This window comes from Ptychodera flava, chromosome 2 (assembly GCF_041260155.1).
Source record: "Ptychodera flava strain L36383 chromosome 2, AS_Pfla_20210202, whole genome shotgun sequence".
NCBI lineage: Eukaryota > Metazoa > Hemichordata > Enteropneusta > Ptychoderidae > Ptychodera > Ptychodera flava.
The window spans coordinates 5595425-5870424 of NC_091929.1; the positions used below are offsets into that span (position 1 = coordinate 5595425).

At 37.1% G+C, this 275000-nt stretch overlaps 7 protein-coding genes across 9 annotated transcripts in view; 4 read left to right on the plus strand and 3 right to left on the minus strand.

Moving 5' to 3' along the window:
• LOC139123983 (uncharacterized) overlaps nucleotides 1-24805 on the minus strand; it is a 24930-nt gene extending 125 nt beyond the window's left edge. The window contains exons 1-6 of the mRNA XM_070690122.1: nucleotides 24738-24805; nucleotides 15895-16491; nucleotides 9865-10476; nucleotides 3171-3782; nucleotides 1225-1836; nucleotides 1-917 (exon numbers count right to left, since the gene is read on the minus strand). The exon at nucleotides 1-917 is cut by the window's left edge and continues 125 nt beyond it. Of these exons, the coding sequence (XP_070546223.1) occupies nucleotides 304-917; nucleotides 1225-1836; nucleotides 3171-3782; nucleotides 9865-10476; nucleotides 15895-16491; nucleotides 24738-24792 (3102 nt within the window). The 5' untranslated portion in view covers nucleotides 24793-24805 and the 3' untranslated portion in view covers nucleotides 1-303. The remainder of the gene's footprint in view (nucleotides 918-1224; nucleotides 1837-3170; nucleotides 3783-9864; nucleotides 10477-15894; nucleotides 16492-24737) is intronic.
• A 54638-nt stretch (nucleotides 24806-79443) lies between these two features.
• On the plus strand, nucleotides 79444-107213 carry LOC139152023 (filaggrin-like). The gene is made up of 13 exons (XM_070725111.1): nucleotides 79444-79543; nucleotides 84809-87420; nucleotides 91050-91106; nucleotides 95719-95787; nucleotides 96309-96419; nucleotides 96565-96672; nucleotides 97519-97647; nucleotides 98282-98380; nucleotides 99399-99521; nucleotides 100564-100650; nucleotides 102149-102770; nucleotides 103937-104058; nucleotides 104404-107213. Exons 1-13 carry the CDS (start codon nucleotides 79456-79458, stop codon nucleotides 104443-104445), a joined length of 4269 nt encoding a protein of 1422 aa, XP_070581212.1. The 5' UTR covers nucleotides 79444-79455; the 3' UTR covers nucleotides 104446-107213.
• Nucleotides 107214-111302: 4089 nt separating this feature from the next.
• LOC139152034 (uncharacterized) lies at nucleotides 111303-168547 on the minus strand. 3 transcript variants are annotated; one of them, XM_070725136.1, is made up of 39 exons: nucleotides 168506-168547; nucleotides 167741-167874; nucleotides 158804-161523; nucleotides 153432-153617; nucleotides 149291-149395; nucleotides 148666-148776; nucleotides 147605-147739; nucleotides 146896-146979; nucleotides 146506-146631; nucleotides 145841-145921; nucleotides 144997-145401; nucleotides 144249-144353; nucleotides 142938-143084; nucleotides 142466-142570; nucleotides 141810-141959; nucleotides 140843-140965; nucleotides 139955-140083; nucleotides 139279-139374; nucleotides 136732-136854; nucleotides 135529-135612; nucleotides 134646-135248; nucleotides 134017-134127; nucleotides 133155-133283; nucleotides 132023-132109; nucleotides 130624-130746; nucleotides 129935-130021; nucleotides 129349-129510; nucleotides 128422-128544; nucleotides 127773-127844; nucleotides 125468-125593; nucleotides 122916-123002; nucleotides 122129-122296; nucleotides 120719-120832; nucleotides 120050-120175; nucleotides 118738-118812; nucleotides 117729-117854; nucleotides 116243-116338; nucleotides 114444-115521; nucleotides 113256-114338 (listed from the first exon to the last, which is right to left on the minus strand). In XM_070725136.1, exons 2-39 carry the CDS (start codon nucleotides 167817-167819, stop codon nucleotides 113332-113334), a joined length of 9594 nt encoding a protein of 3197 aa, XP_070581237.1. In that variant the 5' UTR covers nucleotides 167820-167874; nucleotides 168506-168547; the 3' UTR covers nucleotides 113256-113331. The 3 variants fall into 3 exon arrangements, with proteins under 3 accessions (XP_070581231.1, XP_070581224.1, XP_070581237.1); XM_070725130.1 differs by having other exon boundaries at nucleotides 111303-115521; nucleotides 141810-141953; XM_070725123.1 differs by having other exon boundaries at nucleotides 111303-115521.
• Nucleotides 168548-170035: 1488 nt separating this feature from the next.
• LOC139146902 (echinoidin-like) lies at nucleotides 170036-179161 on the minus strand. The gene is made up of 6 exons (XM_070717789.1): nucleotides 179103-179161; nucleotides 176631-176700; nucleotides 176210-176246; nucleotides 173654-174053; nucleotides 171789-171868; nucleotides 170036-170238 (listed from the first exon to the last, which is right to left on the minus strand). The coding sequence occupies exons 2-6, from the start codon at nucleotides 176682-176684 to the stop codon at nucleotides 170216-170218; spliced, it is 594 nt and encodes a 197-aa protein (XP_070573890.1). The 5' UTR covers nucleotides 176685-176700; nucleotides 179103-179161; the 3' UTR covers nucleotides 170036-170215.
• A 22925-nt stretch (nucleotides 179162-202086) lies between these two features.
• Nucleotides 202087-227662, plus strand: LOC139152064 (uncharacterized). The gene is made up of 16 exons (XM_070725158.1): nucleotides 202087-202151; nucleotides 202388-202466; nucleotides 205680-206270; nucleotides 210584-210616; nucleotides 211986-212576; nucleotides 215908-215940; nucleotides 216223-216813; nucleotides 219101-219127; nucleotides 219472-220062; nucleotides 222941-222973; nucleotides 223698-224288; nucleotides 224748-224816; nucleotides 225104-225133; nucleotides 225598-225621; nucleotides 226632-226874; nucleotides 227142-227662. Exons 2-16 carry the CDS (start codon nucleotides 202418-202420, stop codon nucleotides 227360-227362), a joined length of 3717 nt encoding a protein of 1238 aa, XP_070581259.1. The 5' UTR covers nucleotides 202087-202151; nucleotides 202388-202417; the 3' UTR covers nucleotides 227363-227662.
• An 18166-nt stretch (nucleotides 227663-245828) lies between these two features.
• Nucleotides 245829-252769, plus strand: LOC139123996 (uncharacterized). The gene is made up of 5 exons (XM_070690132.1): nucleotides 245829-245943; nucleotides 246296-246415; nucleotides 250478-250606; nucleotides 251358-251660; nucleotides 252624-252769. Exons 1-5 carry the CDS (start codon nucleotides 245829-245831, stop codon nucleotides 252767-252769), a joined length of 813 nt encoding a protein of 270 aa, XP_070546233.1.
• Nucleotides 252770-260284: 7515 nt separating this feature from the next.
• Nucleotides 260285-272501, plus strand: LOC139146918 (uncharacterized). The gene is made up of 12 exons (XM_070717790.1): nucleotides 260285-260487; nucleotides 261755-261865; nucleotides 262980-263206; nucleotides 264072-264255; nucleotides 264840-264910; nucleotides 266844-266925; nucleotides 267139-267467; nucleotides 267890-267998; nucleotides 268242-268369; nucleotides 269520-269739; nucleotides 270086-270183; nucleotides 271072-272501. The coding sequence occupies exons 2-12, from the start codon at nucleotides 261772-261774 to the stop codon at nucleotides 271123-271125; spliced, it is 1596 nt and encodes a 531-aa protein (XP_070573891.1). The 5' UTR covers nucleotides 260285-260487; nucleotides 261755-261771; the 3' UTR covers nucleotides 271126-272501.
• Nucleotides 272502-275000: the final 2499 nt, after the last annotated feature.

Consider the following 275000-nt stretch of genomic DNA (forward strand, 5'->3'; position numbering starts at 1 on the left):
GACTCAAGGGTAAGATACCAACTTAATAACCTTGCAAAGCGTATATATACCTAGAGTAATGATGAATAATTATCAATAATCCTGATATGATAACATCTGGTATAAAGAAGAAATATGACAATATTTTGATTATTCAATAAGATTGTAGATAACATGTTTGACGAGAAACATAAACAATTTTGACTTAATTTTGCCTCTGATAGATAATTATTATCACATGGCAAATAAACTGTAATCTTGATCATTCATTTCGTGATGTCCTCATACAATATGAAAACAACTAAAGATAGGCCTGAATAGCTTTCAACAAATAGTTTCGACCTGCATGGAAACGTCACCCTCTACATAAAGATGTCCAATATTCCAAGCAAAGACATCACCACGAAGCGAACACTTTCTTTCTAATTCGGAAATAACGTCCTCGGGCAGTACACGTGACCACATATTGAAATGTGTGAAGCTCCCAACAAGTGCCTGGTTTTTGTCATATCCACCACCGATAGCGTCCTGCTCTTGTCCTAAGACTAAATAGCCATTGCTTTTCACGCTCTTGTCGGTTTGGAATCCACGACCACTCTTGGTGAGGGCGCCATTGTGATAATATTGCCAGTGACCATCACCTGACGACCACGTGAAGCACACGTGATGCCAAGCACCATCATCGATGGGCGGAGCTGGGATGATCAGTAGGACATTGCTGACGTAGACATGGAAGCCAACTCCAAGATAGTGGATTAAAAATTCGTTGTGGTGTCCAGACACAGCATAGGACACCAGAGCCGCATTATGCCCAACCTCATTAATTTTCGCCCAAATGCAAGCAGTCAGACTGGACAACTCGGGTATCAGTTTGGAGACAATTACGTTCGTATTCGGAGTCTGCAGTACCACAACTGTGCGCTCTGAGATGTGAGACACTGGAAGAGGATAATATAACAAAGAAAGCGATAAATTTCATTGACTCTAATGTCCATTTTGATGTCCTTTATAATGAGACAGTTAAAATTCTGCAGAAAGACATCTACATTAAGAATAATTCAATATACTCCTATTTAACGAATGTGAAATAGAGCAGTGAACAATTACAAGACATCAAATATGAGGTTTAGTTGAGATTTAGTTGCTGGTTTGTCTGATGTACAAACCTGTGCCTTATGAAGGATATAAGAGTTCATTTATGTGACATTAGAGTCAATTTCGCTGAGAACCGAAATTATCACTTACAGCATACGTTTTCTATCTCGAAAAGAACGTCCCCCGCTATGAAGAGATCACCGATATTCCAAGAAAAGATATCGCCACCAATTGAACAATCTCCGGCAGTTGCAGCAATTTCATCGGCAGTAAGTGACCTGGACCACAAGTTGAATTCTGTTAAACTACCAACCAATGCTTGACGAGTATCATATTTTCCTCCAACAGCGTCCTGCTCCTGTCCCAAGACTAAAAATCCACCACTGACTACGGCATGCCCAGTCTGAAAGCCGCTTCCTTCTTTGTTGATGACTCCATTGTGATAATATTTCCAGCCGCCATCACTAGAAGACCACGTGATGCACACGTGATGCCATGCGCTATCATCGATAGGAGCTATTGGGATAGTTAGCAGGGCACCGTGAACGTACACGTGGAAGCCGACGCCATAATAGTGGATTAAAAATTCATTGTCGTATTGAGGTGAGGCGTAAGACACAAACGCTGCATTATGCCCTGTCTCATGTATTTGAACCCAAATGCAAGCAGTCAAAGCAGAGAGTTCAGGAATAAGTTTGGATACAACCACGTTTGTCCTTGCTGTCGTCAGTTTTAGTATAGTCCTATCTGAAATATGAGATACTGAAAAAAAGACAGACAGGAACCTTTAGAATGTGTCGTTAAAAGACATGGTTTTTGCGTCTCGGTTCGTTCACAAGCTAGCAAATAATTTTACTGGCTCTAAAATTACATTTATTAAACAACACAAACTTAGTCAGTTTTGACATTTCAGATCTTAGATGACCCAAGAGTCCAAGAGTCCAATGAAAATTCCTTTTACCCCTTGAAAGGTACTCCATCAGAATTTCAGTTTCTTTAAACCTCTATGCAGTGTTGGTCAGTGAATGGAATAGGCCTGTATATCACATAGCTTTCGCGTTCTTTAACTGAGTAAATATATGTCAAGAATTTATATGAAGCTACATATTTGTGGCCATATTTGGGATGCACCCTTAGATACAATATATTCAAAATCATGCTAACTTGCATTTAGAAGGGAAATTAATAGCAAACATAAAGGCAACTCGTCATTAGTGCAATAAGAGAACACGATTAAGATTTAATGTCATCGTGATTATACATCTGTGTCTACCACAACAAAATTCGATAAATAACATTTGTTATTTTTTGCGAATAACTTAGGCGGGGAACTTATCAAATAGACATGTGCGAGCAAATAATTTGTGAAAAGGGCACGGTTAATGACTTACCATTAGAGGGAAATGTGGTCATAACAAAGCGTTATCGACTCCCTTCATTGTTTTAGAGGGCAGAAAATGCACACATTTTCTAAGAAACATTACTTTCTTTAAAGGTAAACCGTCGTTGGAACTGCGCCTGTGCGAGTTGTTTCTTGTTTACAAACTATGTATTTCTTGCATGATATCTAGATGCACCTCATCATCATATATAGCTGCAACATTTACATTATACGATGTAGATTATGACAGACATGTTTTAACTTTCATCAATCACCATCGTATCGTCGATACAGTGTTTATATTGGTCGTATGGGTCCCAAACGACCTTTAAGTGCAGTTTCGACAAGTGTATTCCTTTTATCTTCCAGTGTGCGATTTTAATAATTGCAGCATTCACTTCGCAATCTTTCATTGTTACTATCTTGTTCATATTCACCAAATCCTTTACAGGTTTACTAGTTGAACAGTCGAATCTACGGAGTTGTTTCAAAAAAAACATGTAGCATAATTTATTAAGCGTGGCCAGAACTCGCAAGCTGTGCCTCATATGTCGACTTCTTTTTACGGATTCTACCAATAATGTGAATACTTTTGTGAAAAAATAGCACCATATGAAATTTCACATTTCTGCTTGAAAGATCGTGTTTTTACTTCTCGACTACTTCTCCAAATATCTAACGTAGATACAACAACAAAACCACAGAATGTACTTACGGCAGACATCTTCAACATTCATTGAAACATCGCCCTCTATGTAAAGGTCGCCGATATTCCAACTGAAAACGTCACCGCCACTTGAGCAAGACCCGGTGACGGTGGCGATTTCATTGTCATTCATTGCTGTTGACCACATGTTGAACTGTGTTAGACTACCAACCAGTGCTTGCTTTGCGTCGTAACGACCTCCTACGATATCCTGTTCTTGTCCCAAAACCAGACAACCACCGCCCATTATGGCATACCCCGCCTGATGATCACTGCCAGCTTTGTTGACGACACCATCAAGGTAATATTTCCAGCTGCCGTCACTTGAAGACCATGTGATGCACACGTGATGCCATGACCTATCATCGATCGGTGATGCTGGAATGACCAGAAGTACATGGCCAATGTACACATGGAAGCCAACACCAAGATAGTGGATGAGAAATTCATTGTGATGTTCTGGCACAGCATAAGAAACCAGAGCTGCATCGTGTCCATCCTCGTTGATGATCACCCAAATGCAGGCACTTACAGCAGACAACTCAGGAATCGTTTTAGAAACTATTACATTCGTGCTATCTGTCTTCAATTCCAGGACAGTTCGATCTGAAATGTGAGACACTGAGAGACAAAGAATGTTATGTATCTTCGATACGAATTTAATTGTACCTAAAAAGGCAATGATAATTTTAAGGCCGCTATAAGCACCATCAAAACGAGCACCGGATGCATTACCTCCACCACCACAACAACTACTACGCCATGCCCACTCTAACATTATTATTATTATTATGGTTATTAATACTCAAATTGTGACCCAAATGGTCAAATAAATGAGTTTACAACACAGTCAATAAAAAATTTACAGTACATCACTAAAAAAAAACTACAAGAAAAAGACCTCCCAAGGAAGCAAGACATCAACTGGTAATTTCAAAAACGAGCACCAAAAACCCCCTAAAAGAATTTGAAAATTAAAAAACAACAACGACGACAAGACATCAAAATAGACACAACAGAAATTTGACAAAACCAACATTCACAACAGCTCAACACAGGACAGAGAATCATGAACTCTGGAGTAGTTTAATGCAGTAGACTACTGGGCTTGATTCTTTACGTTTTGTGCGGATTTTAAAGTTAACCAAGCTTTTATTCCTTGTCGAATATCCGTGACCTGATTTAGGGGGAATATGATAATTTAGTTTATGGTCTGGTTTTATGATTTCCTCAGCAAACTTTTTACAAATTTTCTGACGTCTAGTTTCGAGTGTGTCTAGCTGTAATAGAGAAAGTGATTCACTGTAAGACAAAAATGGATAAATAATTCGTAGTGCTCTCTTCTGGATTCTTTCAATCGTTGATCTATTCTTTTCAGTGAGACCACCTTGCCAAACAGTACAGGCATATTCTAAGGTTGATCTAACCAATGAGATATAAATTTGTTTAAGCTCATGAGCTGTAGCCCCAAATCTGCACAAAACACGGAGAATGTGCAACCTTTGTGAGGATTTTTTGACCATATCATCAACATGGTTATCCCATTTTAGTTTGTTATTTATGATTAACCCAAGAGATTTAAAATTCTCTTTGATTTCTAAGACACTGTTGCCTAGTAACAATGGCGGAAAAGGAGGAGGTACCTTACCAAAAATAGCCTCATTTCTTTACATTTTTTTGGATTTAGTTTCATATTATTTACTGAAGCCCACTGGTCAATGTGTGATAATGTTGTCTGCATCTGCGAATTAGTAGGAGTACTGGAATGAACACATTCTGACACCGTGGTGTCATCCATGAATATAAAGTTTGATCCCCCAATACAATCAGGAATGTCATTAATCATGAGCATAAATAGAATTGGGCCCAATTTTGTTCCCTGTGGAACACCTGCACGTATTGTTTGCCAGGAAGAAAAGCTATCACCAATCTTCACCCTTTGAGATCTATTATACAAGAAATGTGCTGTCCATTTAATTATGTTACTATTTATACCGAATTTTGATAATTTGTGAAGAAGTATGTTGTGGTCAATCTTATCAAAGGCTTTACTGAAATCAAGGTAACAAATTCTAACCATATTTCTTTGACTTTCCAGTTGCTCGAGCCAAGTCTGTATCATATCTATCAAGGCAGTTGTTGAGGACGATTTCTTAGCACCTGCAAATTGCGTTTTTTTTATCTTATCCTTTACTTCCTGTTTGATCCATTTTTCAATCAAACTCTCCATTACCTTGGCCACACTGTTGGTAAGAGAAATCGGCCGAAAATCATCAAGGGAAGCAGGGTGGTTGTTTTTAGCTAGAGGAATTACAATGGCCTCCTTAAGTTTTGATGGAACTTGACCTTCTTGAAAGGAATAATTAAAGATATCAACAAGGGGAACAGCAAATTCATGTGCAAATTCCTTCAACAATTTATTTGAAATTTGGTCAGGGCCACTAGCTTTGGCACAGGGTAATGATTTTAATAAGTTGACAATACCATTGTATGTAACAATCGGAAGGGAATTACTATTTGGGAGATTACGAATAAGCTCATCATAGTTTAAGGAACATAGTCCTTTGTTATATTAACAAAATGATTGTTGATAGCATTGGCTAGATTAACACCACTTAAACATTCGCCGCTAACCTCAATTTCTGGGATGGTACCATTTTTCCTACGACCACATATCCTGTTAACTTCATTCCACCACTGTTTACTATTTGCAGATGCAGACTTAATCTTCTCAGCAAGTAATTCTGTCTGTTTGTGTGAATTGCCCGATTTACCTTATTTCTCCAGTATCTATACAATGTCGACTTTTGGTTTCTAAAAGCCTTCTGGCGGCATCTTATCATATACTTAATCGAGGCAGTTATGAATGGTTTATCAGAACTGGAAAAACGCAGGGGCTTTGGGGGGAAAAATTTATCAATTGCTGTGGAAACAGAGGTTGCAAACGAATTAAATTTTTCCTCACAAGAAGGCTTTTGTAAAACATCAGACCAATCATTATTAATGATCCATTGCGCAAATTCCCTTTTACTTGAATCTTTCATGGGTCGGATATTTACCTTTTTTATCGGAATTTTCAAATTTGACAAGATTTCATCGCCACCATTGAATGGTCTGAAGAACCCAATGGACCAACAGAAAAGGGGGGATTATACAAATGGCTAAGGTTGGTGAATATGAGATCCAAGGTTGCATTGACCCTCGTAGGAATATTTACAACTTGTTTTAAACGACAACTAGTCAAAATATTGTTCACATTCAGTCGATTAAAGTCACCCATATAATGACACCTGTCTCTGGTGATTTACGTGTTATCATATCAACAGTGTCAATGACATGAGATATTACTGGTTTTTCATTAGCTCCTGGTGGATGGTAAATACAGCCAATGAGCAGTTGAGATACGCTCCTCGGTAACCAAAAGGGCGAGCTGTGCACCAGATGGATTCAATATCTCCCTGACTTTCCAGTGGTTGTGGTTGTAAATAATCATGAATATACAAACATACACCACCTCCACGTTGTTGAGAACGATCTTTCCGAAATAACTTGTAATTTGAATAGAAACAGTGTTGTTGGTAATCTCTCCATGAAGCCAGGTTTCAGTTACTGCAGCAATCTGGATCTCATTCATTTCACATACTGCAGCTAGTTCATCAACTTTTCTTACCAAGGATCTCGCATTGCACACCATTACATTAGGTAGTACCTTCGGTTTCACAGAGTACATAGAATTACGTAATTGAACTAAGGTTTGTGGACGAGTTTGTAGAAGTTGACAGGTTTTACGTTGGTATGATATTCTGACAGGGATTGGCTGTGGTCTGTGACCTTTAAATGATTTCCCTCTCTTGGTTGGTGGAATTTTACACAGCTGTAGTTGCCTCAATCTCTGCCAGGTGTCAGGCTCCAATCGGCTCAATAGTGGGTTATTGATCACCACATTCCGTATAGCCAACAACATGTTTGTATTATATGCAAATAGCATATTCTGATGTACAGAGAACATGCACACAGACAGTACCTCTAGTTGACGAACTGAAGCCAAGAAAACAACTCAGATTTTCTTGAAATGTCCAACGGTGTAACACATCCAGCCTACCCCAGTAGATTCTTGACCCATTCACATGTACACAGGACAAACGTGGACAGGAACACCAAAAAGTTTCAACTGAAAATTTCACTAAAAAGACGGAGACAAACACTGTGGGTGCTGCCAAGGCGCTACCCCCAAGATGAACGAAACATGTGAGGTATTCAAACACAATGAGCCATGATCATCGTCTACGAACAAAAAGCAGGTTATAAATACCATACTACAGCATTGCAATTAGTTACCTACATTAATTACTTAGCCGAAAGGAGGAAGTGAATAAACAGAGTAGTCAACACATTGCTGAAGGGGTTTGTAGCCGTTACATCATAACAGTTTACACTGTGGTGTGAAACTTCAAACAAGTATTGTTCCTAGCCGAGACCTCGCACTTATTCCATTCGTGCTATATCAAATATATACGTTATCTTCACGCCTTGACAATCAGTTCATTGGTATGATATTATATGGAATATAGGTTATTTATAACACACCACATGCTCATTCCATGTCGCGATTCGCCAGAATACATCACGTGACTAGAAAATAGATACGTCTAGTCCCCATCGGATAGACAAAACGACGTCAGAGGGTATTTTTTGAAAAGCTATTTCCCTAGGAAATAGTTCTGACCAAATTTGGAAAAGTGCCCGGTCACGTGACCGTAGTGTCGTCTGCAGCTTTGCAACAATGGCGGGTGACTAGAACGTGATGTGCGTCTGGGATAGGTGACGACACATTCTCTGAAACAGATTTTCCAACATATTCCAACATTCCAACAGCGTAGGAACTTGAACAGCTCATCGACAGAAAAGTGAAAGTGCAACTAAGGATGTCGCTAGGTATGCTTAGAATATTTTTGAAAGATAGTGGTACCACGTACGTACAACTGAAACCGCTGTGGAAACATCGCCCGGTAAACTTGTCACAGTGGATTGTTGCCGTGCAAAATATCAAACACATTAAAAATTATATAACAATACAACATGAGCATGTGGTGTGTTTATAAAACACCTATAGCCTGGTCTTTATTCGGGCTATAGCGCTCGTCTTTACCCCTTGTGGCCGTGTGTTACCAGAAACACATCGCTATACCCCTCGGCCTACGGCCTCGGGGAATAGCGATGTGTTTCTGGTAACACACGGCCCCTCGGGGTAATAGACGGGCGCTATAGCCCTCATGACCAGGCAATAGGTGTTTATTATAACACGCCACATGCTCATTCCGTGTCGCGATTCGCCAGAATACGTCACGTGACGAGAAAATAGATACGTCTAGTCCCCACCGGATCGACAAAAGTGACGTCAGAGGGTATTTTTGAAAAGCTATTTCCCTAGGGAAATAGTTTTGACCAAATTTGAAAAGTGCCCGGTCACGTGACCGTAGTGTCGTCTGCAGCTTTGCAACAATGGCGGGTGACTAGAACGTGATGTGCGTCCGGGATAGGTGACGACACATTCTCTAAAACAGATTTTCCAACATTTTCCAACATTCCAACAGCGTAGGACTTGAACAGCTCATCGACGGAAAAGATTAAAGTGCAACTAAGGATGTCGCTAGGTATGCTTAGAATATTTTTTGAAAGAAAGTGGTACCACGTACAACTGAAACCGCTGTGGAAACATCGCCCAGTAAACTTGTCACAATATGGATTGTTGCGGTGCAAAATAATATCAAAACACATTAAAAACTATATAACATAATACAACATGAGCATGTGGTGTGTTATAAAACACCTATAACCTGGTCTTTATTCGGGCTATAGCGCTCGTCTATTACCCCTCGTGGCCGTGTGTTACCAGAAACACATCGCTATACCCCTCGGCCTACGGCCTCGGGGATAGCGATGTGTTTCTGGTAACACACGGCCCCTCGGGGTAATAGACGGGCGCTATAGCCCCTCATGACCAGGCAATAGGTGTTTATTATATCATTCCTGTATATTGATGCCCTAATAAAGCGATCTGATTGGTCGAAATGCGAAAAGAACCGTGGTATATTAGCGATATCGCAGGCTGGCACACAGGCGAGTTTTCAGCTTGAGCAAAAATCCATTTTTTACGTTCTACACCAGAATTTCAATATACTGTTATGATATAATAGCAATAAATCACACCCAGCAACGGTATACTACGAGATTTTGACCAGTTCACTTCATATATGCACTCGCTATCCGCTCGTGCATATATGCCCTGAACTGGTCAAAATCTCGTGGTATACCGTATATGGTGTCCAATCCATGCCAAAACTACTACTTTGATTTTTACAACTTGACAGCAACTCCGTTTTCTATTCAACTACTCCATATGCTATTCCACCGCTCCGTATCCTATTCCACAACTCTGTATGCTATTTCGTTTTGAACTATTCCACAACTCTGTATGCTATTCCGTTTTCTATTCCACAATTCTGTATGCTATTCTGAATTTCATTTGACAAGTCCACATTCGATTCTGAATTTCATTTCACAACTCAACATGCTATTCGTTTTCTATTCCACAATTCTGGTATGCTATTCTGAATTTCATTTGACAAGTCCACATTCGATTCTTGATATTTGAGTGAAAACTGTCACTCAGACTTTTCAAAAAAGTGACTGTTCAACTTACAGCACATGTCTTCACTTCTCTGTGAAACATCACCTTCAATGACAAGATGGTCAATGTTCCAAGCGAACACGTCCCCGAAATGAGAACAGTCGCCAACAACATCTGTAATTTCACCATCAGCCAGTGCTCTTTCCCACATGTTGAATTCTGTCAAACTACCAACAAGTGCTTGATTCTTGTCATACTTTCCTCCGACGGCGTCCTGCTCTTGTCCTAAAACTAAAAAGCCACTGCTTTCTAATATATAATTGGTTTGATAATCACGGCCAACGTTGCTGACAGCTCCGTTATGATAATACTTCCAGCTGCCATCACTTGAAGACCATGTCATACACACATGATGCCATGCGCCATCATTGATTGGTGCTGCCTTGATGATTAGCTTTGCATTGCCGATCCACAAATGGTAGCCTACGCCAAGGTAGTAGATAAGAAATTCATTGTCATGTCCAGATACGGCGTAGGATACCAATGCGCCATTCTGTCCATCCTCATCGATTTTCACCCAAATGCAAGCAGTCACAGCGACCATTTCAGGAATTGGTTTAGAGACAACTGTGTTGGTGTTTGCCGTTTTCAGTTCGAGAATGACTTCGTTTGCGAATTGTGATTCTGCAAAAAAACCCCAACAAAACGATAGAATGACCCACAGAGGTTGACCAAGATTCGGAAGACTTCTACTTGATAAAATACCAATGCCCGTTATATTCAGAGCCTAAGCACATAGCGAAAATATTCCGCCAGGTGTGAACTCATAAATTTAAATGAATACAACAAGGCTAAGCACATAGCGAAAATATTCCGCCAGGTGTGAACTCATAAATCTCAATGAATATGACAAAGTATACAGTAGTGCCCAGGAAATACAAGGTGTCATTCCTCACACAGCCAGGGGCTGGCGACATTGAGCTTAGGATTGTTTCAGCTTCCTCCCCTCACCAGCAGTGCAACATCGGCGACTGCCCAGTCACTTCAGCGCATGGAGAGATCCAGACTCCAAACCCAGCTCCAGCAGTCGCTACGTTCGTGGCCGCACATGCACATATCACATCAACCTAGAAGACCAGGGTGTTGACGGACCCTAACCTCCCACCACTGCACCACGTGATTATGCCGGTAGGGCATCTACCAACTTTAGTGGGGATGACCAACCCGGCCCTCGGGTAAAGAAAACGATCAGGTACATGTATTTTTCGACTGAGCCGCGTATTGTGGATGTTTTTTTTGTCAAACATTACAGAGACCGTGAAATAATTTGTGTATGGCAGTGGGCTACTTATTTTAGTCGTACAGCCAGCTTTACATTTACTCTTTTAGCCTATGAAGGACACAGTTGTTTCCATGTCTTTCCTGCGATGGAATTGAAAATGCAGCGATTATATTGTGGTCACGAGTTAGTAAATGCGCGTCTAAGTGTTTCTTACACTGTCTACGTGGGACGAATGTTTCCCTGTGAGGGATGGAATGTATAGTAAGGTCTTGCATGCAATGCCAACAATATCTTCCTTGCGAGGTGATGGAAAATGTAGTCTCTGTGAGGGAAGCAATGTACATTAAGGTGGTGTATGCGATGCACACTGTTGCAGTTTCCCGAGAGGACACTTGTAGACATTCGAGGTGTGCTATTCTGAGACTGCCTTTCTGTGTATGTGCTTACAGATGTGGCTGCAACTGTCTGAGTTACAGAAAAACATTTGACGACCTGAGCTGGAGAAGTCTGCCGGTACATCTTCTGTAGAAGATGTTCTCCAAAAAGTTACACTTCACCTTGGAATGCCCTATCGCTATTTTTGGATGAGTTACGTGTTCTTGTTGCACTCGAATATAGAGCCGTGCCCGCTCAATTTTAAACCAATGTTATCATCTTATCATCTTTCTTCTCGACGATAAAGAGGAAAATGAATTTACCTGAGAAGTTTCCAAATTTCTGCAACGTACACAAATAAATACTCGATTTACGCCGTATCGCAGCCGTTTCCGACTCGACAGAAGTACATCATAACCTCAGTAACCGAGTTGAAGTGCTATATCTGTGGCGTTATTGGGCATATAGCGAAAGTGTGTAAAACAAACTGTAAAATATTGTCAAAATTAGATTGCAACTGTTGTGTAATTTCTCGAGGGTACTGTCTCCTAGTTTAAGTTTTCATAAGATTATTAAAGCGTGAATTAAATGCACCATATGTTGTCATTTCTTGGTAGTAGTTACCGTAGACAAGGGGGAATACCAAAAGCCCTTGCCTCACGGCTGCCTGCCATTTGCAGTATCCTGTCAGGGCTGCCCTCTGTAGGTTTTACAAGGACTCTTTTATCCAGTTTGGCAACTCCAATTGTTAGATGCAATATACAGTTGATCAGTATTAAGCGACAGACAACTTTCATCTGGGTAAGCAATCTAGAGGGCGCTCCCAGACATGGATAGGACATGCCTGTCCCTACCATAGAAGCAGTGTTGGCTGGAAATAGTAAAGTCTCCCCTAATGACTTGACCTTCAGAAATCTAAATGAGTTCGTTGCAGGAGAATTACATATTCACTTGCAACTTGGCATTATTTGTTGACTGAAAATCTGACATGTAAATCCCATTTTTAACTACGGCTCTCTGAAGTTTTAAAAGTATTGAAGTACAGAACTCCGTTCAAGTGCACGTTCAGAGGGAAGTGTTACGACCACCCATCCCCACCTCCTGTGACACGTTAGCAGAATCTGTCATGCAATATTTCGACAAGTTCATTGTATCCGCTATCTATGACGGATTGATAACTGAAGCAATATCAGTTGGGCTATAATAAAATTTCTTGATAGCTTTTGTGAAATGAATTTTCAGTGTTCTTTGTTTTAATTCATGTGAGGATGGGGAGAATTGAGGATTGGGAGAATAAGGATTGGGAAGATTTATTCAAAGCCTAAGCACATAGCGAAAATATTCCGCCAGATGTGAACTTACATGAATAGTTCCTTACATGAACAGTTCCTTACAGTGTACCATCTAGCTCCCTGCTTAGTCTGCCCTGGCCATGTGAGGAATGACACACACAGCCAGGGCAGACTAAGCAGGGAGCAAGATGGTACATGTAAGGACGTTTGTAAGTCATGACGGTAGGGGAAGGAACGTTTTCTTGTCCTACCCTCCCTTACACAGTGTGTTACAAGGATGCTTTGCTCATGATATGCCACACCGATACTCGCACCCTATACAATCCTCATACAATAGGCAATATTCAAATTTTCTGATTTTAATAATTACAAAAATCACATTTCTAAAAACCAGGCTCGTTCATACTTCTGTGATACATCTATTTGCTTTTCTGTCAATAAAATCAATGCTCTTGTAGTGTCGATTACTAGGCAACATTTGATGCTTGAAACTTACCGCAAACATCTTCTCTTTCAAGAGAAACATCGCCCTCAATTTGCAGATTAGCAATATCCCATGCGAAAACGTCACCAATGGTTGAACAATCTCCTACCACTCTTTGAATCTCATCCTCACTAAGCATTCGAGACCACATGTTGAACTTCGTCAAACTACCAACTAGTGCCTGTTTTGCTTCATATCGACCACCTACAGCGTCCTGTTCTTGTCCCAAGACCATTACACCACCACTTCCAATATTATAACCAATACGATAACCTGTACCAGCTTTATTTACGGAGCCATTGTGGTAATACTTCCAGCTGCCGTCTTGTGAAGACCAAGTGAAGCACACATGATGCCATGACCCGTCGTCAATTGGCGATGCTGCGATGGTCAACAGTTTGTTTCCAATAAACACATGGTAGCCAACACCATAATAGTGGATCAGAAATTCATTGTAATGTCCAGGCACAGCGTAAGAAACCAGAGCTGCGTCGTGTCCATCCTCGTTGATTGTCACCCAAATGCAAGCAGTAATCGCAGTAAACTCGGGAATCATTTGAGAGACTATAACGTTCGTGTTATCAGTATTTAATTTCAGAAAAGTTTGATCTGAAATGTGAGACACTGAGAGACGAACAATATCATGTTAACGACATACAACGTATGTATAGTTTCTTTACAGAAATGATAATACCAATTATTCTAAAAGCTAACAGTGACGCCACTTCCCTACTTTATCGTACTTACTTAAACATTTGGTCAACAAAAATGTGACAGCCTAATCCGTCGTGTTTAAACAAAATGGAGAATTTCCCGCGCCATAATACGTCATGGCATTATGTGTTCTTGTCATTATTTCTGCTACATTAACCGTCTGTGCAGTTTCCGAATGGAGGAAGAAAATATGGCGCCCACTTTATAACACGTGATTGTAAGTGTTTACAGAAAAATCGGTACTGGTAATTGCTTCGCCATGATTATTTCGTATATGCTATTAGTTTAGGAATTAGTTTTGAGAGTTTAGATAAGCCATCATAGTTAAAGTTCGAATTCGTTCTTACGTTTATTTATAATCTGCAGATATTTTAAAATCAAGTACACGACTCTAAGTTTCACTTTTGGTTTCAAACAAACCTAAAAGGCATATAACAATAACGAACTTTTTACTGCCACACGTTATCAATATTCGTCATTCTGAAGGAGAATTCGAAACGAAGAAGAACAATGTGAAGCATGATTACAAACATAGCTGATATACAAATAAGTACATGACCGGTTACATCGCATTATGGCAAAGGCGAAAAACTAAGAGATATCTAGTATGCGCAATTTCTGCCTAGCGTTCACCTAATTTTGGTAATGAAATGGCAAAAACCTACTACTATTAACTTTTGTAAATTTACTTACAGCATACGTTTCCACTTCTCTCTGAAACATCACCCTCAATGGCAAGAGGGTCAATATTCCAAGCGAACAGATCTCCCGAAAGAGAACAGTCTCCAACAACGTCTGCAATCTCACCATCAGCTAATGCTCTTTCCCACATGTTGAATTCTGTCAAACTACCGACTAAAGCTTGATTCTGGTCATACCGTCCTCCAACAGCGTCTTGCTCTTGTCCTAAAACTAAAAAGCCGCTACATTCTATGTTATAATTTGTCCGATAATTACGGCCATCCCTCTTGACAACCCCATTATGATAATACTTCCAGCTGCCGTCCTTCGAAGACCATGTGATACACACGTGATGCCATGCGCCATCGTTGATTGGCTTTGTTGGTATGATTAGAAGTACATTTCCGACGTACAAGTGGAAGCCAGCACCAAGATGTATGATTAGGAATTCATTGTAATGTCCAGATACGCGTAGGATACCAATGCGCCGATTCTGTCCAGCCTCATTGATTTTCACCCAAATGCAAGCAGTCACAGCGGCCAGTTCAGGAATTGGTTTTAGAGATACAACTGTGTTTGGTGTTTGCCGTTTTCCATTTCGAGAATGACTTGGTTTGCGAATTGTGATTCTGCAAAAAACACAACAAAAACAATAGAATGACTTTTGACTGTTGTTATGATTAGAAGTACATTTCCGACGTATACGTGGAAGCCAGCACCAAGGTAATGGATTAGGAATTCGTTGTAATGTCCAGATACGGCGTATGACACCAGTGCCGCATTGTGTCCAGCCTCATTGATTTTCACCCAAATGCAAGCAGTCACAGCGACCAGTTCAGGAATTTCCTTAGAGACTACTATATTCGTATTTGTTGTTTTAAGTTCAAGAATGTCTCTGTTTAATATACGCGATTCTGAAAAGCAAAGAGCAGCCGCATAACTTATAGAGGTCGATACAGATACCAAATTCGGCCATTGTTCACACTGGAACTACAATACATCAAAATATACAAAACAAACAGCTTAAACAGTCATAGTCTATCTTTAATACACAAAGTATACAAAACAAACAGCTTAAACATTCATAGTCTATCTTTCAGCAATCCTTATGTACAGTGGGCTATGCTGATATTTGTATAGAACGAAAGTTAAATTTTCAAGTACTTTAATAGGCAGCAAACTTCTACTCTTATATAAGATATTGTGCAGTTAACAGTTTAAATAATCTGCCATGATATCTGATAATCTGTAAAGCAACTTTGATGTAGACTTACCGCAAACGTCTGTAGTTTTCTGAGAAACATCGCCCTCTATACGTAAATTAGAAATATCCCATGGAAATATATCACCAGCGATTGAACAATCTCCTGCTACTGATTTAATCTCGTCTCCATCAAGTACACTTGACCACATGTTGAATTGTGTCAAACTACCAACTAGTGCCTGGTTTGCATCGTATCGACCACCTACAGCGTCCTGTTCTTGTCCCAAGACCATTACACCACCACTTTTCATTGTATATCCAGTGCGATAAGCTGTTCCAGCTTTATAGATAATACCATTATGGTAATATTTCAAGCTGCCGTCATGTGAAGCCCATGTAACGCACACGTGATGCCAAGCGTCATCATCAAGAGGTGGTGAAGTAACGGCCACCAGCTTATTGCCAATGAAAAGATAGAAGCCAATGCCGTAGTAATGGATTAGAAATTCATTATCATGCCCAGGCACAGCGTAGGACACAAATGCTGCGTTGTGTCCGGCCTCGTTAATTTTCACCCAAATGCATGCTGTCAATGCAGATAGTTTAGGGATTGGTTTAGATACGGTCACAACTGTCTTTGTCGTCTTCAATTCGAGGGTTGTCAAATCTGCAACAAAGAAACATCAATAAGATTTACGTTATTAATTTATGTTTATCCCAAACCTTATCCAAAATCTTTGTCATGGTTCATTAACGTTCTTCTTGATGGATGCATCATTTGGCGGCGGTACATACAAAGAGTCACCTCTTGGTTCCAGGTAGTCTCCGTTACCCAGACTACTCTGCGCGGCTGTCATCCGCACAGTAAGTGAGGCTACCCACAATTCCCCTTGATTTGTGCACGCAGACACTTTTTGCTAAAGATCAATTCAATTCTATCAATTTCCGAACCATTTGCGATTTATAATTTAATTTCAAGATTATTTGCTAAAAGTATGCTCCAAAATTATAGATTATATTGGAAATTCAAGAGTAAATTGAATAAGAAGTCGATGTTTGGAGATGCTAAAAATTGTAAAAGTAAAGTTATCAGCTCTTGAGATGGTGTCATTATATCACCTGTCAGACATGCAAATTTTCTATGTCATTAGCATTCAAGAAAATCAATACCCTTTCTTTTGCCAACACAGATGCAACTTATTCCCTTAGTTTCCTTGACGAATTTTTTTATGGCTGTAAAAAATATACCTCGACAAAATCACAAAATTGCTATCTCCTTCGCGGAAAAGGGGTTGACTTTTCACTATTCAAAGAGGGAAATAAGAAAATTGTGATTATCAAAGGAAATGTTGTCAAAATTTTGAAATATGGACATAGCTGTTCTGTGTATAGAAGAAATTGGCTTCAGTTCAATGAGTGATCTCCGTTTGTACTGATCATGGAGAATTGTCGGAGGCCTCACTTTACGCTGTGATCCGCCGCCCCTGGGGAAATCTTAGTCTCGGTTACCTGCACTGACACGCAGTGCAGTCTGGGTCCTAGACCTGGCTCCTAGTGACTAGTGACAGTTTGGACAACAAAAGTGACTTGGTAAATTTCAAAGCGGCATCTACGCCTGCACATTCTCCATACGTACTTGCCGCAATGCTTAGATAGTCGATCGAAAGCCCAAGCTCGAAGTGCAAAGCAAATATCTATCCTCAAAAAAGCTAATATATCGGATGGCCAAAAATACAAGTTCAAATTTTACTCTAGTAACTACATTCGATTGATACAATACGGAACGGCGTTGTTGCCATATGTAGTACATTTTTATAACTATAATGCCGATTTTCATTTCGTTACGCAAAATTCCTAGCCCATGAACGCCGTTTATCATATCGATACGCAGATTTATTAAATATCAATGTGCATTTACACATTATCATATGCATTATCAATTCACAGAACGATGAACATTGTTTTTACCTCCATGGTTTGTCTAACCAAGCTTGCTGAGTCAAAATCGAATAAAAAAAGGAAAATCCCTAATGTTTGTGTCACTTCTGTATATGCGAAAGGAGGGAACTTTGATCATGTCTGAGACTAAACCAAAGACGATGATCGTCATTTCATCACCGAATGCATCATAGAACAACAGAGTCAGAGACTTAAAAGTAAAGCCGTGCAAATAACTTCAAAGTTCAATCTTTCGTTGTCTAATTGCCACTATACATATGTGCTGATCACATGATCTTGTCGGTGACTTTGCTCATTAGTACATGCAGTCAAAAATCTGACTAAAATGGCTGCCAATACCTGACCCTATTTTCGTGAGCATCGCAGCCATAGGCAGAGATGGGTTAGGGTACTAGACTGCATCATTGAGAGCATTCAATAAATCGTTTGGTCCATTCGGAGTGTCTTCTTGCTCTAACATCCCCATTGCTGAATGAACTTGGTAAATCATGTGGTCCATTTACAACGTTGTGATGTGCTTTTACTTCAACATGCTGAGCTTTTTCATCAACATCATGGGCTATTTTAGATGATTGCAGCTGCCGAACGGCAGATGTGAACAAAAATGTCCCGATGTTCAGTACAGAACAGACTTCCTATAATTAGTATTGATACTGCTAAATGTAATGCTTTTCTTGACTGGTTAAGCTTTGTATGATCAACATCTGCAGTAAGTGTCATCAGATGTAGTGCGGTCATTCAGAATATAGATTTCTAATTACAAACATTGTTTCCTTGTCTAGCAAATCCGGGCTGCCACCCTAATCACAACAGGTCATTAAATAAGTCAATTAATAATTTATTTAATTTAATGTTGACAACATATTTGTTGAATTTGGAGGACACATTTTCCAACAGTGTATAGGAATTCCCATGGGCACTAACTGTGCTCCCTTACTTGCCGACTTATTTCTGTTCTCATACGAGGCAGAATTTATCCAGAACCTTATCAAGCAGAAAAGGTCTCTGTAGCTCGTACTTTCAACCTTACATTTAGATACATAGACGATGTTATTTCATTGAATAACTCTGAATTCAGTAAATATCTCGCTATGATTTATCCTCCAGAATTGGAGATTAAAGAAACTACAGAAACGGCCTCTTCTGCTTCATATCTGGACATTTTACTTGAATTTGACTCCAATGGTCACCTTTCTACTAGGCTATATGACAAGAGAGATGATTTCAACTTTAGTATAATTAATTTTCCACACCTCATCAGTAATATTCCACTCTCACCGCTTATGGGGTATACATTTCCCAGCTTATACGATATGCAAGAGCATGCAGTTCATATGGTGATTTTGTAGAGAGACATGGCCATCTCTCTTTCAAACTGTTAAATCAAGGTTACACCAGAGCAAGACTTGTCTCTACATTCAAACGCTTTTTTGGCAGGTATCGCAAGCTGGTAGATAAATACAATATCTCTCTTCGACAAATGATCACTGATGGCATCGGTGACATTGGGCCTTAGTTAGTGACCACTACCTATCTGACTTACAGATTGATATATGGCGGGTGCCACATGTGGGGCAGGATGCGCTTACTATTTTCGAAACACCTGACATCACTTCTTGGTCTTTTGGCCAGAGGTCCATATATCTTTCTTTCATGAATTTGACTTTGTTTGTGTACCGTCTATTTACTGTCTGTTCTGTGCTGTTTTGTGTCTATGTTTACAACTATTGTCTTACAAATTTTGACCTAGTGTTATTGGATTATGGATTGGTATGATTGCGATTATTTTATCAACAGGATGTAGCCATATACTTTAACACTACTGAATCATCAACATCTATACCAACTTTCATCAAATTTGATGCAGTATTTCTGGACATATCATACCAATTTGGAAAGTTCATTAAATATGCAAATACGTAATTAACTGACATGATACGATTAAATTTCTTTGCCTGCTACCACAACACTTTAAATCAACATCTGTACCAAGTTTCATCAAATGTGGTGCAGTACTTCTGAACATAGCACACTAATTAGGAAAGTTCATTAAATATGCAAATTAGCAATTAATCGACAAAATACACTAAATGTCTTTGTCCGCTCTTACAACACTCTAAGATCAACATCTGTACAAGGTTTCAAAAAATTTGCTGCAGTATTTCTAGACATATCATACTTATTATTAAAGTTCATTCAATATGAAAATTAGGAATTAAATGACAAGATCCTGCTAAATGCTTTTGCTCACACAATTACAACTTGGGTATATCAACATCTGGACCATGATTCATCAAATTTTAGTTGGTATTTCTTGACAAAGCACCCTAATAACAAAATGTATCAAATATGCAAATTAGCTATTAATCGACATGATCCAGCAAAATGACTTTGTACAAAGTTACAGCTCTGCTATATGAACATCTGGAAGACATTTTATCAAATTTGAGTCGGCATTTATTGAAATGTTACCGGAATTATTAACATTAATAAAATATGCAAATTACCAACTAATTAACACATTACTGACAAATGTCTTTGTGTGCTCTTAGACCTTTGTGTGACCAACATGTGTAAAATGTGTCATAAAATTTGGTGCAGGCTCTTGAGAAGCTTTTTTTTCAAAATTCATTATTATGCTAATCACTAAAAATACAAATTAGCTCTAATTATGCATGTTATACCTAAAACAATAGACGTGCATATGTGTGCTATAGTGTATAATCCTTGATTCAAGTTTGAAAGGCATTGATCCAGGCATGTCTTTGTGGAGCGACGGACGGACAGACGGATGCACGGACGGACGGAGCCCAAACCATAAGTCCCCTGGACTTCTTCCGGGGAACTTATTAATATGACAGGAGCCCTATGGCATAAGAGTACAAGCGCACCATATCGGGTATTGGCAGTAGGGCTTGCGGTGTATTCTGCGGCCCTCCAGCGTAGTGCGAGGACAAAAGAATACTGTGAGTATGAAACCCTTAAAGTCTCACCATGGCGTTATGGTATTATAAATAAATAAATCTATAAATAAATCTTTATTCGCCAGAAACAACAAAACATTTATAATGTTTGCTTTTCAACTCAAGAAACATCATAATTCTGGCTGGAGCCACAAGAATAATTCTTAAGAAAGTAGTCGAGCTTGTTGCACCATAACGAAGCTCTGATTTAAATGCGTTGCATTTCCATCAGTCTGACAATTGAAGTTTAAATACGACAAAATCTATAAATAAATATAAATAAGACTGGTGAAAGTAAGATGACAGAACAGAATGCATTAACAGATGAAGTAGAAAGAAGATATTGCTTCAATTGTAACTTAAATGTGGTTCTATTATCAATTTTTTCAATGAGTCAGGCAGCGAATTCCAATGCTTGGTTGCAGCGTATTTGAGACTGTGCTGATTTATAGAGAGGTTTACTTTAGGGATGTAGAAATTGTCATTCCTTGCAAGCAGTGTTGGGTGCTTGTGGGGCAATCTGTCGAGGTAGTGATACTCATCATGAACAAAGCGATTTTTCTTTAAGTCAAAAATTAATAAGCAAGTATTTGATTTACATTGCTTGTTGATGTCAAGAATGTTGAGTTTCTGGAAAAGAGGGACAGTATGAGTACGGAAATCTGAGAAGGTGATTAGTCGCACTAATTTTTTTTTTGTAAACTGAGAGTGGGTTGGAGAAAAGTTGAGTATGTATTTCCCCATATTTCAATGCAGTAGCAAATTCGAGGAAGAATCATTGACATATAAAGTAGGATGAGAGTTGATCTGGGAACAAAATGACGAATTTGTGAGATAACACCTACAAGGGGCGCGATGGATTTGCTAACATTATCAATATGTGTTTTCCACGTCATGTGGTGGTCTATAGAAACTCCTAATGTGGTGGTCTATGGAAACTCCTAAGTAGTTGGTTGATAAGACGCCTTGATTGGGGATCCGTCAACACTCAACTTTCTAACAGTATTTACAGATTTCCTAGCTGACTTAATTATCATATAATTTGTCTTATCTGAGTTTATAGTTAACTTATTGGCATTGCACCACTTACAAACCTTATAACCATCAATATCAATATCATTAATGTCTATGACAGAGTTGTTGAGATATTAAATAAGTTTGTGTCATCAGCAAACAGTCTAAAGTGAAGGTTACTAGTTGCGTTCACAATATCATTTATGTACAACAAGAAAAGAAATAGCCCTAAAATTGACCCTTGTGGGACTCTGCATTTGCAGTTGTTACCGATGGAGACTGTTTGCTGACGATTTGACAAGTAACTGTTAAACAAAGAAGTGGTAAACCTCTAATTCCATAGTGTTCTGGTTTTGAAGAAAAATGCTGTGATTTAAAGTGTCAAATGCCTTGCGAAGATCGATGAAAATGCCGAAGGTTATCGGACCATTGTCCAGTTTTTCAACAATATCAGAGATAAGATCTGCAATAGCAAGTTTCTTACGAAATCCATATTGACATCTTGAAAGAAAATCATGTCTGTCAAAGAAATTGATGAACTGTTTGTTAACAATTGACTCAAAGATTTTACTGAAAATGGGTAGAATGGAAATGGGGCGATAGTTGCAGGTATCTGAGGTAGAACCTTTTTTGTAGACAGGAATCACTTTCGCTATTTTAATTGGTCAGGAAAAATGCCATGGCTAAATGAACAATTGATAATATGAGCAAGTGGATGACTAATAACAGGTGCAGCATGTTGAAAAATTTTGGGATGAATTTTGTCATGACCTATTGATTTTTTGGGGGTCAAGACGTCAGATTTCGCTGATGATTTCTTGTTCAATGGAAGGTTGAAAGAAATACGAGTTTGTATAATGTCCATGAAAATAGTGGTGAAAATAAACATTTGCTTTGATTTTAGCAGCAAGGTTTGGACCAATATTGGTGAAATAATCATTAAATTTTTCTGCAATGTCAATACTATTTGAGAGGGGCGTTTTGTCGGGATCGTTGCGATTTTAAGTAGTTGGGAATAGTTTTTTCTGACTTTTGTTAAGAATTCCTCTGATCACTTCCCAAGTTTTGTTTGTGTTCCCTTCGGCATTGAGCATTGATACTGCAAAATATTTCTTCTTGGCTGACTTCAGGAGTTTTGTAAGGACGTTCCTATATATATTATACTTGTGCTTTAATTCGCATTTTGTGGGTTGTTTTTGACTTTCGTGAATAGTTTGTGATTTCATTAGGCCAGAAGAAAGCCAAGACTTGCAAATAGATTAAGAATTGTTCTTAACGAATCTAATTTGAACATGTTTATTCATGACTTCGAGAAAAATGTTGTTAAATGTCTCATATGCCTCATTAGGATCGGAGCAATCATACATGGGCAGCCAAGAACATTATTTAAATCGTGTAAGAATGCGTTCTAGTTATAGCTCCTGAAGTCATATTTATAAGTATTTGAGTTAGAATTGAAAACATGACTAAATTGTTTAAGGACACTAAAATTGAATAATGATCGCTAATATTTATCTGAATTGCATCACATTTAATAAAATAGTTTGTAATATTGGTAAGAAATGATCAATAATAGTACTGGCTTAACTTGTGACTCTCGTTAGTGTAACATATGTTACTTCTGAAAATACGAAAGAATGCATGCATGCATGCATGCATGCATGCATACATACATACATACATACATACATACATACATACATACATACATACATACATACATACATACATACATACATACATACATACATACATACATACATACATACGCATGCGCACACATATATACCGGTACATCTATCTATCCCTCCCTCCCTCCCTCCCTCCCTCCATCCCTCTCTCCATCCATCCATCCATCCATCCGTCCATCAAAGCAGGCACACACACACACACACACACACACACACACACACACACACACACACACACACACCACACACACACACACACACATACATACATACATACATACATACATACATACATACATACATACATACATACATACATACATACATACATACATACATACATACGCATGCGCACACGTATATACCGGTACATCTATCCCTCCCTCCCTCCCTCCCTCCATCCCTCCATCCATCCATCCATCCATCAAAGCAGGCACACACACACACGCACACACATACATACATACATTCATACATACATACATACATTCATACATACATACATACATACATACATACATACATACATACATACATACATACATACATACATACATACATACATAGCAAATCTAGATATCGCCAAAAGCGAGTAAAAAATCATGAGCGTATAGAGGTGATGCCATATAGTGTTGTTACACAGGGAACCTAGGACCTTGCTTTCCTAGAGAATGACATGGACACTGTGGATGGAGGGTGAATGGGAAGGATGGAAATGCAAAATGACAGACCTATTCAATAAGTATTAGCCGTCTATATTTTTTAATGCCTATTACCAGCCTTTAATGGTCACGTGGTGTCTAAAATTAAATAGCCTGATATGACTATTATTTCGTTGCTCAAATTACTCTCTTGATTTCAAGTTCGAACAATTTTTTTTATTTTGGTTTCCGAGTTTTAAAGAACAAAACGTTGCATTATAGTTTGCCTTATTCATCGTTATTGGAATTCTTGTGATTTGTCTAACTGTATGCAGTCTTTAAAGTGATAAAGAACTTCATGCAATGTATTACTTCAATCTATATCTTAAATATAATGGATGATTTTCTGGAGATACTCTCTGCATACGATGCAATCCTTTCAGAAGGCGGTATTTTTTATGTAAAGGTTTCTGAAATGTAAATAATTTTGGAACTTTTAATATTTACCGATCAGGCAGGTGCTTTTCACATGATATATTTCTCAAGTAAATTGAAAGAGTACACTTTTAAAAATAGTACGATGCAGTAACATAGAAGTATCCTTGTTATTTGACCAAATAATATAATGTTGTTTGGAAAACATACCTGCGCATGAAATTCCGACAGATATGACCAGGGTTAGAATTATAAACCATCGCATGGTGACGTCTTGTTGTAGTGTGACTGCCTCCTAATGACGATTCCCGGGTGTTAGTTAATAAAGACGACAGCAAGAACGAAAACACATAAATATTCAGTCAGTATAAGAAGTCAATGCATCCCATGCCAATCACCTTATTTGGAAGCTGTAGAGCATTACAGGCCTGAGTAATGGCCGACCCCTTCCGTCTTGCCATGTCAGGCAACAAAATAACGATGAACCGAGGGAATTTACTATAAATGTTGGAGCAGTTAGTAAAACGTGAAAAAATAATCTGCTCATCCCTTTTGAAACGCTCAATATTATTGAAACTGTGAAAGAATACTTACTTTACTTCGTATAGTGAAGGTTGCCAATAAACCCCGGGTGTCTCCGTTCTATCTGTATGATCTCAATCAAATGATTGTCTGCTTTATATCAAGTTTGTATTATTTGCACTCAATTGATATGCAAAAACAAGAACGAATGAAGAGGACTCGTTCATTTGCACGACCCACATTTCGTGATGCATCGATTTCATTCGTGTTTATTTATAAAGTGATGTGTCAGTCATTCAATTTTATACGAAATGCGTAACAAATTTTAAAACGAAAGTGTAATTTTATCATCAGCATAAAAGTAAAGTAAAAAAATAACAATGCAAGACCATTACTTTGAACTTGACAATTTCTAATGACCAAAATCAACTTGATATAGGCTTCTCTTCGCTCCTAAAATTTGAATACATTATGGCATAAACACCCTAATTTTCAGACGACTTTGTCTTTTACGCCACACCTCATACAACCTGGAAAGATATACACACTGTCAAGTACATAGTGTCATGATAAATAAAAACGTACCATTAGATATATTCAAAATATTATCAGCTACCCACAATAACTCGAAAGAAACGGTCAGCGTATAAGCTTATAGTGGTGAATATCAAGTGGGTCAGTCCAACCACAGTCCAAATGCGGAATTTGCAGCGAGTACTTGTAGATAATGGATACATAAAGTGTAAAAAAGTTGACATGACCAATCTGCTACCATACAATAGATGTTAATTCCTCCTAGCGTTTTGGACGTAGACGGACGACCTTCATCAGAGGCTATACAAGCACAATGAAAAACAGAACGAAAATTACAGTGTGTTGTACACGAAAATTATGTATTCTACACGGTCAAGGAATACCAGAACAAGTACGCGGATAGCAAACATTTACCTCACTTGTTAAGCGGCCCTGCCATTCATCTTAAACCTAGGGAGCCCACTTTTCCTTTTTCCTTATTCACTGTCACAGCACAAAACGTACAGACGTGTTCCACAAACTCGTAAGTTTCTTGCTTGTTTCTTTTAGGTTACAGTATCCACCTTTCAATATTGCATTGTATAATTTTCCCGTTCAACTTTATTGCAGTTTTTAGCGATTTCATTTTTTGTTTGTTCCTTCTTTACAATAGTCACATTTCTACTATAGCTATAGACTTTACATTCTACCAAACCGTCGCTGCATTGGCTAATAAACACTTATATCTGCGTGTTTGTTCTCATATTCCTTGATCGTGAGTGATTTTAGTGTAGAACACTATAATTTTTGTTTTCTCTTTCAATTATGCTTGTATAGCCTCTAATGAAGGTGGTCCGTGTACCTTCGAAACGTTAGGAATCATCTATTGTATTGTAGCAGATGGGGCTTGTCAACTATTTTCACACCTTATCTATCAGCTTGTATGAAAATAAACATTTTACATTCATCTCAATACTTAACATTACATATATTCAACGACGATGGACACCTGGAAACTATAACTCCTTATTAAGATGATTACAACACTCTTAGTGAGCAGCAAAATTTGAGTTTGAACACAACAATGCAATCTTTGTTTACGGTTTTTATTGCCTAATCGATATGCTTGGCTGTTGGGGCGTTTACAGATGTTTGTAGAGGATTTTATTTATAGTGTACGAGACCACTCCGACATATCAATGCCAAAATTAAATTGGTGTGTTTCATATTTTGCTACAAGAAAGTAGAAAGAAGATATTTCGTAAGGATACATATATGTGAGCCATCAGCACGATTGATCTCTTAGTACTTCAGGTGGACTAAATCTTACCAAATATACTGTCCTCTTTTCCTTTAATGCGAGGAAAAGTTGAATATACGTACATACATGGGGTACTATAATACAAGATCTATGCTATTGTGAAAATACACATCACCTCAGATTTGACTCAAAACCATGAAGAAAAATTGTATTGTCTGTTTTGTTTCCAAACTATGTATACTGTGTGTGAATGTAAGTCCTTTTCTGTTTCGTGTCTGTACAAATCAAAACAAACTGACCACCGTCTGACCGTTGAGACCGATCTGAAGATAATTTGAGATACAGATCATTTCAGGAATATTTGTCAACTGCACTCTAAGTAACATATTTCAATATCGTATACATGATCTCTTCTTGTTACCTCACCTGTGTAAAGGGAGTTTCATTCTTTTGGATCAGGATCGTTAAAGCTAACAGTTTACTACATAAGTCAGACCATCTGTAATAATAATATTGAATAGCACTATATACAGCGTTTTCTCTAAACGCGTACACGCCGACAATGCGCAAGGGGAACGTCGTTTTCTTTGATGATGTAGGCTTTTTTTTGTCAAGAAACCGTAGAGTCGATCGACAATGAACTAAATAGATGACTTGTCCGTGCAAAACATGTCACTCCTGGGACAACATGTTCAAATGCAGTGAAAATTTCAGTAACGTAAGAAATGTCCGATTTTTGTTTTTAATTTTTTTATTTCGTTTAATACACAGATCAAATGGCAAACCCACTAACAGAACACTTTATAGGAACTGCGGGGGAAAAGCAGAATATTTAATGAGAACTGCGTGGGAATGACAAAAGAGTTTATGAGAATTGTGTGGGAAAGACAGTGGTCAACCCTGGACCATGAGCATACAATGTTCAATATTCAGAACACAGACGAGCGTGCCCACCCAGGTGTCTCGTTATTTGTACAAGTAAGTCACCCATGATTTGCTTTAAAGTTGTCAAGAGACAACTACTCTGGAAGTCAAAATCGAAAACAAAATAATAAGCTCCAAGATAAAGATATCACATATTCATACAAATTATCCAATAATCATGTTTATATGAAAATGGATGTTACAAATTTAGATAACGCTCAACAGATATGAAATAAAACACACACACACATACACACACACAAACAGACACAGAAACACATTTTGAAAAGGACAAGCGCATGCCGGCCGTGTATGTGGCAACTACAATAATATCATATGTATAATGGTGAAATCGTTGTGTTCTCTGCAGTACGAAAACACAGTATATCGCTGATATCCGTGTACTACATATTTGCACAGACAAATAGAAAGACAAACTAGCAACGCGGCGTGCCTTTTGTTTCATGGTCGTCTCGGTAGACTATGGCCTTTTGATATTAAAATGAGCTTCACAGGTGATAGACTTTTTGGAGACTTTATTCGTGGTTGATAATTGCACGAGATTATGCAAAAAGTACAACGAGATGTCATCGTGCTGCCAGTTGAATAGCAACCATACTTACTTTGGGAGCGCTCAGGGCAGAAACACTGCTTCACGCCAATCAAAACATAACACGCCAGCAGTTTCATAGACACGCCCTTCCATGACCAACTTGTAAACACGATATGACCATTGAGTAAAACCAGACAGTATCGATAAAAGACTTTCAAATTTGATTTAAACATACTCATTATATATTTATAAAAATGTGAGAGGAATCTTTAAAATGGTAAAACTCACTTTCCTGAAGCTCGAAACTTTCCCGTGTTTGCCAGCACGCCAATTGCGCTCAGTGCACACGAAAACAACAACACAAACTTTGTCGAACATATTGTCGCTTAAAAATTGGCGAAAATCCGGAAACTACCGAAGGGTGCATGGTCGGCACTCTTCGGAAAAGAGTGGCGAGAGCTACCTGAGGCGAGGCGTTCATGGAGGGCTTACGTAAACGCTTCACACCTTGAACAATACCCGTCGCCAGTCTGTCTCTCTATTTAGTCTAGTCGGAAGGTAGGGTTCCCATGCACCCCATGGATGTATTTTTTTAACCTACATTTTTGTAATCCTTAGGGTCTATATTTAATGAATTTTGATGTTCCCAAAATCAAATCGTGTCCCATGGGGTTCATTTGGCGCCATCTTGGCCGCCATCTTGGCCGCCATCTTGGATTTCAACGATGGGGTAGGGGTCACGTATCTACCGCTCAACGGAAACAGAAACAATAAAATACTATAAACGTTACATTTTAAGAAAGCCAAGATCATGGCCTTTTCATTGATATATAACTTAATAGGGATTAATTAATATTCGAACGTCGATTAGACTTTATATCGGCCATTGGCCGTAAATCGTAAAATTTGCTAAATTTCACAACCAATAATTAAGTTCCCGTTCCTCCAAACAATTTTTCATAAGGTATTTATATATTTTTTGGAAGAACTCAGTGTAATTAACAAGAAAAACAAAATTAAAAGTATGTGTCTTGAGATTTAGTGGGTGCATGAGCTTGTTTTCTTATTACGCGGTATGCCACATATCCGTGTCTAACATAAGGGGTAGGGGTAATGTTTCCCTTTCTGTTTCAAATCATGAATGATGAAACCATATAAATGTTACATTTTTTGAAAGTGCTGCATCAGACCTTTCTAAAAATATATAGATTTATGGTAAAAAGTTGCATATTTTAAAGTTACAAAGCTTAAGCCTTTCAGTTTGTGTCGATTTTAAGTGATTTTTTAAGAATGAAATTACAACATATGGGGTAGGGGTAATGTTTCCCTTTCTGCCTCGAATCATGAATTACAAAACCATATAAATGTTACACTGTTTGAAAGCTCTGAAATGGGCCTTTCCAAACATGTATAGTTTTATTGGGAAAAGTCCATATTTTAAACTTACAAAGCTTATGCCTTTCAGCTTGTGTCAATTTTAAGTGATTTTTTAAGAACAAAATTACAACATATGGGGTAGGGGTAATGTTTCCCTTTCTGCCTCGAACCATGAATTATGAAACCATATAAATGTTATACTGTTTGAAAGCTCTGAAATGGGCCTTTCCAAACATGTATAGTTTTATTGGGAAAAGTCCATATTTTAAACTTACAAAGCTTATGCCTTTCAGCTTGTGTCAATTTTAAGTGATTTTTTAAGAACGAAATTACAACATATGGGGTAGGGGTAATGTTTCCCTTTCTGCCTCGAACCATGAATTATGAAACCATATAAATGTTATACTGTTTGAAAGCTCTGAAATGGGCCTTTCCAAACATGTATAATTTTATTGGGAAAAGTCCATATTTTAAAGTTACAAAGCTTATGCCTTTCAGTTTGTGTCAATTTTCAGTGACTTTTTAAACAAAATTATAATATAAGGGGTAGGGGTAATGTTTCCCGTTCTGCCTTGTACCATGAATTATGAAACCATATAAATGTTATACTGTTTGAAAGCTCTGCAATGGGCCTTTTCAAACATGTATAGTTTCATTGGGGAAAGTTGCAATTTTGAAAGTTACAAAGCTTAAGCCTTTCAGTTTGTGTCAATTATAAGTGATTTTTTGAACAATATGCACAAAACAGTTAGTCCGTTGGCCAGGTATCGAAATCATCCCCTCTAAGGCATTTTACCCACTATGATTTTCTGTTAGCTAGTATTCTCAGCTGTCATAATCTGCTTATTTTCCATTTAACTGATGGTGTGTGAGAGTGTAACGACTTGTTTGTGAAGGGCTGTCACGCCCTCAGTAGTAAAATAGGAATGGGTTAGGGGTAACATATTTACCGCTAGTCGGAAACAAAAAAAAAACAACCCATAAATAATACATTCTTAGAAAGCCCAGATAATCCCCTTACCCTTGGTATACAACTAAATGGGGATAAATCGATATTCAAACATCGATTAGATTTTATATCGGACATGAAATGTAAATTTTAAACTTTGCTTAATTTCAAACCCAATAATTAAGTTCATGTTCCTCCAAACAATTTTTACAAGGTATTTATATATCATTTGAAAGAACGTAATGCAATAGAGAAGAAAAAACATTAAAAGAGTGTATCTTCTTGAGACTTATGGGGTGCGTCGATTGTTTACCTAATATATGGTATGCCGTACATCCCTCTATAATATACATTTAAGGGATAGGGGTATGGGTAATGTTTCCTCTCCTACAAAACGCAGCGAATAAGGAAGCCACATAAATATCATATCTCTGAAACACTAACGCAGCTGTTTTTCCAACAAGATATGGCTTGATGGGGTAAACTAAAAAATTATGCAGTGACAATGCCTAAACTCAAAAGTTTGTGTTACTTTACTGACATTTACTTGTTAAAAGGAACATAGAAAAATACTCTATAGGCATTAAATAGCACTAAAAAGCTAAAATGGTGGTTAATAAAAGACGTTTTACTCATTTCAATAACTCAAATTAGGGAAAGAAAGTTAACAGCTATAATATGTCAAAAATTATATATTCCAAACCCACAAACACTAAATTGGATGTCATAGTCGTCATGCAAAGTTGATATGACAGCAGCAACAATCATCCCTTTTCTTTAATTGTATCGCAAGAGATATATAAGCAATAAAGCACCACTTTGAAAGGATACCACACGGTTTCGACAGGTAAACAACATATACGCACGAACTTCAGTCGTGTGTATAAGGAGTGAAATGGTCAAAACCGAGCTCGAGTGGTGTACCCAACTTATAGGGGTTGTTTATCGCTATATTATATCAGTATATTGAAACTTGTGATGAAAATACAAACAATGTGAAAGAAACCCACTTTGGAGATAGGAATGGCCAACTTTACAGTATATCGTAAATACATGCACAGTCACGTGACCGTCTGGGCAAATCAGAGCTCACTATTAATAGTGTTACTTTTAATACCACACGGGAACACGAGAGAATCGTTTATCGCTGAAAACCAATCACCATTAATCCATAATATAGCTTCTCCATAATAAGATAAGATGGATCGACAACACTTTACCTTCCTTACCAGAAAACAAGAGATCATAACCAATTTTTCGAAATTATTTTACAACGCAGAACACTATATACTCCCAATGAGGATTACATTTTCGACTGGGTACTAAAATTCAATAGCAAAATAATTCTGGAACTAAAACCCGAAAAGCCAAATGTCACAGAACGCATTCAAATTACGCAACTAAATAGTAAACAGAAGGCGAACAAACACTCTCTACACCAAGCAATAAGAAGGCGAGACAAACCTCAGAAAACGACTAAAAAGGCTTATATTCCCATTGACACCTCAATGTTTAAAATGCCTTGTGAGTGAATCTATCATTAGTTTCTTATCATGGATGACATTTAACCATTGTTAAACCCTTACGTCTTTGAAGCAAAGACCCTACAAACGGACGTTTTAGGGTCAATGCTTGAAGATACCACTCCCATCAGCATGATCGAATCAGAGAGACTAGATTGATCTAACTTTCGAGCTAGATCAGCCACCAGCAGCTGAGAAAAATAAGTCAACATAATCATCAGTCAAGCGAGCTAGACAACGGCTTCACACATTATACACCACAGAGAGGACATTCTTACACAATTCACAAAAAGCGTTCAAAAGCTTCGTTAAAGGCATTGTTCGCGATCCCAGGGACGGGCATGGCTGGTTGCGTGGCAAATGCAAAATGTTAGTCATGCTGAATCAAGGTGTAATCAAGTAATAGCTTATTTATAGATTGGGAAAATCCTAATCCTGATAGTAATGATGGAATATAAACTTTGTGAAAAGTTGAGAAAATTTGCCACTTCTTTGATTTGTATGTTTTACATTCCATGTTGTACTAGCCTGTACTGTACATGAACAGTCAATACATCCGGCAAGTATTCTGTGCTGTTCTTTTATAGTTAGGTCCCAGCAATCCGAGATAAGTCTTTCTATAGTGTGAACCATTCTCTTCGATTACTGTAATCTACTCCAATAAATTCCCATTTAACTCATTTGTATGATTACAGGGAAGCCTAAGCCTATCTCTTACAATCTAAGATTTGAGATATTTGACAACAATATGTATATGAAATTTTCATATTTTTCATAGGCCTAAATAACACACAGAAGAAAGTCATACTCAATGTTTTGTCCAATTGAAAGTCAAATTTTCACCGAAACAAGTAGAGGTGGCAATCTGTAAGCCAAACGAGAATTAATATTAGCAAAGATGGATATTAATTAAGCCTTTCCCATTTCCGATCCCAGTTACTCATACAACGGGGTATAAGCGAAAGCCAATAGTATCGAATGTGTTGAAACCTAAGTGGCCCCTATTCAGTACCACGTAGCCTACAGGTACACCTTAAAGAATACTTACCAGGCCAAAATACCGAGTGTTGAATTCCTTCAAAGTGGCAACACCTGGAAAGACACTGCGGCAACCAATTTATCACCCTGATCTCTAAATATTTACCTCTACACCCAATAAAGCACCGGGACTCAAGACAGTTGTACATCACAAACTTAAGAGAGCGATCGAAGACACTCGCTACACAGAACGCAGGATGGAAGGCTGCAAAGACTATTCTTCAAATAGGCAAAAAAAGAGGCTAAAAACAACACAAACATTCACAGCAACGACGACAGGTCGGGTTTTCTTCCTATACTACGGTACAAAACCAAACCAAAGGGTCTTTCAAAGGCCACCGCACGGCTCGAAATGGACTGGGATCATGATTAGTGCCAAGTTTGGTTGGGCGTTTTGGGGCATGGCTCTGCATAATGAGTCTGTTGGTAACGGTTGCGATCGTTCGCATTATCTGCGGATCTGTTTGCTCTCAGATTACGCTCAGGCTCGGACTAATATAGATACGTACAGCCTTCGTTTCAAGGTCTGTTTCAGTCATGCCATGGTAAATACTCGAAATAAAAAAGAAAGGAAAACTATCAACTTAATCAAACAAGAGTTTGCTTGAATGAATTTACCGAAGTTTCAGGCCATATCAACGTTCGTTATGTGAATAATTCAGCTGCTGACCGCCATGTGGTACATACGGAATATTGGCGCCATCTAAAGTCGAATAATTATCAAAAAAGTAAAAAGCTTATATCTGGGCTTTCTAAGAATGTATTGTTTATGGTACTTTTTTGTTTTTGTTTCCGACTAGCGGTAAATATGTTACCCCTAACCCATTCCTATTTTACTACCAAAGGGCGTGACAGCCCTTCACAAACAAGTCGTTACACTCTCACACACCATCAGTTAAATGGAAAATAAGCAGATTATGACAGCTGAGAATACTAGCTAACAGAAAATCATAGTGGGTAAAATGCCTTAGAGGGGATGATTTCGATACCTGGCCAACGGACTAACTGTTTTGTGCATATTGTTCAAAAAATCACTTAAAATTGACACAAACTGAAAGGCTTAAGCTTTGTAACTTTCAAAATTGCAACTTTCCCCAATAAAATTATACATGTTTGAAAAGGCCCATTGCAGAGCTTTCAAACAGTATAACATTTATATGGTTTCATAATTTATGGTTCAAGGCAGAACGGGAAACATTACCCCTACCCCTTATATTATAATTTTGTTCAAAAAGTCACTGAAAATTGACACAAACTGAAAGGCATAAGCTTTGTAACTTTGAAATATGGACTTTTCCCAATAAAATTATACATGTTTGGAAAAACCCATTTCAGAGCTTTCAAACGGTATAACATTTATATGGTTTCATAATTCATGGTTCAAGGCAGAACGGGAAACATTACCCTTACCCCTTATATTAAAATTTTGTTGAAAAAAATGACTTAAAATTGACACAAACTGAAAGGTTTAAGCTTTGTAACTTTAAAATATGGACTTTTCCCAATAAAACTATACATGTTTGGAAAGGCCCATTTCAGAGCTTTCAAACAGTATAACATTTATATGGTTTCATAATTCATGGTTTGAGGCAGAACGGGAAACATTACCCCTACCCCATATGTTGTAATTTCGTCCTTAAAAAATCACATAAAATTTACACAAACTGAAAGGCATAAGCTTTGTAACTTTAAAATATGGACTTTTCCCAATAAAACTATACATGTTTGGAAAGGCCCATTTCAGAGCTTTCAAACAGTATAACATTTGTATGGTTTCGTAATTCATGGTTCGAGAGAGAAAGGGAAACATTACCCCTACCCCATATGTTGTAATTTCGTTCTTAAAAAATCACTTAAAATCGACACAAACCGAAAGGTTTAAGCTTTGTAACTTTAAAATATGCAACTTTTTACCATAAATCTATATATTTTTAGAAAGGTCTGATGCAGCACTTTGAAAAAATGTAACATTTTTATGGTTTCATCATTCATGATTTGAAACAGAAAGGGAAACATTACCCCTACCCCTTATGTTAGACACGGATATGTGGCATACCGCGTAATAAGAAAACAAGCTCATTCACCCACTAAATCTCAAGACATATACTTTTAATTTTGTTTTTCTTGTTTATTACACTGAGTTCTTCCAAAAAGTATATAAATACCTTATGAAAAATTGTTTGGAGGAACGGGAACTTAATTATTGGGTGTGAAATTTAGCAAATTTTACGATTTACGGCCAATGGCCGATATAAAGTCTAATCGACGTTCGAATATTAATTAATCCCTATTAAGTTATATATCGATAAAAAGGCCGTGATCTTGGCATTTTAAAAATGTAACGTTTATAGTATTTTATTGTTTCTGTTTCCGTCGAGCGGTAGATACGTGACCCCTACCCCATCGTTGAAATCCAAGATGGCGGCCAAGATGGCGGCAAAGATGGCGCCAAATGAACCCCATGGGACACGATTTGATTTTGGGAACATCAAAATTCATTAAATATAGACCCTAAGGATTACAAAAATGTAGGTTAAAAAAATACATCCATGGGGTGCATGGGAACCCTACCTTCCGACCCGACTAATTTTTCTGTGGTATTTGTCGTCGTTTTGTGTACTTAAATTTACCAAAGCGAGTACTTAAAAACCATTCCCCCCCAAAAAACCAAGCAACTTAAATTGACGGAATTCAGTTAAAAGGTTTGACATAGCGCAATTCCGCGTGAGGCACCTGAGCTCTAGCATTTAGTAGTTAGCGTTTTTCTCTTTTCTCATTTTACCGTGTGGGTTTTGGACGAAATGATTTTAAGACGACGTTGTATGGGGTGACCTGGTTTTGAGGCGAAGTGTCAGAACCCATTAAATAAAGTCAAGTTTACTCTATATATAGCGTATTTTGTAAATATCAGTGAATATCTGACAGTGATATCTGATTCATAATGACACACATCCAGGGCTTGTGACCGTCTTATGTATGGACTGTAATTATGGTTGGCCAGTTAGTCTTAAATTGACCTACGGAAGTCTCGAACACTGTTAACCAGCAGTATACAGTATTTTACTTGCTAGTGTGTCGGTCATTAGATGCGTAACATTGAATTTAATTTAGGCAGTTGGTTGGCAACTTTGTGTGGTAATTTACGCCAAACTTATTTCATAAAACGCAAATGGTCTTATTAGTTGCTCATGTTGCAGTATTCTAGCCAGTAAGATGATCTTCACACAATTTCCATAATTTTTAAAAATTTGTTTAATAAAGTCAATTATTTTGGAGCCCCGAACAATACCGTTTCAACAAAACTGCCCTGCATTTTTTTCATATTTAATTCAATTGAATACAAATTGAATTGTTTTTCTCCTGAAATATGTGAACAGAATACATAAATGAAGAAATATGGGAGGCAAAAATATCACGTAAATGCAAAAAAAAAACAATCCGGAGGTGCGCTTTCATTAAATTTGACATATAATTTTCTTTAGAAAACAAATACTTTGGCTTTTGCAAGAGAGCGAGTTTTAGTTTTCGGTAATTTTGCATATTACAGTATGTTTACTTTGAGCAAATGTTTACCGTCCAACTCTACGTCACCTGTGTGTGACATTTTCCAATGGAGCTCCTGTTAAGAACTTTATTTAGCTGTTACAATGTTGCGGACCATAAAACAAGGGTATGAACAAAAAGCGGGCATAACTTCTTATTTTGGCGACAAGCAAATAAATGAACAACATAGAGCTTTACGAGGTCTTACGCAAATACAGAAGATTGCTTAAATTCGGTTTAGTATTCCCTGTTCAATCTACTGGTAGATTCTTCGCTGACTCAGGATATGCTAGCAGCCATAATTAAGTGCAGGGAAATTGTTAGTCTTAACTTGTTGGTCGTTTCTGTATGTAATGTATGATGACGTTTGACAGGCGTGGTTCTTAATGCGTGACAATGAACAACAAGGAAAGGCATGCTCAAAAAACAACAACAAAAATTGACTGACGGATTGACTGACTGGCTTACTGATTATGAGGATGATGTCCATATACGGGAAGCAAAAGTCCACAGTAGACGAGAGTAGATCTACGGATGATCTGCAATTAATATTATGTAGATCTACATCAGGGTTTTGTTGATGAAGCGCCAAAGAAGTTTGTCTACATGAAGCTTTGTCCACATATATCGTCCGCACCAGACATGAATATGTCTACAATGTGCACTAACTTCATATACGCTGGATCTACACTTGATCTACCATCCAATATAAAGGAGTTTCATCTACAAAGTTCACTTAGGCCAACAAAGAGTCATCTACTTCTACTTCAAAAGCGCCACCTCGTCTACATTTTAAGAACATCTTAAATCATATCAACAGCACTCGGGCTTGCTGTGTGTCCAATAATCCAATCTCTTCGAATTCTGTGATAAGAAAACTGCGTGCCTCATAGCAAAGAGCATCAGTAAAAAAGACGACGTTTTAACGTTACATTTGAACACGTACAATTTTAATATGAAAAGAAGACGTTAGCAATTTCTTAAAGTATATTATTTCACATAAAGTAACAGACATGGAATGGGGCCCTTAGGGGCACAATTGTCCTGTGGGCTTCCTGTGTTATTAATGAAATAAAATGTAAATTACTGTGAAATTACCGAAGGTCATATTGTTTAGACAAAGGAGAATTATCCTGACTGCTAAAAATAACCGCATGTACAAGACTGGGAAGGCATTATGTTAGTTCAGATTGTGAAACACAATACATCCCTAACTGAGCCAGTACATGCGTGTATATGTGCACGTGAGTATGGAGCATTGTTTTGAGCCAAGTATGCCAAAATTGACTGACTGATAAAAATAATATTTTAATTAGGTAAAAGACGTGCAGCATCAAATGATGAACATTTATGATTACTCTTAACCTAAAGGAACACACATGCAAAATATCACAAGCATCAACCTATAGTTCTGTGGTAAAGTTGAAATATTAAACACCTATTGCCTGGTCATGAGGGCTATAGCGCCCGTCTATTACCCCGAGGGGCCGTGCGTTACCAGAAACACATCGCTATTCCCCTCGGCCTACGGCCTCGGGGTATAGCGATGTGTTTCTGGTAACACACGGCCACGAGGGGTAATAGACGAGCGCTATAGCCCGAATAAAGACCAGGCTATAGGTGTTTTATAACACACCACATGCTCATGTTGTATTGTTATATAGTTTTTAATGTGTTTTGATATTTTGCACCACAACAATCCATTGTGACAAGTTTACCGGGCGATGTTTCCACAGCGGTTTCAGTTGTACGTACGTGGTACCACTATCTTTCAAAAAATATTCTAAGCATACCTAGCGACATCCTTAGTTGCACTTTAATCTTTTCCGTCGATGAGCTGTTCAAGTTCCTACGCTGTTGGAATGTTGGAAAATGTTGGAAAATCTGTTTCAGAGAATGTGTCGTCACCTATCCCGGACGCACATCACGTTCTAGTCACCCGCCATTGTTGCAAAGCTGCAGACGACACTACGGTCACGTGACCGGACACTTTTCCAAATTTGGTCAGAGCTATTTCCCTAGGGAAATAGCTTTTCAAAAAATACCCTCTGACGTCACTTTTGTCGATCCGATGGGGACTAGACGTATCTATTTTCTCGTCACGTGACGTATTCTGGCGAATCGCGACACGGAATGAGCATGTTGTGTGTTATAAAAAGTCTTATTAAAATCTTAGAGTGAATAGCAAAAAGGAATAAAAAGAATGAAAATCAGTATATTTTTCGTTGACACTACATATGGTTAAATGCATCTTGTTTTTAAGTAAGCTGCTTAATTTGATTTTTTTCATATTTGATGAACTTGAAAACAAACAATCAAATAAACTTTTTGATGTACGTCCTACTTTAATTACTATTTTTAATTTCAGTATAGCTTCAAAACCATTCTCATATAAACTTTTAGTTATTAGAAACTTTAATCATTGCTGAATCAGCCAGTTTTCTTGCGGTCAAATTACAAGTCGTATTGTTATCATTACCAACCGAATCTACGGATTTCACCTGCACACTCTAGATCAGACGGATGTTATGTTACAAATACCATTTCAGTACATGTACAACACGAGTCACCTTTACGCATTACCAGGAGTCCTTAGAAGTAATTTATTCATCTCTACGATGAATTCCATTGACGTCTCTCGCACTTGTAGTAAGCAAGTACCAAAACAAGCTTCGGTTTCCGGGTCAACTGGGCGGATTGACGTTGTGCTCGTGCGCAATCAGTAGGCGCCGTGTTTTCTAACATAACGGTTCAGTTGCAGCATCTGAGAGAGAAGCAAACTCACCGTTCCTGTTACTTCAAGCATGTCTTCGTCATCAAGGGAAACATGTTTAGCGACATCAATTTAAACATGCACTAGAGTGTAAGCTTACCGATTGAGAATCGTATCTAGTTGAGTGATAGTTTGCATCAAACGGCTGGTAATGCTAAAAGGTAGGCCTATGAGGTAGGAAAGGTTTTGTTGATCTGTTTCAATACCACGACCATATGAATTTTGAATGTCTCACATGTAGATTACTTCAGTACAAATTTTTTAAATACAGAATCGTTAAAATGTACTGAAAAGCTTCAAATCCCTGCTTAGTCTGTCCTTTTAATCATATGTAGTTTAGTGCTGACAGTTGAGAACTATCTTGAGAGCTTGAGTAAGGTGTGCGATGTTCTACTCTGTATTTCGAACTGTATATCACTCATCGATCCTTGAAAGATTGCTTGTAGCAGTGTGAGATATTTCATGTTATACAAAGGTTCATTGATGGCATGGTTCTAAGTAAAGTCGCCACCAGATTGCACAGAGAGCATGTGGTTGTGACATGCATAAAATTATCGTTTTTACACACAGCAGTAATACTGTATGTAGGATGAAAGCTGGTCTGATCCATATTCCAAGATTGTGATACTCATCATGATTTGTAATCCCAACCTGTGTCACACCGTTCCAATTAGGTAATTTTTAATGTCAAAAACATTCATTGACATGTAAACTTACCTTCATTCTCGTTTTCAACATTTTTGTATGATCCAAGCGCATAATGTCTCCACCATATCTTATTTCTATCTATACGTAATTAACATTCCATCTTCATAATGTCTGCATTTCATCTACCTTACATCTACATTTTATCTAATTTTTCAACTACTGTCTGAACAATGCCATCATTATTATGCACAAAAGTAGATGAAGCAGTAGATCTAAATCTTGTCTGCATCTCATCTACTTGACAGCTACACTTTATCAAATTTTCCATCTGCATTGTTTGTAAATAAGGTCTACATTTTATCTACTCTCTGAATTATGACCTCATATTCTTCGTAATGAGAGCAAATCGAGGCACCCTGTTGAAATATATCTGTGTACTGGACTTTCGGTAAGCGCACAGCGCAACATAGGAATGGTATAGTGAAAAATTTGCATCTACATGACTAAATAGTACTGCTTGTTCTTTTCCCTGAAGGCGCAAAAAATAGAAAATTGGTTTCCACTGTAAGTGAAAACAAAGACGGTTGGCCAAAATAAATTTATTTTAATCTATTTATAACACCTTGGAGCGTATTCGGGAGAATAGAATATTTTAAACGTTCAAATTTTTCGAATGTGTCAGGTGCCCTATAGCTAAAATTTGCAGTATTACAAATGACACATACAAGCAAGAGAATTACAAAAATAAGAAAAGAAAAGCAGATGAGCTCAAAGTTGCAGATTAAACAAACATCACAGCAATATCATTGTATTAGGCGGATACTTATATTCTTCTCAGCTCTGTCACACAATGATCGCGATATATACTTGTTTACCTGTCCTTTGTCTCTGTGCCAAGCACACGTAAGTGTTCGAATTGAACAGCATGTCAGGGATTTAAGTTCTGGTAAGATGTTGTAATATAATTGAAGTCAACCTGTTTGTTTACTTCAAAATGTCAGCAAAATTCAGGAAACAAGAATTGTAACTTAGGCTTACAAATATTTATGATCTGTCTGGACCATCTCGTTGAGATTTTTGTCGACAAATAATGAAAACATCCCTTAGAAATTGTCGCCTGGGATAAATACTGCAGTGTGTATATTGGTTTTCACTTTTTTATTCAACTGCCCAAAACCTTACCTTATCATGTATATTAATAGTACGCGATTAATAATGAGGTAACACTTTTATAGCATTAGATCATTGCTTTGCCGTTTTCATTTTCTAGTATCTTTGTTGTATTTTATCGTGAATGGAAAAGTCAAAAGAAAAAGGATAGACCAATTTGCATATTGCTATAGCGATAGCAATGCTCACCACTTGGAGAAATCAAGACCTTGTTAAATTAAGCGCAAACTCAGTAAGTCACTGCATTTTAGAAACTGTATTCCCGAAGACTTAAGAAGACAAAACTAGTTTTACCCAACACGCTGCCGGACTACGATATGTTGAACAGAATAGAGAGCACCCATGCAGGGCTAATAATTCTGTGTGAGATCGTTTCAACATGTCCGAGTACACATTAAGTCATTCAAATATAATTTAAACAACAGCGACTCTAACAACAACAACAACAACAACAACAACAACAACAACAACAACGACCACATATGAGAGACCTACGCCAACCTGGTTCACATGTATACGCCAGAAAGAGAGAGAGAGAGAGAGAGAGAGACAGAGACAGACAGAGACAGAGAGAGACAGAGAGACAGAGAGATGTCTCATCTCAATTTATTCGCCTTAGCCTATAGTTCTACTCAGGGAGAAAAGAACGTGCTGTCTTCTACACACTGAGAAGCCCAAAGAGGTCGTGTGACGTGTACATACTCGCACGGAAATACGCGTATTTTAAGCACTTTTTCGCTGATAGATTTGCTTAAAGTGTGATTCATTCGAATGGCGAGTTAAACCGATTACTAGATGGCATATTAGGCATCAATAACAGACTTAGTCTTTAATTGTTACATTAGCCTTTCTATAGTAAACGATATCTTCAATATCTTTAATATTGAACTTCACACAGGGTAGATATCTGTATGACACAACTTCGTATATTGGCTTAATAGACCCATCCTGGATTTTTGGTGTGTGAGATTCTTTTTCTCATATGACCACTGGACAGAGACACACTTCTTCACACTCACTTCATTCACCTTTTACTCTTGCCTGGACACAGAGATTCAGACGCTCTGAGATTTTGATGTACTGACTTCAGTGAGAAGCCCAGTCTGTTTGAGTGTGGTGGACCATATCTTTGCGGACAGCTGACCTTCCTAGATGTTATAATCATGTTGAAGTATCGAAATTAAAGTGTTCGAATAATGATGTACCATACGCATATATGTACGGTATTATCAGCTCCTTATTATCAGGAACCGTGATAGCAACGACAACCACGATTATGCGTTCCGGGACGATTACGACCAAGCTACTCCACTCTACCACGCTACATGACAAACTGTCCACATGATCCACATTACTACGTACATGTAGAGCTGGAAAACTCATCGCAAAAGTAAAGAGAAAAATCACTACAAAAGTTACCTTTATTCGATACAAATCACACAGAATTTGGGGTAAATACATATAGTTGTACTTTTGCATGGAAAATCATTTTTTCGAACGCCATTTAAGTTTTTCAAACATGCTGCTGAAAATAAAAATGAAATTATTATTTTAAGAAATAGCGGGCATGAGTAATTATTTTGGGCAACGAGAAAATGAGCAAACTCCCCGTCCACATCCTACGTAATGTGCAATATGCTGGTAAAGCCTTTGCTGACTCAAGCAACGTGAACAAGTATTATCAGAGTGTGACGAATCTGTTTTGAAGACTATTTTTGCATGTAGTTAATTGAGTTTTGATATTTGATACCATCAGTATGAGAAAGAACATAAAGGACAAATACATATGTATGAAAGAGCACGGACGAAAGTCTGATAGACGACTGTAAATATTGCTCTATTGAGCAAGATTTCACCTGAACATACACTACATACAAAGTAATCTAAACTGGCTCTGTTCAACTATAACAACAAAATATGGTTTATTTTAAATCGAAAGGGTGGAGAAACGATTTATTATTGTAACAAGCCAGATCTTTAAATGAGCAAGAATAGAAACTACTCAGAGTCACTTCTCAGACATAAGTAAGGGGTGGAAACCTTTTCAATACATGAGACATTACAAAGTGCGTAAAGTCTCCTTTTCGTAAACACGAAAGGATGCCAAAGGGCTCGGAAGAATTGATGCAGGTAGTTTGCAGTTAAACATAATGAACAAAACTCTTAATAATTCACAAGTGCTTCTTCATTTCCCTGAACACAGGCTTAGTGCTGAAAATTGTGAATAGCTTGAACAGTTTACTTTCCGTTCTCACGTAACGATAACTTTTTCATGCATGATCCAATTCGGAAGGAGATGTCTAATATGCTGACTTTAAATATTTGTACGTTAACTTCGTTCATCTGAAGCTGCTAAAAGCAATATACAGCTTCATAGTGTGGAGTTCACGTTTCAATCACAAACTCGCTGAACGTTGTTTCCTGCTGAATAACGAGGTAGGTCAGGATGAAGCAAAGCTTAAAATCTGACATATCTTTTCTGATCATGATAATGGACGACTGGGCGCGACGTAGCCCGAGATGGTTCTAGTTAAAGAGTCACTTTGGGAAGATATTGGCATGAAAAACTATGTAACATGGGTCATCTCTCTCGTTTTACTATTTAATAAAGATCAAACACAATTATAACAAAATCGTCGGCCATCCTAAAGTGGCATAGTAGAGGCGTTTCCTTTAAATTCGACAGACATATTCATTGGCAATGTGCTTTCCTGTGACGTCAATAATTAATGCCTCTAAATCATACAGTAGTTGTGAACTTTACATATCTATTGTGTATTATGTACGTCAAAGTTTAGATAGGTAGATGTTTGTTCGTTACGTGTTTAGAGTTTGGACAATTGATTTAAACTCATTATGATTAAATTCGTTATTTCAAAATCAACAAATACATTACAAATACCATTTCTTTGGGTAAAATTGTCTAGTGAAAGTCCGCTCATTTTGCACATTTCCAATTACTAGATGCATGTTGCAAACGGTTTCCATCAAAAGTTGAACGTTAACAGGGACCGGAATACACACAGTTATGGAATGTACTTTCCATATAGGGAGCATCTTGTGACTGCATTCATGTCCGTCACAATCGATCCGCCATCGAGAATTGAACATACAGTGATTCCCTCGAGATGCTACCGCAGCCTGGGCGGTATTCGTCGGTATATTCCTCGTAATGAGAGCAAAACGAGGCACCATGTTGAATCCATCTGTGCACTGGAATTTCGGTAAACGCTAATCACAACATAGGAATGGTAAAGTGAAAATTTTATATCTGCATAACTAAATAGTACTGCACGCTCTTTTGCCCCAAGGCGCAAAAAATAGAAAATTCGTTTCCACTGTAAATGAAAACAAAAGTAAAAAGGTAAAAGACAGCCAAATTGGCATATTGCTACTGCGATGGCAAAGCTCGAGAAATCATGACCTTGTTAACTAAAGCACAAACTCAGTATGTCGCTTCATTTTAGGCACTTTATTCCCGAAGACTTAAGAAGACAAAACCAGTCTAACATTTAGTCATTCAAGTAATTTAAACACCACCACCACCACAACCTCCAACAACAACAACAACAACAATAACAACAACAACAACATCCGCATATGAGAGACAGTTACGCAAGCCTTGTTCACATGTATACGCCACAAAGAGAGAGAGAGAGAGAGAGAGAGAGAGAGAGAGAGAGAGAGAGAGAGAGAGATGTCTCATCTAAATTTATTCGCCTTAGCCTATAGTTCTACTCCGGGAGAAAAGAACGTGCTGTCCTCTACACACTGAGAAGCCCAAAGAGGTCGTGTGACGCATACATACTTGCATGGAAATACGCGTATTTTTAGCAATTTTTTGCTAGAGGTTTGTTTATAGCGTGGCTCAGTCGAATGGCGAGTTAAACCCATTACTAGATGACGCATTAAGCATCAAAAACGGACTTCGTCTTACATTGTTACATAAGGCTTTCTATAGTAAACGGTATCTTTTGCATCTTTAATATTTAACTTCACACAGGGTAGATAACTGTGTGACACAACTTGGTATATGGGCTTAAAAGACCTAAAGGACCTGGAATATGATCCCAGATTTTTGGTGTGTGAGATTCTTTTTATGTATGACAACTAGAAAGATACACACTTCTTCAGACTCACTTCATTTGCACTTTACTGTTACGTAGACACAGAGGTGTAGACGCTCTGGGATTTTGTTCGATGTACTGACTTCAGTGAGAAAGTCAAGTCTGTTTGACTAAGGGGCCACATCTTTGTAGACGGCTGACCTTTCTAGATATTATAACAATGTAGAAGTATCGCAATTAAAGTATTCGAATCATGGTGTACCACTCGCTTGTAAGCACGTATACGAGCAACCGGGATAGCAACGACAACCACGATTACGCGTACCAGGACGATAACGACTAAGCTACACACTCAACCACGCTACATAACAAAATGTTCACATGCTAAGTACATGTAGAGCTGGAAAACTTATTGAAAATCATTTTTTCGAACGCCATTCAAAGTATTTCCAACTGCTGGAGAGAATGAAAATATAACTAGTATTTTAACAACCAGCGGGCATGAGTAATTAAATGGGAAAATGCTGTCCACATCCTACGTAGTGTGCAATGTGCGGGTAAGACCTTTGTCGGCTCAAGAAGGGTAAACAAATATTATCAGAGTGGCATGGAACCAAACTATTTTAATTAAGTGTGGGAAAACAGCTTATTGTGACGACTGTTTTTGCACGTAGTGCGTTCATTTTTGATATTTGATAAAATTAGTATGAGAAAGAACAAGAGGGACAAATATATTTCATTTTCTAAATTAGCAACAACAAAACTCTAACAGATTACTTGGAATACTGCTCTATTAATTAAGGCTGCCTTCACAAAAACGGTGAGTGGTGGATGGAGGTATTTAGTGGGTTCGAAAATTTTGCGGGTAGTAGAGGATGGGCTTGAAAGTGTTGCTCTACCTATAGGGGACCTGAAAATTTTTTGGTTCCCTTTTACTGTTCACGTTTTCATACGAAAAGCCCACAGATGCGTTTTAAATGAATTACTTTAATAAATTACTTTAAAAATATGGCTCTACAAACTACTGATTAAAGGCAGTGTGCAACATCAATGAGGAGAACTGCCTAATGCATGTTTATTTTTACTTTGCGGGCACCACTAAACAATATGCGACTATATGATAAGTGGGGTGAGGGACTCGAAACATTTTGATCATAGAGACGGGGAATCTTGAAATCTTTGGAGGTTATTAAAGGGGGAAATCTGAAAAAAAAGGATTTCATTGGCGATTCCTCCAGCCCACTCCCTCACCGTTATTTGTGAACGCAACCTAAGCGGGATTTCACCTGAACATCCACACTACCTATACTAAGTAACCTAAACTAGCTCTGTTTAATTGAAACAATATAATCTCTCTGGGTGTATTTTAAATCGAAAGCGCCAAAAAACAATCTACGACCGTAACAAGCCAGATCTTTTAATGATCAAGAAGGGGCACTACACATTGTCACTTCTGAGATATAGGCAAGCGTTGGAAACGTTTTCAATAGGTGAGACATTACACAGTGCTTAAGGTCTCCTTCTATTGTTATACACACGTAAGGACGCAAAACGGCTCAGAAAAATTAATACAGGTAGTTTGCAGTTACCATTGTTTACAAAACTCTTAATTGTTCGCAGCTGTCCCACCCGCTGAATACTGGCCTAAATACTGCAAAATGCTAATATCGTGAGCAATTCACCTTCAATTCTGACGATAACATAACATAACGATAACATTTTTATGCATGATCTAATTCGGAAGAAGATTTATAATATGTACTCTTTAAATATTTGTACGTTGAACTTCATTCAACTGAAGATGCCAGGAGATATATCCTTGTGTAAGCAATAGACAGCTACACAGTCTGGAGTTCATGTTTCCATAACAAACTCACTGAACAAAGTCTCCTGATGAATAACGAGGTAGGTCAGCAAAGCTTAAAAATAGACATATCTTTTCTGATTATGATAAGGGACCACGTAAACCGAGGTGATTCATTTTTAAGAGTTACTTTTCGGGAAGATAGCAGCATGAAAAACAAGTAAGATGGGTCATCATTCTCTCGTTTTACCATTTAGAATCAACTTTATTCAGTACTGTAATAGGCCACAGGCCTTTCGAGTACAATACATACATTTCAAAACCTTTACAGTCACTTGAGGTTTTATCTAAGCTGTTAAAGACTCAGTAATATCGATCAAAAGCTGTTGTCGTTTTTTGAAAGTATAAAAAAGGTATATACCAAGATTCTCTAATGTGTGTGACTTATCTGTTTGAAGGAGCAAAATAAATTTCCATTTACATGCTGGGGAGTAGTAAAATTTTGGCATAAATCTGTGTCTTATATCTTGATAGTTTGGGCAAACTAAAATAAAATGAAATTCATCCTCAATAGAGCTACATTGAAATGGGCACAATCTCTGTTCATATGGAATCCCATGTTTCCTTCCCTCTTCAATATTAAGGTCATGTGATGACAATCTAAATCTAGACATGGCTAATCTATAGATGGAATCATTAATGCAACTTAAATATTTCTCACATGTCAAAGTATTCTTAAATTTACAGTAAGTTCTTAGTTTAGAACTACTAGTAACTTCAGCGTGCCAATCCTGAATAGATATATCAAAACATCTCTGTTTAAACTGTAGTAAAAACAGATTACTGTTAACTGAATGCTGATTATCCCATACATCTGCAAATCCAAATTTACAAGTTTTTCACAAAAAATCCCCAATTTTTCACAAAAAATCCCCAGCAATTATAGCCATTTTCTGCCCTGTCATATTGGTATCTATAGCAATCTTTGACAATCTCTGGTGAATCAATGTGAATACATTTAAACCAAAAACGAAGGATATCTAAATAAATATACATTCGAACAGGGTGTCTCCCTAGCTCACCTCTTGCTGCAGAATTTGCAACATTTGTACGCACTCCTAAAACAAACTTACAGAATCTATGATGAATCTTTTCCACATCTAAAGAGTCATGTGTTCCCCATATTGCACTACCATAAAGTAAAATTGGGAGTATGTTACAATCAAACACCCTAAAAGCAATGTCTGGTTGTAATCCATCCAGTTTATAAAGATTACTTTCAAGAGAGTACAAGGCTTTTCTAGCCTGTTCTGAGATAAATTTTTGTGCTTGAAACCAAACACCAGAACTGGAAAACATTACACCTAAATAGTTGTATTTTGAAACAATTTCAATTTTTGGCCATTCCAGAACCATTTCTCACTTTTCTTTAGGCCACCAGCTTTACAGAACACTATAATTTTGGTTTTAGTAAGATTCACAGTCATTCTCCATTTCTTACAATAATCAGACAATCTATTTAGAAGACGCTGCAAATCAATTGGAGAGCTACTGTATAAGACAAGGTCATCAGCATATAACAAATAAAAGAGTTTCATCATATTTGCATACACAACCGTTTCTGTACCCTGTTTAAGGGCTTCCTCAATATCATTTATATAAAAGCAAAACAAAAGAGGGGAGATAACTGACCCCTGCTGCACTCCTATATTAATTTCAAAGAACTCTGTCACACCATGTGGGGTTTTAACTGCAGCTTTAACATGTGTGTACATAGAATATAAAGATGCCAAAAATATACCCCTCATCCCTTTTTTGGCAAGTTTATAGAACAACGTGTAGTGATGGACTCTATCAAACGCCTTTTCATAGTCAATAAATGCACAGTAAGATACGTAAAATAAACATATTATCAAGAGTGATTCTCTTCTTTCTAAAGCCACTCTGTGGTTCAATGATCTCATTATATTCATTAAGCCAATCGGTTAATCTATCAGATAAAATATTTGTACACTCTTTACTTATCACATTAAGAAGCATAATTCCACGATAATTACTCGGGAGGTCTTTATTCCCATTCTTATGTAAAGGACTTACTAACCCAATTGCCCACTCCTGAGGAAAATTTCCATGGTCAAAGATGTCATTATAAAGTATATGCAGCATATCAAAGATTTCTACAGGTGCATGTTTCCAACATTCAGTAGGTATACCATCATGACCTGGGGCTTTATTATTTTTTAATTTTGCAATATTAGTTTTTATTTCGGCCATATAGGTTGATTCAAAACTGAACAATCCACAGCAGTATTTGCCACCTCAAAATTTAAATCATCAATATAATCTTGAATAGAAGAGAAGAAATCTTTCATGTCTTCTGCCTCTACCATCTCTGGATTAAATAAATTTTGAAAATAATCAAACCAATCTTCTTTGTTAATATTATCAGATGGGCCTGTAGTCCTCTGACGAACTTTCTGCCAAAATGACCTACTATTTGACTGTGCAGCTAAATGGATGAATTCCTCCCTTTTATGTTTCTGATATTGTTGTTTTTCTCTCTGATTAACTTTCTATAATTTTTTTTGGCTTGTAAATAACTATCTAGACTATCCCTGTCATAAAGCTTCTGAAATGGTTGAGACAGCGGTAACTTCTTTCTTAGTTGTTAAACATTCCTTGTCAAACCAAGTGTTCTCTCTTTTTATCACATGCACAAGCCAAGTTTGTCGTCTCCGAACAAAAAATACGGATTTATTCTCTGGTCGTTCTACGTCACGACAACCCGCGTCTATGTCATCAATTTGGTGCGTTGGACCTTTTTTTTGTCGATCTTCGGTGTGCTCGTAAATATGTAAACAAACAACATGACGGCCGATGTTTCTCCCACGATCAAAATTCATGTAATGAAATCGATATTTTCACAGACTACGACATTACTAATCCGAACAATGTAAACACAAGAGTGTACCGCCTATATATTCCGAAGGAATTACGTGAATAATTTGCGGAAACAACGAATTCGAAGCTGGTCGCGTATACCGTGGGTTCCGTACGTATTGCAAACAGGTCAGGCGCGACGTTCACAGTGTTCGCACCGTCGAGATTCAGTCGATATTTATTCCCGAAAAATAGCGTATCTTCGTCTGTGATAAATTTCTTGGACTATGCTATCTTTGAAACAGAGTATAACTTTGCGGAAGGTAGCCTACGTGTAGACCGAGAGCTGTCATTTGCTCCACACACGAACGAACGCGTGAGCGCTAACGCACACGACGGACGGCTGGAAATGATTGACAACTTGTGCACGGCGTACTGATATTTATTCCTAAAGTAGTTCAAAAGTTTAAACACGGTAACGTCATAGAAAACTTATTTTATTTTGAAAAAAATAACGAATTCTTGGCTTGTGCATGTGATAAGTATATTATTCCCTAATATTTTTCTTCGTTCAGCTCGGAAAATACTCGTGACGTAATGACCGTGTCACTCACTCGTCTTTGACTCGTGGTGACACGGTCATTACGTCACTCGTATTTTCCTTCGCTGAACGAAGAAAAATATTAGGGAATAATATCTAATTATTCAATTGTTACTAATATCTTTAACTTTCATATCATTGCAACTAGAATACATTATCTCAGATAAACACATTGCAGCATCCTCAAGATTTCCTTGAGCTATACTGTCATAAAAAGTATGATGTAGCTGACCAATTGTCTGACTGGGAATTACAATGATCTTTTTTTTCTGGAAACCATCTCAACCTAGGCAAATGATCTGAGTCTATGCGATTGCTAACACTGAAATCCTTAAATTTTGAAAATAAATCACCAGTTGCTAAAACATAATCATTAACAGCTGTACAACATTTGAAATCTACGTATAATTTCCAATATCCTTATCTTGACCAATCCTTCCATTCACTATACTAAATCCAGTACGGGAACAAAAATCTAATAATTGTAAACCATAGTTGTTTACCCCATCATCCTGTGAGTTTCTCTTAGGTAAGTCATATATATTACTCTGTGTTTCTCCTATAGGTAAATAATCAGTACTGATTTCTACATAATCAGGTCTGTTTCCAGTTCGCCCATTGAAATCTCCTGCTAACACCAATCACAGTTATAACAATCTGATCAAATCATTTTCAAGCTTGTCAAAAAAAGTCTTTTTCAGCAAAATCTGATCCCTCAGGGGGTCTATAAATAGTATCAATTAGTAACACAGGTTGACTCTTTTTGTAATTAACGTCCAACAAATATTCTGAGAATGGTCACTTGTAAGAAATTTCACTTCAAAATTACAGACATTATTTTCCCGAAAAAATTGAAATACCACCAGATGCCCTTCCGTATTTCCGCGTTCATGCTCCTTCTACATGCATGCTTTTACAGCCATCGAGGCTTATATCAGACTGTTTATATAACCACGTTTCCGTAAGGCATATTAAATCGAATGAATTAATGTACTCGCAAAGTCACTGTTACCGAGCTTGTTCAACAAACCATTGACATTCCAAACTAAAAACGACAACTCTGAGTCAACAACACGTTCAGAATCAATAATCTCATGTTCTTGTCTTTCAATATTTGTCCGACCCTGGCCATTTTCCTATACCGCTCTTGTAACAGTTTTGATTTGATATGTTTACAAGAAACATGGTTGAATTGTAACAAAGAATTTTTTCATGTTGATGATTTTAGTGTTTTCCGATCCGAAAGAAATTGTATTTCTAAAAGCGAGGTAGAGCTGCTGGAGGGTCAGCAATTATGTTTAAGTCTTCTTTGAAAAAAGGCATTACAAAGTTGAAATCAAAGATATCCGATTTTTTATGGTGTAAACTTGACAAAAGTTCTTTTCTTCGAAAAAATGATATGTACATTTGCTGTGTTTATATTCCACCAGAGAATTCTTGCGTACATGTTAAAAATGATTATTTTGATGTATTAGAAAGTGAAATTTTAAGATACTCAGTGATGGGTGATATCATTCTCATGGGTGATTTAAATAGTAGAGTTGGATTTCTAAAGGACTTTATTAAAGACGACGATATAGTTTATACTCCTGTACCAAATTTCTATACATCTCATGATTTTAGAGAAAGAAATAGCAGAGATTGTTCAATGCCAAATGGTAATAAGTTTGGTAGGCAACTGATTGACCTTTGTTTAAATAACAATTTGATAATTGCTAATGGGCGAACTGTTGGGGATTTGTCAGGGAAATTTATCTATCATCATCCAGTAGGTTCAAGTACTGTTGATTATTGTATAACTACTAAAACAAACTATAAGAATTTGCAGTATTTCAGAGTTCATGATATCAGTGCCATGTCTGATCATTGTGCTATAAGTACTTCATTACGTTGTAACTACACAGTAGTCTGTGACTCAGTACCGAATAAGCCTTTACCAAGTTATGTTTGGGAAAATGACAGTGCTGACATTTTGAATGATACATTAAGTAATGAACATTTCACTCATGCCTTTGATAAGTTTATTAAATATGATTTAGATAGTACAGATACAAAGACAGCAGCTATAAGTTGACAAGGATATTTTCAACAGGCGCCAGGCGATGTCTGAAAGTTAAATACAATAAGTCTAGGAAAAAGAAGACAAGAAATCAGTGGTTTGACAAAACTGTTATAATTTACGCAGGGAACTAAAATATGCTGCTAAAGCTTTTGATAAAACCCCTAATGATCCAGTTTTGAGATGTAATTATTTCACCCTGAGGAAAAAATACAGAAAGCAACTTAAATTTAATAAACAGCAGTTTACCAAATCATTGATAAACAAACTAGAATTTGCAGATGAAAACAGTTCATGTGAATATTGAAATATCTTGAAGAACCTTAGGAAGAAATCGGGTGTCCCATTGGATGAATCTATACAGTGTAATGATTGGATTTCATATTTTGAGTCTTTGTATAATAATAAGTCTACAACAATTGAAGAAAAAATTGTTTCTGAAAAATTGGGAGATTTGGAAAAAATAAAGAGACTAAATACTTACCTTAATACCTAATAACACATAATGAGTTATTATCTGCTGTTAAACAATTGAAAAATAAGGAAGCACCGGGTGAAGATTGCATAAGAAATGAGATGATTAAAGCTAGCAATAATGTGTGTATAAGAAGCATTTTAAAATTGTTTAATCATATACTGGATAGTGGTAAATTTCCTGCATTCTGGAAATCAACATTGTTAGTTCCACTTCACAAATCAGGGGACAAATGTGATCCAAACAATTACAGAGCAATCGCACTTTCAAGTTGTTTATCAAAACTTTTCACATTGGTATTGAACAAGCGTCTCATTAAGTATCTAGAGGTCAATGATCTTTTCTCACCTTATCAATTTGGTTTTAGAAAGAATAGACGTCCTTCAGACTGTGTATTTTTGTTAAAGACTGTAATTGATAAAATGTTTTCTACTAAAAGTTTGAAAAACTCAAGCTCAAACAAGCTTTATGTAGCTTTTGTAGACTTTAGGAAAGCTTTTGATTCTGTTTGGAGAAAAGGATTATTTCTTAAATGCTGAGGTTGGGAATAACTGGTGGTTTCTATGATATTGTAAAATCTATGTATGATAACACTCAGTACAAGATGAAACTACCAAGAGGTATTTCTGAAGGGTTTCTTTCTACGTGTGGTGTTAAACAAGGTTGTAACCTTTCACCAACTTTATTCAATATTTTTCTGAATGATCTCCCAGGTATTTTTTTGATATGTCTGATTTCCCAATAGAAATTGGAGACCTGAAAATGAGTTGTATTTTGTATGCTGATGACTTAATACTTATGTCAAAATCTGCAGAAGGTTTACAGAATTGTCTGAATAAGTTACTTTCTTATAGTAAATTATGGGGTCTCACAGTTAATGTAGACAAGACAAAACAATGGTATTTAACAAGAGTAATCATTTCATAAACAATGTGCAATTTTACTTTGACAACAATTTGATTGAAACAGTGAAACATTTTACATATGTTGGTGTTCTTATTACACCAAATGGAAAATTCAAACAAAACCAGAATAATCTTAAAAACAAAGCAATGAAAGCTTTATTCAGCAAAAAAAGTCAATTTTATGTGAAAGAATGTTAAATCCTAGACTTTGCTTACAACTTTTTGACACATTGATTTTTCCAATTCTTTCATATGCTTCTGAAATTTGGGCAACAGAAATCACTAGTACTGATAATTGTCTTCAAAGTCTTTGTATGTCGTTTTACAGATTTATTCTAGGAGTCAGTAAACGTACTCCTTTGGAAGGCAGAAGAGCTGAGTTGGGTAGACTACCATTGAAGATCTCACTTTATATGTCTGTTATAAGATATTGGTGTAGACTGAACAGTTTGCCTTCAAATCACATTCTTAAAAGGCACTCACAGAAAACAGAAAAATTCAATCTCCTTGGGTGAAATTTATTAATCGCAATTTGGGGGATTGTAATCATATGCATGTTTTCAGTTCATTGGGAGTGAAATCATATTGTCAACTAAAGAAGAAAATAAAATAAAATCTTACAAGTGAGTATTTGGGTTCATGGAGGAGAAATCTGTTTGATGATGTAGAAAAAATGGAAATGGTAACAAATTACGTACATATAGAATTTTCAAAACTCAGTTTGTCTTCTAAAATTACTTAGAATGCTTGTCTGACTTTACACTCCGTAAACATTTGTCCAAATTCAGATTGAGTGACCATAACTTGGGTATTGAAATGGGAGAAAAAGTAAACCTAGATTACCTTGAGTGAAAGAATCTGTCAGAGATGTGATTATAATGAAATTGATAATGAGTTCCATTTATTATTTTCATGTAAAAATCATACTTCAGAAAGAATTTATTGGGACAAAGTAGTGGTACAGATTTTTGTAAATGTTATATAGTCTCTTAGAAAAGAAGAAGTTGTTAAAAAGTTAATGGAACAAAATGTTCTTGATCTAGCTGTATTTCTAAAGAATACAAATGTATGCTGAACCCTCCAGCAGCTACGGGCTGAAAAATGTCCTGGTAACTTTTGTTCATTTGTTGTTCAGACTTTTACTGCTTTCTTAAAGAGCACATGTTTATACTGAGCTCAAGTAGCTCCAATGAATATAATCATTGCATGTTTTCGTATTACAGAGTTGAATGGTTGTTTTTTCTTTCTCTGTATGGTTCACTTACATTTGTAACACATCTTGATGTACCATACCATACTCTCTGTTAGTATGTGTCGAGTAAATAAAGATTGATTGATTGTACTTCGCTCTCCGTCTCGCTGACCACTCAACGGGTGAATCTTCTTTGTGCTTTCATCATACACGTGTACAACGTTGTCAATTTTAATTTTATCATAGACTATCTTCGCCATTTTCCCGGCTGACCGAGCTTCCTCCACAAATCTGCCTAGCATCCTTCGAGTTTCTCGAACTTTCGGGGTAAAGTCCTCACTAACGCGATATGGAGTTCCTTTCAGTTTCGACGCAGCACGCATAACTTTGTCACGCTGTTTATAGCGAAGGAACTTTGCGATAATTGGCTTCGGATGGCTACGTGCGTGGATAAGGCGGTGGACACACTCAAACTCCAACTCCTCCCTGATTTCCAACTTCTCTTGGATGAAGGTCTTTGATATTACCTCTGTATCATCCAAACTCTCTTCACTATGCTGCTCTACTCCATAGACGACAATGTTGTTTCATTTCGCTTGCGACTGTGTCTTATCCAGCTCTTCTTCCAACTTAGCAGATCTCTTGCGCAATTCTTTATTCTCCTCCACGAGACTACCGATTGTTTCACGGTATTCATGAATTTCGTTTTTTAAATCTTTCATTTCCTCCGCTAGTTTCATCACTCGTTCATTCACTGACTTTATTTGGCTTGCAAAGTCATTACGCAGACCCCGAATTTCAGTCATGACATCAGCTAAAATCCTTCGTTATCAGACTCCGTACCAGGTTGCCACTACGTTCATGATCAGGTGACGTTTTGTCTCTCTTTGCGATTGAGTAGATGAGCTCCGTAGATTCATAGCTTCGGTTATTTTTCTGATTCTACCGTTTTTTGACTCAACCTCTTTCTTGTAGGGACCGTTTTACCATTTAACAAAGCATGGAGATTAAAATGTTATCATTTCTTTTGTTTGATAGAATATTTTTGTTGCCTTCCGTCTTCTTAACATCATCCCCTTTCTATGTTTAAGCCTGTCCTGAAGCCCTGAAGAGGCATTATATTGTACTGGTGTTTCCTGTAATTTCGACTGACGTATTATCATTGAGCTTTACTGTGACGTCAGCAATTGATCCCTGTAAATCATACAGTAGTTGTAAGCCTTATTCATCTCTTGTGTATTCTGTACGTCAAAGTTAGATTGGTAGATTTTTGTTTGTTAGGTAATCTACAATTTTAAAAAATTGATGTAAACTCATTATGATTACAGTTCATTTTATCAAAATCAACAAGTACAATTACTTTGAGTAAATTCTTCGGTAAGAATCCGCACATTTTAGACATCCAATTACTAGATGCATGTTGCTTACGGTTTCCATCAAAAGGTGAACGTTAACAGGGAAGGGAATATACACAGGTACTTTCATGTAGTGTACTTTCAATATTGAGAGGATTTGTGACTGCATTCATGTCGGTCATGATCCATCATGTAGTGGTCCTTTTAAGCTGAAGGCGCACACCACAGTCACAAATTCATTAAATAATTGTGGTCGAATAGCATGCGCCAACTCCGTTCGGTCAGCAAGAACGGGGACACAATGATACCACATAAATTTATTTCATTGAAAAGAATATACTAAATTGGTAAGGCGTACTATGGAAGACCGGTCACGACATGCGACATGCGAGTTTTTAAAACTGCGATCTGCGGTTAGGGTTAGGGTTAGGGTTAGGGTTAGGGTTAGGGTAGGGGTTAGGGTTAGGGTTAGAGGTTAGGTTTTCTCTGGTAAAAAGCCTTACTTCGCTCTCAACCCTGGAGGTTAGGCCAAGGGAAGGAAAAATTGTAACGGCGCGCTTAACTTAGGGTTTAAGTTAGCGTTAGGGGTTAGGGTTAGGGGTAGGGTAGGGTTAGGGTTAGGGTTAGGTCGCAGATCACAGTTTAAAGACGTAGGTCGTATGTCGCAGGTCGTGACCGGTCTTCCATACATGTCTGAGTCCTAACGTGGCCGCTATTTCTCCCACGGTGTATTCATTGTAGAAGTATGCAGAAATAAGCTCGTCTCTACCTCTGTAATCCATCGTTAGGAGGAGAACGAAATGACATGTATGCAAACGCCATATTAGTTTTGCAACTCGCATGTCGCAGTTTAAGAACTCCCAGGTCGCAGTTAAAAAAAACTCGCATGTCGCATGTCGTGACCGGTCTTCCATAGCGTACAAACTTGACACATCTTTTTATGGCCCTGAAGAAATGAAATTCTGTAAACTACACTGCATTGATAGACTAGACCAACTAACCCAATATAACGTATGGAGTGTTTTAAGGAAGATCGCGTCTCGGGGACAGATAATTGGGCTCTCAAAATGTATCACTATTTTGCTCATTTTAAAGCTGTTGATGTAAGAAAAAATTTTATCATCTTTTTCGAAAATTGAAAATTGTATTTTCCTCATTAGAGTTAAAACAGAAGTGACGGCCATTTGGCATTTCAAATATCGATAGATCGTAGGTAATTTGTTTCTGTAAAACCAAAGTTTAATTGCTCGGTAAGCCCGATTTTTTATTCTTGATTTGGTGAAAGAATGGTTAAAAGTTTCATTGAGGAAAGTTTGAGGAAAATGTTAGAGTCTTTCACTTGGGGGCGCATCGCTGATTTGTGATACAGGGTTATATTAATTTAAATGTTCGTAATAATATGGTGAGTGTTCTGTCTCGTGTAAAATCAACTGTATTTATTTGGAGGACATGTTTTGTCTTGTTTTGTTATTCATATTGTCGCTATATTCAAGAAAATATGTGTAAAATGAAAGTGTTAATAAAATATGGCCTAAAACGTGGGCAGTTGGAGATCGTAGAAGGTTTAGGTTAGAATCACGTCGGGCCAATTCAAACATAATTGCATGCAAAAAGCCGAAAATATTTTGAGGTTTCTGTTTTGTAAACTTTCAGAAAATACCATTTCAACAACCATGTTTACATAATATCACAAATATCAAGGTAAAGCAATTTCCTTTTATTGTGGACAAAGTTGAAGATAATTTACTCTACTATAGCAAGATGAAGGAATACGAAACATGATGGTCTTACTTGGTTTATTTCATGCCCGGACCGTGTAAACAATGTAATGACCGGTTGCCATAGTTACCCGGTCCGATGAAGCCCTCGACGTAAAGGAAGACGCTTAAGGTGGAGGACTGCCCAATACCAAGAATATTGTCATTTTTCTAGAAATCAAATAGTTGTAGCTTGAAGGGTGAGGATTAAAATATGACCAGAAAATGGGGTTGCCATTCTGCTGTTTGAGATACTTTACATTCAATCACCCGTTACCTCATGATTTTGCGCCGGGGATTTTGAGCACCACACACTACTTTATTGAAAATTTGACCCTTTCAAAATTAAAACAATAACCATGGCGGATAAAAATATTATTCAATTACACCTGTGATTCTAAAACATCTTCTACATGCTGTACTGACAATATAAACAACAGATATGAAGTTACTGATCAAATAACAAAACTGACACCTATTTAATATATTCAAACTTGTTTCAAAAGGGCTGGGTAGCACTTTTTCAAAGAAAAACCTACTATTATAATATTCTCAAAAACTCAAGCATGGTGACATGTCAATTGTTTTATATTTTTCATTTAAGCATTTTTCAATGAATAATTTGTGGAAATTTCAGAAACTCGACAAGTTACTTCTTCGTCCAAAATATAGTTAATAATGTTTTCCTTTTTCTCGTGACAAACTGAATCGTATCACCTGTTTTGAAGGCATCTCCTATTCTTTGGTCGGAAACTGCGATTGTATTACAATATAAGTTCTTGACATACGATGATAATTATGATGATGCTGGTGGTGGCAATGATGATGTGATCATGACAACCATGATTGCTTATATCTGCTTTTTTGTTGCTGTTGTTTAAAGTGCGAAATGGCAAAGCAAAATGCGCGCGCCTCTAGACATATACTCGAATACTCACTTTTTTACGAAACTTTTTTACGAAACTTTTCGATCTTTCGCTTGTTTGGGCTATTTAGAAGATCATGGAGTAAATTAAACTATCACTGTCTTATTTGAGTGAATATCGAAATTTCAGTTTGCCCTTTTGAGTTATTGCAAACAGGGATACACATTTCATGGTAAAAGTTAACGTTTTATTATTTTCACGACTCTTGCGGCGTGGAATCATTGCAAGTCAAATTCCAAACCCAACCCTGTTAGCCATTTTTCGCAGTATCTGTCCATCATCTCGCTCTGTGCTGCGGTGAACTTTTCTTTCCAAGCGCCGACTTTTCCTTAAAAGAAAAGGATGGAAAGATTTCTCTCAATGTTAAAATTGTTTAGGACCGTCACCCCATGCATGTCTCCTTGTGTAAATTTCCCTCTATATTTAGAAGCTATTACCCAATATCGCATGTTCCTGTATCAGCATGACTGTCATTTGTGCAACCTCAGACGTCTCGTGTCGGATGCAGCACGAATGCCACTCGTGCTGATACGATGCTATATAGAAACTGGCGATGTTTAGTAATCAGCGTTTTTTCATGTGTCCGTATATCATGTGCATCAGAATAGTACAAATTGAGGGGAAAACCTTAAATTTGAGGCTTTAATTTTATGCCGCCTCTGCCCCTGGCGCATAATTCCAGAAATATTTGTGTAGGTCTACAACAGGCTTCATTCATTGACAAAGAAGTCAACACCATGTGCGGCAAATCCTCCATATCTTAAGGAAATAAGTCGCTTAGGAAAGAACTTTTTATGGTGCACTATGTTATTACAATCATTACCGATCAAACTTTTTCCTCTGATTTAAACCTCTTTCGATTTCGATCGTCGTACCGAGCCCAGAGAGACGGCCATTTTTTCCCGTTTTCACTGAGTGTTGCCTTGTCAACAAGTGTCGCGCTACATCGCTGTCACGCCATATGTTCACAACCTTTTTGGCGGTAGTCCTTGCCGTGCATAAGGTATAAAGTTTTCTTACATTAAGAGTTTTAAAATAAGCCCCCACGAGTGGTAGATCAGAAAATAATTGTAAAAGTTTAAGAGGCCGAATATCTGTCCCCGAGGCGCGTTAGTAGTAAAGAAAGGGTGGACAACTGGGATGAAGTAAGATTTTTTACACCCATTTTATTCATTTATCTACATGAAGCGAAGGAAAAATTAACCATCCATGTAACTAAAGTATGACCCTGACCTATATATGAACTCACGCGCAGCAGTGCATTGTCCTGAACTAAGCAGGGAATTTCCCTGCTGAGTCAGGCGTGGACTTGCGCAATACACTCACTGGGAACCACTGATGCTGGTAGTGATCCGTGACATGTAGAAACTCGTTCTGTCTGACCTAAATACATAACATGTATAAACATGTACGGGAAATTCCGTGTGAGTCATCACCATCAAACTAGCCTATATAAAGGACCCCCGTTGTCAGTCCGGCCGGCCGGTCGCGGAGTCTAGCTGATGTTGAACACGAAGTTCCTATCGGGGCGAACTTGTTCACCCGATAGATAAAATTTTAGTAATTTCCTCTGAACTTAAAATATGACGGAAGACCATTACTTCAAATAATATGAGACGTTTCAGATGAATGGTACTGATATCTAAAGTGTTCACTCTTTTATCTCTACGTACAAATGTAGTTCCTAAGTCGTTCTCTATTCTATTCCCACCAACAAAACATTCAATACTCATTTCCCCTCCCCGATCTTATCAATACTTATGATAATATCACAAGTTGTTCTGTTATCTGTTTTCATAGCATAATATCCAACCAAATCGTCAAATTCATCTCCAGTAGCTAACTTTACACATCTAATGAGAACTGTACCATGTTGAAGTATTTTCATATTATCAGTCATCTGTTGATTTACTGTCTGTAAAGTGAGAACAGCTGCCTCATCACCGACACTTTTAAGACCCAGTTTCTTTAAAGTTGTGTCCCAAAATAATCTAACTGGAACTCCGCTAGCTGTATACGAGCAATAATTCTCCCCCTCATTTATCCACCTTCTTAGTGTATTATCTGCCTTCATTATTGTATTAAGAGGACTAATTTTAAGGTGAATCGGTATACCAAGAAGTGCAATGTATGGATTTGTAGGAGTAAGCCAACTACGAAAATCTAACAATTTATATTTGTTTACATTGCTATCGAAATAAATAACATTTGGAGTTCCTGGTGGTTCAGCAACACCTCCTGCAATTTCACTATCCAATATATCTAAGATGTTACGCGGCACATTATAAGGCATGAATTTCTGACTAGCCGAATCCCATGTCAGAGCAAAAGGAGTAGAATCATTAGAAGCCTTTGTGGCGTCAATTACAGTTTCATCAATGTCTTTAAGTTCGGAAAATTCTACAGCATGTTCGTGGGGTGGCGCCGCGGCATTGGCTAAAACGAAATATTTTTCGCGGTCTTTATAACGAAGGACGTAATCCTTATTATGATTAGCAGCCATCTTAGTATTATTGTTAACTTTAACATCACTCAGATCTTCGAGCTCAAGATTTTGCATACGAATTGTACCTAGACCGAAGCCACTTGGATCAGACATACTCCGTAGGGACCTATATACAGTGAAAATTAAAATAATACCTTGTAATATACAATACACAGTCATGGCTTCAGCTATAGGAATGACAGTTCTCGGTGCTGTATTAAATGCAACGGCATTTACAGGAGGAAATATTATCGGACAAAAGCTTTCTGGTAATGGTGACGCTCTTATTGAAGAAAAGGTCCGACATGATAAAGCATTAGAAAAATTTGAACATGATCGCAACGTCTGGTCAGAAAAAAGATTACTACAGGCTGATTGGGAAAGAGAAAATCAAGCAAAGGACGCACATGCTGCAGCTGAGTTAAGAGATACAGATGCAGAAATCCTTGAAGAAGCAGAAGCGGTGCAAAGCAACTCTACGTCAAGTCCAGCGCAAGCGTTAGTGCAATTCTCAGATTATTATCAACCCAGTCCTGAGCAAAAGAAATATGAAATGATATATATTGCTGGAGGATTGGTCGTGGGATGGTTTATCTTCCGATAGGGTTACACCGGCCCCGCTTCGGGACTACAGCAATTCAATACAAAAGCTAATTGGCCAGTTATTGAAATCGATCATGTTCCCATCCTGATCTGTTATCCAGATACGCATTGAATTCATGTAATCTCCCCCTTTTCTCAATGGCATAGAAATTGCTCCGTTTTTAAAATCGTAAGTAACCTTTTCACTTATTTCTCTCGTATCCCGGATGGGAAGTATTTGTAAACAGTTCGATACTTTCCCCTGTATGTATCCTCCGGAGGCACCCGAACCAAATGAAACATAATTTCCAGTAACATCAATGACATCTGAATGAACTATATATTTAGTGACTGTTAAGAAATCCACTTTCTTCGGACTCATAGTACTTTTTATAACTGGGTTGTCCTCAGGTTTATCTGAAAAGCCGACGACGTTGGCGAAGCTACCTGTGGCATTGAAATAGACTTTAATATCTTTAACCAAAGTTAGATAAACATGGTTTGTCGGCAGATGTTTTTCAAAATTAATTTTTTGCTTCAACCCGATTGCTTTGTTTAACGTATCGATATTGTAGTTACCTGGACGTATTGATTTAGTCTTCTTCGGTTGGTCACCTTCTTGATATTTTATTACATTATTCGTCGATGTTATGTTATGCCATGAATTATATAGTCCACACTCTAGCAGTCTTATCTTCGTAAACTGCGTCGTGTCAATGCAAGGGTAAAAATTAACAGTGACTGGTTCACCTGTTTGGCTTTCAATCCAAATGATCATCGTTGTACGTTGTATATATTACTAAGTATAAGTGTTCGATGAATATTATTATTACGAAGTATAAGGTTCTGCAGGAATAATATTTTTCTGTTCAAGGAGATCTTTGGTTGCTACCGCGGCAGCAGTCGCACCGCCTAATTTTGCCAATCGAGTCAAATTTGGACGACTTGGATCGCCAACCTCTATTTTCAGAAATTTGCTGGAGATCATAAGATATCCCATCGCAAGTCCTGCGATTACAATACCATCGTACATTGTGTTTACAACTGTTTTAATATCCATGATTGCTGACTAGTATATAAAATAAAAAATAAAAATAAAAAATATGGGGAGTTAATCCATCTCATACAATGTAGAGGAGCTGGAAACCTCTCCCTCCCCCTCCCCTGTCGGAACTGTTCCGGAGGGAGCCGCTACGTGCTCTGTTTTTTTCGCTTTCTGGGGAGGCCGAACGGGACAGGGGGTATGTCGAGCACGCCCCCAATATAGCCCTAATGCAGTCAATGAAACTCCCACAATTCCTAAAACAAGATAACATTTATTATACCAGCGTGAATTATTATCACACTGTTCTTTCATTGTAGGCGGTAGGTCTGCTACCGCATCATTCCCCTCCCCCCTCTCCCCCCCTCCATTGCTTTTAGTTTCTTCTCCCTGTTTTGCCTGTTCCATTCCGCTAGTCGCTTCCCTGAAGCAACTCTCCCTGGATGCTTCGGCGGTAACGTCACTTTCTCTATGTTGCGCTGTGTCGGAGGTGCCGGTGTTGGTGGTAGGATCGTCCCTGACGGAGTCGTTTCCGTTTGCTGAGTCGAAACCGTTTGCAAAGTTGAATCCATTTATTTCAGGTACTATATTAAACCCGATTTTTTTAAAATTTAAATGTTTACCCGTAATTAAACCGGTGGAAATTAGAGCAATCAGGGGCCCCCATGTGTACGCTATCCGTCCTGATAATCGTTTTATTTCACTGTTTAGAATAAAATCCTTTTTAAGATCAGTGGCATAGTTATCTCGATCATCGATTGGAACTACCTGACTGATTGCGCGGGCTCCTAGATCTATGAAACTTTGAGTGATGGTATCACTTATAAGAGAACTGTATTTCGCTTCGTACATTTTGAAGGCTTTATCCACCGTTTCATCTTTCCATTTTTCTACGTCAACAACTGTAATCTCCTTACCAAAAATAACTTACTTTGACCACTTGCGATGACACAGAGTATTTTTTCACGTTTCGTCTCTATTATGGATCGATTATTGTCCGAAGGCGCCGAAGGTGCCGAAGCCCCTTCGGAACCGTTCCGGTAGGGCGCTGCCATATTTGCCGCTGCCGATGACTTTATTAAATTCTCCATTGTTTGCAGTATGTTATCTATTCTTAGTAAAAAATAAAAATTCGTTTAAACCTGAATCCGAAATAAAGTATTAACATAGTCTGGAATGTTAGTACCCCTAAAGAAATCGTTCCGACAGGGATTCCGAGAAAATTCTCCTCCTTTAAATCTATCTGTATATAGAAACACGAATAATGAGTACAGACCTATTCCCAGTTGCTTTTCAATTGAATAAGACGAGCGTACCGACAGTACAGCATGCTGATATTCCTTCCAAACCGGACGGGGGAATAAAACCTATTCTCATGGACTTAGAAATATATGTAACGCCGACAGATAAATTTACTTTTCATCCTCGGGATGTGTTCAAAGATAACGTAATCACTCATCGATCAGCGAAAGAAAGTAATGTCTGGCTGGGCGGACCAAACATGAAATACTGGGACCAGCAACTGAATTTCGCTGTATGGTGTAGCACTACTGGTTGTGGTATATCATTCGCCCATCTCTTCGATAAGAAATTTCCGCCGCAAATACGATCATTCTGTCGTTTTCATGTATACTTTACAATACGTCGGATCCTTCACGAAATGGGCGTTGCACTTCCAGACGATACCCCCACCTTCAAAGCGGGCGACAATCCGTACAATCTCGTCCAATATGAACTTCTATGTACAGAATTTGGAAATATAAGTCCAACGAAGTCCGACTTTCGTTATCGAAAAGGTCAAAATAAGGGTCTTGGTTATGGATATGAATATTACACTAATCGTGGGCCTGTTCGACAGCCAAAAGCGATATACAACGGTCGGGACTTTTTCCTCTCCGCCGACGGAGGCGTTTTCTATACACATACCATTTTTGGAAAGAAAAAACATGTACTGCCCGACAAAGACAGACCACACTATTATTTCTTCCGAAATGATGGATCGGAGGGACAATATAATAGTTTCATTCCTCTGAAGGGAGACTCGGGACTAACAAAGGCCGGTCTCGCCCGCCTAAACGAAAGCCTTGAAGCCTACGTATATTGCATACTCGGCGCACAAGCAAATATTCGCAGTACCATAGTAGGCGATACTGGCAGTGCAGAGCAAGTCCGAAAAGAATTCGGCGTTCTCCTCGAAGATGAAATTCGTAATACCGACAAAGTAATCAGTTATAGGCGATACCAAGACACAATAATGAATACTGGTGTCAAACTTGATATGGCAGTCTCACCAAATTTACTTCTCTTACCGTCTGAGATGGTCATTCTTTCGGGCCCTTTAATCGCAGGTTATAATAATGAATTGCAATACGCAACAGAATCTATGGTGTTCGGAGTGAATGGTGATATAAACACGGAAGTTCGAGAAAGTGCTGTACATGAGATGGAAGGAGGGGAGGATCTTGTGAAGTGGCAAGACGAGCCCGGAGAGTCACCTCACAATGACACGACTCGGGGGCCTCCCCTCCCCTCCCCGGAACGGGCAGCATCTGCAGACCCTATTCACGAATTCGGCAAAATTGGTTTGTTATCTTTAGCAATATTCATTACATTTATGTACAGTATATAGATCCAGAGGAAATGTCAATATACGTAACTCCACCATTCAACATGATTATAACTGGACCGACATATTCTGGCAAAACAGAATTTATGTTGGACCTCCTCACCGGTCCGTACTTAAGGAAATTCGAATATGTGATATTCATTTGCCCAACATTCATGAATAATAAAGCGTATAATAGAAGATTCATTTTCACTGATGATAATGTGTTTATATTTCCAGTCGGACTCGATGCTGTGGATGATACATTAACCTATGTGCATAAAGAATGGGCCGGTACAAACACTTTAATAGTACTCGACGACTGCGCCTCGTCCAAAGATATGAAGAAGCGCAGTAACGTTTTAGTCCAACTTGGTTTCAGCGCAAGACATGACGGATTATCTGTCTGGGTTCTGACTCAACAATATACTAGTATTAGTAAACCATTTAGGGAAAACATACAGATGTTAGTACTATTTTACACACCGAACAAGATAGACAACAAAACTATTATAAAAGAATATGGAATGGAGGTGTCAGAACGGGAAGCCGTGGCCTAATCAAGCAATTGAAAAGTAGGCCATTCAGTAAACTAGTATTTCGTTTACGGCATCCGTATAGTATGAGATTTATAGAGGGTCCGGTGGCCGCCGATTTTGGTACTATATAGATGCCCTCCGTACGACATAAAATTATTCGTATAATATAGCAATTATGGAAGCTGAAGCCGAAGGCACCCCCGAAGGAACTCTTAGAGAATTATATTACAACCCGAAAACTGGTTTTGGAGGTGTACAAAAATTGTATGACGCAGCACGGGCCAGCGGACTGAAAGTGACCAAGAAAGAGGTGCAGGAGTGGTTAAAAACTCAGCTAACTTATAATCTACATAAACCGGTACCTCGTACTCGCGGGGGTGCCTTCCGGGGCGGCCGACGCGTTTTTGTAACATCGATAGACTCACAGTGGCAAGCGGATCTCGTGGAATTCCCTCCCCAATTCGCAAAAGAGAATCATAACATTCGATACATGCTAACAGTAATCGATGTACTCAGTAAATATGCCTGGGCTAGGCCAATACAGTCAAAAACGGCCGATGACACTCTGAAGGCACTACAAGATGTGATTAAGAAATCTGGGAGAAGGCCCGACAAACTTCAGACAGATGAGGGGCGGGAATTTACTAATCGAAAAATGCAGGGGTGGCTCCAGGAGGTGGGAATTCACTGGTTTCACACCTACAGTGACAAAAAAGCTAGCGTTGTTGAACGTTTTAATCGGACTCTTAAGACGATGATGTGGAAATACTTTACATACAGACAGACACGTTCCTGGCTCCCCATTCTACCACAACTTCTCGAGAATTACAATAACACCGTTCACGGAAGTATCAAAATGAAACCCAGGGACGTAACAGAGGACAACGATTGGCAGGCATTTTATACACTATTCGGTCCTGAGTTGGCAGCCGGGGGAGCCAACCCTGAATTCAAGCCGGGAGAACGAGTCCGAATTACAAAATACAAGACCACTTTTAAGAAAGGATATTTACCAAATTGGACAGAGGAGATTTTCGTAGTTTCAAAAGTGGTGTACGCAGCTGGCTTGGGAACGCCGCCAGTTTACAAAATAAAAGATCTGAATGGAGAGGAAATACTCGGCACTTTCTATTCTGATGAACTTCAGAGTGCACCTTCAGAACGTGGTGCCGACGAGCTGTACAGAGTAGAACGAATTTTGAAGACGAAAAAATTAGAGGAAAGAAATATTATCTGATAAAATGGAAAGGTTATCCAGAAAGTTTCAATAGTTGGGAGCCGGAGGAAAATGTTATTAGAACTTCGTAAGTTCCTGTGCTGGTACTACGTAAGTACTTCGTAAGTTCCTGTCCATGGTACTTGTCAAGTACTACGTAAGTACTAACGTAAGTATTTACGAAAGTTATTCAATAGTACCATGGAAAAAGTCTTAATTTCTTGAAAGCCGAAAGTGTCAGTTTACCACCCCACTTCCACCCCCCACCTGGCCAAGTATTTATCATGTACTGTCGTAAGTAATGTTCACTTACTGCATCTTTTTCGGCCGTATGTGGATGAGGTGGGGGCCCCTCAGTTCCTGAACATATTAAGTTTGCAAGATCTTCAAAACGACTTCTCATGTTACCACAGTCCGTTCTTTCGAGTCCCCCTTTTTCAGCTTTATCGATAAGTTCTGGTTGAAGTATAATGTACACAACTGACATGAGCCATAGACAAGTAACTTCAAAGTCCGGTGTTACAGAACCGTAGGGTTTCATAATGTCAAGTGCTCGTAGGTCAAACGAAGCATTATAAGCACACACAGATTCACAAGCGTTAAGAAGTTTGTGTAGGTTCTTTAGTGACACTCGAGGTTGTTCTAGTTGTTCTTGACCAGGTGGGAAGTACGCTTTTTCAAGTTCCTCCTCCTTGAAACCGTCTATTAAAATCCCTGGCTGCCGCCGCTCCATGCAATTCCAAAGTCAAAAGCTCGTGGATATTCTACTGGTCCGACTGTCTCAGTATCAATTGTTGGATTAAGTATATTCTTGAGAACGAGGGGGTAAGAGCGTTCCGAATTACCAAACATGGAAGTCTGTAGTCGTGCAAATTTCTAAGAAAGTCTGTTTGAACTTGTTGTGAATCTCTTCTAGTTCTTCTAAGGCGGTACCGGTGATTTCGTACGACCTGGCTCGAGTCAACACATTCCGCCTGCAATAATCCCAAGGCATATCTTTGAATATGATAATGAAACTGGGTAAATGGTCAAATGCTCTAGAAAACAATCTTTTTTTCTTCCGCTCTCACGCCCCGGATTCGAGAAAAAGTCAGATGTTGAATTATGGAAGAGTCACAAATAATGTAGTGTTCTGAAGGGAGGAGGAAACCTCCTCCCTCCTCCTCCCAGCCTGACATTGTAAACTAAGCGTATGTTCTATAAACTGGTTCTGAAAATCAGCAATCGAAACGTGGCGCCCATTATAAAAGTCGGCAATGTTGCTGGAAAAACTAGTGTCAAATTCTGGTACGTGATACGGATCCAAATTTACTGCATCGTAACTCTTACCACTTCCAGTTGGTCCATTTATGAATATGTATGACATTTTGGGATACTATATCATAGAAATTTTTTAAAAATTTTTTTTTTTTTTTTTTTTTTATTAAGATATATACGATAAGACAATGACAATCCTTTCTATTTCAGATGCAATAAAAATACTTGAAACCGGAGAAAACATCAAAATTGATGATGGAGGCAAATTAGTATTTGGTGAATATGTAGATCCTTTCATATACGTAGACAGTGAGCTAGAAGTAGTTTTCAACATCGGATTTAAGTACGGTTCGGGAGGAGATCCTGCTACATGCGATGGGGTGTGTGTCAGTTGGCAACTGAGTCTTCAAAAGTTTATCGATTTAATAGTATTCCGTACCTTAGGTGAAAGTTTCGATGCAAGAACTGCTAAAAGTTATGCTGAAAGCCTGGCCGCTCACTCCAAGAATACTATCGGATTTTACAATCCATCTAAAGTGTATCAGAAGCGAGGGAGCGAGGCACAGCCGGGCATGAGGTATTTAAATTTCAGTTTAAAAGAGGGAGAGGGAGAGGGGCTCACGATTTCGCTACATGTATTGATATGGTTCAAGAAATTGACTGCGGTTTTAAAACAGTGAGTCCGTTACTACCAGTCCGAGAAAATCCTGCTATTGTACCTCGTAATATCAGGAAAGGTAGTAAGATAGAATTCTTAGCATTTAAACCGCGCTTAAGTAAGCGTGGTCTTTCTTTCACTGTTGAGAGGTTATTTTGTGCTGCGCCTAATAAACCAGAAATTCAAGATGTGGAAGAACTAGTCGACTTAGAAAGATTAGGTGAGATATATAAACAATAAATGCTGACAAAAATATTATAGTGGATTTTGATGACCTATCATAGAATAATTTATTTTTCATTTTTAAAATTTTTAGGATAGTATATATATCATAAAGATGACCAGTTTACATACAGCATTCAAGGGAGCAGTTTTACAAAAAGAATTTCCTGAAGTCAAGCGAGTCGAGGATATCGGGGAGCTGGTGGATATTGAAGGTATGGTTAAAGAAACGGAACGAAAGATGTACTCTGTTTATACCAAATGGAAGTCAAATTATCGGATCCGAAAACTGGTAATACACAACCGCGTTCATTGTATGTTAAATTAAATGATACATACACAAAAGATGTAAGAGGATCGGGATCGGATGTGGGCAACAATTAATAGATCGCTACGATCGTATGCTTGATACAATTAAAATGTTGAGGGTTCTGGCCTCGTTCTCGAGGAGATACTTAATTTTGAAGTAATTCAGTAGAAGTTTTACTCAGGGCTGGCCCGGGGGCTGGGATTCAACTTCCCAGATGGTTAAAAATAAGCATTGTGTGAGCGATCTGGTGCTACCTTCGGGCAGCGAGAACTGTTTTCAATACGCCATCGTAGCAAGTTTAAAGTTGGCCGACCCCGAGTTTCGTGAAAAGAAATGTGGTCAGGTAAGGAGAAAATGGAATACGTACGCCCCATTTATGGCTGACTACTGTTGGGAAGGTATTCCCATGCCCACGCCCGCCGATCTGACTGTGTTCAGGCGCTTCGAGCAGCAAAATCCAGGCATCAAACTTCAAGTATTTCAGATCTACGAAAATGATCCCGCTCCCCCGTCCGACATAACTGTGTTATATAGTGCCCCTGGCGGAGCCCCTGACGGAACGGAAGGTGAAGCCCGTTCCGAAGGTGATAGGAATCAAATAGCAAATATCTTACTGATAGTTGGCGAAGACGGCGGCCGTTCTCACTTCGTACCAATTACTGCGGAAAATCGCCTTCGTAATTCTCGTACTAATCGAAAGAATGAGCGCAGACGGAAGTGTATTTGTATGGTTTGTAAAGAGGTTTTAAGTCAACAGAAGAATTAGAAAAACATCAGGTATACTGTGGAACAGACACTGCCCAGCCAGATTTTCCTAAGGAAGTGTGTCAATTTGAAGGACATCGGAAGAAGGTTCCTTCTCCCTACGTCGTCTATGCAGATACTGAGGCAATTATTGAGAAGGGGACCGGCCGGCACATTCCAATTTGTCTTTCGTATGTTATGGTGGAACGGGGGTGGGGGGGACCTTCGGAACGAGGCCCGGGCCGACCCACTGTTTATGGTAAAAGAACATTCACAGGTCTCTCCTGTGTTACAGACTTTCTAAAGGATATGAAAGAACGGGCCGAGTATTATTCTAAATCGTATTATTGGAAAATAATACCGATGAGGGATCCTTCTAATTACCGTCGCGACGGATGTGATCCAGTCTGTATTGCATGTGGAGAGCCGGCAGGATACCGAGTAGTGAAGGAGGAGCGACCTTCTATTGCGAGGGATGTCGCCCGTCGAGAACCATTCCTATCTACTTTCACAACCTCAAGGGATACGATGGTTCTTTTATTTTGAAAGAATTACATGAAATCGTTACCGAAGGAGATGATGGGGGTTCCGGACCAGAGCCTAAAATCATAGCTAAGACGAGCAATGGAGGAATTATGGTCTCTCGAAAACATTTATTTTTCACGCCTCAATTGTTGTTGCCGGAGGGAAGAGGGAGATAAAGAAACGTTTCTTTTCTATAAAGTTTATGGACAGTGCTCAGCTGATGATGGGGTCATTGGCGAAGTTGGCAAAAACTGTGCCGGAGGATGGGTGGACGGCGGCGCCACTTTCGTACCCGGACATTCAAAGGGCGAAAGGTTTCTTCCCCTACGAATATTTAGACTCGGTTGACAGACTGGGAGAGAACCAGCTCCCGGAGAGGGGGAATTTTATAGCGAATTGACGGAAGAGGGGATTTCTGAGTCTGATTACGAACATGCATTAAGAGTATGGGACGAAGTTGGATGTAAGACGATTCGTGATTATATGGAATTCTATTGTGAGACGGATGTTCTCCTTCTTGCTAATATATTCGAAAATTTTCGCGACACATGTTTAGAAGCATATAAGTTAGATCCGCGCCCATTACATGTCAGCGCCTGGCTTGACATGGGATGCTATGTTACTTTACACGGTAATAAGTTTAAACTCATTCAAGATGCTGAGCAGATGACTTTCGTACAACGGGGAATTCGAGGCGGTATCAGCCAGTGTAATATTCATTACTTACAGACAAATCATCCTGCTTACGCGAATTACGATCCAGAGAAGCCGGTGACCGAAATAAAATATCTCGATGCAAACAATCTCTACGGCTGGGCAATGAGTCAGGCAATGCCTACGGGCGGACTTCATTGGATGACGATGGAAGAGTGGGAGGAATGGGCCGCCGGCGGGGCCCGAGACGGTGGAGCGGGGGGCGGAGCCGGAGCGTGGGGACCTGGCGCCACCTTTCCACCAAGTTTTCTAGAAGTAGACTTAGAATACCCAGCCGAATTACATGAAGAACACAGCGATTTGCCATTAGCACCGCATCACTATGAATTTCCGAGGCAGGGCGGTCGACTGATTACAAGTGTGATGGATAGAGAGTCCTATGTCTTACACTACAAGTTGCTGGAATTCTATCTTCGGATGGGAATGAGATTGAAAAAGATTTATCGGGTGCTTGCTTTCGATGAAGCTCCATGTCTCGCGAAATATATTGACTTTAACACTAAAATGAGGGCAAAGGGGAGGACAGATTTCGAAAAGAATTTCTATAAGCTGATGAATAATGCAATGTTTGGTAAGACAATAGAAGATGTTCGAAAGTACAGAGACTTTAAATTTGTTTCGGACTGGAACGGCACGGATAGTGGACGTAAAAAGATTCAGAAGTATAATCCAAAGATGAAACATATAACTTTCATAACTTCCGAAGAGGATGGTGATTCCTGCGACAGTGCCCTACTGGAACTGAAACGGATGAGCATAATATGTAAAACCAGTTTTCATCGGCGCCGCAGTACTGGAACTTTCTAAGCTGCTTATGTATGAGACGCATTACAATTACTTTCTAGCACGGTTCCCTGGAATACGATTAGCCTACATGGATACTGACAGTTTTGTTTACAGTGTGCCAATACCCTCCCCGGACCCGGACGTAACTTTCAATGATATAGTTCGGGAAGATGTTGAAAGAATGGTGAGAAGTCTATATATGATACTAGTGGGATGAGTGGACCCATGGTGGTCCCCAACTTTCCGAAGATTAATAAAAAAGTGATAGGTAAATTTAAAGATGAGTTGAATGGTGAACCTATTCTTGATTTTGTCGGCATACGCTCGAAAGTGTATGCTTTTCGAACTCCCGTTTCCGAGACGAAAAAAATAAAGGGGTGAAGATGTTTGTGTTAGAAAACATTTGAACTTTGAAGATTATAAAGATCTATTTGAAACTGGGAAGGAGCCCGAGCCGGCACAATTTGTACAGTTTGTACGGAAAAAGGCTGGAGAAATCCGTAGTGAAAAGCGTAGTAAATTATGATGGCGCCAAATGATATCAAACGTGTGCAGTTATACAATCCGGACACGGGCGAATGGCTGGCAGAAACATGGCCGATAGGACGGACGACGGGTCATGGTTACGGTTTAAAATTGTAAAGACTTTAATCTACTATTTTCAATAGAGACCAGGGCATCACTGATAACATAAATGTGAGCAAATATATTTTCATCGTGAGTGTCATCGCCAATCTTAATTGAGGTGTTTTTCTTCAAAATTTCAAGTTGAATTCCGTCCTTTGTGTTCATTACTTTAAGACCATTTCCATGAAACTCAATATCTTTAAAACTACGCAGATCGATAAACAGACAGAATTTATTCTTCAAATAATCGGCCTCATCTATATCAATTTCACACCAATCTTTATCTTCAGCAAAATACCGTCGCACCTCTCGCCAAAATTGTCTTGGTATCATCTTCTGAGCGTACACTTTATTTGCAATGCCTTCAATCATTACAGACACAGATTCAATGGAGGGGTTAAAGAAAAATTCACTGTTCAGTTCTGCATTATACTGATATTTAGTGAAGAGTATTGCGATACCTCTAATGCTACGTCGTGGTACATTTATATTTTCATTGATAACCGTGTCCGATTCTTTGAATGGGATTGTTCTAAAATAATGTATATGCTCGTAAAGGTAACTTTTTCCACCGTTGTAATAACCAGCAGTTGACCTCGCGAGATCGAGGTCAGAAATTGTCTCGTATTCCATTTGAATGTTTTTTAATTTATAATTGGTTGTAACAATATTATTATTACTGAAAGTAATTTGAAGATGGGTGCAAGCGTAATTTCCCATTCAATATGACTCCCTAACGCTTTTGGGTATGCAACTCCATGGCCTGTTATGAGGGGGTGAGTGAGACGAATAGCATATTTTGTTTTATATGTGTCGAAAAGTAACTTATCGCCCACGACGGCGGCATCTGCATCGGTCGCACCGCTTCTTAATTTTCTTAGATTTTCGTTCTGAATTCCATACAGTGTCATGTTCGTTCTCTCCTTTTTATGTTTGAAGAGATCACGATAGCATTCAATAAGGTTATATTTATTCAAATCGAAAAGTGTCTGACCCTCAAATGTGAGTTTCATACGCTCCACCAAATTTTTTGCAACATTTTGTACTACTCGGTTATATTCATCTCCCATTACTTCGAGATCAAAAACCAGGTCGAAAGTATCTGGAACTAGGACTACTCCGCTTTCTAACTTCGACATCGTATGATAAGTGTCTGGCCTGGATCTGCCTCACTTGGATTATGAGCAATCACGTGATGAGTTCTTTCTGACTTTGTTCCATTCGGTATTCGGTTGGTGAAAGTCGGTGATAATGTTCTATCGTACCCCATTTTCGTGTAATGTATATAGTAGAAGAAAAAAAAGAAATTAATCACATCTTAAGTTTCACTTCGTGTATATAATAACTTAGAAGAAAAATTCAGAAAATCACATCTTTACGTAAATATTTCCGTCTGCCTGAAAGATAAATCGATTACCTGTGTCGCGAATCAATCGAAGAACCCAATATTCTTGGAGATGATGAGCCTCTTGGTCATCCTCAGTATCCTGGAATACAGCTATGAATTCTAATCGCTTAAAGAAGTTAGTCTTCTGACATTCCTTCACGAAAGCTAAAATGTTATGATATAGATTATCATCTTTGAGTCGGACACCTGGATTTGCTCGAAGTATATGACGATTTACTCGTCGGAGTTTGCACCATTCCAATTCGACAGAGAAACCAAACAGGTCTTTATTTTTAGAAAGAAACTTTGCAATATTCTTTTCACCAAACATGTTGATGCCGTATTAATACATAATTTTATTTATAATGACTAATGTTAATCCAGTTAAAAATATCCATAGCTGTTCTCCAACAAATCCGACAACCGATCCTGCTGTTTTTAAAAGAAAACTAACAAGAGAGCCGATTAAACCTGGTATTGCAGCAGCACTTTTTGCGGCCAATGTTTTTAACCATTCGCCAAATTGCTTTACAATTTCTTTCGCTTTTGTATATACTTTGGGCGGACCTGAACCAGACCCGCCAGTTCCTGCTCCTCCTCCTCCTCCTCCTCTAGTCACAGCCAGGGCAATTGTTGATATTGTCATTCCAAGGGCAGTCAGTATTGCAGCTATTGTAATACCATTCCGTTTAAATAATTCTGTCAGCTTCAGCCTGAGTGACAATTCTGGATCGGAAATTACATCACGAAGAGACCTAGTCGACGCCAGTCTTTCACGTGCCCCACTGATCATATCATGTTGTACTTCAATTCGATCATCAATTTTAGCTAGTCTTGTTCTGAGTTCGGGTGTAAGTTCTGTCTGCTCTAACAGATTTTCTCTTTCACTGTAAAGCTCATCAAGACGCATATTTGCCATCTTTAATTCATCAACAAAAGCTCTATATTCAGGTTTAGATTGTTCCATTGGTCGATTTTATTTTCAAAAGCTTTTATTTTATCTGCATTACCAGAAGCATCTCGCCGTAACTCTGTCAGTTTATCTTTGTATATACCCATGTCTTCTGGCGACATCTTCTCAGCCGGTATTTTATCGTTTTCACATCTTCAGAATACAATGTGCGACTCACATATTCGGGCTCTGCGCTAGAGCGACCTCCGAATACATCTCTCATAAATTCATGTCCTCCTTTTTCTCTCATTAATGTGGTGAGCTTATAAAATCCACCTCCTCTATCTTTAGACAGCTTGAGGTTTTTATAATACAGCTTTCCATCCCTAATCTCAGATTCCGTAGCCAATACATTTAGTGCATCCGGATCAGTAATTTTATTATAGTCTAAGAATTGTCTAACCTATATAATTTTGCTTCCTACTCTAAGTTCATCCAAACGACCCACCTGCGGGCTATCGCGTGAGCCAGCCTGGAAAGGATCGGCTTCTGCAAGGACATTATCATCATAGGAAAAAGTTGTTTCAGCAGTAGCGTCATCGTCATTTACATTTGCATCATCTAAACCCTGGAGTGGTATATCTTCTCCTCCTTCTGCCATATTGTATTTCTATATTACTACAATTATTTTTTATCCCCCCTTACATATACAGTAAAAATGCACATCTCAGTTGTTGAAAGCGTTGAACAATTGGCTGATTACATAGAAAGAACAAGTGCTGCATATCGACGAAGTTATAAATTAATGGGTCGAATTGATATGGCTCTCAATATTACTAAGGGAATTCTTGTAAGCTCTGCTGTAATAGCAGCAATTCCAACAGTTCCGGTACTGTTAGCCTTAACTCCTATACCTGGCGTCGTTATTGATGTAATACAAGGGAAAACGGGAGTATCAAAGAGGCGAGAGAAATATAAACATTATTACGTTCAATATAAACAGCTGCTTACACAAATACAAGAAAAAGGTGCAACAACAGAGGCTCCGGGGTCAGAACTTATTCAGAACATATTTCATCAGGCGCTAGAAATACAAAAACAAGAAGGATTTAGTCCGCCGCTGGAGCGATATCTACGATATTATGGATTGAATGGATATGAAAGTTAGATTCAGAAAAAATTCTGTAGAAAATTTTCTGAAAACTGTAGAATGACAGACATTGAACATGACATCACAAGTTACTAAGCAACATTCGAAGCCCGGTATTGCGAAATTCCCTACTGGAAAGTTCCTGCCTGAAAACGTCCCGATAGGGGTATTGCACAACAGTTTTCTGATAGGGGTATTGCGCAACATCCCTATGGTTCCGCTCGTTCCGACGACTCCAACATAGTGAAAATGGACCAGCCAGCAGATAAAATTCACATCCAGAAACGAGACCCGCACCTTCGGAACTGTTCCGGTACGGGTTGAAGAGCAGACCAGCTCCGGTACGGCTCAGTCAGAATCTATCTAACAAATGAGAGAGAGAATAGAATGTCGTTCTGTTTTGCCCAGTGGGGGTGAGTCATAGCTACTGTATTGCGCAAGTTCCATTTGGAATGTGAATGACTCAGCAGGGAATTTCCCTGCTTAGTTCAGGACAATGCACTGCTGCGCGTGAGTTCATATATAGGTCAGGGTTATACTTTAGTTACATGGATGGTTAATTTTTCCTTCGCTTCATGTAGATAAATGAATAAAATGGGTGTAAAAATCTTACTTCATCCCAGTTGTCCACCCTTTCTTTACTACTCGCGTTCAACCTTAAACTCCCAAAATCGTACACAGTCACTGGTTGGTACTACTAAGGGAATGGGGTGCAATAGTATCTGCATCTGTACTTAGAAAAAATTGCCTACCATCCCAATAAAAAACATACTTGAAAATTAACTAGAAATAGAAACTGTCAAAAATACAATATTGCAAGCAATTATTTGTGACTACAGTAGTTTAGTATTTAAACACGGTACCTAGAAATGGCATGAGCCATCAGTACAGAATAAAATGAAATAAAAAATGAATGAGCGATATAATGTCACCTTTTCGGACAAACAGATTGTCCTTCCATATCTCGGCCTCTCAAACTTTTAAAATTCTTTTCTGATCTACCACTCGTGGGGGCTTATTTTAAAACTCTTAATGTAAGAAAACTTTTCACCGGCTTAGTTTTGCGGAATTGGAAAATTTTATTTCTTTCCATGTAGTCATTACTGGCGGCCATGCAAAGTAACCACCAATTTTTATTCTTGATTTTGAAAGAGAGCATTTGAAAGATTCTTTGAGGAAAGTTTGAGCAAAAGTTTAAGTGTTTCACTTTCGAGTTGCATACTATCTTAAATTGAATTAAAGTTAATTAGCTACTACTTTTAAAAACACTTTCATTATAATTATTTTTTATTCTTTGAAACGAATACATTTATTTTCATCTTCTTCCTAATTAATGTTGAGATACAGTTTATCAGTTTCGCAATCAAATATATTGTGAGTAATGGCAGTGTTTAATGTCAAATAAATTATATCTGAACACAATTCAATTGTAAACGAAAAAGGAAAAGTAGCTTTGGTGTCATAATGTTTTCTTCTCTCATCTTTGTTCATCGTTACAGCAAACTATATTAAATCACAAGTAAAAGTGTGAGAATGTGTGTCGTTGATATTTGCTCACATGTTACCTTTTGTCTGTCAAATATCATGAGCTCCTTCAAATGCAACACCTGTACATCTTATAAAATGCTACAGACGGCAAACATCTAGTAGAACTCGATATCACTAGAGTGAAACAACGCAGTGTTGAATTCTTTCATTTCGAAACACTTTCGAAAAAATTACATACTGTCAGTTCTTCAAATTCATTTTCACTCCATGTTTCGTTCTTTCGATGTAGATCATGAGATGACTAATTTTTTCAGAGCTTTTTTTTTTGAAAGCACACTTTCATTTCATTTGTCATTGAAACTCTCTACGATGCCCGGTCGCTTACTTATGACCAAAGTCATTACACCGCATAGCCTTGTAGGCCTAGCAGGCCTAGGTCTGGGATAGTATAGAAAACGAGGGACTGCCCGAAAAGTCACAAACGACGGTTGCACTACATAATATTTTTGAGATACTGTAGGGCCTAATGCCGTCAAATCGAACTGAACTTTTTGTGTCGAATTGTCTCAATGTCAATCGTTCTCAAGGCGTACTACAGATAAATATACTCCAAGTTGACGAGATGGCGAATAAAACAAATCTACATAGGCCTAATTGTGAATATAACGAGCGAACCAACAAACTTATAAAGCAGTTTGTCTGAAACAATTTGTCAGTGAACTAGGAAGAAGAGAAGGAAAAATATCAATAAAATCATATCTTCACATGAATGCGTCAACAATAACAAAGCGAACCGCTGCTGTGGTGAGAGCGCCGCCATCGGTTCCCTTCCTTACCACTGGAGAAAATAAACCTTAAACAATCATCACCATCATTTCTTCAAGATGGCGTCTCGACGTCAACGATCAGAAGGAAAGGTTCGAGGCGATGAATTCGTGCCAAGTTATCAAGGCAGAGAGAGATATCCAGGAGGTAAATTAAACAGCAGTACGGTATCAAATTATTGTGAATGTTACAGATGTATTCAACAAAGCTAGCATTAATGAATACAATTTTTGAGATGTCGTTGCTGATGTACGAAGCCGGCCTACACGACCACAATCTGCAGCATCGATGCCGTTTTGCACTGTGCACTCTGTGCGGTGTGTGGCCCACTCACTCCTTTCTGTTAGTTAGTCGGTACTTTGGCAACAGACAACCGGAGGAGTTGTTAAGCTGTTGAGTACATCAATATGTGTTTCGGTAACAGGCGATGTCTTGTACCGTGACAACACCAGGTGCATATTCGCTCCATTCAATGTATGGTTCTCATCTCAGTGTTTACAGAACGTCACCTGCAGCACTACCTCAATCATCAGTACGTACATGTACAGTCAACTGAGCGCCTGCCATGTCCTGTTGAACGAGGGTTGATTAACATATCATTTGTCATTTTTGAATCGATAAAGGAAGGGTTCTTAAGTTTAGATGGGCAGTGAGGGCAAGTCTCCATGACATTGACAATGACATGATTTTTACTGCAGTGCTAATTATCGATGTGGAAACCTTTCCATGATGATCTGTTATTTATGTCAGAATAAAGGTATAAAATTTTCTGAGTCTGATTTTCAAGATATTATCTCCTAAATTATTGTGAAATTCTCCAGTACTAGCAATCGTTCATTTAAAACAGCTGATTAAAGGGGCAGTCCTCAAGCTCTAGTTCTCATATTAGTCATTTGGTATAATTTACATGGTGTTAGCAATGCCAGTTCATAAAGATCATGAGAATATTTTTTGTTTTTCTTTACTCAAGTTACAATTTCTTTTGATGTATAAACCGATTTTAAAAGTCATAGAAAGTGTTAAAAATGTACATAAATTAGCATAAATTAAGCGTTCGTTGAGACATAACATGGGGTTTCTCGAGTAGAAGCCCATAGTTTTACTGCTATTTTGTGTTGCTGAACCAGGGGCTTATACTCGGGCGAGTACAGTATACCTTGATAACCAAAATATTCATGGACTACCAGCCATTTTCACTGGGCTACCAACTTCAGAAAATGGTAGCCCAAGTGAACTACTGGGGTAAAAAGTTAATTTCGAGCCCTGCTAGTGGAGAATTGAATGATTGCAAAACAGTAACAGATAGAAAGTTTTGATGTAGTTTAGGAGCTAATTTTCATCATTAAGTACTTAACAAACAAACAAATGCTGAATATGACATGAATGTGATCTTGACTAGAGATTTCTTGTTGGTGAACTACCCATAACATTTTTAATGGTTATGACTAATGTTTTTTTAATGCGGATATTCACATTTATTCATAGCACATAGGTATTAGGTATAAAATTGTACTCAAATGAAATGTAGAAAGGTATAAAATTATACTTTTCTACATTTCATTTGAGTATTGATCAAGACTCTGAAAATGGCTCATTTGTTTTGTATTTTATATATCATGTGTGTGGAACAGCTGCTGTCTTAATCATGTATGTTTAGCTCAGCAATGACTGTTCTTCATTCAGAAATTTTCAAAAGAATGTACAGGACATGTAGTTGAATGAAATTATAGTTTTTGTATAAGTTTTAAGATAATAAAATTTGCATAGACTTAAAAGAAGAGATAGTGAATGGTGTATGGAATCAGGTAACTGATGCATCCTGTGTAGATGATTGAATAAGAAAGGACGTCTACTGAAAGCTTCACTAAAAGAATGCAGTGCTGTACTTCTCAAGAATCAGCTACAACTCTATGTACAAGAGCCACTGAAATTGCCATTTATTGATCAGTGTACAGTCAACAAAATACATACCGGTATAACTCAAAGAGTTCAAATTGAATCCTGACTTCAGTGAAGACAAATTGTTGCCACAGCACAGTGTCCTGAAGCAGTGCTTGACTGGTGGAACCTAAGAAGTGAATCTTTCAACAGAGACGGTGACACATGCTGTTTGAACCTGCAGTTCAGTGAAGATAACACCATAGTATGGTGCATAGTCGCACAGGGGATGTTTATACCAATTTCATGGACAATTAAAGTTACACTTGTCTGCCGGTTTATACTTTTGTTGGATGTACATAAGTTTATAAAAACAAGTTAAAAACCTGTTGTTGATGTTGTATCCTGTAAATAAGTTGCAAACTCTGTGCCCAGTTAACCCTGATATTGATTGCTCAACAAACTACGGTACAGCAAAGACAGAATTATAAGAACACAACAAAGTGGAATGGTTTGTGCACACCTATCTAAAGAGGTCACTTTGAACATGATGATAGTTCAGCAACTACCTTAGCAGATACATTTGAGTAACATAAATAGGACACAGACCCTATGAATGCCTTGAACCAGCTTTGCAGTGAGTACCACATGGTACACAATGGAAGTGGAAAAGACTGGAATAAAATGTCCTGAAATGTCTCACAGTAGTTGGCAGAGATCAAACACTGGACTTGAACCAAGATCAAGACTCAGAATATCTATTTGTCACATTGACCTGAGTATAGACATTGAACTTGGAGAACATTTTTACCCTAAGGAAAATTAATCACCACTGCCGGTAAATCCTGAAGTACCAGTACATACGCATCAGAAGAAAGAAGATGATATTGGTATTGTAATGAGACAGTTGGCTGTAAAATGACTGTACAGATTGGTACCATGAAGGTGAAGGCAACCGCAATATCAGTATGATTTATCCTCATCAAGTACAGCTGATTGAATACCTTTCCTTTTTGTTGCATCTGTTTTTGCTGTACATGTACTATTCCAATTGTGATGACATCATCAGGCTATGCCCTGGAAAACTCACCTCATATCACAACATGCATTTCAAATGATAATACTTTACAAAAGTAAAATAGCTTGCAAAACTGTTACTATTTTAAAGGACAAGACGTTGATGCATTTGTCCTTTTCTGAGTACTACATTTTTGAAAATGCTGATTTGTCAGACTGCAAATGTTTCGATGACACATGTAATTGAATGATTACTTTTTAGTTTAAAATCAGTATTTGTGTCAAAGAAAGAATATCAATTATTTCTTGTGATGCATTGACTTCTGAATTTACCCATTTAAGTTTTTTCCCCAGAAAATTGACACTTTCAATAAATAATTATAAAAGAACTTTGGGAGCATACTGTAATACGTACAATTATGGAAATGTTCCATTCTGAGTTTATTCATGATAAATATCCATGCAATATCTCACCCAGGCTTTATTTAAAAAGATCAACCAAACATAGCAGTAGTACATGTATATGAAATTTGGAAGATCTTCTTACCTGCTACATTGGCTGTGCTATCTGTTACATGTACTGGTACTTGTGAGGAAAATATTATTGTACTGGAAGACGCTGATACAATATCCGACAACACATCTCTGTGGTATTTATTGATGTCAGGAGAAACGAAGCGTCAAAGCTGAAGACTAGAAGTGTGTTTTCCTCACGGCAGTCGGAGAAAATAGTATGAATAGCACCAAACTACGTATATCTGTCAGTTTTCTCCAGATAGGAAGAAGACTTCACAATATGGCATTAAAGAGTGAGTTTGCAATCAAGGACAATGAACTGTAGCGACTACACTGAAGTGAAAACTCGGTGTATTTTGATCGCTGTATGTACATATACCAGGACACAACAAACACACAGAAGACAGATGCTGAACTGCACGACTGTTACTGAATACTCGAAATGGAGGTTAACATGTATGTGAATAGTGGCTCATATTTTCCATGTACTATGTCCACTTGTATGCGCCTGTAGCAGGCCAGTGATGTCCAAGTATCTAATTCTGTTCAAATCTCATTTGACTGAAAGTTGTAGTCGTCAATTGAATCTTGCATTCTGCCTGTGGAGTTTATGATTATACAAGAAAGTTGTCATGCAGAATGTTACATGTAACAGACACCGAATTCTATCAGAGTGGATCTGATGCTGAAGGGTAGAAGCTACATGTACATGTATATTCAGAAAGTTAAAGTGATGTCCCATAAGACCTGTATTATTGTGGTAATCAAAGCTCTCCTCGGAGATGTGGAGAATGTTCACGAAAACCTCGTACACTGTGCATTGAACCATGGCAACAAGTGAGGATGATAGTGATTTGCGTAAATGGATTCAAGATGTAAGTTAAATCATGATTGTAAACTGTGTGGTCAGCCGTATTGTCATGTTACCAGAGACGTCAACAGATAGACACATCATCAGAAACTCTGAGTTATTGTCTACTGGTATGTTAATATTAACCTTTTCACCCCACATCCCTGTTTAGAGGTCCAATTTTGTCATAGAATATTATACAAAAGGACCAGACCATTGTGGTGAAAGGGTTTAGGCAGGGTGTACCAGAAGTACATGTGTAATCAGCTCAAGAGCGTTCAGAACAACTTTCTAACAAAGCAGGACTTTTTTTGTCCATATTGATGTTATGACAACAAGTCCTTAGCAGTTGCAAAATGTATCTGTTACAGAAAAGCAGCATCTACCTTTGGTAAAACATTTCGTGTTACAACATTCTGAATCTGATGAAGACAAGCTGCCAAATATGTAAATTCAAGTTTGACAGTTACAGCAAGGTTTTAAAAAACAGTAGCATTGTACTGCTAACCAAGAGAATTTACAACTTACATGTACATGTACCGGTACTATTGGGGTCATTGCACACCATACAAATTTTCATGCATACATGTACATGTATCTGTGATTTGCATGTTGTACAACATACTGGTAATAAACATTAATCTCATTGTGCTGCTTGAAATACATGTACTGTCCATACCAGTAGGTATACATGTTTGTACATAGATATTTGACAGATTTGACATGGTATATCATACTCTTTTTTGAACTTTACCAAACCAAGAAGAAAAAACTGAACAACATAACATTTTGAAATTTATTGTTGATATCCACTCCAATTTCTGCAAAAACTAGCAATGATAATATATGGATGATATCCCAGTCATCATGTACGGTACTTTCCTCATTAGTGATTTTGCCTTCTCCATGAACAATTTTGCTGAAGATCAGAGTGTTGGTATAACGGAAGAAATGTCCATGATAATCAAATTACATACTCAAACAGTTTCCAGCATATGACGTTGTGGATGCTACACTTATCATATTCAGACATCTGCTACAAAAAGGTAAAAGTAGAATAAGCGATTCTTGGTTCTCCATTGTTTCTTACTTTAATGATATATGCTCTTGCATGTATATTCCATTTCATCATCTTTTCCCTCACACTGTAGGTCATCAGACTTCCTTTAGACAAGAATCTCCATGGCCCAATCAGGGCCTAGCTGGGTACCAAGGCATCGGCAACACCTATGGTCAGCAATTTCAGCCTCAGCAGTATGGTAGTGGCGGTAGTGGGCCAATGGACAGTACTGGCTTCAGCCAAATGCAGTACCCAGTATCACAGTACCCAAATCAAGCTATGCAGGAACAGGCACACCAGCAGATTGTCCAGCAACAGGTCAACCAATATCAGTTTCAGCAGCCAAATCCACAGCCGCAGTATCAGCAGCAACAACACCAAATGCAGTCAATGATGCAGCACCATCAGGACACTCCTCAGATGCAGTATCACCAACAATCCCAACCACAGAACTACCAACAGCAAGCAGCTCAGCCACAGTACCAACAGACAGGAAGCTTTCATGATAGGCACGGGCCTGACTATGGATCAGAGGGACATGATGTGAAGTTTTCCCAGTACAGCATGGAACAAGATCATGGAAGAGAGTCATTTGGATATGGAGAACACCAAGGAAGGCAGGTTGTACTGGGAGAAGATGAGCAGAGTAGAAATGCCCCATCCAGTGTATTTGACAGGCTTCAAGGTACTGCATACCAGGCTCCTAAAGATGAAAGATATCATGATAGAGGGAAAGATTCTTCAAAGAAATATGGAGACAGAGATGAGATGTTGCAGCATGGAAGTCAGTCACCAAGGAAAGGGAGAGACTCGCAGCATACTCGGAATAGATCATCAAATCCAACTCATAATGTGCACCAGGACTCAACCAGACACATTGAAGAAGAAGATAGAAAGCAGCTGTCAAATTACGGGAAACCATCCCGAATGTCAGACTCCCTCAGACATCATGATAAGCCTTCGGAAGGTAAACAAGAGCTGTTTACTAACAAGAGAATAGTTGAAGTGTACAACCCAAGGGAAGAAGATGGTGGTCTCTCTAGATCAACAGGGAAGTCATCAAGGTATGCCAAATCTGATGATGCACGTAAAGAATCATCAAGGTATGACGACTCATATGTTGAAGGCCGTGAAGAATCTAGCTTTGTAGAGCCTATGCAGTCTTCCAGGCGAGTGGAGTTATATGAAAAAGGCAAGCCAAGTACACGTGAGGAGCCAGGACGTCAAAGTGGGCACAAACGGCCACACGAAGGAGATAATTCAGCCATGTATGAGGAGCCTGGACGTCAAGCGGTATACAAGCAACCTTATGGTGCAGAGAGCAGAGTTTATGAAGAGTCATTGAGACAAGGGAATGAGTCATCAAGATATACAGATTTTGATGAGAGAAACCCAAACAGGCAACAGGGTTCTAGTTTTGGGAGAGCTACCAATCAGTCTGAAGAATTGATTAGGTTTGAGAAACCTACTGGTGGGCATTATGAAATGCTTGATGTGTCCCATAAAAGGCCACGTACAGATGAGGTACCACAGTATCAGATGCAGGAAGAGAGGAGATTAGATGACAGATTGCAGCCAAGAGGAGACTTTCCCATATCAGATCATCTTCCAGCCCAAGGCATGGAACCACCATTGTCACAAGTTGAAATCATTAAGAAACAAATAGAAGACATCCAGAAGAGCCTTTCAGCAGAATACTCTAGCATGGCTGCAGCTTCCCAGCTGTCAACGATAAAAGATATGCTGTCAACTATACAAGCTCAAGTTGGTTCACAGAGCTCACAAGCTGATGTTCGTTATTTGCAAAGAGGCCCTGATCATGGAGATGCTGGCCAAAGGAGTCTGGATGAAGGTGTTGCCTATCAAGGCATGAGACAACTTGACCAACAGCAGTATTCCGAGATTGACACGGTTCCTCTCAGTGAACCTGGCCGTGAACTTGAAGCAGCATTGAGTATGAGGAAGATCATTGAGGATAGGATGTCTGAGAATATTGATCAAACTTTGGCAGTCAAATACAGGGAGATATATAAAGGTTTGTCACAGCAAATAGATCAAATGGAATCTCAGAATAGATATGGAGGTCGGTCTCCGCCGAAAAGAATGCAGACTTCTACAAAGGCAGTAGATTATGGTCAAGGTGATTCATTTGGCATACAGGACAAAGGTCATGGTGATTCATTTGGAAGACAAGACAAAGGTCGTTCTGACTCGTTTGGCAAACATGACCAAGGTCATGGTGATTCATTTGGCAGACAAGACAAAGGTCACAGGGATTCACTTGGCAGACAGGATAAACGTCGAGGTGATTCATTTGGTAGACAGGACCAAGGTCACGATGATTCTTTCAGTAGACAGGGCAAAGGTCATGATGATTCATTTAGCAGACAGGACAGAGGTCACAGTGGTTCATATGGCAGACAGGATAAACATAAATCACAATTGTATCCAGAAGATTCCTCCAGAGCACGTGACTACACTGCCAGTTTTCCATCAAATGTTCCTGACAAGACCAGCAAGGTATCTGAGAGCAGACATTTAACAGACCGAACTTCAAGTAGTAAGTCTGGAACAAGGGGCAAGGATAGCACTCATTCAGAATCAAGACAAGCAGCTGCCAGTTCTACTAAAGAAAAGAAAAAATCGTCTTCTGGAAGGGAGTCACGCGGATCAAGGAGAAGACGGAGGACACGAAGCACAACGGTATGGTTACTTTTATCATTCTCCTTATCAGCATATCAGATGTGACAGATAATGTAATAGTCAGGTTTTTATGGGAGTGGATGTGCCAAAATGTCACCTATCAATAGAATTTGAGGTGCGAAAAGGTTCAATGTTATTTGTGAAGAAGTGCGGAATACACAGACGTGTACATGCAGTTGTATCGGTATACAGCATACATTGTGTATTGGTATGTAGATCAGATTCCTAAAAAACATTTGGTAATGATAATTCAATGAAAGAATTTGTTTCAAAATAACATTATGCATTTGCCAGTCTGGAATTTCAAAACCAAGAAATTTGAAAAGATAAAGCTACGTAAATTGCCATCGTTGTTTTCAAGACACCAAGTTCAGTAATCACCTTGCGAACTTTTCAATTATGAATGCCCATGTCTACTGTGCTACTGTCCTAGTATTGAAAAACTTCCTCCCCATAAGCTTCCAGCACAGTAGACAGTGATAGTAACCAGATGAAAAATATCATATGTGTTATCAAATCAGAGTTATCAAATAATAGCTTGTTTTGTCAGACTGTGCGTGATTGAATCCATTGTGTAAATGACAGATGATAAGCATGATGTCAGTGATGCTTGTGAAGTGTTCACCAATAATGTTTACTGTTTCGAAGGTGCTGCATGTGTTTTAGGTGGGCGTGGTGTCATTTATGGCAAAGGCAACTTGCTAAAAGTATATCTATACGTATATGTACATTGTACCTAGAATATGTACGATTTGCCAATGACATGATGTAAAGCAAGGTACAGCCTACAGGACAATTGGTGTGGATATCTCTTCAATCTCAATACGATTCACACTGCACTGGAAATGGAATGGCCCCATACCAAGGAAGTCTCACTTCAAGGAAAATGGTTGACTTAACTGGTTTTGTTTGTGAAAGGATCCACAGCAGTAGAGATGAAGTAGAGTGGATGATATTCTAGGATTAAATCCAGAACAAAAAATTTTGTTCTGTTGCCTTTCCTTGAAACAATTCAACTTCTCTGCATTATACCCTGTACTTGCAAATTTCTGTCAACGTCTCAACTTTGACCTTTCACAACAATGAAAGTGCATCCATAGATGTGTTCATCACCAGCAATGTGTACAATACACATACACTGTAGCAGTACATGGAGAGTGTTAACCCAAGAAACAGATGTCAGCATTCATGATCGTGATTGAACTGGCTTTATTGGATGAATTTCAAATATTTATCCAATTTGAGCAGACACAAAAATTGATTTTTCATGTTTGTCTTTAGGTTTAACACACAGAACCTTCCTGTAGCTAACTAGTATAGTCTGTTTGCATTGAATTGCTTCAAATGCGTGTTTGACATTTATGTTTTTTGAACTTGGATTCCATTGGTCGACTGGAAAACACTTCACACCTGAAACTGGTGAAAATAATATTGTCTATGGTCACACATTCAGGATTCCAGTAGTTTAATTTTCAAGGCAATGGAAGCAGTTCTTACCGGTATACCTGGAACAGTACAGTTGTAGAAATGTTTCTGTGTTCTGAAGGACGTGCCTTGAAACATCGAGCTAGTATCTGTATACATGTATACACTTCACACTTGTACATGTACCGGTATATGTGAATCTGGCCAAAAGCTGTCAACTATGGAGCAATGTAGTATGCTGTTGGTGAATTCAATGTTCTTTGTATCGATTTTTGATTATAATGATTCAACCAGGGCTGATATTGCTAAGGAGCAAAATGTTGACAATAATTTGACTTGATACATCTTGGAAATCACTGTGGCAAAAGGAAAACCCATCGAGTTGTGTGCAGTCGTTTTAAGTGTCATATACCGGTACAGTTGATGTTATCAAACACTCTACCAAAAGACTTACTTCATCTGACAAGTAAACTTTGACAAAATTAGTGAAACACTAACAATTTTTTACCAAGCCTTGACAAACGTACGTTATCTGGTACTGTGCACGTTTGGAGCCGTCTTTCTGTGACATCATCCTGACATTCTAATGAGAAGAATTCAGCTTACATCTGGTACATGCAATATCTGCAATTCTGAAGTATATATTATAGTTGCTGTTCTCGAAAACAGGCAGTCTAACTCATCTATGTGATACTGTTGTATACGAAGAGGTTTGTATACCGGTAGTGTTATGAGTACTGGTATTGTGACAAACAGTTTCACAACATTGCTACATGTATGTTTTGTTCCATTGAGTACAAAATTAAGTAGCAGGTTCCGGTAACTTTTCTCTGGACGTCTCATAGTTTGGATAGTCTACCTAAATGTGCTTTAGGTCTGCTGTGACCACAGTATTACATGGGGTATATTTAATTGAACTTTGATATATGTTGATTGGTGTTGACTATTTTTATGTCGACATGATAGAAGCACAGTTGGAAGCTCTCTACTTCGTCAATGGAGTTTCTTCAATTCCCGCATCTGTCAAGGTTATGAGACTGGAAGGTACACCTCACATGTACTGTATATGTTGGGAACCACAGTACAGAATGAATTTTGGTCCCCAAAATGTAATATGATGCCAAAAGTCAGCTTGTCATGTATATAGAACTGGTGTCAAGACAGTGTCAACTCCAAGGCTAGCTGCTTTTTCATAAAGGAACGTACAACATGTCGGTTTTGTTGAAATTGTTTCCTTCTATTTTGCATTCCTACAAACACTGAATGCCTGGAAATCATGAACAGCAGTGTATCATTCATTCTGAAGTTCTATTGTGATTTATGTTTGCATTGTATTTCATGTGGTCTGTGTTGATAAGACTCCTGTACATTACCATTTGGAATGAATATTCCATGATGCATTCATCGTGCAGTGCAGCAACAGGATACATGTATATCCATCCGATGTCCAGTGGGCTTCATCCTTGACAGGTCAACCGACTGGTTTTGCTGAAAATGTCCATTCTGATACATACAATGACAGTATCTTACACAATCAACAATCAAGGGCTGTTTCAGACTTGAAGTGTACTTTTTCACATTTCATCCAACTCCATTCAGCTGTCTTGGTTTGGAAAGGCTCATTGATGCATACTGTAACTTTACTGCGGCACAGCAGCTTTGATGGAAGATGATATCTGCAAAAGTGTCTCTGAGTCTGATAACTGGATAGATACATGTACTGTACATGTATAGTCAACAGTTATCACAGTGTACTCTACTCATTGGCAATGTTGGCACTTTCCACATCACTTTTCACTTCAATCAAGAATCAAGGCAACAAGAATGGTTGCAGCTCCTCAAACAGAAAACAGAGACTACATGTACAAAATTTTTGCAGTGGTTCTAGTCCAGCAGAAACAAGATGTTCTACAGACTCAGTACACCCAAGAGATCACACGATGGCAGTATAAGCAAACCCACATGTACAACATGTATGGAAATTCATGTATTTCTATGCCTGTTTGTGTACATGGTTTTGTTTGTACGTCTTGGTCCATACAAATCCAGGTTTAAACTATTAACTCATCATATGGAATCACCGTCACTGTGATTGAACATTGAGACATTTTCATTTGGCTTTGTCAATGCAAGTGCATATTTCACTTTTTCACATAGAGTTGCAAATAACAAAGTTAATTCAACTTTCTTGTGTTATTTTACAGAGTGAACAGCAAGGAGTTCTGTGTTATGTCTGTGATGTAAACTTTGACAACGTTTCTGTAAGTATGAAGACTAAGAGTGTTTACACATTTGTGAAAGGCCAGAAGCTGTAACTTTTGAAGTTTTTTGTGTCAACTACAGTGTTTTGTTTCGCACTCTAAGGCATGTTGAGATACAAAGTTTGCAGCTTGTCAACTCAGCCTGTACATGTACTTACTGCATTGTTACTGTTGACAAGTGAATTCTGGTCTGGATTAGTAGAAGTCACAGGTAAACATTAACAGTGCATTTTAACTTTATAGACACTGTGTCAACAAGCAAAATATACTATGCTCAGACAGGGAAAAATTGAAACGCTTCTGCAACACTATTTGTGATTTGTAAACACAGGGGATTAATAGATTGAGTCCGCTTGCGTCCACATACACAAAATTAAGCCATTGTTTTGATGTTTAAGACGTCTTAATGCGCCCTCTCGAGTTCAAAAGGTGTGTATGGCAAAGCATTGTTTGTAACAAGATGGCTGAAATGGACGACGTCGTACTGGCTGTAAAGAATGTGAAAGAGGCTCCCCACCTAACTATCCAAAATGTTTTTGTGTCGAGTTTGTGTTTATTCGTTCTAAAATGTGTTCCTACATTCTTATCCGATTGTTTGTGTTAATAAAAATGTTTGTTTCGCCTCGCCATAAGCTTTCCTCACACAAACAAAACATTACCGTCCACACTAATCCAAACTTCCCTACAAATATCCGAGGCGAAACAAACATTTTTATTAACACAAACAATCGGATAAGAATGTAGGAACACATTTTTGAAACGAATCAAACACAAACTTAATGACTCAATCGAATATTTTTGTTCCCAATTAATTAATCATAGACAATCTCAATTCTCGGTTTATGGCAATTTTTGTCGACTGATAAAAGTCTTTTCATCTTCAACATTCCATTCTAATTTCACCTACGGTATATAATATCCTAACCTCCTGTGACTTTCCTTCTAAACGTTGATTTGCTTTGTGCACCAAAGAGATGCTGTATTTTATGCCAAACGATGAAAAAATATGTGAAGAAATAACCATGTATCAGTCAGTACGGCAGGCGAAACCCCGACGGCCATACCGATTGGGGACAGAGCAGAGTAGATCAAAACGCAAACGGGGTGTTATTATATGAAAGGCGGTGACTTATTTTAAAGCTGAATAAAATGCTGTCTCTCATTGTGTAAGTCTGTTGATCGAAATATATTCATTAATCATGGGGGATGGCAGTCTCGATCTCCCCTTATTGGTTCGATATTTACTGACTCGTTCCCTCTCATTTTTGTCAATCAATGAAAGCATTTTCGTCTTCCATATTCAATATTACTTTGACCGATGTTACATCCTGACCTATACTGTCATTAGTTTTGACCAACGTACAAAGACATTGCCCATGCGTCCGGCTGATGAGATGTTTTGCAAAACGGTGAAGAAATGGGGGCCCGGGAGACATCGATGTCAGTCTTTCCAGACTGTTTACATGTTGCTAATAGGGGATATCAAAGGAGATGAATCAGTTAGTTGAATAAAACATAACTTTTCGGACTTATTTTATGTCAATTTTGTCAATGTCGGACTTTTGATTCAAGAGAAACCAGAATCACCTACAGAGATGTCTGTATTAAACACGGACGCACAATTGGGAATAGTTTGTTATGCTACTGTCGGTCTCAGTCTTGGTGTCTCTCCCATACAATTTCGAAGCTATAGGTCTACACTTGTCGTTTCGATTCACAGGTAGCGGTACACCGATGACCAGATATTGTACCGTTCTTAAAACTAGTCTAAGCAATTTTACGACACTGCACTATTTGCCATCGTGTCTCCCCGTGAACGTCCTTGAACCTATGGACGTGACCATTGTTTTACTGCGCCCATTAGAGTGTAAACCCCTGTTCGTTATCAGCAGAATACTTTTTAAAGTTCTGTACATCAGTGTACACTGTGTGTATAAGCCCTAAACCTAGTTTAATTCAATTATGGAAAGGTATTAAAGAATAAAGGGTCGTTACAGTTGCTAAAATTGCGAGAAAAACGGCACTTTTTACTCTAATAGAATAGTCCTATCCACAAGCGCTATTGTTTTAAATCACGTCCATGGTGTGCTGTTGATTTTCATTCTTTCGTGCAATTTCATTCGCTTGAAGCAATTATCCTTTCATTTGACTGCTCTGTGGGACTCTTCTGAATTTGTGTTTTGGATAAAAAGAACTCTACAGTGAAAGACATAAACTTCGACGGTGATAGGTATCGGTTCGATGTGTGAAGATATACAGATTACAAGTTATTTTAGAAGTTCTCAAAACCAGTAAAAATAATTCTGCGCGCCACTTATTGATAATTTCTTCTTGTGAACGTCCTTGAATCCGTGACCGCGACCATTGTTTTCGAAGTGTTCGACGGTGGATGATCGGTAGATTAATGAAGATATATGTTACTGAACTATCGTGTGATTGTTTAATAGCATGGTTAGGTAATAGACGGTGTAGTCTGTAGAGGCGATTCCACGGCCCAAGGGAGCGTACATCGCATGGTTTCTTACAACGAACGAGCCGTCGGTTTCCATTGCTACTACGTGAAATCAGGCCTCACCGATGTCCCGGGCCGATGTCCCTGTCCTGATTCGGAGAACAACTTTCAAGCTGCGTGTTGAGGTTCAGATGTCCGATTTTTTCATATTCAAAAGGCTTATTGATTTACAGAGAACGCCCGTCTTGTTTTTAGCTTTAACTTAGCACATGATGGCAATTGAAAATTCAAAGCCAAATAGCCAGTGGGAAAAAAATAGACGACTCGCTCTCACCAGCGGTCGAGGTCGCAATGAAAAAAAAATCGAAGTCTCTGAAATTGGTATCATTGCTCCGCCATGTTTATTGTTGGTTGTACGGCCAGTTTAAAGTCACAGACTTTCTTCACGGTAAAATTCATATAATTGCCATACCACGAAGTTCCCTGTGCATTTCAATATGTCTATTTGGAAGCAAAAGCGTCACGGACATTCGATCGATGGTGATGAACTTTCTCCAGGCCGTGACATGTCACCAGTTACGAACTTTACCGGTTTTCGATACGAAAGATGCAATATATTATCAGCGTTGTTCACGTTGTGTTTTGAGTTTGATATGGAATATAACAGGAAAACACTAACGATTAGAGTGACGATAGAGACCATGCCCGAAATGGAAAATTGACATCAACTACTTGTAATGAGCAGTGACCTGAAACTTCAGACTGATATATAAATGTCGACAATATAAAACATTGGAGAGAAAGAGGGAGAGAGAGGTTTACGCTGTCGCGAACTGATTATACTCTTTCGGATATGACTTCGGTGAGGACTATACACAGACATCGAAAATGTACACCTACTTTCCAGAAATTTGACTAATCTTATAATAAGGAGTGGAACAAATCCAAAAGTGTTGGTTGAAGTAAATCTTCAGATGTTGGTTTTCTAAAGTTAGATAATACTTACAGAAATATGGTCGTCACAGTCTTCTTTTAAAAACTATTATCTTCAACACCACGTTTCTTATGATCGGTGGTGTCATTTTTTATTATTTTTACAAACTTTCAATGCATCAAACGCTATAAGACTATCTCATCTGCCTGTCAAGGAGTTACAATATATTTCCAAGGGCTGGCACACGATGTCAACTTACGTGTCGTCCGTCGAGCGGCCGGTGGCAGTGTCACAGATTGTTCCGTCTGTAATCGCGGCCACTTTGATTTTGATGTGACACCAACGTGCGTTTGAGGTTTTTTTGTTACGAAATTTGTCGACCTCACAAAATTTCACAGTCCATGCTTTGAAGCAGTCTCAACATGGCAAACATGTCTCGCTTAAATTTCATCCTCGTCGTTCCAAATTAAATTCGACCACTAAATTATTTCGGCAGTTTTAATTTCCTATTAATTCGACGTTTTTCAAATCGTAATGAATTTTTTCTGGTCGAATTGATAGGGTTTTTGGTAGCAAGCTTATCTCTTCGTCGGACCAGTATACCGCGAGATGTAGTACTGTGTTCGGCAGCCATGGCGAAAGTGAATATTGTATATTGTTGTTGTTTGTTTTATGTTACAAATACCTGTCGCGTGAGGGCGTTTGAAACGCTTCTGAAGCGGCTCAGTCTGTCCACACAGCGATTTGCGGATAGAGTTAATCCCTACAACGGCTCTGGTCGGGCCGACTAAACCGTCTCAAATCTGAAACGCTTCAGAACCACTTCGGAGTGTCCACACATAACTTTCTGTGTCAGTATTGGCCCAGAACCGTTTCAGAGACGTTTCAATGGCCTGTGTATGAACGGCATGATAGTAAATGCTATGTAGTTTACAATGAAAACAACAAATCATCAAAAGTTACAATTAATGGCCCTTCACAGCAAGAACTAATGTTGACACACTTCTTCCACGGGTTCTGTGAGTTGTAATCTATTGTATGCCTCTCATAAATGTATCATACTGTGTACACAGAGGCATTAACAGATATCAAGGTCAGGCTTGCCATCCGAGAGTTGGAACATACATTTTCTGGGCAGAGACATACAGTACTGTACATGTACTGTACGGTAGTACATTATGTGAAAATACAGTCGATGTGTTATGCAATTCTTTATTATTTTTCAGACTTACGTAGAACATCTACAAGGAAGTGAACACGAGAGGAAACAAAATCGTTCAAAATCACCAAAGAAGGTAATTTATTAAATTGTCTTATAATCAAATTTATATTATTTCAGAACACCAGTGTTTTCTGATCAGGGGAGGCTCGCATAGAAAGATGTAGTCTTTAGTGTGAAACTCTGGCATAGAAATCCCTTCATATCTTTATTTTGTTGTTTAACCTGTCAGGTTTCTCAGATGTACAGCTGTAGTTGAAAAGTTAAATCCGTTTTCAGCAAACCTGTGTTTAGCAATGGGTTGGAAAAATTCACCTGTAAGGTATTAAGGTACTCATACCTGAATGTACATTGTTAAGTGATGCACAGTATCTACATGTACAATTATGATGCAAGCACATAAAATTTCTTGATTCTGCAAGTCTGAAAATTTGTAGAAATCCCTGTGTTTAGCACCTGCTAATAAATGTTGTGTGAAGGCCATGTTTGCTATTAGAGTTCTTAAAAGTCTGTGGTTCAATGTGCCAGTCTACCACCTGAGGGCGCTCTACCAAAGATACAGTAATTCTCATGGCCTTGATCCTCACCTCATTACAGAAATCTGAAGAAGGTACAGCTTCCAGGGAAACCACAGATGCTGCGACAGCAACTCATGTTTCTGACAAGCCAAGCACAGAAACCGTTAGCGGTCAACTCTCTGATGATTTGGTAAGTTACTTATTTCACTTCTTTAGAATATAAACTTTCCAAGGATAAATTTTCATAGGCTGTAATGTTTAATGTGTTTTCCAGCATGTTATATTTGAAAAATAAAGACTTTACAAATATACAAATCCATAATTGTAATTGACAGGTTTTGCCATTCCTGACCATCGAGGAACGACTCAGATCTATCTTCAACTTTCAAGATGATGATAGGTTTTGTCTCATTTGCAATCAACTGGTTTCCAAGAATGTGACAGTAAGTAATTCATTCAAGTTCCTTCTGTGTGTGAGTCTGTCATCATCCACAGAGTACCAGTGAGTGGCATAATTATTATTGCATGATCGCCATAGTTTGTAGACTAAACCAGAATTAAAAATGGTAGCATTGTAAAAGAATATATTTCACATAGATGCAGTGTTCTAAATGTTTCAAGAAATGTACATTTTTCTGACTGTGTGCATTTAATGTCCTCTTGCAAAGTCAGTGGAAATGCATTCATTTTCAGAGTGTCAAAAAGCTGACATTCCGGGGCCGTTATCCTACCAAGTCCTGTTAGTGCAAGATTCCAGGTTGATTAGTCATGGAAAGTCCGGCAACATATATTGGTTTTGAAGGGTAAATCTGATTTGTAGATTGCCATTGTTTACTGCAACTTAAGGAATCTGAAACTATAGCTATTCTCAACCTGATTGGCTGTTTGGAAATAATTCAACGATGACAATTGGGTCAACGCTTTGAGTGCCAAAGTCAATTTTTGTCACCTTTATAAAGTATAAACCTAGCCATGCAATTCAACAAAGATTTTGATCAAAAGCTGTAGCCATTGAAGAATCACATCCATTTGGTCCAAAATCATCTAAAGAATTGCTGGAAAATTCATAAAAATTGGTAAAATGTTGTACTAGAATTTTGGCGGGAAAAAATTGCAGTACTAAAGGGTTAAGCCAACCATGAGCTAATAGCTCCCAAGATTCTGCACTTTGGCCCTGGGGACAAGGTGAAGGAAACTTTCGCTTGATACCGCTTTGAAGAAACTTGGAAGAATGGCAAATGACAGGGCTATATAGTCAAAAATGATATAAATGATTGTGTTCTTTACAGCTAACAGTGCACTGTGGTCGTCAAAGACATCAGATAATGCAAGCATTATTGGATGAGATTGCCCAGCTGAATTACATCATAGAGGATTTTGCTAAACCAGACAAGATCCAAGATGCCTTGAGAAGAGCTGTAAGTATACTGAACATTAAAAAAAAAGTAATTTAGGTAGTTTCATCAAGGCTTAACAATCTTGACTCTCGCATTGATTAAAATCAAGTGAGATTCCCAGAATATGTATTTTGTAAATGCAAATACAATTGTGTTTTATAACATTTTTTCAGTGATTCTTTTCCCTCAGCAAATTTATCAGTTGTTCTTTTTATAGTAGAATTTTGAAATTGGACAGTAATTAGTGTCCATCCTTTGAGTGCCAAAGTCAATTTTTGTCACCTATATAGATTATAAGACAGACATATTTTATTTCAGGTTTGCATAATTTGTTTCAGATTTTTCACAAAATTTTGATCAAAAACTGTATCCTATGAAAAGTGCTGCCCCCTTTAGTCTAAAACTATCGAACGTATTACAGAAAAAATCATAAGTGGTAAAATGTAGCACAAAAATTTGGCAGAAAATTACAGCACTCAAAGGTTAACATTTACTGGATGTGAAATCATTCCAACCAAATGTTTTGCAAAGAAATATTTAAGGTGGATGAAATATTGATATTGAGCCAGTATCTTGTTCCCTGGTACATCACATCAGCCTTCACGTAAGCTTGTATTTGAATAATCTTCCAAGCTTGTTTTCCCATCTTCAACAGGAGAAAATAGAGGATAAACTGAATCAGGCAAAGACTATGCCAGAGTCCAATGCATTCTGTCCAATATGTAGTGTTCATGTTAAGCATGTTGAGTCTCAGGTAAGTGGACACAGATTTTGTTATTGTAATAATATTGTCCGATATATCCACCTCTCCCCTGTCCCAAAATGGAATGCTCTCACCAAGCCTCAAGCCCTCGATATATCCACCTCTCCCCTGTCCCAAAATGGAATGCTCTCACCAAGCCTCCAGCCCTCAATATATCCACCTCTCCCCTGTCCCAAAATGGAATGCTCTCACCAAGCCTCCAGCCCTCAATATATCCACCTCTCCCCTGTCCCAAAATGGAATGCTCTCACCAAGCCTCAAGCCCTCAATATATCCACCTCTCCCCTGTCCCAAAATGGAATGCTCTCACCAAGCCTCCAGCCCTCAGCATGAAAGGTTTTGAAAGCAACTCTTCAGTTTGTCTACCAAGGCATTTACTTATTTCATTCTTATAAGTAAAAGTATTCATAATTAACCCTTTGAGTGCTGTAATTTTTCCCCACCAAAATTTTAGTGCAACATTTCAGCAATTTTTATGAATTTTTCTGTAATTTTTGATTATTTTGGACCAAACAAACATTACATTTCATTGGCTACAGGTTTTCATCAAAATTTTGGCAAAAATCTGAAAAAATTTGACTGGGGTACATTTTATACAGGCCATAAAAGTTGATTTTGGCGCGCAAAGGATTAAGGAAAGTAATTTCCTTTCTGTGTTTTGTGGCCCACAAACATGTTTACATGTTCTATTGAGTTTGTCATACTCACATTTTGGTACAGTGATGGTGGTGTTCTTGTACTGCAGACTGTTTTCAATGGTGTATTTTATTCTTATATGATTGACAAAGTACAAAAATTGTCCAAATACAAAAATGATAAGCCACTAAGTGTGTAATTTGAATATCAGTAGTGTGTATTTATCAGTGCTGTTAGCAGTGTGTTGTTTGAGATGTAAATCTTTCAATTTTTGGAAATATTTAATTACGTGGTGGAGTCTCACATGTTCTTCCTTTGCTAATCATAATTCAGGTTATTGCTAAAATATAATTATGTTTATTTTTTATGACAGAGTCTGGAGCCGCACTTGACAGGTGTTCGTCATGAGAGAGTCAAACAGATGTGTGAGGTCATTGTCATGGTCAAGACAGCTATTGAGAATAATAGTCTGAAGAAAATTGACATGCAAGTTGAGGTAGTGACATTCTGTCTTTGCTGTGAAAATAGTTATGATACTGATTGCAAATAAGCCAATTCATTGTTTGTAGTATTGTGGATATGTAAAATTACAGTGGAGATATTGTCAGTCACCAGTTGTAAGTGTATCGCCAAACTTAAATTGATATGAAATTTACTCAAGAAATCCCTTTTTGATGCTTCAAACTTTCAACATATCCAGTGCACAGGATTGGGCTTGACTTTCAGAAAGTGCCAGAAATTCCCAGAATTGACACAAAGGGATTTCAAAAATTTGGAGAAACTCCTACGTTGCCTAAATTGACTAAAAGAATTGAGAAATTTCAAAAATTGTTCTTGAATTGACACAAAGAATTCAGAAATCTCAACAAAGTCCGGCATTGACACAAAAGAATGCAGAAAGGCCATCTCTGCACTGTTGAGTCTATAATGAATATTTGTGTCTGTTAGGTTTGTTGTGTATATACCTTTTTGAAAATGCACTATTCAAAGAACAGACATGGTCTTAGCAGACAGCATTTACAAAAATGAAGTCACAGTATGTCAATTATACAAGTCATACTACCAGAAACACAAAGATTTTCTGCAGCCAAATGGATATATGCAAGTATCTATTTGCATAGCTGTCTCAAGTATGGTTCAGTATTTCTGTGATATGAGTTTCTTAACTAAGTTTATGTGTGAAGTACGATATAGAGTATGCATTTGTGAGTGCTTCACAAAATCTACAGCGTGTGGAGAGGGTTACAGTCTGAAAAATGTAACAACTAAGCTCAGTTGTCAAACCATTCTTTGTAAGGGTAGGGATTTAGCCAAGCAGTTTTGACTGTTATGTCATCATGAGGTGACTAGGTGCCATACATTATGTGAGTTCAAACCTTATCCAGAATTTACTGAATTTAAATATATAGTTTTGTTTTCACTAAGGTAAATTACTGAATACAGGCCAAAATACTTGGGTGCCATAAGTGGTATTTAACACAAGGGAGCCAAAAGTCAATTACCTTAAAAATTGCTTACTTTGCCTATTCTTATTTCAGGATTATGAACGTATGCTGAGATACAGACCCAGTGATCAGAAAAAATGGTTGTGCTTGATCTGTGATGTTATGAACACAAATAAACCGGTAAGGAACAGAGCAATTCTGATGAAATAGCAAATGATGAGGTCTTTTTTTCATTTCCATGTGGAGTTTGAATTTGATATTATCAGAGACTACAGCAATGAGTACTTGATAGGAACAGAAATGACTGTAAGGTCTCTCCATTTGAGTTTGAATTTGATGTTATCAAAGAATGGTAATTTGCATGAGTACTCGACAGGAACAGAAAGGTCTGTTAAGGTCTCTTCATGTGGAGTTTGATATTATCAGAGACTACCGTAAACCAATTTACATGATTACTTGACAGGGACAGGGGACTGCTAAGGTGGTGTACGCATCAACTTTTTGCTCAACTTTCTGCAAGGAAACTAAATCATTCCCCTACAAAATTCAGAATAAAAATCAGTGGTCACCTAGCAAAATTTTGTACTGGAGAAACAAATTGCCCAATATTTTCTGATGCTTGAAATTCAAAACTGCCACCACCTCTGTTAACTCTATCAGTAAAAATTAAATTTCTGATTTTTACTAGAAAAAGCCAGTGAAAGCTTTAGTCATTTCCCGAGCTTCAAAATGAGCCCCTCCAAGTGGTAAAACAAAAATATTATAAAAGCTTGATAGTCAAAATGTCTGTTTCCATGGCACTTTCTACCTTAATTCAGTCATGACTTTGATTCCAGAATTGCACAGAACATAGCTGCCAGCAAACATTTGAAAGTAGACTCTGCAATAAAAGGACATCTTTTCATATATTGGTAGGAATCGATCCAAAATGCCCAAAAAAGCAAACTTTAGGCAGATTTGGTAAATTTTGCTGTTGTACTTGAAAGAAATTACATCATAAAGACTAAACTTGGTGATTGCCAAAGTTTCTGCCCATCAGTTCCACTGCATGGCTATGAAAGGAAATAAAGTAATTTGTTAGCATTGTACTTATGTGTGTTAGATTTCCCTTAGGAGTTAGTGGTTGTGGTAGCAACATTTAACGCTGATCCAACACCTGTACCATGACATTCCCCAGGTACGCATGACTGGCACACATCTTTACCCATATATACAGATATGCATATTTGGTAAGGGGAACAAATTTTGTAGAGAATATTTTTTTTATTTTTCACATAAAGTACATTTGTTATGCAACTAATCTCTAAGAACAGAGGTTGAGGTGCAAAAATGACAAAGTACACCATATAAGGGGAAAATGTTGAAACTCTGCCGCTGGAGACTAGGTGAATGAAAAAGGTTAAACTACAGTTTAAAGAGAAAAGTCTTGAGGGAACGGTGGAAGGAAAGGGCAAAGTTGGAGTGACGAAGTTCAGAGGGAAATTTAAGTCTATAATGTAGGGCCTATGTAAGAGAAACATTGCTTGCCAAAAGTCTTTGTGGAGACGCTTGGAAAACTGATAAGTCAAGAATCTAAGGAAGAGGAGCATTTTCTTTTTGGAGTGTATTAATGTAGAGGCTTAGAGAGATATTGCTTCAAGAAATTGAAGTTAAGAAATCCTTATTGCTTTCTTTGCAGCGGGATCAAGCTCACTTTGAGACGTCACACCACATCACCAAGAAAATCTGCATCACAACTATCCTCCAGTCCCTGAAAATGGTCCTCAATGCCAGAACCATGCTGCCTATCAGGCAGGAGAGTTCTCATAGGTCAAGTAGAGGTCACAGGTCATCAGCTGACAAGGGTCAAAGTTCACATGGGCAAATGGAACCAGAAGTTGGCCATCAGCAAGGAGGGTACGTGTATGAAGGAATCAGTGATATGGAAAGGGAATTCACAGAGGAAGAGTTAGATTATGATGAAAGCATGCTAGTTGCTTACGATGAAATCGGAACTGAGCTCTATGAGTATGAAGAAGATCCGAATCTGTATCAGAAACCTGACAGCTACCAAGCCAGTGCAGTAAGACAGGAGGAGAGGGCGCCCTCACGTGACCGGAGTGATCGGAGACAACGAGATGACCGGAGTGATCGGAGACAACGAGATGACCGGAGTGATCGGAGACAACGAGATGACCGGAGTGATCGGAGACAACGTGATGATAAAAGGAAGGAGAAGAGAGGAGAAAGACACAGTAGAAGTCAGACCAAGACAAACAGAGAGGAAGATTTTAGTAAGGGATACACTGGAGATATTGTTGGTGAGTGTAAATAAATTTGTTGGATATATGACAAGGATTTTGAGACAGAAATATATGTGCCTCAAAAGTGAAAGTCCTAAACTTGTGCTCAAGCTTTCCTCAAGGAATCTTTCAACCATTCTCTTTCAAAATCAAGAATTAAAATCGGGGCTTACAAGACAAATTTTGGAACAAGAGAAACAAATTAGTGATTAGAGTTACTGATAATTGAAATTCAAAATGGCTGACATCCCTGTGTTTATTCTCAGACCAGAAGTTAAGTTTCAAAGAGAATACAGACAAAATTTATAAGAAAGCTCACCAACGAATATTTATTCTGAGGAAGCTAAAGAGTTTCAATGTTAGCAGTCACATCCTTGATTCTGTGTATCGTTGCTGTATTGAAAGCATTCTAACTTATAACATTGTCACATGGTTTGGTCATATTTCTGTTAAAGAGAGAATGCGACTAACGAAAATTGTAAACATATGTAGTCGACTTGTCGGGACAAAGTTAAAAGATCTTGGAGAACTGTATACTTATGCTCTTCGTAGGAAAGTTTATCCATTCTTGGTGATAAATCTCACCCATTGAATGACAAGTTTCAATATCTGCCTTCGGGACGCCGTCTACGTGTGCCCAGGGTAGGAAGAATCTTTTTAAGAAGTCATTTATACCGTCAGCAGTTGCTGTTTTAAATATGAATATGTCTGATTCCATCCGGAGAACCCGAGCAAACACCATTTTAAGTAGGAACTTTTAATATAGTGTTGTGTTTGTCTGTAACTATTGTATTTTTTTGTATGGTGTTGTCCGTATTTGGTGTTTTTTATAGCGGTCCTGATGTTTTAAAGACAACTTTCCATGTTTTTATGGACAATAAAGTATATCTATCTATCTATCTATATAAAATTTTTGATCTTCGAAAAAACTTAGCCAGTGAAAAGTTTTCCTACACCAACAGCTTCAAAATGAGCCCGCACAAGTGGTAGATAAGAAAAAATTGTAAAAGTTTGAGAGTCTGAATATCTGTCCCTGAGGCGCATTCTACGTTAAACTGATTTTTTTCCTTCAGAAACTTAGAACATTAAGCCCTTTTGAAACCTAGGACTTAAGGCCTTGATTTTGTTTCTGCCTATTTTCATTGCAGTGATATTAAAAATATTTTCTCTGTTTTTCTTCTCAGGGAAGTCGTTTGTGAAGCCAGGGTTTTATTGTACACTGTGTAACCAATACTACGGCGATGCAGAGGTAGCATTCAATAAACACTGTACGACAAGAGCACATTGTAAACGTGTTAGATTTTTGGTAAGTGTCAAAACTTTGTTTTGCTCGCATAACTTGATGTATATTCCACTGCAGTGTAGAGAAAATATCTATGGCTAAAGTTGACTTTTTTATTCTGTCAATTCAGTTCACAAAGCAATTCAGCTGTGATCTGGGGTTCTTGGGGTTGGTGGATACAGTTATTTTTTTGCAAGAATGTGCATTACCCATCCTGAAGTTCTGCAGACTAATTACAGTAGCATGTGCCTCGAGAGTGAAATAGTCCCGGCATAGGGTTCCACATACAAATAGTCATTCCTGTAGCTAAGCTAACTTTCAGTGCATCATCAAATATTTATCTAATACTTTTCTTTTATTCTGTTTTAGAATGAAGAAGGTAAATCCCACCACAGACAAAGGCCAAGATGAGACAGCTGTTCTTGACAGGAAAACTGAAAGTTTTAAACATCGGGTACAAATTAATCCTTTGAGTGCCAAAGTCAATTTTTGTCACCTTTTTAAAGTTTACCCGAGTCAATTTTTCTATTTTTTGCAAAATATTTTGATAAAAAACTGTAGCCAATAAAATGTTAGGTCCATTTGGTCCAAAATTATAAAAAAATACAGAAAAATACATAAAAAATGGTAAAATGTTACATCAAAATTTTGGTGGGAAAAATTCCAGCTCTCAAAGGGTTTACATTGTTATAACGGAAAAGTAGAATACCATAGTGGTAAAGCAAATACTTGTGTGAATGAATGACCAAGACTGAGATGAGGATATCAGTTTAATTTTATTCACTGATCAGTGTTGAACTTTGATGGATATACTAATGCAGCAAACATGGAATTATTGAATGATCTCCATGTAAAGATCACAAGTAATCATTGACAAACATGATGTCGTGTTTGAATACATTGTAGTTTTAGTGACTTTACAGACTTCTAACGGTTAAAACTGTTGAGTGTGTGCAAGGTCTACTACTGTATATATTGTTGCTTGATGCTCCAATTGTGCAAAGTGTTGTATCACTCATAGGTTCAGTTTTTTTTAAAGAGTGCTTTCTTACACATACTTGCAATTAGGGATGATCATTATTTGTCAAGTCCAGACTCTACTTAACCAATTACCCAGAATACACTGTATTTAGTTTTGCTCAGGTTTCAGGATCAGGTATTCACTTTCATGGCTGTCACATTTATTTGGTACAGAAAAGAAAATATTCACCAGATCTCTTTGTTAATAGCTTATCAGTGTTTGAAATAACTCATAATTACAGGTAGGATCATTGAGTTGCCATACAATTTATCTTTGAGTAGTTACAGAAAGAAAAATTGTATGGCAACGTTAATTACTCCATTTTTATGTATCTAAGACAATTGACAATATCAAAAACTGCATATTAGATTCATCTTTGAAAGTTGAGGGATAAAGACAAAAACATTTTGCAATTTGGTCTGCAGAGCACACAAATTCTGATCTCTTCCAGCCATTCCATTGTAAACTCATTTTTTGTAAAATTTTCATCCAAGGATCAGAAATATGAATCTTAATGTTAAATGTACCGGTAGTCCCAGCAAGTCCAGTGGTTTCAAAATACCACAAAAATATTATGAAATAAGAAAATATGTATAAGGTGTTTTATATCATTGTTAACCAAGAATATTTGGAAGTCAGTTTTTTGCATACATGTTGTATGCAAACCAGAAGTACTTTAATTTTTTATTAAGTCTTTTAAAGAGCATACATTGTACACAGTCGGAGGACAAATGTTTCATTATTACTGACCTTCAGTTATTGACCTTTTATTCTGTAGATTTCAGTTTCCATTTTCCATAGATACCAGACACAGTAGGCTTGTAACAAATTTGAAGGAGTGCTTATCATATGTTTTGTAAGTTTGTACTAAATGATAGAATTTTATTTTGTCACACTCTCAGTTTGCTTTCATTTATGTAGCATTCTAGTCTTAATTTTACTTGTGTAGTGGGATGTCAGCTCACTGTGAAGTAGAAACTCAGAAGTAAAAGCAGTTCTGAGAATGCATGAAGTAAAACTAGACTGAAAGATCCGTCAGTCGAGGACGCTCTCTAGGCTTCCCGCTTTTTGAAAAAGATAATTTATTCCAACAAAGTGGCAAATAAATCAAATCTACATAACTGTGAATGTTTTGATTGAACGAACATGTCTGAAAAAAGTCTCAAGGGGGAGCGTAGACAGTGCCCTAGAGCGATGGATCATTCCGTCTAGAAGTCCAACATGCTGACACTGATAGGAAACCAAAATTGCACTATATGTTATACTTGATCCTCACTTTTACATTTCAAACTTTATAATTGACGATGAAGTCATCATCTCCACTCAGAAATTGGACATCATGACACCATTCTGGTTTTCCCATATTGCACATTACATCGTGGCAAACATGGCTGTATATTAGACAACTCAAGACTACACTATACGCAATAGGTCTGGTCAAATATTTATCGTCTGCCTGTTAGCTCAATGGTGCAGATTTGTGGGTTGTCCCACCGAATGTCAATCAAGCTGTGCACAAGGGCGCCATCTTGAGGCAAAGAAGTGCGAACCCCCTAACTCGAAAGTCAAGGATTGTTGTTCTGACCTAGACTGGCCCTCAGTTGCTTGGCCTTTCTCTGTAGTAGATACTGCCTAGCATTCTGCAAGTTTGTTCCTTCAATTCACTTTGTTATGATATTTATATGCCCTCAGACCTGGAGCAAGTCTATCGTTTACCATGCCAAGATCGAGATCATACTCGACATTATTTTAAAGTAGTATGCTCCTTGAAATTAAAGGCTTAAAATTTCAAGAAAAGTTTAAACCATTCTCTTTCAAAATCAGGAATAAAAGTCTGGGGTAACTGTGCAAAATTTAGTACCTGAGGCGAATTCTACCTTTAAATATCAGTTTTGTAGTAGAGGTTACCTCATGCATACTAAGCTTTTCAAGTCAACTCATCATCAACTATCAATCAATGGAACCAACACTGCCAACATTTTAAAATATCTGAATTCTTCCTCTGGGTCTACAGTACGTCTTTCTTGCTTGGGATTGGTTGGTACTGATTGTGCTTAATTTTTTTACATTTTGTATAGCAAGTTCTATTTTGTTCGTCTTTAGTGTACTGTATATATGTGAACAGGTAATAAACACTGTTGGTATTTCAAAGTAACAATGGCTATTGACACTTACAATCCAGTCTGTGTGTCTGTGTCTGTGACAGAGAGCGATTGATTCTCAACTATTGGAGATATCTTCATTACCAGTACAATGCTTGTCTAAGACTTGCATTGTCAAGAGTGAAGATTAGTGGAAACAGACATAATTTTGTGTTCAAGATCAGAACCTTAACCTTCTCACCCCAATTCCTTGTAAACTTTCACTTGGTTTGGGCTAAACCATGGCGGCAAAAGAGTTGAAGAATATTATAATTGCTTTGGGTGTGTAGATTAATGCCAATAGAAAATCGTTCTGTATGTACACAAAGCTGTGGGTCCTTTCTTTTACTGTTATTTTCTCAAAAACATACGTAATCTCAAACTCTGTAACCTTTCATGTTGCTTTCTTTGAATTGTGTTCAGTCACCCTTCCCTAGGATGTTTCAATTCATATCAGGCTTTAATCCATTTTCATAATCACTCAAATGATCCTGTCACTTAAAGTTTCCCCGACTATTCATGAGTTGTTTATTTTATTTTATTTTATTAAACCTTGTTTAAAGAGGGTAGCCTGGTAAGCTTCAGTAAAGATGCTTATCTTCCCCAGGGCCCTCAGATGAACATACAAACTGATACAAAGCAGAACAACATGAAACATGACAAACAAAGCGAGGATACCGCGACATTGGCACTATAGGCATTATCGGATAATGTTATCTAAGTTAGAGTCTAATATTAGACGAGTAGGGAAGAGGCAGATGCCCGACATGCTCTTTTATCGGATAATATCCGATAAAATCGATAATATCGTCTAAAATCTAAGTTAGAGTCTAATATTAGATGAGTGGGAAAGAGGCAGATGCCCGACATGCTCATTTATTGGATAATATATTGGCCAATTCACTACCTGTCACATATTAGACTCTAACTTAGATTTAGACAATATTATCGATTTTATCCGATAATATCCGATAAAACAGCATGTCGGGCATCAGCCATACCTCACTCGTCTAATATTAGACACTAACATCTAAGTTAGAGTCTAATATTAGACGAGTTGGGAAGAGGCAGATGCCCGACATGCTGTTTTATCGGATAATATCCGTTAAAATCGATAATATCGTCTAAGATCTAAGTTAGTGTCTAATACTATTAGACGAGTGGGGAAGAGGCAGATGCCCGACATGCTCTTTTATCGGATAATATCCGATAAAATCGATAATATCGTCTAAAATCTAAGTTAGAGTCTAATATTAGACGAGTGGGGAAGAGGCAGATGCCCGACATGCTCTTTTATCGGATAATATCCGATAAAATCGATAATATCGTCTAAAATCTAAGTTAGAGTCTAATATTAGACGAGTGGGGAAGAGGCAGATGCCCGACATGCTCTTTTATTGGATAATATCCGATAAAATCGATAATATCGTCTAAAATCTAAGTTAGAGTCTAATATTAGACGAGTGGGGAAGAGGCAGATGCCCGACATGCTGTTTTATCGGATAATATCCGATAAAATCGATAATATCGTCTAAAATCTAAGTTAGAGTCTAATATTAGAAGCAGATGGGTGGAAAATTCTAAAAACGCTGTTTTATCGGATAAAATCGATAATATTATCCCTATTAGACTTCTTTGGTCTCATGTTCTGGAACTCTCTAACTTAGAAATTTTAGACAATATTATCCGATAATAAAGAAAAAGCCTATGTCGCGCCTTCATGAACAAAGCTAGAACAATACAATGCACAGAAAAAAGTGGCCAGGAGTCACCACCTGCACACAGGAGAAAAAATGCACAATCACACTAGATAACAAAAACAAATTTAACAAGAAAACTAAAACTCACAAACACAAAAAATTATACCCAATAAGCTTTCAGGTAAGCTGTTTTAAAACTGCTTAATGAGTTACTAGATCTTATATTTAAATGACATTATTCCACTGAATAGCACTACTTACAGTAAACCCTTTTCGATAAAAATCCTAATTTGTTGCAGGAACCACTAACAATTTTTGCATCCTGGATCTTGTAACTCTTTTATGATCAATTTCGGTAAAAAGACTTGTCATATATTGCGGTGCAAGATTATTTAAACATTTAAAAACCATACAAACATTCTTATAAACTATTCTGTCTGGTAATGGCATTATATGCATTGTTTTAAATAAATGCTCGGTCGACGCATTATACCTTGCATCAAACATCACTCTTATAGCACGTTTCTGAATCTTATGCAACCCTTTCATAATGGCGATGCTCCCCATAAATGACAACAGTAATCCAAGTGTGGTAAAGTATAGCTATTGTAAAAAAGTTTCTTATATTCATAGGTAAAAACTGTCTTATTCTCTTGAGCAAAGCAATATTACTATTTACTTTTTTAAAAATCTTGTCACAGTGCTGCTTCCATGACAGATTTTCATCGACAAGCGTACCAAGAATCTTTTCACAGTGTACTGCTTGCAATTCCGTTTCACCAAGATAACAGTCTAAAGTTTGTTTATTTAAATGTCTACGTTTTTGTTGCGTTGTTACAATCATTATCTTTGTCTTGTCACAATTAATGGCCATTCCATTATTCTCACACCAATTATAAACATTTTTTAAGTCAGAGTTTAAAGTTGTCTCAATTTCTTGAATACATTTTGCACTGGTAGTTATGGTTGAATCATCTGCGTACATGTCAATGTTATTATCAATATAAAGTGGCAAATCATTTATGTAAATGATGAAAAATAAAGGCCCAAGTATACTACCTTGGGGAACGCCAGTCAAAATATGTTGCTTTGTAGAGTAAAAATTTCTAAATTGAACCAATTGCATGCGATTTTGTAGGTAAGAGTTACACCACCGAAGAGATTTATCATCGCACCTGTAAATTGAAAATTTTAAAATTAAAGTTGTGCACTCAAACACAGCAAAAACAAGGCGAGGACACAAGCTGCCTCTTTTTCAGTATCTGTCATATACATACTGTTGTGCGTTATATCAGAGATCACACAACTTTATCAGAGACAACACAACTTTGCTTTTGAAAAGACATGACCTTCAGGACTGAACTCATTGGCTAAACCTAACCACTAATGTGTACTTGGATGACAATAATTGAGCATGTTTGGAAAGCTCCGTTTCCTGTCACTGAAATGTTTCCCTTAGGTTAGCATTTGGGTGTCATTTGTTGATTATACACAACTTCACAGATTTGCAACAAAATTCATTTGACAGTGGGGCTCAAACTGATTTGATAAATTTCATATTTTGAGCAGGTTACACTCTTGACAGTACTTCACTCATTTATATAGCCAATTAATCCAGCCGCAGTCACTTGGCTTTTATCAGCAGTAGTTACTGGTTGGCCAAGCAATGCGCTCACCCCAACATCTAAGCAACAGCCCACCACAAATGCGACAGTTTGTTAATGTTTAGTCCACAGACTTTGAGAAAGTCTAATAGCCAGTGTACAAAACATTGGAAACTTGGGCAACTCTTCCACAGGCTGCATTTAGATAGGAATGGGATGATTGATAAAAATGTCAAGATGAGGCGACAGTAGCCAGTGACATGTACTTGTTATGGAGGTAATGTTTTTATTACTCTTTGAGGTAGTATGCAACTCACGACTTGCACTTTTGCCCAAACTTTCCTCAATGAAATTTTCAACCATTCTATAAGCAAAGCAAAATAAAAAGCAGGGGTCACAGGGCAAATTTTGGTACCTGAAAAAATTCACAGATATTTTAAAAACAAATGGCCACCATCCCTGAGTTAAATTTGTGGGAAAAAACAAAGTTTCAATTTTCACAAAACTAAGTGAAAAGTTTTCATTTTCAAAGTTTCACAATGAGTCCCACAAGCAGATAACCAGAAAAGAATGATAAATATTTGAGAGTTCAAATATCTGTCCTAAAGACACCTTCTACCCACTAACTCATGCTTTGTTTGAATTCATTCTCTCATCACAACATGTTCAGAAACATCTGTTAGCATACATGCATGCATTGATATGATGGTATTTTATCTCTGGAAACTCACACAAATATTGAAGTACTGAAAATGACTCCTCGCTGACTGCCATGAGTGGCTGACAAATTACTACCAGGGTGTCTCGAAAAAAAAATAAAATTTATTACAGGTTGGCATCAAATATGAAACATCAAGTAGGCAGATTACACAACAGTTGAAATCTAGGATCAAGCAAATGACTATGACATAACGTATAACAGCTATCTGGAGCTACACGTCTCAACTTTTTATTATTGAGAGCCTGTTGAACATCATATGCTTATCTCAGTGTGTCTGTAATACATGTATGTATGTACTTATGTATGCATGCATGCATGTATGGTATTGTAATATGTACATGTATGTACCAGGTACTCATGTTGTGGTATTACAGTGTGCTTGTGTACAACATCTATTTGTGTAAAACATGATATGTACACTATTGCATACACAAAATTGTATGTCCTAGATATTGATGCAACAGGTATTTTCTGATAAAAAATTTTGAGATTTTTTGACAGTCAAGTAAACATTTTTTTTCACAAAGAAAAAATACACTACTTGTAAAAAACAGCAAATGGCTAGCAATTTGATTAAGAGATGTTTTCACAATGTTTTACATTGGTTAGAGACTAGCTTGGCATTTTAGGCTCTGTGAACCAACATGGTGTAGATTTTGAAAATTTGGCGAAAATGATAAACATACATAACTCAACTGTAGAACATGCCAAGATAATACATATTATCATATACCCATGCCCATATTGCTACATCCTAGTGACGTTCAACGTAAAATATCAGCCGTGATATTTCACGGTAAACGTCGAGATATGCACGATGAACGTCATCAGTTTTAGAGTTTTCCCGAACTACATTAGCAGTTTGTTGGTAAACAACGTAAACAACAAAATGGCTGCCGCTCCCCGCCTGCGAAGCGATGTCGCCGACGTAAAAACTTGGAGGGCTTCGAGGAACACGGGTATTTCTGGTTGCAAAATACGGAAATATCACGTTGAGTCTTGAAATGTTTTCCTTGGTATTTTTTTGGCCAAGTTCTAGCAAACATTCTGCCGTTCGCACGGCGCCGGCACTGTGCACGGTCTCCACCGAACAGGTAGTGAGCGCGTGGCGTGACAGCGATGTCGCGCGCGCGACGACTGTTGACATGGCAACTCTAAAGGTAAACTAACAAAATGGCGTCCCCTCTCTGCGCGAGCTCCGTGCCGTACGACGATCGAAATCAGGATAGATTTAAAGCTGAGCAGTTTTTTATCGTGTAATAGCATATTGCACCTTAAAATGTTCCTTCTGTATGACGATTTTTGTATCCCGGTGTCTTCTTCTTGGGTTTCATTGAGATATGGACGACTTGCAGCGATGTCGCGCGTGATGTTAACATCTTCGTTGTATACTTTATGAATGAAGCCTGTTCACATAAACATTCTGATAACATTTCAAGACTCAACGTGATATTTCCGTATTTTGCAACCAGGCGTAATAAAGTAAAGCCTCAAAATTAAAGGTTTTTCGTTCTATTAGTAAAATTCCCTAAAATTATGGGCATGGGTATATGATAAATCGGTTATTACCCAATATCGCCTGTTCTTGTGTCGTATCAGCATTCGTGTCATTTGTGCTGCGTCAGACACTCGACTTGGTCTCGTGTCTGACGCAGCACAAATGACACTCATGCTGATACGACACAGGAACAGGCGATATTGGGTAATAACCTCTAAGAATGAATTCCAAAAGAAATAAATACCAGTGGCGGATTGTAAATTTGTCAAAAGCTATTCAAGCAAAGTTTAACTTAAAACAAGAAACAGCTGCTATGGCCCTATGTGTGTCCAGTTTGGAGTTCATACGATATTTACAGTTTCTACTCAACTTTCAAATCAATAGCATAATGCAAGTTGGTATTTTGGTACACGGTGTCTGAAAGTATGGTGTAATACTGGACTAGCAATATGTACATCCATTGTTGCAAGTTTCTTATTTACTAACACTGCTGGCTACAAAGAAAACAGAAAATTATGAAACAGAAAATTATGAGTAGTTTGTTGTCTTTGGTCATTGCTTAAGTACTCCACAATCTCTCTTTAAAATGTTTTCCAATAACAATCTTTTCTCTTAATTATCATCACCCACTTCATCAGTCACTATGAAGCTTTCCATCATTGCATCAAAATCTGTTCTTTCTTCATCACCACTCATGTTGGGTTCATCATTATCATCATAGTCATCACCCGTTTCATCTAATGTTAGCAGTGTGCTCTCATCAAATGGGGGCTCTCCTAAATATTCTTCATTGCCTGATACACAACTTTCTGAAGCTTCTGAAATCTTGTTCTTACTATCCTCTTTTTCCTCCTCGTCTTTTTGGTCATCACTGCCTATCTCATCACTTTTACATTCATTGTCATCAGACTGTATGTTGTTTTCTTTAACTGTTGCTGGCACCTGTGCATTTCTTACACAAGTTCCGTCTTCAGTTGTTGATAAAACTCTCTCATCACTTCCCAACTTCATTGTATTTTCACTACAAATATCCCCCTTAGAGATCATGTCAACAGGATGTTCACTACCCTCACTTTGTTGCTCCTCTTTTTCTTTCACCTCCACTTCTACTTCCTCTTCTTCTAATACCTCTTCTTTCTCTACTTCCTGTTCCCCCTCCTCTTCCTCGATCTCCTCCTCCTGCTCCTCTTCTACCACCTCTTCCTCTATCTCGTGTTTTTCCTCCTCTTCTGTCACCTCCTCCTGCAGCACCTCTTCTTCCTCTAGCTCTTCTCCCACCTCATTTTCCTCTATATCCTGTTCCCCATCTTCCTCTACCTCCTCTTGTTCCTCTACTTCCTGTTCTCCTTCCTCAGCTTCTACTTCCTCTTCTTCTGCTGCCTCTTCTTCTTCCTCCTGTTTCCCCTCTTCTTCCTCTATTTCCTTGTCTTCTTCCTCCTCATCTATATCTTCTTCATCTTTATCCCCATCATCAACTAATGCAGCATTGTCAATTTCACCATCCACAACCTCTCTATCATCTTCTTCATTCTGTTCCTTATCATCTGTGTTTTCATAATCTCCATTTTCATCATCACAATCACTGTTATCTTCTACCTTAACCCCTTCATCATCTCCATCTTCTTCCTCTTTCCTCTTATCCTCTTTCTCCTCCCCCTCCTTGCCTTCTACACCATCAGACTTCATTTCCTGTTCCTCACTTTCTATTTCTTTATCATCTCCACCATCTTCTTCCTCTTTCCTCTCATCCTCTTTCTCCTCCTCCTCCCCTTTTTCAGCATCAGACTCCATTTCCTGTTTCTCACTTTCAATTTCTTCATCTTCCTGAGTTGCTATCTCCCTATCATCTTCAATATCAACACCATCATCATCATCATTTACAGCAACTCCTTCCTCATGCTGTTCTTCCTCATCACCCTCCACTTCTGCCTCCTCTACCTCCTCTTCATCAGCTTTCTTCTCACCCTCCTCATTGCCCTCAGTGGACACAACCTCTTCCTCTGAGCCATGTCCTTGTTCCTCATATTCTTCTTCTTCCAATTCTGCCTCCTGATTATCTCCATCACTGTCCAGTAACAGGGCTTCTTCATCTACATCACTTCCCATTTCCATGTCCATCCCTTCAACTTCTTCTCCATCTTTCTCATCATCCTCAACATCTAAAGCACTGTCTCCTCCTGCAAACTCAACTTTCTCATCAATATTTTCACTTTGTTCTCGTTCATCACCATCTTCTTCTCTTCTTTGGTTTTCTGATTTTGCATCCTTATCATTATCTTCACCTTTATATTCATCCCCAAGATTGCTCTCCTCAACATCCTCCTCAGTCACATCACCACCTTCTTCCTCTGCAAATTCTTCATCACCAACATCATAACCATCACTTTCACCACTTTTATCATCATAATCATAATCATCATCATCTTCCCCGCCATGTTTCTCATGCCTATCACCCATATCAGAGTGTGCCCCATCATCCATCTCTTCCATGGCAACTGTATCTGTTTCCTTGGCGACAGCGATATCCTTTTCCTTGTTTCCACTGACAGGAGGAATGCTGCTGTCTCCACTGTGTTCTGCAGTCTCACTTTTGTCTTTATTGTTACCTGGCGTTGATTCTTTGGCATGTGGGGTGAAATCCTTAGCTTTGGCCTCCCTACCACTGACTGCATTATTTTCTTGCTCTGATTTCCACCTCTGAGCATCCTCAGATTTGTAGAAGCTGTCAACAGACTTAACAATGGCGTTCATACAGACCCTGGTGGAAATATGGGTTGAACTATTCACATGATATCCATATGCCTGGAAACAAGACAGATCACAATCACATGAAGCTAGACTGTATCTTCTAGGGTTTGATTAATTCTTTGACCTAATGATACAGTTTGCAGGAATTTCACAATTCAATTGTAAGGCAGAGATGACTTTTAACATTTGAAACCTTATTGTCTGCTGACCTTTGACCCTACGCTTTGCAACCAAAGTAAATGAAAATGTTGATGTCACAACTTGAGATTTGTAAATCAAGCCTACACTATTGAGAACCAGAACATGGTTACAAATGTCGCCATGGGGCACAGGGAAAAAATCAGTTGGTGTTAAGATTTTACATGATGTAATGAAGAATTTCGAATCAATATTTTGAACAATTTTCATTTCATATTTTCTCCACTCTTACATTGAATACAAGAACAAAATGATGCTGCACCATCCAAAACATCATGTGACAGTTGTATAACCAAACCATGTAACCATGTGTTTGACCGCATTTAGAAATACACATATCTCTATGCATGCTATTCATGCACATGGTTTTGTTTGTACCATGGCTCATTCAAATTCTGGATTTAACCCATTCACGCCATGTATTTAAAGTCCTCGCAATGTCATATATCATCATATTTATACGATACTTATAATTGAAATTATAATTTCTGCCTCTCTTGCATTATTAGCATCTGTTTTTATCATTTTACAGAACAAGTGTAGGTTGGAGCAGATCTCACCAATTCAGGATGCTTACCTGCTCTGTAATGAACTGTCTAATACAAATCTTGCATATCCACTTCTTAACATTCTGTGCATCTGATGTGATCTCCTTCATACATTCCCTTTGTTTCTGATAAAACAAATAAATATATAAACAAGTTTGTAAAATGAACAAAAAATAGCGTCAATGATACAATGCTAATATTTGGTTACATGTGGCAAGACAGAGAGAGTGTATACACAAGATTTAATAGCCTCTATGAACCTTAGCTTGTGATATTCATAGTCAAGTCCATACAAACAAATTTTGATGCCCTTTCCATTGAAGTATGAAATGGTTGACAACTGTTGCAACCGTTGAACACAACACACTCACACAATACCATGCAACCTAGTACATAATTAGTGATACAATATGCCATGCCAAAGTAAAGGTCTCCTCTTATAATATAGTATTGCATAGAATTGATGTAGACAATATTTAGTCTCTCTAAGGCCTATGGTTGCACAATCAGAGATTTTTATTACACATGTAACATGTCACTCACAATGACATAGTCCCCCTTGTCATTGGGAATTGACTTGACTATAAAGTTTCAAAGCAATCCAACAAGAACTGTGGGAGAAAATGTGGTTACAGAGTTTAAACAATTTACAGGATGTTCCCTTTTTTCACCTCATTTACATATTTTTGACACTGACATGTTCATTTGAACAAATTCACATCTGCACCCCTTTGTGCACCTGTACACCAAATTATAAGATGGTAGGTGCTGCTGTTTGGGAGTTTTTGATATGGACGGACATACATCTGCATATACCAACATACATACATATATACACACAGACGCATTTAGCTCTCTCTTTGGTATATATACGTATACCTATATATGTATACCAAATATACCAAATGTGATATATATTCATATATCAAATGTGAGCTTAAAATAAAGATGTAATTTCACTGAGAGTTATTATACGCAAAGTATCAACGTGATAATCTTCATTAGTTCAAATTCAGTTGATGGAATTCGTGTTGTGAAGAAATACTGCCCTGCAATATTCTAATCACAAAGAAATCCCAATTTTGTAAAAGTAAGGAATTACATTTAGCTTTGTCAATACCAGCGCATTTTGTGTTCTGCACATCTACAAATCCCCTGGCAATAAAACTGCAATAAATGTATTTCCTTCAGACCCATAATGAACTCAAGCAAATTTTACACTCCTTAATGCACTGGGCTTTGCCTTTACATTATGTCATGCAAAGTTTGAAGTTTGCTTTCATCATTTGTGGATCAGGAGGGGGGTACATTATTGCTTAGTGCTATATATTTTTTTAATTACATACCTTAATTCACTTTTGCATACTACTAAATTTTTGCAGAGAAGTAAAGTTAGTTGCACTGACATGACAAAAGAATGATTTCACAGTTTTGGTTTACAAATAGATTGATTGCATGGAAAGACCAGCATGGAATTCCCCTAAAAAACAATTGCGATTAAAGACAAATATTCACCTGTAACCAATTCCTGACTCTCTTCATGTCTCTATTTCTGACAGCCTCCATCACCATGACAACAGTTTTGCAGCCATATTGAATTCTTTGGTGCATGATATGGGTACGGTAATCTTTGTCGCATTTCTGAAACCAAAATGTAAATGTCAGCGAATTTGCATAACAGTACAAGTGTAACATCACAAACCTGCAACTGTAACCGGTTTTAATATTATGAGTATTTTTGCAGCCAGAAGCTCATTTCTCATGGACCATTAAAAATATGGGAAATATGCTGATATTTACTCTATGTTGGTACTTGTCTCATTCTGTCTTTCAATATACCACTGACCACCAGATAAAAATTTGTGTAGTTTTGCAGTCATAACCTCATTTGCATCAGCAAACATAATTTGTCACAGTTTTAATTCAAATCTTTATTATAGTGCTTCTTCTTTGTGTTTAATGTCTGATTATGTAGGAATAAATAGACTGCCAAAAAATGTCGTCAAATTTGATAATCTCCAGCAAGCAAAGCATACAAAGACAACAAACACCAAAAAGTCTGTTTCTTGTATACAGTAACAATAAATCATTAATTTTCAAGGGATTTAATTTCACTATTTTGATGTTTGAGACATTTCACTGTGATTTTAAAACAATTGTAAAGCAATAGAGTCTTAATGTTATTTGACATTTTCACTGGGATTTTAAATCACTAATTTTCTTTGTAAAGCAATAGAGTCTTATTGCTATTCTACATTTTCACTGGGATTTAACTCAGCAGATTTTAGGTTTCAGCAAAAAAAGCAAAATTAAATCAAAATACTGCTTTTACCATACTAGGTACAACATTCAAAGATAAAGCTGTGATTCTAATCAGCCACAGACTTGTCAATAAATGGATTTATACACACTGATCTAATTTGGTTGCTTTTCATCTGTTGTATCTGATGCATAGCTGTGAACATAGCACCCTTATATGATACACACTACAGTGGGGATACACTCTACTGATATCAAAACATACCAAATCTTGTGTCTTACAAATGGCACAATTCTCTTTTTCAGTCTCCTTATTACGCAATGCAGTCGCGATATCATCCTGTTGAAAAAAAAATGAGTAACTGTTAAAATACGGCAAACATAATTGACTGGTGAACAAATATAAACAAAGATATCGCAATTTGACATCATATATAAAAAATACCGCAATTATACGGTGTCGCTCAAATTTGATCTGAATTGGTACATACCAAAGATCAACAATAAGTGTTATTTCTATCTGTTCAGTGCAGGAAAATTATGCATTGATTTTATGACAATTTCTGCACAGTACAACCAGAAAAACAACAAGAAATACAACCAGAAAAACAACAAGAAATATTTAAACCAGAAAATTAAGAATGACAAAAGTAAATAAGGTCTGAAACTTTAGGTACTGAAGGTCAACTTTAGCAACATGCATAGCAGAGAATCTTTCTACCATGGATGTACAAAAATAGACATCCATATGGTTTCAGCAGATCTGTTAATATGTCACAGTTCATAAACAATGACAGGAAATGACAAATTAGCTGTTTCAGTTACTGCTATCACTCCCAAACATAATAGGTACCCTGCATACAAATGGGTTAAAGTTCACTGCCACCACTCCAGCACACTTGCAGTATTTCCCTTTTTCTTACCTCATTTGCACATTTTTCACACTGATGTGTTAATTTGAACAAATTCACATCTCAACCCCTACATCTACCTGTACACCAAACACTGAGATGGTAGCTTTGGTGGTATGGGAGCCTTTGTGTGTGACGGACATACATCCGCACATACCCACAAATATACAGACACAGACGCCACTCAGACTCATCATATAAGCTCTTTTTGGTATTTATATACAAAACCAAATATGAGCTAAAAACACTTGTTTTCATCATTTGACAATTCCCTGGGTAGACCAATACACAGCAATGTTGAGAAGAAAAATAAAATGTCCCTGGGAAAATGACATTTTTCTTTTTAAATTTCAGATGACATTACAGGATGCATGACTGAACGACAGAGATGAACAGACAGATAAAATGGCCATTATGCAGAGCTTATGAAGAGTTCCAAAGACTCCATCATCGCGTTTCCAAGGTATCTCAAATTAGTCTGATGGAAATTACAATTCATTAGTAAATTAGACTACACTCTTTAAATAAAGTGTAATAATAATAATCATCATCATCTCCATTTACTGATATTTGAAACATTGTACATCACATGCACACAGGAGGGTTTACCCAGCATAGATCACATAATAGTGTCGAGAATTGGTTGGCGAAGAAAGGAATACTTACAGCAGCTTTTTGTGATCCAGTCCTTGTGGATGCTTGGGAAAATCCTTCGATGACGTCACACATTTCAACCAACCTTGAAAATATGTGCAGCATTTTCTTGTGTAGGTTGAATTCTACGTGTTTTTTCTGCAGATAAGAAATGAAGGATAATACAGGAGATATACACCACATACAAACACAATTGGATGAATTTTTCTCCATGGTTAACATAAAGCAGTTGTTCTATTACCACATCAACTCGAGGCTTGGTAAAATTTTTTCTATTCCTGCCTCATGTAGAGTAGGAAGAATACCACTCAGATGGTAGTTTTCAATCCCTGGCTCTCCTTTGTTCTCATTTAAAAATCATATCCCGTTCATCAATTTGTTTAGGGATAAAGTACATAAAAACCTTCCCCATTTAAGAATGATTTTCTGTTTTGTTGAAAGATTGGCAAGGCCATCAGAAATTTTGTGTCAGAAGAGTTGAATATATCCTAAGACTTTTTAGTGGAAAGTATGACAGCATGTTGGGATATTATCTGGTCTGTAACGAAATTAAATCTTTTGAAATTGTAATCTATGCAAAGTTTTACAAAGAAATCAAACTGGATTTTTTCCTGTCTTTTAGGTTATGTACTCTTGGTGCTGGAAAAGGGAAAGTTTCACAGGCACTGTATTTTTACTTACAAGCTGCTTTTCTCCTATGTGTACTCTCACACAGCAAACAAGGCAGTATCTGTTACCAAAGTTATAAGTTAATATTTTCTGTCTTCTTGCCTTCAGCGATAGATATGGCAACTCCTACAGAGTCAAAGCATTATTATTATTATTATTATTATTATTATTACAAGTTTAGGGGCTATAAGTATTATATAGAAATCTAAAAACAGTTCATTGAAGCTGTGGGACTTCTGAAAAAAAGGTGTTGTTACTCCTGAATGGTTGCCATGGAAACATCTCACATTAAAATGAGTGTGATTTTTTTGGTGTGCTAACCAGAAAACCCCTTATTATCAATTTTTTACATCAATTAATAGTTCTTTAATAGGAATTAGGGAAAAAGTAACATTTTCAATCCCAAAATAGTTACTATGGCAACTCGAAACATTAAAATAAGTCTGGCATTTGTGTTCTCTGACCCGAACTTCCCCACTAGATAATTTTCATTTCAATCAAAGTAACTTTTCATGGGATATTAGAAAAACTGAAATTTTCAACACCTAAAATGGTTACCATGGAAACATGGGGCATCAAAATCGATATCATATTTGGTCTTTTCAACCCAAAAAAATACCCTTATGGTGAAATTTTCACGGAAATTGAACCTATTATTATTCGTGTTATTATTTCTATATAATACTTTATTAATTATTAATTATTGTAAACCTTACAGTATGGGAAAAGAGAGTCAGATTTCTAACACCGCTGCACACTCACATTTTTCACAAAATTTTAAAGAACTATCACCATTGCATTTGCAATTGCATGATTCATTGAAAATGTCAAATACAAAGTTATTGACATTAGTCATCTTTTAAAAGTAGAATGCAACTCAGGGACATATATTCAGATTCTCAGACTTTTATCATTTTTTTCTGATCTACAACTTATGGAGGCTTATCATAAAGCTCCTTAAGAGAGAAAAAATATCTGTAGTTTTTCAAAATTTGAAAAAAAAAAAAATTTCCTCCAAGTGTTGACAGAGGGATGGCCACTATTTTGAATTTGCCAGAAAATGTACGAGAATAGCATACTTTCATTGAAGAAAATTTGAGTGAAAGTTTAAATCTTTCATTTTTGAGTCGCATATGACCTCAAGTTGGCCTGAAACTGAATCACTCACACTCAATGGCTACTGTATAACTTCATAATTCACTCTAAAATTATTTTGCGAAACTACACAAACCAATCTTCAAACACAGAATAGTACCATTTCTGTTATTTCAAATAGAAGGCAAACATACCAGTCTCTACAAATTGAATTTCATAAAATTGGGATCAGCTCACACTACAGGGAAACTATACTGACAGAAAGTTCATCTATGACCGGCTCACAGAAACACAGAATACATAAACCAGACTGTCTATAAACAGTACCTGAACTTGGCCTGAAGTAGATGATGGAGCAGCTGTCTTTTGAGGTGATACTGACTTCCTGGCATCTCTCTGCAACATAGTCTCTAGATATTTCAGTGACGTCACCAATACCTGCATTGAACCTACACACAAATCGTGGGCCTTGTCTTGCAGGTGTTTATGGTAATTCTGTAAATGAGCATGTGTGAATATAATTGTGCATAAAGTCAACTCAGTTTACAGTTTAATTGTCACTTGCATTTGCATAATGCATGACCAGTACCTGATCACAATTCGATACAAAATTGTTTGGAGCAGATAGGATTTTGTTTTGGCATCATTTCAAAATATTTACGACTATGATGCCCACTGAGCACAATAGTACGATTAATGTGTTTTAGAAGGAGATTTCACGGGCACTTTACGTGCCTTGATAGAATTCATAGAGTATTACACTGCCTTGCAATACACACAAGTGGCAGCATATTTCTGTACAGTCTCAGCCAATATGAATGTTCATAAGTATGGCACATGCCACTTGATTGTATTTGCATTGACACAGAAAACTGCAGCAAGTATCCCATGTGGCTCAGGGCTTTCACAAAGAGGCAAGAATGTATGATTTATGTCACATCTACAGACAGTCCAAGGATGGCTATAAAACGTGTATATTACATCACACAATCATACAGCTAGACTAAATCTCATTATATGACAAACATATATCTAATACACATCATTCGAAAGCATCAAAAATTATTTTTAATGATACATTGTTGGATCTGGGAACAGGGAGCTTGACACCTACCGGGCTACTATCACAGATGATATCACATACTGCGCACACCCAATCCACTTCTGTGTTGGCCTCCAACTTCAGCTTGTACTCATATTTCTGTTTAAAAGGATGGTAAAGGAAAGAGTTGTGATAGGAAAATACACTTTTGCAACCACATTGAAATTTGATGGCCAGGGTCAATTGACATATTCTACAAGTACTCATACATATATCAATTGCTTCTAAGGACACATTTTTTTTCATTAACCCTTTTCCTGCCAGACAGTATTAAGACTATTACTTCCCCATCAGCCAAGTCAGTAAAAAACAGTATTGAGCCCAAACATGACGTATTTTCACCCGCTTGGCTTGGTATGTTATAGCATCTTTAGTCCAAAAAATTCAAGTTTACAGTATTTATGTTTTCAACAGCCTTCAAATGTACAGTATTATGTTAAAATACACCGTATGGAATATGTTGTGTTTCATTAATTTTAACCATCTTGACCTGGTGGTGAAATATGGACTTGGCAGGAAAAGGGTTAACAAACCCAATTAAGGTAGTAGGCACCTCAAAAGCGAAAGACTTACACTTTTGTTCAAACTTTTCTGAATAGAACTTTCAACTATTCTCTTAACAAATCAACAATAAAAATTGGGGGTCACCATGTAAAGTTTGGAACTAGCGAAACAAATAACCCAACATTCAAAATTAAAAATGGCCACCACTCCACTGTTAACTCTATAGGGAAAAATTAAATTTTTGGATTTTCGAAAAAATTAAAGCTGTACATTGGATTTTCTTTCTTCAAGAGCTTTAAAATGAGCTCCTGCAAGTGGTAGATCAGAAAAGACTTGTAGAAATTGGAGTCCAACTATCTATCCCTGAAGCGCGTTCTACCTTAACATGGCTGAGTAAAAATTATGAGAACCTTGACTGAAATCACTGATATGGTGACACAAACTTACAACCATAATGGTGAACTCATTACCATCACAATGTTACTGAAAGCATAATGATCTACAACTAGGGACGATAAACTGTACCTTCACTAACCATAGACAGTCGAGAAACAGGATGGGAAGCTGCGGTATTTCCTTTGAATGAAGTATGCTGGAATAAATTAAGTTGGATTTGCATACCCTTTGATAAAGAAATCCAATTACCATCCAACTGTTGTACCGGTACAGTCTTGCAAAACATGCTTGCAGGCCTTATTACATTCAGTGTGTCCTAAACACACCTTTTTCATAGCAGAGAATAATCCCATTCACAAGGAAAGCAATGTTACTTTGTCGCACCAAGGAATAAGTCAATCTTTAGGATAACGGAATCCGACCTCAATTGGAAAGACAACTTTACGCTGAAAATAAGTTCAATGAAGTTTTCTTCACTGCGAACTACGGACCGTCAAGCAGTGGCTATCGTCCAGCTGATAATTATGCAACAAGTCATCGTTGATGACACAGTCCCCACTTATTAATGGGTACTTTGATTACATGTCCTCAGAGAGGATAGAGTCCTCTTCTTTAGGTCTGTGATAAAAATACTTTTGAATAAATTCGCTTGATACATGTCTGAGTTGTAGTTCAGGACATGAAAAATCGTAATAAAATGGCCACATGTCGGCCATATTGGATCGTATCACAAAACAAATCGATGTGCATATGTATGACATAGGTCAATGTCCTTGTACCAAGTTTGAATAAAATCCGTTGAGATATGCCTGAGTTATGGCTCTGTACATGAAAAAATCGTAACAAAATGGCCGCACGGCAGCCATATTGGATCGTATCACATGAAAAATTGACGTGCATATCTATGACATTGGTCAATGTCCTTGTACCAACTTTGAATAAAATCAGTTGAAACATGCCTGAGTAATGGCTCTGTACATGAAAAAATCGTAATAAAATGGCCGCCTGGCGGCCATATTGAATCGTATCACAAAATAAATCGACGTGAATATGTATGACATAGGTCAATGTCCTTGTACAAAGTTTGAATAAAATCGGTTGAGATATGCCTGAATTATGGCTCTGTACATGAAAAAATCGTAACAAAATGGCCGCCGGCGGCCATATTGGATCGTATCACAAAACAAATTGATGTGCATATCTATGACATTGGTCAATGTCTTGTACCAGCTTTGAATAAAATCAGTTGAAACATGTCTGAGTTATGGCTCTGTACATGAAAAAATCATAATAAAATGGCCGCCTGGCAGCCATATTGGATCGTATCAAAAAACAAATTGACGTGCATCTGTATGACATATGAAGTAATCCTTGTACCAAGTTTGAATGAAATCGCTCCAGGCATCTCTGAGATATCTGCGTGAACGGACGGACGGACGCACGGACGGACGCACGCACACACGCACGGACATGACCAAACCTATAAGTCCCCCCGGACGGTGTCCGTGGGGACTAAAAATCGATTCACACTTTCTAATTATTCCAAAAGAGATCTTTCGTCGCTTCTTCAGAGTTCTTTCGTTCTTTGCGGTAGCTTACCATCCTACTTTCTAGACTGTCTATGCACTAACATAACAATTTATGACTTGGACATAACAGTGTACCTTCACTAACTGTGATATCTTCTCAACATCTTCATGTTTCACAGCATTCTTCACAGTTACAATGATCTCAGACATCTGTTTTGTAACCACATGCTGTGTGCCTTGTTTATGTTGCTGAATTTCATGCTGACATTTTATGACAAAGGCAAAGTGGTTGACCAAGATGAGAAAAGCGAAATAAGAATGTCAATATTAAAACTGAAAAAGAAGTTTTGAAGTTTCCTACATCATTACATCTTTATCTTGATAGTTAATATAATATAATAATATAATTCATATAAACTTCAGTATATTATGACTGATATGTAGTGAAAGAATAGCAATAGTTTACAGAGGGTTCAACATTCACTGAAGAATCTTTTATCAGAAATTAGCAAGTTAATGTAGCCTGCAAATTAGCAAGTCAATGTAGGTTGTAAATTAGTGAGTAAATGTAACACGTACATTAGCAAGTTAATGTTGCCCAAATTAGCGAGTTAATGTAGACCGCAAATTATCAAGTTAATTTTGACAAAAATTATCAAGTTAATTGAAACTGTAAATTCGTAAGTTGATCAATTATGTAAATTTGCAAATTAACGTAGATCATTAACTAGTGAGCTAATATTGCCTGCAAATTAGCAAAGTAAATGTAGCTTGCATATTAGCAAGTCAATATATGCTACAAATAAGCAAGTTAATGTAGCCTGCAAATTAGCAAGTCATAGTAGTCTAAAAATTAGCAAATTAATGTAGAATGTAAATTAGCAAGTTAATGTAGAATGCAAATTTGCAAGTAAATGTAGCCTGCTAATTAGCAAGTAAATGTAGCCTGCTAATTAGCAAGTCAATGTTGCCTGCAAATTAGCAAGTAAATGTAGCCTGCTAATTAGCAAGTCAATGTTGCCTGCAAATTAGCGAGTTTATTTAGACAACAAATTAACAAGTTAATTTAGACTGCAAATTAACAAGTTGATACAGATTACAAATTTGCAAGATAATTTAGATCGGAAAGTAGCAAAATAATTTAGATTGCAAATTAGTAAGTGAATTTAAACTGCTAATTAGCAAATTAACGTGGCACGCTAATTAACAAGTTAACATAGCCTGCAAATTGGCAAGTTAATATCGCCTGCATCTGGCAAATAAAATGAATCTTTAAGCAGGCATTCTTTCATAATCATGATCAAAAGACTGACTATTTCTCTGTCTGAGACAAAGTCAGTGTCAACTGTCTGGGATATTTGGATGCAGTATGCCTGTGGTACTTTATACTAACACTGTTATAGACAGATCAATTTGCTACAGTTACTCTCTGTTAAAGGGAGGGATCATCGGAACTCTGCTCAAAGGTTGCCAGGGACACCCACGACAGATGTACACACTGTAACAAGGGTATGTTAACAATATTGTAAACTTTAGATGTAACAGCTATGATGATGTAGATATCTTGCATGAAATACATGGTTTGTACACATGCTCAGTTCCAACGACAGCTTCCTTAAAAACTACAGTAACTGTAACTTCTGATGTATTTTAATATATCTTTGTTGAGTCTGCAAATTTCAGTTTCCTGTACACCTCCTAGAATAATGTTTTAAAGACTAGACTTCAAATTGTCCATTAGTATGCATTTGCAGAAAGTTAAACATTAGTATTGACAGATAAGTGAATCTTATAATCTGGTAAACAACTCATCTTCAAATCGTAAACTTGCAGCTTACCGTAAAAGGATACTAATTTAACCGTTCTATTAATTCGACCACCCTATTTTTTTCTCAAAACGTAATTTTATTTTTTTAGCCTTATCAGTTTGACCACTGATGGAAATTTAGTCTTTCTCAATCTCTAATAATTTGACAAACCAATCATGACAAACTGTTTTGAACATTTTATTTTTGATAAAATACACAGCATAATACAATGTACAGCACTGAATATCTAAATAGGGAGTTTAAAGAACGCCATCCAAGATGGTAAGCATATCACTTATGAACCGTCAAAAATTGAAATCCCAAATAATATGACCATTTATTTTGGCTTTGTTAATCCACTAATAATTCAGCAATCTAAAATCATTATTTTTTCTGGTCGAACTGATATGGTTTTTACAATGTGTAAAAATTGTTAAGAGTTGTTTTGGCAAGGCGAACTCTTTGCATTTCCACATACCGGTATATTGAGGTGAAAAGGAAGGTTTACCAGTTTTATAAAATATAACTATCTCAAATGTTATCAAAGCCATTGTCCCTTTAATGACGGATCATATCCAGTATTCATATCCTTATTACAAACATCATATCCAGTATTCATATAATTAACATACCTTTGTCTTATATTTACATATGTAACATTTTTTACCCAACACTCCATTATACAAGTTGCTCTCTACTTGAGCCTGTAAGTACAACACAATATTCATATTCAAGGTCATTTTGTACTGAAACCTTTGTGACAGACGGGGAGGGCCCGATGGACTATAATTAAGGGGTCACCATGAAATTTTGTCATAAGTAAACAAATTATCTGAAAGTTGCCGATATTTGAAATTCAAAATCACTGCTGCCCCTTTTTTAACTCTATAGGAAAGATTCAATTGGTGATTTTAACAAAAGCAAGATGGTGAAAAGTTCATTTTCTCCCAACAGTTCATAATGAATCCACAAAAGCACTACATCATCAAACTTTCATAAAAGTCTGAAAGCCTGAATATCTGTCTCTGACAAGCCTTCTACCTTAAAATGACATTTGTTACATGAAAGACAGAAACACATCCTATACAAGCACATGTCTTGGTGAACTCTACAAGCATTTCTGCTTATTGTTCCACTACTGTTTTTGAATTCAGACAGGGCACAATTATCACTCAATAGCTTAGGATAACATTCTTTAACCCTGATAACTTTGACCCCTGTGACCCCAGGAGCTTAACCCTGAACAAAGTTCAAAGGTTGAGGTCAACTACAGATACTTACTGCTCTGGTGAACCCATCATTTCTCAGGTCCTGCTTTGCAAGGCGTGCAATAATGTCCAAAACCTCAAGGATTTTGTCAAATATTGTCATCATAGAGTCTGTCAGCTTTGGCATTGTATTTTCCTGAAAGGAAGATCAACCATTTTAGAGCAATCTCTTCACAACACCATTGTAAAATTATATTAGATATAGCTATTTTACTCACAATGAACAACAAAAAGCAAATGACACACTGTTAATTACTATTATTGCATTGAAGTTCATAACACTGGCTTCTGTAGGTATAAATCACGACAGATTTTATCTTCTTGGTTTTGCCTATTTTCATTGCTGTTGTTTGCAGTTGGATCACATTTTTTTTACTTTTTAGAGGGCCTTGCTAGCCAAAGTGACAGTTTTGTCATTTTCGAATTGATAACGTCCAAAGAATTATCAGAACTACACACGAATTTTTTAAAATTCCATGTCTAGAAGACAGCATGCGGCTAAATTGAACACATTTCCACAGCTTAACATTTGTGTATGATTAATGAAAGCAAGTTCAGCATATATATGTGAATGCTTCATGAACTACACCACACCTTCTTGGGTCAAGAAAATTGTAACATCTTAGTTCAGTTATCAAACCACCCTTTTTTAAATGGCGGCAATTTAGCAGAGCATTATCTAAATTGTACATAAATATTTATTTTTGCATATTGATGACAGAACAAGTAATTTTTGCATACTGATGAACGAACAATTACATCATTTGCAAAGAACGCAATTGGTATACCTGAAGAAGGTTTTTGTATTAATCAGTTCTCATCCAAGGGTTCCTGTCATAATGAATAAATACAAGCATACCCCCTAGGATAATGTTTGATTGCAACATAGCTTAGCACGGATCAAATGTTTTCCAGTCTTGAAAACAGGAATGCAACTTACGAATACGGCAGCAACTTCATCCTCATATCTCTTTCTGGCGCCCTCTTGGGTGAAATCCAATCTGTACACCTTCCAGTACTGACGTATAGCCTGCAAAATACTCTCCTTGCAGACTGTCCGTATCACATGATGACGGGACAAAGACATGTGCATTTCATGCATCTGTAAAGAGAAAATACAAAATCAACTGTGTGAGTGTATGTGTGTGCACATATATATATATATATATATATATATATATATATATATATATATATATATATATATATATATATATATATATATATATATATATATATATGGAAGCACAGCTGACAATCTTGTCATTTCTTTTAAAATTGTGAATGGATTACCAACTTTCTATGACTTTCAAAGACTCCATATCATTTTAAAGGACTTTTCAAGGCCTTTATAAGAGGTTTAAAACTTCACAGACTTTCAAGGAGTGTACGAACTCTGTGTACACTGATTGCCATAATTATGGGGTGAGTTAAAAAGTTGTAAGACACAAAACCAAATGACAGAAACACACATCCACTACAAATGCAAAATACAGAAAATAAACAAAAATAAATAAACTTCTTACCATCTTATCTTCATTGTCTAAATCACATACTGAACAATACCATGGTCTCTCTTTATCAACTCTCAAACTAAGTCTTTCATCATATTCCTGTATACAAGGAAAGCAAAAAGCAGAGTTTTTGAGGTTCTATTTCTGTTTGCTCCTCTTCAAATGACTATTAAGCACTTCAGTTTTTACATTTTATGTTTATCATGTATGGCACCACATGTTACTTCTATGAACTAACTTGCTGTCAAATAAGTACATGATGTTGTACTGTTGAAATCAGTACCTGCATTGATATTAAAAATCCTCATTGCATCACAGGTTTCAGCAGTTAGGAACATGCTGGCATAACAGCATGATGATAAATGCCATGAACACATAAACAGGCCAATGTATAGAGGCTACGCATACATAGCTGATTGGTAAATCTGATTTTTCATTGCAGCTTAAGGAGTCTCTGTGTAGCTGCTCGGCTGGTTTTTAATCATTTCACCAATGTGGTTTGAACCAATCCCATTGTTTCTATCGTGAAGTTAGACCTCTAAACAGGGTAATGGGTTGAAAGGGTTAAATGATTCAATAATGTCAATTATTTACAGTCAACCAATAAGCTATAAGCTTCTGAGATGCTACACATTGCCAGAAGGACGTATGTGATAGTGATCAAGGCTTGACTTCAGTTTAGGAACAGAAGAATAAGATACCTGTTGCAGCGATATCACAGATGCCACATCATTCTGCTGACATGCATTTTTCATTTTGATGACAGCTTTGCTTGCATCTTGAATTTGTTCATGGCTAATGCTCTTCAAGTGCACTTCATATGCCTAGAATTGAAAACACCATTGAAACTTATAAGATCTGTGTATGCATTTACTGAAATATTGTTACAGATGATAGTTATTAAGATCACTAATTTTTCACAATTAGTTCAGTGTCTTTACATACACTTAAAAAGACTGCTTTGTCATTTTTGAAAAGTCTGTTTCCTTCAAGACTCATCTACTAAATATTTAAAGTATAAATTATCATGAAATGCAGCAGAAATTTAGAAACACAGCGTGTTATTGCAAGATATTTGTAGTCACAAAAACATTTCTTGTTTATTTTGTACCATTTTTGTCTAGCAATGGTTTTTCCTGTTAAGATTGTCTTTCATAATTAAGAACAGTTGGTACTTTTGGCAAGTTTGTACTTATGCTAGGCCCAGTAAAACTAAACTCACCGTTCCAGTTAACATAGAATGCACCTCGTGGACAGATAGTAGGACTCTCAAACTTTTACAACTCTTTTCTGATCTACCACTTGTAGGAGTTCATTTTAAAGCTCTTGGTGTGACAAAATTATTAATCATCTTAGTTTTTTGAAAATTACAATTTTTATTTCTCTCTCCAGAGTTAACTCTTTGAGTGCTACAATCTTTCCAACCAAAATTTTAGTGCAACATTTATACCAAATTTTATGAATTTTTTGTAATTCTTTTGAAAATTTTGGACCAAATGGATAGCACTTTACACAGATTCCAGTTTTAGGTCAAAATTTTGGGAAAAATCTGAAAAAATATTGTCTGGGTTATATTTTATAAAGGTGACAAAAATAGCGCTGATCGCAAATGACGTCACTGTTCTCTCTCATTAATATGCATAAATAAATATTTGTCCGCATTTTCCGCATAAACGACGAAAATAAAACCTGCGAGTGTTAGAATGGCTATATAGCGTCACACTTATTCGTATGAATTGATGCCTGAGACTAAACGCTGCAATAACAGCCGCGCATACAACGACAAAATTTGTCCAAATTTCAGCATATTTGTCCGAAAGTCGCGCGCGTGCAGCTATATTTAGTAACAAACCCGGAATCGCGATCAACGCTATTGACTTTGGCACTTTAACACGGTTAACATAAATATTGGTAAATCTTGGAGAAATTTGTTTCTCCAGTCCAAAAATTTGCACAGTAACCCCCAATTTAGGCCCCCTACTCCAAGATTTCCAGGAAAACCTCTTTTCAAAGTGTATACTGGTTTGACCCTCATTAATTTCAATGTACAGCTTGGATTATTACATGTAAGAGATAGGGGTGACAATATCAAGTTCACACCTGTTTTCCTGAACTTGTCTCATTACACGCAGCACAATGGTAATCTGTTCTACTTTCAGCGAAGCAAAGCTTTTTCTCCAATTGTGTCTGTAAAACAATCAGAAAATTCCTTTATGCACTCAGAATGTAATGGTTCTACTCTGGAATTAAACGGATACATGGTGTTGTGTAGACTCAATGTGCCTAAGAGCATTGCGAGATAAATGTACAAACAAATCAATGTGTACAAATGCATTTAGGGGAGTACACATATTTCTATGAGTTTGTGTATGTGATCTTGTGTGAACCATAGTCCAGTCCGATTCTGGGTTTCAACTTTTGACAATATAGCGTAAAGCTGTTCAAAGAGCTTGTAGCTCAACCTTTTGATGATTTGTGTCAGTTTCTTTTTCTACTCTTCAATGCATGATTAGTTACATAGCATTCAGTTTAGGTTGTACATCTGTAAAGTGCATTGTTATTGTTGACGAGCAAATTCTGGCCCCATTTAGGGTTAAAATGTAAACAATAACATTACATTTTGCATCTACCAACACTGTGTTGACAAGCTACCATAAATAGTAGGTATTTGAATATCCTCTGAGAGAAAAACAAACACTTGAAATTGACACGCAAAACAAAAATAGTTCAAAAATTCATCAAAAGTTATGGCTACCAACCCTGTAAAAAGAGACTAGAATATAAAAAGTGCAAACATGATGAACACATGGTCACATCCTCCTCATGATAGTAACTAGTGTTTGTCAGAGGATGCCTATATTGGTAAATGTATACCCTAAGATAACCTGGAATTGTTTATATAGCTTAGCATTGGCCCAGTGTTTTTTTCAATTTTATTCAAAAAAGGTTTCAAAAAATCGTTTGTGTGATACCTTTACACAGATATCTAACCCTTCTCTGAATTTTCAGAAGGAATCCTGAACACTGTTTTGGCACTGAACTGACATTAAGACATTTCACGAAATTCCCAGATTGATTCAAACATTCACTAGCCTAACAGAAGTTTGATGCTGACAATTGTATTTCAACCATGCAGTAACCATACTGCAGTAATCAAAACCAGCAATGTATGTTAATAGTGGTTTTATGTTTTCACCTTAGGAAGTAAAGGTTGAAGATGATATGAACTTACTGCTTTAGCAATTGCTGTTTCTTTCTTAGATGTTTCTGACAAACTTAAAATAATTTCTGCCATCTTAGAAACACGGTCCAGCATGTGATGCATCTCCTTGTGTTTTAAGAGCGTCACATGTTCCACAGGCTGGTGATGAATAGAAGATACAATTGATAAATGTCATGAAATAATATATGAAGCAATGATTAATATCTCTCTCTCTCTCTCTCTCTCTCTCTCTCTCTCTTTCCCTCCAATGATCACAGTCGTTTGCTTTGAAGCACTGGCATGAGATGAACTAGACATATTGTCTAAATCGAGGTGTTGCCAACACTGTCAGGTGCAATTAACAGCTAAGCGGTAACATGAGTCGATCATAAAAGTTGATGATAAAAAAATCAGTGAGTCGATCAAAAAAAAAATCAGCTCTGCAAAAGTTGAAACTTGTTTAGCAGTTAGACAGTTAGACGTAGTCTATACAACACCACCACATATGTCCAAGCACTATCCAAGTCTTATCACTTTGACTGTACATCTGATCTGCTGCAAGACCATGTTTAAACTTTGGTAGAGTTGATTTCTCTGTGGTTGACTGGAATTACTGATCAGCTGATAATTACACCTGACAGTGTTTACAACACCTCGATTTAGACAATGTCTACTTCGCTTAATGCCAATGCTTCAAAGCAAACCACTGTAATCTCTCTCTCTCATTCCCATTGTCAGTTTGGCTCATCTGGGAGCAAAAATCTACTCTTTAAATTGAGATTGTTGTCAAATATTCAGTCTGTTTTCCTTCTTCTTAAATATTCTGAGACTGGCCCTCATCTGACACTAGTCCATATCTTAGACTGGTCCTTGACTGAGACCAGTGACTTACTTTTATCTTTTCTGGGAGTTTTTCAAAACAAATCAGGCAGTATCGTTCTCCTAGATTGTAAGTGAAGGTCTTTTTCAAGCGATTTTCAAGTGACAGTGAAGGTAATGACTCCTAGAAAAGGGAAAAACCAAAATGTGAAATGAATGTTATTAATCAATTTTTATGAGATATTGAATACACTTATCTCAACTATTACCAAGACTTTGCCAGCATTTAAATCATTCTTTTCTCTTCTTGCAAATACAACAGGTCAAAATATAGTTTTTCATGCAAGATCAAGAATGCCAAAATCTTGAACACTTAAGATTTCCTGGCAGTAAATATCTATGAACACTTACTAAGATCTGGTGATATTTTGAGTAATCTTGTAGTAATACTCTAAAATGGTGAACTACTAGGTGAAATTGACTGACATTCTTGATGAAAAAATATTTCAAAATTTCAAACGTTAAATGAATTGAGACTTTCACACAATAAAGATACACTAACACTGACAATAGACTGAAAATCCAATCTGACTGTCTGTGTGGACAAGTACTTTTTAAAATGACCAGTTAAAGGCATTGAAGTGTATGTCTGGTATAGGCAGACAGGTATTATTTCAAACCCTGTACTTCAGCAAATCTTACCAATACTACTGCTTTCGTAGGTTCTGCATTTATTGCTTTGGCTACAGCAGATGGAGCTTTGTTGGACCCTACCACAGGTTGGCCACTTTTCTTTTTGACTGGTTGACCAGCATTTCCTGTGGCAGGCTGGTCAGTTTGACCTTTGACTGGCTGACCAGCATTTCCTGTGGCAGGCTGGTCAGTTTGACCTTTGACTGGCTGACCAGCATTTCCTGTGGCAGGCTGGTCAGTTTGACTTTTGACTGATTGACCAGCATTTCCTGTCGCAGGCTGGTCAATTTGACCTTTGACTGGCTGACCAGCATTTCCTGTAGCAGGCTGCGTTACTTGGGGTTCTGATATCACTTGTTCTGCCTGTGGATGCTTTGCAGGTCTGTCTGATGTCCTGTGTGATAACGTCTCCTCTTTGGCTTTGACAGGTTCACTCTTACCATCTGAGACTTTTGACTCTGTCTCCACCTCTGAACCATCCGCCTCTGTCTTTGTTTCATTGGGTGGAGAGTTTGCGTCACTGCAGTATTGACGCAAAGACTTCAAAACAGTCTCTTTGCAAACTTTCTTTATCACATGATGTTTAGACATAGCTACATGTTGCTCATATGCCTGAAATAGATAACATGACATTAGTCAGACCAGTATTATTTTCAGACAAATTGCCATTACTTTGCGTCGTGCAACAACATGTATTATCCTGGTTGATAAACTACATAAACCTACAGCCTTCACACAAGTTATAAAATTGAAAGAATTAACGTTATCATTCTTTCTGCAAGATTTGCCTGCCCTTTTGATGATCAACAATACTGCTCCTGAGCGAGTGAACACTTTCACAAATCAAAGCATTAAATCTGATTGTAGGTTTACAAATATTACAAGAACTTACAATTTTTTGACCACATTCAAACTTGCATAGTAAACAAAACCATGTTTCTTGTTCATCACTAGCACTCAACACTTCTTCATATGTCTGAAAGGAATGAACAAAAGATAATGTTTTAGAGCTTCCCTGAAATAATGACAAATGGTTAAAACGATGATTTCACTGGAAACACAAAACTCTGCATAAAGACATTTAAAAACCATTCTACTGTGACAGCTGCACTTCTGTTTTCTAAGTTTTATATTGTGCAAAGCAACTTGGCATTTTAGAATAATGTATCAAATTCAAGAATCATTATCGATTCCTGGTGAGGGACTATACAAAAGATGACATAGTCATTTCAATCTCTATCTGTGCTGACAGTATTGTGTGTATAGAATGATGGTGTGCTACCCTCAGGCTATTTGAAGAAAATTCTTTGTTTGCCGTCCTTGGATTTTCAAAAACCCACCCGCCTGCCGGGGAAAGGACAAAAACACAGAAGAAAAACACTAGTGTATTAACATAAGCTCAATTTTTATTTGCTTTCTTTTTGAAAAATAATATTTTTATTTGTAAAAGTGTTTGTTTTCATAATTTTCTCTGAAAACCTACCAGCACACGGGCGGCAAACAAAGAATTTTATTTAAAGCACCTAACTAGCTTTTACACATTCTCAAAAAATAGCATAAACAAAGCTGTATTTATATTATATTGGTTTTCTGCTGCAGCTAACTTCCACTGTCCATCCCTAATCCTCTAAACAGGTTCTCAATCACCCTTGATTACAATAGCTTTGGACAGAACAACTGTGATGAACACAGTAGGTAGAAATAATAGACTTGACCAGGTGGACAGAAATTCAGACTAAAATTTTATGATGCTTTGCTTGCATCAACCTTTCTAAAGGGATACTGTCATCGGAATGGCACTCAAAGGTTGTATGGGACCTACATAATCAATGCAAACACTGTATCCAAGGTACGATGGAGACTGATGAAAGTTAAAACATGTCTGTCATACTCATAGTCTACATCGTATAATTACAGCTATGATGATGAAGTGCATCTAGATATCATGCACAAAATACATTGTTTGTAAAAAAGAAACTAACACAGGCATAGTTCCGACAACTGTTTCCCTTTGACCTACAAAAGCCTTTGTTTGAGAGGCAACATCTGCTTTACAAACCAATATTTGTATAAACGAGGTTCAGAAAATGATTACCTGTACCAACTGTTCAACTGGAGACATGTTTTCAGTTTCCACCGCAGTTTTCACTGTTACCACGGCTTCATAAGCTTCTTTCACTTCAACATGGCCGACAGTCCTCAAATGAGTCTCGTAAGCCTATAACCAAAGCAAGTTGACATTTCAGTATCATTGGACACAAAATCAAACAACACTAGCACACAGCCAAGTGACATTGGCTGTCATTGGGTGAGGGATGTAGAAAGTTGCCAGCAGACGGCAAAAACGACAAGCTACCAACTAAAATGTGCCAACTGTGGAAATTATCAGTTAACTCAAAAATCAGGACATTCTGCACAAATATGGAAATTATCAGTTAACTCAAAAATCAGGACATTCTGCACAAATATTATGTGTTCACACATTACTACAAACCACCTATACTTTTGTTTTTGCCACCCTCGACCAAAATTTTCTTAAAGGGACAAAGTCGGCCATATGAATTATGTTTCACACAAGATACTACTCATATTGTTTGATATGTAGAAAGATACTGAATGAACGGTGACCATGCATATATTCGACCCTGGACAAATTAAATGAAACCATCCAGAAAATGAATTAATGGTCATAACTATGGTTTCATGTATAGTGTCTAAAACCACAGGCGCTCGAAACCGTGCGTGATCTGTGAAATGGAAATCAATAAACTGATCACAAAAACTTTTGTGGTGTCTCCTGTCTGAGGGACCGTGTAGTGATTACCCATAGAGCAAAGCGCGACCAATTTTGTGTTTACGTCAGACGCGAAAGTTCACCCTTCCTGTCAGGCTTTGCCAATCATCGAGTGTACTGTGATCTATAGTGCAGTGTACGTAAATAAGCGTACGCAGCATTCAAAAATGAAATCTGCCGAACAGATATCTACGAATATGAAACCAATAAAGAACTTAACAACGACGACCAGGAAATGTCTCCTAGCTTGATTACTGTCAAATGTCCCTAATTACAAAGATAGCATACGGCAGTTTCTCCTCGGTCTACATATATATAAAGGTGTGAAGGTCCCGGCGACAAAATCGACCTCTCCGTCGTTTAGAAATTTTTAAGGTAAATTTCTCTGTAAAAACTGCAAAATCTAACTCAGAAATCATACTTTCTCTATCGATCAATAAATTTATTTTATGAGACTTACGGGTTATTCTTCTTACTACCACTGTACAACTCTAAATTCGCACAAAACATCTTTGATAAACAAATGTAAAATTGCCCAAAATACGGTTGCGGACAATTCACCTTTGACCTGAGGAGCAGAGACGCTAATCCTGGCCGACACGTCTCACATGACGACTATGTTGACGTCATGCCTGTCGTCTGACAGGTCATAGTCGTCATGTGAGACGAATATATGCACGGTCACCCATTCATTCACTATCCTTCAACATGTCAAACAATATACATAGTATCTCGTATCAAAAAAACTTCATGAAAAATGGCCAACTTTGTCCCTTTAATCTCTCCAGATGCATTTTCACCTCAGGCTTATGATATTTATTGATGAATTACAATTTCTTCAGAGCATGAGATTTGTAATAGCATGTGTCAACCCAGTCAGCATGTTTCAATATACAGGAATGTACATAGCATTCTGAAAATGCTGTAGTTTTAACTTTGCTTGTAGAATTTGACCTGAGAAATAATGATAAGTATCCACTCAGAGATGAATCCAAGTAATTTGTGAATTATAGCCTTAGAGTGTAATAACTCAACAACCAATACTTTCTCCTGAACAAGACAAATGACATGTACATATTAACTCTCCACGGCACAAATACACTAAATTTAGGAAGCCTTGGTTAAAATGAAATTAAGAAATCATTGCCTGTTTGATTGAGAGTACACAGCACTGAAATATATTTGAAGGCATAACATATTGGATATGACATCAACAATACAAAGAGAAATGACGTAACACTTTAAATGCGCTTCAGGGACAGATATTTTGACTCACTAACTTTTACAATTCTTTTCTGATCTACCACTTGTGGGGGTTCATTTTAAAGCTCTTGGTGTAAGAAAACTTTTCAAATGTCTTAGTTTTTCGAAAATCAAAAATTTAGTTTTTCTCTAAAGAGTTAACACAGAGACTGCGGCCATTTTGAATTTCAAATATCGGTAAATTTGGGGTATTTTTTTTTCTCTAGTACCAAAATTTGCACAGTGACCCTCGATTTTTATTCTTGATTTTAAAAGAGACTGGTTGAAAGATTCCTTGAGAAAACTTTGAGCAAAAGCTTAACCCTTTGAGTGCTGTAATTTTTCCCTCCAAAAATTTAATACAACATTTTAACAATTTTCATGAATTTTTTAGTAATAGTTTTGATAATTTTGGATCAAACGGTCATAACTTTTTATTGGCTACAGTTTTTTATCAACATTTTGAGGATAATCTGAAAACAAATTGTCTAGATTTAAAACAAATAGTCTGTGGTATATATTTTTTAAAGGTGACAATAATTGACTTTGGCACTCAAAGGGTTAAGCCTTTCCTTTTTGAAGTGTGAACTACCTTAAGAACATTACCTGTCTCACTGGAAAAGTCATGTTACATAGACAACAAAGTGTATTCTTCTTTGAAACACCACCTTGAGACGTCTTAAATTTCTTTTCAACAACCGCCTGAAAAATTAATCGTAGTAAAATATAATAAGTGGAAGAAAGATGGACTGAGAGAAAAGTTTTGATGCTCGCATCGTGAGAGATCACACAGGTAATGACAGCTATGAACCACAAGTCTTAACACTTTCACCACAATGGTTTGTCCCAAATCCATTGTTTTCTATGGTAAAGTTGGACCTGTATACAGGGAACTGGGGGTGAAAGGGTTAAAGTAGAAAGCACAGATATTCAGACTCTCATACTTATACAGTTCTTTTCCGAGTTGCCTCATGCAGAGGCTCACAAAGCTCTTGGTATCTGAAAAAATTTTGCTGTCTTAGTTTTTTGAAAATCAGAAATTTTAATTTTCCCATAGAGTAACATAGGGATGGTAGCCATTTTGAATTTCAAATATCATTCCATGCCAGGTAGTTTTCTAGTGTCAAACTTTACATGGTGATCCCTGATTTTTATTCTTGATTTAGAAAACGTATGGTTCAAACTTTCATTGAGGAAAGTTCCAGCAAAAATTTGAGTGTTTCACTTCTGAGGTGCATATACTACCTTAAATTGAATTGCAAACAAGTAAAAGTGATCTTACAGCTCTTGATAAGGCCTTTTCCTTTTCCGTGCCTTTGGATAAGGCTTGGATAATTTTCCCCATTTCAGATACTAATATCATGGATTTCTGCATGCATCGATGTCGAATGGAAATTACATGCTTTTCTGGCTGTAAAGAAAACATAGAGAGAGCTTGGCACTGAGCATCCAGCAGATGAACACAACATTGAAGTATATGCTGTTGTATAATTAGGTTACGATTTATTGCAGTGAGTAAGTTGCAATTTGATCACATTTTGAAGAAGAATTGATGCCTAGTCTAGCATGAAACTGGAAGTACTGACAAGTTACAGCTGCCATAAAGCTAGCAAAAATATATATGTAACATAGTAGTGCATGTACAGATTCAGTTCAGTTTGTTATACATCTCAGATGGTAAGATGACTGTTCTTTGACCCTTTGAGTACTAAAATCAATTTTTGTTGTCTTTATAAAATATACACTGATCGATTTTTTTTAGATTTTTGTCACAAATTTGATAAGAAACTGTAGCCAATGAAATCTGACGTCCAAATTACAGAAAAATTCATAAAATTTGGCGAAATTTTACAATATACATGTAATTTTGGTGGGAAAAAATTACAGAACTGAAGGGGTTATATCAAGCTTCTGTCCTTGTACATTTCAGGTTCACGACTGATTGTACACATTTCTTGATTAACAGTGTCAATACAAACTGCAAAGCCATAGTGTATTCACAAGCACTGAGTACGTAGATCAACAAGTAATTATTCATTATCAATGGAAAAACTTCATTGGTATCTTGCAATATATCAGTACATATTTTGCATCTGATCAATTCAAGTTCAAAGACAAATTAATTATTTTGAAAATTCTATTCAAGTGCCGGATGGTATTGAGTACTTACAGTGTCTTCTGTTGGACTTTCTATAAAGTTTTCACAGCATATCAGGCAGTATTGATGTCCATGTTGGTCTATGAATATAGTCTTCAATCTCTCTTCTATTGACATGGTTAGTATAGGTGAAGGCTGCAAGAAATGTATATACTGAGTTGTTGCCAAAGTTTTCCTAATAAAAAATATGTCTATTTTAGCTAGTATATCTGATAAGCTAATTTAGAGTTAGGGGTTCCCTAACTTAAGATGCAGCTACATGTAATTCAAGCATTTCCCTACATAAACAATGGTTAAAGTGTCTTGGCTAAATTGAGAACCCACTAATTCCAGTGCCCATTTGCCAAATAGCACACAGTTAATACAAAGTGTTTTACAGCACTTTCAAAGTCATGTTGCGACACTTCAGCTTGTCAACACTTACTTTACCTGAGTCATGTCAAAAATTCTTATTTGAAACTGAATTTTGATGTCAAGGGCAACATTTTATCATCAATAACATTGAACGATGCACATCCTGCCTTGTGTACGTAACGTTGAACTTTTAGCATTTCAACATAATTTCACTAATAATGAGAAAATGCACTAGTTTTCATTGACACAAATAATGAAAATATTATTAAAAAAATATTAATATTGAAACTGAAGTTCACTTTAAGAAGGACATGTGCAAGAGTTAATTGTATCAGACGTATTTTCTTCATGTTCAGTTTATTAGGGAAAGCCACTTTTACAGACCATACACCGTACTCTCTCATACCGTATATTTTGATAAAGTCGATGAAAATGACTCTACCTCACCAAACTGAGAGAAGACACAACAAAATCAAACTTTGCGTGTTACCACTTGAGAACACAAACTAAAATGCAACCTGTGTGTGGTCTTGACACAAAGTAATGACAGATGTCAAATTTCTGAGATTGTCAAATACAAGGTTTGTAAGAATGTATCTGTCTATTGAGTAATTTATCAACCAACCTCTTCTACTACAGGATCTGATTTCATTTCTGAAAAAGCTTTGAGTTCAGTCTCACTTCTGTCCCTTTGGAGTTCTTTCTGGCTTTTGTCTTGTTGTTCAAGTGATTCAAGCTGCTTCTTATGTTCATTTGATGTGACATGCAGCTGTGGCTACACAGAAGGGAAGAGCAAAAACAAAAAATGTACGGATAAATGAATAATGAACAAGGCTGGCATTGTCAAAACAACAAATTTGAGAATCAGCAGACTTGGCAAATTGTGACAAATACATGTATCACAAGATTGTGTACAGTATGCTAAGGAAAAAAGTAAAAGCATGAAACTGAATTCATTCATTTCAGAAATAAAACACACGGATACTTTGTATCAAACATGCAGAGAGTCATTTCTAATGATACAAAAGAGTACACAGACATGTATTCACTAACAAGAAAATTAGTCATTAACATGTAGCCAGGATGTCAATTTTGAAGATTAAACATTCTGTTTTTCAAAAATTTGAGGAAAACACGATGAGAGCTTAGATTATTCACTGAAGAAAGCCCCTTCCTGTTTCTATATGCAACAGAATTACAGCAACATCAGCATGTATACGTGAACAATTCAGAAAGCTAGGTAGCAATGGACTATGGGTATTTATTAGTAAATGGACTTACAGTTATGTTTTCCGGTATTTTTTCACAACATACAAGACAGTATCTTTCTCCAAGACGATAGGCAAACGTCTTCTGAACCCTCTCTCTCACTGGCATTTTTAAAAACTGAAAAAAAAATGCTAGCCGTGTGAAAACTGTAGAGAAAATTTTAAGGTTTTGTGTAAAATTTTGCAGCAAAATCATCCAGGTTAAATTCGAAATAAATATGACACTCTTGAGTGCAGTACACCTATTTGAAGGTCTCCAATAATTCTTCGGTGCATTCAAATAGTTAAGAAAGTTGGTTTCAGTGTGTAAATACACACTGAAATCAGAATAAGTATGCTATTATTAATGAGATTAACATTAAACACATCTGCCTTGTCTCAACACATACATGTATTCATATTCATCACTGAAATATAAATTTTGGGTTTGTGAAATACAAATGTTATAATAACGTATCTATCCATTGAGCAATTTAACAACAAACCTCTTCTATTGCTGGATCTGTTTTTGTTTCCGTAGCAAGGAGTTCATTCTGACTTCTATCTTGTTCATGTTCTCCCTGCCCACTATGCATTTCTTCCAGTAATTTGCACCACCCTTTGTGCTCGTAAGTATTGACATGCGTCATTGGCTGTAAAGGAGAGAAGGTGAAAATGAGAGAAAAAGATGCATGGATAAAGGGAAATGAACAAGTCTGACATTGTCAAAACAACAACTTTGAAAATCAGCAGACTTTGTAACTTGGTACATGTGACCAAATTATCGCTGCTTCTCTTCGACTTCTAATCATAGTTTGAGTGCAACTAAAAACTATTCATCCATGTAGTGATAGGGTTGTAAACAATACAGTGTCCTCTTGTCAGACCATTGTCAGACTGACATACAAAGATAGATAAAGACAGACAGGTAAACAATACGGTATGGAAAATCCACATGATTAAGTTCACTCATTTTGAAATCTGAATACAGAGGTACCAGTGATACCATGTACAAAAAGTTATTTCCAACATAACAAATGAGAACACAGAAATGTTCTCATTCACTGAACAAGGAAATCAGTCCATTATAAAGATTATACAATATCTTGCAAGTTCCATCACTTCCAAATCTGCCAAGTCAGTAGAAATCTCTCGTGTGCCAAAATCTATACATATCTTCATCTTCTTGGCATGGCATGTTACAGCAGCTTTAGTCAGTAAAATTCATTTTAACAGTCTCTCTTTTAAATCTCCATAAGCTGTATCTTTGGCTATGTTTTCAGAACTTGTGTTTTGGGTTTTCCCTACACTTTTCTGCATTGAATCCGTAAACTGTAAATTAATGCCAAGTATTTAGCATATCAACACAACCTACATGAGTACAATCTACATTGTTATTGTGGAAAATTGTATTCAAGTCCAGACTAGAATTCATTTGCAAACAATAAACAATGATCACTGCACACATACAAGCTGTGTTAATAAAGAGAGTACTCGAAATTTCAGCGTGACAAACGGATTAGGGTCAGACAGGATAGTTGATATACAGAAGCAGAATACTGAAAAACTTGCCACAAGATACAGCTTACGTCCCGTTAAGGGGCTTTTAAATATTAAAGTCTTTGTTTAAATGCAATTTATGTTATGCCTTTCCTGTTTTAACCAATTTAACCTGATGATGACATGTGAACTTAGCACAATAAGAAATAAACATTCAAACTTTTCAGTTGAGGCACTTGGACACAAAAAACAAGGATTTTGCTTATTTATGCCGATTATCAACTACTATAGTACGGAAAGTTATGCCATGAACTTACTTTTGTGCGTTCAGGTATTTTTGCACAGCAGACAAGACAGTATCTATCTCCAAGGTGATAGGCGAAAGTCTTCCGTAACCTTTCTTTCACTGACATATTTGAAAACTAGAAACAAAATAATGGTGGACATGTATGAAGAACACAGTAAAATTTCAAAAGAGTTCAATTTGAGTCTGCTGTGACATAATACTAAAGACAAGCTTTAAATAGTTCTTTTACCAGTCCATGATGCACTGCGTGCTTTGGTATACAAAACGTACGGTACTCATAAAACTTTTTAGCCATGGGTTATATGCAGAGTATGTTACTCATAGACCACAATGGCAGGTTACACTCTGACCTACGTTTTCATCGTCAATGGATACAAAATAAATGAGACATTCTTGGCATTGTAATTATGTGTTATTCTTATGTAACAATCCGTAGTACAACACAAAATCAGTATGTTTTATTGTTTTGAGTGTGTGTACCCTGTTTGATCACGGCCACAGCAATGCACTGTGGGATAACCAGAAAATAGTCTGTGGGATAACCAGAAATCAGTCTGTAGGACTCTGTCAGATACTCTAGACTCACTTCAATGTCTGAATGAAATCTCGTCAGCTGACATCATAATGGTAATTTAACAGACAATAATTGAGGTTAAATGTGTGTGAAGAACATACTATTTTTAATTATCAGTATCAGAATGATGCAGTAATTTATAATATTTTCAGAACTTTGGGCAAACACTTTCCAAAGTACTTACCTGATCTATGGGAATTATATTGACAGACACTGCAGACTGCTGTGCTGAAAAACCTTCTGGTTTCTTAGTTTCTTTTGCAGTCTCTTGTGTCTTCTCTAAATCTTGCAGCTCAGTTTTAGACATCTCTGCATCGTCATCTTTCTTCTGAGATGTTGGCTCCTTCTCTGAACTTGTCCTTTCTGTTTTCTCTTCTGTGGCTTTCTGGCCGTTCTTGTTCTTTTCCAGCACTGGTGTACATGTATCTTCAGTCTCAGCATTGCTCTTTCTCTGCTGCTCAGAGGCTGGTATTCTTTTCAAGTTGATGACCAGTGTTGATTTGATCAGATGTTGTAGAGCATCCTCTATGATTGATTTGCAGACCACTCTGATCAGATGGGATGACGACTCCACATGACTTGCATAATCCTGAAGTGGAAATTTTCAAGGTTAAGATTTCTTGTTTTAGGTATCATGACCGTTCTCTTATTCCAGTGTACCACTATGGTTTAACCCACCAAAATTTGAGCACATTTTCCCAATTTTATGAATTTTTCTCCACTTCCTGTGTAGAATTCAACAAGCGGTTGCATTGCACTGCATTGAACAGAAATCTGGATGTTTCTGCAGTCCTGACTAGCAAGAATAATATGAAAAACACTGCCATGTAGCATGTACCAGGTTACATATATAGCATTCAAAAAGCACCCGAATAAAATAGACACAGCACTAGTAACCTTTGCCAACAATGCAAGAATCAACCAGACTACACAACTTGTGTAGAATCGGTGAATACATCATTGAGCTAGTACTATAGCATGTACGTAGTTTCTCAACTCAATGCTACATACTCCATTAGATAACTCACCTTTTCATTGCCAGTGTCAAGCCCACACAAATGACAAAATGTGCCTCCATTTTTCTTTCCTGACATCATTTCTTTTTCTTTCTGTGAATCAAAGTAAATATACTTCATGAAATCTCTCTGTTCATTTAGCAAATTGGTAAAAACTTCCTGGGACTTTAAAATTGTGAGGTTTTCAATATAAACATAATTGACCCTATTCTTGCAGAACTCTCACCTATACCAGACAAGCTGTTAATATTTGCAAAGTCCACAAACAGCCTAAATTCAACGAGTGCAACTTTGATATAGACCCTGATGGTTATAACTAGTAAAAAACATTTGCTGGACTATAATGAAATTCAACTGGAATAGCTGATCTGCAATTTCATTAAATATTAACTGTTGACCTGATAACCACACTCTTACATTGTACGAGTAATTAGAGAAATACAGTATACAATATATTTCCAAGCCGGCATCAAGCTGTACTGACATTCATGTACCGGTAGATATAAACAGAAAACAGATCTTTACTGATCAAAATACTTCCAACAGTGAATTGATATACATAAATTAGGCACATGAGAACTAACAAAAGTAAAATATTTTACATCTGATCATTGGCTTCTGCAGTTTTCTCACAACTGAATGATGAACAGGTTTAAGAAATAATTTTTTGGACTGACCTGCAAAAGATTCTCAATTGTGTCCATGTCTTTGTTCAACACGGCTGTTTTCACCTTGGCAACAATCTCAAACATGTAATGTAAAATTTGATGATACACAGCATTCACATGGTTTTCAAATCCCTCCTACAGGAAAACACAGACAAAGCATTATACATTGACATCTTTGAAGTTTACATTCCAATGTCTTATACATATTCTACAAAGTGTAAATACACCCTCTGACTGAAGTGGTTGTTTGCCCTCCTCACCCCTACGTCCAAATAAAAGGATCCACTTTCTCCATTTAAACAACAGGCTTAGGCGCAACAACAGTGCTAAAAGGGTTAACCCTATATATGGGTAGGGGTTTATCTTTGGAAAGCAATGAAGAAAGTCTAGGTTTGATACCTTTGTTTCTGGGATGTCTATCTCACAAATATGACAGTGGTTGCTTCCTGCTTTGGTGTTCTTCAACTTCTCTTCAATAGCTTGCTGTAAATAACGTAAAACCATGAACAGTTTGTTCAAACAATTCCCAATACATTGCATGCATTTTATCTAGCTACCGGTACTGTTCAAGGCATATACCGGTATTAGTGATGGTGTTGTGTGTTACGGCTGAGAGCAAGACCAGCTTGAAAAAGGAATAGACATTTGGCTTGCATCACAGTTTTTCATTCTGTTTGGCATGAAAGAAGCACTTCTATTCTAAGGCAGATTATTGCTACGCAATAGTTCTTTTACCAGTTCCATGATGCAGTGTGCCAGAGTATACAAAGCGTATATTACGTACAGAACTTTTTAGCCGTAGGGTACACGCAGCGTATGTTACTCATAGAATTCTATGGCAGATTACAACCTGACCCTTTATTTTCGTCAGTGATGATTAGATTATACACAGGGCATAATTTGGTATTGCAAATTTGTGTCATTCTTGTGTAACAATCTGTTGTACAACACAAATCAGTATGTTGTTGTTGTTTTGAGTGTACATGTACAGTGTTTGAGTCACTGCAATGCATTGTGGGATAACCAGGAAAAGGTCTATAGGCCAGTACCTCTTCAGTAGCTCAGTGAAATTTGACCATTCTGGTTGATATTGTTACACTGTACTTACAGCTTTCATCAAGACATTATCTCTGGATTCTTTCTCTCTCTTGCCAAAGTCCTTAATGACTTGCCACAATCTGGCAATCCGTTCTAGTACAATCTGCATGTCTTTGTGTTTAGGTAGCTCCAAGTGTGTAGGTTGCTATGGAGACAAAATGACGAAGGTTGTATTATAATCAAAACTGCCATAAATTACATCTCAAGACCATTTCAAAGGCCGTTTAATATTAGAGGTGCCATTAAAGCATACAAGTATATCACAAAACACTTGAACTGAGAAAAGGCTAGGAAGGAATTTCATATTCATTGAAAAATGCATTTCCAACAGGCAAGAGTAGCATGCCGAGTTAAACTGATGCGTGAACATCCTTCAGCAGCTTGGGCCATTATGCCAAGTGGGGACATCACATAGAGCACCCTCAACGACAAAGCTTTGGATTCTTTTAAGAGGAACACCGTCATATCTATGGGAGTATTAGCAGTTTGCAGAGGTATTAATGACAGTGTAAGTCTGTAACATTGATGCAATTGTCTTTGCTGAATTCAAGAACAATCTAAAAGATGATACTGTGTGCTAAGATTTACTTCTATTCTTGTTTAAAATTTGTTTTCTTTTCTGAGCTAAAACATTGCATGTTTCACCCATGAAAATTTGTATTCACAGAAGGTACCGTATTAGAATACCAGTAGTTCTTTTACTGGTTCCATGATGCAGTGCGCCCCAAGGTATACAAAGCGTACATTACGCATAACTTTTCAGCCATAGATTACACGCAGGGTATGTTACTCATAGAACTCTATGGCAGATTACACTTTCACCCATTTTTTTGTCACTGATGGATAGAATATACATGGGGCATTATCTGGCATTGTAAATTTGTGTCATTCTTCTTTAACAACCCATTGTACAACAAAAATCAGTACGTTTTCGTTGTATTGACTGTATACGGTGTTTGATAGAGCCAGTGCAATGCATTGTGGGATAATCGGCAAAAGGTCTTTACAAGACAACACATTATCTCTTTAAAGAAATTAAATATGCCATATATACAATATATGTATACTTACATTAACATTTTCTGGTACTTTCTCACAGCAAAACAGACAGAATTTCTTGTACAAATGGTTATAGCTAAATACTTTCTTCAGTCTCTCTTCAACATTTGGTTTAAGTATTATCTATGAGAGAAGAAATGAACAGATACTACAATCATTCTTTCTTCAGTGAGCACCAAATCTACCTCTTTTTCCTGACACATTGGGCCAAAGACGACCAAATGTAAAACCATACATAAATGAGGGGAGACAAGCCATTGCGGAACATGCATTGAGAAAGCTTACATGTATTTACAGTGCAGGTAGATGTACCATAATACTTTATAGAGGTTCAATATCATTCGGTTTGATCACTGCGCACACAAAACTACCTTCCTGAGATAAATATTGTACTACAAATGCATGGAAAGGCATATATGCAGTCAAGTACCGTTGGGTATATACTATTATTTACATGCACACATCACTACATGCATGTCCATGTATGTATTCCGGTACAAGTACCTGTATATGTATGCACTCGTAACTAAAAAAGATAGGATGACAATATATATCACTTAGGAATATAGCGGTAACCATGGCAGCTAATCATAGTTATACTTTGTGATAGAAAACACCTGTAACCATGGCAACTTACCATTACATCTGTCATATTGCCAGCTTTAGAGGAGAGTAATGTTTTCCTCTTTCCATTTGCTTTCCTCTGTCCTTGACCTTGACCTGTTGCTGGCCCTGCATTGCTCTGTGTGAGAACAACACACACAAGAACATTACAAACACGGAACAACGAATAATTCCCTGTGACACCTAATAGTGCAAGATGCGAGGTGGATTTGTACTCATTTATGCAGATTATTTTCATAAACATTGTTTCTGTATTAAAATTTATGCTAATGATTCCTTGTCAATGTGGAATATTCATGTACCTCACATCTTGCATTGTATAGGTGACATCAATGAAAGAGGTAATACAAACTTAAGGACCACATACAGATAGGATGCTGTTAAGACGACTGGATTCAGCAGATCAAGACAAGAATGCTTCTAGCATAGGGAATTGCAACAAAGTCAGTCCCCAGGGGTAGGGGTGTCTTGTCTAAGGACAGGGTTCTTCTTGCTATGGTTCATTGTATTTTAATATGTTTTACTATGATATATATTGCCAATAAAGAGTTATATTACCAACCTTTCTTTGTAGCTTTGGTGTCTTTGTGTTATGTTAGCGCTGGTTTTGTAGCGATTTCTTTTTTCGTATTTGTCCTTTGACAATCTTTAGCGAAGTTTCGTCACTGTGTTGCGTCTATTATCTTACCAGTTTGATTGTGTAATTCGCCAAGGCAAGCAAGGGTAGTAATTTAGTCTATTATCTGATGAGTTTGAGTGCCTAATTTGCCAAAGTAAACGAGGTAAATTACTAATCTGCAGACGCAGTCACCAGATTATCACCGGATTAACTTTGACAGAGTCAACAACGTACGCACCAGCAAGGTATAACTGAAGAAAGGGCTGAAACTCTCAAAAGCCGTGTCCACAGAAATCTACTTTACAATAAACATTTCCTAATTTTTCGAACGTCAACAGTTTTCTGACATGTTTAAACGGGGACAGGCCAATTTATGCCTTCGTCGGTTGCTTCTTTGAACGATAGAACACTAATCGAAGTGGTGGAGTCAGTGTCTCGATGTGGTCCGTCAGACCGGAAGCCGGAACTAGAAACCTTTGACTTAAAAAATGTTTAGTTAAGCCCACATGATCGATAGAGGTAAACAAATTAGCCAACATGCTTTAGGATCGAGGGTCAAGCTCATCGGTGTTTATAAACACGGACAAGACAATCTATGTGTTTTTGACTGCAGCCGGTCATCGTTTGGGGGAAACTCGCCGCTTGTTACATAAAAACTGACTAGTCGGCAAAAGTATTTTCATATGCTTATTCGTTTCGAGACGAGATGAAAGCTGCGAAGACACATTGGAAGCATAGTAATACTCAACCAGGTTGATCCATACGTTTGGGAGATATTGATGTCACGGTCTTGTCGAACGAAAACGGGGATGTTTAGGCCATATAGCAAAGACGATAAATCAGTCTGCTGAATAAAACGAATTTTTTTAGACACCATGTCAGTTTTTAACCCGCGTGAAACCCTGCGTAACAATGTAATAACTATATATAGGCCTAATCAAAACCTTTTGGACATATCTTTTTATGTCAACGTTTGGACACGCTTTAGAAATGCATGATATAGCATACTGTACACACTGTGTACATGTCTGACTGTCGGGGAAACACTTCTTGCGCCGCTGTCGGACTCAGTCGCGCGATCGCTGTGTCTTTCCCCGTCTTTCCCTCGCACATTCGCTTTACCAAAAATGTGTTTTTTGTATGAAAAACCCCAGCTTTACAGTTAAGGATGTTAGACTTCGAAGTTTATGCAATCCATCATGATATGGCCACTGGCTCGCCTTACATGTTATGTGGGACTTTGCTCGGAGTTCACTACAATTTGACGTAGGCTTCGTCGACTGATAGAATGGAATAACAGAGATTTGTACATCGGACACAAATGCGAATGCACTGTTTTTTGCGCCTCCGTCGGACTCAGTTGCTGTGTCTTTCCCTTGCACGTCAGCTTTCTCGAAAATGTGTTTTGTATAAAAACAACTTTACAGTGAAGGATGTGATCCCTCGAAGTTACTAATACACTTGTCGATTTGATATATGCGAAGACACACTGACGACCAGTTATTTATTAGTTCTCAAACCTGGTGAAAATCATTCCGCGACACTAATCGCTTATATGGCTTTTGGAGAACGTCCTAAGAACCTGACATGACCGTTGTTTGATGCGTTAGGTAGTTGAGTATAAGGATTGATAAAATAATGTATCAAAATATACACAGATTCACGCGACTGCACTATCATATTCTTGGCAGCTCAATGACGTTTGTGGCCGAGAGGGCGGGAGTCTCAGACACAAGGGAGCATAAGCAGTATGCAGTACATTGCATGTTTTCGGTGCAAAATCCGGCTTTGACTAATGTTCCCGTCCTGCATGTTTCCGAGCATAACTTTCGATCTTCGTTGCTAGTAATGTTGAGGTAAAGATATCGGAATCGTTCGTGTTCGAAATGCTTCTTGATTTGCAGAGAGAACACTCAACCTTCTTGTTTGTGTTTTAACTTAGCACATGGGGTCGATTGAAAAATTCAAAGCAAAATACCGCGGTGTATAAAATCTGCAGGCACGTAGTCACCAACCTACTTGTACTGCAGAGCACACAATCGGTCGTATGTAAAACATGTCTTTTGTCATTTGAAAAAGAAGACTATACAAAAGTGTACGTATTGCAAGAACGCAGTTGATAAACTGGACAAGTTGAAGGCGAGCTCGAACGTCGAGTTAATAAGTCTTTTCTGTTCTTGTTCTCGACTAACACGGAATTTTTCAATATACCCGTGAAGTCTGATTCAGTTCGATGCGGTGTTAGGCAAGTCGACCAACGTGGTTTTTGCCGGGCCAGCAGGAAGAGTATAAACACATCTCCGATACGTTACCAAGGTGTGTTCAACACATACCACGCATTCCTGGGAGGTCCTCCTTTCCGACCTGTTCGTTTACAAATGAATATTCAAGTTTGTTTTGCCTTCTGTTTGTTTCTGAATACATGAATATAAAGTGTCCACTAGTTTTACGGACCACCTCTGGACACGGCTTTTGAGAGTTTCAGCCCTTTCTTCAGTTATACCTTGCTGGTGCGTTCGTTGTTGACTTTGTCAAATTTAATCCGGTGATAATCTGGTGAGAGCGTCCACAGATTAGTAATTTACCCTTGATTACTTTGGCTAATTAGGCACTCAAACTCATCAGATAATAGACGCAGCATGTTGATAAAACGTATACGCAAGATTGTCAAGGGCAGTGCTAAGTTAAGACCGAAACACCAAAGGTTGGTAGAATATATCTTTATTAGCGATACAACGAAACACCTACCCACCCCTGGGGACGGACATGTAGACAACCCCCTGTGCTTCTAGCCCTGATTTGCTCTGGTTGATGAGGAAATAAACAAGAAATGTGTAGTTACCGTACTTGCTCATTTGCCAGTAAATGAGCAAATATAACACTCCTTCTATGACTACATTTGTCATGAGAAAAGAACATTACTTGAATACATCTCAAAGTAACCATAGCAAGATGAAATTAACCCTTTGTGGGTCAAAGTCAATATTTTGTTGCCTATATAAAATGTAATACAGACATATTTTTTCTGCTCATCATTCAGACAATTCTTTTCAGATTTCCCCCCAACTTTTGGAAAAAAACTGTCAACAAAAAGTTGTGTCCCTTTAGTCCAAAATTATCAAAACAATTACAGCAAAATTCATGAAATTTGGTAAAATATTGCCTTAACATTTTGGTGGGTAAAATTATAGCACTTAAAACGTTAAAGCACAATACATGTACCTGTACAGAGTAACTGTGTTTGGTGACTACTGCATTGTACATGTATTCTGCACTGCAAGACACACACCTCTGTATGCTTTTGCAGCCTCAAATGATATGAATAATTACAACTTTCACAGAAACATCCTGTGCAATAGCTTATGGTTGAAATTACCAAAATTAAAACAGAATTCAGGTATGTAACTTTACAAGATGGTGTTTACAGAGTAAATAAGACAATATGACTCTTACAGAATTTATGTGTGAATAGCAGTGCATACATTCACATATGTATCATACTACCTTAGAGCAATAATGATTATTGCATACTTACATCAGTAGCTTTCTGTCCATCTTTGGCTTTCTTCCCGCCAGCACTCACCACATCTATCAGAACAGATTTGCTGTCGGTAGTGACAACCTGTTTCACAGGGGGTTTGCGTTTGGGTTTTGTCTGCCGTATTACCCGTAAGTTGTTTCTGTTTCTTGGAGATGTCTGCTGTTGTGTCTGATGTGCCTCCTGTTGGAAAAGAAATCCCCCAAAATCAAATATCTTTCATTTAGAAAATAAAACATATTGAGCAACTTGACTGTCAACTGTATCCTATGTAAATGGACTGAATCTACAGAAATAAATGATGGCATATTGATACAGCAGAAACTGTAAATGCTGCTTTGGACTTGGTACATCACTCCCATTCTGACAACAGCTACTCAGCATTCATCTTGGATGTTCTCTGTGCATGACGTGTTGCAATCCAGACAGCAGTTAGGTATGGAGAGATTTCATCACCAGTTGATTTTTTCCTGTATTTCACTGAAATCATCAGCAGTGGCTGTTAACGTCTATTCCATGACTGTTCACTAATGTGCCATCACAGAACATGAACCACTTCTCAGAAATCTTGATAAAGTCCAATTTTCTTACAACCGACTTATTGAGTTGACTTTTGTCTAGAGATTTGCTGTATAATATTCACTACAAGTACAAACTCATACCAACTGTACACAAGGCCCTGCCGTATATTTTTATTACTGCTACATGTATAAAATTAGCAATTTCTTTCAGGTCATCTTGTAGTTCATCCACAAACAGAGACCCTCATTTACTAAGTTCAAAAGTGAGCTTACACATGATGAAAATTTAAAATTTACAACCACACTTGATACATGTATGATCAAGAATATTTACCTACAAAAATCTAATGACTTATAATAACCAGAATATAGATTAACAATATCACCTTACAGATCTACTAAGTGGTATTCCTGAGTGTATTTTTACTGACAAAATATTGTAAAAATTATTAATTTTCACCGGGATTCAATTTCACCATTTTGATGTTTGAGACATTTCACTAGGATTTAAGTTCAATGTTTTTGCCAGTAAAACAATAATTTCTGTTTTTATGTTAACATTTTCACTGGCTTTTAATTTAGCAGATTTTGTTTCATTTAAAGTATCGAAATTAAATCCCGGTGAATAATTAATGCTTTAACAGTATGTAAACTATATCCAACATGACTTACATGTATTACAAAACAGTATCATGGATCTGAATATGAAATATTACATTTTATTATGTTTACAAGAAAAATTTGCTCATTTTATGAGTAAAATGGGCCTACAGGAACGTAACCTAGAAAACCGGCTCACGCACCTTTGTTTGAGTAACATGACACTGCAAACATTGGATTTGTGATGAACATTTCCACAAGACAATATTGCATTTATTAGTCAGTGATCATGATAGATATATGTGTTAGTGTGGTTTTTTGCTTCTTTTTTCCTTTCCATTATTGGCATTATTGTAATTTGAACAGTAATTGCCTGTTTTGCATCAAACAAATACAATTCACCAACAATGATATGCTATTGCTTGGATCATGGTTACAAAGTACAGATGCATGCATGGTTATCAACAAGGGTACTTTAGAAACTATGAGTAACAACAGATAAACATGCTCACCACAAACATATCTCACTGCCTTGAAAGGGAATGGATTTAGCTCTTTTTAAATCATGATGAATAAATTTGATATTATAGTCATGCCTTGTAAACCATGTACATGTAATCACTGATCATGTTTTGCTCTGAAATGTTTGTTGTTCACAACCCAACCAGCAATTTTTACCCATCATGACCTATTTTAGACACTTAATTTGCTTTGCAGAGATGAATTTTTGCAGTTCAAAACTTTTGTCTACGAAAAGACGATGTGAGGTCAAGGCAATGAATTTGTGGAAAGAGTTCGTTAAGGCCCCACCCCAAATTTTTTTCTTAGGTAGGATATACAACACTTTTAAGTATGATAACCCTAAAACTCACCCTAACCCTAATTCTAAAGCTTTTTAAAAATTGTATTTGATGTGCTTCTTCCAGGGAAAGTCCACAATTAAAGTGATTTCCAGGTATGAATAGGCCTAAAGGAACTCTTGCCGAATTTCTTTGCCATGCAAAAGTTTTAATTTTATCCTCCACCCTTGGCATAATTTTCAAGATCAAATCATCTGAAATGAATGACTCGTACTTGAGAAACTTTTTCAACAACAATTAGTTAGTAAAATACCATAAGCTGTCATACAATATGCTGTTTACAGTAATGACATGTGTACAAGTCAATGCAGACGTGAATATACATTACTGAAAGGATGCATGAAGAGTGAAGGGCTACATAAATAGAACATTAAAGAGATTTAAACAGCTACCGGTATATCTAAGATACCGGTAAATCTATACAACAATTCTCAACTAACTTTAAAATCAGACATGAAATGTCTTCAGGAAACTTATCATTAATCTAATTAAGATTGACAACTTCACAAACCAATGAGAAATCAAATCTAAATTCCTGAAGTTCTCCATCAACTTTCTCTGCCAATCAATCTGTTACACTTTATATATATTTTCATCAGTTTTATTCCTATGGATTTTGACGCTCCTTAAAAATACACAACAGTGTGCTCCCCAGGATTTTCTGGTAAAGTGATAACTAATTTGCATAACAATACATTTATGGTAATGAATTTCTATTGTTTACCACAAATTAAAGAGTTGCGGCCACCACTCTATCATTGCTTTGGGGAGAACACTGCACATGTACCTGGTTCAGTCTGACAGCAAAAACACGTGCCAAACTCATCCAATTTAACCAAAACTTTTAAGAGTTTTCATTTAACATTGTATTTTTAAAATTGCAGATCCCTACTGTGTTTTCTGTTCCTCTACCAGCAAACTTACTGTTCGTATTGATAGTTTAGACATTTCCTATAAAATTTCAATTGACCTACTGGAAAACAAGTCTTTTTAGCTAATATCCTTGTTTAGCTAATTTAGCTGAGTGTTTTAATTTGCTAATTTAAGATGCCGCTACTTTAAACTTCTCCCCATACTCATCATGGTCAAGATGTCTTTTCAGCTAAATTAAAACCCTACTGATTGCAATGAAAATCCAAAATCACTAAAATAGCGTGCAGCTAATTCAAAGTGTTTTACAGTATTCACTTCGTCTAAACATTACCTAATGACAGTGGCACAAATTAACTTTGAATTCTGTAACTACATTGTACCTGTACCTACATGTATACATAAACGCAGACTGTTTAAATATACCTTGTTTGAAATCATATTAGTGTATAATATTAGAATTAAGGTAAAATGCACCTCTGGGACAGATAGTTGGACTCTCAAATTTCTACAATTCTTTTCTGATCTACCACTTGTGGGGCTCATCTCAAGACTCTTGGAGAAAGAAAAACTTTCACCATCTTATTTTTCCCACAATCCAAAATTTAATTTTTCCCCCATAGATTTAATACAGGAATAGCAGCCATTTTCAATTTCAAATATCACAAAATGTTGGGTAATTTGTTTCAGCAGTTCCAAACTGCACGATGACCCCTGATTTTTATTATTGATTTGGTAAGAGAATGTTTTGAACGTTTCATTCACGAAAGTTTGAGTGAAAGTTTAAGTCTTTCACTTTTGAGGCGCATACTACCTTAATTAATTAAATTCAACACAAATTTTCAGATCATGATGATACCTTACATTGCTAGGTCCTAACATACAAGCTTTGCTGGTGAAGAGCAAAAAGCTCAACAGTTTATCAAGCTAAAATAAAGTCTAATATTATGAGGTTATCCCTCGATATCACCTCTTGGTGGGTCGTATTGCTGCGAGTGCGGTTGTGGGCCGCATCACACGAGTCGAAGACGAGTGTGATGCGGCCCACAACCGCACGAGCAGCAATACGACCCTACCAAGAGGTGATATCGAGGGATAACCTCTTTATCATATACCTATGCCCACGTTATTGAATGAATAAATCTCGTATATTAAAATATGATACGTTTCACTGTGGTTTTTCTTGATGGACTACATTTGTTTGCGTCATCTTGCTAAGGCGGATTGATATACTAGCGTCTGACGTAATCTATCAGCTGGCTCATTGCCAATTATTTTACGGTTGAGCAGAGAAATGCTTGAACTCTGTCATCAAACATGTAGGATATCTACCGAATCGGTACGGTACATGCAAGTGTTGTGTTTGGTATTATTTTCCAGAACGCATTTACCATGAATACACGATATTTTCAAAGTTGTGCTTTTGAATTTGACGGTCCTCCGACATGTCCGATTTGCTTGTCGTCTGCGCGTCTGTGCTTATGCACGGACGGAACAGCTGGTCTGTCATCGATCTGTCTGTGCCCGTATGGTGTGATGCATGCTCTGCTCTTTAATTTGTTCGAATTGGTAGCACTACTTGCAGGTTAATCCGATATCGACACGTGTTTTATTTAGTTACCCCGCATTTCCCTATGCTTCAAAACCCTGCCACTTTTGGAGATCGGACATGATATCGTAGTCAAAATCATAGACGGGCACCATAGTTTGTTTTGATTAGGGCGCCACCATGTAAGTAGTCCGGTATGCAAATCAACAGGCCGTATCAGGCTTTGTTATGTAATACACAGGTCGTATCACTTTTTCATATGCAAATATTCAATTGAATGAAAGAAAGACGCGCTGACCATTCCTTTCATATGCAAATCAACAAGGCGTATCACTGTATTGACATGCAAATCAACATGATAAATCATGTCACTGAACTCAGTACAGACACAATACAGGGCATAGGTATATAATAATAAAAATAATAATACGGGATCATATTTTCATGGTAAGTCCTAATACTCTGAAAATGATGACCTTATATATATTAAACACTTTCTTTTTCTAACTGGCCTTTGCACACACACTGAAGGCTGCCATTTCTAACCATATCTTTGGAGAAAGACTTGCCTAATTGTGTTCAACAATTCCTGCTATTAACCCTTTCACCCCCAGTTCCCTGTATACAGGTCCAACTTACCATAGAAAACAATGCATTTGGGACAAACCATGGTGGTGAAAGGGTTAAAGCTTCATAATTAAAGATGTTGGTGAAACATTATTAATCAGTATAAAAAAATTCTACAACAGTTTCAGAAAGCTTTCAGTATTCAACACTCTCAAGAGAATGTACAATTTTAAAATAATTCCTTTAAATGTAGTGATTAACTATATGCATTAGACTAATTTATCTATAAGTACACTTCACTTGCACCAATTTCCTGTATATTGAGACAATTATTTAGAAATGATAAAAACAAGATCTTGCAACAGAAGAGACACAATAAGAAAGAAGTAAAAATAACCATACCCCTTCTATCCTTCTGCGTTTGGCTTCCTTATCACAAGCAGGTTTTTTCGGTAAAGACCGAATCTGAGATTTGGCAACAGGTTGTCCTCTAGCATAGTTCTGGTACCGACGACTGGTTGGTGGGGCACCTGGTTTGTGCTGGTAATTCATTGACACACTAGTCTGGTAACTTACATTGGCTGGCTTTGGGGCAATCTTTGGACTGTGGCTAATGGCAGGGATCTGCATTGGACTTTGGCCACTGGCTGGGGTCTGCACTACACTTTGTCCAGTTACAGGGGTCTGCACTTTTGGAGGTCTTGGCTGTGGAGGTTTAACATTGATTGAAACCTTTTCAGGAAGTTTTCCTTTGCTGTGTTTGTACCTCATTCGTGGTGTAGTTGTGTTGGCAGGTCCAGTGTTTGAAGCCGATACTTTGGCTGCATGTCTACGACTGCTGGACATAGCTCCCTGGTAATGTTTACTACTATCTGATCTTGAAGTGGAACTTTTCTCATGACGTGATTCATCGCGGACCTCTATTGTTCTTTTGCTACGACGATGACCAGAGTCGTCTTTTATGCTAGATTTGCGTGACACTGGCGATATTGATCGATGTCGTTTACCTCTTCTTTCTGTCTTTCGTTCATTGCTATGTCTTGAAAGTGTCTCTGTTGACCTGCTATCCCTTGAGCTACTGTGATGCGTCCGTTGCGGTGAAGGACCTTCTTTACGACGGTTTTCAGCATGTCGACGATCAGCAAAGCGTCTTGATCTCCTTTGATCATCATCTCCTCTTTTGCTGTTTGGTTTGTACGAGTCTCTGTCATGCTTGTTTTCATCTTTGTATTCATAGAAGTACTCATCAGGTGACCTTGACCTTTCAACCCTAATTATAATGTTCTTTTGACAGCGTTTAGCTTCAAGATCGTTGATTTGATCTAACAACTCAAAATACATGTCTTTGTATGTTTGTTCCATTTCCTGATCTAGTCTCCCACTCATTATCTTAATTTCCAGCTCCTCTTTCATTCGTAAAGCTTCCTCGATTTCATAGTCACTGTCCACATATACCGGTATGTCAACTGGCTGAGTGGTCCACGCTTCGTCTTCTGGTCGCCAGTCTCTGTCATACCTGTCCACAGAACGGTCAACTGTATCCTTGTAAGTGACAATACGAACATCACGGCTTTGCTGTTCATGGGATGAAGTCCTTGCTTGCACTTTTTTCGACTGGTCAATGATTTTGGCGTCCTTTTTACTAGCGTGTTTTTCTCGAGGTCTAGCTCTGTCTCTTTCTCTATCCCTCTCTCTTCTATATGATTGTTTTCTTGGTCTAGTAGTGTCACGCCAAGGAGAGTGAACAGATCTACCGGTGTCACGCCGAGGAGAGTGAACAGATCTAGCGGTGTCACGCCGAGGAGAGTGAACAGATCTATCGGTGTCACGCCGAGGAGAGTGAACAGCTCTATAGCGATCATCAAAGTACAGTTCCTCCTCTGGAGAATCTAGATATTTATGATGACTGGAGGTTACGAAGTCTGTAGACATTCGTCTCCTCTTCACCTTTTCTGTTATTATTTCCTCTCGCGTGTCAAGAGAAAGCTGCTTTCCTGCACCATAAGGAGAAGGTGGTCGCTTTCTTTGAGATCTGTGTGTCTCATCACTGGATCGGCCTCCTTGGTTTTGTTCCGAGTCAGGCCACTGGCGTCCCATTTGAGGTGTGATATCAGTGTACTGTTCATGTTGTTGGTAACCATGGTGTTCATAATTGTACACAGGTACTGCGGTTTGTTTCTCTCCGTGGTCAACTTGCTGATTCTGCTGCCAATGAGTGAGTTGATACTGAGATGGCTGACTTTGCTTCCTGTATGCACCACTAGGCTGTGACACGACTACAGTCTTGACCTGCCCACCTTTGACCCCTGCACTCTGACCCTTCTTGACATTTCTCTTGGTCGTCGTTGACTGCTGTGCAAACATGGGCTTCTCCTCCTGTTGTAGTTTCCGCTGCAGTTGGCACAACTTCCGATGCATTTCACCCAGCTGGATCATGGTGTTCGGGTCCGTATTTCCAGCAATCAACTGTTTCTCAATCAGCTCTTTCTGCTGTTGAATAACATCGGTTTGAGACTCTCCACCAGCACCTGTCCCATCAGCCTGGGTTAGGACAGATAGCTGGTTCATAGTTTCATCCTCTCCCATCCTGGCAGACTCTTGCCTGCTTGAAAAACCTTGCTGTTGAAATTGTTGCTTATTTTGCAGTTCTCTGTACTGAGAGCTGTCTTTCTGTGTACCATAATCTTGCTGAGACATTGCCGACGTGTGACTTTGAGTTGTTTGTTGGTATTTGAGGGCGTCACTTTGCTGAGCACTATCTATATATCCTGACAAGCTGCCTTGATGGTTTAGAAACTCACCATACTGTTCTGATACAGTAAGGTTTGCCGTGGTCCATGACGCTGACTGCGACATCGACAACCCACTACCTGTACTGTAAGCACCACTCTCACTAGACTGCATATGTCCTTCTGACTGTCCACCGAGGGCTCCGTACTGCTGCCTCACAAGCTTAAAAACGTTTTGCAAATTAACATTCTGACCCCCTTGACTTTCGACATTCATTGGCTGAGGGTGGCCAACCTGATAGGCCATTTCTTTTGCAACATCATCAACAACATGACTATCTTGTGAAGATCTACTTTGAGAATGACTTATGCTATACCCAACATTCTCATTATCTGGAATAATAAAAGAAAGAAGTGAGTTAATCTTTTAAGACTGCAGTTGTACATTTGCTACAAGGAAAAATCTAAAATTCTGTGCTAGGCAAAATCTTAAATTCTGTGGGCCTAAAACTTGACTTGACTATCTTCTAAGTTCAACATATTGTAGTACCAGAGTTTTCTGTTGATAGGCCCATCCATATAAACGGCCATGTGTGATTATTTAGGGGTGATCGCTTATTTTGGATTTTAGTTTTGCTCCATCTTTACCAGTGACATTTAAATTTGCCTCCCTCTTACACTTAAAATTACCAATTAGCTCTAATAAAATTACTGTTGTGTGGCAATTATAACAACAATATTGAGGCTTCTGGCTTCTTTACAGCAGCATTTACATCGGACACCCCTACTGTACTAAATATAACTACAAATGGAATGTTCCTGAGATAGACATTGAGCCATTGTAGCATTTTATGACTAGATGTTTTTGTATTGTATAATGGGTTCAGTTGTACTGCACTTCCATGGGTGCATGTGTGAGTAAGGAGGTGTCTAGTCTGTGTGGTTTCTACGTCTTTCACCGATTGTGCAGAGAAAGTGTAACATTGTGTCCTTCTGAGGCACAGGTAGATTTGCCAGGCTTTGCTGAGGAAAAGATCGGAAAAGAAAAAGAACTATCAAGAAAAGGTATTCTGCAACATCTTAACCCTTTGAGTGTTGTAATTTTTTCCCACCAAAATGTTAGTGCAACATCTTAACCAATTTTTTATGAATATTTCTGTAATTTTTTGATAATTTTGGACCAAAAGGATATCAAATTTCATTGGGTAAAGTTAATCAAAATGTTGTCAAAACTCTAAAAAAAATTGACTTTGCTATATTTTATTAAGGCAACAAAAATTTACTCTGGCACACAAAAGTTAATCTTTATTTGTCACTGTTTCTATGAGCTTCAACTCAAAAATAAGCTTTAGTGAGTTAATGCTCTGGGCATTTATTGAGCTTCAGGTACACCACTGACAATTTACCCATATTGTGAATAAACACCCTGGGCCCATTATCAGAAAACTCTGGTATAGGATGATGAACGAAAATATATATACATTTCAACAAACTTTAACAGGGCTGTCAATTATAGCCGGTCACCGGCGGCAAATCGCCGTCTGACACAGGTCTTGCCGCCGCCTGTTTTCCCTATTCAAGGCCTGCAATAATGATCTTTACACACGTTATGAATTCTTTCCTGTCCAAATTCTACCGTTGGCTGCGCTGTGCTACAGAGGCGCAGCCCCTAAGGCTCGTTGGTAGCCGATTTCTGATTGGTTTTAATCGGTACTGTCAAAAAGCTTTACGTGTTCTGATTGGTTTTCGGACGTACACGATCGATATGGCTACGAAAGTCGACAGCCTCGTTGGATTTATGGGTCCAAAAAAGACCCCCGAGAGGCTCACACTAGCTCTGGATATAAAAGTAATGTCAATATTGGTAAATCATTTTATTTTCCTGAGGAATTTCAGTGATCGGGGGTTCAATCCATCAATGGCATAGCATGCAATGTAGATTTCACGCCGCGTCTGAGCAAAATGCCATAGCATTACGTGTATTTAGCGACTGGAATTTTTGATTTGTTTTCCCGTTTGCAGATCGTGAACGCTCTTTACAATGAGTAAGAATCGTTTACTCAACGCAAAACAAACTTTGTGGGGATTGCCATAATTTTTAGGGAGTTTTGACTACCACTGAATTTGTTTGCACCAAGCCGCCGTTCTATGAAATGTATTCATACGGTAGTACATGCTGTGTACTGTGATTGTTTCGAAGGCCCGAGTATTGAAGTTTGATAAATATTTTCCGACATCCGAAATCTTTCCTCAAAAGCAAATATCGGTATTCCGATCCTTCAAAATCATTTACCAAGACCAACATTTTTTAATGTTTAGGGCAATCACAAAATTTAGCTAGGCTTGACTATATACTTTCGTGGTATCTTGCACGTACGTGCGGCGCGGCGGTAAACCATGTTTTGGATATGGATATAACATGCATGTAGTGAGCCTACCCACTTGGCAGGCGTGGGTTTCGACAAAACTCTGACTATTGTGAGGGATATCAGAATAGATACTATGATAGTCATCAGGAGAAAATATTTGATCGTTAACTTTCACGCGCAAGGATTTACTACGTAAAAAAATCAACATACTCTCAATCTTGTCAACTGAGAGGCCGACGGACAACGAAGGCACGCAATTTCATTAGTGGATGCACTACCTCCATGGTGGATGTAAACTTGAGTATTGTAATTGTTTGTATGACGTAGCGTCTACTCAAATTGTCTCTGGTAATGGTCTCGTATTTACCCCATTACATTTGTAAATTTTCACACTGGAAATTCATAGCCGGTAACTCTGAGGAGAGGTCTTGAAACAGACAAAATAAAATTACAGCAGTATCAACCAGACGCAGATCGGAATTTTTTGTCGTGACGTTATGACATCAGTTTTACAGTGGGGACAAGATTTTTTTAGATTCTAATACGATTAGCTGTTTTTGAATGGGAACGTATTACAATTATCGAATTACTTTCTGCAGATGTTGTTTCTTAATAAATAGTTTCTGCAGGTGTAGTTTCTAAAGCTACATCTGAACACGGTCTTTTGTGGAGGGACCGTGATCTGAAGAAATAGTTTTTGCAGATGTGGTTTCTGCTGAAGCTACTGTTTCATCAGCCTGAGAATCACACAATATTGAGGTACTGTCAGCTGGTACTGCTATACCGATACAAGCCTTGGGCTTAGATGAGTACTCCAGTGATTCTGATTATGGTTCAGATTATGATCTTAGGTTAGATTAGGTTGTAATTCAACACAATTTGTAGGCAAATAATAATAATAACAACCTGGTGTATCAATAAACATATAAACATATAAACATATAAACTCTGTAATACTTCTGTTTGTCTTCCATAATTTAATTATTTCACAAGATTCAATTTCATGTTACTTTTTATACTTCAGTTATAATAATTGACAGTAAATTGCCCTCAAAAGTGCCACCACAGGCCACCAATGAAGATGAATAATTAGAAAAGCTTCAGCTTCAGGAGGGGGGACACCCCCCCTCCTGGCCTCCCCCCGCGTGCGCTTGCGCGCACGCCTTGCTCCGCTTCGCTCCACACAAGGCTGTACCCTCCTGTTCTTTCACTTGTACCCTTCTATTCTGAAAAACATTGACAGCCCTGCTTTAAGCAAATCATCTGCACATAGAGTAACATATACAGCCTAGGACTGACAGAGGTGGCAAAAGTTATGCTCCAGAATAAAGTGCCGCATCCACCAGTGTTTTATGAAAAACTCATGCTGATGACTCTATGGAAGATTTTAGCACACAGATACATGTACAGGTATAGTATACATGTACATTTACATGTGGATAAATGTGCGAACAGGAATACACATGGCTTTGTATTTCTGCACACAGATTTGTTTTTGCCGAGGTTTGTTGGAATTCCACATTTATGCTTGGTCAGACACTGAACCATCATAAACTACTTTGTGCCTAACACATAAGCTGGATCAGCAATAATGTTTTCTACACTGCATGTCCCTGAAGCTAAACTATTCTCAAAAGATGATTTTGCGATATGATCCAATAGTGCAAAAGGTAATTTAAGCATAATCATGGGGACAATAATGAGTCCAGAAATATCAATGATGGATTATGATCTGGTCACTGTGCAGGAAACAAAAGAAAATAGGTACATGTTAATAAAAAACCTGACATGCACCATATGCATGTAGGTGAAAACTTTTGAGCCTGGCAATAAAACCAATGTCAGCTGAGGTATGGCCTAGGAAAATTGCTGGTGTGATATATCGGTAAATGAAATAAGATCATGAAGACAATTTATTGAAGACTACATGTACCGAACAAAGTACACGAAACCTGAAATTTAAAATCAAATTACAACATTCTACAATACCGGTGCTACTATAACAATTTGCCAAACCACTTTTTTTCTTCGGTTCTCACTCATTGACTTCCTGATCAACAATTACTAGAGTTTCACAAACGGTAATTCCTCTAAAAACATTTGTGCAAATGGTTTCTAAGTGATTCAATATCTCGCAAGCAACTGTGATGAAATAATCTATCTACCGGTACTTTGAATTCTTCAACTAGTGGTATACAAATAAACATACATCCGTACATACCCACAAATATACAGACGCCACTTAGACTCATAAGCTCTTTTTGGTATTTATATATAAAACCAAATATGAGCTATAAATGGCAATGTTTGTTGTTTTGGGAGGAGTGGGAAGTGTTTAACCTAGTACAACAACCAAAGTACAGCATTGTATGTAACTCTTTTATGTTACCTGTTTTAATTTCACTGTTATCACAAATCATCAAACATGCACATGTATGTTTACCAAGGATCATGAACAAGGACTTTACTCCTCCTAAAGAAATATTTGACGTCCACTTATAAATCTGGTTAAAAAAAGTAGCCAGTAGCTTTTCATGATTTACTTATTTTGTTTTGTACATCAATAGGAAGTTCTTGTCCTTCTCCCCAAAGTACTAACTCTATTCATCGATAGTAGATGGGGCTGTCTATGCTCTATTCCTAGATAGTAAATGGGGCTGTCTATACTCTATTCCTAGATAGTAGATGGGGCTGTCTATGCTCTATTCCTAGATAGTAGATGGGGCTGTCTATGCTCTATTCCTAGATAGTAGATGGGGCTGTCTATGCTCTATTCCTAGATAGTAGATGGGGCTGTCTATGCTCTATTCCTAGATAGTAGATGGGACTGTCTATGCTCTATTCCTAGATAGTAGATGGGGCTGTCTATGCTCCATTCAAAGATAGTAGATGGGGCTGTCTATTCATACCGGTAGATAGTAGATGGGGCTGTCTATAGCTATATTCATAGAGAGTAGATGGGGCTGTCTATAGCTATATTCATAGAGTAGATGGGGCTGTCTAAACTCTATTCACAGATAATAGACTGGGCTGTCTATGCTCTATTCATAGATAGTAGATGGTGCTGTCTATGCTCTATTCACAGATAGTAGATGGGGCTCAGTCTATGCTCAATTTATGGATAGTAGATGGGGCTGTCTATGCTCTATTCATAGATAGTAGATATGGCTGTCTATGCTCTATCCACAGATAGTAGATGGGGCTGTCTATGCTCTATTCATAGATAGTAGATGGGGCTGTCTATGCTCCATTCACAGATAGTAGATGGGGTGTCTGTACTATATTGATAGGTAGTAGATGGGGCTATCTATGCTCCATTCACAGATAGTAGATGGGGCTGTCTGTACTATATTGATAGGTAGTAGATGGGGCTGTCTATGCTCCATTCAAATTGTCAACACTGCATATCTTCCTTTAAAGTGCACTGTTGTTGTTGACATTTGCATTGTAGTTGGGTCAGGATTAGAATTTACATATCAACAATAACAATGCAGTTTACACTTGTACAGGCTGAGTTGAAAAGCTCAACACTGTGTATCTCAACATGCTTTTGGATGTACAAAAAGAATCTGTAGTTGACAAGCAAAATAAAATTTGTGTCAAAATCACCAAAAGCTCAGCTAATGGCCTCTTTTGATAGTGATAATAATAATATTTGGATAGTCTTGGAGAAGATCACTTGTTAGCCATTGTGGATTTTCGTAGTTGTTTTGTTCCTAGTATTCTTTGTAATATTTTCTAATGTGTCAGTAAATGTGGAAAGATTTCCTTCAGGCCCCCATCCCAAAATTGCTTTATCTTAGGTAGGAAATACAACACTTTTAAGTACCCTAACCCTAAACCCCTCCAAAAGTTATATTTGATGTGCTTCTTCTGAGGAAAGTCCACAATCAAAGTGATCTCCAGGGGAGGGGCCTAAAGGAACTCTTGCAATAACTGTGTCCAGGGACATTTACATCACGGTAAACCTGCATGAAAATGTTTCATTCGGCAGGCATAACTGTTTGGCCTTGTCTTCACTAAAGATTACCTGGATGACTCCAATCAAATGCACGTGATTACGATATTTCGTTTGATCGTAAGTTGCAAATACTCAGTATATGATGTAGGCTCGATTATCAATATGACCTCACGACGGAAACGTAAATTATGCAATCGCGGTATATAGTCATGACAACGTTTTGTTTCTAGGTCTCTGTCTTGTAGAAACCACCTCTATTCATTTGTTCTGTAAATATTACCTCCAGAATGGTGTCCCATGTCGCCAAATCCGAGTGAAAACTCTGGATATGACAGACTCCAACTTCTTCTTGACGCCATATTGCTCCAACGATGTTCGTTGTTTGTTGCCTCCAATTATGAGGTTGGCCGCTGGCTGCGCTCCCGGAAAAAAGTAGAAATTTGGCAGAGCATGAGCAGGGGCCTACAGTGCAGTGGTGTAGATGACTGAGCGCGTCCGCACTGGTGCATTTTATAGGTGTAAACGATACACATACATGTAATAATAACGCTATTAAAATGGACATGCAGCGGCCTAAAGGCTGTCTCTCTGCGCTGCTGAGGAGTGGATCATTTAACTTATCCCCGGCGGAGGAAGCTTGAAAAATGAGGGGCATTTTTTACTCCTTCAGTGCTCTCCTTTAAAAGCAATAGTTTTCAAACTTGGCTTATTCTGGCAACTACGCCATTCTTTTCTGTTTTTGAACGAGAATGTTTTTTTTTCCTTGAAACAACAGTGGTCCCAGTTCATTTCTTTCTTGAGAAATGCTTTTATTTTATATTGTGGCATCGCAAAAGCAAAGTCAGGAAAGATGCGCAGCTAAACTGAAGTGAACGTCTCACTTTAGGTCATGCGCAGTGATTCTGCATGAATAGCAGCGAGCACTGACAGTAAGAGTGCCAGTGACTCCAATGAACAAAGAAAGTCCTGGCTTAAAATGAGGACAGTCCGACACGTGACTCTGTGAACAGCGACTGAAAAAAGTGAACAAAAAAGTTGAATCAACCTGTAGAGCTACCGACTCAATACGGTGATTGCGGAAAAAGTCCAGGCTGAAATTGTCAACCTGGCTTTGGAAAGATAATGTCACAATAGTCTCAGATTCACAACATTGTCATGTGATATCTGACATTTATTTTGATCTATCATGTTTTCCGTAACCACCATGATTGCTTGTTAGTTAGCACCAGACAGAAATGCCAAAGTAAGTAATTGTTCTTCATCAGCACGAAAATATAAAATTTTATTTTACAAAATATAGCAAGTCATTGTAAAGGACATTTTTCAAACATTACTCTTTCAAAATTAAGAAAAAAAAAACTTGGGTCACCGTGCGAATTTTGGTACTAGAAAAACAAACTACTCAAGATTTACCGATATATGAAATTCAAAATGGTCGCCATCCCTGTGTTAACTTTATGGAGAAATTTAAAATTTTCGATTTTCGAATTACAAAGCCTGTGAAAAGTTTTTTACACCAAGAGCTTTAAAATGAACTCCCATAAGTGGCATATCAGAAAAGAATTGTAAAAGTTTAAGAGTCCGGACATCTGTTCTACTTTAAAGATGAATATTGGTGGACAGATCTAGAAGTCCCTCACACGGAATATGTTTGTACGTATTGTAAATTTTTCCAAAATATTCAAGTTGACCAGTCAATGTACGAATTTCAGTGTTTAAACACAAGAGTAAAACGTTACTTGACGAAAGTATTGCGCACAAAGGAAAATACAGGGCTGTTAATTGTATTTGCCGATGTAATGCTTTTATCGAAAATGGATTCAGATTCGTAATATGATTTAGCCAATTTCATCATCGTATTATATGAAATTTCACTTCATGAAAGGCGGCTAACATCCTCGGCTAACATCCCGCTCAAATATTTCATCGGTGAAAATCACTCTACATGTTCTCGCACAAAGCAATTGAATGCGCCTCCTAACGGTACAACAACTTTATAAATTCGTGTCGGGTGCCAGGAAACTTCTTCATGAATTGATTGAGAAGTGTATTCCATAGATTAATTCTACAAATGAAGAATGTTTGTTTGTTTGATTATTTGTTTGACTGTTTGTTCGTTTGTTTATCTGTTTGTTTGTTTGTTAGCACATACTAAGGCCAGAAAAAATAATTAAATTTTTTCTCGGAGTGATAGCTTTACTTTTACTTAATTTGGATTTTTAATTTTTTTAAAACTGCGGCAAATGTATACTTCTGCGTTTCAAATATTTGCTGTGCACATTTTTTGAGTTGTTTGCTTCCTTGTCTTAGTATGGTGTGCACATTTTTTGAGTTGTTTGCTTCCTTGTCTTAGTATGTGGAAATGTTCAGATGAATTTGATCTGTGAATGTTATCAATATATCATGTGAAACGCCTCTATTATTGTGAACAGCTTGTAAAGTCGTCAGTAACAATGTAATTGAGAAAAGATTTTACTTGTCTCTGCAAAAAATAAAATAAATTATTCGCCACCTCTGTATCTTAGCCACAGAAAAGTATATAGGAAAAGATTGACATGAAAAGAACAGATAACGATTTATTGTCGTGATTGGAGAATGTAACACTCTCATTTTATTCAACTACGTTCATTCATAATCAGCATACAGGAAATACTGAGTAAGTCAGGAATATTTGGAATGTTGTTAAGTGATTGAAATGTGCCGTCTCGCAGAACATTCGTCTTCGGCCTGGATGAAGTTCAAATATCCCCAAATCTTAAGCTGTGTGACAACGGGGATCTGTAATTAAAATTGCATCAATAAGAGGTATGAAGCAATGCGTTGTTTGACTGCCTTCAAGTGGCCCTTTGTGATATCGTATGTGTATATACCGGTATGTACATAAGCTTAGTCATTGATGAAATGAAATCTGTCAAAATATGTACATTGTATTGAACTCCCTTATCTAAATACTTTGTAACATGAACAAGAAAACGGAACAAACAGAATGACCGCCTCTCTAAGCTCCGTATGACGATCGAGTGCAATCGAAATCGGGAGAGTTTTAATCAAAAGCAAGTTTGGATCAGTAAAGACTGTAATAATGCATTGAGCAATGAGATGTCTTCCGATACGACGTTTCTAAGTCCCATTATCTTTTCTTATTGTGTTAATCGAGATGTAGAAAAATTGTCACGAGTTGAATTGATTTCCATTGGAAGACGTCTAATAGTTTATGAATGAAGCCTGTTTACATAAATATCTACATATTTATGAGCGTGGATGATTGGAAGTTAATCCATGCAATGTAAGATTTTTCTTATTATTTGCACATTTTTGGGCATTGCTATACGAAAAATCGGCCTTAACCCGATGTTGCCTAAACCTTGCGCGAATCAGCTTTCGTGTCATTTGTGCCGGGTCGTCTAGTTATAAAGAAGCGCGAATAATGTTAATGAGGTAATTCGCTTTACAGAAAACTTACTGTAAAACTGGTGAAAAGTTCCATACATTCAATCAAGACAATACGCTTAATTGTCGGAACATCCACAAAGTCGATGGTAAATTAGCTCATAAGTATCAGCTAATCTACGACAATACGCCTAATTGTCGCCACTGATGTCAGCATAAACAAACTGGAATATGATTAAGTTTTACCTGGGGCGACTTGCAGCGATTTCGAAGCTGTTATCCTATTGGTTGGCTGAATCTTACCAATATAATTAAAACAATACAAATAAACTCCCTAAGTTGCTGTGAATAGTGACAATCGACCAATCAGATATAACCTTGCAAACACGCTGCGAGTCAGCCGTAAGTTTTACCTTGGGTTATTGTAATCATAATAAGTTAAATCGAATATGCAATTATAATTAATTTAATAGAATATAAAGTTAGATAGTAGTTTTGGTATATCAGCCCTTTTATCAACAGCGGGCTTTTCTGTAAGCATCTTTGTCAAAGAAATAAAGATTCTTATTTGTTATCCACAAGTCACTTCTCTGTTTGATCTCTGGTATCATACTCTTACGACGCGACGACCGATAAACTAAGTGGTGATGATGACACGAATGATATTTCACAGGACCAGGCGATATTGGATAATAACCTTCAATTATTGAATAACTCCTGTGTACTGAAAGGAGTTGGAGACGTCTTGTCTGGTGAACAATCAATAGCCATTGGGAAACAGTACGGCAAAAGTAACACTTCAGATGGCATGTCGCATGCTGTCATGTAGACTGAAAGATCCGTCGCTCGAGGGCGCTCTCTACGATCTCCGCAGCAGCGTAGGGGTGCCATACCCTCGAGCGACGGATCTTTCAGTCTAGTTTTTATGTATCACTCACCCGGAACTTCACAGATGAAGCCCTTTGGTCTGACATCACAGTATTCGTCGTCCCATAGTCCCTCGTAATCATATCGGAACCTGTAAGTTAATGTAGAGGTATTGCTTATAATGACTTCTGTTGTTACATATTATCATCACGATCCCCTGATAATTTGAAATGCAACTTTTATTGGCTCTGTCACATAAGTGTATTATGCTTGGGAAGATGCATATGGATTTAGATGTAATACTGACTTAATGCAATTATACTGTAAACACTTGATTTAAGTAACAAGTAAACGAAACTTAAAATCGGGATAAAAATTTTGGAAACCGTTTCTTCTATGAATAGACTATTATCGTCCTTTTAGAGTAGATCCCGATAAAACGTTAAGAAATTACTATTGATGTGTACAGAGTGAAGGGTGGAAACATCCCCACTTCTTTCGTTCGACAATTCTTGTGGGAAGAAATTTCTAAAAGCAGAAGGCTTGACTCTATCTCTGCAATTCGGGGTGCGAGTGAATAACATTGCGCCCAGACATTTGCTAGTGAACTTACAGTGTTCTCCAACAGACTCTATCAACTACATCTCTAGTGATTCACCCAAACTCTAATCTCTCAGGCTCCTGTGGTTACAAATGATCAAACTTGAGTCAACGTATACCTTCAAGTAACCCCAAGGAATGTATCATACGTGTTTGACTCTACCAATAATTTGACCGACAATCAAAGAAGGGAGCAAACTCGATTTTACATTTCAAGGAGAACGATGTTAGTATTAGGGAGCCTTCAGTTATTATGATTGAGTGGGCCGGAGGTATTGGGGAGGCTCACATTTTACAAACTTGCCATAGGGGAGGGTCACATTTTACAGCCTGGGGGGAGGTAACATTTTACATATTGCTAAGTTTATGATGGATACAAAGTCTGAATGAGTTGTGTAAAAACACTTCACAACATTACTGCATGTATGGCATAATCTAGAGCGTTCACGCACGGGTTGGTTAGGAAAACTCTGCTACACTGACCTAACCAAGCCGTGTGGACCACAGAGCCAAAAGGAAATCACTAGTGATTGCAAAAGCGTAAAAAATTTCAATTAATGATTAGGAATATTGTTGATAAAATATAATAATAATAATAATAATAATAATAATAATAATAATAATTCTCATGTATACGTCAACTGAACTGAATACAATGTTAAAGAATACACGGCCATTTATAAGAAATTGTTACGTGGGAAAAGGACTGAAAATTAGTTGTCATATAGGCACTAATCGAGTTCAGCCTCATCTTCAGAATTACATTGATCTACGGTCTGTTATTAAAATGGCGACTGTTACGTGCTATTACAAATTGGTAGAAATTGTGGAAATCAAGAAGCAGCAATAACGAAAACATGACTTACATGTATTTGAAGGCCTGTGCACTGGTTTGATGCTGTGAGTCGACCCCTTCCTATAATTTACTGTTTAAAGACTTTGCAGAAGTTTTACAGTGATCGCACATTAAATTACAGTGCAATACTACGGCTGTAACTATATTGACGATCTTTCTGCGGGTCTGTACTTTTGCAACTGTACAATTATGACAGGAATTTTCATTTTTTATCAATAGCATCCATAGTTATAACTTTATTAATAACAGAGTCTTTACTACAACTGCGCGAATTTGGTCTAAATATTGATCATGATTCGGGATTAGAGTGCAGTAGGGTACTTTATAAGTATAAAATAACGACAAAAATATTGAATTTTTATCAACGGTATTCCTAAAGCATACAATTATTTTCTATACTCTTGCTATGACTAATAACGCCTTATGGCCCTTTGTGCAGATCGGACGATGCCAATAAAGATAAAAAGTCAAGTTACTCACCATAGCTGAACACAATCTTGGCCACTACCTTTCCTATTCTTGCTATTGTTGGGCTCATCTGGGGCCCAGTTACTGTAATCGCCGTCACAGAAGGAGCCGCCATCACTCCAGGCAAACTCACCCTCGTGAGCACGGTCCGACAGTCCGATCCAGAAGCCATACTTGGTAATGCATTTTGGTCCATGCAAATTATTTTCTATGATGAATTTGCGTACTTTACTGTCGATGGACGGATTGTTGAGGACAGCCAATCTACCTTTTGGACCGAGTGGGTGGATTGAACGTGATCTGCAAAATTGCCTAGCGTTCATATTGTAGTGATGGTCTTTTCTGGGCTGCTGGCAGTAGACTTCATACTTCATGCAATTGCAGCCGTCATCGAGTTGTTCCGTAAAGGATCCTACAGAATTCAATTATAAAAGGAATCAATATTCGGTATACTTAAGGTAGAACGCACCTCGGGGACAGACATTCGGACTCTCAAACTTTTACAATTCTCTTCTGATATACCACATGTGGGGGTTCATTTTAAAGCTCTTGGTGAAAGAAAACTTTTCGCCGGCTTAGTTTTTCGAAATTCGAAATTTTTTATTTTTCTCCATAGAGTTAACACAGGGATGGCGGCCATTTTGAATTTCTAATATCGGTAAATCTTGGGTTATTTGTTTCTCTAGTACCAAAATTTGCACGGTGACCCCCCTATTTTTATTCTTGATTTTGAAAGAGAATGATTGAAAGATCCCTTGAGGAAAGTTAGAGCAAAAGTTTAAGTCTTTCACTTTCAAGGTGCATACTACCTTAACTGACCCGCCGATGGTGTACATATTTTCATATGTTTTGCTATTTGTACAGCTGTATTGATATTTAAAAAGTGCGTTATGATCATCAGTAAGTTGCAAATTTCCAAAGAATTCGTCAATATTACTTGAATTGAACCTTTCACTGCGAAGTAAATGGGATTTCTTAGGACCCTAGCGACATGTACGGTGTGTAAACTATATGTCAATTTTATCAACCAGCTTTCATCGAGGCCTCATGTACAGAATTGGTGAAACGGATTGTTATGAAATTTATTTATGTGTTTTCATGTGACCAACTCTTATAGTTTTGCAGAGAACTGACTGAAGGAACGATTGTCTCATTTCTACGCTGTACGAATAGTTATATTTTCATCGTATTCCCTTGAATAAAAGTTGACTTCGGCAAACTTTTCATTATCAAATGTGGTCGGGTAAAACAGTCCTATGTGGGTCTGTATAAATAATGTTTCTTCCTTTGTTAACTATCTGCTTAGTTTGGACAGTTAACGTTCATTTACATATGTATATTGTTTTGCAGTGACCGAATTTCAAAATGATACTTAACGCGCAATTATCGTGACTAAATGAGCGCATTATCTATTGGTAATCTCGAGAATGTACAAAAGTTAATGAAGTATTTGACTTGTGTTATTTCACGAAATATGCATTGACAGAAACATAATCAGATTTATCGGGTCTAAATAAATATTGTGAATTCTATAAACTGAAGTGCGAAATTTGACCTTATGTACACGTCCAACAAATCTCTGATATGCTGTGGTGTAAGAGTCGAGAGAAGTCTAATTATTAGTAACGCTAATATATACAGTGTTTTTCTGTTCCCAATTATTGGAATATTGACATACACAATTGGATAGACTATCAATGATGCCAAACAAGACTGATAAATTGTAACGATCATAATACACTGCGCAGGGAAAACAAAATATCTCAGAGTCATGTAAAACAATCCTTTGTGTACTTTTGATTGCTTGAACATATTCAGGCTGCTCTTGCAACAACACAAACAGTGAAATATGTATGGATTAGATCCGGAGAGTACTCGTTTGTTACACGGTGTTGTTTTCCAGGGTGTAGGGTTACATTGTATTTACAGTATATTTACTTACTTGCGCAATGTTTTAACATATGACCTAACAAACGATGATGATATTACTTCCCAAAGAAGGGCATTGTGTGGCCGCTCAAATATGCTTTTAAGAAAATTCAGCTGTTGTAGTCGTGAATGATAAAAATTAACTAAAAATTGGAAATGCATTTTGCAGCTATGCTTACAATACAGTATTCGGTTATGGTGCATTTTTAATATTTCCATCATTCTTAGCATCCATGTCTATTGTAGTAATGCACTCGGAAGATTGTTAGGGCTGTCACGAATTGGTAGTAAATCATTTTCATTTGTTATAAACAGTGTCAACAAGTTTTCAGGTTTAACGAGAAAGGCTGTATACAGCTTTCCAGACCGACTTAAGCACCGTGGAAACCAGTTGTTCAATGCGCTATTCGTGTCTTTGCATATATTTTTTTGGTTTACAACGTCCCTGGCGATTTCAGTCGCACTGTTATGTAATTTTAGTATTATAATGTGTTTTGAATTTCCAAACTTGCCTATCTTCTTATGTTTTAGCGACTCTCTATGAATATCATTCATTGTTTATGGACGATTTTTAATCAGTCTGAAATAAAGTAATGAATAAACATAGATAATATTATGAGCATAAGTAAAATTTCTCACCTCCCAGCGTGTACTCCACGACCTTTTTCTTCGACTTCTAAACAATGAAAAGAAAGAAAGAAAGAAATGATAAAGAGTGTTGCACAGGCATGCTCGATAGCTGAATGCGGTTAAGAAACAAAATTTGGACTTCAATCATATTGTCAAGGTCTTGTTAATATGTCTCAAACAAAGTGTTTTGATGCATTACTCTCATAAAGCTTGATGTAAACCTGTCGTGCCTAAATTCAAAATTCAAAGACGTCACATGTGATCATAGATACTACCACACGTCATGTCTAATTCCCAGCGATGCCTTCTAAGTAAACGTGAGCACTAAACGTTTTCAAAAATTTGTCCGTGTTGAAGAAAAAAACCCAAAGTTTCAAAAATGCTGTTCCCGAAAGAAATGAAGTAGTAAATATAGTTGTTCAATCCTTACCGCGTTTGTCACGTACACCATACATCCTAGTAGCAAAACCAATTTAAGATCCATTTTCAGTCTTCAAGATCTGAAAGATATGGCGTCGTGAGAGAAGTACAATAGTCCACGGATAGATTAAACGAAATTTTCCCGCCCTGGACTAAGACTCACCAAATATGCAGAAATAATCAAGAATTAGGCCACGAATACAAACACCATCAGGAATAACGACAGTGTCCCACAAACAGTGGGAATATGGTACAAAGATTAAACTCTTCTTTTACAAAAAAATAACAGGACAATCTTTTGCAAAAAATAACAGGAAAAGTTTGAATCTGTATACATCGGAGCACAACATGTTTCTTTTTCACTTGATGCCGTTTCTTCATGCATGGAAAATGTTTCAGGGAGTTAACTTTAAGTATAGGAATATTTAAGTGTGTCGTCTATGCTGAGTTTACCTTTTTTGGAAAACAATTGCTTTACAAGTTTTAAAATCCGAAGACAGGAAATGTTAGCAGCAAATAGTTTAAGGGACGTGATGTCTTATTTTTGTCCATTATATGAACTGAATGTGCTCACGTGTTTTACAACAGGTTCATTAACAGTAGTACGCTTCACACAATGATGGGTATCCAGTAAACAGACTAGAAAAATTCAGCATTCATACAACAGAACAACTTGACATGCTAATGTGTGACCCCTGAATGGAAGGAATGACGTGTTATATTCAATTGACATGTACAGGTTTTGAGTTTGACAAAATTACAAACTTAGTAATCAAGCATTGAAATTGACTGCTGATGACTCGGCATGCATTGACATTTATCAGACACTACTGGACGCATGAAATAATACAGTATGACATGAATTACTGCATACTTTTTGACTGTTATGAAGTTGTGTAAACCAATTGTACCTTTGACCTGTCTCATTTTAAAGTAACAAAACAACGAGCAAGGAGATGTTACGCAACATTTGCAGACCTCAGGATAATCACTAACCAAAACACAAGAACAAAGACAGACATTGTATATTGTGACAGCAGTTCAATTGAGCACACGACGCGGAGATGAAGATAGACTTCTGATAAGACTAGACGTGTATACGGTCTACTGCCAGAGTAACTATCTCTGACGAGGATTTATTGTATTATATTTTTCAATATTCCTGTCAATGAACCCAATTGATACCAATATAATCGACAGCCGTAGGGCGTGTAATGAGAACAATCAGATCTCTGTTATATCATTATATGTAGCAGGTTTCATCAACTTTCGCACAGTACTCTCAGAGTTAAATCACTAATTACAAAATTTTATTTAATATGTAAATGAGCTAATTATTAACTTGAAACACCCAATGCTTCTCAGTGCAATTAAATATTTATCAGATCAATATAGGTATCAAGTTTCATCAAATGTAATGCTGTAATTTTGGAGTAATATCACTAATTACAAAGTCCATTAAATATGCAAATGAACCCTTAATTAACTCCACATGACTAAATTCTTTACACTACAATTATATATCTGTCAGATCAGTGTCTGCAGCAGATTTTATCACATTTGGTGCAGTTATTTCGGAGTTATATGACTAATTACAAAACTTCATAAAATATGCAAATGAGCTACTGTTAACTTGACACTGCCAAATACTTGTCAGTACAATTAGATATTAAACAGATCAATATCTGTACGAGATTTCACTGACTTGTGTGCCGTGATTTCAGATTTATATTCCTAATTACAAAGTTCATTGAATATGCAAATGAACCCTTAATTAACTTGACACTACTAAGTGCTTTACACCACAGTTAGATATCAGTCAGATCAGTATCTGCAGCAGAACTCATCAAATTTGGTGCAGTTACATTGGAGTTATATGACTAATTATGAAACTTCATAAAATATGCAAATGAGCTATTTATTAACTTGACACTGCCCAATGCTTCGTAGTATAATTAGATATATATCAGAGCAATATTTGTTGCACGTATCATCAAGTTTGGTGCAGGAATTTCAGAGTTCTGTCACTAATACAAAAGTTCATTAAATATGCAAATGAGCAGATAATTGACATGGCACTCACAGTATCATCATAATGTTCTGAGATTGTCATCTGTGAAAAGTTTCATGAAATTTTGTGCCGTATTTCTTGACATATGTCTACACTGTCATTACCGTCTCCATAGGGAAACCATTGTACGGCAAAAATCGATATTGCATAACTTCATTAATATGCAAGCAACACCAACCAAAGTCTGATCAATTCTTGCAAGTAGCATATGGTACCTGTGTATCAAATCTGACTTGAATCTATTCAGGCGTTTTTGAGTGATCGTGTAAACAGAAAGACAGACAGACAGACATCGCTATGACATTAGCGCACGTGTGAACACATGAGCTAAAAACCAAACAGAAACATTCACAAAGGCATCACATTTTATACAAGCGAACAAAGTTTTGCGGATGGAATGATTTTACTTACCAAGCTTGCTTGTCAGAACTTCTTCAAACGAGGAAAATGCAATGATCAGTGGCTACAACTGGCCGTATTTATAGATGCCCAACGTTCCCAGGATGCCATTTTGAAAGTTTGAAATTTAAGTGAGATTAACCCAAAATGCGTACACCAATACAAACGTAATTAGACTTTAAGAGACAACCCTTAAACACCATTTACAGTATTGCATATTGAACAATACTCTGGTTTGCCATCGATAACTAGTTCAAGTACCCTGAACGCAGGTTACATGATGTAATGTTTTCATTCATCAAAACCATCTGATTTTATCACTTTGGATGGCATGTTTTCCCACAACCTGAATTCTTGCAACATAATTTTTGTACATGAAAATAGTATGGGAATTGTACTGTCAGATGTATTGGTTCTTATCTACAAGGTAGATGCCCTCAAAGTTGTTTTCGTTTCAATCCAATCCAACAGTCTTATCTGAAAATAGGTTGATTAAGCTTTGTCGTAATCCAACTATTCATGTATTCAAAGAAATTCTAGGTCTTCTTGTAACCACTCTGAAGTTTTCAGGCGATTGTGTATTCCTACATGATTATGAATTATGAAATCCATGACAATTATCTGACTCTTTGTAGATTGTGATCTGTTTTGACTGGTCTTACCGTTATTTCAGTAACGTTCCAATTAAGTACTTTGTTGTGTATGTAGTTCAAATTAAACGACCTGTAGCTGTAACTTTTGATGATTTCTTTTGCTATTTTTTAATGTCCACCACATATTTTGTTCTATTCCATAACGCATGTTGACATATACCGTAGTTAGCTTGAAAACTCGGCCTGCACACACACACACAGATATATATATATATATATATATATATATATATATATATATATATATATATATATATATATATATATATATATATATATATATATACACACAACTGAGTTGATCAGGATAATCTAAGATATTACATTTCCACTACAAATTTGTTTCGTATAGGCTGCAGAGCCGCCTACACTCATCGGGTGGCTGTGATCGACTGAGACTTTAGGCGGGAAACGATTTCTTTTGTTTTGTTTTTGTTGGCACCTGTTTGTTGCAAAAGGATGAATAATTAGTGACTGCACAAGAGAAATTTTCTCCTGTGTCTGCAGGTCGATACTAATTCGTTTCTATTGTTGAGGGAGCACATTTCTGGATATCTGAGGAGTATGAATTTCTCGTGGAGGCACAGATTGCATTTTTTTGTGACGTTGGAGTATGGATTGCATTGCTTTATTATTTTCAAGTCAATCCTGTATTCTGTCTTTGCATCTTTCAGTGACCAAATGTGCTTGCTCAGTTCGGTGCTGTTTCTGTATTTTTTGTTGCGGAATGATAGCATGTGGTTATTATATCTTGTTTTGCATGGAGTCTCCGTCAGGCCGATGTATGTTGCGTGTCTGTTGTTGTCTTCTCTGGTGACCGTTGCTTGGTAAACCGCGCCCTCTGTGAGGCATTTTCCTGGCAATGGGCATTTGCTCTTTTGTCTGCAGTTGCTTTCTTTACTGGTGATGGTGGCGGTTGTATTCTTGTTTTCCATTTCCTGTTGTGTGAAATGATAATACTTTGCATGTTTGGCATACAGCTGTTGCTTAGTTTGAGTATATATATATATATAGAGAGAGAGAGAGAGAGAGAGAGGAGAGAGAGAGAGAGAGAGAGAGAGAGAGAGAGAGAGAGAGAGAGAGAGAGAGAGAGAGAGAGAGAGAGATATAGAGATATAGAGATATAGATAGATATAGATAGATATAGATATAGATATAGATATATAGAGATATATTTATATAGATTATATATATATGTGTGTGTGTGTGTGTGTGTGTTTGTGTGTAAACGGCATTGTTATTGTTGACAAATAAACTAGAATTCAAATGTACACAATAAAAATGCATTTGTACTCACGTGTTCACACACGTGAGCCATGTCGCATCGATGTCTGTCTGTCCGTGTGTCTGTGGGGACGCTGTCCCTAAAACGGTTTATCAGATCTAAAGTAAGTCTTGCATGTGCATAGATTTTCTTTGAGGTTTGCAAGAACTTATTAGCTTTTGGTTAGTGTGGTCAGCATATTTTATGCTTATTTGCATAATTGATTATTTAACAATAAACATATACATTGAAAACGGCTGCACTGAACTTGAAGAGATTTGCTACAAATGTTGCTCATACTTAGAAATATGAGCCGTGAAAGATATAAACGGGTGACAGGAATGTTAATTACTGGTTCGGATATTTGATGAACTTTTTAATTAGGAATATATCTCTGAATTGACTCGATGAAAGTTGACGAAACCTGCTATGCACATTAATGATACTATGAGGTTATCCCTCGATATCACCTCTTGGTGGGGTCGTATTGCTGCGAGTGCGGTTGTGGGCCGCATCACACCAGTCGAAGACGAGTGTGATGCGGCCCACAACCGCACGAGCAGCAATACGACCCTACCAAGAGGTGATATCGAGGGATAACCTCTTTATCATATACCTATGCCCACGTTATTGAATGAATAAATCTCGTATATTAAAATATGATACGTTTCACTGTGGTTTTTCTTGATGGACTACATTTGTTTGCGCCATCTTGCTAAGGCGGATTGATATACTAGCGTCTGACGTAATCTATCAGCTGGCTCATTGCCAATTATTTTACGGTTGAGCAGAGAAATGCTTGAACTCTGTCATCAAACATGTAGGATATCTACCGAATCGGTACGGTACATGCAGGTGTTGTGTTTGGTATTATTTTCCAGAACGCATTTACCATGAATACACGATATTTTTCAAAGTTGTGCTTTTGAATTTGACGGTCCTCCGACATGTCCGATTTGCTTGTCGTCTGCGCGTCTGTGCTTATGCACGGACGGAACAGCTGGTCTGTCATCGATCTGTCAGTGCCCGTACAGTGTGATGCATGCTTGCTCTTTAATTTGTTCGAATTGATAGCACTACTTGCAGCTTAATCCGATATCGACACATGTTTTATTTAGTTACCCCGCATTTCCCTATGCTTCAAAACCCTGCCACTTTTGGAGATCGGACATGATATCGTAGTCAAAATCATAGACGGTATAACATTCTTGAAAGTCGTTTAGCATTTTAAATCACTTAATAATAAGAATAAGAATAAGAATAAGAATAAGAATAATAAGAATAATATTGGGTTCTTATATAGCGCACATATCCACAAGTACATGTGATCAAGGCGCTTTTACAATTATTATCATATACCTATGCCCTGTATTGGGTCTGTACTGAGTTCAGTGACATGATTTATCATGTTGATTTGCATGTCAATACAGTGATACGCCTTGTTGATTTGCATATGAAAGGAATGATCAGCGCGTCTTTCTTTCATTCAATTGAATATTTGCATATGAAAAAGTTATACGACCTGTTGATTTACATAACAAAGCCTGATACGGCCTGTTGATTTGCATACCGGACTACTTACATGGTGGCGCCCTAACCAAAACAAACTATTGTGCCCGTCTAGCGTCTATGATTTTGACTACGATATCATGTCCGATCTCCAAAAGTGGCAGGGTTTTGAAGCATAGGGAAATGCGGGGTAACTAAATAAAACATGTGTCGATATCGGATTAAGCTGCAAGTAGTGCTATCAATTCGAACAAATTAAAGAGCAGAGCATGCATCACACTGTACGGGCACTGACAGATCGATGACAGACCAGCTGTTCCGTCCGTGCATAAGCACAGACGCGCAGACGACAAGCAAATCGGACATGTCGGAGGACCGTCAAATTCAAAAGCACAACTTTGAAAAATATCGTGTATTCATGGTAAATGCGTTCTGGAAAATAATACCAAACACAACACCTGCATGTACCGTACCGATTCGGTAGATATCCTACATGTTTGATGACAGAGTTCAAGCATTTCTCTGCTCAACCGTAAAATAATTGGCAATGAGCCAGCTGATAGATTACGTCAGACGCTAGTATATCAATCCGCCTTAGCAAGATGACGCAAACAAATGTAGTCCATCAAGAAAACCACAGTGAAACGTATCATATTTAATATACGAGATTTATTCATTCAATAACGTGGGCATAGGTATATGATAAAGAGGTTATCCCTCGATATCACCTCTTGGTGGGGTCGTATTGCTGCTCGTGCGGTTGTGGGCCGCATCACACGAGTCGAAGACGAGTGTGATGCAGCCCACAACCGCACGAGCATCACACTCGTCTTCGACTCGTGTGATGCGGCCCACAACCGCACTCGCAGCAATACGACCCCACCAAGAGGTGATATCGAGGGATAACCTCATGTTATTACCCCTGGTCACTGGACCTAATATGATACCACTCAACTCCCTGGGGAGCAAACAACAGCTAACATGTGCAGCCACTAAGCGCAGCAGAGCTAAACGCACACATTACAACCACTGTCCTACAAGGTACCCATCACTCCTGGGTGGGGAGAAACAATGAGGAATAAAGTACCTTGCTCGAGGACACAACACCACAGCCATGCCGGGGCTCGAACTCGCCATCCTTTCATGCCTCCTCTTAATACTAAATTGCATATTTAGTGAACTTCACAAATTAGGATGTGTATCTGGATTGACTAGATCAAAGTTGACGAAACATGCTATGTACATTGAAGATACCAAAAGTCTGTTCACAATCTTTATATCATCTAATTACTTATTTGTATATTTTATGAACCTTTTCTTATTAGGCCTATATCTATTATTTCATAACAGTCGAAGGTAACAAGTAAAGTTACCTTCAAAAACTACAGCTTAAAGCTTGTGCCTTGAAAGAAATCATTAAAAAGGCAGATATCTCTGTACTGTGACCGCAATTGGACATGCGCTTCTGAGCGGTTGGCTGTTCGTAAAACGTTAAATAAGAAAAAATTAATAATGAGTATTTCAATATTTCAAAGGCTATCTGTTTCAGAGCACCACATGTTTTTTTTTCACGTGACGACGTTTCTTCATGCATGGAAAATGTTTCAGGGATTGTATCGACAATGCTGTAATTCCTTTTAATTGTCAAAAGCTGAAAAACCTACCCAGCGATTGTGCCTTTCAACATATCGATAAACGTGTTTATGAAAATGGAGTGAATTTTTTTCAAAACTAAATAAATATGATTGAAGCAAATGACATCTGGGACCACTTTCACCATAAGCGGGGATACCGGTAATGGATAGTCATATCGTGCTGGAGTGTTTCAAACATACTGATTGTTTCCAATCTCTTTAAAGATTGTCAAACTCGTGACAAATTTTGCCAAATGTGAGCGTCTCTCTTTAGTTCCTCTAGCTAAATTTTTGAAACTAGAAATTTTTTGCCCTTTATCGATTTCCAGAAGCTACAATTTTATGTATTTTAAATAAATTAATAAATGAACAATTTTAATCAGTTCACTAATCCGATGTAAAGTTGAATAGGTTCTTTAAGTGACACTTGACACACATACGTTTTAGCGTTTTACCGTTATTTGATACCACCCAACTTTTCCCCACTTTTCGTTCTATATTTATCCACCTACTCCATCAACATTTCGACAGAATACGACAAACACCTGACTTGGCTGTTCCGTGCTCTTTCAGACCTTAATACCCGTCATGTTGTTGCATATTAGTAACATTTCCCTTTTCTCCCTTGGTCTTGTTACAAGCCAAATGAATAGTAAGCTTATGATCTTTTAAACTGACAGTTTCTATTCAAACTTGGACCATAATCAATGATCTTCTATGACTTCGTGCTGTATTTGTTCACACAATTAAATTGCGATCCCGTAATTTGGGAGGAAAATGACATTGTAGAAGAAGCCAGCTAAACACATGCAAGAAAGATATAGGACAATCGAGTTGTGCATTCAGTCGTGGACACGAAAGAGGAATTTTGTATTCTGATAAGATACAGTTGTCGAAGGTCGAAGATTTCATATTAAATGTAGCTGTTATAAAAGTCAACAATATCTATACTAATTACATTCCTACTGGAATTGGCATGTCAGTGTTGTATCGTATTTTATACAGAATTGTAAAACTGACAGAAGAGACAGACAGGCAGAAGACTAACAGACACAGACAACCAGACAGACAACCAGACAAATAGACAGACACTGCGAACAGAAAGGGGAGACCGACAGATCTAGAGACAGACGGAGACAGATACAAACATATACAGACAGAAAGACCGACCGACAGACTGACCGACCGGATAGAAACAGACAGACAGACAGACAGACAGAGACAGACACAGAGACAGATAGACAGACAGCAAGAAAAAGACAGACACAGGCACAGACACAGGCAGATAGGAGGGAGAAAGGAATGGTGAAACAGACAGGCAGAGCTTCAGGGAGAGCTAAGGAGAGCAATAGAGGAGAGAGAAACAAATATAAATAAAAGTTCAGAAACTAAAACTATGTCACATGAAAATACGAGAGACATAAATAGATGAGTCTGATACATTGCTTTGAAATAAGTGGGGGAGAACTCAATGACTTTATGACGTCATAGTGGTAAGATTTAATTCAACCACCAACTGTCTGATTCCCATAATAAAGCGTTTTGATACACTCATTATAGTGACCCATTGAACTAAATCGTACCGAAAACATGTTGCAATTAATGTAAATGTATGCCAGATCTTGTTGTCGGGTCACTCAAAGCTGTGTGTGCAAATTTTTGGAATCCTGTTTCCCGTTTCCTCGTTTTTACCAGGACGTGTTTTGTGCTGGAGCTGGGACGCTGAATACGGTGTATATTGAACTCCTGGCACCCAATACTATGGAGACGTTCTGGTAAATCGTTTCCTTGCGGTAATCGGTTGATATGGCAGATATATACAGGAGTTGAACAGCTGAATTGCTGCTGAAAGAGACGAATTTGGGACGATAATACAGAGATCACAATGAATTTAATATCACATATGCTATGATTAAAATGTTGCATCGTTTTGGTCGGTACGCATTCAGAAGCCATTGAAAGTACATCCTTGTTACAGCATTTTGCTATCGAATATTTGACCTTACCTTGGCTTGAAGACGTGTCTATATGCATACGAATTTAGAAGCCGGCTCGTTTCTACATGTGTGTGCTGAATACGCATAAGCTTACGAATTTTGTTCATGATGTATTGGTACCGATCCTCAAATTGTGTTCCTTCATCTGTGTACGCATACATATATTGACTCCCGCAATTTCTTGTGTATATGTATGTGATGCTGTTAAATATGTGTATGTCATGTTTTACGTATGATGTAGGCATTTGTATGCTCATATCTACGTGTATGTATGTATGTATGTATGTATGTATGTATGTATGTATGTATGTATGTATGTATGTATGTATGTATGTATTATGTATTTGTGTATGTATGTATGTATGTATGTATGTATGTATGTATGTATGTATGTATGTATGTATGTATGTATGTAATGTATGTACGTATGTATGTATGTTTGTTTGCATGTGTGTGTGTGTATGTATGTATGGAAGTATGAACGTATGTATGTATGTATGTTTGTTTGTTTGTTTGTGTACTATATATACATATGTATGCGTGTATGAATGTGTGTGCCTGTTGCAGTTAACGTATACATGTTTCAATATAAGGCTAATTACATTTTGCATCCTCGTTGGTTGTTTTAAACGCATCTCCAACCCATGTTATGTGACTGTACATCCATCAACACGTATTTAAGTGTGTGAATTCATTACTCCTAATACTATATAATTTCAAAAAGCAGAGAATCTACAGTTAAGTATGATAGCAATAGTTTACTCGAAGGACGAACGAATGTATATTTGGTATTTATGATAAAAATTAATTTAAGTCAGTATTGATACACTTTCTGAAAATTAATATTTCACTCGAAACAAGAGTATATGTAGAAAAAACGCCTATTTTAATTTGCATTATCTACCCTCATTCTCAAATGCCATGGGTTGAAAGACTGACAGTCAAAAAAGTTATCAAAAACATGATTAGAAAAATTAAAATGCCTCTTATTCAAAATGTAAGAACTTAATTGCCAAACAAAATAGTCGCTCTGTTATATAGCATTTAAAAACCTTAATGTGAGAATTTCAGAAAATTCTACTCAGCCAGAGTGGAATTTAATTCTTTGGAAATCTTGAAATGGGGAGAAAAGAGAAGTCAGGAAATCGGGTGATTAGTATACATTTGCATAAAGTAACATTTCTTTATCATGCAACTTTTACGACTGCTTGACAAGCTATAAGGTGAACCCAACCAATATTTTAATCTTGGGTTGACAAATTAATTAAAATTGACTCCATTAACAGGGTCTTGATTCCTCAGAAATTGTGAGCTTTGCTACGGTAATGGCAATATGCTAATTGGCGTGTCATTTTACACTTGATTTTTCATACATGACTTGAACACAACAAACAAACTGGAAAATGAAAACGGCAAACCATAGTCTGGTACCCTGCCCCAATTTTACCGCTGGCTGCGCTGCTCACGAAAATAGGGCTAGGTATGGGCTAATATTTCTGTCAGAAATTTGACTGCATATTAATGAGCACAGCCACCTGACAAGATCATGTGATCAGCACATCTGTATAGTGGCAAGCTCGGAAATTAGACGACGGAACATCGAACGTTGAAGTTATTTTCACGGTTTCATGTTTAAGTCTCTTTGTTCTTCTATGATGGTATTTAGTGGTGAAATGTCGATTATCGCCTATGCTTTATCTCAGACGTAGTCTTGTGACCATAGTGACAGACTATCTATTCCTCCTTTCGAATGTACGGCAATGTCTCAAAAAACAAATGGTTTTCGTTTTTTTATTCAATATCGGGATAGGATGCTTGGTTCGGGAAACTATAGAGGTAAAATTATTCCATGGGCATACGAAATCTAAATTCGAAGATAGCTCAACGTTGGAAATCAATCCAATGCAATCACTGCGCTCGTACTATTGACCAATGATAGCCATGCTTACAATAGCTTATACCTAACCCTTTTTTCGTGAGCAGCGCAGCCACCGGTATAAATGGTCTGGAGACCAGACTAGGCAAGCCGATGATCTAATCGTAAAAAGTGTATCTCATCATTAGTTGCGTATAATTGCTATAAATATTTGGATACAGGTTTTCGGCGGCATAATAAAAGTAAAAGTAAATGTGATATACACGTCATACTATTTTATTCCACACTAACTCTTTTAAAGAGATGTGTTATACATTGATAATTTGTTGATAAACTCTCGCTGAGGAGATCATGAAAGATCATAAATATTGGTAAGCCTAAGTTACAATTATTTTTCTTGAATTTCGCTGAAGTAAACAAGCAGTGTTGACTTCAATAATATTACAGGATTTTACCAGAACTTGCACCCCCGAGGTGCTGTTTAATTCGAATACGACAAGCAAGGACAGATAAAGAAGAATATTTCCTAATCACTGTATGTCACAGCTGAGAAGAACGTTAGTATCGGAATAAATACGTAATAAAGTAAATACAATGAAAGCGAAAATTACATAAATAAATACATTTTTGGCCAACGGGGTGTGGTTTTTGATGTTTGTGCCTTCACGGAAAAGAGCTTGCAATACTATTTTAATAGTCATATACAACCAAATTTTCCTCTATGACATTCTTACTTTTACGCTGTGCGCTTACTGAAAGTCCAATGTACAGACAGATTTCAATGTGCATGGTACCTGGATTTGCTCTCATTACGCAGAACATCCTGACGAATGCCGCCCTCTACAGTTGCGTTAGCAGCTCAAGGAGACCACAAGGTGTTCTCTTCTCGGTGGCAGGTCATGATTGACATGACTGCAATTACAAGATTCTCTCCGTATTGTAACTACAGTCTACGAAAGTACCCCTGTTCCAGTCTCTGTTCACGTTTTGATGGAAACCATGAGCAACATTCATTTTGTCATTGGAAATATGTAAAATGTGCCGCGTTTCTCTTAATAATTTTACTCAAAGAAATTGTACTGGTTGCTTGTAAAAAATGAATTTAAATCATAACAAATGAAAATCAATCTTCCGAATTCCAAAAGAACTGATAAACAAAAATCTGGTAATCGCAAGTTTGGTCTACATAGTGCACAATACATACACAAAGCATTCAACTACCGTATGATTTACATCGATCATGTTATTGACGTTAAAAGAAAGCGCAAGGATAAATGTCAGTCGATATTAAAGGAAATGCCTGTACTATGCCATTTCATGTCAGGCATAAACACAGAAAGGGGGTGATTTAAGAAGACAAACAGCAACAAAGCAATCGAAAAAATTGAAAAATTCCAATCTCATTGGTCGACGGTTTGTGATTACTGTGTTTGATCTTTGATATTATGGTAAAATGACAGAGAGATCATCCGTGTTATATCGCTTTTCAATCTGAGAATCACCTCGGGCTACGTCGCATTCAGTTGTCCCTTATAGCGCGCATGATCAGAAATGATGCTGAATCCTAACTTAGCGCGTCATTCAGCAGGAGACTTTGTTCAACGAGTTTTTTTTCGATGGAAACATAAACTTTAGACTCTTGTTCTTTCTTTCGCTAACATAAGGATATCTCCCTGCAGATTCAGTTGAACTAAGTTCAAAGTAGAATGTGAGCATGGTGGACATCTTGTTCAGAATTGGATTATGGACGAAAAAAGGTTACCGTTAAGTCTGAACGGTGGGTGAACTGCTTACGATATACACAATTTGCAGTTTTTGGAAGCATTAACCATATTAATTTGCAGGTAGTATGTGTCCAGATGAAACCCCGTTTAATGGAGCAGTTTTCACAGTCATCGAGCAGAGTTTCGTCGTTGCTATTTTTAAATATATTTGTTACTCTTCTTCTCTCTCACACTAAAATCAAATGTGTTAAACGTACTACATGCAAAGGCAGTTCAACACCGTTACGGCAAGCGATATCCCTGCATTTAATTAAAGTGTTTCAGCTTCATGCCACTATGCATAATATTTGCCCTTCTAACTTCAGCCTACAAAGGCTTTACCAGCATATTGCACACTACGTTCTTAAATAGGATGAGGAAAGGGTTTTGCGATAGCTTTGCCCGCTTTCATGTAATCCAAAATAACTATTCATGCCAGCTGTTCATATCATAGTTACATGTTCTCTTCAGCGTCAAAAAAACCTGGAATGGCGTTCAAAAATGATTTTCAATAAGAAAGTACAATTAATTACCCAACATTTTGATTGATTTGTACCAATAACGGTTACGTTTGTAGTGACTTTTTCTGCGTTGCCTTGCGATGAATTTTTCCGCTCTAAGTGAATGTGGAAAATTATTAAATTAGTTCGCACCTCGAAATTCAAAAGACATCCTTTTGCCCAAACTGTCTCAAGGAAATCTTTAACCTTTCCTTTTTGTAATCAAGAATAAAACTCATCGGTCAAATGCAAAATTTAGTGCCAGAAAAACAAATTATCCTTTATTAATTGACACCTGAAATTCAAAATGGCTGTCATTCCAGAATGAACTGTATTAGGAAAATCAAATTTTTGATTTTTTTCAAAACTAGTCCGGTGACAATTTTATAAACCTGATCAGCTTCAAAATGAGCAGCTACAAGTTGTAGACTAAAACTACATTGTAAAAGTTGGAAAGTCCAAATATCTGTTCCGAGACGCATTCTTCCTCAACTATAGCTGACAAACGTATGTTTAGCTATGCTAGTGAAAATTTCAAGAGTAACGTACAATACTTCGACCTATAGTTTTCATAGTAGAATAAAATTTTTAGAAACTCTGACTTCAGAACTCCGAACCAATTGTCCTCAAATTTCCGAGAGTCCGACAGAGTACAGACAGATATATTTTGCATAGCCTATTTTATGTCTTTTATAGAAGTTAAATAATTTGACTTTATTTTAATCGCCGCATGAAGCCATCACAAGAAAATACGGTGAATTCCGGCTGTCTCGTGGTAATGAGGTCGTTTTTTTCCTACTAACGCTATATGACACAATCAAAAGGGTGGAAAACGGTACATGTATGTCTGTATGTCGCTAACACTATCTGAGACCTAACAGACAGTTGGACCTAAGTGCATACATACATGTAGCCTACTTGATCATTTAATCAAAATTTTCAAAATTTGTTTGACAGCCATCTACAAGGAAATTGCTGACGTGTCAGAAAGTTTGAAAATTCAAAATGCAATTCCATAAAACATAGCCAGTATTTAAGCATTGATAACCAAAATATTCAATTCAACCAACAATTTTAACAATTAATGTACCCTAAATATCCACCATATGGCATACCATGCCCTTGGGGTCAGTACCCAGGAAGTAATGAAAAAACAGAATACCTTTGCGCTGAGGAACCGACGATTAAACATACATGTACAATACAATGACTTGCCTCGTGTCTCTTGCACGTCTGTAGTGGCGGGGTACAAAACGTAAAGGCCGTAAATGACAGAAATCCTGTCCGAAACACCACAGCTATGGATCCACAGCTAGTGACTCTAATATCGATACTAGTGAACTCTAGACTTTTAAATCGCGGGTAAATACATATACTTCTCATATCTAAACCAAGCACCCCGTGGTTTATTAGCTCTTTTTCAGTAAAATAAAGGTGCCGCTTCTATACTTTAAGGTTTTCCAGTACTTGTTGCTATTATAGTTTCTGTTTGTACTACAATCAGTTATCTATGCACTTGCTTTGCCGCGGTTGTATCCTCTGAAGCCAGAAATGGAATTTTGCATAACACGGGTGGTTGCGTTATGTATGGTCGCTCCATGTGATGAAGCTACCGTGGATAATACCGTGGATAATAATACTTATCACATGCACAAGCCAAGTTTGTCGTCTCCGAACAAAAAATACGGGATTTATTCTCTGGTCGTTCTACGTCACGACAACCCGCGTCTATGTCATCAATTTTGGTGCGTCGGACCTTTTTTTTTGTTGATCTTCGGTGTGCTCGTAAATATGTAAACAAGTAAACAAACAACATGGCGGCCGATGTTTCTCCCACAATCAAAAGTCATGTAATGAAATCGATATTTTCACAGACTACGACATTAATAATCCGAACAATGTAAACACAAGAGTGTATACGCCTGTATATTCCGAAGGAATCACGTGAATAATTTGTGGAAACAACGAACTCGAAGCTGGTCGCGTATACCGTGGGTTCTGTACGCATTGCAAACAGGGTCAGGCGGGGGTCAGGCGCGACGTTTACAGTGTTCGCGCCGAGATTCAGTCAATATTTGCTCCCGAAAAATAGCGTATCTTCGTCTGTGATAAATTTCTAGGACTATGCTATCTTTGAAATAGAGTATAATTTTGCGGAAGGTAGCCTACGTGTAGACCGAGAGCTGTCATTTGCTCCACACACGAACGAACGTGAGCGCTAACGCACACGACGGACGACTGGAAATGATTGACAACTTGTGCACGGCGTACTGATATTATTCCTAAAGTAGTTCAAAAGTTTAAACGCGGAATCGTCATGGAAAACTTATTTTATTTTGCAAAAAATAACAAATTCTTCGCTTGTGCATGTGATAAGTATATTATTCCCTAATATTTTTCTTCGTCCAGCGAAGGAAGATACTCGTGACGTAATGACCGTGTCACCACTCGTCTTCGACTCGTGGTGACACGGTCATTACATCACTCGTATTTTCCTTCGCTGAACGAAGAAAAATATTAGGGAATAATATCTAATTACTGTCTAATATAGAGATATATTTTACAAATGGCATGTTATATAATAATTTGCACGTTTCGTATTTGTTTATTACGAGTACTCAAAAAAACATGGCGGCGCCCATGAAAGTAGGGTACACTTCCAGTTACTCGCATACCGGTAGTATATTTAGTCTGGTTCCTAGTCTGGTTCCCTGACCCATTTCCCCGGTAGAGGGCGTGGGGAAATATAGGGTCAGGTACCGGGTAGCCATCTTGAACAGAATTTTGTTCAAAATGGCGGAGGTTAGTCACCTGACAGAACATGCTACAACAAATATGCAACCATGAAAACGCCGGTCATCGATATTTAAAGGAATGAAATTACACTGTGACAGTGACGACTATTTTTACACTGCTTAGCGTTTCTCATTTAAATGCCTGGCTATACCATTACCAGCAATTTCCGATAACACTGTGGAGAATATATCCTGACAACACCATAGACATAAATTGGACCATAAATCAAAAACCGATCGATATCATGCTGTTATACCGGCCTCGTTATGCCACCACACTTTTATTCGACTGGTTTAACACATGTTAGCAATTTTAAAAATAAAGTAAGTTTTCTTTATACTTTGTAAGGCACTATCACATGTAGAATTTTTTGAGTTAATTTCTCTGCATTGCCCAAAGTTTCACATTTTATTACACAGTTAAGCAGCATTCAATAGACATATAAGCGAAGAGCTAGTGTATAGTCGCTCTCGTCTTAAATGAACCATCAATTAAATGCACGTGTACTAAGAAACGCCATAAAATGTAGCGGTTTGCAAAATATGCCAAATATTAACAAGTTGGCATAGTATTTTTCATAAATGTCTCAGAATAAAAAAATTCCAAAGCCCATGCTGGCCACGGTGCTGGATACAAAACACGTGATACGTTCTGCTAAATTCTGAATTATTGCATCATCTAGCAAGAACTTTATTTTTTAACATTTTAGAAATACTCTGAAGTAGTTCTAATGTCCTACTGGAAAAATAATACCTCCCATTCTTTGAACAAAGTTCAACTTCATATATGATAAATGTGCGTTCAAGCTCTGGCATTCACTAAATGTCTCATTTTGAACATGTGTTTCAATCCTGCTCTATATGTGAATGGGGATAAGACAGCATTTCTTGCTTATTAAAACATCTTGCGGGTAACAGAAAGAAATCATATTGAGGAGACGATGATATCGAGCGAGAGGTCATATTTTCTTCGGAATTTGTGATTTCACATACATTTAGATAAATTCATTTGTTACAAGTTCATAATGCAGTTTAGGTTGCTGTTGGTACCATGCGTTCTGTCAGCTTAAAGTCTGATAATCAAGCCGATTTCATTGTAAAGATTCATTATCACACAATCACCATCATCGGTCAGTCATTTTTGTTGCAGTTTTTCGCCTACATTTCCCTGTTGTTTGTTGAAGCTCGTTAGGAATCGCGCCTGTCAGACGTCATTGTACATTACATGAAGAAGCGGTCAGCAAGACAAGCGATTTCCCTGCACTTCGTTTTAGATAGTCCGGCTTCTTACCTCTCCGATTGTATCGACTAGCGTATTCTGAGCCAGGGAAGAATCTACCAGCAGATTGTAAAATGAATGCTAAACGAAAAGTAAATAGCCTTCAGCATTTGTGTAAAGACGTCGTAAAGATCTACAATGTTCATTTTCTTGTCACCAAAAATAATAATTTATGCCCGCTTTTTTAATATTATGGTCATATTTTCCGAAGCATTCGAAAATAGTGTGCTGTAGGTGTGCTTCATTACGAAATTTATACCAAGCTGACGTACAGTTTGACGGTATAAATATGAGACAAAGTAAACATAATGTACTATGCGCCACTATCTACCACTAAAACTCACTCTCCTGCAACAAAAAAAGTATTTCCACAGACTGATATGTCAGAAATACTGAAACCGCCCCGTCTTGATGATTGATAACTCACCAGGATGATTTCATCACATTTATTTACATTTTTACATTGTTATTGTAAATATGCAAAACAGGCTGTGTCTTTATTTCAGTATCTCCTATTGCTCAGCAAATATTCACATTTCTACATTTAACATTCACACTTTCTAGCTAACACAGTCACGTAATAATGTATTACTTACTTTCTGCATGATTTATGTGAGGGACATGAACCCAACTAGTTTACTTAGAACCAATGCCGTAGTCTTCAAGCAAATTATTTTCCTCTTTCCTTTATGCTCATGTATGTATTCTGTTCACATATTCCTGGAGAAATCACTTCAATTCGAAATAAATGCAGGGGAGTTTGTTCGTGCCTCGAAATGATTGACCGTGTTAAGAAAGGCTTTTTTTATAGAAATGGTGTAAAAAGAAGAACCATATTGGCTTGAATGGCCTAATGTGAGGAACTGATTTGATCACTTAAGTTATGAAATACGTTTGCTGTAAAATACCACATAAAGTTGCTAAACGACTGCCTAAACTAGAAGAGTTAACGTTACGCATGATTATGACCGACACATTAGCGATTAAAATACTGTATCTTGCTGGTTAACAATTTGGATAATTTCATAGGTCAAACAGGACTAACTGGCCAACCATTATTAACAGTGCATGTATAAGACGGTTATAAAACCTTGAACGTGTGTCATTATGATATTAGATATTCACTAGTACTGATATTTGCACAATACACCGAAAAGCGTACACTGGGTTTTATTCAGTCCCCTACCCAGTACGGCATGTGAAAAGTTTTAACTGAATTCCATCAATTTCAGTCGTTTGTTTGGTTTTGTTTTTGCACCGTTTTTGTTTTTTGGGGGAGCTGTTTTTGAAGTGTCAGCTTTGCTAAATTTATGTACACAAAACGAGTAGAAGACGATATTGTGTGTTCTCGTAATGCAGAGAGCTTAACGATATCACCATTATACATACATTATGGTGGGTGCAGAATATGGGCCAGGATGATCTTCGTCTTTGCAAAATATCTACAATCCGATCTTCTTATCACGTGGGAACTCCTCATATCTTTCTCTGATTGACCATGTGCCTTGCCTTGTGTGAGTGTATGATTCATTTATTTGACGTCTGTTGTTTGTTAATTGAACTTGTTACATTCTTTTTGACATGACCAGGATGTTTGGATAATTGGTTGGTATGATATATTTTTACAATATGACATCCTACCATGGTGCTTATTGTTTTGTTTTCATTTTGGACTTTCAGAGTAATCGTCTACTCGACAACTTTTACTCAAAACATTGGCGACGTGTACAGAAAATGAGACACCTGGGTGAACGCGTTCATCTTTTAGCTGAACATTGAACATAGACTCTCCACAGTCGCTGTGTCTTGTTTTGTGCGCGCCCAAAGTGGGCCTGCATTCGAAGGCTACACTGTGCAGCTGTGGGCACGCGCTGCCAGACACAGCGACTGTCCGTTCTTGCAAGGATATGAATATTCATATGGGGTAGTGACGTCAAAAGAAACACCTACCTAACTGGGCGGAGAGAATATATACTAGCAGCTGGTAGACCTATATACGCTGTATGTTTTTATTTTTCATTTTTAATTTTATTTGGCTATGGTACTTGTCATTTTTTGTTTGATTAACGGATTTGTGGAGTTCTATAAAGTACCCGGATCAGGCAGAAATCCGACCGGTCGCTTGCAAGAACGTCCAGACCCTGGGATTCGCGTCGCGTCTCTGAAGGGCGCGCGCGTGTTCCAACAAGGAAGAACGCGAATCGCAGGGTCTCTGCCAGCTGAACATTGAACATTGTATGTCAATGACTGACCAGTATCTTTTCAACGCAATTCTCAGAAAATATGATGACCTTTTCACTATGACATTTACACTGTATTTGAATACGTTGTGACATGTTTTCGTTGACAAGCTATCTATTTCGTTTATTGTAAATAAAAAGGCGCATTAATTGGCTGCACGGTTTCTGGGATGGAAAATATAGTCCTTATCATTGAAACAAAGGTCATTACCCTCAGGGTGAAGAAAGCCAGCCAATGCTTCATAACGGCATATGTGACAGAAAAAATATATTTGCCCAATGCAAGACGCGTGTCAATCCAAACGTGCATATACAAGGCAAGCACAATAAACAGTGTCGACACTTTCATGAGATACCTAGCTGTCAAGGACACTACACTCAAAACACAATATGCTAATTATGAGTTCATCTGTTAACAACAATAGGATAGAAATGCTACAACATTTATTAATATCTAAATACGTTTGTTAATTAAAATGAGGAAAAAAACATGACGCATGTCGTCAATTCAGACACATATTTATTTGACGTGATGTTTTATACCTGCCCAGGAGAAATTACACATTATCAATGATGTTTTACCATCTGATAAGTGGACACACAAACACGTTTTAATTTATAAATTTCAGACTAGCCTATCACCCAATGACATAGGTGAAAAGGAAGCTAGCTGATTGAAACATGCGTTTTTCCTGGTCTTGCCGTGACATATCAATTACGTTATGTCGAAGGTTCCTGTCTGTAAAAGATATGGATTCATGTTCCAATTAGTAGGATTGATGGAAAGTTCAGAAATGTAAAATATGTCACATGTCCAGGAGAGATATTCTTTAACAATGTTATAACCAAGTAAAAATCGACCATAATACTCTTACTATGATCAAGTATGACTTTTTTCAAATAGTGGCTTAAGATAATCATTACTACTTATGCTAACTCCGGCGTGTTTTGGACTTGTATACGTAATATCACAGACAAATATATAACTGACTAGCAACGGGCATTGTTCAAGGTGTGAAGCGGCTACGTAAGCCATCCATGTTTGCCTCGCCTCAGGAAGCTCTCGACTCTCTTTTCCGAAGATTGCCCGACCATGCACCCTTCGGTAGTTTCCGAATTTTCGCTAATTTTTAAGCGAAAGTATATTCGGCAAAGTTCGTGTTGTTGTTGCCTTGTTGTGCTAAGCAGAATTGGCGTGCTGGCAAAAACTGGAACGTTTTGAGCGTCGGGGAGGTGAGTTTTACCATTTTAAAAATTCCTCTCACCTTTTTATGAATATATAATGACCGCGTTTGAACCAAATTGAAAGTCTTTTATCGATACTGTCAGATTTTACTCAACGGTTTACGGTCAGTCATACCGTCTTTTACACGTTCGTCAACGAAGGACATGTTCATGAAACTGCTGACGTGTTATGTTTTGATTTGTGTGAAGCAGTGTTTCTGCCCAGAGAGCTCACAAAGTAACTCCTGTAGCTACGCGACTGGCAGCGCGATGCCATCTCGTCGTAGTTTTCGCATACTCTCGTGCAATTATCAACCACAAAGAAAGTCTCCAAAAAGTTTAACACCTTTGAAGCTCATTTAAATATGGAACGGCCCTAGTTTACCGAGACGACCATGGAACAAAAGGCATGCCGCGTTGCTAGTCTGTTCTATATTTGTCTGTGGTAATATATAGAAAGCGCTGTATATACAATATTGCTTTTCAATATTGCTATTACAGATTGCATGGCCAATATAGTATACTAGTAGCTTTAGCTTTAGATCCTGATGCAATACAATGAAGCTCCCTTTACAAAGGTGATACAGCAAGAAGATATCATATGTATACTATTGACATTTATTGCCCGGAAGTGCTGTGGACAAACTTTCTTATAACCTGATCTGGACCTCAAATTATTCGTAGCTCGATCTCGGACAGTGGCCATTTTGTTTTGTCAATAGAAACGAAACACCAAATGACTTTCAACCCATCGCAGTAAACATATTGTAATACCAAACATTTGTACAATATTTTCCCCATGGTTTTGAGTACGAATCTGATGAATTCTTCATATTTCCAAACAGCAATGATATTGGACTATAGTTATCTCCGAGGGAGACCCGTTTGGACGTACGTGCAGCGTTTCCTTGTAATGACCACTCGACCATTCGAGGAAAAGGTGATTTTACTTAATGGTGAGACTCGGGCAACCTGAATTACTTAGAAATCATTCGTGCAGATGGCTCCAATATATATGTTTTGTATCCTTACAAACTATGCTCATTTACTTACCGACTCAGTTAATATGAATGTTTATTTAATACAGTTTTCCCTTCTATTGAATTTATGTGCTGTCAACAACAGACAGAGAGCTAATATTGGACAATATAGTATTATAAGTTTCATTAAGGGCTTCCGTCAGTTCTTTTCACTCTCTCAAACATAAGTAGGTCCAAACACTGGCTCAGTCTTAATGGCTTGCCCTCAAGGCTAGAAGAACAAATAGTACTGTGTTATGCAGGTCAATCATCAGATTGTCACGTGTTCCTCACGCGCTGACTTGCTCTCCATCCAGTATTTGTCTAGAAAAGCTAAATTTAGTTTTCCGAAGGTAGATTTATGGTATTTATGTCTTGGTTGCCTCGCACACTGACGCCAATTAAATACTTTACAAACACCAGTGAACAATCCAAGTAGCCAAGAATATTTAAAAAACCGCAAAATTTGCATTGTTGTGTTCAAAACAAAAGTGATGTTCACTGTAAGTGTTTCAAAATGTCTTATTCAACTCAATAGGGAATCATAGCTGCGAGATGTCTATATATATATATATATATATATATATATATATATATATATATATATATATATATATATATATATATATATATATATATATATATATATATATATATATATATATATATATATATATATATATATATACAAATGTCCCCGTGGGAAATTACAGTGCTCGATGCTAAAGCAGAGCGTTAGAAATAATAACATAAAATTACTTCAAGTACTTCTTCTGTCTGATGATTGCAGGATACATGGAACATAAGTAACAGATATCATTACTCTGTCCTTGAAGTAGGTTTGTGTAATTATATATATATATATATATATATATATATATATATATATATATATATATATATATATATATATATATATATATATATATATATATATATATATATATATATATATATATATATATATATATATATATATATATACCAAAACTTGTTTGTATCTTCTCAGAGGGGTAAAGTGCTCGATGCAGGGATGCAGAGCAATATTACAATAAATATGAGATCACATCAAGTATGTTTGGTACCTATTACTCGAGTTTCACGCATACACGCGATCGTCAGATAGGTAGATTTTATTGTGTGAAATTTGCTTCAGGTGCTTACATATAAGTGTCAGGTTGGGTCAAACCATTTGGTGTTGTGGGTTGGATTGAAATTTGACAAGTAAAATTTGTTTTCGTGTCGGCACTTTGAGACCAACTCGGAACGCTTGTTTAAAAGGCTAGATTTATCTGCATTGATTATGAATAGCTTCTCTGTAAGGCAAAGGTTGCATTTCTTTGACACATTTGAGTAACTACTTGCTTTTGATAGGATTGACCATGATATATTAAATGGTTTGTCCTGAGATTTCAAGTGACAGACATATTTTGACAATTCTGTGCTGTTGGCGTATGCCTTACTTCGAAAAGATTGGACATGATTTGCATAGCGTGTTTTAAATGTGTTGTCAGTTAGACCGATGTAATGTTTCGCCTCATTGGCATCGCTTGTAACAGTAGCTTTATAGATTATGGATTTAGACTGGCAAGCCCCCTGGAGTGGGCAATTGGTCTTGATGCGGCACTTACATACATCAGTGGGTTTTCTATCATTGCGCTGGGTGACCCGTTTGTTGTGTAATTTATAATGCTGCCCATGTTGTGCATGCAGCTGTAGCTTAATTTAAGTGTATTTCTGTTAAGAACTTTATGTAATTTACAATCCTTTGGGAAATGTTTCTCAAGGAGACGGAAGAATTCCTTTCCGACGTTGGTTTTCACACTCTTACTGTAGGGTGGGTTGTACCATGTAATTCTACGCTGTCTGCTCCTTGTTTTCTTTACCGGCTTGTCAACACGTGTGTAATTTAGCTGGTCATCGTACCCACTGGCCTTAAGTGCTTCACTGTAAATATCACTGCATGCCTTGTTGAACAGACTCTCATCGCTGGATATGGAGGAGATGCGCTTTCCAACTGTATCGGGGATGTGTTTTATTATGGAGGGAGGGTGGTTGGATTTCTTATTGACATATATCGTGTTGTCGTTAGGTTTTCTGTATGGGTAGTATTGGCCGTTGCTCAAGTTTAGAGTTATGTCAAGGAAGTTCACGATACTTCTGTTTACATCGATGGTTACTTTCAGGCCGAGGTCATTGGCGAAACATTACATCGGTCTAACTGACAACACATTTAAAACACGCTATGCAAATCATGTCCAATCTTTCGAAGTAAGGCATACGCCAACAGCACAGAATTGTCAAAATATGTCTGTCACTTGAAATCTCAGGACAAACCATTTAATATATCATGGTCAATCCTATCAAAAGCAAGCAGTTACTCAAATGTGTCAAAGAAATGCAACCTTTGCCTTACAGAGAAGCTATTCATAATCAATGCAGATAAATCTAGCCTTAAACAAGCGTTCCGAGTTGGTCTCAAAGTGCCGACACGAAAACAAATTTTACTTGTCAAATTTCAATCCAACCACAACACCAAATGGTTTGACCCAACTGACACTTATATGTAAGCACCTGAAGCAAATTTCACACAATAAAATCTACCTATCTGACGATCGCGTGTATGCGTGAAACTCGAGTAATAGGTACCAAACATACTTGATGTGATCTCATATTTATTGTGTATATATATATATATATATATATATATATATATATATATATATATATATATATATATATATATATATATATATATATATATATATTAACATTCATTAATTGCATACTTGACAATGTGAATACTTGTCATAATTACTCTAGCTGTGATGTAAATGACAAACTTGTTTTCAAATTTGGGTGGTTTTTTAATCACAGAGGGCAGCGTAGAGTTACTAACCAGTCAATACTGTCATTGTTAGTACAGATACAGTCACAAAAACTAAATTTTATGACAGTATAGACCATAATGTCAAATTTCAGGAACGAAGAGAAATTCAAATAAACTGTAATGATTTTGCATTGTTAGTTGTTTTACATTTTTTCTGACGATATACATTTTTACATTAAAGTCTGTGACTCATTTCGTGAAAAATGTAAATGATTGACACAACGCTTTATAAATATACACGAATTAAATCAAGGGATCACAAATAGTGGGCCGTGCAAAGCAATAGGCATGCTCTGCATTCGTTCTTGTTTTTGCATATCAATGAATTGAAAAAATACCAGCTTTATATATAGCAGAAAAACATTTGATAGAAAACACAGACCCCAGGTCTAGTGGCAAAGTCACCATACGCAGCAAAGTAAGTATTTGTTTGGCATGCATAGTTTGTCACTTAATTTATAGAAATTCATTTTGAAAAACAGCAGGATCAGCCGAAACATTTTTTCTCAAATTTACATTGGATACTTTAATGTCCAAAATATACAATCATGTTTTATGAAAAGCATTGCGTGCACTGGCTTCTTTGTGAATGATTAAATATTTAATGTGCCTTTCCTTTCTTGCAATGCACTGACACTTTGGAATCACCATTAGAACACAGTCTCACTAGAACAAGACGTCAGTATGCGATGGTTTATGTTTCTGGTCGTATCTGTTGTAATTCCGTTCACAGGTAGGTTTTCCAAATATCATTATATCACTTGGTTAATAGGCCCGCATGTTTTATTTTCTGCATCGTACTATTTTTAAAGACTTAGAGTATTCTGTCAATTTGTTTGAGAATACATCATGCTACAAGTATCTGTAGATCGATAAATTTTAAAAGGCTAGAATATTATGTAAATTTAAGAAGCTATCACTTTAAAGTACCCTCTGTTCAAAGGTCTACACCGTATGCATAGTGGATCTTCACAAAAGTATCCATTCCATTTGGGATACAGATTTAAGTTATAACTTGCAATAAATTCTTTTTTGACTTAAATGAGTGCACTCAGTATTGATAGACGCATTACGCTACTTTGAATAAGGTTGATTAAGGGAAAAGATAATGAAACGTTTCATTCATTAAAACTCGCAAATACCTGAATAAAAAATGATTGTTCAAACTTAGAATGAAGCCATTAATCAGTACGAAAGGAATAATCATAATAGAAATCATGGTTTCATTTCATCATTTCATTTTAGGCTCATTTATTTTTTAAATAGCACGTGAACTTTCAGCGCAAGTAAATTCTCCTAATAGGCATTGTCCAAAAGGATATAGACTAATGCTTAGACATGCTTACAGTATAGCTCTGTCCTTTTGCATGTCCGCTTGTCTCACTCACCCTCCATCTGAAGTGACACTTATACTCGCCTGGGCCATAATTAAACTGTTATGTGCACTGTAAAAATAAGAAAATAGCGACAATGGACACTTTCTCGCTTTGTCCGAGAATGCTACGATATTTCATTTTTTCGCACTCAAACAAAATTCTCGATATAAACCAGTAAGAGTTTGTTTTGCTTGAATTTTTATCCCGCAGATAGACAGCGAGAAAATCAAAGTCTCGCTGTTTGATTGCCAGAATTTTGCGAGAATTTTGTTCTCGCAGATTCGAGCCGAGGTTATAAATTCTCCTCATTGAGTGCGAAAAAATGAAATCTCACAGTATTCTCGCAAAAAAGCAAGAAAGTGTCAATATTTCGCTATTTTCTCGCAATATTTCCTAATAGTGATCTATCTATTTACCTATGTACTTATCTACCTATGCATCAATGTACCAATCTCTCCCCTCTGTCTGTCTAATTGCAATTTGACATACCATATTCTGTGCAGTCAATGACTCAAGCGTTGGTTCTCTAGTCATATATCTTGACCTACTACGTCGGTCAGGTAGCTTTCTTGACCAGTTCATCCTGTTGCGAATGTTTCATTTTGCTGGTGCGGTTGTTTTATACAAGTTAATGCCTCTATATTGTAACTGGGCTTCTTACTGCTGTCAACAAAATTGTCCAATTTAGGCTACGTTCAAAAATCGTTAGGGGGGCTGGAGGAATCGCGATTGAAATATTTTTTTCAGATCCCCCCTCAATACCCTCAAAACTTTTCAAGTCTCCCCTCAATACCCTCAAAAATATTCAAGTCCCCCCCCCCCACAATTACCATATAGCCGCATATTTATTAGGAATTTACGCAGAGTAAAAATAAACATGTAATGTGTTGTTCTGCATGCAGATGTTCAACACTACCTCTTATAAGCAGGTTGTAAAGCCATATACCTATGGAAAGTTTTTAAATTTGATTCATTTTTAAAAGCATCAGTGGACTTTTTGGATTTCTCAGTCTAAGCCGACTTGAGTTTATCCAACTCTGGCCAGGTCAATGGCATCAGCTGAAAAGCACACAAAATAACAATCATGAGAGAGTACGAAAATTGTGTATTCCTAGCTACATTTAACCAAATCGTGAAAACATGAGCACAGTGACCTAACGAATTTTTTTTTCAAAAGTACAAGACATATACAACTTAATGCCACTTATAAATGTTTTACAAAATTGACAATACTGGATGGTTAAAATATTCCATGAAATTAATGTTTTAATCTCAGAAATTTTTGGTGTAATAATGGCAAATGTGATAAAAAATAAATGATTTCCATCAGTCACACATTTTTCCATTTAAATTAGAGTCTTTACTGTTCAAAGTTTTACTTTTGTGTTATTGGACAATGAGATGTAAAAACTTCATTCACTGCATGAACTTGAAATGAATGGTTTTCTATATTGGTTTTAAGTGATTTTAGAAAAACTGACTTTTCATCGTACATTTGTATAAGATCAAGTATATGGTGACCCCATCTTTTTTCTCTATTATTTGATTGTTCTCATATGCCAGAATTCAAAAATCCATGGTAACTGTTAGTCCCCTAGTCTTCTATGTGTTGCTCTCTGGCTGGATCTTGTGTACAAGTAGATGTATGTTTCACTGTCAATTGAGTGTCCTATGACATAAATTCTTCTAAAACTACATCAGAGTCAGAGCTACATGTATCACTGTCACTGCCAGTATGTAGTAACAGGGCAGTAGTTGTATTAACTTTTTATTTTGACAATAGTTTTGTTCAGTTTATATAATTGCGTTCTTGTTCTACTCCCTACAGCATGTTGAGCTGTCAAGTATTCAGCTTGCCAACACACCCTACGTGTACCGTGCATTTGTATCAGTCAATTATCACCAATGTTTAGACAAATGGGCTTTGTTGACAAATTGAATATTGAGTTTTTCATCATGCTGTAGAGAGACACCAAGAAACTGTGTTTGATACATTGCATAGAAATATTGAAAAATTATCAACAGTTGCAGCTCCTGCCCATACAAGGCCAACTTGTTTAACAAAAATTTAATGGCATTCATATGTTTTTAGATTTTTGGAGATTAAAGACATAAAATGGGACAAAACAGTTCTAGATTTTGTTAAATTATTACTAACATTAGAACCACTGGACGACATCAAAATGTTGGGAATCAATAAATTTTCAGGTCCCCCTATAGGCAGAGCAAAACTTTCAAGTCCCCCGTCGACTACCCAAAAAATTTTCGAATCCCCCCTGAATTCCTCCAGCCCCCCCCCCCACCATTTTTTTGAACGCAGCCTTAGGATAAAAATACTAAGGTAACATCTTTGTATTACAAGTTACAACTGAAAGCCCCCTTATCCTCTACCCTTGTCCACGGTCCCTCGACATTTGTGGAGTTACTGAGCCTTGTTATTGGCGTCATTAGGCAGATTTCCCAAGAATCAAATAAATAACGGATGATATTATCCATGCGCTCCATGTATGGACATCAACTGATCCTTCATTTTGGGAGCTTATAATAGCGATGACTTCACTTCATTACAGCTGGAACAACACTTGAGTTGACAAGTTCGGATACATATGTGGGCGTGTTAGGACAAATACCACAACTATCAGCTTTGACGTCATGTATCTGGGTGAAAACCAGTGAACCTGGAACAAAAGCTTCTCTTGTCTCCTACGCTGCTTCAACCCATGATAATGAATTCCTCATGTATCCTGCTGCCAGTCTCATGATCTTCGTCAAAGGAACCAAAGTGGCTGCTGGCTTGAAGGTTGACGATGATCAATGGCATCACGTGTGTGTCACATGGTCTTCTGACGGTGGTAACTGGATATATTATGATAACGGTGACCAAATCACATCGGGTTCAGGATTGCAGAGCGGTAAAGCCATTACTGGGGGAGGAAAGATTATACTGGGACAGGACCAGGACAACGTTGGAGGAGGATTCGACGCATCGCAAGCTTTCATTGGCAGTATAACAGGTTTCAATTTTTGGTCTAAAGCCCTTAGTGGTGATGAGGTTGCAGCGGTCTTCAGTGACTGTTCTATCAGGGGTGATATATTTGCATGGAACGTTGCAGATCTCGAAATAACAGGCGATGTAACAGAAACCAGTGGAGACTTTTGTGGTAAGCTTATTAATCACTTTTACGATAATCTATATGCAGAAATAACAATGAATCTCAGGTAACGATGAAAGACATCACCATTGAAAGTTGTAATTACCAAGTTTTTCAAATACGACATCAAGGCTCCTCCTTTGATAACGATGTCATTTCAAAGGAAATTTTTACCTGGCCCGTTTGTACATTTTCTTTCTACTCTTTGTACTTCTTTCCATTCTTGAGAGTCATCCGGAAAAAAACTCATGGAAAATTATAGTATTTGGTGCATGTGATAAGTTAATGTAAAATAGTAGCAATCCCCATTGGTCGGATATGTAAATAATCAAAAGTAGTACTAATCATTTACTTATCAAGTAAAAATGAATGCAGTCATTCATTATTTTGGTTCAATGTATGTTGTTTCCAGAAACAGTATCGTCGTACCTACCATACAAAGGTGTTTGAACGCCCTATCAGTCGATTATCAAGTAAATCGCCTCTCAAGTTAGCTTGATTTTTTACATTGCAAGAATAAAGTAAATCACTTGAATTTTTATATTTTCCCTTACACATCTATCTTTATATACCTTAATTTACCGGTTATTAATTGATAATGCTCAAGTTTTTCAGTATATATTGCAATTGCCTGTAACTTTAAACTTTTGCCAAATAATTGCCACGTGAAAGTGTTATGATCAACATCATGAACAATATTCACCACAAATTAATTCCAAGGTCAATTAGTATACAAATATGTAATTAGCTGAAATAAAGTTGCTTCATTTCATTGACTGCTGTCATTTTGATTTTGAACAGGAAGGAAACATGAAGGATATTTTAAATCGGGTGAAAACACGTTCAGCAACTTTCAATAAAATCACCGTAGTTTAGCAATTCATTTACATTACACTTGTTAATATTTCTCAGTATAGGCCCGATATCTGTCACCTTTATAAATGTAGTAAGTGTATACAGATCTGGTACAGTTACTAATTACAAAAGGTCAATAAAATTTGCAAATAAGCTCTTAATTGACACAGCTAAAAGCGGCACAGAAGAGTAAGATATAAGTCAGATTAATTTCTGTAGCAGCTTCCTTGTAGTTTGGTAAAATAGTGTCACGTAGCGTGGTTGTGATATAGCTATTGTCGGGGAACGTGCACTCTGTGGCGTAGAGGCGTCAGGGCAGTAGACGTATAAGAGACGGCAACGATACACCGAAATACACTCTAAGTCGTAGCACTTTATTCAGCTGAGTAACATAAAGTTACACGATAAAACCTTTATGTCTCACACTAGTCTAATAATAGGCATCAGTCACAGTCAGTGTCGTCTCGAGCGTCGCAACAGGTTCTCTACAGGTTCTACAGGTTCTACAGGTTCTACCTTAAAACACTAAAATGCAGAGTTTATATTTGGTGAATATCTTGCTTTGTCATGACTTTGGTATGCGTCTATCATTATCTAAAGAATTAACTAAAGACAGTCGGCATACGTGCAAAGGACAGGAAGGTCGCTGTCATCAGTACATCTGTCAACATAACGCAGGAGGTCCAGCTCTAAAGTGTCCGGTCGCTGTTAATGACTTAAGCTGTTGTTAAAACAATACGTTCACTAAAGACGGATGAACGGTTACATCAAAGGTCACGAAAATAAACAAGGGAGTCGTTCTCACGATGCACCACGTGCAGAAGGGGTTACTATAGGTCACTGTCGGTCATTCATTGTCAGTCATACAAACTAAATTCAAGTCATAAAATATCATATAATATTAATTATCGAGTGGCTACATCACAATAGTTTCGGAGTCAAATACTAATTGCAAAAATTCATGACATATGCAAATGAGACATTTCTTAATGTGACACAGCTACATGCCTCACAGCACAATCAGACATTTACCATATTAATATATGAAGCAATTTTCATCAAATTTTGTGTTGTAATTTCGTAGGTATATTATCATTATTATTATTATCATTATACATATATATATATATATATATATGCAAAAGAACCATGAATTAAGTTTACACTGCTAAATGCTTCACAGAAGAGTCAATATCTGCAGCAGGTTTTATCCAATTTGGTGCTGTAATTTCGGAGGTGTGTTAGTAATTACAAAGTTTATAATATATGCAAAGATACATTAATGAACTTGATACTGCTAAGTGATTCACAGAAAAATCAGATATCTATCAGTTCATTATCTGTAGAAGATTCTATCAACTTTAATGCTTTAATTTCGGAGTTATATCACTAATTACAAAATTCATTAAATATGCAAATGACCCTTCATTAATTTGACAATGCTCAGTGCTTCACACAGCAGAGCGTCGCGTCTATTTGCGAATTCTACATTTTCCTATCGTGAAAAAAACAGAACATTTAATAGTCATTTAATTCTATTAATCATTTCGAAATTGTGATTTCAGCCTAAACTTTGTACTACAACATTTGTTTCATTCGGTTTTGGAAAATTAAAGGTAATCTCTATTACAAGCACCCTGCAACGTTTCTTAACTAGTAATGTATAATTTCAATGATGGAAAATCTATTTTGTTACAAAAATATATCTCTCTGCATTTCCGTTTAATAATTCAACGATTATTGTTAAAATGAAAAGGGAAGTTAAGTAGGAGAGCAAATTTTGGTCAAAATAGTTATCATTTTGTACTATGTTCAATATATATGTTCACGTAAAATATCTCATGGTTCCCAAGAGTGTATTTGAAATAATGAATTACACAATGTGCAATGGTACTTTGATAAATTGATCCTTGACATAGATGGAAATGACAAGTCAAGGATAACATAGCTCGTGGCATACATACCGGCTGCATTTACCAGAAACACGATTGGAACTAATTTGGGATGATTGGATGGTGAAGTAATATCTTTAAAATCTGTAAATGTAAGCTAACCTGCTTTTCTTTTTACGTTACACACTTGTTTTGTGAGAAATTTGTAATATTGAGACATTCAGCTATAGGGCACCTAAGATTTGTGAGAAATTTGAAAAATATGAAGATCCAATTACCCCAAAATAGTTCCAATCGTGTTCAGACAAAACAAACGCATATGTTCAAAATTTTGAACTATGACAAGAAAAACTTATCTGCAGGAAGAAAGTATTGAAGGTAAAAGAAAAGTATTAAAAATACATAAAATTAACACAGAATAGACTATTGACCAACGAAAGGTAATATTTAGGCGATTGTCTTCAATCATTTATATTATACGCCCCTCGATTACCTGTGTGAACAAACAGGAGTATCGTTTGATGACTTTGTGCTATGAAAATATCCCGACTCTTCGGTCCAAATAAAATCAGAACCAAGAGTGCGGTGCATTAGCCAACGAGGATTCGTTAACCTCATCCTACATCAAATCCGATTACGAAAATCGGAACTCGATACGTAATTTTCCATCAAACTTTGTACAGTGAAACGAGGCATTGCAGGGATCGTTTTTGCAGTGTTCGTTCAGTAATAACGTGCGAAGTAATACCGAAAGTACATGGCAAAATTTCAAGTATTCCGTAATCAGAGTATTCTGTCATCATAGCGCAAGCTAGCGCTCGTGCGGGGACGACCACCAAATACATCGCAAGCATTCGTCTCAATACCCAGAATAAGGTGTGCTTGTACAGTCTTGCAGCGGGGTCCTCTAATATTATCTACATATCAATCGAATGACAGCAAATTTGAATAACCTCTCACACATCAGCTTTTTTCTTTCCCTACTCAAGCTGCGTTGCTCCGATTTAAATTTGATCGATTAAAAACTGTTTTATACATCTCGCAAAGTGTGTCTGCATCGTCCATCACGGTTTGAGGCTTTTCGTTTCTTTTCTATGATGCCACACTTTATCTGGCTGGAGATTGATCCTCGGAGTAACACCATTCAGAGTCTGTGACAAAAAGCAAGGGTGGGTAAAATATTCTGAAACACACTTTCCCAGATCATTATGTTGTCAATCGTTGGTGCTAATTTCGAGAGAAATCACCACATCATTTGTACGTGGAAAGGGTTTTGACCAATTTCATATAGCTTATTAAAATTGACTGTCACATGATCTTTTTATTAATAATGATTACGAAGTATATATTTAATTTGTGTTACGACCTCAGCATTTTGCACAGAAGTAATTGTTCTGAATGGTCAAATATTTGTCCTGCTCTCTTCAAGACTGTTGACTTTTGTTTCCTGGATCAAAAATAAGCTGATACAATTGAAAGATTGGCTCTTCATTTACCACGATTTTACCAGAGTCATAAATATCGACTTTTCTTGTACTTCTATTCAACGTCACTGCATCATCGCTTGCTATCCAGATGGGCCAGGCACACAGGAGGAATCCGAGGAAGGTATGTAGTAACTGTTTAAACGATGAATCAAAATACAAATACTAATCTTCTTTTTGTATTCCCCAAAACCATGAAAAAGTATTTTTTTTGCAGGATGTCTTCCATACTAAAACTCTTGGAATACTAGACACAAATCGCCCAAACGTCTCTATCGTTGAAAAGTATTCATTATTGAGCAAGATTGCGTTTACAATTTGGGAAATGTGTGCCATAAATGTATAAAAAATTGCGTCTCATAATAGATTTAAAATATCACACGTCTTAAATCAATGCTCACGTCATAATTGTAGCTGGCTAAACACTTCAGTATAGTACTCATAAATATGTCAGTGCCGAGATATTTACTTAGCATCGTCCGGAAGGACATAGACTTACACTTATACATGCTTATGTAATATCCTTTCAAATATCCGTCCGTCCCACTCAACTTCCATCTTGAGTGATCAAGTCTTTTCTTTTGAAAGCAACGGCGAATAGAGGATTCGCTGTGTGACAACACCATGTGACAACACCACATGCTATCGCCACAAAGACTCAGGATATTTTATCATCGCCTAGGCCCACAATTTAGACTTATTATCTGTGTATGCATAAATGTATCTATCTATGTATCTGTCTGTCTGTCTGTCTCTGTCTGTCTGTTTCTCTCTAAAAATATGAAGAGACGCGGAGGTCAATTGATCAACAACCATTTGACCTTGCTGTTGGCAACGTATCTTGTCATCGTATATAGTGCACGATCAGTGAAGTATTTATTTACATGAAATTACATAACATGTTTTTACTTATTGCTTTGCACATTGCTGAATCCTACAATATTCACTTTCAATCAATACCTTGGCTTCAGAAGAGAGAGCGATTAATTTAGATAAAACGCTGCTTTCAATTGCAATCTGACATACCATATTCTGTGCAGTCAATGACTCAAATGTTGGCACTTCTGGTTACTTATCTTGACCTTCTCCGTCGATCAGGTAGCTTCCTTGGCCAGTTCATCCTCTGTCGAATGTTCCGGTGTGGCTCTATGCATGTGTGGTTGTATAATACAGGTTAATGCCTCAGTATTGTAACCGCATTTCTTACTGCTCTGAACAAACTATCCAATTTAGGATAAAGAATGCTAAGGTAACATTATCGTATATGTATTGTACACAAGTTACAACTGAAATCTGCCTTCTCCTCTACCCTTGTCCACGTTCACTCGACATTTGTGGAGTAACTGTGCCTTGTTATTGGTGTCATCAGGCAGATTTCCCAAGAATCTAATGGACTACGGATGATACTATCCATGCGTTTCATATATGGGCATCACCTGATCCTTCCTTGGCAAAATGGAGCTAATAATGGCATTGAATTTATTTCATTACAGCCGGACAAACTCTTGAGTTGACAAGTTCGGATACATATGTGGGCGTGTTAGGACAAATACCACAACTATCAGCTTTGACGTCATGTATCTGGGTGAAAACCAGTGAACCTGGAACAAAAGCTTCTCTTGTCTCCTACGCTGCTTCAACCCATGATAATGAATTCCTCATGTATCCTGCTGCTGAACTCAAGATATTCATCAAAGGAAGCAAAGTGACCGCTGGCTTGAAGGTTGACGATGACCAATGGCATCACGTGTGTGTCACATGGTCCTCAAATGGCGGCAACTGGGTATATTATGATAATGGTGCCGAATACACATCTGGTTCAGGATTGCAGAGCGGTAAATCCATAACTGGGGGAGGAAAGATCATACTGGGACAGGACCAGGACAACGTTGGAGGAGGATTCGACGCATCGCAAGCTCTCATTGGCAGTATAACAGGTTTCAATTTTTGGTCTAAAGCCCTTAGTGGTGATGAGGTTGCAGCGGTCTTCAGTGACTGTTCCATCGGGGGTGATATCTTTGCATGGAATGTTGCAGATCTCGAAATAACAGGCGATGTAACAGAAACCAGTGGGGACTTTTGTGGTAAGCTTATACTAATCACTTGTACAATAATCTATATGCAGCAATAATAATGAATCTCGGTTTACAATGAAAAACATCACCATTATAAGTTGCCATTACTGAGTCGTGAAAGTTTGACATCAAGTCTTCATCAATACCAATTTCATTTCAAAGAAAATATATTATCTGGAGCGTCCGAATATTTTCCTTTTAGAGTGCTCACGAGCATCATCCTGAACAACTTATGGAAAATTATAGTAATTGCTGCCTGTGATGAGAAAGTAAAATAATAGCATGCTATGTCACTTTCGCTTGGTTAGATGTATATCCATTAATGTTGCGCTGATCATTTGCTTTATCAAGTAAAAAGAAATACAGTCATTCATATTTCGGGTTGAAAGTGTGTTGTTTTCAGAAACAATATCGTCTTATCTACCATACAAAGGTTTTTGAACGCCCTATCAGTCGATTTTCTAAGTACGTCATCGCATCTATAGTTTGCAGAATATTTTGATTCCAAGAGTAAACCACATGTACTGTCACATTTTCCTTTCACATTCAATGTTGTTTAGCAGGTTAAATATGCTGAAAAGAAGCACTCTGATAATATGGTTATTTCATCGATGCTTGTTAATGGCACGATTAAAGTGCTATTCGCTCAATTAAGAGTACAGAGAAGTTACATAGATGTATTTAAAACTTTCAAAACGTATGTTGTTCGTGTAGAAAACTTTAAGAAATGAAACGTGCTATGGAATGATATAGATGGATTTGACAAAATAAACATTGCTTGCAACCTAGATTGGAAAGAAAGAAATTAGAATGGACAGTTATTTCAGCATCATTTTATGATGTCACTATGCATGACGCAGAATTTGTTTTGTGACAATGTTAGACAATATTAGCTGCTACCATACCCGTGATTTTGACTATCTAAAACATTGTGAGTCAATAGAACGGACGACGGAGCAAATGAGTGCAGGGTCTGAGACAAATTTAGTTCTTGAGTCGATAGGAGTTAGGATAATCATCGGCGACAATCTACAAAATGTGTCATGTTACAATGCAAAACTCGTAATTATGACATTCTGTTAATATGACTAATGAAAAGTGGTACTGACACTGGTGTTGTTACTTTCCTTTCCTTTGAATCGGTGATATATCCTAGGGTATCGTTTTCATATGTTTAAAAGTTCATATGTTGGTTCGAGATGTATATTTACATTAAATTATGCAGGTACAGGCCCTAAATTGTCAACAAGTGTCAACTACAGTTACACGGTCACTTACTGTAGCCTTGTTAGCATAAACACTACAACTTTTCATGTTAAAATGCTCTCCTCTAAGTTTAAAAAATGGTGCTTGTTAATGCCTAAATAAAAAATATCCAGCTCGCGTGTTGTCATTTACTAGTCTTGTTATAGTTTAGGACTGCCGTTGTGCATCTCTTTACACCCATTCGGCATTTTTCCTGTGCACAATGCCTCGCTCGACAGTCAGTGTGTCCTCCATTGGCGAATTCTACAATTTCCTAACGATAAAACATTGGACAACTAACGGGTCCCCTAATTTCTCCCACTTTATTGGGCATTTCGAAAAAGCGATTTGAGCCTAAATTTAGCCTCGCAACATTATAGGCAAATTCTATTACAGGAACCCTGAAATGTTACTGAACTAGTAATGAATAATTGCAAGGATGGAAAATCTGTTTTGTTACAAAACTATGTAGGCCTAACAAGTACCTCCGTTTAATAACTCAACGATTATTGTTAAAAATAAAATTGAAAGATCAGCGAGGGGACGGCCGCAGAATACACTGCACGCCCTCGTCCCAATTCTTGCCATGGGGTCCTTTAATATAATTTACTCATGAAAGATTGATTTTGGTCAAAATGGATGCCATTTTAATAATATTTACATTTCATGTGTTCAAGCACAGCATCTCATGGTTCACCGAAGTGTATTTGAAACAAAATATTCACCCTGCCAAAATAATGTACTATACAATATATAATGGTATTTGACAGATTAATCCTTGTAATTGATGGAAGGGCAAGTCAAGGACAACATTGCTCGTGGCACACATATACCGGCTGCTTTACAGTCAAAACATACGCAGATAATCATAATTTTGAACCATGACGAAAAAGAAAGTGTTCGAAGGCAAAAGAAAATTATTGAAAAATACATAAAATTTACACAGAATGGACTATTGGTCTAAAAGCCCCACGAAAGGTAACATTTAGGTGATTGTCGACATTCATTTATCTTACATGCCCCTCGATTACCTGTGTGAACAAACGGGTGAACCATATCGTTTGATGGCTTTGAGCTATAAAAGTATTCTGACTATTAGGTCTAAACAGAACCAGAACAGACAATGTGGCGCATTAGCAATTAGATTTCGATTACATCATGGTACATTAATCTGATTACGAGAATCAGAACTTGATACATATTATTGCACCAAACTTCATACAACGAAGCGCGGTATTCCAGGCATCGTATTTTAGTTGTTTTTATTCAGTAGTAACGCACGTAGTAATACCAGAACCCCATTAAGAGACTGCAAGCATGGCATAATCAGAGTATTACGTTGTCTTAGACGCTCGTGCGGGGACGGCCGCAGAATACACTGCAAGCCCTTGTCCCAATTTTTGCCATTGGGTCCACTGATATTATTTACATGTGAATCGAATGACAACAAATTTGAATAACCTCTCACACATCGGCTTTTTTCCTTCCCTGCACAAGCCTTGTTGTTTCTGATTTGAATTTGTATGATTAAAAACTGTTTTATATATCTCGCAATGTGTGTCTGCAATTTTCGTCACGGTTTGAAGCTTTTGACTCTTTTCTATGACGCCACAATTTATCTGGCTGGAGATTGATCCTCGGTGTAACACCATTCGGAGTCTGTAACAAAAAGCAAGGGTGGGTAAAATATTCAGAGTCCAACTTTCCCAGATCATTATGTTGTCAATCGTTGGCTCTAATTTCAAAAGAAAACACCGCAGCATTTGTACGTGGAAAGGGTTTTGACCAATTTCTGAGAGATAATTAAAATTGACAGTCACATAGTCCTTATACGAAAAATGATTACAAAATATGTACTTAATTGATGTTACGAGCTCAGCACTTTTTATATAATCCATTGTTTATAATGATCAAATATTTGTCCTCCTCCCTTCAAGACTGTTGACTGTTGTGGCCTGGGTCAAAGATAAGCTAATGCAGTTGAAAGATTGGATCTTCATTTACCACGGTTTTCCTGGAGTCATAAATATCATACTTTTTGCGACTTCTCTTGTACTTCTTTTTTAACGTCACTGCATCATTACTTGCTTTGCAGATGAGCCAGCCACAGACAAGGAATCTGAGGAAGGTATGTAATGTCGTCAACTTTAGCGATGAATCAAAATACAAATACTTATCGTCTGTTAATATTCCAAGCACCAGTACTAGTTAGTTCCGCAAGATAAGTCTTCCTTATTCAAACTCTTTGGAAACTAAAACCTCTCAACCGTCTCTATCGTTGGAAAATATTCACCATTGAGCAAGATTGCAATTATAATTGGGAAGAATATGTTAAAAATGTATCAGAAACAGCGTCTTCTAATATATTTAAATATTCGTACGTCTTCTATCAATGCTTCTATAATTGCAGCTGGCCAAACACTTGAGTTAATTAGCACTGATACATATGTGAGTGTGCTGAAAACAATACCAGCCCTTTCAGCTTTGACGTCTTGTATCTGGGTGAAAACCATTGCTGATGGGGCAAAAGCTACTCTGGTATCTTATGCTGCTTCAACCCACGATAACGAATTCCTCATGTACACAACCTCTGGGCTCAAGATCTTCGTCAAAGGAACCAAAAAGACCACTGACTTGAAGGTTAACGATGGCCAATGGCATCACGTGTGTGTCACATGGTCCTCCAATGGCGGCAACTGGATATACTATGATAATGGTGCCCAATACACATCGGGTTCAGGATTGCAGAGTGGTAAAACCATAACCGGAGAAGGAAGTATTCTGCTGGGGCAAGAGCAGGACAGCGTTGGAGGGGATTTAGACGCAAGTCAAGCTCTGCTTGGTAGTATAACAGGGTTCAACTTATGGTCTAGAGCTCTCAGCGGTGATGAAGTGGCAGAAGTCTTTAATGACTGTTCCATTGGTGGCGATGTCTTTGCTTGGGGTGTTTCAGATCTTTATACCGGTGGTGATGTAGTTCGTAGATGCGATGGTGTTTGCGGTGAGTTTATTACATACTTTCTTAGTACTTCAACCAGAATCTGACGCCCATGTCTTACAAAATGACAGCTTACAATAAAGGTTTTCAAACCTGTTTAAGTGGTATTTTATCGGTTTTATGTGTTTGTTTGTTTTTAGAAGGGTCAACAGTAGGATGTCGATTGATTCGTTAGTGCTCTAACGTTGCCCCAAATCTTAGTAAATCATGACAAATTAGATAAGATAATGCTTTCGATAACGGAGCAACGTTAGCCAGGAGTTCTTGCAAAGTGATTGATGTCTACGCTCTCTTTACTTACAATGCATATTAAAACATCGAAATTTATATAAGCAATTAAATCAGAAGTAATAATTGCCGACATATTCATTTTAGCATTGCAATTGGAGAGGCTAAAATAGTTAACAAGATACAAACGCACTCATTCTTCTAAGTATGTGCTAAGGGACTGGACAGAAAATAAAGGGGGAGGGCGGAGTTTTTGGGTGGTCGCAATTTTTCGCCCACGCATTTTTAAAGGGTCATGAAATGACCGCTTTGATGATTCGTCCAGAAACATCAAATCATAACACATGGAAGTCTATTGGCAAATTATTAACAATTTCCCCCTACAAAATAAGTGATATCTTTACTTTTATGTGTTTGATAAGAGGGAGGTAAACGTGCATGTGTGTACGAGAAATTTGATTTTGTAGATTTCATAACAAATGGTGATTCACTACACTTAGGAATCTATGAGAAAACTACGAACAATGTTTTCCAATGTAAAACTAGCAATATCTGGACATTTGTAGACATTGGATAATCGATAAAAATGTACTACTAGAATAGAGTTATTGCAAGTGCATATGTGTACAAGAAATTTGAGTGTGGAATTTCACCGTAAATGTGGATCCACTCTACCTGGGAGTCTATGACAAAACTATCAATATTTTTAAAGCACTAAATTAACGAAGTCTGGTCTTTTGTAAGTGTTTGGCAACTGATTAATGTTCTCAGTGAGGATAGTGTTTTTGCAAGTGCAGATGTGAACAAAAATATGATATTAAATTCCACCCAAAAATATCAATGCACCTCTCATGGTAGTCTGAGTTAAATTATTAAACAAACCTTGGTATATTTCTGCATGTATATGTCTGTGCTGTTCAATAGTGACTTAAAGGCTGCAATAAGTTAATTTACAAACAATCATAGTGATCTTTGTATAAGCCAAACTATAAATGAAGGTAAACATTACAGCTTTTGCCCCAATTGATTTTGAATAGCCAGTGGTACTGCAAGTAGTCGATAGAATTATTTATTATGAAATGTGATAATTTTTTATTGAATTACTTGAAAAAAAGTTTCAAATGGGATTATCTGTAAGAAAGTTCAATGTCAAATGAGAAATTATATTTTCATTAAGACATTATTGATATAGAATGTGACACACAAAAGGGAGGGTCACTGTGCTTTGCGCATAACAATTTAGGATGGAAACTTTTTTGAGCAAATGCACATGCTTTGGAATGGTCACTATTTTTCATGGAGCATTATTTCAAAAACATAGGCCATCCTCCTGTGATTTCCGTCAAGTTCCTTAAACAAATCGAAAATTTAGCTTCAGATCAATATTTAGACACGACAAGTAACGTAAGCCCGATTTGCAATTCCCCCAACAGCATATTCCACTTAGGTTTTTGTACATGAGGGGTCGCTTTTCTTTTTAGAGAATGCCTAAAATGCATACTGTCTGTATTTAACGAAAAAAGACGTGATGTCTGCAGCAATACTATGAAAAAATTAAATAAAAATATGTATATATGACTACGTATGTATGTACGTATGTGTTTTTATGTCTGTCTGTCTGTCTGTCTGTCTGTCTGTACGTGTATGTATGTATGTATGTATGTATGTATGTATGTATGTATGTATGTATGTATGTATGTATGTATGTATGTATGTATGTATGTATGTATGTATGTATGTATGTATGTATGTATGTATGGTTGAGTTTTTATCTAATGCATGCCTTAATCATGATTTCACAAAGTATCAAGGTGGTTGAACATTTAACATTTTATAATATTTCCAATATTACCCATAATTGACAAAAATATTACATATAGCTGGCAGTGCATTGCATTAGTCGAAAACTTGGTGCTACAAATTAATGAATACTCATTCTTTGTTCTTTACAAAGTAACTGCTAAGTTCGAAAAATATAAAATCTCAGATGATTGGTCAAGTATGTTTCATTTGTTGTTAATAATAATTATAATAATCATTTGTTGTTAATCTTTCCTTTTAGATAACCCAGAGATAGAATGTCCTCAGGGTAAGTAAAAAGTCGACATTTTGAGCAAACAAATATGGAAACTGTTTGTGACTCATTTACATGAAACGGCATAACATCACTTATTAGGTGTGTCAGTGAGGGATTTATATCACTGAGACTTACTTTTAAGGTTTGATTTCAACGTAAGTAAACTAAAGCAAAGTCACACACGTATCCTTATCTTCTAAATATGTTTAATAGTATTGAAAAGGGGATAGGTCTTGATGATATGAATCATATATATGTCGTTGTAGCATCACATCATTCTTAACAAATATCAAACTTACATGTCTTACTTCTCACATGTCATCAAATTGATTTCTGTGGAAATGTTATCCTTACAGTTGGCCAAACACTTGAGTTGACAAGTTCGGATACATCTGTTGGCGTCTTAAGACAAATACCCGCCCTTTCAGCTTTGACGTCATGTATCTGGGTGAAAACCAGTGAACCTGGTACGAAAGCTACTCTAGTTTCCTACGCTGCTTCAACCCATGATAATGAATTCCTCATGTATCCTGCTGCTGAACTCAAGATATTCATCAAAGGAAGCAAAGTGACCGCTGGCTTGAAGGTTGACGATGACCAATGGCATCACGTGTGTGTCACATGGTCCTCTGACGGCGGTAACTGGATATATTATGATAATGGTGCCCAATACACATCTGGTTCAGGATTGCAGAGCGGTAAATCAATAACCGGGGGAGGAAAGATTATATTGGGACAGGACCAGGACAACGTTGGAGGAGGATTCGACGCATCGCAAGCTCTCATCGGTAGTATAACAGGTTTCAATTTTTGGTCTAAAGCCCTAAGTGGTGATGAGGTTGCAGTTGTTTTCAATGACTGTTCCATTGGCGGTGATATCTTTGCATGGAATGTTGCAGATCTCAAGATAACAGGCGATGTGGCGAAAATTCACGGAGATTTTTGTGGTAAGAGCATATTTATCGCTAGTTTAAAAATATCAGGCCCAAGCGAGTGACTGTGTGCCCGAGGGAGAGTGACCATTTACTTTTATAATATTTTCGGGTATAGACAGTTATTGAATATATCTGAAACCTGTGTCGCTTATTGTATCATGACATTTCAATGTAAACAACAGATGACCCATTCTAGTTTTACCTTCATTTGATGGAAAGTAAAATTAACCTGATCCGAGAAACTTTATCCAAAGATGTAAACTAGCACAGCAAGATTTTGCTCAAGGCTTTTTCAGACTCTTTTCAAACTTCTTTGTTACTTTGGTCAATGTGTAAATTATATCCACAGGGGAATATGTTTTGTATATTTTTGTTTTTCTAAGTTACTGAGCACGAATATATTAAACAATAAATTAACCACTTGCATTAATGAGCTAGCACTGAACTGTTCGGAGTGTTTCAGCTAATTCAAACCTATAGCCTAATTGCAAAATGGACCAGATATGAACTGTAAATGCTCACGTGTTTCATTATATATTGCAGTTATGTGTAAATTTGAACCTTTGCCACATGTTTGCAACTTCATTGAAAGTATTATGATCAACATAATGAACATAATTCACCACAGATTAACTCTATAGGTCATTAAGTATTGAAATATGTAATTAGCTGAAAAAAATATAAATTTCTTTGACTGCTGTCATTGTATCACCACTTTATATAGCAAGTGTAATTGCCTTTGGTCAAGTCCTTCAAACTATATATTCCAAACTTTGAAAGCTCATTAGATATTCAAACTATAAATTAGCTGACATGAAAACTTAAATGCGAAATGACTTCCAATATTGATATAACCTGGTATGATCATCAATGTACATAGCATGTTACGCCAATTTTGATCAAATAAATCCAAGTATATATCCCTAATTAGGAAAGTTCATTAAATACACAAATTAGGAATTGGCTGAAGCAAAAATGCTTAATGCCTTTCAATAAAGTTAGCCTACATAATAGTATCTTTAATGTACATAGCAAGTTTCATCAATTTTGGTCATGTAAATTCAAATATATCCCTAATTTCAAAAATTCATTAAATATGCAAATTAGGAGCTGGATGAAGTAAAAATGCTTAATGACTTTCAATAATGTCGTATCATAGTATCTTTAATGTACATAGCAAGTTTCGTCAACTTTGGTCTTGTCAATACAGAAAAATATCCCTGATTATGAAAGTTCATTAAATATGCAAATAAGGAATTTGCTAAACTTCAAATGCTTAATGACTGTCAATAATGTTCTATTATAGTATCTTTAATGTACATAGCCAGTTTCATCAACTTTGGTCTCGTCAATTCAGATAAATATCCCTAATTAGGAAAGTTCATAAAATATGCAAATTAGGAATTGGCTGATGTAAAAATGCTTAATGACATTTAATCATATTCTATCATAGTATCTTTAATGTACAAAGCAAGTTTCATCAATTTTGGTCATGTAACTTCAAATATATAGCCTTAATTTCAAAAGGTCATTAAATATGCAAATTAGGATTTGGATGAAGTAAAAATGCTTAATGACTTTCAATAACGTTAAATCATAGTATCTTCAATATGCATACCAAGTTTTGTCAATTTTGATCGAGTAAATCCAGATATATACTCCTAATTACGAAATTTCATTAAACATGCAAATTAGTAATTATCTTTCAGGTCACCCCTTAATATCTTTCAAAGCTGATATATCTTGGTGTGATCAACATTTGTAGCGAATCTCATCAAATTGTGTGCAGTCGTTGTCAATATATATCAGTTTTTCTAAAATCATTAATTATGCAAATGAGCAAAAAGTAAGCAAGCCATACCCACCAAAAACTAATCAGTTCTTGCCATTTGCAAACTGAATCTATGTACCAGATTTGATTCTGATCTGATGAGCCGTTTTTGAGATATTGAGTACACAGACAGACAGACACACAGACAGACAGACAGACAGACATCGCTGCGACATATGCCCACGTGTGTCAACACGTGAGCAAAAAACCTTCATATACAGGCGAATGTTGAATTATTGGAATTTCGACAGAGAAAAGTATACCAAAATATACATCACACTTATATCTGATGGACCTTTAACGGCTGAGGTAAAAAATTGAGCACCATCATCTAAATACTTCACCCAAAATGTATTTTACAATTGACGGACAAATAAACCCTAGTGCCTTGTTGCTTTTGTATTTTTGAAGTAAAAGAACCACACATTAACTTCGTCACAGATGGGTGTTTGAGAATTTCTTGTTGTGACTTCCTGCAAGAGGTGAATGTCAGTTGCCAGCTTCAACTTTCGGAAAATTATTTTTACAGGATTATGATCCAGTTATGTCAACTGTAGGATAATTATCTAGGTTTATTATGCCGTTTATATTTATGGTGTTAACATAGATATGACTACACAATTACTGACGTTGTGTTTGTTTACATTCAAAACATAACAAAAACACTTCAATACAGCAGATTTAGGAGCAAAATGCAAAATGGTGCTAAACAAGCCCTATGTTTGGTTAAATAACTAACCAACCGTAATTCGCTTTTAGTCTCGAGCGTCCCGGTTTTCGTTTCTTTAAAAACTGTTTACATTTTCGTCTACCTGATCCTGTTTTAGCATTACGGATCAAAGCATAGTATGTGGGACAATGAAAAAAAAAATTAGGAGCATTGATCTCAACATAATCATGAACCCTATAGTTAGGGTCACCAATCAGAAAATAACATTATTTTGCTCTTCAATGACAGCGTCATATCTCAGCTTCTCAGATACGAGTCTCTCGTTGACTTCTTTTTCATGATTAATTGTATGATTATACCATAGCAGTGTTTTCATTCTCTCTATTTAGATGAACCTGCGACATATGCAGATTCTTCAGATGGTACGTATCAATGGTGCATTTCTGGATCAATCACCTATTCCAACAAATTTGTTCTTTTAATTGATGACGTATGTGATAATATCGCGTCACACTCGGAACTTTTTTCTGATGACATAAGAGGTATCGTATTATTGATACTGATAATGACTCTTTAATGCTGCCGTCTGATATCGTCAGCCGGTCGGACACTTGGTTATCCTACCAAATGCAAGGTCCTTACTGTTTCATTGAAAAGGAATGTTCTTACTTCCCTTACAAGCTCGATACCAATGCATTGAATACAGTCAATAGCATGAGAAATATCGGTGTTATTACTGACCAAAGATAAAATTTTGCGACCATGTAAATTTTCTTTGTTTTCTCAGTATTTCTGAAAGTTTGGTTGTCAGGTCTCTTTGTTTTAAACTCTGTATCTGTGTTTTTCTGACGGTTTTTCATAAATGCCTCGGCTGTGGAAGTCATCATCAATAAAATTATAAAAATAATAGTAACGTATCGCCTTCTGAAATCTCAAAATACGATAGAGTACATTTGCATGGTAAGTCTTTTATACTCAAATTCTGAGGAAACTAGGAGGCGAACCATTGTTATTATGTTGAAAATTGTCAACATTGAGAGAAGAGTGCAATTTTCACCCTGGAAAAAACCGTTCCGTAGATTCATCGCCAAAATCTCAAGGTAGCTTTAGTTTAATTTCCGATTACCATTTTATCGTGCATTACAGCTGGCCAAACACTTGAGTTGACGAGCACAGATACATATGTGAATGTGTTGAGACCAATACCAGCCCTTGCAGCTCTGACTTCATGTATCTGGGTAAAAACTAGTGCTGATGGGGCAAAAGCAACTCTGGTATCTTATGCTGCTTCAACCCACGATAACGAATTCCTCATGTACAGAACCTCTGGGCTCTACATCTTCGTCAAAGGAACCAGTAAGACCACAGACTTGAAGGTTGACGATGGCCAATGGCATCACGTGTGTGTCTCATGGTCCTCAAATGGTGGCAACTGGATATATTATGATAATGGTGCCCAATACACATCTGGTTCAGGATTGCAGAGTGGTAAATCCATAACCGGAGGAGGAAGTATTATGCTGGGACAGGAGCAGGACAAAGTTGGAGGGGGTTTAGACGCAAGTCAAGCTCTGATTGGCCGTATAACAGGGTTCAACTTATGGTCTAGAGCTCTCAGTGGTGATGAAGTAGCAGAAGTCTTTAATGACTGTTCTATTGGAGGCGATATCTTTGCTTGGGATCTTTCAGATCTGTATATGGGTGGCGATGTAGTTCGTACAAGCGATGGTGCTTGCGGTGAGATTATGATATAAATACTTTCTTTGTACTTCAGAGGGAAGTGCAAAAAGATGCTCCTGGATTTAATGGGGTTTTTATTTACTTGTTTTACTTCGATCACTACATTCAACCGTACTGTGTCGGTTGATTAGTTCATGCTTTCAAGTTGCCCCAAAGCTCCGTTCATCATAACAATGGTATAGTTCAAAAATTATTGGGTATCGATGCTTTCAATGACGATTGAAGTCAACCAGTAATTTTCCCCAATGAAATTAAGTGATGTCTATTATTTAATGTATGTATGTATGTATGTATGTATGTATGTATGTATGTATGTATGTATGTATGTATGTATGTATGTATGTGTGTGTGTGTGTATGTATGTATGTGTGTATGTGTGTATTCATATGATGATGATTGATGTCGTGTACATTGATTGTGTCAATTACAAACACTTGTGTTAAATTTCTCATGCAGAAACTCCTACACCACCAACAGAGCCTCCAACAGAGGCACCGACAGAGGCACCGACAGAGGCACCAACAAGTAAGTTCATAGGAACTTGCAATGGTATATTATACTAGTAAATACAGCGTATTATGTCTTGACGAGATATATGCTTAATGCCCAGCAATTACTTACAGATATTATTCTTACATTTGAACTGAAAAAACCAAGAACAATTGCCTTTGTCTATGACGTACCCAAGGGCATTCATGTAGGTTCTATTCAATTGCCGTTATTGATATACACATCATAATTATTATGTCCGCCCGGCTGACGCATTCCAAATCCTGTCCTTCATTTATATTTGCTCTTTCTCCCATGTACAGCTCTAAAATTAGTTACTTCGGGAATACAAAGTAAGTACGAAACTACTTTGTTTTTCAATTTACTTAAGATGATGAAAAAGCATCTATTTTTCTGGAGCTTGTATTCTACAGATTCTTGGATGATTGTGTTCAATCAAAGACAAACATTCTACCTGTAATAAAATTCTTAGACTATATAAAACAACATTACATTGGGAAGATAAAGTTGTTTGACCATGTAAAATAGTTTACACATACACACATACATACATACATACATACATACATACATACATACATACATACATACATACATACATACATACATACATACATACATACATACACACACACACACACACATACATACATACATACATACATACATACATACATACATACATACATACATACATACATACATACATACATACATACATCTTTGTTTATTGTAAACAGATTATGCAGGACAAAATTCAGTGATACTTTATCAATATTGTGTCCTTTCCTTATAGCCACAAACATTCCCACGCAACCACGTAAGTATTTTTAGAATATTATCTATGATATCGACAACAGTTATGATAGTGATACTGATGATTGTTTGTGTAGAAGTAGTAGTAGTAGTAGTAGTAGTAGTAGTAGTAGTAGTAGTAGTAGTAGTAGTAGTAGTAGTAGTAGTAGTAGTAGTAGTAGTAGTAGTAGTAGTTTTAGAACGTTTTCGAACACATTTTTAATTTGCCGGAAGTGAGTGAATTAACTATTAAGAACCAAAGAAAAAGTATGATGCGAAGTGGAGAAAATACGCATTAAAAATGTCAACATACCAAGCAAGGAAATAACAATGTATTATGTTATAATACATATTTGGAAATGCGCTTTACAAACTGGTATAGAACGTTTGCCAGATGGTCGGTAACGTAGTCTACTGACGCAGTTTGTATCGTTGTGTTTTGTGTTGGCACGTTCTTCCGCTAAATTTAAGCTTATCCAATATAAATTTTTACTATAACCCAAACGGGATTCGAACCCCCACACACTCACGGCAACATCGCCTAGCTGATAGGCCTCACACAAAACCAGTCGGCCACTGCTTCGAACCCAAAGAGTTGGTCACAAAACTAGAACTTATGTACTATAACTATATATTTGAAGAACTTAAGGCATTCAAGATATAACCTTAAGAAGGGAAGGCTGCGTCATCGTGATGGCAGTGGCGAAAATTCAAACACACGATTTGCTTACGAGTTTTCCAGCCTAGCTTGCTATATACAAAATTGCACAATGGGTATGCATTTCAAGACAAAATAATATTAAATATAATTTCAGTTGTTCACATAGCTGTTGCCATGTTGTGCTTTTTCTCACAGTAAGAATTTTATATGTGAGTGTTCGAAGGTTAAAGATACATCCTAAGAAATTAAAAATGGACATAAAAAGCAAGTGGGTACACTAGTCACTGATCTAAGACACTTTTAGTGTATTTGGATGTCCCGTCTACCTTTGAATTTGAAGTTTTAATATATCTTCATTAAATAATTATTTTTAGCGTGTGAGTATCCCGTGCCAATATCGAATGTTGCCCAGGGAAAACCTGCCACCCAGAGCTCAGACAAGCCAAAGAAAGATGGTGGAGCTGAAAAAGCAGTGGATGGAAACACAGACGGCGACTTGAAGGCTGGTCAATCTTGTTCATGGACTAACAAAGAACATGAACCTTGGTGGAAAGTAGATTTGGGATCGTCGTTTGATGTTTATGAGGTCAGAATCTTCAATCGACAAGACTGCTGTAGTAAGTATTCATATGGACTGCATTTGAGCAGTATTAAATTTGGTCTGAATTGATCGTTGTTGAACATTAATAAATGCACGCATACATACATATATGTATGTATGTATGTATGTATGTATGTATGTATGTATGTATGTATGTATGTATGTAGAGATATGTAAATTGAAGGCGTGTAAATATGTGACTTAAATATGCAATTTACCCTGGCATTGATTATTTACAACGATTCAATTATGGAAATTCCCCTGTTCTGTTGTGTTCATGTAGCACACCGCATCAAGAACGCTCAGATCCGTGTTGGTGACAGCGAAAATTTCGAAGACAACCCTGTATGTGGTATAATGGTTCTTGGGAAAATGTCCAAAGAACAGCCCATTGTTATCAGATGTGGATGTGAGACCCCAATGACAGGAAGATACGTCAGTGTTCAGCTGATTGATAAGGATCAGATGCTGACTATTTGTGAATTTGAGGTCATGGCCGGTTAGAGCAAAGCTATAATTATAGTATCGACGTCACATGATGATGATGATGATGATGATGATGATGATGATTGTGGTGGTGGTGGTGGTGATAATGATTTTGGTGGCGGTTTTATTGAGATTGATATTGTATTATCTGTAGTGATTAGTCTCATCAGTATAAAATCTCTCTTCCGTTTTCTCTACTACGACGAATCTACGTACCTTGTACGAAATTTTATGTCATCGTTTGACTTTTGGGATAAGGCCACTATTTCACATTTTATGTTATCGAGGACGGTAAATAAATTGCATAAATGAGCAAAATTATGCGAGCCGGTTGTCTTCTTGTCCTCAATAATGCCATTGCAACAGCCATTAAACGGATAACGCATGCCATCCGCAATATTTTGTGAGCACACATCAGCACTTCTTAGACATGGCAGACGATCAAAAGTACTTGATTAACGAAAGCCATCACGTTATTTGCGGAGAGCGCAAAACATATAGGTAGCTGCTCATCGTTTATGAAAACGCCTGTACTCGCTAACCTGAAGTAAATGATTAAAATGTTGAAGCCCGCCCTGTGTCTGCACTTTCAAATCAACGAAATAGAGCGTTAACGTTATACAATTATTCTACCGGAAAACGGGACTCGCCAACCACATTCGTAATTGTGGTGATGATGTCAATGGTCCACACATCTTTTTCGGGTTCTGTCTGATGTAAGTTCAATCGGTCACTCATTTTATTTATTTATTTATTTATTTATTTATTTATTTATTTATATGTTTCGAACTCAAAATCAGATATGCTACAGGGTAAAATCATATTTCATCCGCACTTACAGGAGCGTTTTAGTAAAAACATGTGAAGTTTCGTTATAGAACAAGAAAGCCAGTCTGAGTTCAGTTACTTAAAATAAATGACACACAACAAGGAAAAACATAAAATCAAAAACAAACGCTTTTACCTTTCCTTTAAAACCTCGAAGCGGAAACATTAAAAATTAGCAGACATTGATAAAATATTTTATGTAACTTTACAATGCGATTAAAACTTGAATTGCTGGTAAGTTTAACTCTACCACCACGTTCATGAAATGTCCTTTTCTGTCTAGTTGATTGCCAATTGAATGTGCAAATTTAAAAACTGGTTGGCAATCAAGAAGGGTATTAATTGACTTGTATTGAAAAACAAGGTCGAAATAAGTGCGCCTTTTAGAAAGCATTCAAAAATTAAACTTAACACACAGCTCATCGCTATGAATAATCATCAAATCTTATTTTGGCATGCGTACAAGGTTTTGGAAAAGATTGTCGGTGGATGGCCTGCTCGTGGTTTACACAATTCGTCAGAACTAAACTTGAATGTGCCTTAGTTGTTGGGAACAGTATTGACAAAGTGTACTCAGACAAGCTAGAAGCTGTACAGCGTAACCTTGTTAAATATTTTGTGTAATCTTCGTGCATCAGTGATAATGGAAACAGCATGAGTTAGAAAGTTAACTTGGTGTCACGTGTCACACCTCGATCACTGTAACTATAAACCCTCTTCAAATTGTGTGCATCGATGTTATATGCCCTGTCAATTGGCAATTCTTTCCAAGAAACACGAAGTACTACACACTTAATTTGGCATAATTAAGGTGCATTTTCCATTTCTAAGACCATGTGGATAAGTAATCGATATCCTCTTGTAATATTGAACAGTCAATCACGCTACGTATTATCATAAACAACTTCAGATTGCCAGCAAAGCCTAATGAGCCACATTTAAATTTGCCAAAAATGTTATTCAAATAAAGAATGAAACACAGTGGTCCTAGTTGCGGAACCCCGGACTTAACTAAAACAGGGTCTGATCTACACCCTTTAAGAGTAACTATCTCGGATCTTTAACCAGTCAAGGAGGATGTCTTGTATTCCATACTTACTAAGTTTGTAAACTGATATTTATGATTTATTTTGTCAAATGCCTTGGAAAAATCTGTATATATGACATTCAACTGTTTTGACTCATTATCAGCAATACGAACTTCATTAAGCAAGACAGATAGATTATTCTCACAGGATCGCCCATTCAAAAAGAAACCATGCTGTTGTTCAGAAGAGACACACTTTACATGGTATACTCGCCTTGATATCATTTCTTACATATTTTTGAAACAACATTATAAGTCATTGTATTTTGGCTTTGCTAATTTCTAGAATAGGTACGAGCCTAAATGAAGAGTTCTACATTCTTAAGCACCAGGTATACGTCTTTTGGTATGATGTCTGAGTTCTTTCAGTTCTGATGCTTCGATTAGCTCTGCATCATACCCACTATAGAGAACAATTGCGAGACTAGAGCGAGGAAATGACGCTTTCTCGCAATCAGTGAGAATCTGTTCTTATTCTCACCGCTGTCGGTGAGAAAATTTTGGAAATTCTCACCAAGTACAGTAGAATTGAAATTCTGATTCTTGCCAATGAATGGGGAGTCTTGCTGATTCCCGCCAATGAACGGCGAGTCTTGATGATTCTCGCCAGTGAATTTCTATTCTCACTGTACTTGGTGATAATATCCATTCTCGCCGGTGAGAATTTGTTCTCACACTTGATTCTCGCCAAGGAGTGCATTTCTCACCAATCTCCAGAGGAGATTAAAATTTTCTCACCGACAGCGGTGAGAGAATAAGAACAGATTCTCACTGATTGCGAGAAAGCGTCATTTCGCTATAGTCTCACAATTTTCCCCTATAGTGACCAAGGAGGGACTCGGCGCCGAAGTTTGATTCGCGGCACGTGTTCTTTAATAGTTGACATAATGAGATCATAGAAAGTCTCTACACAGTCATCAACGGTACCAACTGTTAGGAAATCGATCCAAGGAATAGCTGCTCGATCGGATTTTAATTTTTTCCACTACGCTTTCCAAATTGGGTTCATAAAATTATACCTTCCTCTAATCTTAATCTGTGTCCCAAACGATGGAAAATAGTACTTTTTCTCCAAAACGTCATCGAGTTTGTTAACACGTGTCCTACTTCCAGTTTTTCATGTTGTTCCTCCACTTAATCTAATAAAGGGTTCAAGGGCACTCGTGTCATGACCCTATATCTCAATGTAACTAAGTTCATAGCCAGGTCATGTGACCTCTCCAGCGCCGCCTTCTCGACACGACAGACCAATTTGCATTTTGCAGTACAAGAAACATTTATCAAGTTAGGAAACTGGTACGGAGGACAACATACACGGCTACTATGAGAGCTAGGCTTTCAGACGGTGTTGAAATTCCCTTAGTTGGATTGGGTACATATTATGGATTGGCGGCATGAAGATACGTCATGCAAGAGTGGTATGTGATGGCCGGGAAGACTATCGTATGAGACGGAGTTATTTCGTCTAAACTTTGAGTAACGCATGCCGTCTTATTCACACACATTTTCTAAATGAACAAACAGATTACCTCCAGAAAACATGAAAATTTTGCATAAGATGATGTTACTGTCTGTTTTCGTTTATTAATATCCCGAAAAATATCTAACTCGACTGGTCAATTGTTCTCCTTAACACCTGTTTGGCTTGCAAGATGTATAAGAGATCATGCCACGATTCTTGTGTAACGGGCCTTTGCACTGTAGCTTGCATGCTGACCTGTTACAATGGTCACTTCAATAAAGAATGGCCCTGAGCCCTTTTTAGCTCACGTGTTCACACACGTGAGATTATGTCGCAGCGATGTCTGTCTGTCTGTCAGCCTGTCTGTCTGTCTGTCTGTCTGTTGGTCGATATCTCAAAAACGGCTAATCAGATCAGAATCAAATCTGGTACGAACATTCAGTTTGCAAATGTCAAGAACTGATTAGTTTTTGGTGAGTGTGGTTTGCTTACTTTTTGCTCATTTGCATAATTAATGATTTTAGAAAAAACGGATAGACATTGAGAACGACTGCAAACAATTTGATGAGATTTGCTACAAATGTTGATTACATCAATATATACCGGCTGTGAAAGGTATAAAGGGACCACATTAAGTATAATTCCTACTTTGCATATTTAATGAAATTTCCTTATTTGGGATATGTATCTGAATTGACTTGACCAACGTTGAGCATTTTCAGTTCATATCTGGTTATTTTAGTGCAAACATCGATTGATTTCATACAGAATCCATTTATTGCAGCAATCAAGAAGTCTTCTGGAACACAATACCTATTTGGTGTATAACTGTTAAAGCAGCACAATGTTGCACGTAGTATAACAAGACAGTTCTAAGTTACACTTAGGTCAAAGTTTTACACTAAATCGCTTATAGCAAGTAACCTGTTTTCTTCAAATAGATGTAGCATGACGTGACCTTTAATCAATCTCGGGCAATAGAGTGTCTGCTTTAAATGAGACCACGGTGCCGATATTGTTTGCTTCAGGACCTCGTTTGTTAGAGCAAAGCGAAAGTGGATCTCTTACGTCCCCGAGACGCGCAGTCAGAGCAAATAGCAGCGGGCTTCAATTTCTGAGTACCTATAGCGTTTTGAGAACAAGCGCTCTGAAATCTCAGATGGTGATTGGTTTACCCACAAGATCGGCTCAGGAACGCATTGTCTTCGACAAAAACTCGCTTTTGTGGTTGCTGTTGTTGTATTTGCTGTTGGCGTTTTTTTGTTGTCATTGTGACAATGTGAAACTCCAAATGCTATTAGGTGATAGTAGTCTATATACGATTGAAGTTACCCGATGTGTCAGAGCACTGACCCCATATAGCTATTTTGTTTTCACTTTTTTCGACTGCCTGTCTGTTCGTCGCCAACTTTTACGCAAATACGCACTCCGATCACGAGGCAAATAAAAGTCCGGTAGGCGAAGCAATGAAAACAGCTATGAACATAGGATATCGTCACATTGATACAGCCAATGCTTATGACGTAGAGACAATTGTGGGGTTGCTGTGAAGGACAAAATGCATGACAAATCTATTAGTCAGGTGGCTTAACAAAAATATCGTTACACGGATGACAAAGTGCCAAATTTGCTACAGAGGTTCGCATACATGTGTAGATCAAAATTAGCTATTGCTCCAAAAATTTGGGCCACCGGAAAGGCTCGATGACGTCATAAATTCAAAATGGCCGCCATTATATTGCTTAAAAATGGTTAAAATACAGTTTATTCGGCTAGTTTTCAATATTTTTTTGAGTAAACTGACACAAACATTCTCAATTACAAATACAACATAAAATTGATGCAAATCAATTATTATGATGACGTCATAAAGCCAAAATGGCCGACCAAATTCAAAATGTCAGTCGTAACATTGTCTAAAATGTTAAAGCACTGTTATTAAGCCTGTTTCAGCATTTTATCGCCTGAACTGAAATCAAGACCCCAAATTACAGACAAAACATATAATTGATGCAAATTAATTATTGTGATGACGTCATAAATTCAAAATGGCCGCCGTTATATTGCTTAAAATGGTAAAATACTGCTAATTCAGGCAGTTTTTCAATATTATTTTGAATAAACTGACACAAACATCCTAAATTACAAATACAACATAAAATTGATGCAAATCTATTATTGTGATAACGTCATAAAGCCAAAATGGTCGACCAAATTCAAAATATCTCCCATAATATCGTGTGATAATATTGAATTACTGTTGATGAAGCCTGTGTCCAGCATATAATAGTTTCAAGGCAATGTACAATTTGTCTTGATGATCCGTAAACTCAAAACAAATGATAAATGTACCAAAACGTAGCCAATAAGCTAAACACAAGTTGCAAACTATTATGAAATTATTGATTATTTACAAATGACCTCTGTCTGAACACTGAAACAATATCATAGGAAATAAGGGCAACTTTACATATCGGTTCTACCTTTGAAAGTGTTATGTTATAGTGAGTAGATCAATAGTAGTGTGATTTCATGATAACGACAAACATGGCGAGAAACCGGTGAATTAATCATTCCTTGACCCTGGTCATGTGACCTTGGCCCCCGAAAAAAGGTTTTATGTTTGTGATTTGGTCTTTTTGCTTTATTTGTTTGAGAAGCCTTTTTCGTTTGTTGAATTTTCTGGGTTTTTTTATGTCTCGATGTGTGGTGACAGACACATAGTTTTGTATTACATTAGTACTCTTTTTTGAGGATGTGCCGGCCTCAAAAAGACCGTTTGGTCAGGGTTTTTGAACAAAGAGAAGACCTTTTTGACTTTTGAAGCTAGCTTACCTTGCTTTTTTGCAGTTTTCACGAATTCTATGAAAAGCGTCTTTGCCTTTCGTTTTTGGTATCGTTTTGCTGTTTGGAAACCAAAAACATAAAAAACGCCAGGAAGAACATAAACAGAAATTCGAAGATTAAAAAGCAAGAACTAAGGAAGATTCTCAGATTCATTAAAAATCTTGCAAATCAAACCTTACCAAATGTTGAAATCAAAGCATCAAGCAAAAGCTTGAAATTAATCTATTCGCATCATAAGATTGTGCAATATCATGAGAAACAAACGATCAATTCATCAGTCAGACATCTGCTCTAAGATAAATCCAATGTCGACACTACTAACGGCGGAAAACCCCAAATTGTAAAACTGTCTCGAAGCAACTTAGATCGATAGAGGAAATTCCATTCGCAACCCACATCAGAAAGAACATGACTCTACCAGACAAGACTGCTCTGAACAATCTGTCTAAAAACAAATAAATCACAATAAAACCCATCAATAAAGTAAGAGGCATAGCAATTGTGAATACGACAAATGACATTAAAGAAAGTTATAGACAGCTGCGAAATGTACACTATTAATGTACATTAAGGCAACACTTGGCGACATTAACTATACGATGGAAATTGTATATGAAATCATTTATCTGCGACAAGAAGATCATTGACGAGGTGATTTACAGTTTCCCCATTCCCATAAGTAGAATAATTTGTACAATACGATGGTATCTCCTGCCAAAAATACACAAAACCCAAGTAGAATGAACAATCATCATCCAACGTCTCAATAGAAATGGCTGCTCGAGCCCAATAAACCAAATCTCGGAATTTGTAGACTTTGTCATAAAACCAATCATGCAAAGACGACTTACATATGTCAAGGACACAAAAACTTCATCAACTAGTTAGAATCAATAAATATACAAGCAAACTCTATTCTGGTAACATTAGAAGTGGTATCAATGTAGACAAATATGCGAAAAATGAAGCCATAAATACAGCGATCGTAGCGTTGGACTCTGAAACATTACCAACCAACTGATATGATACAAAAAAACCACCAACAACGTACATTAAGCCTTACTGTTGATTATTCTGAAACGCAACATATTTTAATTCAACTGAGAAAAATATAAACAAATCTATGGATGAAGAATGGGCTCACCAGAAATAGCTGATATCTCATACCATGAAACGGAGAAAACAATAAATATAAAATCCCAAATCCGGTCAAATATTCGTATGGAAACGTTTAGAAGGTAACATTTTCATGATTTACTCAGGAACAGAACATAATTTTATAACATTCAGAACATTTGTCGACGAGTGCAACACCCTGTACCCTACGTTAAACTTGGGAATTCATAATTGAATATTTTATCGACAAAATCTCATACCCTGACCTTGTGGTCTTCAAATGCCAGAGACGCAATCGAGAGAGTTGGCTCGATTGTAAAACCCACACAAACAATCTGACAATATTTATCTGCCACCAACCTTCAAATGCTTCATTAAAGGTGAATTACTCAGATATGTTCGCACATGCAACAACAATATGGACTTTATAAAAAAGGTCAATTTCGCAACGCAAAAAGTTCAACAACGAGATTACAAAAAGAAAGACACAACTTGTATCAAAAAGAAGTCAATGTAACAAAACGTCAGCCATCCTTCATCAACAAAAATAAGAGTAACGATATAACAAAAACCTTGTCAGCACAACCTCATCATAACCAGCCTAATCAAACTATGTGATAAGAAACTGGAAAATAATGAAGGACGCTTATACGCTGGCCATGGTTTTCCAGAAAACTATAATAACGTATAAAAGAAAGAAAAATCATACAAGATATCCTCCTTCAAGCAAAATTCAAACACAAGGAGAGGACAAATGAACGGTCTTAGCAACAATTCACGCAACAATCAGACTACAACATAATGATCTTAGCATATCTTTTTGATGGCTACCATCAAACTAAGCATGTTGGAATACAAGACCATTCAAGTGACTGAAGAAGGGACCTCACTTTGGCCCGAAATGCCGCTAGGAGGAATCACCAAAAGGAGGAATCACCTGGGACAAAGGTCACATTACGAGGGTCAAAACACTATCGATTCACTGGTTTCGCACCATGTTTCCCTATCACAAAACCATATTGATCCACTCACTATACCGTATCATAAACAAGGTTGAACCAGTGTGTTAAGTTGCCTTCATTTTCTTTTTATATCGATTCGATTTTTCAAACACAGATTATTGTTTATTAATAAATAATCTCATAAGAGTTTGTTATTTGTGTTGAACTTATTGGCTAAGTTTTGGTACAGTTATCTTTTATTTTGACTATAAGTTTGTCACGTAATTGGGCTATTGTACCGAGCATAGTGAACTTCATAATAGGCCATAATTAATGTAACTTTCGGTTGCCATTTTGGTTTTATGACGTCATCACAATAATTAATTTGTATCAATTATATGTTTTGTCTGTAATTTGGGGTCTTAATTTCAGTTCAAGCGATAAAATGCTGAAACAGGCTTAATAACAGTGCTTTAACATTTTAGACAATGTTACGACTGACATTTTGAATTTGGTTGGTCATTTTGGCTTTATGACGTCATCATAATAATTGATTTGCATCAATTTTATGTTGTATTTGTAATTGAGAATGTTTGTGTCAGTTTACTCAAAAAAATATTGAAAACTAGCCGAATAAACCGTATTTTACCATTTTTAAGCAATATAATGGCGGCCATTTTGAATTTATGACGTCATCGAGCCTTTCCGGTGGCCCAAATTTTTGGAGCAATAGCTAATTTTGATCTACACATGTATGCGAACCTCTGTAGCAAATTTGGCACTTTTGTCATCCGTGTAACGATCTTGCCGGTTTTTGTTGCTAAGCCACCTGACTATATCAAGCGAGAGGATATCTTCATCACCAGTAAGGTCAGTCTTATCACTTTGCTACTGAACGACAACTGTGATTATGACACGGCTGGAAGGCGGATTCAAAAAGCTTTTATTTAGCTTATTTTGTAGGGCATTCATTTTTTTGATCAAATCAAGTTGGAAGTTCTTTATCTTATCTGTATTGTCCCTGTGAATCAGAACATTTCAAATACTTAGATAAAGGAGTTTGGGAATTAGTGGCTCCTAATCTTTAAGCTCGAAACCTTCAACAGCTTTCGAATTTCGGCACTGCCGATGGTGGAGGCGGCAAAAATGAATCCGTGATGCGTTGACAATCCCATCTATGAAGAGCATGGTAGAAAATACCGGATTGAAAATCGTTCTATTTACTGTTCAAATTGACCTCGGAGTAGGTTCTGGCAGAAATAGTCAAATTTTTCGAAGCCAAATAGAAATCAGAAAAAGAGTAAAGAGTAGAAGACTGAAAGGAATGACATAGAAGGGAGGGAAGGGCAAAGGAGGCCGAACATAGAGCCTAATTAAGTGGTGAAACATCTTTTTTTTCTGAAAGTAATCAGACGAAGGACAACAGTTTTAGCAGTCTTATCACCACATTCTGTTACGAAAATATTTCCTTCTGCAAAATGTCATTGTTCTCATCCTTATTCTGCGGTGACAATGCTGTCCTTCATAATATTGTGCACTGAAAGCATTGTCCCTCGCTGATTATACCATGAAGATGCTGGCTTTCTTTCAACTCTGTGTTGAAAATACTTACTTCACCCTACTTTTGAGTCAAGTACAATCCTTCATCATATTCTGTAGTGAAAATATTGTCCTTCACACTATTCTGTATTATAAAATTGTCCTGCAGTGTACACTGTCATACAATTAAAGTCCTTAACCATATTCTGCACAAAGAAAATTATCTTTCATCCCATTTTCCATTGAAAACATTGTCTTCAGCATATTCTGCACGAAACCATAAGCTTATCATTCGTTATATTTATAACAAAAATATGACCCAATTGTGAAGTGAAAATGCTAGCTTTAAACCCATTTTGTAATGATAACACAGTCCATCACACTCTTCAGAGGTTATGCTGTTCTTCACTCAAGGGTGGACTTTGTCATATCAGAAAGAGTGGCATTTTAACCGCATCGGACGAGACATCGATTCCAGTCTCTGACGCAGCATAATAATACTGTGCTAAAACGGTACAAAGAAAAGGTTGAAGGCTCATTACAGCGACCGCATTCGTTGATACTTTAAAATTAGGCTATGTTCACAAATAACGGTTAGGATGGGGCTGGTGGAATCGCGATTTTTTCAGATCTCCCTTTAATACCCTCAACAATTTTCAAGTCCCTCCGTCTGTATGATCAAAACCTTTTCATGTCCCCCGAAAAATTTCCACACAGCCGCACACTTACTAGAGATGAATACTAAGAAAAAAATAACCAGGTATTTGGCAGTTCTGCTCGCAGATGTTCAACACTACCTGTTATTAGCAGTTTGTAGGGCTATACTCCCAAGGCAAATTCTTAAGCTGATTCATTTTTAAACACATCCGTGGACTTTTTTGATTTATCAGTCAAATCCGACTTGAGTTAATCTAACTCCGTCTGGCCAGGCCAATGGCACCTGCTGAAGAGCACACAATGACGATCATGAGAGACAATGCAAATCGTGAATTCCTGGCTACATTAGATGCTACTTATAAGTTTTACAAAATTGACAATCCTGAAAGGTTAAAGTATTCCATCAAGTAAACGTTTTAATCTCTGAAATGTTTGATGTACTAATGGTAAATTTGGTAAAATTAAAATAATTCCATTTAGTTACAAATTTTATTTTATTTAAATTAAAGTCTTTACTGCTGAAAGTTTTACTTTTGTGTTATTTTACGATGATAATGTGAAAATTTACAAAATTAGGCATGTTGACCCCATCTTTTTTCTTTAATATTCGATTTTTCTCGTATGCCAGGATTGGCTGGTTGAATTAGCATATACTGATTGTTTAACGTTTAAGGTTCCAGACAAGAAATTGTCCTTTTTAATCTAACATTTCTTTGGTGGTTAATAAGCTCAGAACCTCCCATAAATTATACATTTTCTGACCTATATTAAAGGGCCATTATTTGTAACTTTTGACCATTTTTTACCTCGGAAAATTCCATGTTTGAGGCTCATGTTTGTTGCAAAATGTTGTTTTACGAAGAAACAAACATGATTAGTGATGTTATAGCCACATAAAACTGCTAATTTTGTTCAAACATGTTGCCCTTCCGAGCTCGTTTGTTGACGTCTGGCATGCTCAGCGTGCTGGGGAGAACAAAGATAATGTTGACGCCGCGATCACGCGATATGTACAAGTTCACGTTTATTGCGGGATCAAAACAACATTGCGTCGTGGATTGCCAGACATCTGGCTACGCAACGTGCTCGGACAATGGACTACGACGTAATTACCGGGCATAAGTAATGAATATTTATTTTGAAATTGTTAATAATGGCTCGCGCAGGTGCAGAAGAATGCCTATGTTGCAATCCGCGTGTCAACAGAGTTTGTATTTCTGTCCGGACATAAATTGAAATTTTCGTTGTAAAATCACATGTTATTTAGTTGTAGGGCATGTAATGTTTCCGAATAATATGCGATTCTATGTTATTTGACAGGCTATTCAACATGAGCCAGTGATCATTTCAATCAAAACTAACGGAAAAATCTCCAGAAGATACAGCTAATGGAACTTTAACGCATTCTGTACGACGCGCCCTCTTTGATGTCTACTGGCGGTGCTGCATGAAACTGCGTATGTCTCACACAATTTAGAAATAATAAATAGACTGTAATGTAGACCAGGCTGATAAATACACTGAACAGAACATTTGACTGCCGTCTGCAATCCGGAAAATTTGTGACAAAACATACGACATGGCAGCAATGATATTTATAACAAAGCACTTAATTAATTTTGGTTAATTTTTGTGGTATGCTATTTTCTATTTTCGATTTGTTGCAGACATAAGAGGTGATGCGCGGTGCCGCCAACAAAGCAATTACTTAATTTTAAGTTATGTGCATCAAATCACTGACTCATATTTGACGCCAGACTTGTTCAAAACGAAGGGTTTAATATCTGAATGCAATAAGGGCCCGACGCGCGTAAAAGAAAACTCTACTATGAGTCAAGAAATTTATCAAACACCAAGTTTTAATGCAATATTTTACCAATTTTTGTGAACTTTCCTGTAAGTTTTTTTCATAATTTTGGACCAAATTGACATAACATTTCATCGGCTACAGTTTTTTATCAAACTTTTGGAAAAAATTGACTGTGGTATATTTTATAAAGGTTACAAAATAGACTTTGGCCCTCAAAGGGTTGAATTTAAAAAAGGAATTAACCAGTATTTTGTATTTCCTATTTACGTCAGCTTGATTCATTATTAGACAGAGCATTTGGCCGCGTTCTGCCACCCGAAGCAGTATTATGCTTATTTCGAAATGATAGATTGATATTAAAAACACAGAATAGAGATAGTATATTTCAGTATTCTATAGATTTTAGCACCCACTTAGATTAACAAAAAAATTTCAAATTTCTCTTTGAAATATCATTGCAGTAAAAAGGTTTGCCGCTACCTGTCAGCAATTTAATGTCCTCTTCTTCTGGATTTTTAAATACAACATCTTCTCTAGTGAAAGAACGTTGTCTTCGCTTCTTATAAATGTAACTGCTCGGGTCACACAACTTGCTTATGAATCTCTAATGAGTTAGGCGGCCTTTTATACCCCGCAGCAGCCTTTAAGTGAAATACAGTCGGTACACAAGAACAATAGTCTTGTACCTCCAGCAGTCAAGACATCTGTTAACAATGATGGCCAACGTATTTCACACACAATTTAATCATCATTCACTCTTATTAACTCTTCAATGATACTACACAAATTAAGATTAAACATGATCTACAATGTGGCAAAATAAATTTTGTGGTGTCTTTCCCACTTGCAATCTGCAACCTGTAATATTATTAAAATTAATAAATTCTAACCTCTTGATAACATGTGAAGTGCGGTCGTACGTATTTCTACACATTGGCACCGTATTATATGTAATACATGATTGTTAATGTTGTACTTATGTGCAAAAATACTCTTGCGTCATCCTGTACAATTTAAAAACATAACGATTGCCGTGACAGAATGGGAAATATATGTCATTTTTTATCTAATGCAGTTTTGTAAGCTGAACTAAAAAGTCTGCAACAGCCTGTTAACTTTAGTTTGAAATCAAGTTCATTTTGCCACTTTTCTCATTATGGCAACCGTTAAAAAGGCAAGAAACACACGTAAGCCTAACAATAGAATGAAGCTTTTCGTGCGAAAATTCCTTATTGAGTGATGTAACAGGTCCAACTATACTCGATATCGCATAAAAATTGTACCATTCAAAATTGCCAACTCGAACATCTGGCTTAAAAGGCAAATTCTTAGGGGCGAACATACTTAACTCTATCTTTTAGGGCTGCCATCTGTCAAGGACAATTGTCAGTGGATTTCGTACAGTCTCATCATTCCTTTGCAGCTCTGTTTTTGTGCGGTGAAGAAATTCGGCTCAAGCAATCGAACCAAAAAAGCTGAACTTTGCGTTCTTGACAAAGCGTCCAGGAAAAGTAAGTTTGGTGCTATATTTTACCTTGTACGATTAATAATCCATAATATCCACCAAAACGTAGATGAAATCTACCTCATTGACAAAAAGTGAAACGGTAACAACTTCAAGACCATTCCAAGCAGTTTGCTAGCACTATGCAATATCATTTTGACACAACTCGAATTCGATTCGATAAAATCATTTAAATTTTCTACAAATTAGAATTGTATTTTGCAGTAGCTCAGAAATACATAACGAAATATATCAAACAAGGCTAAAGGTTTGTACTTATCGATCTGTGTTCCTATCCGCCAACTCCGACCAAAACAACGACAGTTGTTTTGATTGGAGTTGGCTGAGACCCACACACGACTGAATCTTTCTGTCTAATTTTAAAGCTGATAAATTTGTCAAGGAACTAGTCACTGGTACCGTTTAACAAATTAAAAAATAAAAGTCAAACATACGGCGGGTGCATTACTTGTTTTGGTTTTGCTTGTCAAAAATACGATGCAAAAGATTTTTCGAAATAGTATAGAAATGGAAAACTGGTTGTAAGAAGTGCCCTTTCATTTTAGTTTTGAAGCAATGCATCATCAGTTCACTATCGTATCGGTTCAAAATTAGTCTGCCACGTTGAATATATGAAATGATAGACGAGGAATTCCTACTTGCATACCGACCTGAACTAGTATTTGTTTTACAGAAGTTAAGCTTGTAGCTAAAATTTTATATTTTTGGCTTAAAATAACACAGCTAAAGAAGATTGTTGTGGCAATGATATCATCCTGATTGTGATTCAGTTTGTACAGTCAAACATGGAGGGGAAATATTGGGGTCAGCACATACTGTAAGACGAGAAATTTAAAGGGGAAATAGTATTTAAGAAATTAGAAAGGGCGGTTTCAGCAAACTGAATCTACGGGGTAATTGTGATGGTTAATTCACGCCCAGAGTTCCAAAATGTTTCCTTTTTTGCTTTACTTGGAGTTTGTTTTAATATATATCAGATGATCTTCTACGCATCTCAACTTGGACGATGTTATTTATTTGTTTATCTTTTAATATCCTGGAGTGGGCAAAACATCTCGACATTTACAACTACCTGAAAAAACAGATCTCCATAATTGTCACGGGGTCCTTGAGTACTCACGGAAAATGCTGGTAAATGATTGTTCCCGTCAAAGTAAATACCAAAATAATAATGAATGCAGCTCAAAGCTTTCTACTTTTCATAGAAATATGGTCAAAGTTGCACATACAGGAATGCAATTTTTAACTTCAAGTTTTCTGAATAAAATGCTACTCAAGTACTATCAATTTATTGTCTTTAAATCATAATATGTTCGGCTGACATGGTTTTGGCTTGTCGTACATCCATAACATAATCAACCATTAAAATGACAATCTGTATTTTACCTTTTACCTAAATCCCTACGAAGACTACGATGATCTTTATCTTAGCCTTGATTCTCGGAGCTGTCCATGCAAGTACTTTGATGGAAGATGTATCAAATACACTGACTTCAGAAGATAAGGAAAACATAGGAGGTAACATGAAAGATTATACAAATTATGATCCAACCGTTCTTGCAAGTACTGCAGATTATGATCATTGCGTTTTAGGTCACTATCAATATCATCTTCAGAAGTCTCATCTGTCGATTTCTCCATTGCTTAAACAAGAGAATTTACTCCCTGTAAGCATGACAGTACATTTATATCAGATGATATTTGGGTCTCAATCAGAGTTGAAAGAATAGACAAGAGTGCATGTTTCCATCGTTGTTCCAAAGAGTCCTTCTTGTACTTTCCTCTACTGCTCCGAAAGCAAAATTCTTCATACTTTGATAAATAGTGGGATAATTAACACATTTAATGAAGTTTCAAACATTTTCAATGTTTGTCTATGACTCCACCATAGGTGATGAAATTTACCAGGTCTACAGTCTATCTATAGAAAGGTATAGGGAAGACACTAGTAGTTCACTGTCACTTCTTTGCTAATTTGCATATTTCATTGAGTTTCAATGGAAGCTGTGCGCATTTGTTGGCTACAACAAATTGGAAGGATTTAGCACCAAGTTGCTCGTGAAAAGGAATGTCATTTTAAAGACATTGCTTTTCCATGTGAAACGATATATTATTTGCATACATTGTTATCTCATTATTACCACAGGAGTGCCATAGAGTTTGTTGTCAATGTTGTACATGACGAGACGTAGGCATACTGTAAGAGAAAATGGAGTCAAATTACAAAAAACTGCACACATTTCTGACTCTTATCCTAGTGGAGCATTTTACCTTACATCTGCCTATTTTAGAGATTTTTTCAAATAAGTTAATGGCAACTGCAAATGATGCTTCAACAGAACTGCATACATAAGGCATTTTAGACACGCATAGCTATTTCAAATCTCTCGAAATGTAAAGAATATAACAATACTAATTTGCATATTTCATTCAGTTTTAAATTAAAATAATAAAATTGAAATACTGAATTGATGGGGAAAATTCAACCAATGTCCCATTGTCATCACTAAAAATACTGTACCGTTATGAACTCAATGAGCTACTCAGCCTATCTTTAGCAGTTTACACAATAATTAATAAAACGTGCTTATTGCATAGTGTGGAAGTCCGAAAGGGACATTTTTAAACAAATAAAAACATGAGATAATTTGTCGTGATCACGAGAAAGTTTCTTGCGCCCACGTGAAAGTATCTTATACTCAAAAGAAACTTTATCGTAAACAAAAGAAACTTTCTCATATGCAAGAGAAACTAAGGGACACATTTAGTACGGAAACGTTCGTATGGCAATATAGCGATATTGATAGAGATGCAGCGGCACATTAACAGGTACTGTTATGCTTTATTTGAATGAAAAAAAAATCATGACCTTATAAAATAATGTTTTCATTGTTGCTTTTTGAACTTACAAAAGCATGTTACTACATTTAAAAAAATCGCAAAGGTCTGCTTAAGTTGTAAGATGTGTGTGTCGCCAAATTTAATAGTGAAGGCGATCACATGTACACAAGAAGTAGCCAGTGGTATTGTAACGCCCTTCCCTGTAGAGATTTTATCTCGAAGCGTACCTCACGTGACCAAGGAGGGTGATGGTCATTGACTCAAATCCTACGAGAGGAGAAAAGAGATAGTGTGATACTTTTAATTAAAGATTTCAATGAGAACAATCCAGAACGGGATATTCCATGGTGTGATCTTATTTAATCTTACGAGACAATCAAAGACTGGCGGGAAAATTACCACGTGATTATGTAAGTCTAGAGGTGTATTTAACTTTGTAGAGAACTTAGACTAGAGATATTGCAGATCAGACCTTTGACGGTGAACGATACAGTCGCTATCTTGATAATAAAGTATACGGTTGTGTTACAATCTACATCTTGGTGGGTTAGCTTCAGTTACTAACTGGTACCTTAACTCGTAATTCCCCTAACTACGAGCGCGACAGTATCTATTGCAAATATAAGTATGTCAAGTCGTAACAAGAAAAGTTCAACTGAAGTTGCAAATAAAGAAATTACACCGTTCGATACTTGTTTTTGACTAGATAATAAAATTGTTGACGTAAGAAGATTTAATACCATTTTTAACCTTAGCGGAGAAAAATTTGAAGACGGTAGCCAAAGAATATTTCCAAATTGACCAATATTTATCGATTGAAAAAAATGCAATTTGTATTCACGCGTCAACTTTGCGATTATCAGCTACAGCAAGACTATGATTTAACAGCCAAATGCGAAATAGCGAAAGTAATAATCCAAAGGAATCTCAATTATGGTATCCAACACACCATGTAAGTTCCAAATACGACAGGCCAGGAATATGAAGACCTGCAACTGCATACTTTCGCATACGGACATTATCACTAATCTACCAGTCCAATTATTATTCATAATTACATATATATCAGTAATTGTATCCAGTGAGTGGCTGTTAGATCAATTGGTTAGTTAATCATTAAAATGTACGACTTTATACTTTATCCTTGTTTCCATTGATATATTTGAGGTAAACAAATATGAGAATATATCAGTTGAGTTCCTAACCAACTATTTCGATGTAGAGTTTTGTGTTCGGACCATATTCTTTTTTTATACGGCGAACTACTGTATTATAAAATGATCACAACGGAGTCGATATCGATACATACATTCTATGAATATATTTTAAAGTAGATATTGATTTATGCATGCATTGTTAAAGTGAATACTGATCATATGTAGCATGTGTGATAATGAGATGTATATGTCTTTGCGTTGCAAGCAATGTGGACCGCTACACTGACAGGAAAATGCGCTTTATTTTGATTTTTGTTAGAGCTTTGCGTTGTATTTGATGTTGGTGAAGAACAATTTAAATATACAAGGTATTAGTCAGCTATAGTTGTTCTTCGCTTTTAATGACGTCTAAAATATTTCAGAGGGTGTTTGAAAGTGCAAGAGAATTCCTTATATTTTCATACGGATGTCAATCCGGGTTTTCACATACACCCCAATCAGACACACACCTTGGTGACGGATGCGTTTCCAAATTATGTTCAACAGATTATCACTATTGTGATTATGATAAGTACCAATGCGAAAATAATGTGTGCATTAACATATCTTTGGTTTGTGATGAACGTATTGACTGTGTTGACGGCTCAGATGAACCGGACTCATGTGACTACAAGATGTGTGAAGAGAGCTACTTCCATTGTGACAGCATTGAATGTATTCCTAATTTTTTTATGTGTGATGGGATCATCGATTGCAGTGATGAGTCTGATGAGTCTGCCTTACACTGTGGTGAGTCGTCAGTCATTGAAATCCGTATGTGTGGATACTGTATTCAATAAGGCAGCTGCAGGCTTATCAAAACGATCTCTGAAATAATATAAAGTACTTGTACTCCCTTCATTTCATTTCAGATGAATTCTTTGAATTAGAAAATTGTACAACAGGTTCCGAAAGAAACCTCTTTTCATTGTAAAGAGCAGTCAACATCGCATATAAGACTGTTTTGAATAACAGGATTAGGTGTAAGGTTTCATAAGAATTGATACATATAAGGCTATAAGGAGATCTCCAGAAATATTGAAGTGTGCATGTAAAATATAATTATCGCTTGTGGTTCATTTCCGCATTTGTTTCTGTCCAGAGTGTGAAGGTGCATACTTCCTTTGTCAGAATGGGGAATGTATTCGCAAGGAATGGCAGTGTGATGGTATGAATAACTGTGAGGACTACTCGGATGAAGGTCCCTTGAATAGCAACTGCGGTGAGTTCTTTGACACATAATTTGTGTGCAATAATTATTTTCAAGAAGGCAGCTACAAGGCTGGCATACATACATACATACGTATGTATACGTACGTACGTATGTATGTATGTATGTACGACACTACTGATAAGCTAGTGTAGTAAAAACTTCCAAAAAAGCGTAGTTATCCTAATACAGCTGTCACATATTTAGGGCGGTGGTTTCAACAATAATAGTCGGTCTTTCCCTCAAAACGACACTGGAATGGGGTACACCTTCAGCAAATTAGGGGCTGAGTGCCCCAGGAGTACTTAGCTAAAGTAATAACCTGTAGAGACGGATTAATATTGTGAAATGCGAATGCAAAGCATTAGAAGACACTCCAAACTCACCAGAAGGAGATTGCTCCTATTGCTCCCTGACATTTCCCATCATTTTAATTGCCATTCTCCCTAATGAGTGTAATCTCGATAGTTTGATATAAATGCGTTACAATAGCCACTTGTCTTGATAACAGTGTGCAATAATGTTATTAAAGATTAATGTTCTCCCGTCCTTTGACGACAGGAGGTTTGAGCAAAATGAGACAACGGGGACGATTAGTCGTTCAAATCAGGGTTTTACGTTTACCTCGATGTTCGAATAAGACCCCGGTGATATTATGTGATCACCAATCAATCAATGTATATCTGCTTTTAATTTCGGTCCCAATAGATAAAAGAAATAACTGTTGTGTTCGAGGAATAAAAAATCAATAGAATCAGGCGAAAATCTCGAGGATTTGACAGCAATCGATCACTAATTCTCACCTAACAGTACTGACAATTGTGTTTATACTCCAAGTTTGATATTGAAATACAAGATTTGAGTTGGAGACGGAATTTACCAGGGGCAGGAATAGTGTGTATATGAAACTCTACCTAGTCTATAGAGGGATGCTCTGACGTCACATGGACACTTTTGAGGTCATAGATTAAGCGGTTTTGAGGTACATGTATTCAACGCATGTACAAGTACAAGATTAGGGCTAGAAACAGAATTATCGTGGGGGAGTCAGTGTTTTTCAATCAAGTACATACTCTCTATAGAGATGCTGTTGGAGACGTGCCAATTTTTATCCATACTAGTTGCTGCTATTTAATATTTCAAGCTTGAAAAAAAATAGTTTTGGGCTTTGGTAAGAATTAGCAAACGGGAGGGCTGATACATTTCATTGGAGACATGCACAGTAGTAGCTGCTGCTATTTATTTCTTCAAGTTGAATATAAATAAAAAATTATAACTCAAAGCAAAATGTTTTAAGAGGACGGCTTGTGCTTTGTGAAAAACAATTCTATCCTAAAATGTAAGGACACAGTTGAAGTCATACTGATTGCTGTCAGTTAATGCTTTAAGTTTGATATAAAATACAAGATTAGGGCATGGAACATAATTATCAACGGGGAGGCCTTTTTCAATATATATATCTACAAGAGAGAGAGAGACAGACAGACAGACAGACAGACAGACAGACAGACAGACAGACAGACGCACATATCCTAGTCACACTGATTGTTATTGTTATGAAGGTATAATCAAAATGTATACAAGATTAGGGCTTTGGACAGAATTTTAAAGCGGAAGTCTAGAGTTTCTTTAAAAATACCTTCCCTAAAATTAAGGGACATATTTGTCGTCATTTGCACGTGTTTGAAGTCGTACTAAATGTTACTGTTTAATATTTCAAGCTCGATATGAAAGTGCAAGATAGTCGTTTTCAAGAATATCCTCCCCCTACAAAGGGACGGTTAGGATTCATACTTCTTTCCGCTATTTAATTCTGCAAGATACATAAGGTTGGGATTTGGTACACGAGTGAAATGGTTATGACGTTTTTCAAAAATTTATTGCCTATAAAGGGACTTTTTCAGTAATATGGACAATTTTGGTGTTATACTTATAACTGCAGTTAAATAATTCAAGTTTGATATAAAAATACAAGATAAGGCTTGTGACAGAATCAGCCTGGGGGGCTACTCTTTTGAATCCTAACACGTTGCCTCGATCAAACAAAAATATTTGGATATAGCAGTGGAAGCATATTCATCATGATTACCAGGGGGCTCTTAAGGAGATACTTGGAACACTTTGTAAGTCAAATGTAGCTTTTCAATTCACTACCAATTGTTTGACAAAGCGATTAAAGTGTAACGTATTCAGAGTAGTTAGGAACACTTTAAGGGTCACCCAGGACACTTTTGGAGTAAACAAATTGCCTTAATTCAATGCTACTATTTCTATATAGTATTGGAAGCGATATAGTATTGGAAGCGTACCATCATCAGATAAGTAAGGAACACTTTTGAGGTCAAACATTGTTTAAATTAAATAACAGCTATTGGACAAGAGCAGTTGAAGGGTACAGTGATCATATCATCAGTCAACAATTTTTGAAGTCACAGTATTTGCTTCCATTAATCAAGAGTACTTGGATACAGCGATGTAAGCACTTTACTATCAGAATTATCATGGGTTATGGGACACTTTAGAGGTCACCTTGGGCACTCGACGCGTTGTCAATAATTGACCGTGATTAGTCAAATTCCTGGTCCTAGTTCTTAAGGGATCAAATAAACTTTGATAGCTCAGTACTGTTCTCATACTTTTTATAACAGAATGATTGCATGTCATTAGCAAAGCTTTTCTTCATGGTGTTATCAGTGAGACCGATGTAAACATTTTCCTCATTGACTTCCATTCGGGAGTATTATTATTTGACGTCTTATTGTGAATTATATTACCATGCCCTGTCCATCGCATTTTAATTGGTCGTGCTGAACCACCTGACTGCCCACAAATACACTTTGTTTTCATGCCCGTGAATATGAATAATATCGTAAACAAGTAACTTTACAGCTAAAACGAAAATTGTGATCTGTACAAAGATCATAATCAATCACACAATAAAATAGAGCACTTGTGGGCCAAGTTCAGACACTTTTTTCACAACAATCTCCGGATTTGCAAAATTTCTGCAGCGCACGCCCAACTTACTGACAAGTTCTGGGGCCCCGTTGTCGTTTGCAAGGGAAATTTTCGTAAATTTTGACGGTTTTGGGGGTTCGTTGATAATATAATTGAAATAACAGACTCCGCGCTGACCATTAGTGTTTATTGTTGGGCGCAGGCTCCAGGAAAGCCAAAATTAACGGGGTCGGCAAGCCTCGCCCATTAATTGTTTTGCTTTCCTCTCCCCCTTGCCCATAAATAAACGCTAATGGTCAGCGCGTTGCCCGTTATTTCTATAGTATTGACAGAGCCTCGAATTACTCTTACATGAGCAAGAGTTATAATTTTTGTATATCACGAAAGCTAACACATACTCAAATAAGCAAATATGTTAAGTGAACTTTGGAAGCCTTATCAAATCGACTGTATACAATTTCATTCAAGGCTAATTAAAGGAAGGCAATTGATTAGATATGTTAAAAGTGGGAGTACACTTCGACAACAACGGAACCTTAAAATGCAAGCCATCCGAAATAAACTGCAGTGCCATTCAAATTTAATCCGAAAAATGCATTGAGAACACTGAAGTTAGGTACTTCTTCAGGAGGATAGGGGGATCCAAGCGTCACACTTGAATCTGTCATTTCACTTCTGTTTAATCTGAGTTGCCTTCGTTTCGTTTTAAATTTAATGTTTGTCGTTGTCCTTTCATGCAATCTAATTCCAGACTTCTTCGAGTGACGCGGTAAACATTGTTTAACATCTAAATGAAAATATTGTTTGCATATAGTTTAAATACCCCTTATTATTTAGGTGTGTTCACACAAGAGCGGGGAAAAGTACGCAAGAAAATCAAATTTTATTTACATAAATGTGATTTTATATCTACTTTTCTGCCGTAACTCAGTGATCAGAATTGTTGAATTTTACAAAACATTCTCCTGAATCATTATTTTAATATATAGTTTATCTTCACAGTAAAGTCTGACCATCGTCGTTATCTTGTCTTTATTGTATTGCATCTGTATTATGCCCATTAATCATATTCCACTCGGCTTTTGTTCACAACGATGTTTTTGTTTCATGTTGAAGGTGAGGCCAACATAACTTTTGCCAGAACACCAGCTGAACAAGAGGAGGCTACTGAAAATGTGAGATATTCAGTATTTAATACTGGCCAAGTAATCAGGAATCAAAGGATCCACCGTACATCTACCACCAGTAAGTACTGCCTTAGATGGAAAAGATTTTTGCATATACCACGCATTGGCAAAGGCATTTTCTATTATCAATATTTTTACTATTTACTTTATATATATATATATATATATATATATATATATATATATATATATATATATATATATATATATATATACTGAAGTATACAGATTTCCTCGCGGAAATTACAGTGCTCGATGCTAAAGCAGAGCGTCATAAATAATAATACAAATTACTTCACTTACAAAGTAATGATATATGTTACTTAAGTTTCATGCATTCTGCAATCTTCTGTCTGAAGATTGCAGGATGCATGAAACTTAAGTAACATATATCATTACTTTGTAAGTTTCATGCATGAAACTTAAGTAACATATATCATTACTTTGTAAGTGAAGTAATTTGTGTATATATAACTATTTTCCAATACAAACATGAAAACATATTAGGGAAACCATTTGTCATATCACTTAAAACTTTGAATTTAACTTAAGCTCGGATGCTTTCATTTAACAATCTTATTGACATTGCTAGAACTTTCCACTTGCTTTGTGAAAATACCTTTTTGTCTTTTCAACCAAAGTACACCAAGTACCTAACAAAAAATCACCGATATCACTGTTTAACCCCCAAACGGTGATATCTAACGTTTTCACAAACTTACACCATATCACTGATGTCTGGTCATATCGACCAGTGAAAGGTACACTCAGCTATTATTCAAAGTGTTGTCCCTTGTCGGTTGTTACAGATGAAATAGAAATGACTGCTACCCCTAGAAAACTGACTGGGCATGAAGTTGAAGTTGAAGATATGACTCCTCCAGGAGAGATAGAAATGACGACTACTGATAGAAATGTGACTGGGCATAAAGTTGAAGTTGAAAATATGACTCCTCCAAAAGAGGTAGAAATGAAGGCTGCTGATAGAAAACTGACCGGGCATGAAGTTGAAGTTGAAAATATGACTCATTCAGTACATACTACAACTCTTGGTATCAGAGATTCTACAATCCAAACATCAAAAGATGCTCCTAGCACCGTATTTTCTGCCGGTGAGTGTTGTCTTAGAATGAAAAGACACTTACTAACGACATTGAATGCTATAGGTATAATTCATTCCTATTTCGCTCAGAGGTTAAGCAATGCATTGAAGATCAGTATAAAATTACATACACTGAGAATTTTGAAAATTTCAGAGCATTGTTGCCATCAACTTTGTGTGTTTTTTACAAAGTATAATATGACATGGGGCAAACTGTGAACATGAAGAATAGCTGTGCTAGTTGATACACTTAGCATTGTCTTCAGTGCTTGGATTCCAAGGGGAGCTGATTTACGACTGGCTATTAGTTTATCTTTGTGTCTTTCTCTGTGTCTGCCTGCCTGTCTGTCTGTCTCTCTGTTTTTTTCTGCCTTTTAAGACTGTTTTTTGCTGCCCAACTAATTGTTTATACAATTTCTCAATGGTCGAAGATAAGATTCAACTTGAACTTTGTGGAATGTTTCAATCAATTAATGAAATCTGTGTGTGTCTTGGATAGTAAGCGTTAATTTGCATACTTTCCGGGTTCAGATATTGGTGAATATCTTTAAATTGAGCTAGCTGAAAATATCTACCACACAAAATGTTTTCGTCAGTATTCGACCACACTGTATCAGCATTTCCAGAATTGCATCAAGGCTTTAGGATTCCATTATTTCGCTGACAAAGCCTTCCTTCGAAATATTGAAAACATTTGCATTTCCCCATAATGGAACAGCACTGAAGCACGCCATTGTCTACTCATAGACGATTAGTTGTGTCTATTTACAGCCAGGTAACAAGTTTGCTTCTTTCGCTCCCTCTTGAGAACGAAAGCTTATATTTCGCCATGCCAGAGTGGTAACTTATGTAGTATGCCTTGCTTCCACTGCTATAGCCTAAATGAAGCAGTTTAGCTGGAGCTGACTGAAGTTTATGTATGTCTTATTGATTATTTCAGGACGATGGATATTGTTCTCTATCATCCTTTCAGCAGTTGTTGCTGCCGTTGTAAAATTCTCACTAATCATAAAAAGATACTTAATGAAAAGGGATACACCAGAAGAATTTCAAAGTCAACTGTCAACCAGAAGTATTCAGGATGTTGGAGAACTAGAAGTAAACGTCAACAAATTTTGAATTTTTACAAACTTTTACTTCGCAAAATGATTAAAGTAGTGTTTTAAAAATTCTGTAGAAACTAGTCAATAACATTAGAATGAAAGCGTAATCTGCGTGCCTGCTTAACATTGTATCGTCGATGCGAAAGCGATACAACATATACTTTGGTATTCTTTGCATTTAGTTTGACACTGATGTGATCTGTTCAGATTAGGTTAGACTTGATTTATATTAAATCTTAAATTTGCATACTGAACATTAATGCAGCTACTTCCATGCATGTAATTAGCATACTCATTAGTAAAATCAAGCAGAGTAACTAACGTTATCACAACTACAATGGTTAACGTTTTATTAACTTAATAAACATATGGAAACTGTAAAAATTATGAGTTCAAAATAATAAAACTATATACAAACTATTTTCAAGTATTGATAGGGACGACCGAGCGGTATTTGACTGAGCGATTGTTTGTTTTTGAATTTTGTATTTGCTCTTATGAATTGTTGAGTTTTGAGTGTACATTATACAACATATCTTTTAAGATGTGCTAGTTAAATTTGTTGAGTGTATTCTGGACATTAAAAGTGACCGTCAAGATCGCAGACAGTGCACGGTAAGCGTTTACTGTAATATGTTACCAGCAATGATGCCTGCTGAGTCGGGTTACTATGATAAGTAACATGTAGACTTTTCATCCTCGGCAAAGCAAAAATGGACATTCAATTTCTCCAGTGGCAATTCTTGAATGGTTTATGAAAATGAAATGTGCAAAACCGACGGTATGAATTTGTTTCGATCTGGGTTGCTACCATTGAGCATTATATGTGCTTACATTTTAACTTGAACTGAAATTTCAAAATGTTTACTTTCTACACACAATCTACATCTTTTTTCATCCTCCCAATATGACATTAAACTGGTCCAATAATCATTTCCATTCAAGGTAATACATTGCCAGGTCCATGGGACAATTGTGATTTACAAATTTAAGTAGGATCATCCTGACCCACTGAGAGTTAGTGGTGGTACCAGGTGTCCGGAATGGGTAAGCGTACCCTGCTAGCATGCTACACCCGTCAGGATTGGTCCCTAAATTGTTTAAATATTGTATGAAACGATACAGGATATGAATCACTGTAATAAGTCAAAGCCGGGAATGCTGTCGTTAATCATTTGAGTGATCGAGGTGTCATATTTGGCCACAATGTCGTCATATCGACCGTAGAACTTTTTGAACGTCCTAACGAGTCTTTTTGTTGTGTATCTTTGTCTCAGTAATTTTGATGCCAATGAGCTGTGTCTCAGCTGAAAATCAGCGTAGGAATCACAAGCTCTACAATACCTGAGAAGTTGAGACACGTACACACCATAAGCAGGTGCAGATGGAATATTACTTGACAAGTGGGGCAACTTGTCGACGATATGGACAACTGTCTATATCGTCGAGTTCGTTTGCAGTTTTGTTTGGATAGTAAGACGTCCTGGATTTAGTTATATCTATCGTCTTCAGGGCTTTCTGGAAAACTCCTGCATGGGACAAAATTGAAGTTCTACACGGATGACATCTGTTTCCCGCACACATCACATTGACAACTACATAGCTGCGGACTTGCCATAGCAAATGGCGCCATCAACAGTTTTAATTCATTTAATTTTGTTCTGTTGAAATTTTAAAAGAGGGAGGGGCAAAGGGATTTAACAGTTAGGCCTATCGAAAACATCTCGCTTGTAATTGTTATTCTTTAAAAAACAATGATAATAGACATTGCTTTGAATGTGTTGGCACAATAGCCCAACAATATACCAGTTGAATATGAATGTCAACTGTGGAGAAGTTTCTTGGAAGGACAGCTTTGCAAGGTAAGGATCAATTTCATTTTGTAGCGCGGTGCAGAAAGGTTTAGGATATTGTCAATCACAATTTTTAAATTCTCATATTTCTTCCAATTTTAATTCGCATATTAATTCTTTCATAATAAAGTGAAAAACATACAGATAACTGGATAAAGATATTTAAAACTCGTCTCATACACAGACTACACACATGTATAAAAGAAGAACATAGATGTAGCAATTTCATCTCGGCTGATTGTTATTTTCACATATAATAATCAGTGTGATGGGTTGTCGTCACTGATTAAGGGTTGCACCCGAAACGTCAGTTCCTGTTTTCTCTTTATCAAGTGTCTGACCGCCCGGTTTTTTGTCCCGACACATCAGGGGACAATGTCATCACTCAATCAGTACATCCGTCCGTCCCTAGACCAAACTTGTGGAGCTTAAACTCGTAAATTGTTACGTCAAATGTGACCAGCCTAGACATGTTGATTGTTTTGCTGACTCTCTAGACTAAGTTTTACGTGGCTAGCGCATTTTGAAACGCAAAACTATAAAATTATTAATTTTCATAATTTTCAATTTTTTATTAATAACGGTGTTATTATTTTTATATCGTTACTCTCTTGCGTATTCGATGATTATTCTAAGGAGCATAAAATGTGCATATATTTATTTTTAACATTTTTATTCCATGTTTTGTCGAAAGTATTTTCTTCAGGAAGTACTTGTCTGATAGGTTTCAAATTAGATTGCTGTTTCTTTAAAATGCTCTTTTAATCATATGGCCGTACACATCATAATGAAATTCAGATATGTTAATATGTTGGCCAGATGTTGTCATATTTTGTCAACCATGTTTTCGAAAAAATGAAAGGACCATTTCTCAATTTTTTTGCAAAACATATGCTAGTCGTTCATTTTAAAATGTAGTGAACAAGCTCCTAGGGCTGATGTTGTAATAATATTGTTTTGTGTGTATTTCATATTTGATAATAATTTTCTCAAGTCATTGAATTATCCTATTGTCTCGAGTTATTAATGTTAATCCTATCTCAGGCTTGAAAATATGCAAACAAGGTAAGGGAGCCGTCATTATTTATGGCCTGGGGGGTCGGAGGAATCTGAAGGGGGTCACTCAAAAAATCGAAAGCTACAAGGGGGTTTGCTCAAAAGTGGAGAACAAGAAAGGGGGGCTACTCAATTTTGTTGACATGTATTGAAGCATTTAGTGGAGCTACGAATTAATACAACAATAATAGTCGCGCCAGCGGCTTACTGACTACGCATGCGCTTATCCATAATATACTATGCGAGTAACCGGAAGTGTACCCTTCTTTCTTGGGCGCCGCCATGTTTTTTTTTTGAGTACACGTAAATAAACAAATACGAAACAAATTACTATGATATAACATGCCTTTTATAAAATATACCTCTTTTATTAGCCAGTAAATGTTATTATACACCTTGTCGCTGATACAAAGTATCGTTGATATAGATAAACGGAGAAAACTGTCGTGCATATGAACGGGGGCATACGCAAAGAATGCTGATATTGAATTATAGAAGAGCGCCCCCTGTGTCAATAATTAGATTCAAAAATTGCAAGTTTTTAGACGGAACGCTATAGTTTTCAGCTTGCAAGTGGAAGGTGGGCAGTGCGGTTACCATTGCAATGATAATTATTGCATAATACGTACCTTGTTTAACGCCATAGGCTGTTATCATTGTAAAAATTGCCAATTTTTGTTCAAAATTTTTACACGCTACAGAAAATCTATACCTGCCCTGCTGCAGGGTTTGACGTCGTGTGAGTACGTGAACTGCTTTCATCAGAGGGAAACTGGGCATAGTTGTCATATAAACGTTTATGAAGTAACAATTACAGTTTATCATGAATCAATACAAATAACATTGCCAATCTTAACCCCTGGCGCGACACCAAGGGCTGAGCCCTATATAATATTAGTAAGGATATGTATATTCATACCCGGTATTTGTGTACACACACACACACACACACACACACACACACACACACACACACACATATATATATATATATATATATATATATATATATATATATATATATATATATATATATATCATAATACAGGTGGTTTCAAGTAGAAACTAAAATCTCATTACACTATGTGTTTCATGTTATTGTGATCTTCAGACGAGAATGATCAGCTATTTGACGTGGCAAGCGTTATGTTAGAGGCTAGTACTGAGTACATTTTTCAGTATTTCCTGATTAAAGATTGATATATTTGCCTGATCATTAATGAGAAACGTCTGCTTTCCATATTCTACATTGTATAGGTTACCGATAGGGGAAAATGTGTAAAGCAAGCTTATTCTGATGCTATTAAGTTTAAAACCAGTTGAGTGCCTTGACAACAAACCCATCTTTTATTGCAGGAAAATAATAATAAATAATAAATGTGAATAAATGTATGTCTCATGCTAATTTTTCGGTTTCAAAAAATATAGTTGAAATCAATGAACTGAAATATAAGTTTTGGAATACTGTCTCAGATTTATTTTCCTTTGAGTTTTTTATACGAAAAAAATACTCCCCAAGTGCCACCAAATAACACCATTTTAATCTCTATTCTTCAAAAGCTCCAATGGCAGGAGGGAGGACACCCCCTCCTGACCTCCCCCCGCGACCGCTTATGCGGTCTCTTGTGGTGCTGTCGCACCACATCTTCCCCTCTTGAAAAACCTGCAGAATAACTGCATGTCACCAGAGCACTGGATACAGACCTATACATCAGCCCCTGCCACAGCAATTTGAACCTCCTTCCGACATAGACCTATACCACAGGGTCTGTACAGGGCCTGTCGCAGAAGCAATCCATTTTACTGTATAGATATTTAACTTTCCCAATTTTTTGGGGGGAGGGGGGGTCACTCAAATTTTCTGTAGCAGAGAGGGGGTTACTCAAGCACGTCATGGTTGGCAGGGGGGGTTACTCGAAATTTTACAGTTTCGAAAGCAATTCATCCGACCCCCCAGGCCGTAAATAATGACGGCTCCCTAATTGCGCGATGAATTTCGTACTTAACATCATCCTGAATGACTTACAGGCAGCTTAATATTTATTTTGGTCTTAGAATGAAGACAATGAAGACAGGCTCATGGATAACGTCATTTGTAAATTTGCCAGCATTGGAAATAAACCGTGAAGACTTATAATTTCAGTCCACTCTATCTCAGATCTTATGCAGCCAAGTAAAATGAATCACCATATTATGTGCTATTAGCGGCTTCCTGACTAGTTTTGCCATGCTATGAATGCAGGTTTACAAGTATAAATGCATCAGAGCAGACCTTACACTTGTTTTGAAAAATCACATTACATCGACACAGCTCTAAATATTCTCCCTATTCTACTTCAAATGGAAGAGTACTTTAATATGGGCGGCTGCTGAAACAATTGTGAATGGTAACCTATACTTTCAAATCATGACAGTCTACAGGACGAACATTAAAATTGATTATATTACCATGCCCTGCCCGTCGCATTTTGATTGGTCGGGCTGAACCGCGTGACTGACCACAAATTCACAGTAATGGTTTGTTTACACGCCCCTGAATATGAACAATGAGATTAACAACTCAAAGTATTGTAAGCTGAAATGTACGTAAATCATAATCAATCACAAAATAAAATGGAGCACTTTTGAGCAAAGTTGAGATACCATTTCATCTCCGGATTTGCCAATTTTTTACTGCATGCGTACTTGCGTCGCGTATTGCTCAGTTCTAGGGCCAAGTTGTCGTTCGCTTGGGAAATCTTCGCAAATTATGACGTTTTTCTTGGGTTCGTTGATAGTGTAATGGAAATAACACACTCCAACCTGACCATTAACTTTTATTTATGGTAGTAGGCTCGGGGAAAGCCAAACTAAACGGGTTCGGCGAGCCTCGCCCGTTAATTTTTGGCTTTCCTCTCGCCCTTGCCCATAAATAAACGTTAATGGTCAACGCGTCGTCCGTTATTTCTATAATAATGTCTCTTTTATTATGTGCTCTGTTTCATGAATAGTCTTTGCAGCCATGGCAGGAGAGTCCTTTTATCCCCGCAATTCTCTTGCTTGTTAATATATAGATTAATCAGCTTTATAGTCAAATGAATGAATTTAATCATCGCTATCAATACTATTGATAATGAAAGCAGTGCTGTGCAGTTACCCTCCTGAGTGGGCGCCAAGCGTAAAATAATTTGTTTTCACATTATAATATGTTTAAACAAAACAAACATGAGTATATTCGCTTAACTAAACATACATACATACATACATACATACATACATACATACATACATACATACATGCATGCATACATACATACATACATACATACATACATACATACATACATACATACATACATACATACATACATACATACATACATACATATATACATACATACATACATACATACATACATACATGCATGCATACATACATACATACATGCATGCATGCATGCATGCATGCATGCATACATACATACATACATACATGCACGCACGCACGCACGGGGGGGTTACTCAAACACGTCATGGTTGGCAGGGGGGGGGGGGTTACTCGAAATTTTGGAGTTTCGAAAGCAATTCCTCCGACCCCCCAGGCCGTAAATAATGACGGCTCCCTAAATACAAAACCTTCCAACACTGATGTCAGACGATAGCACACTCGAGTGTACAAGTAGTTACCGTATGTCCAACATAAGTGTTAATTCTGATAATCAGTCCTTAACGATTCCATTTTATCACTATTTCATATCTTGGGATTGCCGAGGGTATAATGACATCTCCCATACATATTGCGTTTAGTATTACAAAGAATTCTTGCCTTCAACGATTATCACTTTGAAACGGTGTGATCGAGTTCTGTCGCTAACAGTCAAGAGCAGGATATGTCAATGCTTCAACTTCGGAGACAGGAAATCACACGAAATTTGACATGAATATAAAAAAATTCTAGAGCACGTCTACTTTATTCTCAAAACTGTCTAAGGATTTTTCATAGTATGTTTCTTTTTCATGTTGATCGTACAAAATTAAATGCACCACGAAGAAACATTGAACTAGAAAGACAGTCGTGTAAGTGCTCTCCAGTACGCTCTCAAGTAAAAATCATCGTATTAACCTGAGGAATACGTATGATTTCGATTTAGTTTTCAGCATGAGATGCAGCACAATGAACAGATCATTTAACATGAATATTGTCATGGTAAGTTCTTTTTTTTCGAGCAATAACAGAACGTAAATCACTCGATGTATAACTGTATTCCTTATACTTATTTGCAAAACGGTTATTCCACCTGACATGTGTTCCATATTTACTTCAATTAAAAGAGTTCTTCGGTGCAAGTGCTGCCAAAATCTAAAATGTCACATCTAATGGACAAAGATTAAAATGTAAAAGGCCGATACTATAATACGCTGTCTTTGATGAATTTTCTCTGCAGCCTTGACATGACAGCATGTTCTATACGTTGTATTCACATAGTTCTCACGCTCATAAATATACAAATTAATCAGTTCTGTAGTTTAATGGTTTTTTAAATATTCATCACCAACTCTTTTCTATCGATAATGGGAAGCGCAAAGCAATCACCTCGCCCCTATGAATAGACTATTAAACATTGATATCGAAAATTGCAAACAACAGAGCAGACTTGAAGTCATAATTAGAAGGAACATTTTCCCAACTTTAATTTTTTCAGTGCAAGGTAACTGTATGGGTTGTACGAACATGGCCCACTAAGTTCAACACACCATCGTTGTCGTAGCGGAAAAGGAGGCCATCGATATCATCAGATTGTCCATTTATTGTATTTCTGCCTCTCGTGGAATGTTGAACGAGGTGGTAAGTTATTTATGACAGAAAAGAACATTCGTCACAATCACAGACTTTCACGAGAACTGCGAACAAAAATAGCATTTTGCTGTTATTAATTTCGCTTTACATCCTCTTTGTCGATGATACTGTGTTTAACGCAAGCCGCTGCAAATCTGTTTCCAAATAGTACTGTGATATCACCGTTCGATCGTTTAATATTTTATCCCTTGAATTTAGTTTTTACGACTGACAATAACTCTGACCGACATGTTGTTGAGTGACCGTAATCAACCCTACACGTGATACATGGTGAGAATGCTCTTCCCTTGTTGATTTACCGGACTTTGAAAGTAACCGTTGATCCTCTTTCATTGAATATTTTGACAACTGCTTCAGTCATTAGCATTGACCGGACGCTATGTTGACAGATGTACTGATGGGAGCGACCTTCACATCTGCCGACTGTCTTTAGTTAATTATAGATACATACCTTCAGTTATGACAATATGCAGATTTACAGACGATTTAAGTTGTACACTTTCTAGACAGAGAGACACTTCATTTCTTGACGGATTCCTGTACAGAGATGTAGACGCTCTGAGACTCTGATGTACTGACTTCAGTGAGAAGCCCAGTCTGTTTGACTGTGGTGGACCACGTCTTTGTAGACAACCTTTCTAGATATTGTAATCATGTACAAGTATCGTGAGTAAACTAAGTGAACACGACCACTCTACCACTCGACCAAGCCACGTTACAGTACCGTTACCAGGGACAATACTCGTACAATTTTTTACAAAATGAGAACTTCGCCGAGTTTTCTGAATGTGACATGTTATTTTAATTTTCACGTTACAATGTTTAAATCAACTTTAAATGGCTATCGCATTTACATATCTACTTTACTGAGGGAATTACATACTGTTAGTTCAAAAAATATATTTTCTAATGCTTTTATTAAGATTGCGTCGATATTGATAGGAGCTAGCTATTAATAATCGCAAAGTGAACGATAATTCCACTTCAGCTTCGTAAGATATAACGTCCATGAAACCTCTCAGTTTGGTCATATCTATGTCTCAGGTTAGTATGTTAAGTCGTTCATTGGCAGGCAATATTAATATGATTAGCATGATGATAATATTTATTATGACATATCCTACAAAATTTCTTTCGAAGGCTACCTAAGCCAGCGACCTAAATATGTCCAACCACTTCGTTAGAATACATCACCTAAGAAAGGTTGTTTCAATCGAGGACATTAACCTTCTAATATTTCCGTGCAATCCTGCAGAACAGTCGACTTCTGTGATGGAAACGCCCAGAAGAGGCCGCAGCGTCATGAGTGAAAAGCTACTGAGAGCATGCTTTATTTTTCCCCTACTTGTTGCTGCATGTGAAACAGGTAATTGATTAATTAAGCCATTCCCTACGCTACAAGCGGGTTTGCACAACCAGGCACAACATCCATCACAAGCCGCCGATATGGAAAGAATCGTACCAAAACTGAGAGTTCACCCGATTGTGAAGGGGTATTGTATCAAAATTTCGACCTCTTGCTTTGAAAGGTAACTTTGAAGCAAAGCAAAGGAAGAGAAGAGTAAGATATTGAGCAACTATCGACGAACGGAAATTTTAAGCGCCGAGAACCGACCATTTTTAAAGGAAGAATTATAAACTTGCGTACTCGGCTCTGACGGCGAAAGCGATGCGGACGGCAAGACGTTTAACCTTGATATTTGGTAGCGCAATATGGTCTGTTATTTTGAACATATTCATGTATAGTGCGCAAGTTGGTCTTAAAATCTACCTGCACCAAGGTACATATGCAGAGTGCGTTGGGCATGTCTATATTTTGAGCCCTGTTGGCCTGTATATAATAGTTTTATCGAAATCAAAAGTTACTAAAATGAAAATAATTTGGATACAGTTTCGCCCCAATCGGTCATAAATCAAAGCAGGCAGTTATGTTCTTCCGGGGACTGTGAAGTAGACAAACAGTAAAATTTTACGTTTGCCTTTCTACTTTTCTAAATTAAACTAGAATAGAGGCGAGACGACTATTTCTCAAACGCGAGAAGATGTCCTAATAAAATTAATAGCGCACGACAAACGTTTTCATAAGTTGACAAATCCATCTGAAATAAGTAAAGGTATACTGTCACCTGTTCCAATTTTGCCAGTTACCATGGAAAGAGAAAATCTAACCAATTACAGATTTAAAGCGGGTGGCCGCTTTATAAAAACAGCGCCCTCGCATGGGCAATTTAATACCAAGGAACGCCCCTTTGACCATATATTGGCATATTTAGATCACATGCGACTGTATACCTTTAAAGTCGATAGGTAATAATAATTTTGACAAAGATATCTTTCGGAGGAAAACAAAATTCACACATCGTCTATTCTGTAATAATCCAATGAATGCTCTTATCGTTTTCTCAATTAATCAAATAATGGGAATCTGTGGTTGCGTGAACATGGTTAAAATTATTCATTAACTATATCTCATGAAACAGCTACATGCCCACCTAACTGGAAGCTCTTCGGAATTTCCTGCTATTATTTCGGAACAAATCGTGTAAAGTGGACCGAGGCTATGGCTTATTGCCAAGAACATGGTGGCAACCTTGCAAAAGATTTAAGGGAAGTCCATGGTTTTCTTACAGCTGAAACAGAAAAGCTTAACACAAGTGCTTGTGTGCCTTTGTTTACTTGCAATCCATTCATCGGTTTGGTGTACAGGGTGAGTACGTTTTACAACGTTAAGTAGATAAGTTAGTGCGGTTAAAAGATTGAGGTACAATGAGTGACGTTCAGTTTGTCGCTGTATATATATATATATATATATATATATATATATATATATATATATATATATATATATATATATAATGTATGTATATATATATACACATATTATATATATATATATATATATATATATATATATATATATATATATATATATATATATATATTTAAAAACTATCTGCTGTTGATTGACCAATCAGAGTGCTCAATTCAGGGTGTTTTATTTACTCATAAAGCCTTGGTCACCAAATTCCAGAAACGAATGACAGCGCCGTAGGAAAGTACTGTCCCATCAAAAGTGAACATGTCATATTCTGTAGACATCTGGTACATTTTAATATTCAAATTTGGTAACACAGCGGAAACCAGCTGCAACACAAAATCTGCTGTGCCCTAGGGCATTTATATAATGTGCCCAAGGGCATCTATAGGATGTTCCATTACATTGGAAGGCTATTTCACAAATAAAAGTTTTAATTCATATCCTAAACATGTTACATTGACAAAGGGGACGGTTGACGTAAACACATTGAAAACGAAAATATATCAGTTAGGGACGATAGTTTTTAAGTCGGATAAAACCCTCGTACTCGGGCTCTTCTGGTATATAAAGTCCAGCCCTACGACAAAATGTCTCGGCCTGCGGCCTCGACATTTTATCGTTGGGTTGGACTTTATATACCAGAAGAGCCCTCGTACTCGGGCTTTATCCTATACATATATTATGTATCCATTGACCTGTTAAAATACACATTTCATAAAAAATTAACTCCCTTCTATAATTCCAATTGAATTAGCCTGGTGAAGGTTACCAATGGTCAGACGGAACAGTCCTTGACAAAACATTTATGCCATGGAGCCCAAATGAAGGCAAAGGGGGTGATTCTGTGAGGATCACCGTGCTTACATTGACAGACATCGAGTGGAACGACTTTCGTTTATCATTGGACCCTAAAAGATGGTACATCTGTGAAAAAATTGGTAGAATATATATATATATATATCTACCTCTTCAACAGCTATTAAAGTAAATTCTAAGTGCCTTCTTGGCATCTCCACAACCAATTAGGAGATAAGTTTTTACTGATGTTGTTAATAAAACCAGGGGAAAATATATGTGTCCTACTTTTGTTTGTTACTAAACACAACGAAATATAGCTTCAATATTTTTAGTTTTATTTTTTCATTTCCATAGCTATAAAATTGTGCGTTTAATTAATGTAACTTTCAGCAGTTTTATTTTTGCTAAGTACGTGCTCATCTTTTGTTTATAATAATTATAATGACTTAAAATCGAGTGTTGTGTATAATTTACCTGGCATTACAAAAATGTAACGAAATCTGCAATAAATAAATAACAATATTCTGTACATCAATATTAATTGTTGATTTAGAAGAAGTATTCAAATGAGAGAAAACACTGCAAAGACAGCATGCCATACACAGTCACTTAATTGATACAAAATCTCAAACTGTCTGTAAAGGACAAGCATCCGTGTAGATTTTTTCAGCTTTCATCGTTCTTTGACTAAATACTTGCAATCTTGTTGTGTTTATTGTTTAAGCTTCTGCAATGCGTCCAATATTTTACAACATTACTCAAGTACTCAATGAACAGGAGATAAACAAGACCAAGGTAAGTGCAGGGGCAATTTTTATGGCAGATAGGAGTTGTCACGCTTGACTGATATAGTTTTCTGAGAAGTCAATACCAACTGTCCACTGAATCGTACTAATAATATAAACATACATATCTCTCGGTGTATTTCAATTTACAGGTATAAAGATTATAAGAGTGTCGCTATTCGGAATACATATGGTATGTCAATAGTTAGGGGAATGCAAATTAGAGCTTTTGTTGACACCAAAACGTTGCTCTAAAAAGGAATTTCGAATCGTTCAGAATGTAACGTTCACTGAGTCACTGCTCCAAACTATGCTGATTAAGGTGAAGTACTACGAATTACGTCAAAATTAAGTTGTGGTGTCATTTTCTTGAAACTTTGCACAAATATTCTTGGAAGTTGTGCAAGTGCAAAAATAAAATAAAAAATGGGGGTCACCACGCTCGTTTCCATGGAAACGGACGTTGAAATGGCGTCGTTAGAAGTAAATAAAAATGATATAGGCCCTTAAACTAAAGAAAGCAATTATAAAAAGCTTAGCAAATGAGTTAATTTTAATAAATACCAAGACTTAAGATCCACATCCATCGAATGTATAGTTTTCATGATGTTTGTAAAGAAATTTTTACATAAGTATCGATTACAAAATGACGATATCGAAATTATATCACTACATAATTTTCGAACTTTCTTCCTGTCGCTTTGAATGGTGTCATTTTGACCAACTTGGCGAATAAAATCCTGACATAATACCATTTAGTTTACACTTTTAATAAAAGGGTGTCACCACGCTACTTTTTACAATATCTCCAGGTGAATGGGTAATATGCGCCATGTAAATGGGAGAGAAATGTTAATTTTGCGCTCATATTGAATAAAAACCAGCTTCCTAGGGGGTCAAAATATGACAAGGTTATAGGTCACATGTATTTCTAAGAGACTGGGTCAAAAAATTAGGTAAAAGCGCAATTTCAACAATGACAGGTGATGTTAAATACATGCGCTACAAAGTAACCCATTTGCGACAGGCTGGAGTTAAATCTGCGCAGAAACGTTCTAAAGCGTGTGCGCGTCCGAATTCGTCGCCTTTTACCTTAAGGACCATCTTAGTTATATTTATTCAATATAATGCACAAAAAACACACTTTATGGATTCTGGTATTTTAAGTGAAAGTGATCTCCATTATGTTAATGCTATCATCAAGGAATTGGAACTACATCAGCGTTCTGGTATTGTCTGAAATCTAGCTGTGTTGCCTTTGTGAAAGAAATTCTTGTTCATGTATGAAGGAAAAGATGTCCAATTAAGGGGAAAATGCGCGTACTTAAATCTCCAGGGCGTCTACTGCCTACCCCTTGTCAAACTGCGTTTGTGCACCTTAAAACACAGGAAAACAAGACTAAAACATGTAGCACGTTTATTTTTCAATGAAACTGATATTGAAATTTGATATAAATGGGTAGTTTAATAAAACTTTGCAAAAATTAACGTCATTGATCTCCAGCCCACAACGCAAAAAAAGAAAAACTGTTGTTTGCCTTTCTGTACGTCTTTCTGTATTTCTCTCTGTATCTCTGCATTTCTTTCGCCCATCTGACAGACTGTCTGTCAGGTGGTCTGGGTTTTTTTTACTGTCTGTCTGTCTACGGTCTCTTTGTATGTATGTATGTATGTATGTATGTATGTATGTATGTATGTATGTATGTATGTATGTATGTATGTATGTATGTATGTATGTATGTATGTATGTATGTATGTATGTATGTATGTATGTATGTATGTATGTATGTATGTATGTATGTATGTATGTATGTATGTATGTATGTATGTATGTATGTATGTATGTATGTATGTATGAATGAAGTCGGAAAAATGGACACCTGCCGTCAGGTACATTAATCTCTTTATTTGGCTTTGATAAATAATTTCGGTTCCTACTTCAGTTTCTCGATATCATAGACGAAGTGATCCACACTGCATCAAATCTCATGAACAGCTCAGTTGATAGTACGACACTCGTTCCAGGTATGTATTTTCTTTATGATTTACGAAATAAAACCTCGTCAATACTTAATGTTTATGATAGAATAATCGTGTCACCATTGGGAGTCGACGTCCACCATAAATGACTGACCAAAAGTTCATCAGGGAGTTTGTATATCTTTGAAATCTGATAGGATTTTTTATTATCTGTCGCACCTTTAATGCTTAGGGGATATTATTGTGATATTTCTTCAGATGTACTGGCAGTGGTCGAAAAACTCGTTAATATCTGTAAGATCGTCGATCAAACAGAGGAAAGGTTTACACTCAATGAAACTTTGCCGGTAGTGGACGCCATTTTGAAGCTCTCGTATTCGCTGGGAATGTTCGCACTACAGACAACGGAGCCAGGAAGTGGACCAATCACGATAAACTCAACCTCCATTGTTTTGCGTGTAGAGAGGGATATAGCAAGAAATCTCTGCAACTCTACAATAAGGCTAGGCGAACAGAGTGGTTTTGAAATTCCTGCTGCTGATAATTTGTCACTCAATTCAACCTCAAATGAATATTACAACTTGATCGTAAGTAAAGTCTGCTAGTTGATACAATATTCATCGTAGACCAGTGTGTTCGTATTCTTTCTCTGCATAATACATTCACGCGTATTCCATTTTTTCTGACAGATAGAATGTTTCCTCTGATTCCAAATTTCTCATCAGTAATACGCGGTTCTGGTTTTACATAGTAACTAGACGTTTATTACCTACTACTGGCGTAATTTCCATTTCACATCAGTATATATCTTCCTCGTATTTAGGGGTGAGATGCAAAGCAATGAGGTTTAGTGCCTTACCTGTCCACTTGTTGTAAAACTTTTCCATATTGTAATTTCATCTAAGCAATACCGACTCAGAAAGTATCCTTGTCTTTAATATTTTTTTAAAATTTGAACACCAGTATTTAATATACATAATCATTTATCATTTCTTCTCTGGATTTGTAGGCCTTCAAGTTTAAAAATAATATCACACGAGCAGCAATCGAACAAGCTGGCTTAACACAGGATATTTTGACGCTCAGTATATTTGATGACTTTGGCAAAAACGTAAAAGGTATGGTTTTCAGAGAAAGTCAAGGAAATTGTGATGATGACTTTTTATCAATATTGTAAAAAATAATCTCGTTATTGGTCACAGGTATACGTCTTATGACACCAAGTAATGTCTACAGAAAGTGAGACAGACTGTCTTTGCATTGCATTATATTCCAAACATGATTCTATCAATACGAGGAGTGTTTTAGTCTGAAACAATGCATAACAATGACTGTAGCTTATATCTGTTTTCATTATAAAGTAATGAACATGGAGGAATACCTACGAGTGTGGCTGTCTAGGCAGTCAGGCCTACCAGACAACAAAACCACCCTCTCCGGAGAATACGACACTCAAGAAAATGTAACCTACTATTCTTGGGAAATCAAGGTAGGTGACTAAATTTTATCCACGTATGCTTATATTGGCTATGTTCATTGGACTTAATGAGTTCATTTCATACGGGTTTTCATAGAGAATGAATATTAGAGTTTGTTTTATTGCACTAACATTGTGACCACTGGCGGATTTTGAACATATTTGATAGCACTCTAGCAGCCGTCTCCTTTCGAAACTGTGCGTGACTTTGATGCAAATATATTTTTTTTTATTTTAAATATCTTTATTCAGGGTATCTCAATAAGCCTCGCAAACTAGTTGATCAGCTTCTTTCCATTGAGGCCCTCACTCAGTATAAAAAAACCCAGCAACACTCAATAAATATACATAGAATCACAAGGACAATAAATTACAGAACTGTGACAAAAATCACATACTATACAGTAACTATACATAATGATCTTTATACAGTGATTTGAAGTGATTAAAAGTATTTGCCTGCTTTACGTGATCAGGTAATGAATTCCATAGCTTTCCACCTCTATGAGTAAACTTACGTGTTGCATAATTATTATGAGCTGGTTTAATGTAAACAGTGCTAGCATAACTGAAACGTGTATTGTATTTATGTGTATTAGAGACTCGTGTGAAGCATTCTAACAAATAGTGTGGAGCTATACCATGGTAACATTTAAACATCAATGAGCAAATATGAAAATTCTGTCTTTCTAGTAGCGAATACCAGTTTAAAGTTTGCCTTACTTGACATGACGGGGTGTAAGGGTGGCAATTTAGTATTAATTTACCAGCTCTATTATGTAATATTTGGAGTTTAGACAGTAACTTACTAGTACAGTTTGACCAAACGACATCCCCATAATCAAAAATTGGCAAAACCATAGATGTAACTAACATTTTGGCAGTTTTCTGCGGTAAAGCAGATCTGATTCTACGAATTATACCAAGCCTCTGTGAAATTTTTGCACTTATTTTGGCAATATGTGAGTCCCAGGTGAGAATATGAACTTCAACGTACCCACTAAGTCCGTTCAAAGTTAACATTATTGAATGAAGAACATTTAGAGTGTGAAAGGATTTGGTACAAAACATTGTGACAACATTGTGCTCAGTATTGTTTATAAGCCTTTTCCGTTATAAATGATTTCCCCATACTTATTAAATACCGTCTTCTACCAATCAGGACGTACATCTGAATGATGCAATGCAAATTGAATTGCGTTCGACAGAGGATACCATGAAGAATGCAACTGTACGCCTGTACCGGCTTCCCCGTCCTACATCTCTAGAAGACTATGACTTTGCGACTTCATTGTCTACAGTTGGAAATGTTGGTCATATCTTTATTCCCGGAAGTACTGTGACACGCACACAATACTATGTCCTACTTATTTTTTCACATGGTATGCTGATATTATACATGTTATTTATTTGTTCATTTTTTCTGTTTATCGTATCATAAATGTAATTTGTTTTTTTAAACATGCCATATATTTCACAGCTTGAGGACGAGATTGCCTTGTAGAACAACCCTCAGTTACAAACCGGAAGTTGACAAAACGCCATTTTGAATTGTCGTTACCACTTTTCACGTATCATTCTCTATGCATATTGGTTGAGAGAAGTAGCCAGTTGTTTGGAAAATTAACATTGTATCTCAAAATACTAAAATTAGGATTCGTTTTGCGGTGGGAAAGTTTACTAATTTATTGATTAATCCATTTATTTATTTATTTATTATTTTGGTAGATATTTCAAAACATATGAATTTCACAATCAGCGTTACTCGACACACTTGCCTCTCTCTGGACTTCAGCAGCATTGAATGGCAGCGCCGAGAATGTGAGGTAGATCCTTATCTGTACACTTGTCTTTGAAGTTTCATTTTACCACTAAATTTATTACGTCCCTCTCATTTGAAGCTTTGTGAAAAAATCTTTTGAAGGCGATATAAAAACGATACCTGTCATAGCTATTCATGTACGTATAACTGCTTCAACAATATCTTCGGAAATATCGGTAGATTTTTTTCGTAAATGACAAAATAGGTTATCTGTGGTGTAATCTGATTAAAATCAGATTTACAGTACGGCGACGTCTACTTACGCGTACGCGGTTTTCTCTTGCTGTCGACAGCAACCCGCGTACGCGTAAGTAGACGTCGCCGTACTCTACATCTGATTTTAATCAGATTGTCTGTGGTGTTAACAATTAATGCAATGCTGGTCAAATTTTATGAATCGGCCTCACAGAATTTAGGGACAATTATCATTTTTAAGGTGCTGATATAGTGCCCCTACAATTCTCGTTTAAAATGTCTAATATCTAAGATACCCAAAGGTTGTAGTGGCATTTAACTGGAGTCACTGTCGAGCAAGGATCATTTGTGTGTAATTGTTTTGTCATGCGAGTTTTTCATTGACTAGTTGGTCTTAAAATCAGATGATTAATTAAATGACTGGTCAATGAACGGATCGGCTGATCGTCAATGCAGATCTATTAACTGCGATTTTCAGTAAAGAGTACTATGAAAATGAAAATGAAGATATCCAACTTTATGTGTTTTACACGTGTGCTTGCACCCAATATCCCAAGATTAAAACGTCGCTCAATTTACTTGGGCAATATGATAACACGATGATTATTTTTCCCTAATCGTTTCAAACATATTTATCATTTCTGTGAAAGGATAAAGAACTGTTTCGTAAATTAATTTTCAAAGTTTTGTCTTCCAGGTTTCACCGATGTCAAACATAAACTCAACTCTCTGTCTTTGTGACTACCTGTAACTGCTGGGAGCGGTATACGATGGAAATGCTGTCAATCTTGATAAAGTGGTCATTTCAATTCTGCTTGGTTTAGTCGAAAGCGACGATTATGCAGTTGCATTACTACTATTGGATATCATCTTTTATACTTAAATCATGACAAAAGTATTCGAGTTATGAAAGGCGTGTCGCCATAACTTGTGGAACTTGACACTAAAACTGATGACAAGGTCTAAGATAAGAAAATTTGGTTTTGTTAACTTTGACACACTGGCGTTATTGGTAAAATCGATTAATTCTGGTCGAAAGTTACCAGCCTACCGATCTGCATAAACACATCTACAAGTCTATTTTAAAATTTAGCTTGCGTATTTTCATAAAGCACATTTCACATGGATATGTCATTCATCTCTGTGTAGGATAATTGTTACTAGATTATTTACATTTTACATAAAGAGTCGATATTTTTTGCAAATATTTATGAAGTAGTGTGTTGGCTTATCTGATATAGCCGTAAATGTATTTTATCATTCTTCAATAAAACATGATCTCACTTTTAAATCATAAGTATTTTTCAATGTGTAGTAAAAAGACGTGAAAAATATGCATCAAGTGAGACTAATAGTGTAATAAGATTGATGCAAATAGCCTCATAATAAACACAATTAACATCAAATACGTATTTTCGTGCGTTTTGGATGCGAACATGTTTGTCAGTCGTAAGTAACAGAATAACATTCTAACTGGATATTCAAAAAGAGAAATTACATTGAAGGACTACATCAATGGATAAGTTTTAACATGTTGATAATTATTTGTATTATTAGTATTTTCACTGTCCCATTATTACATGAAATATACGCATAAATGCATTCAGACATGTTTTGATATATTTAGGGAAAACGATTGCATCAAACTATGGTTAGCAAAATTTGAATAATTTGCCAAAGAAGAACATAGCATAAGGCTAGGAATTCTCAACCGGACGACAATGAGAATGTCATCTCGTGTAAATCTTCAGTGTTTCAACATCGAAGAAACGGAAATTCGTATCTATCAGACCTTAGATCTGCCAACGCAACCCAGCAGGAATGGAGAGAACAAAGCCGGTCGGCCATTTAAATGACACGATATATCCGTGATAAATCGTACAATGTCTTTAGCATGGAAAAATCCAGGCAAAACCCTGCCTGTGGTCATAAAAAATGATTAAATTGTGAAATTTTACGCTTTCTTTGCTATTTATCCATACGATATTGTGTATTTGCCTCGGAGTGATAATTTTAACTTGACTGTTACTTGTTTCTCTTCCCTAATGTATGTGTACTGGGGACAAACAAAGGTTGTTTGCGTTCATTTAAGAATAACTTTCTTTTATTCAAGATTTGAACCAAATGAAACTGACTGTATGTACTAGGGACACATTATATTCCAATTTACACAATTACTTGTATATATATATATATATATATATATATATATATATATATATATATATATATATATATATATATATATATATATATATATCGGAGTGTCTATTGACAGACGCCTGTCACTAGACAAAAGTTGGCTATTGACGCGCGGTACGTTCTTCGCCATAATTTACCACATTTTAGTGAAATAAATTGCTCTTCTTCCACGTAAATGAAGAACACATTGTTCTGCCATGTAGTAATTACAAAATAAGTTCTAATACGTCGGAAAATCAATATTTTGCCATGCTAGCGAAAGCCGTCACGCACGGTACGTCGTACGCGTTCACCGTGTCACTCTAGCATAACCACGGTCCTGCATACACGATTGGTAATACCGCGATTGCCGATTGGTGATACTTATTTGGTACAATGCCACCCTTTAGTGATGATGAAGTCCGGTTTACATTGTAAAAGTCGGAAAATCTTAGAAGTTCACGTCAGAGAACTGTCATGACAGACATCTTGATTTCCGATGCCCGCGACATTGACCGTACAGCTTAAACAGCTTTGATCGCTTTCAACATAGCTCTGCATGTCTGCATTGAGAAACGACTATTACGATGGTAATATAATTAATATAATATAAGTATTATATAGAAATAATAATGCGAATAATAATAGGTTCAATTTCAGTGAAAATTTCACCATAAGGGTATTTTGGGTCGAAAAGACCAAATATGATATCGATTTCACTGCCCCATGTTTCCATGGTAACCATTTTAGGGGTTGAAAATTTCAGTTTTTCTAATATTCCATGAAAAGTTACTTTGATTGATATGAAAATTATCTAGTGGGGGAGTTCGGGTCAGAGAACACAAAAACCAGACTTATTTTAATGTTTCGAGTTGCCATGGTAACTATTTTGGGATTGAAAATGTTACTTTTTCCCTAATTCCTATTAAAGAACAATTGATTGATGTAAAAATTTGATCATAAGGGTTTGTCTGGTTAGCACACCAAAAAATATCTCACTCATTGTAGTGTGAGATGTTTCAGGAGTAAAAATTACCATTTTTTAAAGATTCCATCTAAAATCCAGGAATCAATAGAATTTGTAATATCAAAGGGATATTTTGGGTTAGAAAGACCAAATATCCAGTGTAAAAATCCAGTAATCAACAGAAATATTATACCAAAGGGTTATTTTGGGTTAGAAAGACAAAATATGATATCCATTTTTACTGCCCTGTTTCCATAGTAACCTATTTGCATTTTAAAATTTCAATTTTTTTCCAAATTCCATTAAAAGTAATCCCAGTTACTATGCAAATGCTCTCCTAAGTGTATTTATCACAGCATGAACTCCATGTTAATTTTTTTTATGTTGCCTTGGTAAAAAATTTTGGTAACCACAGTTTTTTTTATTTCAAACCATACACCCTCGAGAGGGTCTATGCTAAAACATAATTCACTGTTTTTTATTCATTTTATGGATGTCTAAGTAACAACTTAGAAATTTTTTCTATAATGAAAATAATTGTAATTTCTTTGCCTTCATTCTGGGATGAATAGTAAACATAATATATATTGGGGCCATTCTGGTCAAAATTATGTTTTCCGTTAATTTTAGTGTGTTAGAATTAATTTTATATAGACCAGAAATAATTTTTGAAGTATTTTTAATTTTGTTTCATGCAGTCATCCCAAATAAGTGTTATATAGTACAGTACTAACTCATTATGCATCGAATTATGTTTATGCCTTCAAATTAATTTTATGTGCTAAAATTAATTCTACTAGTATCTCAAATTAATTAATTTTAATTTATAATATTAATAATTAATTAATAATTAAGTTTTTTCGTTAACCAGAGAAGAAAAGGCTACTTTACAAGATTCTGCCTATGAAGTGAATTTTCTTGTCTTTTGATGTGTATACTTGCACACCTTTAATACCCAAGGAAACAGGTATAATGGACGACAGTGGGACTCAAAAGTTTTGTGACCTATTAACAACCCGTTTAACCTTCAGAGTTGTATGCAAATTTTAAAAGTCGCCATGACGACCTGACAACAACATGGCCTTTTCAGCACTAAGAATAGTGTAGCAGGGCTAAAAATAAACCATGGCCCTTTTGTCGGGAGGAGGCATAATTTCTGTGTCATGGTGATTGATACATTATTATCAAAATGCGACGAGAATGCGTTTTTATTGGCCATCGTTACCTGTGTCTGTCATTCAAGTATGCCAGTTCAGATATTGAAACTTTGTTGCATAGTTCCACCGCACGGCCGGTTGTCTTTGTAATTTCCAGAACAAAGTCATATTATGGCAAATTTCTGTGCCCAGCTGGGTTTGACTGCATGCATTTATCTAGCTCGTCCCAAAGTGACGGACGCATCTTTCAACCTTTCAGCTTGGTGAAAAATGCATTTATTGATTCGCCAAAGGCCTGTGGATTCGCATATTTTTGCACAA

Coding starts and splice junctions, on each gene's coding strand:
- LOC139152023 (XM_070725111.1), top strand. CDS start 79,456: ATGGCGTCTCGACGTCAACGATCAGAAGGAAAGGTTCGAGGCGATGAA. Junction 87,421..91,049: donor GGAGGACACGAAGCACAACG/GTATGGTTACTT, acceptor GTTATTTTACAG/AGTGAACAGCAAGGAGTTCT. Junction 99,522..100,563: donor AAATTGACATGCAAGTTGAG/GTAGTGACATTC, acceptor TTCTTATTTCAG/GATTATGAACGTATGCTGAG.
- LOC139152034 (XM_070725123.1), bottom strand. CDS start 167,819: ATGGCGTCAAGAAGAAGTTGGAGTCTGTCATATCCAGAGTTTTCACTC. Junction 141,960..142,465: donor AAATACCGGAAAACATAACT/GTAAGTCCATTT, acceptor CCTTCTGTGTAG/CCACAGCTGCATGTCACATC. Junction 122,297..122,915: donor TCATCTGTGATAGTAGCCCG/GTAGGTGTCAAG, acceptor GCTCATTTACAG/AATTACCATAAACACCTGCA.
- LOC139146902 (XM_070717789.1), bottom strand. CDS start 176,684: ATGGATCTTAAATTGGTTTTGCTACTAGGATGTATGGTGTACGTGACA. Junction 174,054..176,209: donor CGTGGAGTACACGCTGGGAG/GTGAGAAATTTT, acceptor TGAATTCTGTAG/GATCCTTTACGGAACAACTC. Junction 171,869..173,653: donor CAAGATTGTGTTCAGCTATG/GTGAGTAACTTG, acceptor ATTAACTTACAG/GTTCCGATATGATTACGAGG.
- LOC139152064 (XM_070725158.1), top strand. CDS start 202,418: ATGCGATGGTTTATGTTTCTGGTCGTATCTGTTGTAATTCCGTTCACA. Junction 212,577..215,907: donor AACCAGTGGGGACTTTTGTG/GTAAGCTTATAC, acceptor CTTGCTTTGCAG/ATGAGCCAGCCACAGACAAG. Junction 226,875..227,141: donor CAATCGACAAGACTGCTGTA/GTAAGTATTCAT, acceptor GTGTTCATGTAG/CACACCGCATCAAGAACGCT.
- LOC139123996 (XM_070690132.1), top strand. CDS start 245,829: ATGTGTGAAGAGAGCTACTTCCATTGTGACAGCATTGAATGTATTCCT. Junction 250,607..251,357: donor CCACCGTACATCTACCACCA/GTAAGTACTGCC, acceptor CGGTTGTTACAG/ATGAAATAGAAATGACTGCT. Junction 251,661..252,623: donor TAGCACCGTATTTTCTGCCG/GTGAGTGTTGTC, acceptor TCATCCTTTCAG/CAGTTGTTGCTGCCGTTGTA.
- LOC139146918 (XM_070717790.1), top strand. CDS start 261,772: ATGGAAACGCCCAGAAGAGGCCGCAGCGTCATGAGTGAAAAGCTACTG. Junction 261,866..262,979: donor TGTTGCTGCATGTGAAACAG/GTAATTGATTAA, acceptor CTCATGAAACAG/CTACATGCCCACCTAACTGG. Junction 270,184..271,071: donor GGCAGCGCCGAGAATGTGAG/GTAGATCCTTAT, acceptor TTTGTCTTCCAG/GTTTCACCGATGTCAAACAT.